This window comes from Triturus cristatus, chromosome 6 (assembly GCF_964204655.1).
Source record: "Triturus cristatus chromosome 6, aTriCri1.1, whole genome shotgun sequence".
Taxonomy (NCBI): Eukaryota; Metazoa; Chordata; class Amphibia; order Caudata; family Salamandridae; genus Triturus; species Triturus cristatus.
Genome location: NC_140589.1, coordinates 1892691842 through 1892980199, shown reverse-complemented (window position 1 = coordinate 1892980199; position 288358 = coordinate 1892691842). Strand labels below are relative to the sequence as shown.

General features: G+C 47.1%; 1 protein-coding gene and 1 long non-coding RNA gene across 2 annotated transcripts; one reads left to right on the top strand and one right to left on the bottom strand.

Annotated features, from left to right (window-relative positions):
- Window positions 1-119020: 119020 nt before the first annotated feature.
- Window positions 119021-229366, bottom strand: LOC146822327 (uncharacterized). Its single transcript, XR_014963258.1, has 3 exons — window positions 228557-229366; window positions 126642-126782; window positions 119021-119597 (listed from the first exon to the last, which is right to left on the bottom strand). It is a non-coding gene; the product is annotated as an uncharacterized LOC146822327 (long non-coding RNA).
- LOC146822326 (WAP four-disulfide core domain protein 18-like) lies at window positions 211681-270455 on the top strand. The gene is made up of 3 exons (XM_085613409.1): window positions 211681-211768; window positions 250037-250174; window positions 267663-270455. The coding sequence occupies exons 1-3, from the start codon at window positions 211681-211683 to the stop codon at window positions 267737-267739; spliced, it is 303 nt and encodes a 100-aa protein (XP_085469535.1). The 3' UTR covers window positions 267740-270455.
- Window positions 270456-288358: the final 17903 nt, after the last annotated feature.

Genomic DNA, 288358 nt, shown 5'->3' with positions numbered 1-288358 from the left:
TGTGCTGCCACTGCCCTCAATTTAGTATGATGTACCAGTCCACTCCTCCTGCACTCCATTGCCCAATTCTATGTCCCATCATTGACCTCCTGCTTAAACTCTGTGCTTAGCTTGCTGCCCCTATTCTCCTTCCCCCTGCCCTCCGATGTCTTTGTGCATGCCCCTGCTCCATCCTTTTTGCCCACCATGTTCCATGGACCTGCCACTCCTATCTACTCTAAGTGTTCTGTTGAGCTGCCACTCCCCTCCCACCTGCCTAGCATTGTCAGATGACTGTAACCTGTCCCTGCCACCTCCACCCTGCCTGTCCACATGCCATGCCCCTATCCTCTTCCTCCTGTCCACATGGTCCATTGTACTGCCACACCCTTCTGCCCTCCCTGGTCTGTTGTGCTGCAACTGCTCCTCCTGCCTGCCCCGTGCGGTCTGTTGTGAGGCCCCTTCCCCTGAACTTTATTGTCTGTGCACAGGTCCTGACCCTCCCTTCTATCCTCCATCGTCCTTTGCGCATGCCCCTGCACCCTCCTTCTTGCCCATCATAGCCATTGTGCTGCCACTAACCCTCCCACTTGCCATGCATGGTCTTCTGTGCTGCCATGGCCCCTCCCACCTTCCCTGTGTGGTCAGTTAGCTGCCCCTGACCCCCTCCCACCTTCCCTCCATGGTCTGTGTGTATGCCATCACAGTCTCACTGTTGCTCTTCATGGTGTGTCTTGCTTCTAGTGCCCATCCTGCCTGACCTCCATGGCTATCTTGCTGCTCCTGCCCTGCCCCCAGCCCTCTGTTTACATGTGCAGACCCCTACTCCCTCCCTCCTGGCTTGTCCGTTCCATTGTAATGCCCCTGATCCATCCCTCCTGCCCTTTATGGTCTGTTATGCTGCAGCTTTCTCTCCTGTCTGTCCATTATGGTCAGCTAGCTACCATTGCCTCTTGCCCCTCTGTTCTCTGTTGTCCATGTGCATGGTCCTGTCCCCTCCCTCTTGCTTTCTATGGATTGTTGTGCTGCACTCCCGTCCCGCATACCCTGTGTGGTGTATTGTGCTGCTGCAAACCCTGATGCCTGCCCTGCAGGGTCAGTTTGGTGCACCTCTCCATGTCCCTCCTGTCCTCTGTTATCCAAGTCCATGTCCCTACCCCATTTCCTTCCATGATCCAATGTACCATACTTGCGAACATTTTGAACTTGGTAAGAGGGAGATTTTGAAAAAAAGCTGGGGTATTGATTTTCCCCTTTGAGTTACATTGAAAAAGAGCAGATTGTAGACAGGAGACAGATCAAATAAAGCCCATTTGAGCTTAAAAACATTGGACGTTTCCTGGCTGAATCGGGTCTGTTGGCATGTATGGTTGTACTACCATTGCCTCTTCCTTCTGCCCACAATGGTCTATTACATTGCCACAGCCTCTTTTGCAAGTCCTGTATTGTTGGTTTGTTGCCCCTGCCCCCCTTTCCACTGCCCTCCATAGTCTGTTGTGCTGCCACGGCCCTTCCTGCCTGCTCAGTGTGGTTAAATTGTTGCCTTTGCACCCTCCTACCTGCTTTCAATATTCAGAGTCCGTGCCCCTGGCCTCTGCCTCTCAACAGTATCCTAATGACCAACTAGATTGCTAACATTCTATATTTATTACAAAAGTGTGGAACGCCTGACGCCATCTTGATGTAATCAAAACTGTAATACCTAGAGCATTTCCTTTAGAAATTACATATATGAGAGGGTCTTATTGGCATCAAAATTATGGTTAGTGCTCTAAAAGACTAAAATAAGGACATATTTTCTGAGTTTTCAAATAGCGACAAAGCACTTTTAAATTATTTGTTATCTTTATGTTTTTTTATCCAGTTGACCACTTGATTAAATGTTGCACTTAGGGGAAGGATGTGGTGTTACTTCCAGAACTGCAGACTTTGCAACTGGGGACCAGGTTGGAGTTTCTGCTTCAGCTCGACATTCTGTGATTCTGGTCAAATCACTTAGTCTCCCCATGTCTACAACCAAAATGAATTTGTTCTTGTGTGATGTAACCAATGCTCATGTAAAGCAATCCAATACCTGACAAGTCTGCACTATATAACACTGCAAAAACACAAAATAATAAGTGTTTTGCACACTTCTGTCATTGGGCTATATTTGGGCTACATCTGGGTGATTTTGGGCTACATGTGGGCTCTTTTGTCTCCGGTGGCCATTTTGGGAGATTTATTTGTTATGAAGTTTCCTAATTTCCTCATGTACTGCAGTCTCCTCAGTAGGAAATGCTTTCAGTTTTTTACTTTGATTCCATCATGAAGGTATTCAGATATGTCACACATTTGCCATAAATTCTGAATGTTAGCACTCTAGTTGCTCATTAGATCACTGTAGTAAAACTACTGTTCACCATGGAAGTCTGCTCCTGGTATTAAAGTGCATGTTTCAGTCTGCATGTCAGAATGTTTTAATGAAATAGAAGAGATTTGAGAAGTCACTCAAAATGTGCCCTCATTTTCTTTCTTCAGCATTAATCATAATTTCTATGGCAAAATGAACCCCCTCATTGTGTTCCTTTTTAAATTAAATGTTTTAAGTGTTACCAGTTTATTCCAATCAAGATGGCTTCAGGTGTGCCATACTTTTGTCATAATGAAAACAGTAAGCGCTCTAGTTGTTTTTAAGAACACTCTGGGACATTCTGTCATTGGGCTATACTTGGGCTACATCTGGGTGATATTTGGGCTACATTTGGGCTCTTTTGTCTCTGGTGGCCATCTTGGGAGACTTATTTGTTATGAAGTTTCCTAATTTCCTCATTTACTGCAGTCTCCTCAGTAGGAAATACTTTCAGTTTTTTACTTTGATTCCATCAAGAAGGCATTCAGATGTGTCACACGTTTGCCACAAATTCAGAATGTTAGCACTCTTTTTGCTCATTAGATCACTGTATTAAAGCTACTGCTCACCAGGGAAAACTGTTGCTGGTATTGAATGTGCATGTTTCAGTCTGCATGTCAGAATTGTTTAATGAAATAGAAGAGGATTTGAGAAGTCACTCAAAATGTGCCCTAATTTTTCTTTCTGCAGCACTAATCATACTTTTTATGGAAAAATGAACCCCCTCATTTCGTTCCTTTTTAAATTAAATGTTTTAAGGGTTACCACTTTAATCCAAGCAAGATGGCTTCAGGTGTGCCATACGTTTACCATAAGTAGGACTGTTAGCGCTCTAGCTGTTCTTTGGAACACTCTGGGAAGCTGCAGTAGAACACAAAAGAATCAACTGACAGTCTCTGCCCTTGTTGGATGTACATGTTTTACTGAGAATGTCAGACTTCATTCTCACATGACTGAGAAAGATAATGTGAATTTACAGAAAATATGCTCTCAGTTTAGCTTATAGATCACCTTCCAAACCTCTGTGGGAAAAGCATGAGAAAATATTTTTCTCTCAATCATGATATCCCAGCAGAAGGCTTTTTCACATGGTGAAATCACCTTAGAACATACCACAATTCCTAAAATGAGTATGGTACCATCAACAAATGATTTATAATGTAACTAAAGTCTTAAAACCTTCTATTAACTGCAATGCTTTTTAATGAGGTGCTATGGTGTATATTGGTCCCAAGATGGCTGCCAACACTTCTTGGATGAAGTGCTGACAGCCAATCAGATCTCAGGATGAGATGTGTGGTTAGGCTCCGCCCACATATATATATGATTTTACTTTTGATTTTCTCAGGAACTACTGAATAGATTGACACCAGACCTGCAAAAGGCACTTCCCTGACCTGAGGACTACCTCTTTGCCAAATTTCAAGTAATTCTGTTCAGCCGTTCGGGCTGTACCTTGGACTAAAGGTCCCTATGGAAAATTGCATGGGGAAAATGCATTTTGGGACCCCCCTTTTTTCTCAGCCCCCGCTTGACGAATCCCCCCGAGACTTTCAGGGTAGAAGCGGAGCGGAGCACTCCACCTATTTTGAAAATTTCGTGAGGATTCGTCAACCGGCGCCAAAGTTATTCCAAATAGAATGTTGCGGATTTCCTATGGAAACACGGTCCTAACTATAACTATCTACTGGCGACCGCCAGTAGATAATATGTATGTATACGAATCGGCTGCAATATAAAAGCAAAATCAGCATTAAACACAGATATGGTTCAAGCTATTTATTTGCAAGGTCTGAAATGTAATGGCTGTCAATTAACGATTCTACTTTTGAATGTTTATTTTAACTACAAAGATAAACCAAGACACTGCGAGATGAGGGTTTTGGTGGATACATTTGAAGAGCTGCTTAGTAACTATCCGAAATGTGGGATCAAATTGGTCGGGGATTTTAACACCCAGAATCTGGGGACATTAAGGGATGTAACACTGCCCAAGGATCGCGCTGGGACTCTACTGAATACATTCTTAAAAACGTACAGATTAAGGTCAATACAAGAGCTACAATCTCCCATTTCCACCATGAATAAAAATAAATATTCAATTGACTATATCTTTAAGTGTAATCGCCTGCATGATCAAGTGGCATAACTCCAAAATCCAGTGTTGCAGACCAGTGACCATCTTCCATTGGCCATAGTCATCTCGCTGCAAACCGCCAGCCTCCCGCACATCTCCCTTTTGGGTCGGTCCTACGGGGAGGAAATGCACGTATTCCTGAGAAGACTAAAATGGATGTATCCAGTCTGTTAAACTGGAAAAGCAATTGGTCCACACTTGCTAAAGATTTCACAGCAGGTAAAATGTCTGAGAAATGAACTAAATTGGCACTGGAGCTGTACCGCCTCCTGCCAGGCAAAAGAACAAACCATCCGCACGATTGCGTAGAAAGGATGTGTGGCTTATTCCAACCCAGGTGTGAAAAAATGGAACAAAGCAAGTGGGCCTTGAGACAAGCCAATTCCAATCGTATGCGAGAGGGTAATGATAAAACACTCCAAAACCGCTTGCTAGCAAGAAAAATACACAGGAAAAACGTATGGGACCACAAAGGCAACAGCAAGACTCACAATGGCTGCACATTTTCAGCCTGTTGATTCCAAGCAGACAGGCTGAATTTTGGTCATACATCAATAGGTTGTTCGGGCATGGCCATGACCGGTGCAATGGGGTCACCGGGTCACACATGGATCACTCATGTGACCACACTGTTATGTAGCTCATTGGATTATACTCCATCGCACCACCAACAACTCACCACTAGTACTAGCTCGTTTAACACTCTTCTAACAACTATTGAAGAAACAACTCAATCTTTTGATCAGGAAATCGTGTAATACCAATATTAAAAAACATCAGAAAGGACGGGCTCCTGGACCCAACGGCCTACCTGGACACCTCTTTAAAGAAGACTGTGACTTTTGGGGAAACCTACTCACTCCGCTCTCTCAGTTTTGCCCGGATAACTCAATGATCTCCGAAGCCTGGAAAGGCTCCCTGCTTCAACTGATCCATAAAAAGGGTGATACCTAAGATCCATCCAATTATAGGCTGATAGCCCTCTAGGATATTGAGGCAAAAGGATATGCAAGCCTCCTTCTGCAAGACCTGCAAAATTGGGCCAACGACAATGACATCTTACCAGTCTACCAATCCTGTTTCAGGGCAGGAGTATGAACACTGGATAACATCTTAGCCCTTACTTACTTATCTGGTATAACAATCTATTCAGAAAATCCAGCTTCCACTTTTCGCATGCTTCATAGATCACTCTGCGGCATTCGATTGTGTTGACAGAAATCTGTGTGGTGGAAATTACAAAACTGGGGGATTCCGACTATGCTGCTGAATGCAATTATTGCCCTTTACACTGGAACTTGGGTACGCGTCGCATTATCGACGAACTTAGCAACAAGATAAAATCTACACAGATCGAGGGCTAAAACAAGGGTGTATACTGGCGCCCTTACTTTTTAATCTTTACACCGCAGACCTTGGTAAAACAATATCCAAAGCCAATTTGTTATCGCCTAAAATTGGCTCAACCAGACTGTTTCTAATGCAGTACGCAGATGACATGGTGCTAATGGACCATACTAAAACGGCCATGCAACGAACATTTGATGCATTCTGCACCTATAACACCGAAAATGATTTAAGAGCAAACGCAGGAAAAACGAAGGTTGTCATTTTCGGTAAGTATGCATACAAACTTAAACAACAATCGAGAATGGGCAATCTGAAAATATCAAATACTAAATACACCTACTTGGGGGTTTGGATTATGTGCAATGGGAAGTCCGCAGCATTCACTGCGTCCATCGAATCAAAAGCTAAGGCAGTGACGTATGTCCTATGCAAATTAAACTCCAAACTAAGAAGGCCGACAACTGAACCCATTAGAAAGGTTATAAGAGCCAATCTACTCCCTTCAATCATACGGCCAACTAGCATTTCCTGCGGCATCAATTAACATCATGGGACGTGCCAACTGCCCAGCATTCAAACCGATTTTTCATATACCCGTCCATGCCTGGAACATCTTGAAATGACTTGAACTCGGGCTAAACAAACAACGCTACAAACATTGGGCATCGATTGTGCGGTATTATCGAGGGGTGTGTGCCGCTCCGCCGAACACAATGAAGGCAATCCTGAAGAAAATTTTTGTGAAAGGCAACAATTCGAGGGCCAATGGCCTCCTTACTGCTTACACAGAATTGCACCTTGACTTGTCCAGTTGGCAGGATATTATCTACCAACCTCGAATTTTAAAATATATTTTTAAAAAACAAGTCAGACTATTATCTAAGGAAGATGACATGAGGGAATTAGACTCTTCCAGCAGCAACATCAGGTTATTAGCTAATTTCTTTTATGACAAACTGAGACAGCCATACCTTGACTCTGCCTTAAACAAGACAATTTTAAAGCAAACTTTGTCAGTGAGACTGATGGTATTGCCTATAAAAGATATTAACACTCGCTGGAAAACATTAGAGGCGGTCACTACTTGTAGACTGTGCCACCAGCATGAGGAATCCATGGATCGCTTGGTGTGCAGATGCCACCGTTTGAATTATGCACGTCGCACTTTATTGAAACCTCTGTTTTTAAAATACGGCATAGGCACCTGCACATATGCCATGAAATTTCTCTTCAATCTGGGGACTCCAATGGAACTGGCCAGATTAGCAAAATTTGCACATCAGGTGAAAGAACTTCTAAGTAAAGACTCAGTCAAGGACCAGAGGCAGATTATAGTCTTGACCTAGTGTTACTTGTTGCTCATTGCCAAGTGCTGTGACTATTAGATTTGTTTAACGAAATGATTAAGTTTTAGACTTAATTAATAGACTTGTTAAATGAAATGATTATGTTTTACCCATGATTGAAAAAGGGCGCGGGCGGAGAGATTGCGCCCAGTCTCTTTTGTAACAATTTTAACTCGTTGAAACAAGAAACAAAATACATACATTTGGACAGTTAATGCAGTGTCATGCAGCCTAAAGTGGCTTTGTGCATGACGTCAGACCCATGATGGCGCGAGGGTCTGAGGAGGCCTGCAGCCCACTGGACTCACCAACATCAGCCTTCCCGAGGACGTAGGGCAGCCCGATGCAGAGGGCAAGCAGGATTGTGGCGAGTCGTGCTCCTCCTGTCCTCTCCATGTCTGTACCCGACTCTTCCTGCCTCTGCCAGTGCTCTGCTTTTATTTAAATGGGCCCTGGGGAGGGTGTGGGCACCTCAGAGATCCCCACTCAGATTATCATGGCCCGTATCCAAGCCCTGTGATGTGGTGAATCAGTAACACCCTGTTCCAGGCACCGCTGGCCCTATAAACATTGTGTTCTGACCAGGCATCTCTGAGTCCCCCGAGCACAGACTGCAGACGCCAGACGACCCCATCATCTGTGGTTGCAGCTTGACGTCTCCTTCCTCGCCATGGACCTCTGACCACTCAGGACATTCTGGGCTCCTGACTCTCAGCCAATCAGATTATAGCACAACAACTCTGCCTATGCTGGGTCTGTCTCAGGGCTGAAATAACAGGGCTCTCAGGATAAGGAAAATCAAGAGTTTAGATCACTTTCTTAGGTGATTGCAATGAAAATCGAGGGCCCACTCCGCCATTTTAGAACGTTGATGCTGGTCATGTGACTGCAACATGCCAGAGGGGACTGTAATCTGCCAGAAGTAACTGCAATCCACCAGCGGGGCCTGCAATCTGCAAGAGGTGACTGCAGTCTGACAGGAGTCACTGTAATCTTCCAGAGGGGCCTGTAATCTGCAAGAGGTGACTGCAATCTGACAGAAGTGACTGTAATCTGCCAGCGGGGCCTGCAATATGCCAGAAGCGACTGCAATCCACCAGAGGGGCATGCAATCTACAAGAGGTGACTGCAACGTGCCAGAGGGGACTGTAATCTGCCAGAGGGGACTACAACCTGCAGAGGTGACTGCAACCTGCCAGAGGGGGGTTGCAATCTGCCAGAGGGGACTGCAATCTGCCAGAGGTGACTGCAACCTGCCAGGGGGGGCTGCAATCTGCCAGAGATGGCTGCAACGTGCCAGAGGGGACTGTAATCTGCCATAGGTGACTGCAACCTGCCAGGAGGGAATGCAAGCAGCCAGAGGGGCTGCAACGTGCCAGTGGAACCTGGAATCTGCCAGAAGTGACTGCAACGTGCCAGAGGGGACTGAAACCTGCAAGAAGTGACTGCAACCTTCCAGAGAGGACTTCAATCTGCAAGAGGGGACTGCAACCTGCCAGAGGGGACTGCAATCTGCCAGAAGTGACTGCAACCTTCCAGAGGGGACTGCAATCTGGCAGAGGTGACTGCATTCTACCACAGGGGACTGCAACGTGCCAGAGGAGACTTCAATCTGCCAGAGATGGCTGCAACGTGCCGGAGGGGACTGTAATCTGCCAGAGGTGAATGCAACCTGCCAGGGGGGAAAGCAACCAGCCAGAGGGGGCTGCTACGTGCCAGTGGAGACTATAATCTGCCAGAAGTGACTGCAACATACCAGAGGGGACTGAACCTGACAGAAGTGACTGCAACCTTCCATAGGGGAGTGCAATCTGCCAGAGGGGACTGCAACCTGCCAGAGGAGGCTGCAATATGCCAGAGAGGACTGCAATCTGCCAGAAGTGACTGCAACCTTCCAGAGGGGTCTGCAACCTTTCAAAGGGGACTGCAACCTTCCGGAGGGGACTGCAATCTGGCAGAGTTGACTGCATTCTGCCAGAGGGGACAGCAACATGCCAGAGGAGACAGCAATCTGTCAGAGGTGACTGAAACGTGCCCAGGGGGACTTTGATCTGCCAGAGATGGCTGAAACGTGCCAGAGGGGACTGTAATCTGCCAGAGATGACTGCAATCTGCCAGGGGGGAATGCAACCAGCCAGAGGGGGCTGCAACGTGCCAGTGGAGACAGTAATCTGCCAGAAGTGACTGCAACGTGCCAGAGGGGACTGCAACCCGACAGATGTGACTGCAACCTTCCAGAGAGGAGTGCAATCTGCCAGAGGGGACTGCAACCTGCCAGAGGGGACTGCAATCTGCCAGAGAGGACTGCAATCTGCGAGAAGTGACTGCAATCTTCCAGAGGGGACTGCAACCTTTCAAAGGGGACTGCAATCTGGCAGAGTTGACTGCATTCTGCCAGAGGGGCTACAACCTGCCTGAGGGAATGCAACGGGCCAGAGGAGAGTGCAACGTGCCAGAGGTAGCTGCAACCTGCCAGAGGGCGCGGCAACATGTCAAAGGTGACTGCAACCTACCAGAGGTGGCTGCAATCTGCTAGAGGTGACTGTAATCTGCCAGAGGGGACTGCAACGGGCAATGGAGACTGCAAAAATGCCTGAGGTGGCTGCAACGTGCCAGAGAGGACTGCAATCTGCCAGAGGTGACTGCAACGGGCCATGAGGACTGCAAAGGCCAGAGGGGGCTGTAATCTGTCAGAGGTGACTACAATCCACCAGAGTGGAATACAATTTCCCTGAGGTGACTGGAATCTACCAGAGGGGACTGCAATCAGCCAGAGGTGACTGCAACAGGGCATGAGGACTGCAAATGCCAGAGGGGGCTGTAATCTGCCAGAGGTGACTGCAATCCACCAGAGTGGAATACAATTTCCCTGAGGTGACTGCAATCTGCCAGAGTGGACTACAATTTACCAGAGGTGACTGCAATCTGCCAGAGGTGACTGCAAGGAGCCAGAGGGGACTGCAAAGTGCCAGAGATGACTGTAATCTGCCAGAGGAGACTGCAAACTGCCAGAGAAAACTGCAATCTGCCAGAGGTGACTGCAATCTGCCAGAGGTGACTGCAATGTGCCGGAGGAGACTGCAACGTGCCGGTGGAGACTGCAACCTGCCAGAGGCAGTGCAATGTGCCAAAGGTGACTGCAATGTGCCAGAGGTGACTGCACCCTGTCAGAGGGGGCTGCAATGTGCCAGAGGTGACTGCAACCTGTCAGAGGGGGCTACAATCTGCCAGAGGTAGCTGTGATCTGACAGAGGGGATCGCAATCTGCCAGAGGTGATGTAACATTCCAGAGGTGACTAGAATTCACCGGAGGGGACTGCAACCGGCCAGAGGTGACTACAGTCTGACAGAGGGGACTGTAATCTGCCAGAGGTGACTGAAATGTGCTGGAGGAGACTGCAACGTGCTGGACGAGACTGCAACCTGCCAGAGGGACTGCAATCTGGCAGAAGAGACTGCAACGTACTGGAGGAGACTGCAATCTACCCGAGGTACTACAACCTGCCAGAGGGGGCTGCAACGTGCCAGAGGTGACTGCAACCTGCCAGAGGGGGCTGTAATCTGCCAGAGGGGACTGCAATCTGCCAGAGGTGACTGCAACCTGCCAGGGGGGACTGCAACCTGCCAGAGATGGCTGCAACATGCCAGAGGGGGCTGTAGTCTGCCTGGGGTGACTGCAACCTGACAGAGGGGGCTGCAACGTGCCAGTGGAAACTGCAATCTGCCAGAAGTGGCTGCAACGTGCCAGAGGGGACTGCAACCTGCCAGAAGTGACTACAACCTTCCAGAGATGACTGCAATCTGCCAGGGGGGAATGCAACCAGCCAGAGGGGGCTGCAACGTGCCAGTGGAGACAGTAATCTGCCAGAAGTGACTGCAACGTGCCAGAGGGGACTGCAACCTGACAGATGTGACTGCAACCTTCCAGAGAGGAGTGCAATCTGCCAGAGGGGACTGCAACCTGCCAGCGGGAATTGCAATCTGCCAGAGAGGACTGCAATCTGCGAGAAGTGACCGCAATCTTCCAGAGGGGACTGCAACCTTTCAAAGGGGACTGCAACCTTCCGGAGGGGACTGCAATCTGGCAGAGTTGACTGCATTCTGCCAGAGGGGATAGCAACATGCCAGAGGAGACAGAATTCTGCCAGAGGGGCTACAACCTGCCTGGGGGAATGCAACGGGCCAGAGGTGAGTGCAACGTGCCAGAGGTGGCTGCAACCCGCCAGAGGGCACGGCAACATGTCAAAGGTGACTGCAACCTACCAGAGGTGGCTGCAATCTGCTAGAGGTGACTGTAATCTGCCAGAGGGGACTTCAACGGGCAATGGAGACTGCAAAAATGCCAGAGGTGGCTGCAACGTGCCAGAGAGGACTGCAATCTGCCAGAGGTGACTGCAACGGGCCATGAGGACTGCAAAGGCCAGAGGGGGCTGTAATCTGTCAGAGGTGACTACAATCCACCAGAGTGGAATACAATTTCCCTGAGGTGACTGGAATCTGCCAGAGGGGACTGCAATCAGCCAGAGGTGACTGCAACAGGGCATGAGGACTGCAAATGCCAGAGGGGGCTGTAATCTGCCAGAGGTGACTGCAATCTACCAGAGTGGAATACAATTTCCCTGAGGTGACTGCAATCTGCCAGAGAGGGCTGTAATCTGCCAGAGGTGACTTCAATCTGCCAGAGTGGACTACAATTTACCAGAGGTGACTGCAATCTGCCAGAGGTGACTGCAAGGAGCCAGAGGGGACTGCAAAGTGCCAGAGATGACTGCAACGTTCTGGAGGAGACTGAAACCTGCCAAGGGGTTTGTAATCTGTCAGAGGTGACTAGAATCTGACAGAGGGGACTGCAACGGGCCAGAGGTGACTGCAATCTGCCAGAGGAGACTGCAACCTGCCAGAGAAAACTGCAATCTGCCAGAGGTGACTGCAATCTGCCAGAGGTGACTGCAATGTGCCGGAGGAGACTGCAACGTGCCGGTGGAGACTGCAACCTGCCAGAGGGAGTGCAATGTGCCAAAGGTGACTGCAATGTGCCAGAGGTGACTGCACCCTGCCAGAGGGGGCTACAATCTGCCAGAGGTAACTGTAATCTGACAGAGGGGATGCAACATTCCAGAGGTGACTAGAATTCACCGGAGGTGGCTGCAACCTGCCAGAGGAGGCAGCAACGTGCCAGAGGTGACTGCAACCTGCCAGAGGTGGCTGCAACATGCCAGAGGTGACTGTAATCTGCCAGAGGGGACTGCAATGGGCCATGGAGACTGCAATATGCCAGAGGTGGCTGCAACGTGCCAGAGAGGACTGCAATCTGCCAGAAGTGACTGAAACCTGCCAGAGGGGAAAGCAATCTACCAGAGGGGACTGTAACCTGCCAGAGGTGGCTGCAACGTGCCAGAGGGGAATGTAATCTGCCATATCGGGACTGCAACGGGCCAGAGGTGGCTGCAATCTTCCAGAGAGGACTGTAATCTGCCAGCAGGGACTGCAATGTGCTGTAAAAGACTGCAACATGCTGGCGGAGACTGCAACCTGCCAGAGGGACTGCAACATGCTAGAGGTGACTGCAACATGTCAGAGGTAGCTGCAACCTGCCAGAGGTGACTTCAATCTGCCAGAGGGGGCTGTAATCTGCCAGAGGTGACTGTAATCCGCCAGAGTGGACTATAATCTGCCAGAATTGACTGCAAGGTGCCAGAGGGGGCTTCAATGTCCCAGAGGTGACTGCATCATCCCAGAGGTCAAGTAGTTTTTGCATTCATGAACTGCCATACCGTTGATTGAATGATTTTCACAGCATCCCCTTTATGGTGCAGGAGTAAAGCAGCTCTGAGTCATACCTTGTTTCCTACTTCCAGACTTCAAACTACCATTTGCTTGATCACTTGCTCAAGTCTTTCACCGGTACCCAGCTTGGTTCTGTGAGTGCCCCCAGCATCAGAAATATTCTGTAGGCCTTCTCATCTAGTCAGTGCCTGAAGAGGTCCGGACAAGCAGACAGCTGAGAATGGGGCAGGCTGTCTGTGCCCTGAGTGTCAGGCCCTGCCTGGCGCTCACCCCTCTGTTCTTCAACATCATCTGTGGGACCTGAGAATCTGCCCTTCGTAAGAGGAGCCCACGTGCTATGGCGAGCTCCTGGAGGCACCCGCAGAGCCTTTAGACACTACACTGTGATGCCGAAGTCTAGAATTACCTGCCTGAGGAGACTGCAGCATCTTCAGCTGCCTGTGTTAGGACTATCCTAGGTAGCAGCATATGACTGTCCCGTGTGGTGCAGATGGTGGCTGGACCCCAGGAGCTCTCTGTTGCCTTTCCCTCTGAGGTGTGGGTGGCTGATAAGTCTGGGTTTAGTGAATGCTTGCAGGGTAAATTTGAGGAAGGACTCAGAGTGTTGCTAGGTTTCGGTATGCCCGAGGGAAGCCACTGCCGGACGCCATCAGGTTCAGCAGGAGTTGTGGTGTTACAGCCGCGCGGACTTCGCCACCTGATGGATTCCCATTGGGACTTAAACTCATGAATCCTGACCCTTGGGGGGCTCTGAGTGACGCCACACACAGCTGCTCTCATACTGCCTCTGCCACCCAGGCACAGCCTTGCAATGCTCCAAGACCCTCATGGGTAATGGTGGACCAGGGAGGAGGCAATCCTCGCTGGCGCTGCCTTCCTACTCCTGAGAGGGATGCGCGCATTTTCACATTCAGATCTGAGTGACCCCTTCTTTTAAATATTCACTGAAGGTGCTGAGGAGTTCCCGCCATCAAGCTCTCCTGTGTGCGTCTTCTTGTTGTTGTTCATGCTGTGGTGGGGACAGCTCTGGGCACCGCCCCCTCCTGCAGTTACCCTGATCCAGCCTTGTGTATAATTGTGCTCCTGGAGCCCTACTAAACATAGGGCACACTTTCCCTGTTTGCACCACTGTGCACCTTAGAACAGGTGCACCGGGTGCAAACAGGGAGAGTGTCCCCTATTTCATCGAAAGGCCTTGTTTTTGAGGAATTGTCGTAGGGCAGCACCGCAGGTCTTCTTGCTGCGCTGCCCTACGTCAATGTGCAAGGGCAAGAACGCACCGTATTTATAAAATACAGCACATTCCTGTCTTTAGCAAGTGCTGGCGCACACTGTGCTGCCTCGCGTCAATGCAAGCACGCTTGTGCCATGGTGCAACTGTGCCTCCGCTGCAGGCAAAATTGCTTTTATGCAGGAAGAGGCATCTCACGGCACAAAAACAATCCTAAGAGGAAAAAACAAAGAGAAATAAAAATATCTCTCCTCGTTACACCTGCTCTAGAGAGGCGTAAGGCTTTGGCACTGCCCCAGTTTTATATGATTAAGTAAATCTGGGGCAGCATCAAAATCCATGGGTGTTGAGTTGGAAAACCCACTGCAACGCCTCCTTGACGCAGAGTAAGGCAACGCAGCGCCTTGCGCTCCCTTGCCTTAATCCATATCTATGAGGCGGTGCAAACCACGCAGAGTGGCTTTGTTTCACCTCATACATATGATTGAGAGGCTTACACTACTGGAGCGTTAAAGAAATGACACTCCGGCGGTGCAAGCCTCTCATAAATAGGCCCCTGAATCCACTTACCTCCAGGCCAGACGCGAAGTTGTGCTGCCCTTGAGGCAGCGCATTCAAGTGAAAAACAGAGCTTTTCAAAGCAATTGCTCCTTGTTTAACTGGGCAGGCGGAGGGGAGAGAGATCCCCTTGCAGGCAGGTGTAAGGAGTGACTGCACCTGCCTGTAAGGGGATGTCTGTGGAGTTCATAGGACCCCATTTCCCCCTTCAGAAGGCTGCCATCAAGGGGCACTCTGATAGTGCACCACCTTTTAGGTTATGCACTGTTAGTGCGCCTCCTGACGTAATCTTTGCCTCTGTGCCCATGTTTATAATACAACAGGATTGGTGTAAGGAACAAGGTTATTTTATATAAGTAGTTATATCAACACTACCATGTAATTAAAATAAACAGTGACCGTACCATAAAGGTGTGAAATGAACATGCAAGTGACAGTGGACGACGCAGTGACACAAGGGTGAAAAAAGCACAGCGTGAACGTCGCAATAGGACAAATATTAACATGGTCAATAAGGCAGCCGGTAGGCTACCGGCCGGAAGACGCAGACGCTTAACTCATCCGCATGCCGCCGTTTCCCGTGATTCACTCACCCCGCCTTGACTTTCCCCCGCCCGGAGGCTTAATCCCAAAATAAAATCGGCCGGTAGCCTGCAACAGCCCGGATCCCTGAAGCTAGCTGCCCTTTTCCAGATCTTCACTTCCAGGATCTCCAGTGATTGGATCTCCTCACACCCGGATGCCTCACCACGCCGGGCTCTGCTCTTAATCAGGATCTCCAATTGCTTCCTCTGCCTTTGATTGTCTCCTCGTGCTGGACCATCTAACGTTCCCTCCCCCTCTGGACCTCCCTGGCTACCAAGCGTTCAGCATTCTGCACTACTTCAAAATCAAGTGACCTTGTCTCCTGATGATGACCTGAAATTGATCAGGTTGAAACGCCATTGACTACCCAGCTCCGAACTTTGGTGCTGTTGTGGTCAAATTAATTTACTCAATTGACATATACTGACCTTGTCTGTATTCTGCATTATTGACCACGTTATTATTTGTCCTATTGCGCCGTTCACGCTGTGTTTTTTTCACCCTTGTGTCACTGCGCCGTCCAAGTTCAGTGCACACCTGTAATGTACTGTCACTGTTTATTCAATTATATGGTATTGCTGATATAACTACTTATATAAAATAACCTTGTTGCTTTCACCAATCCTGTTGTGTTCTCCGTGTGTTGACTCCCTTGTGATTTTTGCTACTACCTTAAAATTGCCTTTTTCTAATGATTTCCAGTTGAGACATTGTTCTTTTGATACAAACTGCACCCGGTCTCACCTGGGTTAACGGGTTTACTCTTGTAGTTTTTGCCCCACATTTATAATACGGAGCAGGTGCAGAGGCAAGTGGGTTCCCTCATTTGTATGTGACCACGCCCCCATGCGAATGATAGAACACCCTCTGGTTATTTCGCTGCCGCAATATGTGCGCCAACACTATCTGTATTATAGAAAGGACCACACACGCGTCTGCGGCCCTTTTCGTAAAACCAAAATGCCACGGGGGTGATCAAAGCAGGTGCGCATGCCCAGGGCGCCCCTGGGACACTTCCTATAATACAGCCCCTGGCAGCTCCGCTCCCATGCTGGCGCACACCGGGGCACTGAAGGGCACCACGCTGCTTTGTGCCCCCGGTGACTTGTGGTAATGAATCACTTGTAAAACCTTAATCCGCGTCTTCCCTCCATGCTGTCCAGGGACTAGAGCGTTAGCCTGATGTCATAGGTTCATCCCCCAGGTGGACACCAGGGCGTTGTGGTGTCAAAGAGTTTGGTTCCAGTGTAACAAACATACAGTGTCGCTCTTTGTCGGGGGCATAGCTTCAGGGGGGTGTTTGGGGTACTACACCCTTTCTAATAAATGTATTTTCTGGAAAATCGTTGGGTACAGGTGCTTTTAGTCGGGTACAGTGAGGTGTCTGTGGGATTTGACAAGACAAAATGCACACACACTCTCTCTCCCTCTCTGCTTTGAAAGTCTTCAAAAATGCTGATTATTTTACAAAATGTTGTCTTTTGTGGGATTTGACAAGACAAAATGCACACACACTCTCTCTCCCTCTCTGCTTTGAAAGTCTTCAAAAATGCTGATTATTTTACAAAATGTTGTCTTTTCGCTCAGTTAATACCCCTACGAATTCGCATTCGTCCCCATTTCCAATGCCCCTTTGTCCCTTCTCAGGTGCCCTGCTTGTCGTATCATGTAGTTTGACATTATATGCCATTGTGTATTGTTGGAAAATCTGACTACCCCCCCCCCCCACCCAATCTTACTGACCAAGCTACGCCCTTGCTCTTTGTGGGAGACATTTTGACAAGTGTGCTGACTCCGCCCACCGACCACGCCCTCTGGAGGTAGAGGTGCTCCAGAAAGCATCTTTCCTGAAGGTTAGTGTAAGTAAAATGGAGGTGTTGAATCTAACCATTTCCAAAGCAGGGATGCCATGAAGCTGCTTGGAACTCGCGGATGGGTTCAGAAGTTTGTCCCGGGCTAATGCTGAGTGAACTCTTATTCCTGCAGAGGGTGTAAATGGGTCAATAAAGAGGCAAACATAACCCGAAGGCGGCCAGTGATCCAACCCTGGCATAGTGTGCTGCCCAGAGGTGATGTGAGGGTGTTTGTGGGTGAGGGCCGGTACCCCAGCTCAGGAGGAGGCACTGGAACCAGGGGCAGAGAAGGGGCACTAGGGCAGAGAGAGTGGAGTGAAGGTACCCCAAGCTGGGCCATGGGGGAGCTGTGGGTTAAACGTTCTGACCAGTAAAGGCATGAAGAGAAGGTTCAGTAAGGCCTTGATCCAGAGCGCGGTGGACGGGTTTCTCCATCACATATGTGATGGATACCCTGAATGTCTTATATCTTATGGCACGTTTGTGGCGGAGTAAACCTTCGGCTAAACTCCAAATCTAGCCCTACATTAACGAAAGATGTTCAGGTGGGAGAAGCCGTGGCCCCCTTGGGCATCACCTCTGGGTGTCATTGCGAAGAGGGCGCAGGGAGAGGTCAGACTGATGCATGACCTCTTGTGGACGGGGTCAGATCAGTAGAGTGGGCGGTCAGGGTCTTACCCCAGCTTTGACAAGGCCATTGCATGGGATTGGACAGGCAGAGTAGGTGCAGAGGTGGGAAAAGCTGATGTGAATCATGTTCTGGATGCGAGAGGGTGGGCGACGCGGAGAAGGCAGTAGACTGATAGGGCATTGAAGCAGGTCGCTGAAGAGTTGGTGCACCATTTGACCCAGAAAAGACAGAGGGGCATATTCTCAAGTACGTGTGATAACCATCGCAAATTTAGCTTAACACAACTCTTCACATCGCAGACTATCGCAGGAAAAAAACTCTGTGTTAACGTGGTATTCTCAACACGGCGGCACCATGCAATAGTCCCACGATAACGCGTCAAATGACCATGTTAAAATTACCACGACGCCAAAAAAACGTGAAACTCGAACGTGAAAATAGTAGCAATGAGGCCAATCGCGATACAAAAATCCACGATAACAAGCGATAGGCCGGCAATTCCCACGCGTCATGGGAGGAAATGCACCATAAAAGCAGAGTAAAAAAACGGTGAGATAACAATGTACGAGCATGGAACACACTGTGAAATCGCATCTCCCCTTCACATTGCAGAGGGACAAGCAACCCCACCTGCACACAGACCTGTCATGACCATGATCAATCAATCATGAAAGCACGTTCGAATGTAGGGGGAGTAACTCCCACTTATGTACATGTTGCCCATGTTGTGGGACTTGAGTCACAGGGGGCATCCCTGCATCATGGTAGTACATATCTGACCCCAAAGGGAGCCCTGTTGTCATCTGTAGGTCACAAAAGGCAGCCAAAATGGAATGATTTTGGACACATGTGAAACGCTGAAGAGTGGGATTCCCTACTAACTGTGACACACAGAATTGGCAGTTAGAATACGTGACACCCTAAACAGCCTCTCTGCGCAGAGGAGACACACACACCATCCATGAACAAATCATAAAATTGTTAGCACCACATGTCGTACTCACACTTGTCTGAGTGATCTGCCTGTACAAATGAGTGACATGTGCTCAGGGAATATGTTTTTGGAATGCATTTATTTGCACATGCTGTGTCTGTGGTCATTGTGTACTGTCCCATGATTGCTAAGGACTGTCACAATGTGACGTGCTCATGTGAAGAAATTGTCAGTGATGATGTTCCTACGGGCTATTCCTGCTGCGGCTGCAGTGGGGTGTGGTCCACCTGCCTCATCTTCATGCATCTGGCACTGGTATCCGTGGGGCATTGCTGCGTACACATATATTGTGCAACACACAACATGCAACAATCCTCTTGCACACGATGTCTGGGCTGTACAGGAGCCTTCCACCTGTGACATCCAGGTACCTGAAGCGTGACTTCAACACGCCAAATGTGCATTCCACGATGCCCCTGGTGCGTTTGTGGGCCGCATTGTACTGGCTCTGGGCCTGTGTGTTCGGGGCTCAGAGGGGTGTCATCATCCAAGCGCAGAGTGCATATCCTTGGTCACCTGTGACCGTGCAGAGAGACATGAGTCAATAGTTGGTTCTGCATGATGTGTTGATAGGCTCACTTGTTCATTGATGTGTGATATGTGTGACTTTGTGAGTCGTGTATGACATGTACTGCTTGTTGCAAATGAGCGGCATCAATGTGTACTACATAGCCTCACCTCTGCTCCTCCCTCCCCCGAGCCTATTCCTTAGTGTGCGCAGCGCGGTTGCATCACTTGCACCCCTACGGCACACCATTGTCATGCCTGTCTGCGCATGTCCACAAGCCTGACAACGGCACAGTGATGTTGTGCGCTGAAGGTGGGCGGCCACGTGTCTGTAGGCCTATGGTAAGGACAGGGCGGACACAGATGTAGAGTTCATGCCTGGCTGAACTCGCCATGCGGTTGAGGGTAGACCTCTGGCTTATGCTGTGGAAATAGCGACACACACAACAGCTGGCATGTCTGATCCCTGACCCCGAGCGTGCTTGCACACCCTCACTTACCCCTCGGCCGAGCCCACACTCCGGGGGCATGCTACATAGCAACATTGTATATTGTGTGACGGGTGGCGCCGACACTACACCAGAGACACACCCATTAGTAACTTTCTTGGCAAGGCCTAAACTCAACCACGCCCAGAGCCACGTGTTGAATGACCACACCCCTACGCCGTACTGCCGTATGCCAGTCCACTCCCTTACGCTCACAGGGGGGTCCAACACAGCTACATGTCCCAGGTCTACCCCAGTGCCTGAGGTGACAAGGCTGCGCCCGCTGTACACAGCACAATGTAATGTGGTATAGCCCGGGGCCCTCATGCATACATAATGACCACACGGACACTCTGAGATAATTTGTGGAACTGGCTACGGGCACGTGCGCCCGGCACCTTTTATTGCCAGGGTCACACATCCAGTGATTCCTGTGCTGGATGGGTGTTGGGTAGTGTAAGCCACCCCTCAGGGGTTGGTTGGTGCTGGCAACAACTACAACAGTGTTCAGACAATCAGAAGTTCAAAGTACAAACAGCAAGGGTCCATGACTTGAGCTACACAGAGTTAGTGGCCCCGGATGCACTGCGGCCGGTACAGGCACACCCGCAAGGGACGGTGACTTGCGGTGCACTGAGATAGGGCCACAAGAGCTGAGCGGGTTCTCGTTGATGTCCAAGGAGAATGTCGCGGAGTGTTACGGGGGACAGTGGATGATGTCCATCCAGGGTGATGATGCAGAGGGCTGAAGGAAGCAGAAACAGGCAATATGGAGGAGTTGAATGCTACAGTCTCCTTTTTCCCACCATATCAGTATCAGCTACATGATGATGAAGACAACCCCCAGGCCATAGACTCAGATGCCACCAAAGTTCAACCAGAGAGTGTCCATGACTCCCGTGGCACGGAGTCAGTGGCACCTGAGCTGGAAGGGAATGCAGTTTGCGATGAGGCCTGTACAATGATATGAACTCTACCATGAAGAAATCAAGACTCAGTTCCAATTGTATGTCCTACTGGACTGCAGTGTGTGCTGGAGGCAGCGGTCAGCAGTGGCCCACAGCCATGTGTCATCGGCTTGCGATGCACAGAGTCAGTGGCACCAGTGCAGTTGTAGGTAGTGTTCGATCACCTCCGTAAAGGAGATCATCCTGTCCTCCATACTGAACCACTTCTTCCTCTTATTCCACTCCTTGCGTACTGTGATATGAACTCTACCATGAAGAAATCAAGACTCAGTTCCAAATGTGTGACCTACTCGACATCAGTGTAGGCCGAAGGCAGCGGTCAGCGCGGGTCGACCGCTGTGCAGCCAGCTCCTTCTGGATCTCTAACACACGGCGTTGAAATGGCATGTGGAGAAGATTTCTGGTTGACGGAGGTGGAGGCACCAGAGCTGAGCGGGTGTGCACCCATCCGACAATGCCGTGTCCTGCCTGGTACGGACTGTATTGGATTGGTGGGAGGCCTGCTGGACCACAGTGTAGGCTGAAGGGGAACTCAGCAAGGGCCCACAGACATGTGTGGTCGGAAAGAATGCTATATACAGAGTTGGTGGCACCACATCGGAGGGAGTATAGTGACTTAAACTCAGCCATTAAATATGTACTCTGCCATTGTGTAATCAAGACTCAGTTCCAAATGTGTGACCTACTTATCTGCTGTGTATGCCGGTGGAGTACCACAACGAGAAAGGAGTACTGCGGGCCTTAAACGCGGAGGCCGTGATGGTCTGAGGAGGCTGCCAAGGTCGCGGGCCTCGGGCTTTGAGCTTGCACCGGCACGTGGTGGGCCCTCTTAGAGACACGCCGGTGTCAGCAGGTGAGCAGTGAGGCCTGGATGCGCAGGGGCGGGCAAGACGAGATCTGGGGACTGGCAGCCTGGGGTGCAGCAGGGGCACAGGATCGCAGGCACCACCGCTAACGGAGTCGGCCTCATGGCGGGGTGAGAGGCACTGCCCTGGCATACACGTTGGCCGTTCCAGAAGAGAACCACGCCCAGGGCTACGTGCTTTTTATTCACACCCCTACGCTAGCCTGGCATACGCCGGACTAGTCCACTCCGCACATGCTTATGGGGGGACGTAACAAGCTACAGTTCCGAGTTCTTCCCCCCTGGCTGAGGTGACATGGTTGCGTCCACTGTCCACAACACTACCACCACCAGCAGTATATGTCAACATGGAAATGTCTGGGGTCTGCATACTGCAGTCTATTCAGCACATCCACGCCACACTTGACATTGTGTGCATTCTCATTCATGGGTCACTTGCCTCCTTCACACATACCTGCTTCCCACCTCTCCCTACATTCGGCTATTGTGTGGCTGAGGTGCCATGCCATTGATGGCTCATGTACATGGCTAGCCCAGGTTACCACAGTACGTTGTGCAGTCATGTATGGTGTGTGGGCATGTTGTTTGGCATGTTGTATGTGAGTTTGTAACATGCGTATTCCCAGAGTTGTGAGTTGCATGTTTGTGGAGTTGCAGTGTGATGTGTGTTCATTTGGTACTTACCAACGAGCACTGCATTTCTGTAGGTGCCATCCTGGAAGCGCCGGTTGATGATGGACTGTCGGAAGATGTATGAATCATGCACACTGCCTGAGTAGTTGGCGACGACATTGGTGAAGAGTCCCCGGTGGTCCACTATTGCCTGCACATTGATGGAATGTGTGTGCTTTCTGTTGCAGTAATTATGTGCAGTGTCGGCAGGGGGCACAAGTAGGACATGTGTGCAGTCAACTGCCCCCGAAATGTGTGGGAATCGAGCTATGGCGTAGAAGCCTTGCTTGGTCTCCAGCTGTTCCTTGGGGAAGAATAGATACTGGGGTACCAAGCTGATGATGGCATCCAGGACAGGTGTGAGGAACTTGGATAGGGCTGGCTGTGAGACTCCTCCGAAACTGGCGGTTGTTGGTTGGAATGTCCCGGAGGCTAACAGGTGCAGCACAGCCAGCAGCTTTGTCTGAGGTCGGATGTTGGTTGTCCGCTGTGTTGGTACCGTCAGCCTGTGGGCTATAATGTTCAGGATGCGGCGGATGGTTGTCCTTTTGAGTCTGTAGTGGGCAATGACAATCTCTGGTGTTAAATCTGTGAGGCTGGTGCGTTTCGTGAAGGTCTGCTGTCTTTGTCTGTGCTGCCTCTGTGGTGGTCCAGTGGGGCGGGAAGGGTCCGGGGGTGCGGGATTGGAGGTGGTTGCGGTGGGTGTTGTGGCCCTGCTGGGGCTCCGAGCTGCATGATGAGTAGCTCCATGGCATCTGTTGTCCTTCAGATGTAGCTGTGGGCTGGGCTCCCTTTTCTGGTGCAGGCTGTCGTGTGACTTTGCACCAGGTCAGAGTAGGTGTTAATTTCCTGCTGCTAACGCGCCTTATCGCCTGTTTTGTGTTCTTATCGCCGATCTGGCTGGTCGTTGAGAATGTTGAGGTGTGGTGTTGTTGCGGCCTTTTGCTCGGGAACGCCTACTCTGCATCTCATTCGCGTTAGTTGCCAGTGTCATCTGTGGCAATGTTTTTTGCGGCTGCTATCGCAGGAAAACTGGTGATATCGTATCGGCTGGTAGCACCAGCTTGTGAATGGGGCGATACATTTATCCTCACTTTGGCTGTGATGAAGTGCCGATAACTCGGCGATAGATCCTTGAGAATTTGCCCCAGAGGGTCTTGCAGCAGGTATCACATTTTGGGAATATAACTGGATTCAGTTGCATGTGTTCTGTTTGCTCCCTGATAAACTGGAAACATTTACAAACTTGCTACTGAAAGTGGAGGGAGAGACAGAAACGACATGTGAACTGAACAACTGCAGCACGTTCAGCGTCCCATGAGCTTTGGGTATTCTGCAGACACAGAGCAGGTGCCATGAAAGGAGCATCAAAGCCGCACCACTGGATTAGGATTTCAGATGGGATGAGGCCAGTCTTGTTCACCTGGTCTGAGTCTTGGACAGCAGTAATGTAGTGACCATGTGGCTGCGGTCTGACCTAGGTTTCTGGATGGGCAAGGCTTTTTCCGAAGAGCCAGTGTCAGTATTTAGTGGAAGAGGCTTTGGTGTGAGAAGTGGACAGAGGTCTAAAAAGTGCACACATTAGCTTTATGGAGTGCTTACCGGTCATATTCAATCAGTCAATCAATCAAGTGGATTTATATAGCGCATCTTATCACCCAAGTAGGTATCCAGGTGTTTGAGGGTCATGATATTTCAGGTAACTCAGTTGAACAGCTAGGTCTTGAGTGTTCTCTAGAATTGAGGTTGAGGTCCGTAGGTGAAGTGGGAGGTCTTTCCAGGTTTTTGCAGCCAGGTAGGAGGAACATCCTCCGCTGTTGCTTCGGTGTATGCGGGTGGTGTGGGCGAGAGAGAGGGAGGCGGAGTGTAGTTGTCTCATAGGGTGGTGGAAATGCAGGCAAAGGTTGATGTAGGCTGGTCATTGGTTGTGCAGTGCTTTGTTGGCATCTCCTCTGTATGGGAAGCCAGTGGCGTTTTCTGAGGTGGGTGGTGATGTGGGTCCATCTGGGGAGGTAGAGGATGAGTCTGGCAATAGAACTCTGTATTGTCGAAGGTGAAGGAAATCGGAGGACATGGGCTGGGGTTCAAAGTTGTTATAAATGGTGGTGATCTTTTCGTGGAAAAAGTCGAGAAGTCGGTCACATCGTTTTTGGGAGAGGGTGATGCTGTTTTCTGAGGCTGCGGGGTTGGCAAACTCTCTGACAATGTTGAAGAGCTCTGTACTGTGGTTGGAACTGGTCTTGATGTGGTCGGCTAGGGTTTTCCGTTTTTTCTTTCAGTAGCTGGCGGTAGAGTTTGAGGGAGGTCTTGAAGGTGGTCTTGTCTGAGGTTTAATTGCTTGTACACCATCTTCTTTCCATCTGCTTTCAATGGCATTTTGCTGTTCTCAGTTCTTTGGTGTATCATCTTGCCTGCTTGGTGGATCTCTTGTGTCTGCTGGTCTTGATGGGAGCAATGATGTCAGTGCAGTTGGTGATCAAGGAATTAAGGTTTTGACAGCTTGGTCCACGTTAGATGCAATGTTGGGGCATGATGTGTTGAGGGCCTCAGTCCATTGGCTCGCTGATACTTCGTTCCAACTTCGGTGGGGGCACTGGGTGGCTCAGCACTGGATGTACGGGGGCTGGAGATGTTGAAGTGTACGATGGAGTGGTCAGTCTAAGTGAGAATGGTGACGTGACTCTACTTGACCCTGATGCTGGAGGTGAAGGTGGGGTCCAGCATGTGTCCTGCACTGTGGGTGCGGTCGGTGATGAGTTGTATGAGTTGTTATTCATGCTGTCACATAGGCTGGTGGTGTAGGTGTTGTTGAGGTTGTCGAGGTGGAAATTCAGACCACCAAGGAAGATGTAGTCTTTGGAGTCCATGGTGAGAGGGGCAATAAAGTAGGGGATGATGGTAGAGAAGCTGGGGCGTGGTCCAGGTTGTCTGTAGGCAATGGGGCCTATGATGGTGATTTTTCTGTCAGTTTGGAGTTTGAAGTTGAGGCGTTCCATGGTCTGAATGGTGTCCTCTGTCTTGGTGGTGCAGTGAATATTTTCTTTGTGGATGATGGCGATCCCTCCTCCTGGTTTGTTGGTGCAGTCTCAACTTGTGATCTTGCAGCCGTTGGGTGTTGCCCTGACGAAGTGAGGAGCAGATGCGGGTGTGAGGCAGGTCTCAATGAGGAAGACAAAGTTGAGGGTGAGGATGTTGATGAGGATCTAGATCTCTGTGATGTTTTTGTAAAGATAGGGTATCAGATATTCCAGTATCAGGACCTGACTTCAAGTCTGTGAGGTAAGAATTGGGAAACAGAAAGGTGACTTTTGTCATTGACAATAAAGAAGTTGTTGTACTGTTTACCAAATTGTCAGCTAACAACAACTGGGTGCTGCGGCTGCTGAGACACTCATGCTTCATGCACAGTATGTCTTTGATCCTGATACTGGAATATCTGAAGCACTGTCTCACTTTGAGTGCTTGAGGGCCTGTGGGCTGGCACCAGAAGCAGACAGGCCCAGGGAAGACATAACAGAAGAGATCTGGATCCCAGAATGAGGAGGACACCGCAGTTAAATGAAGTCTCGCTGGCTTTCTCCAACAGGTGCCGTTTTAAGCTGGCTTGTGAGGAGTTTGTCAGGAGAAGAATGAGGAGATGGGGCAAGTGCAGACGTGGAAGGATGGAAGTACGATGTATTGAACTTCGTAGTGACCTTATCGGGAATATCGTAAGGGATAACATTCTATGGGAAAGCTTATGGGGATACCAACCGAATATGAAGAGCTGGAAATCTCATATTTCTACTTCTTACCGTGGCACCAAACTGGAAAAAATGGGCATGGGCCACCTCCTGTTCTCTGTGATAATAGACATGGGTTCAAGTACAGAACAACATCAAAGGCTTTCTGGTTCAAAACAATTAATGCCATTGTTGTCCTTCAGCAGTGGCACATTTGAGCCCCGCTTTTTCAATCTGTATATGGCTGACCTTGCCAGAGTCAAAGTCAAGCAAACCTTGTTCCTTGTACTTAGATTATTTGACCAGACAACATTTACCCTCCAAAGGTAACTGCCCTTTCTATGTGAATGAATAGGACCAGGAGGAGGTGGTAACCAGTAAAAATCAGAGGGCATGATTTAGATTTTGGTAGACGGGGGTGGGGAGGTTGTCGTCTGCCAAGATGGCGACAACACATACTAGATTGGAGCACCGCCAGCCCTAACTGACATCCTGCAACCTGATAGCCCTAGACAACTTCAGTTATCGTGAATGCATCCTGTGCTATCCGTTTTAGATTTTCTGCAGGCCAGGGACACCAGCAGTATATGGGTGTTTGATGCTAGTTACGGGTGGCCTGCACAAGATGGTGGGCAATTGACCCTGACTGAGAGGAGGAGCAGAGCTACTGTGGTGCACAGAGCGACTCAGTGGGCTGGAGAGGCTACAGTCAATGTCTCACTGTTTTCCTTCTTTTTCTCTCTCTATTCACTATGACTCTCAGTTCTCTCTCCAAATAACCCCAACTGTTTCACTTACTCTGCTCTCTCTCTATCGCCTTATCGTTATACTTTGTCTTTTTCGCTTCACCTTTCCAATAGAAATTATATTTCCAAATGCTTTTTCATTCTATCCCATCTCACTCTATATTTCCTCTATCTATGCTTCACATCCCTCCATTCACTTTATATTTCTGTTCACTTGTCTCTGTTGGTCTTTAGCTTGTTTCTCACTGACCTCCATGCATCTTTTTCGGTATCTATATTCTTAAACTAGACTTCTCTATGCCTGCTGTCCCTCAACCCTTGCACTATGCCATCTTCTCATTATAACCAGGGCTTTAAGTGGGAAGAAAAAACTGGGGCGTGGTTAATGCAATTAAGGACGTGGCTTAAAAACACATAAGCTAAAAATCTGTGCTTAGCATACTGTGCCGCCCGAGTTGCATATTGTTGTTTCTGTCATTGCATTCAGATAGATGATACAAGTAACATCATACCTACAACAAGTAAGGACTATTGGCTTTGTCAATGGTTGTTGGTTGCATGAGATAAATAAGGAGCAACTGTGACTTATATATAATATTGAAAAAGCTTCAACTTAAAGCCCTAGTGACACCACAACGATGTTTGGCGCTCCTACGTTTCAAAAAGAGAAGGGAAATCCAGAGAACAAGCATTGACATAGCCATTAGGCCTCGCTTCTGGGACATTATAAGCATTTAGTTATGCAGCACAATATCCTTGGTGCAACAACATCAACGGTTGCATGACTAAACACTTATAAGGTCCCAAAAGTGAGAGCTATTGGCTATGCCAATGCTTGTTTACTTGTGGTATTCTATATCTGGATACAGTGACAGAAGTAGCAAAATACCAGTCAGGTGGCACACTATGCTATGCATAGATTTTCAGTTTACGTGTTTCTGTGACACAAACAAATACATGATCAAATGTCTTTAAAGTTAAAAGAATGCATTTCTGTAACATGTAGGCGCATTTCAGAGCTTTCCGAACTCGCGCATTTGAAGGTGCGGTCATTTGTGAAGTGCACAAAAGCGGCTTTGTGAAAAAGACTTTGCCCAAAATCACACAGTGCGGAAGCTGAGACGCCGTGATTAATCTCGGATTTAATACATGATCAAATGACTTTAAAGTTAAAAGAATGCATTTCTGTAACATGTAGGCGCATTTCAGAGCTTTCCGAACTCGTGCATTGTGCAGTTCAACTTGCCCAAAATCACACAGTGCAGAAGCAGAGACGCCGTGATTAAGCTCGGATTGTGGAGGAGATGAGGGAAGGGGAAGTGAGGGGAGGGAGAAAGCAAAGGGGAGGTGGGGAATAGGGAGAGAGCGAGCGAGGGAAGGGGTGAAGGTTGGCGAGCTGTGACACAAACAACTACATGATCAAATGTCTTTAAAGTTGAAAGAATGCATTTCTGTAACATGTAGGTGCATTTCAGAGCTTTCCGAACTCGCGCAGATGAAGGTGCGCGGTGCCGCCACGCGAAAGTGAAAGCAAGCGCGCGCGCTTGGCGGGGGAGCGCATTCCAGGTGGGGGAGCGGACCCTTTGAAGTATGATGCCGAGGGCGCCAGTGGGCTGAAGCGCTTCCCCAAACGGGTTGCATGGCGGCACGATGCACGTGATTGTGCGCGTGCTCACCATGCAATCCACGTTTGGGAGCACTTTGAAATGCCCCTTTTACTAGGGTCTCGCATAGCGATTGCGTAAACACAATAGCTAGGCGAGACCTAAAAAATTACTCTCTTTAAAGGATTTCCCTTCCCCCACAACGCTCACCTGGCATGACATCATGCCATAATTTCTCCACTAGTGAGGAGTGAGCAGTGTGAGCACGCGCCCATCGATGCGCCTGCTGTCACTGCAGTCCGCATGCGCCAGGGCACAAAACAGAGCCCTACTGTGAGACATTGGCCTGGTATATGCTGTCCACTAATTATAGTGGGCACCTTCTATCAGTCCAAACAACCTCTTATTGATGATAGGTTAAAGACAACCTTTATTAAAAGCTATCCTAGTGGTAGCTATGGAGAGCAGCCTTCAGGCTAAGTCTTGAAGGAATGTAAAGCAGCTTGTTTTACCAGTCTATAATCTCTTGAATGCCTGAATGAAAGACAACCACACCAGGTATATATATAAAATATATGTATTTATTTATAAACAAACCCTCCTAGTCTCTTTATGAGGCTAGAGGTCAAAACACATAAGTTACACTTTAAATAGTACAGTAAAATAGCACAAATACACGTCAGGCCCTAGAGCGAGCCAAACCATATACTAAAATAGTGGTATAAGAACCACGACTTCCCTAGACACAAGGCCTAGAGCCTGTAGAACCACCCAAGGTAGTGACACAGGGGACCCACGGGGGTAGTGTGCAGTGTGAGAACAAAGCCGCAAGCTCCAGTTAGCTTCTCTGGGGAAAGTCGCGGTTAGTTTTTTTAAAGCTTAGGGACACTTAGAAATGAGTCAGGACTTAGGAAGTTCTAGGGTCAACACCCACGGGAGCACTGGAGTACTCGTGCTACCTCACCCAGGGAAGCCGGGTGCATAGGTGTCAAATGGTGTCGGTTGCGTCGTCGTTTTCAATGGGAGCTGGCAAAGAAGTGCTGCTGCCGGGACGATGAGAAGTGTCCGAAGAGATCCAAGCCTGGATCGAAGATGTGAAGAACCTGAAAGCAGAGGGGACAGAGTCTGGGTCACTTGCCAGTGACCAGGGGCACGATAGACGAATGCCCCCCGATGTCGGGTGTTTCAGGTGAATTTGGTGAAGCTTGACTCTTCAGCCACAAGGACCAGGAGGCGTCGAGGCCGACCAGGAGCTGGATTCAAGCTCTCCCCCAAAGGATGTCGAGTGCTGCAGTGTTGGTGCCCGGATTGGACTCAACAAGCTTTGGCAACAGCAACCCACACAAAAAGGAGAAAGATGCTTCGGTGCAGACCAGCAAGGTCTGAGGGACTCACCACGTAGTGGGGAGTCAGGGCACGTCTGGAGCAACTAGGGAAGCTCAAGGAAAATCAAAGTTGCCTTCACAGGGACCCACCAGTCGACGGACCAGGGATCGCAAAGGAGCCTCGAGAGAAAACACAAAATGGCGGCCCACGGGTCACTTGGGGTGACTAGGCAGACAATCTTTGGTGGATTCTATGCTCGAGGTAAGGTCTACAAGTGACCCAAAGCACGACATCAAGAGATGTTGAGAAGTCAATGCACTTGCAAAAGTGCCCTGTGACCAGGAGTTCCGCTTGCACGCTACTCACAAGGGCTGCGGTTCTCAGCTTTGCTGGGGACTTGGGTCGGCCACTGAGATGTCTGAAAATCCTCTTCCTGGGCTGCAAATACTTTGGAGTCCGGCGGGAGCTTTGGAAATGCAGACCGGCAAAATGCTTCATTGGTGCCTGCCAAGCAGGGGAGTCACTCCTTGACCCCAAGGGAGATTTCTTCAGTCCTCTAGTCTTTAGTAGAGCGTCGAAGTTCCAGGATTCAGCTTCACAGTTTCGTCCAGGGATATCTAAAATTCTGGTTACAGAGGTTCCTTACGTATACCTAAGGAAGGGGTTGGACTATCTCTGGGGACCCACCTATGGGAAGGTTTGGAAAGAGGGGTGGCTACACCCATTTCCTTTGTCCAGTTTCATGCCAGAGTAGGGGCTGGAAGCCCCTGAACCGGTTTGGGCTGGACTATGCACAGAAACACCAAATGTGCCCCCAGCGCAGGACTTCAAAGCACTCTGAGTGCTCCAACCCAGCCCCAATACACATCAGCCTGTCTGGGAGGTGGTTACACCTCCCTGTGACAGGAAACCTATTGTTCAGGCCTCCCCTGCCAGAGTTTCGGTCAGCAGCAGGAGGCCAGACTCGTGTCTGTGGCTGCAGCATCCATTTTGTGATGTAAGGGCTCTGTTAAGTTTCTACTGGGTATACCAGTACTGCCATGTCTCTCCCTCTAGAAGGGTGGGATCATATCCTCACATTAGGAATTGATGTGGGGATATCATTCCATGGTGTTTGACACCAAACACGACATGTTTCCGTGCAGCCAGTCCAAAGTTAGCATTAACCGTTTATGATATAATGCACTTAAGAGTATATGGTCAGGCTGCACCACTGACAACCCCGGAGAAGAGAGTTTGAAGGCTGCAGAGGGGCTCAGCTCATGCCTGGGCACCCTCTCACATATAACCAAGCACCCTGCCTTCAAGATTGATAAGACTTGCCACAGGGGTGACTGATAGGTTTCTATGTGCAGTGATAGGTGAGGTATAGTGAACCTATACCTCAGTAAGGGGTGCAAGCGCCACCTTACCCAGGATGCAGTAGCAGACCTGTGGTGTCATTTTGGAGGGCTTTCCAGGGGTGGCATAATACATGCTTCAGCCAGTGGTAGACATCGGGGGTACCTATGCCCTGGGTATATAGTATACCATATACTAGGGACTCACAAGGGTACCCCAGAATCCAATCTGGAGTATACCTAAGATACATGGAATCAATTTATAAGAGAAAGCAGATTGGCTGGGAACCTGCTATTCAGGTCGCCAGCCTAACTAAGTCAAAAACCGTCAAAACCCCAAGAAAAAAAGTGGGGGCAACCATGCAGTCAGATTCCACCTTCCTACACCTATAGGGACCCGTTTCAGAGCCCCCCTTTAAAAAACTGCCGGTGCTCAATACCGGTGAGACCCGGCCGACTTAAAGCCCTGCCCGGCCCACTTGCAGCCCTGACTATAACCCCATATCTCCATGCCTCTATGCATCAAGTCTGTGTCTTTCTACATTCCAGGTATGCGTTATTTGCTTCCTGTATACTGACTTTTGAACTTTCCGTCAACCATCATTGGATTTTGAAACGCATCATGTGATTGGTGGTGGCTTTCAGTAAGGCTGACGTGCAGGGTGCACAGAGATGCTATCCTGTTGGGGTTGTGGAAAACATTTTCGCAAGCAAAAAAAAGCTACCTCTCAGAAGCCCTTTGTTCATTATCTATGTTCCTATCTTTTGGCACCCCAAACAAAAGATAAAGTGGATTTAAACACATGCGCACCCTGTTTACATTTATTAGGGACAAATCCGCGCATTGGTCTGCATTTTTCCACAACATTGTTGGACATGCGTTCTGTTTCTGGTAAAAAGAGGGCTGATACAATGGCTTTATCTTTAAAAAAAATTGGACATTGGTTGCGTTTAAATACTCCATATATTTACTTTAATCGCTGCTTAAAATATTTTTTTGTGAACAAAATAAAAAGCTTATCTTATGCGTTTTGCACATCATAAACACGCGGTGTGTTTTTGTGCAGCCTGGTTTGAGTTGCTCTGTGATGTATTTAGTTTGCACTTTTGGGCTTCGCTGCTGGCATTTCAACTTTTGCAAAACATGATTTATTTATTTACTTTCAGCACCCCAAGGCATGTGGAACAAGTGGCCTTTTTAGGGTTTGCCAATGTAAACATTTTTAAGGAGAAAAACATTTATTGACAGAAACCAATAATACAACACGCTTATATTCTGTGATTTGCATATTTTAAACATGCAGTAAAAGTATTTAGAAGGCGTTCTTTGCATGCCGGACTCTGGATTTAGTTTAGTCTTTTGCACTTTGGTGGAACAATCGTCAATGTTTCTGGCCACATAATTATACTCTTCTCCATACCACATAAATTAACTCCACATAAATCCACTCTATGACACATAGCAACACTCCATATAAACACACACCACATCATGCCATTTAATACCACTAAATATAATTTCACTCAACACACAGATTCACGCCACACAATTCAAAACCACACAATTCCATTTCATACCTCATAACTCCAAACCAAAACACATAATTCCACTGCACATAATTCCACTACACATCATATACATCCAACCTACATCACAAATATCCACATAATGGCACAAAATTCCACACCACACCACATAATTCCACTTCACTACATGCCACTCTGCGACAGTTCAGGGTGGTAAGAGGACAGAAAATAAAATAGCATTGGTTCACCTCCCATAAAGACTGCTCCCTCAGCACTACTATACATAGACAACAAGCCTTCAACTCCACATAATTCAACACAGCGCAGCACAGTTCAGCGCCATGCAATTCCATACAACGCAACGTAATTACACTCCACATAATACCACTCACCATCACATAGTTCAACTCCACCTAATTGCATGCTACTCAGTATCACATACATCCACCCCATATAAATCCACCCTAAGCCACACATGAATCCATATTCACTCCACACCATACCCCATAATTCCACTAAACATAATTTCACTCAATGTCATACTGTTCCATTACCATACTATTCAGCCCCACACCACATAATTCAACTCCATACCACATAATTCCACTCCCCAACACAATTCTGCAACACACCATATATATCCAATTCACAACACATAATTCAACTTCATACCACAAAATTCCCCAGCACACCACATAATAAAACTCCACTACCTCACACTCCACAACTCAAAAGACCATTCCACATAATTACACTCCATGACACACAATCTCTCTCCACATAATTCCAATACACCCAAAAACACATATTTACTGTCCACATAATACAACTGCACACTATGCCACATAATTTCACTACACAAATCCACACCACACAATTCCATGGTACACCAAGCCACAACTAACAACTCCAAACAAACCCAATTAATTTCACTATACACCTCATACATCCTCTCCAATCCATAACACATAGGTAACAAACATTTACAATGCCAATAGCTCTAACTCTCTTTCATTCGTTTTTTTAACACCCAAACACACAGAACTGGAGCTTAGCTCCTACCTATTTAATCTTTTTTATCACCAAAAAGGCAAAGCTATCCATGCAGTTCCACACCACACAATTCCACTCCACACAGTTCCAATCCACTCCACAATTCAACACCAAACCACATTATACAACTCAACAACACAATTTAACAGCACACCACATACATTCAATCCACACTACACAATTCCACCTCATGCCACAAAATTCAACAGTACACCACATCATTAAATTGCACAACATGCCACTCCACAATACAACATTCCATTCCACATACATACACTCCATAACACACAATCCCACTCCACACAGTTCCATACACTCAATACCACATAATTGCTATCCACATAATTCCACTACACAAATCCACTGATCGCCACACAAGTAACTAATACAATCCAACCCACATAATTCTGCTGCACACCTCATAGATACACTCCATAGCACATAAGTAAATGAGATTGCCAATTACAATGCCAATAGCTCTAACTCAAACAAATGCGAGACCTATTGTATTTCTAATGCTGGTTTTCTTTAGGTGAGAGTGGCTGGGGAGTCTCCTCACACTGGGTGATAGTGGAAAATCATTGATGGGCGGGTATACCCCAAGGGCTGCACACTTCTACAAGTGCAGGTACTAGACGTCCTTCAGGACTCCCACATGTTGCATCCCACTTGTCTCAATTGTTGATCTCTTCTTAGGCATGCACAGGTGTGCAGCTAGAAGTTCTTTTTTTGCTCCCTTTTTTTCCTACGACTTCAGGGTTGAACCATATGAGGAAATGCAGATGAGGTTCGTTCAATGTTTACCGGGGGGAAGGTGGTTTTGGCGTTCAGAAATTCTCAGGAGATGGAATGTTCACAAAGTGCCCACTCTGTGCAGATCAGGGATTGATCATTGTATATTCCACCCCCAGTCTCTCAGCTGAGCTCTTTGATGACACAGATCTACCCCATTTATTGGTTGGAGGGGCTGCTGTCTACCCTTACAAGACAGTAATGCCAGGACCAATTAGGATTGGCACCTGGAATGTATGGGGCTCAATGATCACACTTGAAGATACAGAATCCACTCCTCTGCTCGAAGTGAATACATAGTAAACCAGATGTGACAGGAGCACTGAGGGAAGTGATTGATACAAGAGACTGTGTAGATCTTTGGCGGGAACTCCACCCTGAGGCAGATGAACTTCCCTTCACTCATTGACCTGTGACACCTAAAGCAGACTAAATGGAGTCTTAGGGACCAGAGATGAAGCTGGCACGGTGGATGTTACTGCCTCCCAGGTTAGGCTCCTCTTGATCACATGTTGTTAATTGTTGATTACACTCCTACACTGATGACCCATTGGTCCCTGTGTGGTGGCTGCACCTGGAGCTCCTGCAGACCATGATCTTTCGCAAGAGATCCAGAAGGTGATATATGGACACTTTGATATAAATGCGGGTCCAAAGACACGAGGGCCGTTCTGTGGGAGGCTTTCAAGCGGGTGCTAAGAGGCTGATGTATCAGCAAGAAAGTTGGGATCCAACACCAGCTCAGGTAAGATCAAGCAAAGAAGAATGAACCATGGGATGCGGGTGTCAAGACGCGGTGGTCTCAGGCCAAGAAATGACTGAATGCAAGGTGGGGTGCTTCAGACACTCTCACTTTAAAAGATTACAGACAGAAGCTGCACAAAGAGGGGGACATTCATGGAGACTCTTGGCTTGGTTACTGAAAAGGGAACAGTCACACCCACAGATCGTGCCACCCACTCAATCTGAAGGGACAATAGTCTCAAATCAAAAGGATATTTTGAACGAGTTGCAACATCACCTGGAACAGGTATACAAGTGACCCCAAGGGCAGGATAAAATGAATGAACAGGAATTCCGAAGACTCGACCTGGGAACAGTTGGAGGTTCTATATGCCGACACCACACTGGAGCAACCTGCGCAGGCATTGAAAGAGATGCCATGGTATAAAGCACCAGGATCAGATGGGTTTCCACCCCAAGCTCTATCAAACCTATGTGCAATTACTTGCAGACAAATTGGTGGAGCTCTTTATGGAGGCTAAACATTTGGGAGGCATGCCAGGATCCATGAGAGAAGCAGTAACAATGGTGCTGAAACCCCTTTCCGCGATTAATACGGATGCCAAACTTCTTGCCAAGTTGCTTGCTTACAGGTGATGACAAGCAATATGTACGCTGGCACACAAGGACCAGTGTGGATTTATCCGGAGATGCAGCACAATGTTGAGTATCCTGAGGCTAGCTCATGTATTACATTCTACTCAGCAGATGGAGTTCTAGGGCGCGCTGGTAGCACTGGACATCAAGAAAGCTTTCAACAGGGTTAGCTGGTAGTATGTGTTCAGGGTGCTGCATCAGATAGGATGTAGATCCGTGTTCTGGGACTGGGTTTACTTCCTGTACACAGAACTCACTGCTAGTGTGAGACTGGGTGGTAACATATCAGTGAGCCGGTGAGTAGAAAGGGATACACCTCGGGGTACTCTTTGTCACCATTACTGTTTGCATTGGCAATGGAACTACTGGCAATAAGCCTCCTTGTGATCTTGGGAGAGTATTGGATCTGGGTTGGCGTCGTGTCACATACAGTGTCCACTACAAGGACGACACCATGATTTATCTCAGGGAACCTCATAGATCCTCATTGATGTTGTTTGGTGATCTGGATAGATTTGGTGATGCCACAGGTTTGCGATTAAATAAAGATAACACATTGGAGTGTCCATTGGGCAATCAAGCGGAGATTGAACCAGATGGATTACCAAACAATGCTCAACAATGGACTCTGGAGCACTTTAGAGACTTGGCTGTACAGGTCAGACACTCATCAAAACCGCAGAATGATTACAAGATGGTAAAGAGCTACAAGGACTGCATAAATCCATTAATTCTTGAAAAAACACTTGCGCTCACTAGTGCCGGTCACATAGCGCTTGCAAAAATGGTCTTTCTGCAGAGTTTGCTGTGTGCGTCCTCGGACTTCGTTCACTGAATTAGATACTCACTTGATTTTGTTGGCGTGACAGGTAAGCGGTTCAGGATGAAGTTGATTTTTCTCAAGCAAGACCCAATGAATGGCGGTCCAGGTCTCCCAGACCAGGAGCTGTATTATCTGGCTGCAAAAAGACAGCACGCAGCGTGGTGACACATCCTAGAGGATAACTGGGGACAAAAGATTACTGAAGGACTGGCGGGATGGGGAGCTGTCACCCATTACACTGATGAGAGGTAGAGCAACATCTGCACAATGTCCATGTAGAGTTAAGCACGTCGCCACATCGTAGGATGTTGTCTGTAGGATCCTTAAGTGCTTTTTTCCACGTCACTGAAGATACTGTAGCTGCAGCCATTCAAAAATATATGTAGGGAAATGTCTAGGGTCCAGTGGCAAGATGGGGGATGTGCTACCTTAGGTGAGTTGTACCCTGGTGAGACATCTCTAACATTTGAGGCGCCCAACGTAGCAATGGGATGGACCCGGGACAGTTTCTGCATTACACTAAAATGGCAAACACGGCTAGGGCGATGTTAGCGGGATTCCCCAGTGTGATGATTGGCATGAGTAAATTACAGTGAACTGCCACAGTGATGCCTGATTTTCATTTTATGATAAACTTACAAATAAACATGAAACAATTTAGAGGAGTAACACAATATATTATACTGTCAAGACTGAAACTCATTTTTAATCGATTTTTGAGCTCCCATCTAATCTCATCAATGTTAAATCATTACACATGTGCATTTTTAATCACAATAAAGTTCCATTTCAAATCCACAAAACTCTCAAAAGGGATCCACAGGCACTTCAATAGTCATTCAAAAACATCTTAGTAATAAATCCATTGCACTTCTTTTAAAATCAGTGCATCATACCAGACAATGTGTTTCGTCCTCCACAAGGTCTTCCTCAGGGCTTCCTATTCCTCCAGACGCTCATCAAATTGTGAGGCTATTCTGCAAAGTTTTCTATGCAGTGATAAAGGACCTTGCATTATGTGCATTTCCACAAAACAAAGCCCTTGGAAATAGAGGCCAATTGGAATTTTGCTCTTCACTGGCCCCATATCAACTATTCCTCATTTGTATCTACGCCGTATGCCCCTGATTAGCTACACTCCGATAATCCAGCAGTAATGTCTCCCGAGAAGCAGCAACGCGCACTCAATAGCAAAATGTGTTTTGTACTACACAAGGACTTCTTCAGGGCTGAAAAATATATAAATACAAACAATCACAATTACACGTTAAAAACATTTAATATATACAACATTTCATTAAAAAAACGGAGAGCCCCAAATCCCACAATAGTATGTAATAAGTCATCACGATAGGATCAGATATATTTCTGGATCCCATGAAACAAATGACACTGCACTCTTCAAAGATGAAGATCCGAGTAATCCATCGCTTCTTTTAAAATCCATGCAACGACGCAGCCAATTCAAACTGTGAGTTGTTTCACACATTTCATTTTCAATGAAATTTATACTTTAGACTTTGGAAACCTGGCTCCTCGTCTTGGTGACAATGTAAGACAAAAGGCATCTTCCCTGCATCCCAGTAGAAGGCATTGAACATCAAATCATATCCTTTTTAGTACCATTCATAGTCAATCGTCATCTTCCATCTCACTCCCACAAGGGAAATGTAGGGCCGACAACATTTCTGGGAATAAAGGGCCACATATACGACCATTTCCTTTTGCAACTCGCAATTTGCTAATTTTAGCAGCTCACAGTTTGAGAGTTGCAAGAGTTAATGTACTAATGTATCTCAGAAACATTTTGCAATCCCCAATAGGGTCACAAATAGCCTCCCTTATCAATATTCATGAGGCAGGTCACAATTTGCTACCCATTGGGAATGGGCAATAGCACAAAGATGGTGGACTGCTGGGGACAGCAGACTCACATGTCTGCGTTTGCTTTTTAAACAAAGCAACATTTTTTTTTAAATGCAGGCCGGTTCCTTAAAGGAAAACGGGATGCGTTTCAAAAACAAAAGTGAAATGTTTCAGTCTTTTTTAGGTCCATGGGACAACTGCCTGCTCTTAATAAACACTATTGCTGCTAGTCACATAGGGGAAGGGGTCCCTCAAAGGACCCCTTTCAATTTGCGACAGGCTTACCATCTACTTGAAGTAGACGGTAAAATGCAATTGTTTTGTGACCACATTTCAGTCACAAAACAATAATACATCCCCCTGCGACTCGCTATTAGGGACGCCCCTTCTAACAGTGACTCGCAAACCCTGTTTTGAGAGTCAGTAACTGGTTACAGACATGCAAATTAGCTAATAAACGTTTGCACATGTGACCCAAACAGCATGGCATTAACATCAATCCATTCATATACATCATTATCTAAATTTTATTAAGTTTGATAACTTTATATATCAATTACCTTATTATTCCTCCAGATGCACAACAAATTGCAAGGTTATTCTGCAAAGATTTCCTTCCAATCCAAAGTGATGCTGTGGTATGGGCTTTTCCACCAAACAGTGCCCGTGTAATAATTCAAAAATGAGGACTCAAATTCTTATCAAAGCAGAAATTATTTGACACTATATAGGAGACATTATATATTAGTAGACCTTAATTGGAATTCTAGACCTATTAGTTTTTCCCTCTTTACTGATCACGCATCATCAATTCCTCATATTGTTCTACGCCATATACCCCAAGAACATAACGGAAACAAATATATCATCCTGATAGGATTCAAATATAACTAACAATGTTATCCCCTTGAGAAAGAGAGAATCGATCTTCACCAAAAGAGAACACAAATATAGAAGGTCCTACCAGGTGTAACAAGAACAAGTTAAATTGTAATCCACATTATCATGACCCAAGTGGTCCCAATGAATATATACATTTCCTAATTTTAAGGTCCCCCACAATCCGAGAAAAGAAACCCCAAAAATGTTTCCCCTTCTGCTAGAGCATCGACTTCTATTTTTGAAAGATGAACCATCATATCCCATACACAGTTAATTGTCTAAAAATCATCAAGTGGGATCAATACATCTACCCATAACCTATTCATATGGTCCCCCGCCACCAGGGACACTGAACTGTAGTCAAAAATACCCATCCATGTAAACATCAATCTCCATTTTGGAACTATTGAAGACAAATTAGTCCAGAAGAAAAGATAAACATTACTGATCTCGAACGTCACATAGGGTTTAGTTTCTGAATCACAAGTCGCATGACTAATACGTAATCATCCAGGCACCATGCCTATCAATCAATCAGCATTTGTAAAGTGCATTACTGTCACCTCTAGGGGTATCTGGGCACTTTGTCTCCGTCGAAGAGCCAGGTCTTGAGCCTGTTTCTGAAGCCTGCCTGCAGGGGGGCTGTATGGAGCTGGAGGGGAAGGTCGTTCCAGGTCCTGGCAGTGATGTAGGAGAAGGAGTGGCCACCGCTGCAGTTGTGACGGATGTGGGGGGGTGTGCAAGGGTGAGTGAAGAGGAGTGCAGGTGTCTGGAGGGTTGGTGGAAGGTCAGTCAATGGGCGATGTAGGCAGGTCCTGGGTCGTGGAGGACTTTGTAGACGTGCGTGAGGATCTTGAACTGGCATCTCTTCTCAATGAGGAGCCAGTAGAGGTCTCTCATGTGGGGGGCAATTTGGGTTCATTTGGGGAGGTTCAGAATGAGCCTGGCTGCTGAGTTCTGTATGGTCTGGTATTAGGAGTTGGGTGGAAAGGGGATTGCCATAGTCGAGGCAGCTGGTAACAAGGGCCTGAGTGACAGTTTTTCTGGTAGTTGGGGGTCCATCTGACGATTCTGCAGTGCATACGAAGTGTGTGTACACAGGAGTGGGCGGTAGTCGCTGATTTATCGTTTCATGCATTTTAGCCTAGACTGCTACTCTACTGTCGAATTTATGCAAAAATTAATTGCAAGTTGGAACAAAACTAAACATACTTCAAGAAAAATATCCAAGTCCGTTACTGCAAGTAAAAAGCATTAACTTTGATTCATCACTCCAAATCGCATGGGCCTTTTATTCAAAACCGTTATATGTATTGCACCACCACAAACATATGATTCACTGTGAACCATCTTGAACCAGGAATGATGAATCATGTGTGCCATAGTCACCTGACTACTTTTTGACTACTTAGGTACTATGCCTCTCAAAGTCTGCACTGCTCGTCTACTATGTGAAACTTACGTAAAAAGAGGACATGTTTTGGAACAGGTCTAAACAGGTCTAAGCGTACTCCAAAATCAATACCAGAATACCCGAATACCGTACTGTGGATCTAAGCAGCAACTTAAATTAATCAATTTAAGTCACAAGAGACTTTTTGTGATAATATAAATTAGTAAGCCTTTGTAAAGGTTGCACCGCCAAAACTATATGATATAAAATTGTGTACCTTCTGGTAACGGGATTGAGGAATTTTGCAGTCACTACCAAAACCTGTTCTTTCTAGTTAGGGGCGTATCTTAGATCAGGTAGACAGAAATCTGTAGTCTATATCTGAGCGTTATGTCCATGTATAGAGTACTCTTTAAAAAAAAATAAACTGAATTTTATCACATATATTATCCTGTAAAAAATTAGCAATTTTATCTATAGTTTTCCAAGCCACTAGTATACATCCAAATGGACTCAAACATTGTGCACCATCTTCAGATTAGTAATAAATGACCTGATAGTTTGGAACAAGGCCTACCACTGCCGGTAAGGAGAGATATTTTAGGTAATCCACCTAAACTTGAAAACATGCCCCTTCATAAATCAAGATATTCCAGGTGAAAACACAGATGCCCAAATGACGGGGTCACTTCCTACCACATATTGTAAGTCATTATATAGTTCTAAAAGTACTCAATGAGATTTCACAATTAATGTAACTCCTTTTCTATGTCTCTATGGCAATTAGACGGCAATTCAAACTTGCTTCAGCTTGTCTCTGTGTAGTTTCTCTTTTACCTCCACACAGGTTTGATGGAATGGCCTGTTTCCCATGAAGGTGAAATCACTGTTCTGTGGATGTGATTCTTTCACATGTTTGGCTCTAAATGCCCTGTGATGTTCCAGACTTCTTAGTTTCAATGGTCTCTTTGTACTATAAATGAAAGAATAGTTGCAGATAATAACACAGCCCTAACATATATTTTTACAATTGATAAACTGTTCAATTTTGCACCTTCTTGATGAGTTCTATGGGATCACCAGCATTCCATTCATCCCTAGTTCACACATATCACATTCAGTGCAGACAAAAAAACATTTTGCTGAAACAGATAACCAGTTCCTATCTTCTCTTAGGGGTTCCAGATAATTCCTAAATATTATATTTCTTATAGTTTTCCCTTTCCTGAACATAATCAGAGCTTTTTGTGAGGAAAATCTCTATCAAACCTGGTAGCCCTGCCAGTAGATGCCAATGTTTACTTATTACTTTATATATGTCATTCTGTGATACAGTATATGTGGTGATGAATGCCATCCGATTGTCACCTCTAGTCATGGTTCCTGTCCTCCAAGTACTGACTCTATTAGTCCTGAATATTCTTTACTCTGATTGTTCCAACAGGGGGCCATCATACACTCTCATCCACAAAACTATCTTTCAGATTAGAAATGCATTCTGCACCAGTTTTCTTTTCACTACACTTTCTGCAGACCCTTTAATGATCGATTTGGGATGTGCAATATCTGCTCTCGAAATACTGTTAGTTGTTGTTTCTTTTTTATACAGAATACTCTGTCTTCATCTATCCTTGATGTAGAATACTACATCTAAGAGTGATATACTTTGCCTTTTCATGCTTATGATTAATGGCACATTGTGTGAATTTTGATTCAAGTAATCATAATATTCAGTCATCTGTTGCTTTGTGCCAGTCCATACGATATTAATGTTGTCCATATAATGACCACAGAAATGGATGTACGGCATCAAGTGCTTGGCTCCCAGGGCCCAGTCATGCCCCCTCTCATAACATTCCACAAAGAGGTTTGCAAAAGAAGGGGCAAACCTGTAACCCATATCTGTACCCTGTAAGGATGTCAGAGGCCATAATGCAATCAATGAATATGGACTCCTGTGACCTATTTAACACTAAAAGAAAGCTGTCACTGGAGGGCAGTTGACCACTCACAGCTCTGTGCTCCAGTACCACTACACTAGCTGCACTAATAGCCATGCTCTGGAAGAGAACATCTAAAGGAGCCATAATTAGTCATAGACTGAACATTTTCCAGGAGTGAATTCCATAGTCTTGTTGAACGGCCCATAAAACTGTGACCACCAAATCTGATTTTGTTGAATTTAGGAATTATTAGAAAGTTGGATTTGGTCGATTGTAAGGTGCTGGGAGGATTATATATATTTATTGTATTCATTATGAAAAGAGGAGATTTGTGTGGGCTATGCATAGGCTGTGGAATTCAATCAGTTCCAGTATCTAAAGCCAGTGTAGCTGTGCAAGGATTTGCTGAGCAAGAGAAAAATTGTAGGAACCAAAAACTACTGAGGGAGTGCATTGTAGATCGAGTGAAATCTGAAATAAGCGACATGGGGCTCCTAAATATAGAAGTATAGGAAAGTGCTGTACGGTAATCAAGATCCATCAGCTCTGACACAGCCCATCTCTTCCGACTTTCATTGTGGATGCAAATGGTTTTTCTCAAGAGTTTCAAATAAAAGAAACATGAAGGTATCAAGAAAGATATTTGGTGAACCTTATAGAGGTGCTGTTTGATTTTTAAGCCCAGGCTTTTGCCTGATTCATTTGACACGAGGAGAACCCCATCTTGGAAGACCAAAGGGTATTTGTCCAGAGGTTTAATGTTACATGGTTTAATAGAAACCCAGCAAGAACTCTCAGATGCAGAAAGTTGGGAGTGGTGGTGTCCTCAGACTTCCAAAATAAAGGCCTTGAGTACCATTTGATTTCTCAAGTCTTTAAACCAGGAATTTGGAGCCTACTACAAGGGAGAAGTGTTTGTCCATGCCGGCTCATGCGGTCTTCTTCCCAGAGGTTTTACTTTGGCCTCCAGATATTTGTCCTCATCTGTGTATTCAGGTCTGTTGTTTATGGCTCAGCCACTGCGAACCAAGAGGAAAACGATTTATCATTTAAACCTAGATCATGCCATGTTATCAGGGAACTGGCGCGGTGTTACCAGGATACGAGACTGACTATAGGAGGACCAGGCCACAATAGACAAGCCCTTAGATAGAGCATACTCGAAAACGCAATCATGTCTAGTTAATTTACATGATTCAAAGAAGCCACAGCAAGCGGAGAAGAACAGCAATGTAATGAGCTGATAACAAATAGAAAATATGCAAAATGGAATGGAAAATATGAAAAATGCACCACAAACAGAGACACAATCGGAATCAGACTCAAGCAATCAAAGCCCACCTCTGAGTTTCAAGTGATAAAGACCCTCACGCTTCATACCCATCCTCTTTGACGTCACGTGGAACCCCTCGGGGGCCCAACATGCACATCGGGGATATTTACCCATTAGCTGTTCTAGATACCCTCCTGCTGGCTTCTGCTGTGCATCAGGCTTTAAGGCCTTGATACATATTCAATAAACCATAAGTCACAGCACTGGTTTAAGGTTTTAAGTGAAAGGTCATTTGGGTAAGTGCATGTTGCTGAAATGACGCTGCAAGTCAAACGAATTCAATATTTTCAAGGAACTCTTTAATTATATCTTTACTTAAAAGGGTTGCACTTAGGTCAGCCATAAAAAAGGACGTCTTGTTCTGACCAGAGTGAGCCAAAGAACTCTGTGTGTTCCAACGATCTCACATCTCCATTAGGCATTTCTATCATCCACGTCAGCACCCCGCCCAGGGGATTCTGCGACTCTTTCTCCTGTGTACATAGATATGTATATTACAGAGTTAGCAATAGGGTCTGTAGTTGTGGTCAAGCCACTCCTTAAATACATTTATTTTCAAATAACTTTGGCACCATTTGTCGACTATGCATGAAATTTAGCCGACGCGTTGCCAGGCTCAGGTAGTTTGTGTCAAGATTAATGCAGATTAGTCAAGGGGAGAGAAAGCAGCGCTCCAACAGATGTCCCAAAAATATGTTTGCTCCAGGGGCGTAACACAGACCCCCGCAGCCCCTGCAGTGCGGGGGCCCCCAAGCTCCAGGGGGCTCCCTTAGACTCTAACTGCAGAGATCCTGTTTGAGCCCGTAGGGGGGCCCTCAACGTGACTTTCAGGGAGGCCCCCTCAAGTTTCGTTACGCCAGTGGTTTGCTCTATTTTTCTTTGTTGGGGTGCATTGTACCCTGTGGGGGTTACCGGGCATACAGGGCTACCAGACTCCCTTGGTGGTGGTCGAGGTCATTTACTGTCGGTCTCCTAGTGTCCACCCTACTGTGGCTCACCAAACTGGGCCACGCACAATCCTTTCTGCACTTGACTCTCTGGATGTAGGAGGGTGAGCAGTCACAGATTTCTCAAGCAGGGAGTTAAGACTTGATAGTCCCAGCAGTCAAACTACAGACACAACAACATAATGTCTGACCTGCTGCCTATCTTTATGGCGAATAATGTACTTTTATCGCTCACAAAACTAAATAAGAGACACTGAGTCGAATTAGAACATTATTCAGGGTTGTCATAAGTTATAGGTTATCGATGCGGCACTACAATTACCCTTTCTTCCCAGGTAACCATGTTCCCTCAGGACATGGTTGCAATCCTGCCATTTTTGTCCCTACTATAGTAGGGCATAGGTAAGGATTAGACTTAGAGGCAGATCACTCAACAGTCTTCACAAGTTTAGTGTGGAACTCAGTTAAATGTCCTTAGCACTTTTTGTACCAACAAGTCTCAAGTGGACGCTTTATCTACCCCTGCAGCGCTCTTGTACTTAGATGGAGCTCAGACCCACAGGCGCCAGTGGGTGTTCGGAAGCCGTTCAGGCTGGGTGGTCTGCTCATGAGGCGTTCCGACCCTCAAAGTGTAGAGTCACAGTGGTGACTGTCAGAGCAGCATTTTCTTCCCAGCACTGGCTCTTGAGCGTTCTCATGTGGTGGCCCCAACCCTCAGCAGGGCCTTCCAGGTGCTTGAGATAGCTGTCCTCTAGGAGGAGCCCTCTTATGTGGCCTCATTGAGGGTCCGGGGTCCAAGCCAGTTTAAATCTTCCCTCTTCAGCAGCGATTCAGTCTCCTTGTAGGAGAGTAGGATCTGCTTCTCATGGTTACCCCCACTTTTTGCTGATGTTTCACTGTTTTTTTCGACTTTAGTCTGGCTGGGGCCCTGCTATTCACGACCCCAGCCTAGCTACTTCCTCTCTAAATGGATTCCATGTACCTTAGGTACACCACAGATTGGATTCTGGGGTGCCCTTATAAGTCCCTAGTATATGGTATACTATGTACCCAGGGCATAGGTACCCCAGAGGTCTACCAGGGGCTGCAGCATGTATTATGCCACCCCTGGGAAGCCTTCCAAAATGACACCACAGGTCTGCTACTGCAGCCTGAGTAAGGTGGTGCATGCACCCCTTACTGAGAAATAGGTTCACTATATCTCACCCTATCACTGCACAAGTCGCCCCCATGGCAGGCCTTATCAATCCTGAAGGCAGGGTGTTTGGTTTTCTGTGAGAGGGTGCCCATGCATGAGCAAAGCCCCTCTGCAGCCTTCAAAATCTCTTCTCCGGGGTTGTCTGTGATGCAGCCTGACCATATACTCTTAAGTGCATTATAACCAAACGGTAAATGCTAACTTTGGACTGGCTGCACGGAAACATGTTGTGTTTGGTGTCAAACACCTTGGAATCATACCCCAACACCAGTAACTGGCATGGGAGTATGATGCCACCCTTCTAGAGGGAGAGACATGACAGCACCGGTATACCCGGTACCAGCTAACAGAGCCCTGGCATCACAAAATGGATGCTGCCAGCCACAGACACAAGTCTGGCCTCCTGCTGCTGACCGAAACTCCAGCAGGGGAAGCCTGGACAATAGATTTCCAGTCACAGGGAGGTGTTACCACCTCCCAGACAGGCCTTAGTGGATTAGGGCTGGGTGGGAGCACTCAGGAGTGCTTTAAAGTCTGCACTGGGGGCACATTTGGTGTCCCTGTGCATAGTCCAGCTCAAACCAGTTGCAGGGGCTACCAGCCCCTGCTCTGGCGTGAAACTGGACAATGGAAATGGGTGTAGTCACCCTCTTTCCTGACCCTCCCATGGTTGGGTCCCCAGAGTATGTCCAACCCCTTCCTTGGGTATAAGAAAGGAAGCCATGGCTACAGGACTTTAGATTACACCTGGACGAAACTCTGATACAGAAATCCTGGAGCTTCGATGATCCACACGACTAGATGACTGAAGAATCTCCCTTGGAGTAAAGGGGTTACTCCCCTGCTCGGCAGGCACCAAAGGCGCATCTGCCCGGTTTGCATCTCCGAAGCTCCCGCCAGACTCCGAATTATTTGCAACACAGGAGGTGGGTTTCCAAACTTTCCAGAGACTGACCCGAGTTCCCAGCAAAGCTGAGACACATAGCCCTCGTGGGTACCGTGGAACCGGAACCCCTGGACAACGTGCACATTTGCAAGTGCATTAGTTTCTCGAAGTCCCTTGAGGCTGTGCATTGGGTTACTTGTAGCCCAGACCCCGAGCACCTTTTCCACCAAAGATTACTGGCCTACACTCCACGAGTGTTCCGTGAGCCAGCCCTTTGTGTTTTTGCTCGAGGTACCTTCGCGATCCCTGGTCCATTGACTGGTGGGTCCCTGTGAAGGCAACTTTAACTTTAATTGGGTTGCTCCAAATGTGCCCTGACTCTCCATTGCTTGGGGAGTCCTCACGACCTTGCTGGTCCGCACCGAAGCATCTTTCCTCTTCCAGCGTGGGTTGCTGTTGCGAAGAGTGTTGAGTACAATCCGGGCACTGATGCTGCAGCACTCGACATCCTTCGTGGGACAGCACGAATCTAGCTCCTGGTTGTCCTCGACACCTCCTGGTCCTCATGACGGCATAGAGAGTGTTACCGTAACCCTGCCTGCTGGTGATGAGTGCTTTTGTGATGATCTGTCCGGTGCTCTGAGGCAACCAGTTGAAGATCTTTTGCAGCATGCACACGCAGCCTTGAATATCCTTGCAGTCTCCCTCTGTTTGCCCTGCCGTTTGGAATCTCAAGTCCCATGGATAAGGGGAGACTGCATTACCTGGCTGCCCTTGTGGCCTTTGTACATTGCTTTCTTTGTGGGTAAGCTGTGTTTCCTATTTCTGTGACACGCGCCTTCTTGTGCCTTGTCCTGGTGAGGATGGGCGGGATTCAGTCATCTGTGGCAGCTAATGTGCCTGTTGCCTTTGCAACCCATTCTTATATTGGCTCCTTGCTCCATGGCCATTGGACCCTTTCGAAAGGTGCCCCCTCCTTTCATTGCCCGCCTTTGCTATTATTTTGAGTGAGACTTTTCAGGCCCTTTATTTTCCCTACTCTGGTTGAAAAATGTTGTGGCCTTATAGAGGGGGGTTACAAGGAAGCCTGCTGCACCCTAGGCAAGGTTACCCCTCCAGCCCCTCCAATTACTGGGCTATCGCCAAATAAGCAGAATTCTGAGAAAAAGCCTGCAATACAACACCCCCTCTTACAATGGTTCAGACCTATAGAATGCACTCAGACTGATCTGTGCAACATGTAATGTAACCACATTGCACAGATCTATGTATGTGCAGCCTAGAGAGTGGAGCCTTGGCAGAATTATTGTGACCCTTAAAACTTCAAAACAACTTTCATTGAGTATGGTGATACAGGGATAGCATGTAGTTACAGATATAGGTATTTTATGTATAGTGCCAGAAGGCTACAAGTCTGACATCAAGCACTATACCAACATAGAGTTGTTATTGTGTGACAAAGTGTGTAGGCTGTTTAAGATTTGTTCTTCTGTATAATGCTTAGGGCCATCTGTTTATGAAGCAAGCAAAGTAGTATGAAGCAAGAAGTTGTAGGAGGCGCAACGGCAGAGAAGTGCAGTTATATTTTCTACTGTCCTTTGCACCAACATGCCACACCCTTGGTGGAATGAAAAAGGCATTGTCAAAGCCAATAGGTCTGGCCTTTACAGGCATTCATTCATTCATTTATTCATTCATTCATTCAGTTGTTGGTTGTTGGGGCCGTCATTTGTGATGAAAGGAATGCCCAAGATGACAAATCTCAGAATGGGTTCGGCTGTGGAACGAAACCCGGGACTCGGAGCCTGGCGACCAGAGAATCTGTAAAAAGTGAAAACCCCAGGGTTACTCCAAGTGTACCCTTGTCACACCAAAAAATCTCAGGACATGCTTGTCAAGTCTAATTAACCATCAGTGCTGGTTTATTTCTCTCTCTCTGACAAGGAAAACAAAACCACGACACCCTGAATGCAAAAGAACAAAAACCAGCTCTGGTGCTTTTCTCACATCTGCATTGTGTTCACCTAAGCACAAGACATGCTAGTGTCTACCTCTGTAATACAAAGACATGTCTCTGGGGAGCAAGCATCACCGAGGGTCATTTGTTCCAGGACGACAACTAGGGTAGGATAGTCAGGCACCAGGCAGCATCAATCCATGTAAGGTGGCGGGAAGAAGCAGCTTACTAGACTGCTGATGCACCTGTGAGTACAAACTAAACGAAGAGTTATGAAGGCAATTGGGCACCTTACCTTACCAAGGAATTCCCCAATGCTGAGAGCATCTCCTCATTCACATCCACATCGCCACATCACAGATAACCCCTTGATGGGTGACACTCAAGAAGTGTTGTGTGAAGCATAATCCACAAACCATGTGCTTGAAGGTACAATCACAGGACCCTTCACACAGAATCCATGGAAGTCTCACAAGCTTGCAAACAGGAGACACCATGGAAGCCTCACAGGCTTGCAAACAGGAGAGTCCATGGAAGCCTCACAGGATTTCAAACAGGAGAGCCCATGGAAGCCTCACAGGCTTGCAAACAGGAGAGTCCATGGAAGCCTCACAGGCTTGCAAACAGGAGAGTCCATGGAAGCCTCCAGGCTTGCAAACAGGAGAGACCATGGAAGCCTCACAGGCTTGCAAACAGGAGAGTCCATGGAAGCCTCACAGGCTTGCAAACAGGAGAGGCCATGGAAGCCTCACAGGCTTGCAAACAGGAGAGTCCATGGAAGTCTCCAGGCTTGCAAACAGGAGAGACCATGGAAGCCTCACAGGCTTGCAAACAGGAGAGTCCATTGAAGCCTCCAGGCTTGCAAACAGGAGAGTCCATGGAAGCCTCCAGGCTTGCAAACAAGAGAGTCCACGGATCCTCGCAAGCTTGCTAACAGGCGAGTCCATGGAAGCACCACAAGCTTGCTAACAGGAGAGTCCATGGAAGCACCAAAAGCTTACTAACAGGAGAATCCATGGAAGCCTCACAAGCTTGCAAAAAGAGAATGCATGGAAGCCCCGCAAGCTTGCTAACAGGATAATCCATGGAAGCCTCATAAGATTGCTAACAGGAGAGTCCATGGAAGCCTCACAGGCTTGCAAACAGGAGAGTCCATGGAAGACTCACAGGCTTGCAAACAGGAGAGTCCATGGAAGCCTCACAAGCTTGCCAACAGGAGAGTCCATGGAAGCCTCACAGGCTTGCAAACAGGATAGTCCATGGAGGCCTCACAGGCTTACTAACTGGAGAGTCCATGGAAGCCTCACAAGCTTGCAAACAGGAGAGTCCATGGAAGCCTCACAGGCTTGCAAACAGGAGAGTCCATGGAAGCCTCACAGGCTTGCAAACAGGAGAGTCCATGGAAGCCTCACAGGCTTGCAAACAGGAGAGTCCATGGAAGCCTCACAGGCTTGCAAACAGGAGAGTCCATGGAAGCCTCCAGGCTTGCAAACAGGAGAGACCATGGAAGCCTCACAGGCTTGCAAACAGGAGAGACAATGGAAGCCTCACAGGCTTGCAAACAGGAGAGTCCATGGAAGCCTCACAGGCTTGCAAACAGGAGAGTCCATGGAAGTCTCCAGGCTTGCAAACAGGAGAGACCATGGAAGCCTCACAGGCTTGCAAACAGGAGAGTCCATTGAAGCCTCCAGGCTTGCAAACAGGAGAGTCCATGGAAGCCTCCAGGCTTGCAAACAAGAGAGTCCACAGATCCTCGCAAGCTTGCTAACAGGCGAGTCCATGGAAGCACCACAAGCTTGCTAACAGGAGAGTCCATGGAAGCACCAAAAGCTTACTAACAGGAGAATTCATGGAAGCCTCACAAGCTTGCAAAAAGAGAATGCATGGAAGCCCCGCAAGCTTGCTAACAGGATAATCCATGGAAGCCTCATAAGATTGCTAACAGGAGAATCCATGGAAGCATCACAGGTGTGCTAAGAGGAGAATCCATGTAAGTCTCACAGGCATGCTAACAGGAGAATCCATGGAAGTCTCAAAGTGTTGCTAACAGGGGAGACCCTTGAAGCCTCGCAAGCTTACTAACAGGAGCGTTCATGGAAGCCTCACAAGCTTACTAACAGGAGAGTCCACGGAAGCCTCGTAAGCTTACTAACAGGAGAGTCCACGGAAGCCTCGTAAGCTTACTAACAGGAGAGTCCACAAAAGCCTCGTAAGCTTACTAACAGGAGAGTCCACGGAAGCCTCGCAAGCTTGCTAACGAGAGAGACCATGGAAGCCTCAGAGGCTTGCTAACAGGAGAGTCAATGGAAGCTTCACAAGTTTGTTAACAGGAGAATCCATGGAAGCCTCACAGGCTTGCTAACAGGAGAATCCATGGAAGCCTCACAGGCTTGCTAACAGGAGAATCCATGGAAGCCGCTCATGCTTGCTAACAGGAGAATCCATGGAAGCCTCACAGTTACTGAATTATGTGAGCAGGAGACCGGATCCAGGGGCGATGGAAGTGGACACGTTTTTGCAGAACTGGAAAGGGTTGAGGTGGGTATGCATTTCCCCCATTCTCTATGATACAGAGGGTTTGAGTTCAGATGAGGAGGCAGAAATGTCAGGTAGTTTTGATTATCCAGTTTTGGGAGACTCAACCATAGTTTTCTTCAGTGATGGAACTGGCAGTGGAAGAACCTTTTTTTGTGATGGCCTTCAATGGTCTTTTGAGAAATGTGGAAGGAGGAGACCAACCGTTTATGGAGTCAGGTTCTCTCAACCTTCTAGTATGGAAGATATCAGGTGTTCAAGAGGATTCTCCGAGCTTTCGGGCACAGCTGCAGAGTCACTCAGAGACTCTTGGGCCCAAGGTACAAGAAAGAGGTGTAGTGTAGTTCCTATATCCCTGATAGGTAATGCGCATTGGAATGACATACACTATAGATTTGACATAGGACTAAGGTCAGTATGTCTCTATCGAGTATATTAAACTTAATTGCTTGTGTGTGCCAGCTAACTCAGAGGTAACTAGAAAATTCTCGAATATACAAGAAGGGATTAGTCTCTGACAACTGCATAAACATGACAACCTTGTTTCCCTTTAGAATCGGAACAGTCTCAGAATCGTGGAGACAATAGATAACAGTTTCACTAAGTCAATCGTGCATGCTTCGTTTCTACAGAGTTGCACAGAAATAGAGAGACGGGCGTTTCAATGAAAGGGTTTATTGAACAGTCTTATTTCTCATGCAAGAAATATGAATTGCTACAATCGTAAGACAGACTGCGAAGTACAATATGTACGAGGTTAGCAGTAAGATAAAATAATACTGTAATAGCATGGTTTGTAGCTATGACATATATTAATCAAAATACATACATAAATAACATAAGCTAAAATGTGATACTCATCTGATGCTTCTAAATTGTTCTACCCCTGTGTACCTAACCTAAGTGTAGTACGAGGTTGGAAGTAGGTGCCATTTCTAAAGTATAGCTAGCTATATTTTAGTTTAGCCAAGAGTTGCCAAAAGTTTCTCTAATTTCTAGTCAGCTCCATACCTTAGAATGAGAGGGGTTGGAATCTCTTTTCTTGACTCGATAGTCTAACCTCCTGCAAGAGAAGTCAGAGAGCACTGGAGCTGGATTCTCGGCGAGGAGGATGGCAGCGTCAGGTCAGTGCATCAGGCTGGAACTCGATCTCCTTTCGAACTTGCCATGGCGAACCGCGTAGTCTGAGTTGGATCGAATCCTCCGGGAACCGCAATTTTCCAGGGCAATACTGGTATATTTATCCCTTGAAGATGTCTAGGAATGCCAGTATTGACGTAAAAGTCAGGAAGAGGAACGTCATGAATGAACCCCTAAGGAATAGATGTTCATGCATACTTAATGAGTTTTTGGAGAAATCAATATTCAAGCTGAGGGAAATTCCTAAAGGCTTCAGGGTCAGGTTTCCAAGAATTCGTTGTGACATGGATGGACGGATGTAGATGGCCATGTCTGTATTTGGTTTGTACGGGCAATGTCTAAATAAGGGCCGGATTTCTATGTCCAAATAAGGGCAATGTGAATTGTACCTATATAAGGGCATAAGTCGGTAAGCCTATGTACGGAATCTAAATCTGCACACAACACCCACCCCAGTTTCGTATGAACGACGTTACTAAATCCTAAACGTTCTAAACATATCTTAAAACAGAGTATTGCATGGGTTTGATAAAATAAGCTAAACACATATCTAAAACACATTACAAAACCATTGCTATTCATAAAGTGTTGGACATATTAAAGGCAATGTTCCAGTCTAAGCATAGGATCACATTGGAATGCTAAATGAATGAACAAAAATATATACATGTGATGAAATGGCTCGTAAATACAGAAGAAAAAAGGGCGGAAAACCATTTCATATCAGGTTACACAAGTCAAATTGTTATTCATGACAAGGTGGCATACTGTCCCTGGAAGTGTTATCAAAGAATTCTGCTCTCTATGAATAGTTCTACTATAAGCAGATTACTGTGCCAAAAAATGAAAAATACAATTTTGGGACGGGGATGAAAAAAAAATATGATCATAGAAAAAGTTCCAAAGTCAGTATCAAATTTTAAAAAGAATGAAGGCCAAATTCCGAGTCTCTCTGTGTGCTTGAATCAGTGTGTGGGGATGGAGAAAACATAAAATGTTCTACTCCTGTAGACAACAAGTCACCTACCGTTGTGGGGGAGAGTTGGAATACCTTGTGTAGAAGATCAACAGCACATAGATGCAAACTATCGCCTTCAGCATGGGAAGCATCAGCAATGTCCGGATTGGATGTTACCTGCGCGCCTGGTGTTTCCTCTCGTACCTCAGCAGTAGCAATTAGCGTCTGTGAGATCTCAATGAATGCCATCATCAGGATTGGTAGTCGCTGGGGACAACACATAGCATGGGCCGTTATCGGGTCCGGCAGAGTATCGATATCCGTAGGCATGACTGATGGGAGTGTCAGCACGCATTTTTCACCGCATAGCAGGCAGCGTAGAACAGGTAAGATGCAATCTTGCCAAATTGGTCTGAATGACAGAAACCAAGTGGTGTTTAATTCACGTACACGAGGTAAACCCAGAAATTGGACGATGCGCTCACAACACTTCATCTCCAATAGAGTTCTTTCCATGTTCCATGGTGAACTGGCTGTCGCTGGTGATTTGGCTTGCCATATCGTAGCAGTAGGAGCAAAAATAGTATCCCTGCAACGAGTGCTAAAAGGAGCGGCAGTCCTCCAAACACAGAGTGCACGAATTTTGGAAAAATTCCGAGGACTGCTTGAAAAGATGCTAACAGTCCTGCACACACGTTCTTAAATACATGTACAATACCGCTCGTATCAGACATGTTTAAGATACGACCTAACATTTCTGAGAAATGCACAGGGCAGTTTGTTTACAAAGAGGTATTTATCTCTGCAGAAGTCCTTGCGACTTGGAGATCATAGGTTTCTTTGGCAGAGGTCAAAGGCACAGTTTTTTGTCAAAGAATGGCTTTCATTTTGCTTAGAGTATCAATTCGTATAGAAGAGATATTCAGTGAAGGCCATAAAGGCGACTCCCTGACTATGTCTATTTGTGGAAACAAGACTTGCATACAGCAAATGACCCTGGATGCAACCGTTACTAGATATGGGATACCTGGCAGCATGCCACAGCAGCTGTGATCATTCAACATAATGTAACTCCCATTTGAAAGTTGACCAAATATTGGATTAATCACTGCTGCCGGTGAACCGTGCAGGTGACAGGATAAGTTTGTAGTGGAACCATCACAGGTCCCATGTAAGTTAGGGGCATATTAACAAGGCGGTGATATGAAATTATCGCCGCTTTTGCATCCGTTTTCGGGCGAAAAGCGGCGATAATTTAATCGCCTTATCAGCAAAGACACGCTATCGCGTGTCTTGCTGACTTAGTGCCTGTTTGCAGCACACCTCCGATCGCATCGCTAATGAGATGCAAAGGAGGCGTGCCTGACAAGACTCCCTTGGGAAAATATCGCGAAGGCAGCTTCGCGATATTAACAAGGGCGGGTAACGATTTTTAAAATCGCGTTAAGTATGCCTTAACGCAGGAATTTAACATCTGTTAAATTCCTGACTAAGGCATACTTAACATGGGGGGTGGATTTTGTGGCTAAGACCACAGGCCCTATCATCTAGGATATCGCCGTTTTCCACCATGGAAAACGGCGATATCCCAACTATCTCTGGAATTTTTATCGCCTCGGCGATGCGCGTTGTTAATAACGCGCAAACCGGGCGATAAATTCCAGAGATAGCCGGCGATAAATATGCAAGCGCTAAGCGCGCTTTGCGGTATTTATCGCCCGCCCTTGTTAATATGCCCCTTAATACCCTGACAAAGGAGAGAACCGCTTAGTGCGTGTTCACAGTTTTCACCGCTGAGAAACACTTCACGTCCCCCACTCCAACATCTATGTGTGTAAGGTAAATCCCAGGATGTCTTGATGTATTCTTTACCCAACCTTTCATATTTGCCTGGTGGTATATTTTTTAGGCAATACTGAAAATGGAAAGTCGTAACAGGCAGAGCAATCTTACCATGTATGATCCACTCAGAAGCTGTTTTTTCTGCCACTGTGAATGGTAATTTCTCCAGTTTTTCAATGCTCAGCACCGTATAGTCTGCTCCCCTCTGTGCCAGTTTGATCTGTCTATCAGTGAGATTGAATTCTGCAAACAGTGACGTAGTATTGATTAAACGCTAAGGCACATAGCCAGAACGCAGGTTTTGAAGTGTGCAGCCTAATAGCATGATAGAACGTAGCTGTGACTGACCATGGTGCAACATGACCAAGTCTTGTTCCATGATGTCTATGACAGAGGATACAATGCTGTCCAAAGAATATATCCTGGACGACACAGTCGTTAACCCATTGTCTATTACAGAGAGAGATTTCTCTAAAATAATATGATCAATTTCTCGTATTTGTTCTGCAGTCTCTGCTTCGGTGACCTTCCATGCTTCATTATAAGCAGCGTAGATACCGACATATATGAAACGTTTTTGACGCGGTTTTCTTGGTCCTAGCAAGAATTCCCTAAGGTCTGTGCCTTCTTGAAATAAAGTTAAGTGTTGTTTTACATCCTCTAGTGTAGCTTTCTGTGGCCAATCAAGGCAACGTTTCCCTACACTGTAAGTTGTTACTACCCCTGGATGCTGTCTTTGGACATAATGTGGGTCTGGCCTATGAAAGATAAAACCTTGTGTTTTGTTAAGGAATCTAACTTGACAGTTGTTTGTGTCTAAGGGCCAGAACAACCATTTTTTCCATTCAGGATCTGATCTGTTATTTTTCAAAATAGTATGTACATCGACCTCCCCCTGTGTAGTGCTTTCACTTGTAGGTGCAGGTATAGACGGTGTGTTCATGTCTTTTATCTTGGCTATTCCAAGGCATGATGTTTGTTGGACAGTGTCGTTCAAAAACATAATTTGCTCAGGGATGATACAGGCTCTAAACAAAGCTTCTATTCCCTGTGCTTGCCAATCTTTATTACCCCAGCCATTTTTTGTCTCAATATTGTCTTTCCAAAAGTCGTAACCTTGTCTAGACAGTTGGGCAATAAAGGCTGTAGAATAAATCTGTTTGGTATTTGTTAACATAGTTTTCATTCCTGTCTTATTGACTTTCTTAATGTAAAATGTCTCTGCATTCAAGATATTAAACCCTGAAAAATATGAAAATTTCATTGCAAATGTTTTCGAGCTACCCTTTGGTGACGTAGGACAATGTTCCCATTGGTTATACCTAAATACATTTCTAGGTGTTGCAGATCTATGCAAGAAATGATGACCATAGTGGTTATAACAATACAGTTGTTCATAGTCTGATGAACCTTGTAAATATTCATTATTAGTGAATGTAGTTGACATCTCTAGATCAGACATCATATGATTAACAGTCTCGAAGTCCCAATCATCAGAAAAGGTAATAAAGTCACTTAATGAAATTTTAAATAAATGTGGAATCTTCAAAAGCTCCGACAGGCCAAAAATGTCATATTCGGTTTTGTCCCAAACTATACCATCAGGTATAGGAATCGCTGTGATGTTCACTGCTGACAAGACTCTTGCTTCATGATGGGATGATTTGTGTGGCTGGAGAAGTAAGTTCACTCTTTTACTTGCTGTGTCTATTTGAATATATCGTCCATTAATCAGCATACCCAGAGTTATTACCAGAGCTAACCAAAGTAGAAAGATGAATATTCCCAAAACAATCCAATCCATGGTGAAACCAGATAAGTTTTTTCCAGTAGATGAAAAAAGTCTGTTGCTTGTTCTTTGAAAGTTCTTTGTACTGGTGTTGTTTCAGGCTCGCTGGGATCCTCAGAAAACGTATCATAGTTCATGAAATAGCCAGAGGCAGTTCTGCCAATGGTTGGAATTGCATCGTATTTGATGAAATTGCTGGAACCAGTTGATCACTTGTTACTTCGTTGTAAACAGGTGTATCTGGACGAACTGTTATTTGGGTCTCAAGAGGTACAAGGTCCATAGCATTGTTGTTTAGTCCTCTATTTCTTACTGTCGAATCTTAAAAGGTGATGAGTCTCTCAGTTTGAACATCTTGGATTGTAGCTAGAGGAGTGCGTCTACTACATTGGCGGAGTCCACTTTGCCTACTGTTCAGTATCGGCCACATAGTGTGGTTTGATCAGGTTGATGGACACAAATCTTTTCTCCTTTTTACCAGCAAGGGGCGGCAAAAGTACTGTTCTTGATCCGTGGATTGCTAGAACAGGTACTGGTTGTCTGTAAGAAGGCCCAAATTGCTTCTTGTCCGCGATCTTTTCTCTGACTAGATCCCCAAGCTTTGGGATCCAGACAGGCCTTGCTGGGACGGCCTGATTTTTCTCAGTGGTGGTCGGCTTCAGGACCACGTTGCTTTGTTGCGTTCTTAGTTTATTTAAGTCCTGTAAAACAGCCAAACGATCTTTGATATTAAATTTTGTTTTCCACCACTGTGCCTTTCATATCTAAGTCCGGAACCAACATTCTAGTCCCAAACAGGACCTCATATGGAGTGACACCCTCTAGAGAACTTCTTGGCAAGCTGTTTATTGCGCGCTGGACCCCATATAAATGTTTGACCCGCCCATCACCCGAACCTAGTACCCTAGCTGTTATAGACTGCTTTATGTCCCAGTTTTTTCTTTCCACAACAGAATATCCCTCAGGAGAATACCACAATGCTACGCCCAGACTGGCCATGGCTTCTTTGTAAGCCCTAGAGCTAAATGCAGGACCCTGGTCAGAATGTAGTGTGCCTATTGCGTATGTGCCGATAAAGACTCGCAAATTTTTTATACAGTTCGAGCGTCAGCCGAGCGCTGAGGCCACATCCATAGGAACCTAGAGCATGAATCCACTGCGACCATGATATATTTATAGTTCCCATCCCTTTCTAAGGGACCGCAGTGGTCCAGGTAAACACAAGCTAATGGTTTATCTGAAATTAACAGGGGCGTCTGCCCATGACGTTTCACAGTAGAGACATTTATCTTCTGGCATAACACAGTCCAAAACATAATTTCTAGCCTGTTTCCTAATGCCGGGTCACCAGTACCTTTGTTTTAATAATGCTACTGTGGCTGAAACACCTGCATGGGCAGAGGCGAGCCCTTCATGTGCTGCTAGGATTAGCCCTAGTCTATGTTCCATGTTTGGAATTACTCTATCCCCCACTCCAGGGATTCGAGGAAACGGAACATTGTTCGCATCGATTATATATGAGTATTTGAGTGGAAACTTTTTAGGTAATGCTGCACCACTGCCTTTGCTTGATGCATTGACAGCCAGCATTATTTTGCTGTCTATTTTCGTTTTTGAACGAGTGATTGCAGCTACGGAAGCCGTTTGCATAGCCCCTTTCGCGGCTTCATCAGCCAATGAATTCCCCTCAACGTGAACGCCATCACGTTGGTGACTCAGCGTGTGTCTCATCTGAGTGTTCTGTAGTCCGTTTCGCAACTGAACTACTTGTTCCCAAAGCAATTTGTGCTTGATTGTGACACCTTTTGCATCTTTGAAACCACTTTGAATCCAATTCTGTAAATATTCATTGTAAGATTGAACACAGTAAAAAGAATTGTGTGGGGAATTCGCAATCTGTATTTTCAACTGCCATCTTAAATGCGTGTAGTTCAGCTCGCTGAGCTGACCAATCTCCTAGAGATTGGGTTTTTGTGACCATTGGTCTGAATTTGCCATCTCGCATGCGACCTTTAACGATAACACATGCTGCACTGTTAGCTTGTTTACTCCCCATAGCGAGCTGTGCAGATCCGTCAGTATAAATTATAAATTCGTACTGGTCAAGAGGGAGAATTTCAGTAGGCAGAGGACATTAGTGTTCATATTGCAGGAATGCTTGTGTTTTTAAATATGGATCAAAAACGTATTCAACATCAGTTGCAGAAGAGAATTAACCCATTGTATCCATCTCGGAGGTAAAGCTTTTGCATTTGGAATGCTAGCCTTCGTAACTGCCTCTAGGGCTGGTACAGGAGTCACAACCATAATGCGCTTCCCCTGTGCTAGGGCTCTTTCTTTTGCTACAGCAGTTTGAACTGCTGTCAGAATTTTTTATGTAGAAGTGAATTTCATTTCTGCTTGTGTATACAAGTGGGATTTGTATGCAATTGGTACTTTGTCACCTTCGTTAAAAGTTAAGTAGGTGAATCCGCATTGACCCGGAATTATTCGGATCACTAAGTTGCGTATATTTACGCGTGTTTGCAAGTGTTTTCTTGCTAACATGTCTGTTTGAAGTGAACGCAAACTTTCTGTGTGTTTTTGTGTCCAATGTGTGATTTTAAAATCAGGTTTGATTAATTCGTAGAGAGGTTTAACCCTTTCTGTGCAGTTTAAACTGTAAGTTCTTCCAAAATTCAGGAAACCTAGAATCGACTGTAAATTTTTCAGCGTTTTTGGAGGTTGGAGCAGCGCACACTTTTCTAAAAAGTTTGCTGCCAGGCTTTTACCTTCACTTGATAGTTCATATCCTAGGAACAGGACGTTGAGGTGGGCAATTCTTGACTTTTTAAAGTTGAATTTGTAACCCTCTGAGGCGAAGCCCAATATTATCGTGCTCACCCTGTTCAAGTGCCTATCCAGGTCATCGTCTGTCAGATATATATATATATATATATATATATATATATATATATATATATTTTTTTTTTTTTATTGAAATTTTCAAGTGCGAACAGCAAGAACACATATCCATCCTTTGTTACATAGTATAGAATACATAGCAGCATTGCATGACAACTGTAGCAGATTCAAGTATAGTCCAGCAACTCACAGTGAAATAGCAAATCATACATCAATGGCAGAAGGGCATTTAGATACATTGTTTTACAGGTGGGTGGGTTAACATATAAGCAGTGAAAGGACCCCAAATGTCGCGAGGCCTGGAGGCTGGCGGCAACTAAGCCTGGGCGTAGTTCGCGTAGTCGCGCTTCGCGAAGCTACGTGAAGATGTTCCTGCACTACGCGAGATACGCGTAGCTTCTCGAGCGTGCGTAGTTGCTTGGGGTGCCCGTTCGCGATGCCTTTTTCTTGTTCGGGAGCGTGGTGAGCATGATCGGGGAGCTGTTTGCATGCTCAGGGGATAATATCTCGCGATCTTACCCATGCGGTCGCCAATAGGCGTGGCCATCTTGTTTTTCAATTGTCCTGCCACCTCGCGATGCCATATTTCCTGTTCCGGGTCGCGTATAGTGTGTTCGCGATGCGCATGTCGTGTTCAGGAGCGCATTTTACTTGTTTGCGACGATTATTTCATGTTTGCAAGAAATATCGCGCAAACTTACCCACGCGGTTGCGAATGGGCGCGGCCATCTTGTTTTTCACTCTATGCTATGGTTCTGGGCCTACTTTTCTATCCTCCCTTAATCTTTGTAATCCTTAGTATTTAAAACATTTTTTCTGACTTTTTTTTAGTTATCATCTATCTCTCTCTTTCCCTAAGTTTATATTTTGCATTTTATTTCTACTTTTACTGTTTTTTTTTACTTTTATTACTTCTTTCTTACTTCTTCCCCCTAACTTTTTTTTCCGCTTCTAACTTTTCTTTTCCACCTCCCACCCACCCCAGAACCATGGCCAAGGGCACATCATCTTCATCTAGCTCTAGCGCAAAGGGCAAGGGGCCTGCGGCCAAGAGCCGCCTGCCTTGCGGCAGAATGCATCCTGCAGGGCTGCAGGCCCGGCAACTTTTTGGTGAGGCGGAGGTGGCTGCCCTTGTTTTTTTCATTCAGCGCCACCTCCCCTTGACCTTGGCAGCAGGCGGCAGGCCTGGCTCCGGGTACGCTACCCAGGAGCGTCACTGTCGGTGGGCGAAGGTGCGCCGGGCAGTGTTCCGGTGCTCAGGGGTCCGGCGCACCCATAATCAGCTGGCCTACCGGTGGTCTGACATCCTGGACCGGGAGCAGGACCTGTTGGACCTGCTATGTGTCGAGGTCGTTGTGCTTGGTGAGTAACTTATTGTGTATAAATCACATTTTTGACGAATAACAAGATTACTGCTGCGTGCTACGTGTTGCTGGTAAATTACGTTTCAAAAATCAAAATCTTCTGTGATTGTAGGACCCAGATACTCGGTGCTACTCTTACTTATTTGCAACTTTGCGCTAGCTTGTGCGGATTAATGTCAGAGTTTATTTTAGAGAACTGAAGTTAGGTTATGCGATTGCTAGAGAGACTCTAGTCCTTCCATTGTCCTCTTGTGAAATAGTGGTGGATGGATATTGGATACTAGGTTTAGTTAGTATTAGTTAATAATTGTTTTACGCGGTCTGCGTGACGCCTCCACTGTCACTCAGTGCTGCTTACCCCAGTCCTCCGTAGAACCTTTTGTAGTTTGTTTAGTGAGTGGTAGGCTTAGCAGGGTCAGTCAGTAGCAGAACTAGATCAGAATCATGCAACCAACTCACAATTTGTTGTATGACTATGCATGCACAAATTTATGCATGTGTCCTCCATCTCATCTATGCATTTGATGGCTAAAAAAAATGGAATTTGCAGACTTAGTGAACAATTGGCCCGTCTGGAATAGGTGGTGTAGGTCAGGTGGTACTTACTAGGCTTCGTTAGTATTTGTAATCAGAATGATTATGGAACACTGTAGTGTTCATAAATAAGTAGACGATCCATGAATCCAGCAAGCAGCCCAGTAGTCGATCCATCTGATTAGATAGGTCAATTTTATTGCAATTGTTGTTTTCTAAAATGTTTTTTGACTTATTTTTCCAAATGATTTATTTGTTTCACAGCACTCCTTAATGTTTGTCTCTTTCTTTATTATATTTTACATGATCATCAGCACCACCCAGGGGCAAGAACAACCACAGAACCGCTCCTCTACCAAGGGTCCTGCGGCTGGCCCCAGTAAGTCCTCCAGTGGTTATGGTTCCACTTTCTAATTCTATTTTTTACAAAAGCTTCTTTGACCTTGACTATCTGTTTCCAAATTCTGTTTATCCCTGCCTCTAACTAAGTTCCTTCTAACTGCCTCTGCTATGACTCTCTTTACTACTACTACTATTATTCTGTCTGTAGCGAAGCTTGCACAGTTGCCCACTCTTTATTGAAGGTTTTCTTTGGAATAATAAAACTCAGATTGACCAATAGCTCTAGCCACTATGTCCTGTCCTTTGGATTGTCCTCTTCTAGTGTTCTTAATGTTGAGGCTTTGACATTTCCCACAAACAAAATGCCCAACCAGATATTTGACTAGTATTTTGGATTGGATAGTACATACTACTACTGTTGTAGTGATTCTGTAGAGCCACATACAGAACTATGCACAACAAAATAGGATGTTGGTGATGGGAGGTTGGACCTTAATCATCACACCTCAGTCTGAAGAACCCACGATCCCCTGACTGACTAGCTATAGTGTCTCACATTAGGGTCCCACTCCCGACCCCCCCCACGAAGAAGATACACAATGATGATGACTGAGACAGACAACCCAGAACATAACACCCTTTTGCTCACTTACTTGTGTAAGTCCACCCCACCACACCAAATACCACAGAGTCTATGTGTAAGTTCAAAAGGTTTATTTGAAACAAGTAACAAGCTCTGTACGTCGTTATATGGCATTTTACTACAGCCATCGTTAATAAGCCAGAAAAAAGCATAAGATTAAAACAGTAAACATTTACAAGTGCAGGACAACAAGAACAAGACAAAAGATCTGTTGAATTCTGGAAGACCCCTCACCGTAGAACATAGAAATACTGGTTACATCATGCATCATAAGCTCTGCAAATCTCTGGTTTGTAGAAGGGAATCTTCCGCCTATTATATGAGAAAAATGCTGCACGTTAGACAGTATACTGCAATAATGCAAGCATTTCGCAGTCATGGCAAAAAGTGTAACATGTATGTGATGGCTAAGCAATACGGACTAACCAAACTCCATAACAAAGTGGCTTGTTTTTCGACCTCTTCACTTGTACGCAACCGTCATGTGGCCTCAAAGGCATCTACTGCACATGTCAATAAGCTGCGAGGTATAATTAAATATACGCAAAAAGAGTAGTAGTCGACATGATGAATCTGAAAGGGTTACACATGGCTCAGGCTAACTTTCAAAAGAGTAGAGTAGGACTAGATGACCGTAGGAACCATATCACTACTAGTGTCTGTCTACTGACTGTACTACTCTAGTGCTGATGTATGTTGTATCAACTTTTTTTTCAATCTTCCAAGTGAACACTAATAAAATAGGGGGAGGTTTCCAGGCATCTAAAAATGTGTAATGTTTTTTCTAGGCATACTACCAACCACCAGTGCCTGCGGGCCAGCGGCGAAGGCGATGCGGCCATTCCGGAGGGGGCGGGAGAACTGGCGGCACCTGCAGGAGCGACAGGGGGGGGAGCCAGCAGCAGTGGTGGGCGGTGGTAAGTTATATTCATTACTTCTTGACATTACTACTAGATGGAAGTGTGTTCACTACTTCACTCACTGTACTGTGCGACTTATTAAGTTGTAGTAAACATTATACAATGGTTGAAGAAGACACCCTTTACTTAGCATTAGCAGCGTGAGTTGAGTAACCAATGGCCTCTTCTATCTGACTCCAACTCAGCTGTGAAGGTTTTATGGAGAAGACAAACTCAGATCAGATGACCTTGATGGATGTGTTGAACAAAGAGGGAAAGAAGGGTGGAAGGACGGGCGAGATAAATAATATGACTGACTGCCAGAGAAGGATATGTTGGAAGCATGCATAGGTAGCTGATAGTAATCAGATCAGATGCATGGGTTGTTGAAGGATGGGTGGAAGGTGAAAGAGGATGCCTGCCTGGGTGGGCGACACAGTATGGGTGGATAGTACTAGATAGCAAGAATCAGCGGTGTTTTGTTCAAACTCAAAGCCAAGGCAAGCAAGGAAGGAGCGGACACATGGGTGGTTGTTGGTGAAACCAACTAAGGTTTGTTAATAGATATATAAAAAAGAAGGCTAGACATTTACTTTAATGGATGTATGCCTGGATGTACTATCATCAATAGACAGCATAGGTGGAGACTGTCACTGGAGAGTCTTACTTTGAAGAAAATGTAAAAGAAACTGCGCCAGAGTAGCAAAGCCGAGGGGAATATATAAGTAGTATTTTCAGAATACAGTTGACTCGCAGTAGTTTGCAAGCACATCTTATATATATAAATATATTATCAAGCCGAAGCGCCTTCCTCCGACTCCGAGGACCACTCCCTACCTATGTTAATGTATTTTTGATTGTGTCAGCCAGCCTGCAAAGGGTGGCCTATCTGTTGGTTACACATACACAATCAATGAAAGCAAAGTACCCTATGCAGTAGGGTTCGGTGGTGGGAGTGCTGGCGGGCGGTGACATGGGGAGAGGCAGGGTGGGTGGGAAGTAAACTATGTATTACGGCCAAATACAGGTAAGCAAATATAAAAATAAATAAAATGATTTTCATTGTGCGCACTGCACCGCCAAATGCGATGTAGTGTGTGCAACGAAATTTGTTTTATTTATTTATATGTTTTTTTTAATTACCTGTGATTGTCCGTAATCCATAGTTTTCTACCCCCACCCTGCACCTTCCCACGTCACCGCCCGGCAGCACTCCCACCACCGACTGCTACTGACCTGATGTCGTATTGCCATCTATAATATAAGCAATGATCATTGGATCTGATAAATAATCAGCCTTTTTGTAGTACCCAGGGCAGGGTGAAAGTGAAATTGAGCATTTGCCCTCATGTAACAGAGAGAGTATGGCCAGTGCCACCGGCCGTAATACAAAAATATGAGCTTCCCCACCTGCAGACAGTAGTAGTAAATAAAACTAATGTGAGTCTGCATCATGTGACTCATATCTGTTTCTCTTGGGTGCAAGCTTAGCTGACTGAGCTGGCATGCCGGCTACAACAAGGTTATGTAATTTCGCTAAACTAGAGATAAGAACAACACGACTGGTGTGTACTGGAGTACATAGTATGAGTATAATGTTGGAAACTCACACAAATGTTAGAGTCCGAGGAAGTAGGAGTAGAGATACTTACCAACAAATCACAAATGTTATGTACTCTGCTTGCTAGTGATACTATGCCACTATATGTTGAATGAATTTTGTGTTTCTGTTTTGCTAAGAGTATTGGTTACAACATGTTCTTTTTCTTTCTTGATATAGATACTCCTTCCCAACCAAAACCAAAGAGGAAGGAGTTGGCAGCCAGGGCCCGGCGCTGTAAACTGGAGGCCATTTGCGATGAATATCGCCGGCTGGTGGCTCAGGCGGAGGAGAAGGAGGAGGCGGCTGAAGCTGCAGCCTCTTCCAATGCCCAGGGCCCCAGTCAGGCCCTGCCTCCAGTTTTACAGCGCCATGGTCCGGCAGCCGCCCACCGCCGTGCGTCGATATCTACCACTGCTGCCCCCCACCCTGCATGTAACTGCAGGGCATTTCTCCGCCAGATGCTCCGCCGGATGGCCCGCTTGGAGGAGCACCTAGAGGAGCGTGTCAAAATCCTTGTGGATAAACACCTGAAGGCCCGCCGACTATAGGACCTCGTCAATTTGCCCCTTTTTTAATTCCTTTTGTTGGTGGGTGGGTTTTGGGTGTTGGGGTTTCACTTTTTTATGGACATTTTGGACTTTGACTTTTCTTTTGGACATTGGTTGGGGTTAGGGAGGGGGGTGGGTCAGAGTGGGATAGTTTATTTTTGTTAGGGTATATTAAATTTTATATTATTTACTTAAACATACGATGTTAATGTTTTGTGGTGGGCTACAGTTTTACGAATTCAATTTACGTCACATGGTTTGTTACTTTGTTTCCTTGCTGCTGCATGCCTGCAGCCAGTGTTTGATTTAAAAGATCTGCCGATTTTGTAACATACAAACAGATAGATGCGGTACCCCTCACTGAGTTATTTTTAATTGTCATACTAGTACTGTCAGTCTCTCCTCCTAGTCCATTATACCTCCCACCAAATGTATCTTACCTGTGATTGATGATGATGAAGTTCGGCACAGTGATGGCTGCATGGTTGGTTTCCCAAATGAATGGAGAAGATGCCATTATTGTGGTGGTAGTAGTAGACACTGGCAATAGCATTTGAAAAAAGAAAGAGAAAGTCACTTGACTAAGACAGACTGTGGCAGGAGTAGTAGAACAAAGTAAAGTACAGCATGGGTGGGCAAGCAGAAGAAGATCCTTGCCCTGCCTTAGTTGAAATTCAATTAGTGTTGCTTTCACCACATCTGCCCCAGCAAGTGTGTGATCAATTGTTGGTGTACATTTAATGTAGTCACATCACACCTCAATATAAATCACACAGCCCGGGGGAAGAGGGTTAGGGATTGATGAATGGATGGGAAGGGGGGTTTGGGGAAAGGTTTGACAAAGAAAAACAGACAGTATGCATGGACACAACAAAAGTAAAACACAATCCTGGAAGACGACCATGATCCATTATCAAAGAAATCTATAAAGTGAGAAAAAGGAAATGCATGCATGATGATGAAGAGAACTTGATGGTTAATGATAATGAGTTGTACTTACTAACTACTACTACACAATTAGACTGTACAGGGAAGAAATTATTAATATGAAATTTGCCTTGCCTGTCTGCCCTCAGAGCGAATCAAATTACATGCTGTACCGGGCTTACTTTTATTTTTCAAGCTAGCAAAGGAAATGAAAAAATAGTTGTAGGGATCAATTACCAAACAAACCACAACACACAGTCGTAATGATTGAAGAGAAATAAGGAATTAAATAAATTTAAAGACGAATGATGAATGATACTAAAGTTACTGTATTATCCTGGTCCAAATGTGGAGTTGCATCATTCTCGTCATTCCTCTTGGTCCTCCCTTCCATGGACACTCCGCACATCAATCTTGGGTACCACTGCCTGCCTGATGCAGATTGGTAAGGTAAGTGTGAGTTGTTTCTCCCACTATAGCACAGGTTTAAGGCCGGCCTGTAAGTGTAGATAGAAAAACAAAAGCGGTATTGAAAAATAACTGAATTAAAAAAAATAAACTCAATTACAGTGGAGTGCAAGAAGAGAAGACAAGACTCTTGAGAGAACAATTTCAGACTGAGGCGGCTTGGATACATAGTGTCTACTCTACAGCATTAAGCTACAACAACAACGGGACAGGAGCCAACACAGAACAGGCCAACCACGGCACAGGCCAGGCACCCTACCCCCATTTACCTTAAATTTTGAAAGAGCCAGACAAAGGGCATATGCACTGCAGAAACCTAGCATTTTCCAAATGAAGTGACCAAATCAATGCACCACTGTCCCTCATACCACTACACTCTACTCCAGTCCACACCACTACACGGACATGTAGCCTAGGTCTGCTGTGGTTCTTGTTGAAACTGTTTACCTTTTAAGGCAGTCCATGAAACGCAGTTATTCCATCAATTATCTCCGATCCAACTGACTGACTGTGTGCAAAGATAGTATGGTCAGCATCATGACCGTGTGGTACGTGTTCTCCAACACCAACTCAGTCTGTAGTGACTGATTAAGTTTATAATATATTCCATGTTATAAAATTGCAACGGATATTGGCCGGCACCTGCAGTGGTAGGAGTACAATGTGGTTATTAAACTACAAGGAAACATTGACTGTCACCTGAGTCACTTTTACTTTGTAGATAAACTAGTATAGTTTGACTTCATGCAAATTCACTCATAGTCAGCAAGCAGATCCAATGCAATGCATGCCATCATTCAAAATATTCATTACCTGTCTTGCTCTTCTCTTTGGCTGTCAGATCAGATGCCTAGCCTTCTGACAGTCTGTGATGAGTTTCTTTCGGCTTGGAAACAAAACGGAAAATAGCTGTAGTCACGTTTCACTTCTTATGGAGGGACTGTTAGAGGCAACATGTATTGTACTATTCTCCATCTCCATCCAATTTCTGGCTTGCTTGAAATTAATTTAGGGAGAGTAAGGAAGATGGAGCAGGACTCTGAGGAGTGGAGTGGAGTGGACAGTTATGCATAGACGTGCAACTCCAATAGGGAAATAAAAAGAAGAGACTTGATGGATATGTTGTGATTAGATTTGAACCAGAAAAACAGATACACACACAAATAAAGGAAGGAAGAACAATTTGAAAGCCTAGTTGTCAGGGAAGAGGAGCTCGTCCTCAAACTCTGGTGGTTCGGACAGAAGTACGTCATGTAATAACCCACTACTTATGTCATCGAAGTCGCTCTCCTCTTCCTGCTGTGATTCACTTACTTTGTACTCTGGTGGTATAAAGTGATGATTCATTTTGATCATGGTTAACCTCTCCACGTTTTTGGGCGAGAGACTGGTCCTTTTCACAGTAACAATGGCACCAGCAGCACTGAAAACGCGCTCTGAAGAGACACTTGCAACAGGGCAAGCCACATACGTTATAGCCAGCCTGCTGAGCACTGGCCATTGGCTTCTTTTCCCATACCAATACACCAATGGGCTTTGCTCCATGAAGACCTCTGTTGTGTCATCTAGATAGGCCTGAACCATCCGCTCAATGTTCAGGGGTGCTCCGATTTGCTTGGCCTCTTTTGCCTTTGCATCAGTAATGGATGTACAAAATCCTTTCCGTAGAAACCAATCACCTGCCGTTTTTTAGGTCTCGCGAGCCAAAGGCTCGAAGAGACATTTTATATGTGGGATTTTCAAAGTGCTACCCACAGTTTTGGCTGGCCTAAACCTTGAGTGCACAATCACATACACGTGCACAGCTGCTCCCACTCCCCCCTCCCTTCTCTATAGCTTTGGCTCCTTTGAAGCACTTCAAAGGGTCCACTCCCCCGCCCCCAAGCGCTCGTTATTATCGCCTCGGAGCACACAAAAACAGCACGTCCTGGCCCCTGAGTCCCCCGGTCACTGCGTTCATGTGACCTGTGCCTCCCAGCAAGACACAGACATCTCCGGTACAGGCTCCACACGCAGCTAGTAATTATTTTTATTATCTCCTCGCTTCACACAAAGCCTCGCTGATTGCTCTTTTGAATTTGCTAATGAACCGGTATACGCAGTCATAGCATTGCTTGTTTTCAGCTGTGGCCTGGTAACTGAAGACTGCTCTGTACCCAGGACTGACAACGCTTCCTGCACCATCTGAAGCACTGGTCTCGGCTCTCACCAACGAATTCAGGCTTCACGGCCGCCGCCACGCTTCGTTTCATGAAACCCAGCTAGCGTGAAGCGGGCGCCGTGATGCTAAAAGAAGACACAGACTCTTTAATTAAGAGCAAAGCCCGGGCTGTCAGAAGCGCCTCAGGCTCGAGACTCCAGTGTTTCCGACCTCTGTTAACATGTGTGGCCAGAAAGCGGCGGGGTTGCCAGCAGTTTCTGAAGGCTGCTTTGCACAAACCATTTGCAGGTCAAGAAGAGAGCGTGAGTGCTGTGAAATCCGACCCTGTCAGCCTGCGAAGCCAGTGCAAGGAAGGCTGCTTTTTATTTGTTTCATGATTGGGCTTGTTTCACATTGCCTTTGATAACAACACCATTACGCGGATCTTCCCCCCAAACACAAGCCAGTTCCAGCTGTGAATGTGTGAGTTGCATTAAATTATTTATATTTGATGTGTTTGTGTGTGTTGTTTTTATGACATCCATGCGTCCATCAGGCTGTAATATTTTGTATAAATGATGGATTTGGAATTAGAAACCCCGTACTACTAAATCCTAATGGGTATGTATGAAGGTGTGCTACAAAAAAGTAATAAAAAAATGACGTTTTTTTTGTTTTATTTGGATCCTGCTTGTGTGTTTGTCTATGGCGCGCGCTTTACGGCCACCTTATCTGTCAGTATGGTGTGCTCTGGACAGACTTTGGTGCCAGAGCAGGATTTAAACACCACAGCACAAAGCCATCCAGAGCAGGCGGCAACCCAAGCCACTACACAGTCCCTTGGTCAGCATGCAGGAATGTAAGCTGTGCGGCCAAATTACATTCCAGTGCTGTTCTCATGTTTTTTCTCTTCGTTTTTAAAAGGTCATTTTATTCTGCGGCTTCTAGTTTGATTGACATTTTTAAAGGGGCTGCTGGGCTGACACCTGTTCTCCGGGTTCTAGCTTATTTTCATGCCGGATGTGTTGGAGGAAGGTGTTAACAGCTGGGGCCGAGGGGCACATATTCCTGCACCAAAAACGGCGCCCGGATTACACCAAATTAACACACACAACATCGGAGTGCGTACTGACCAACGAGCATGGCTGGCTTAAGGTGGCACGCACTGTACAGGGCAACGTGGAATTGTGACCAGTCTTCACAAAAAGCATGTGACATAACATAGCCCCGAGCTTGAGGTGAGAGCGAGGGTGGGTCGCTAAATTAAGTTATATGAAGCAGCTCTCTGAGACAAAAGTTCAGCCGACCAGCAAGGAGTTAACCCTGGCATATAAAAACGTGTTTGAAAAAGTTGTGCACTTCAAGAACAAAGACAAGATGCGCTGTCAGTGGCTCCCAAAGAAGACAAAAAGCAGATCACAAACATAGCTGCGTTGTAGTGTGTCCTGGTCCCGCCTCAAAGACTTCCGTCTGCCAAATGTGCCGTTTAATAGCATTCAAAGACAATTCTTTTCGCCCTGCCTACTGCCCTTGCTGTTGCAAGTTTTTCAAAGTAGTTGCTGACTTGAGAAAAACACAGAATTAAGGGGCATATTATCAAGTCAGGCGATAAAATTATCCAATTGAAGCTCAGGTTAGATGCCCTTCACGTTTAACCTGGGCTTCCATTGGAATTCCATAGAGCATATTATCAAGCCCATTATCGCCGTTTTAGCAGCAGTTTTCTGCCGCTAAAGCGGCGATAATTTTATCGCCTGGCTTGATAATATGCCCCTAAGTACATTATATAGGGGCATATCAACAACAACCGGTGATAATTATCGCTAAGCGCATTTAGCGCTAGGATAATTATCGCCGGCGTGGATTTTTATTGCTGAGATAGGGTGCTATTAGCAACGCTTATCTCAAAAGCGATAAAAATCCTAGCGCTAACTGCCTAACATGAGATTAATGCTGGAAACCCAGCGATAATCTCACGAAATGTGGTGTTAGCTTGTTGATAGGGACTCACAAACTTAGCCATGATATCTTCCTTCCATAGGATATCATGCCTAAGTCAGTCCTGAAGCAGGCGTAAGGAAAGTAGCGATAACAGGGGTTATCGCTACTTTTCCTGCCGCTATGCTTCATAGCGTGGGGCTTGATGATAGGAGAAATGTCGCTTAGTGACATTTCTCCTGTCATGTCAGGTCAGGAACGCCCACTTTGCATCTCATTAGAGATGCAAAGCTGGGCGGTAAGATTTCGTACGCTAAAGCAAGGTTTCATGCGTTAGGCGATAAAATTATCACCGCTTTTCGGCCGAAAACGGCTGCAAAAGCGGCGATAATTTTCTATCACCTCGTTGTTGATATGCCCCTAAGTACGTCTCCTTAGTTTGGGATTGTGAAATTAAGATTGCTGCTGTGCCCATGGCTTGTGAATCTTATGTGTTCATGCCACCTGCCCATAAGTGCTGCAGCCCTTCACCCACCAATCCCTACGCACCTCCCCACCCTCTCGGGTTCCTGCAGTGTGGTGCTGTGTATTGTGTACCATTAAATGAGTAATATCGGTACTCCGTGGCCATAGAAATGTTGGTAATTGGCACACAAATACACACAACATAATCACGTATGTATAGTTCTTGGAACCACAGATGTGTGGTATGAGGCGGTTTTGAAAAAAAAATAAGTTGTATGGCCAAAGCTTTGCACCTTTCTAGTGCCATCCCAAACTTTTCTTGGTTGGCACCTGGGTAAATAGAGCAAAACTACGCCTGCCAGTGGGAACGCTTTTTTATTTTCTATTATTTGTGTCTTGATGGTTTTTGGAGAGTGCTGCATTCTATTATTGGGACTTCAAAGGGCTTGATGCTGAGCGACCCACAAGGGGTTGCAACTGCAAGAGTAGGGGGGAGGGTCATGCAGGGTCAAGACCTTGGGGAATAGGGCAAAGTAGAGGTGTTTTGCCAGCTGCTGCTTGATCAGTTACAGCAGGTATAATAGATGTGTTTCCAGATTTAAACCGTTGATGCTGCAAATTCAACTTGTTTCCATATGTTGTGTTACTTTAGGCACCGGTATGTGTCTCAGTGATTTTCAGGAGTGAGTGGGGCTTCATGGCAGGAGTTACTGAGAGCTTCTAAGAGAGAGCTGGGGCTGAAGATAGTGAGAGGTTCTCACAGTGCCTGCTGGTGGGTCTGGCTACAAGCCCATCCGATCACTGGCCTCTCTACGGCGTGCACAGAGCGATGGTCACGCATGCGTTAACTATTTACTGTTTCATGTGAAAGTGTCTGAAGGCGGTGTATACAGCTGTTAAAATATTACAACAAAATCATTGTTGTCACACATTCATCTGTTACTGGTAACATGCACTGGCAAAGGCAACAGGTTTGGCTTGGTTTAGGTGCATATCCATTACTGTGTGATCTGTATTTGACGGAAGCTTAAAGTGAGGCACCAAAATACTGGTGGGGTGGTACTATGGAAAGCACAGGATTTTACTTTACATACGTTAAGCCACACTGTTACTTACACAGGCCACACCGCTTGCAAGGGATTCCTATTTACGCATCTTAGGCCACACCCCTTTTGGAGACCGTCTATTGTTTTCATCCCGCTTGCCTGTTCAGTGGGAGGATTTCAGAAAGATGAGGGGAGGAAAGGGTGTACATGTCTAACCGAGTGATAGACTTCAGAGTACATTGTTGTTAATGACAGCACGGGAGTGACTGACGCTCTACGAAGAAAAATATCCCTTCCACAGATCTCAGTACTATTGAATTCATTGTTTCCTATTATCAGAATGTAAACCTTGCAAAAAATGATAATTGAAAAGATCATCATTTTTCTGACTCATTTACCTGATACGGCCAACAGTCATTGACAATGCCAATACGTCTAGTCTCTTTTAGGTTATGTTCTTTGCTGTGCGATTGATTTCAATTCAGAAACCGAAAGTTTGCAGGGAGCACCTGACTGCCTACACAATATAAAACAGACCACAGTTCTTCAAATCATCCACAATACCTGAAACTGATCACAGTACGTGAAACTAACTGTAGTACGATATCTGAAACTGACCACAACCCTTGAAACAAGCATATGTGGTACTGAGTGGTATTATGTTGAGCGTAGTTATGTTGTATTGAGTAGAGTGTAAAAATGTGTTGTAAATATGTGTTGTGTAAGTATGTGGTATTGAGTGTTATGATGTGGAGAGTATTTATGTTCCATTGATTAGTGTGTAAATATGTGGTTTGTAATTGTATGGTACTGAGTGGTATGAGGGGTGTATTTATGTTGCATTGAGTAGAGTACATAACTACACTCAACATAATACCACTCAGTACCACATAATTACACATCACAAAATTACACTGTATTCAGTACAACATAAATATACTCCACATACCACTCAGTACTACATAATTGCACGCCACGTAATTACTCTCTACTTAATGCAACATAAATAAACTCCACACAATACCAATCTGTGCCACATAATTACACTGTACTCGATGCAACATAAATACACACCTTTCACTCAAGTTCGTGCTATATAAAAATAAAACAACCCCCAAAAAATTGGAATGCAATAGGTCTCACATTACTGAATCTTGGAGCTTCTAGTGTTGCATTGTTATTAGCAATGCCAACAGTTCAAACTTTTATAATGCGAGACCTATTGCATTGCAAATGCTTGTTTTAAATGTGGCTGATGATCCTGTTGGTGCTGTTGTTGATGTTATTGCTGGCAGTGTTGTTGACTGCTGGGAGGAAGTAGAACTTGATTCTGGGTGCCCTGTAGTGCTTTTTCTGCCCTGGGGTGGCGGGCCTCTAATTAAGATCCGTTTGTTTTCAAAGTCAGTGGCTTCCTCAGCTATCAAAGTTTTGTACTTGGCAACATCCACTTCTGAAAAAGGAATTACTTCATTACTGCTCAGCAATAATTTGTAACGTGGATCCAAAATTGAGGCAGTAATGTAATGTCGATGTGACACAATGTTATTTTGAATCCTTGTATTGTCAGATAAGCGAACGGCTAAGGTGTCCACCAAATAATATGCGTCTACTTTGTCATCCACACCTGCGTACATTTCTGACACCGCCTTCAGCTCTTGCTCTAGCATGTACAACAATGGGATAGCTTGGCCCATAGTACAGTCCTCCCTGCTGACTTCACGTGTGAAGACCTCAAAAGGAAGTAGCATCTCTGTCAGGCATTTAACGAGGTCCCATTGGGCCATGTCAACGGTCATGCCTTTCACTGTAGGATCCCCTGACCTTTTCAAGACATAAGCATTAAGTGGTATGTACTGCTCAAACAGACGCTCAAGCATGTAATACGTTGAGCTCCAACGTGTTGGCACCTCCTGGAGGAGTGCTTTGACTGGCATTTTATGCTCACGTTGAATGACCCTCAGCTGCTTCCGGGATTTAAAAGAATGGTTGAAATGTGTGCATATTCGTCAGTAAGTTGCTGACTTTGCTTTCATTTTTCAGAAAGTCTTGAACAACAATGTTAATGCAGTGTGCCAAACACAGGACCCTGAAAAAGCCACCAACTTTTATGGCCCTAAGTACATTACTGCCATTGTTCGTGGCAACAAAACCAATGTTAAGCCCTCTTGGTCGCAGCCACTCAAACTCATCCAAAATGTTTGCAGCAGTATGAGATTTCTCCATAGCAAACATGGCTACAGTTGCATGTTTGCGAGTGTCTTTAAAAATCTCAGCGGTGTCAACAACACCTTCAGATATCTTATCTTTAACACCCGAAAAAGAAAGAAACCCAGTGTGCAGTGATGCACATGTAATCAGTGGCTTGGCAACTGGTCCACATGTCTGTTGTCAGGTGCATACTCTGAACAGCACTCTGTTTTAAGGCTTTTCCAAGCAATTCCAGCACGTCGTGACGTAGTGCTGGAACAGCAACTCTTGAGAAATAGTAGCGGCTGGGAACCTTCCATTTTGGACAGATGGTTGTCACAAATTCCAGAAAACCCACCCTTTCAACAAAAGAAAAAGGGAGAAGGTACAGTGCTAACATTTTAGCCAGCTTCGCATTGTACAAACGTGCTATTGGGTGGTTGCGTTAGTACTGCCCCTCCGGCCTAGTAAACATGCTAAGAATGGTAGGCTGCGTGGTATTACTTCCTGTGCTCAACGTCGCACTTTCTTTAAAAGCAGTACTCCTTGGTGTCTCAGGCTGACTATTACTTTTGTGCCACTGAGCTGTTGCTGAGGATGTGGGCATTACCACTGCAGTACTGGGGACAGGGCTACTTTGTGTACCACTACCACAGAGAATGTTTCCCTCTTCTTCTTCTTCCTGTTCCACCGTGAGCGGACTTTCTACACGTTTATTCCCACCAACAGCAATGGTTCCAGTTTTTATGCGACGAAGGTGCTCCTCCCACTGGATTGCGTGGTGTTTTTTCAGATGGGTCATTTGGCCTCCGGTACCATAGTTTGTACTAAGCTTACCACAACTAACAGAGGTATGACAAACGGAGCATATAGCAATGTTCTCCTCCTTTCCGCTAACCGTAAAGAAGTCCCACACTGGGGAGCTTAACTTTTGTCTCCTGCTGGAGGTGCCACTTCCAATGCCGGATGAACTGGAGGGTGAGTGTTGAATTTGACTCTGTGCAGTACCACTACCTACTTCTGCTGAGGTGGCGCTTGTGCTGGATGTAGGACGCTGCCGGCCCTTTGCTAATGTAAATATGGAAGCTGGAGGTCGTGTTGGTGTTACCTGTGTTGGAGGTATGCTTGCTACATCCCTGGCAGCCATTTTGGATAGTGTAAAAATGTTGGTCTCCATTTCCTCTGGGCCGGGACTGATGTTCGTGATGACTGGCTCATCATCATCATCATCCTGCTCTTCTACATCAACCTCCATAAGTGTAAGGCTTTCTGGAACCTTCCTTTTCTCAGGCCTGCTCTTGTGATGTGTCTCCCTCTCAGACTCAGTTTGTGGCTTCCAAGTGGCATCTAGATCATCAGAAGGGGGGCTTGGCGAAGAACTCGATGTACTAACCCTCCTTTTCCTTTCTGGGGATTTGGAAGACAATGGAACTTCTGAAGGAGTGGCTTCCTCTTCTTCCTCTGTATGAGGCTCAATTTCCTGAACTGCCCCTACTTCGAGAGGAACAACAGCTACTATTGCGGGCGGTGGTTGCAGCTGTTGTTGTTGACCACTTATCTGCTGTGTTCCCTCCTGCGTTGATTGTGTACTACTTTGAGATAGCGATAAGTTTAGTGCAAGCTCAGCATCACTGCTTTCCACCATTAGGCTGGCTACCTCTTCCACACTCATCTGCTTGGGCCTGGGTTGGTGGGTTGGGCCCAATGATGCGGAGGTGCTGCCCCCAGCTTGGCCCCCGGACACCGCTGCTGCAGGCGTTATTTTTGGTGTCCCAAAAAAGGTTTTGGGAGTCACACCAGACTTAAGTGACACTTCCTTCTTCTTCTGTTCCTTCTTCTCCATGGCAACTTTCTTGGTACCGGAGGACCTGCTACCTGCTTTCTTTGGGGGCATCTTCTTCAGATGTCAAAACAGCACTCAGTTGCACAAGTTGCAGAGATGGCTGGTCAGGTCACTCACACGTCACGTCGTGTACAGCAGCAGGACGTCGGTCTGGCACCACAACGGGCGATGATGACACACCTCCTCCGTCTTTTGTGCACCTAAAAGCAAAAAAGCCAGAAGAACATCAGTCAAAAGATAGTACAATCAAACTAATATAATATATAACTTCTTAGTGTGTGGTGGGTGGTCACATTTATTAAATTGTATTAAGTCAGTGAACAACAACAGTATAGCCATTTATGAGACTGACAAGGCCAGGGCTCCTGGTGTACTACTGTACTGTGTACACTCAGGAAGAATAAGAATAGCAAAGAACAAAAACATAAATGTAGTGTAGCCTGTTTGCCCTAAATAAAAAAATGTGCATCACATGGGATGGATGCAGCATCAGGGAGCAACAACAACGAACATATACACATAAAAAGGCATTTATTTGCAACACGCAAAAAGTGAAATATACCCCAGAAAAAAAGTAAAGCCCACATTTTGCAATTCAATCCAAAGCCATACATGATGTTGAAATTCAACGCACAACACAAAAACAGTTGTTTAGCTTCCATGCACCCGTGATGATTGATAAGTAGTACCCCTGGGCCTACTGGCAGACTAGGTCACAAGCTTGGGGGCCTATGGAAAAAGCACAGTGGCTGGTCCCACAAAATGGCCGCCACCACATGGCCAGGCCACTCACAAAAACAAGAAAAGGTCAGGAATACAAGACAGACAATGCAGGCCTATTGCAAAAGCACAATACCTGCCTTCACAAAATGGCCACCACCCACATGCTCAGGCCACCCACCACAATAATAACAAATAAGTGAATAAAAAGGACAGGAACAGGAAGTTGGAGTCTCTGTGGAACTTACTTCCTCTCCTAAAAATATTTTTTTTTAAATAAAAGCGACTCCATGCTCCAAAACTACAGCAAAATGACAACCTGTGGAGTTTTTTTTAGCAAAATGAACAAAATCAGCGTTTTCGAGATGGTTTTATGTTGTTGGCGAGATATTGTTTGCCAGATTGCAAATTCTGCGTGTTCGGCATCGCGAACTGTACAAAAAGTCGTTATCGCGTGCGCGAGCATGCATATTGAGAGCGCGAAAATGACAAAAAATATAAGTCCGCGTTGTCGCGCTGTGCAGAGTTGCCAAAAGTACGCGAGCTGAATTCCTAGGGTTACCTACTGGCTGAAAAGCCCTATTTATTTAACACACACCAAAAACTGCAATTCCACCCAAAAAAACACCTTTTGCAATTCAATCCAAAGCCATCCATGGTGTTAAAATTCAACAGACAACACAAACTGTTTTTATGCACCCATGATTTGAGGATGACTACCTCTGGGCCTACTGGCAGACTAGGCCACAAGCTTGGAACAGAATGGCAAAAGCAAGCACACTGCTTGGATGGCTCCACAAAATGGCCGCTACCCACCCACAACAACAAGAAATGGAAGACAGACAATGTAAGCCTATGGCAAAAGCACAATGCCTGCCTTCACAAAATTGCCACCACCCACATGCTCAGGCCACCCACCACAATAATAACATAAAAGTGAATACAAAGGACAGGAACAGGAAATTGGAGTCTCTGTGGACCTTACTTCCTCTTCTAAAAATATTTTTTTTAAAATAAAAGTGACTCCGTGCTCCAAAACTACAGCAAAATGACGACCTGCGGAGTTTTTTTAGCAAAATGCACAAAATCAGCGTTTTTGAGAAGGTTTTATGTTGCTCGTGAGATATTGTTTGCCAGATTGCAAATTCTGCGTGTTCGGCCTCGCGAACTGTACAAAAAGTCGTTATCGCGTGCGCGAACACTCATATTGAGAGCGCGAAAATGACAAAAAATGAGTTGCCAAAAGTACACGAGCTGAATTCCTAGGGTTACCTACTGGCTGAAAAGCCCTATTTATTTAACACACACCCAAAAACTGCAATTCCACCCCAAAAAACACCTTTTGCAATTCAATCCAAAGCCATCCATGGTGTTAAAATTCAACAGACAACACAAACTGTATTTATGCACCCATGATTTGAGGATGACTACCTCTGGGCCTACTGGCAGACTAGGCCACAAGCTTAGAAAAGAATGGCAAAAGCAAGCACACTGCTTGGATGGCTCCACAAAATGGCCGCTACCCACCCACAACAACAAGAAATGGAAGATAGACAATGTAAGCCTATGGCAAAAGCACAATGCCTGCCTTAACAAAATGGCTGCCACACACATGGCCAGGAGGACACAACAAGAACAAGCATAAGCCAAGGGGAACAAAGAAAAGAAATGCAGGCCTTTATGGAAAAAGAAGCACACACAACTAAACTACCACCACAAAATTGCCACAAGCCACATGGGCACTCACAGTCACAACAGCCCATGGAAAAAAATGAACTGAAGCAGGCCTATATATGACCGGACAAAGGAGGCCTGCTAAACAACACAGCTTTAATACAAAAATGAAAATCAACAGGGCTACGAAAGGATTGGAAAGAAGTTACACATCAAGCACACACATCCAACAAAGGTATTTAACACACACACAAACAGTGAAATACACCACAGCCACATTTAGCATTTCAATCCTATGCCATCCATGCCCTACATGATGTTTAAATTCAACAGACACCACAGAAACATGGACCCATGGGTACCCTACTGGCTGAAATTGCAAAGAAAAATAACTAGGCTCCTATTGAAAGTACAGCCCAACCACAACAATAATTTTTAAAAACAATGAAAATCCCAGAAAATGTAGGTACAAACACACACCCCAATGAAACAAACATGTAAGCCAATTCTCCAACTTACTTGTAAAATTAAATCTCAAATCTAAAAGTCCTCAAATAAATCCAATCCAATGGTATGATGCAGCAGACAGACACAAAAAGTGATCCTTCCAGCTCCAAATCCAAATGAAAGTGAACAGCACATGGACAAAGCACTGGGAGGAGCCTGCTGGACAGGAACAGGAAGTTGGAGACTCAGGGGCACTTCCTTCCTCTTGAAAAAAAGAGTAAAAAAAAATAAAGGACTCCTCGCACAAAAGACTACAGCCAAATCACAATCTGAGGAGTTTTTCTGAGCAAAATGATCGTTTTCGAGAAGGTTTTATGAAGCTCGAGAGGTATTCTTTGCCAGATTGTAGTTTTTGCATGTTCGGGATCGCGATCTTACCAAGACAGCCGCCGGAAGTCAACTCGCGCGTCTGAATGACGTGTTCGCGTTCGCACACTCTCGTGGGATCGGGCGGACATATTACAAATCTCGTGGCGCACGCGAACGGACAGAAAAGCGAGTTGGCAAACGCAGAATCACGGTAAGACGTTACCGCGCGTGCGAGAATGAATATTGAGCACGCGAGGAAGCAAAACTACTACGCTACGCGGTATATTGCGTAGCAATCTGCAACTTCGCGCTCTACGCGAATCACGAAGTTACCTAAACTTCGCAAACTCCGCGAGCGGAGCGTAGTTCACTGCCCAGGCTTAGCGGCAACTCCTCCCCTTAGCACACCAATTGATCACGACAGTATGAAACATCTTTAAGCCATTGTGTCATCTGCGGTGCAGGTCTACCATCCCAATGAATTGAAACCCTGCGTCTCGCCAACAGCAGCCCCATTGCCGCCAGCCTATGATTACAGGATTTAAGTTTAAGAACATTTCCCAGGAGGCAAAGTGTCATATCGCAGGCCACACTCTCATCAATCATTTCCCCCAGAGCCTTCGTAACTTTATCCCAGAAGTCTGACACCTTCAGACAGCTCCAGGCAAGGTGACAGAAGTCAGCATTATCTGCCCCACAGCGCCGACAGCAGGAAGAGTCCTGTTAGAAATTGGATTTCTGGCTGACTAAGGCGTGCTCCAAAGCCAGGCAGAAACCACCACTCTAGTCAGGGCAAGGAAGTTACATGCCAAAGATAAACCCTGCTCACCCCCCTTGGTAGTTTGGCCCGAGCAGTCAGGCTTATCCCGGAGGCAATGTGTAAAGCATTTGCGCACGCACACAGCAACAACATCCCAGGCCCACCACAAAAGAAACTCCACACAAGGATATATATAAACATAGCCTTTGTATTATCATAACACATTAGAATAGCAAGCACATATTATACACTGTGCCAACTGGCACTGGGCAATATTTACAAGGGATTATTTACAACTGACAGGGCCAACTGGACCACTGTCAGTACCATCACAAAGTGAACTTAGTAAATGTAGAACCTATCATAAACAGAGAACACAGCCAGTAACTACTGGTAACCAGTGTACTCACCATCAGCCTGTAACATAAACCACATTATGCACCGTATCACATTAGGCGCCAAACGCATTGTACGCCAACCTCATCAGCATAAACACATTATGCAATTCTCTAACCAGTCTAAACGCATTAAACCCTGACCTCCTAAGCATAACTACATTAGGGAATAACTCTCATTAGAATAGACCATCATATGCGAACCAACCTCATAATCATAAAACACATTTAGAGGTATCAACACAGGTGCGTAAATCATTCTTCATACATTACATTTCCAAGCACCCAAAATCACAGTAGGGCCTGGCGCCCTATAAATCTAACAATCCCCCCTGGCCAACTGGCCATCTCAGATGCCTTTTGTCCCAAGAGTCAGGGCTGCTGCTAGGCAGCGAAGGTCAAGGGTACATCACTGTGCAAATCTAAACGTTGCAGCTACCCACTACTTGCTGGGTAGCTGAGAACCATAACATGGGGGCCTAAACGATAGCTGGCACGAATTGCTGCGCAGCTGGGGAAGGCCTGGCACTTCTGTGCCCCTTCTGTCCCTCTCAGGAATTGGGCCTACACGGTGCAGCTGCCCACTACTTGCTGGGCTGCGGTATGGGCTCTCACTGGCCCTTGAAATCAAATGTGTCCACGTTAGAACCATCTGGCTCTGAGAATAAACATGTCCCCCTGGAGCGCACGGGCTCCTGAAACAACTATGCGCCACTAAAGAAGAAGAACTGGCCCTAAGCACTGTGGAGCGCACTGGCGCTTTAAATAAATGAAATATGCCCCGAGATTAGAGCAATTGCGGGGGGAAATCATGGGCCCCTCTGGGCCCTAAGGATCATGAGGCCAACGTTGGAGCAGCCCTCTGCAAAGCGGGGCTGCTCTGGAGAGAGGCACCGGCGCGGTGCCTGGACTTTGCTCCCCCCAGCCAGCTCCACTCACCGGCTCTCCTGGCGACTCCTTCTACCCGGCGCGGAGAGGCAGGCACCGACAATGTGCCTTTCCCCCCCCCCCCCGCACCAGCCCCTCCTGCGGGACTCTTCTTGCGGCGGCCTGCGGGGTCACTGTTTGCTCCGGCCGCACTCCTCCCTTCACCCAAGCCCCCTCCTGGGACCCGGGACCCGGGACCCGGGACCCGGGTCTTTTAGATGGAGCCTGCGAGGCTCCGGTCGGCTTCTCCAGCCTCGGGCGGCATCCAGATAGGCGGGGTGGGCTCCCGCCAGTCTTCCTTCTGCTTCCTTGCGCACCGGGTGCGAGATTCCACACGGCTTCCTCCAGGCAGGGGGAAGCCGAAGTGAAGCCCGCGAGGCACAGGCTTGCGTTACCGGCCCCGCCCACAACCAGGCTGCTGGCCGGACTTCTCCTTCCGGCGCTCCTCTTCTCTGCGGTGAATCTCAGCATTTACGGGTAGGCTCCTGTTAAGGCAACCAACGCGGGGTGGGCACCCGCAGTGAAACTAAAGCATAGGCGGACAATGAGGGGTGGGCTCCCTCCTAATTAAAATTAATAAGCGGGGTGGGCACCCGAAAACACGCTCAATCAGCAGGGTGGGCTCCCGATCGGCAGTCATTATGGGGGAATCCCTACGCTGGGGATTCCCTCTGGGGACAAAGACGGCAGCTCAGCGCTGCCGAGAACCCACGCATTCCCCCTTTTCATGGGGGAAATAAAAATAAAACGCTCACAGGGGGCTGGAGGCAGAAAGAGGTCCTGGGCCCTGGAAAACAGAATAAGTCCCAGGGCGCCCAAGTGTAGGCAAAGTCTTTGTAGGGTCCTGGAAATAAAAAGGCAAAGCAGAAGGGTCCCAGGAAGAAGTCCTCCAGGCATCCAGGGGCTGGGCAAGGCCCAGGGAGGCAAGCCTTCCCCTGGGCTCCAGCAATTAGGGCCACATGGTCAGCAAACGTCAATGGAAGACGTATCCATCGAGCGACTTGCTCCTCAAGTCGGGTGATTGTCGTGCCATTCTTTTCGCTAAGAACACATTGCAGATCCCTGTGCAGCCACACTCCGAAATATTTAACAGGGTCTTCACTCCACATCAAAGGAAATCCTAGCTCAAACCGCTTTGTGGATGTCGTCAGAGAGAGCACCACTGATTTATTCCAATGTATCCCCAAACCGGAGTGCCATTCGAACCTTATATATTCTCTAATGAGCTATTCCAGGTATACTGCTGGTTCATGCACATATAAAACCATGTCATCGGCGTGGATGTATGTCGTTACAACGCACACTTTTACAACGCATGCACTTACAACGCATTTTTTACAACGCACAATCCATTACAACGCATGACATTACAACGCATGACACTACAACGCATTTTTAAAAACTACCTTTACAACGCATTCCATTACAACGCATACTACCATTACAACGCATACCATTACAACGCATAATATTAAATTGCATTTAAGGTAAGTATTAGATAGTATAGGGGTTAAAATTACTTTTCTAACTCCAGGGGGTGCAACAGTAGAGTAAGTGTTGGATAGTATAGGGGTAAAAATTACTATTCTAACTCCAGGGGGTGCAACAGTAGGGAAACTGTTGGATAGTATAGGGGTTAAAATTACTATTCTATCTCCAGGGGGTGCAACAGTAGGGTAAGTGTTGGATAGTATAGGGGTTAAAATTACTATTCTAACTCCAGGGGGTGCAACAGTAGGGTAAGTGTTGGATAGTATAGGGGTTAAAATTACTATTCTAACTCCAGGGGGTGCAACAGTAGGGTAAGTGTTGGATAGTATAGGGGTAAAAATTACTATTCTAACTCCAGGGGGTGCAACAGTAGGGTAAGTGTTGGATAGTATAGGGGTTAAAATTACTATTCTAACTCCAGGGGGTGCAACAGTAGGGTAAGTGTTGGATAGTATAGGGGTAAAAATTACTATTCTAACTCCAGGGGGTGCAACACTAGGGTAAGTGTTGGACAGTATAGGGGTAAAAATTACTATTCTAACTCCAGGGGGTGCAACAGTAGGGTAAGTGTTGGATAGTATAGGGGTAAAAATTACTATTCTAACTCCAGGGATTGCAACAGTAGGGTAAGTGTTGGATAGTATAGGGGTAAAAATTACTATTCTAACTCCAGGGGGTGCAACAGTAGGGTAAGTGTTGGATAGTATAGGGGTAAAAATTACTATTCTAACTCCAGGGGGTGCAACAGTAGAGTAAGTGTTGGATAGTATAGGGGTAAAAATTACTATTCTAACTCCAGGGGGTGCAACAGTAGGGTAAGTGTTGGATAGTATAGGGGTAAAAATTACTATTCTAACTCCAGGGGGTGCAACAGTAGGGTAAGTGTTGGATAGTATAGGGGTAAAAATTACTATTCTAACTCCAAGGGGTGCAACAGTAGGGTAAGTGTTGGATAGTGTAGTGTAATATTATGCGTTGTAATGGTATGCGTTGTAATGGTAGTATGCGTTGTAATGGAATGCGTTGTAAAGGTAGTTTTTAAAAATGCGTTGTAGTGTCATGCGTTGTAATGTCATGCGTTGTAATGGATTGTGCGTTGTAAAAAATGCGTTGTAAGTGTAGTGCGTTGTAAAAGTTGCGTTGTAAAGGTTGTTCCCCCATCGGCGTACATGGAAACTGCCAATGGCCTTTGATGAAAACGCAGCATGCCTTGGCGTGACGTTGCCGCAGTATACAAGCCAAGGGCTCCAGCACTATCACAAAAAGAATAGGCGACAGTGGACAACCCTGTCTTGTTCCACGCCGAATTGGAAACTGTTTGGAAGTCCTACCATTCACTCGCACTCGGGCCACAGGGTTGTCATACAATAACTTAATCCAGTTAGTGTAAATGTACGGTACACCCATAAAAGGCAACACCGCTATCATATACCGCCATGAGATGGAATCAAATGCCTTCGCGGTGTCCAAGAGGACCGCCGCAGCAGGCAATGTGGGTTCCAGAAGATGTAAAACTGCAAATAATGTTCGCAAGTTATGGACTGTGGATTGCGCTGGGACAAACCCTGATTGGTCCGGCAGCACCATGACAGGCAACAATAGCTGCAACCTTGTGGCTAGTACCTTTGCGAGTATTTTTACGTCCGTATTCATTAATGACAGCGGTCGATAGGACTCACACTTGTCAGATTCTTTCCCAGGTTTCAATAAGGTTACAATCAGTGCCTTGCGCAGCATATCTGGTAGAGTCTTTTGCTCATAGGCATCCTCAAACATAGCATGCAATTGCGGCACCAGAAGATCAATATATTCCTTATAGTACTCCGCGTGGAGCCCATCCGTGCCTGTAGCTTTGCCTTTGGGCAAAGCAAGGATCGCATCACGGAGTTCTTCAGGCGTTATAGGATGCATTAAAAAGTCTTGTTGTCGCTTTGACAACCACGCCAGGGCAATATCTTCCAGATGTTGTGCTATTTCATCTTCGTCTGCCGTCTGTCTAGCTTTGTACATATCAATGTAATACTGTACAAAGGCAGTAAGGATGCTCGCACTGTCGCAATGCCTAGCATCCCCATCCACAATAGCGTGTACCATACTGCTTTTTGCCCATGAGCCTGTGAGTTTGTTTGCTAGATTGCTAGAGCCCTGTCCGGCCTCCCGCCCTCACCATAATATCTGGCCTCCCATCGACGTCACAAATGTTTGACCTCCGAGTCCGCTAAGTCATTATATTCAGTTACTGTAGACCGAATGGAAGCCAAGAGCTGGTTGTCAAATGTCGCTTCATATTGACTTTCTAGTTCTATCAGGTCTTGTTCTAAGCGCTTCATAGATCCCCGCAGCGATTTGAGTACCCCTGCATGCAATCCTATAAACACACCTCGGATTGTAACTTTAAATGCTTCCCATACCGTACTTAACTTGTCAACCGATCCAGCGTTTTCAGCAAAGTAATTTACAATGGCGTCCCGTACCCCCTCCCGGAACACCTGATCTTGCAGGGCTGTGGGATGGCATGTATGAGAGAACAATCAGTTGAAACAAGGACGGGGAATGATCGGAGAGTGTTCTGGGTAAATGATGCACAGCAGTGACCAGCGAGTTCACCTCATCTGTAACCAACCATAGTCGAGACGCGACCAAGAGTGACGCGCGTAAGAATGACATGTGCCCTCCCTCCGCCCGGGGTGCCTGAGCCTCTAAATATCTATTAGTGAGAGTTCCTGCATGCCATTTTTAACGGCCTGTGCGGCCTTCTTAACTACAGGCTCCACCACGGAATGAGGGTCTAGGTTCAAATCTAAAACCACATTCAGATCCCCCCCACAAATAATAGGGGCTGGTTGCAACCGATATATTTTGTTCCAGACCCCATCAAAGAACCCAGGGTCATCGACATTAGGACCATATAAATTAATCAGAGTCAACATCATGCCACATAACTGCCCTTGGACAATAAGGCATCTACCATTATCATCTATGTCCACATGTGTCGATGAGAAGGGATATCCTTTGCGTATCAAAATCATTACGCCCCTCGCATAGAAAGAGTAGGAAGATGCCCATTTTGCCTCTGCCCATTTTGTGGCTACTTTATCTGCCACCTGCTTAGTCAAGTGTGTTTCTTGGAGGAACGCCACCTGCACATTGTGCCTATCCAGGTAGGCTAGGACCTGCCTTGTTTTTCTCTGATTATTAATGCCCCTGATGTTCCACGTCATCCATGTAAGTTTGCCTACCTCAGCCGCCATTTATTACAATCACAATGGGTGCATCACACTGTGTCACTGTATGCAAGCTGTATGCCACACTTCGACCACTACAATGTATTCTAAGTCGCAGAGTAGTGCAGGAAAACAAACACCCAACCAACCCCCCCACCCACTCAGGCATCCCAATCATGCCCAGCAGCCACATTATAAGAAACTCAACACTCCAAAAACCTCCCCTCCGCTCACCACAAGCAAAAAGCCTGCCCATACCCTAGTAACAAATGTAGAACCACTTGAGGTGTACCCTTATGGAGGTCACTAGCAGCCCAGATACCCCCTCGTTGGAATGAGAGGAGGTCAGAGCCATACCCGTGTTTCCCCTTCAGCAGAGCAGACCATAACATGTTGCATCAAAACAAGTGCAGATAGAAAACACATGAGCTCGAGACTTAAATGCAATACCTAAGACATGCAGCGTTGACCACCCTCGACTCACAGAGTTGCGCAACAATGTGCATTACAACCCTCATCCCAGCCCATAGCACGTATAATACCATCAAATCATATATCATATGCAGCAACATGAGGATATTATAAGTTTGCACATCCAATTACTAACTGCACAAGTGTTAGCACAACACAGTTCCAGCAAATCCTTGCTCTTGAGTTTTAAGTTCATCCCCGTGCAGACATAGGGGCCCCCAACAGGGCTAGTGCATGAACAACCAGCAACACCGGATCAATAAGGATCTCAAAAAAGGAAACGCATACCACAAGTCCAGAGGATAGTGGTTGCCACATAGTGCAGGTCCAAACCTCAACCATACATCGAAAAAAAGAAAACAAAAAAAACACATAATAGCATGACATTGCGTGTATTACATACGCCAGCTCTTACTCCAGAACATTGTGGACAACAGCAACAGAGTCAGTCTGCCACACGTCCACAGCCGCTTCAATCCTCATTGTCCACGTCGCCACCTTCCGCCATCGATGAGACCCTGCGCTCTAGCTGTTTGACAAAGAGCATAGTGTCCTTCGGAGTCGTAAATATTCTGTGCTTGCTGCCATGCTGAATCTTGAGCCGGGCCGGGTAGAGCATTGCATACTGAACTTTCAGCACCTGTAATTTATTTTTTATCGGCTGGAACTCACGCCTGGCTTGCTGTACCGCCGTCATGAAGTCTGGGAAGAGCTGAACCTCCGTACCTTTATATTTCGTAGTGCCCATTTCCCTCGCCATCAGGAGTGCAACATCGCGATCTCTATAATTGAGGAGTTTGGCGATGATCGGACGTGGGAGAGCCCCGGGAACTGGGCGAGGCGCCAGGGAGCGGTGCACCCTCTCGACCACTAGCATGCTGGAAAAGCTCTCCACACCAAACAGAGACTTATGCATGTCCTCAATGTACAGCTCCATTTTCACGATGTTGGTGGATTCAGGTACCCCAATAATACGCAGATTGTTGCACCTGGACCTGGCTTGCAAGTCCTCATTCTTCGCATTAATCAGAGAGAGTAGTTTTTCCATCTGCGCACAGGACGTGGTGATGTCTTCAATGTTGTCCTCGGAGTTTGAAATACGCTGTTCCGCTTCCGTTAGGCGCGCCCAATGCTTATCCAGTTTGGACGCCATGTTGTCCATGCGAAGGTTGAGCGTATCTATTTTACTATCAATGGTATGTACACTTTGCTGCATTGCAAACATCATCTGCTCGAGTTTACTAAGGCCACTGGCCTCAACATCAGTCTCTGTGTCCGACGTGGCTTGTGCAGTTGACTTTTTAAGTCGTTTCGAGTCAAAGGATAGGTTGGATTGTACCTGCTTGTCCAGCTTGCCCATGATGTCAGTAGATGTAGTTCAGCCAGTTGGCGACAAGTGGGGTCCGCGTCAATGCGCTATATTAGGGTCTCTGTCCTATTACTCAGACCAGCGCAAAGGAGATGACAGATGTGGAGGCACAATCGATTCCCGTACAGATATCTAAGGTGGCATGAACCCCCGCTGCCAAGGGAAGACTGTCAATTAAAGCACCAGAGACCACCTCCAGACTGATAGTCCGCCTTTCACTGATATGCCCCTGGTAGCAAGATGATATCCCAGAACAGGCCCCAGGCAGAGCACCACCTGCAGGCAGTACGCGTCCCTCAGAGAAGACTGCTGAACAGCGCTCACCTTATAGCAGCCTCATAGGACGATAGCCTGAAATCTAGGTAACAGGCCTCACTCGCAGGCTGGCGCTTCAAAAAGGCGGCCTCATGATATTGCAGCACTAATCAGAGGCGGGAGGCCCACTGCTCTCCCCAGCACGGGTCCGCATCTCCCCACAATGCACTGTGCGAGAGGCCGACGGCAGGCAGCACAGTAGCGTCCCTGTCGAACAGCGCCGATGACGATCGCTGCCACACCACAGCCAGGGATCCCGCGGCAGCGCTGCTCCTAGCACCGGCAGCTGCAGCAGGGTTCTCCGGCACCAGAGCCGCGCCGCTTCTCACTCACCCGGGCAATGCAGGCCTCGGCGACAGTGCCAGCGCCGCCAACTGCTTCACGCACTCCTGCCTCGTACCTCCGATCACCGCGCCCAACGAAGTCTTTGTTGTGCGTTGATCTGGAAGGCACCACTCCACCAGCCATAGTCCAGCAGCGCGTCTCGCTGTTTAATCGCGGTGATCAGAAGGCGCGCACCGCCATTTCGGCCTAGAGACGCGGTCACGATCCCTTCAGGAAAACAGCTCGTAAGGCAATCAGCCCATATTAAGGGGAATCAATTACGCTGCAGTACGATTCCAGATTCCAACGAGAGACATAGGATAATTGTTGGATTGCTGCCCTGACCAGCAGAGCTGCACTAGTGTGCGGCCATCTTGCTGCAGGCTCGCTAGCGCCCCCCGTCTGTCAGATATATATCATCGACATATGACAATGCCTCGTCATCACAAGTTTGTAGTAACTCTGTTACCCTTGCTGAGAATAACCCCGGGCTGTTTTTGAATCCCTGGGGCAGTCGACAATACTGACGCTGGGTCCCCATTATTGAGAAAGCGGTCAAATATCTGCTTTCTGGTGCAATATTTTGACACAAGTAACCATTTTAAATATCTAATGTGGTTTTATATTTTTTACGCACAAAGTTATTCATTAATGCTGTACCATGTGCATTTTGCACAGCAAATGTTTTGCAACAAGAATTTAAGTGTCTGTAATCCAAAACTAGACGATATGTGTAACAGTAACATTTTCTCTATTCCCAGGCCACTGATTGGCTGAATTCGAATGCATCTCAATACATTTAGGAAACATTTTCGAATATTCTCATGTGGTAGAAGTTTCACATTAGTCGTATGGGAAAACTGTTCCCAGGTACAAATTGTATCAGTTCGTTGATAACCGGCTGAGTTCGATAGTTCATTTGCAATTTGCAACATTTGCTTCAGGTTCAGGGACATTGGCACCTCGCCCAGGGTTGTCTTCATGGGCATGGTCTGACAGGTCACACAAAGGACACGAGCGAAGTCAGTGCAGGCGCCTTTCTCCATTGTTCAAATGATGAAGTCATGTACTTTAGTTAGGTTTCAGTCAGCGGCCATCTTTTGGTAGGCCAGAATAGTCAACTTTAAGCAAAGAAACACAAAAACGTAATTAATACATAGAAATGATTAAAACAGTGTTATTCCCTTGCTAATACCCTTATGTGTATGCATTTATCTAGCCATATGCAACATCCAAAGCCGTTAATGCTGGTTTATTTAAGTGCAAATCACATTAACACTGCCTAAGCAACACTTATCGTTTTAATATGCATACAACTTATTTCACTTATTAATTTTAGGCCATGCAAATGCATTCCCACGTGTATTCTCTTGGTTAATAAGGTTGATTTAGTACCATCACATCAATCAATTAATTATTAGAATTAATTATTAATCATTTTAATATAAACTTATATAAATGGATTGGGTATATAAAAAGAAAACATTTTACCTGCTCCATCAATCCCCCCTTTGGTGATTTTTATCACCACAAACATACCCACAAAAAAAATCAATTTATTTCCCCTTTTACGGAAATTCGAAATGTTTTCTTGCTCAATTAGAATTCTGTTTCCTTTTCATCTTCTCTTTTGGTTTTGTCATACATACTCTCCTTCCATTCTTCCAATTCTATTTCATTAAGATCTCTTTCTGGTTTCTTTTCTTTCTTTTTGTAAATTTCTCGTTGTAACCTTCTTTTTATTTCTTCTATGTCTACAACACATACATCCTAATCTAAGTATTAATAATACGAAAATCACACATGTTAATGGAAATAATATTTTCCCTATTATAGTACTACCTAGTTTACCTAAGAAATCTTTAATAGCAGCTATCTTATTACTAATTCTAGCCCAGATACTTTCAGCCTCCAGTGGTTTTATTTCATCATGCAGTTCTGTAATATTCTTAATATATACTTTTAGATCTTTGCTTTCATCAGGAATGAAATGAAATGAATGAAATGAAAGAAATTTGTTAAGCGCAAACAGCTGCCCTGAGGCGTCCAGGCGCTAGGGGATAGAATGAACCTTCTACTGAAGTTGATCACAGGGAGTAAGTTTGTTTTTAGTTAAAGAGGAAGGTTTTTAATTGTTTGCGAAAGGTTAGTAGGTTGGAGTTGGGCCTTAGATGTAGGGGGAGAGAGTTCCACAGTTTGGATGCATTGTAGGAGAAAGCTCGACCTCCTGCTCTGGATCTTCGTATCTGCGGGACAACGGCTAGGAAGGCTTGAGAGGAGCGAAGCTCTTTCTCAGGGTGGTAGGGAGTCACCAGGGAGTGGTTGATTACAGGGCCGGATTTCCGAAAGGCTTGGTGGGTGATGCACATGGCCTTGAACTTAATTCTTTCCCTGACAGGGAGCCAGTGCAGAGTTGTAACGCCCTGAACGTCTCAGGATCGTTTAACAGACACGACAATGAGGACGCAACCACTTGTGAAGGGTTAGTTCTTTTAATGAAGGCAAATAAAATACAAAGAACAAACAAAAGTTATAGTCACTGGAATCCTCCAGGCTAAGTACGTTACCAGCCCACAGCACGGATGGTCCTAACCGTCCTCTGCATATACGCCGATCCCGGCGTATGCCAACAGAGGGCAGAAATGAAATGGCCGACAATGCCAATCGGTAGGCTGTGAGGGGCACGAAGAGTGTTGGGGAGAATCGAGGAGTCAGGGAAACACCCAGCCGGGGTCTCTACCTGAAGGGAGCAGCCGCTCAACCTCTTCCTCAGACTGCACCGGGACGCGGAGTCACCTCCTGGTGATGCGTCACCGATACCCCAATCACAAGCAAGAAGACTGAACCGAGAGCAGCCGCTCGATCGATCCTGTGGACTTCCGAGTCTGTAACGCGGCAAACACCTCCTGGTGTGCGTTACAGCTGGCAGTCCCTGTGTCTCTGGTCGGGCTGGGAGTTACGACTCCAACCAGCAAAAGCGCCACTGCGCTTGGACTCAGCCGAGTCAAAAAGCGAAGCTCAATGGTTGACCGGTAGAGCTTCCGGGTCCTTCACAGGTGACGATGGGGCAAGACACGGCCCAGGGAGTAACGACTCGACCTACCTCCGTTCTTGCCTTACTGGAGCACCACTCCGGAACACTGCTCTTCACGAAGCAGGTACGTCGGTGTAAACACAATATCCGACAGCCTTGTACCTCCCGGTTCCTCCCTTTATAGGGCGTGTTTCCCTTGAGTTATGTAACAGCTCTCCTGTTTACATAAGGGCGTGTTTCCCTTGAGTTATGTAACAGCTCTCCTGTTTACATAAGGGCGTGTTTCCCTTGAGTTATGTAACAGCTCTCCTGTTTACATAAGGGCGTGTTTCCCTTGAGTTATGTAACAGCTCTCCTGTTTACATAACCTCTCAACCGCTAAGCATCCTGGGAGATGTAGTCCGTTTTCGCTGGTTACCGTTTTCCTCCCCTCGTATGACAGGAATTCTTGACAGTACATCCTCCCTCTCAGCGGCTCCCCACGGGTCCAGCGCTGGCAGGAAAACGCCGATGGAACAAGGAGACCAAGCGCGGAGCATGAACCCCTTCAGCCGGTTCCCATGAATGCTCCTCCGGGCCATAGCCTTTCCACGCAACCAGGTACCACAGCTTCCCCCTGCGCCATTTGGACGCCCGTATGCCCGACACTTCATACTCCACCTCCGACTCCACGCATACCGGCCTAGGTGTCCCAGACGGCTTGGAGGGTGCTGGTTTGAGCAATGATACATGAAAGACAGGGTGTATCCGCAATGACTGGGGCAAGCACACCTTCACATTCACGGCACCCATACACTTGGTAATTCGATAGGGGCCCATGTACTTGGGATGGAACACACTGTTCTTTCGAAACCTCATGTTTCTTGTGGATATCCAGACGTAGTCTCCAGTGCGGTACAGTGGTCCGGGCCTTCTCTTCCTATCTGCCGCAGCCTTGTATCTTCTCTTGGCCTCTATTAGGACAGCCCTTGAGCGCATCAACGTGTCTTTTATGTGTGCCACCCTGTCCGCTGTGGCAGGAATCCTGTCCTCTCTGAACGGATGTAGAAATGGCAAGAACCTGGGATGTTGGCCATAGTTGCTATAGAACGGAGATGACTGTGTGGAGCTGTGAGTGGCGTTGTTATAGGCTATCTCTGCAACCCATAGCAAGTCGACCCATTCTTCCCTGCCCTGGTCCACAAAACATCGCAGATACTGTTTGAGCGTTTGGTTCAGGCGCTCGGTTTGGCCGTCCGTTTCAGGGTGGTAGCTGGTGGACAGGGCGGTCTTAACATGCAGCGCAGTGCACCAAGTCTTCCAGAATTGCGCAGTAAACTGCGACCCCCGGTCCGACACGATCACCCCAGGTAATCCATGCAGTCGTACCACATTCTTTAGGAGTAGTGACGCCAATTCCCCGGCCGTAGGGACTCTCTTGCAGGGGATGAAGTGCCCCATTTTCGTCAAGTAATCCACCACCACCAGTATTGCCGTCATCCCCTGGTCTACCGGTAGGCCCACCACGAAGTCCAGTGATATGCTATCCCATGGTCTATCCGGGGTCGGAAGTGGATGTAAGAGCCCTTGGGTTCGGCCATGGTCGGCCTTCATGGTAGCACACGTAGGACACTCCTGTCCCCACCTCCTGACATCCACTCTCATGGTTGGCCACCAGAAATGCCGTCCCATGCTAGCCACCGTTTTTTCAAAGCCCAAATGACCTGCGCATGGAGAGTCATGGCACCAGATGAATGCTTGTTTCCTTAGCCTAGGCGTGGGTATCAATAGGCACCTGCCCTTCAGGGGTATCCCGTCCTTCAGCTGCCATTCTCTGTGACTGAGGAGCCACCTCCGCCATGCGAATGACCTGATCCCTCTCTTTATTCCCCTCAGGAAAGTATCCGGTTGGATAACCCCCAATACCATCCTCGGGGAAATGATGGAACGCTCGGTTGCAGGCAATGGTTCCTTAACTGCAGATTGACGGGACAGGGCGTCCGCCTTCCGGTTTTCCGTCCCCGGCCGATATGTGATGCGGAAGTTGAACCCCGCAAAGAAGATCATCCACCGCAGCTGCCTGGGAGAAAGGTGTCTAGTGGCCGTCATGAACTGTAGGTTCCGATGGTCCGTGTACACCGATACCACATGTCTTGCCCCCATCAACCAATGCCTCCATTCAGTGAAGGCGTCCTTGATTGCGAGAAGCTCCTTCTCCGCAATATGGTAGTTGCGTTCGGCGTCGTTGAGTTTGCGGGACATGTACGCAACGGGATGAAGCACCCCTGTGTCGTGGTTGCGTTGGGACAAGATAGCCCCCAGCGCCACATCCGACGCGTCCGCTTCCACCACGTAGGGGAGATCCGGATCGGGGTGAGCCAACACCGGCGCCTTACCAAAGGCGCTTTTCAGGGCCTCAAAGGCTTTGTTCGCTTCAGGGGACCAGACAAACTCCTTGGACTTCCTCAGTAGCTCTGTGATTGGGGCCACCACTCCTGAAAATCCATCTATAAACCGCCTGTAAAAGTTGGCGAAGCCAATGAAACTTTGGACGTCCTTCACGCTTTGGGGCACCGGCCATTCTTTCACCGCCTTGATCTTTCGTTCTGCCATCTCCTGTCCCTCTGGACTCAGCATCACTCCGTGGAATTCCACGGATGTGACGTGGAAGTCACACTTGCTGAGTTTACAAAACAGCATGTTTTCCCTCAGCTTTTGGAGCACAGCTTTGACGTGGTGTACGTGCTCCTCCACACTGGACGAATAGATGAGGATGTCGTCGATATATACGACCACGTAGATATCCAACTCCTCTCTGAATACCTCATTCAAAAAGTACTGAAAGGCTGCCGGGGCGTTGCACAGACCAAACGGCATGACGAGGTACTCAAAAAGGCCGAACCTGGTCTTAAAGGCGGTCTTCCACTCGTCTCCGTCCCTCATGCGCACCAGATGGTATGCCCCTTTCAAATCCAACTTGGTGTAGATACGAGCTTTCTTGACCTGTTCCAGAAGTACACTGATGAGAGGCAAGGGGTACCGATTCTTTATGGTTATCGCATTCAATGCCCTAAAGTCCACACAGGCTCTCAGCTCCCCATTAGCCTTCGGGATGAAGAAGAGTGGCGAGGCGGCCGGAGACTTGGACGGGCGGATGAATCCTAGCTTGAGGAGTTTATCCAGGTACCCCCGGAGATGCACGTTTTCAGGCTCCGTCAGGGCATACAGCCTGCCGCTGGGAACGCTGGCCCCTGGCACCAGGTCGATCTGGCAGTCAAACTGTCTATGTGGTGGTAGCACTTCCGCCTTCACCTCATCAAATACATCCTCAAAACTGTGATAAGCCTGGGGGAGAGCCACATCTTTTTCTGCCGCTGTAGCCACCGTCTGACTCCCGCTCTCATCTGCGTCAAGGGATTCCGTTCTTATTCCACAATGCAGGATGCAATACGGTGACGTCATTTCGATGCGATGTGTTGGCCAATCCACAAAGGGGTTGTGTTTCTGTAGCCACGGCAATCCCAATATGACGCCATATTGGGGAGCTCGGATGATGTTAAAATCGATTTGTTCCAAATGGTTCCTCCCATATCTCATCGGAAGGACCCCCGTGTGCTGTCCGATGGGCCCCGTCACCAATCGCCTTCCGTCTACCGCATAGACGTCTTCGGGTACTGCTTTGGGAAGAAGCACTAGCCCTAGCCTGCATGCCTCGTTGTGGTCCATAAACATGCCAGTGGCCCCTGAATCCACCATGGCCACAACGGGTATCCACTGGTCATGCACTCCCACGTGCACCGTGATAAACAGGTGTCGTTGTCCCTTAGTGACCGAGTTGGAAAGTGAAGGGATGGATGAGTGACTCCGAGATGCCCCTTCTCTGGTCTTGGAGTCCTCTAGTTTTCCGCCGGTATGTCCACCACGGCTGTTACCGACCGGTTGGCCCGATAACGTGACGTCTTCAGTTTGGCAGGGCATTCACGTACGTAGTGGCCTTTTTTGCCACAATATAGGCACAATCCTTGTTTACGGCGTGACTCTTTCTCCGTGGCTGTGAGGCTCGCTCGTATTGCGCTGATGTCCATGGGTTCTCCCTTGGATGCGGTGGAAGTTTCAGGACTTCCCACCGTCACATAGGATGGAAGGGATCTTCCTTTTCTCCCATGATCCCCCTTTCTTTCACTTAGCCTATGTTCCAGCCGTAATACCAGGTTGATAAGGCCCTCACATGTCTTGGGTTGAGGGTCAATATGAGCCACGGCGTCCTTGAGCTCATCGCACAGCCCTTGATGGAAGAGCGCCGTCTGTTTAGCAACAGGCCACTTGGTTTCCGCAACCAGCCTTCGGAACGCGTTGAGATACTGCACCAGGTCGTTGGATCCCTGTCTCAACTCAAGCATTTCACGGTCCGCCGTGTACGAGTCAGCCCTTCTGTCGAATACCTTCAGGAATTCCTCGCGAAAAGCACCCCAATCACATAAGAGGGGGTCGTCCCTGCTCACCAGAGGTACGGCCCATTGTGCCGCGTTTCCAGCCAAATAGGATATAAGGAAAGCCACACGAGCCTGACTCGTGAGAAACGCCTTTGGTTTGCACGATAAATGTAGCGCCACTTGTGTGAGGAATACCTGCACTGTGTTAGGATCCCCACTGTACCTCTCTGGTGTTGCCAAGGGGATGGCTACCGGCATTTCCACTACTACCGCAGGGGTCTGGTTCGTGAGGGAGGTGCTGGGCGTGAGCGGGTCCAATTGGATAGCATCCAGTCTGGCTTTTACATCGGCTGCTTCTTGCCTAGAGGCAGCCACTTCAACTTGCATGGCCGCTAAAGCAGCCAGCACATCATCAAGTGTTGCCATGTCTGTTATCGACCGGGAGACAGTTAGTGTTATTAAGGTCGGATATTTTGTAACGCCCTGAACGTCTCAGGATCGTTTAACAGACACGACAATGAGGACGCAACCACTTGTGAAGGGCTAGTTCTTTTAATGAAGGCAAATAAAATACAAAGAACAAACAAAAGTTATAGTCACTGGAATCCTCCAGGCTAAGTACGTTACCAGCCCACAGCACGGATGGTCCTAACCGTCCTCTGCATATACGCCGATCCCGGTGTATGCCAACAGAGGGCAGAAATGAAATGGCCGACAATGCCAATCGGTAGGCTGTGAGGGGCACGAAGAGTGTTGAGGAGAATCGAGGAGTCAGGGAAACACCCAGCCGGGGTCTCTACCTGAAGGGAGCAGCCGCTCAACCTCTTCCTCAGACTGCACCGGGACGCGGAGTCACCTCCTGGTGATGCGTCACCGATACCCCAATCACAAGCAAGAAGACTGAACCGAGAGCAGCCGCTCGATCGATCCTGTGGACTTCCGAGTCTGTAACGCGGCAAACACCTCCTGGTGTGCGTTACAGCTGGCAGTCCCTGTGTCTCTGGTCGGGCTGGGAGTTACGACTCCAACCAGCAAAAGCGCCACTGCGCTTGGACTCAGCCGAGTCAAAAAGCGAAGCTCAATGGTTGACCGGTAGAGCTTCCGGGTCCTTCACAGGTGACGATGGGGCAAGACACGGCCCAGGGAGTAACGACTCGACCTACCTCCGTTCTTGCCTTACTGGAGCACCACTCCGGAACACTGCTCTTCACGAAGCAGGTACGTCGGTGTAAACACAATATCCGACAGCCTTGTACCTCCCGGTTCCTCCGTTTATAGGGCGTGTTTTCCTTGAGTTATGTAACAGCTCTCCTGTTTACATAAGGGCGTGTTTCCCTTGAGTTATGTAACAGCTCTCCTGTTTACATAAGGGCGTGTTTCCCTTGAGTTATGTAACAGCTCTCCTGTTTACATAAGGGCGTGTTTCCCTTGAGTTATGTAACAGCTCTCCTGTTTACATAACCTCTCAACCGCTAAGCATCCTGGGAGATGTAGTCCGTTTTCGCTGGTTACCGTTTTCCTCCCCTCGTATGACAGGAATTCTTGACAAGAGTTTTTAATCCCGGCCCTATCGGGTTCTGTGGGGGATTCCAAGAAGTGTACGGGCTGCACAGTTCTGGATCCGCTGTAGTTTGTTCAGGCAGTATTCAGGAGCCCTTAAATACAGGGCGTTGCTAAAGTCAATACGGGACTGAATCAAGCCCTGGATAACTACCTGTTTGGCCTCGAAAGGAAGAAGTGGGAGAATTTTTTTCATCATCCTGATGAGACCAAAGCATGTTGCTGATAGTTTGGTGACTTGTGTATTGAATGTTAGGGATTTGTCTAGCCATATTCCGAGACTTTTTATGTTATCTCTGGGTATAGGGGGGGCACCTAGGCTGGGGGGCCACAATAGCTCTAAGGTGGAGGGGCAGATGGACCGAGGAGCATGAGCTCGGTTTTATCCCCATTGAGCTTTAAGCATGACTTCGTCATCCATCTCTTTACCTGCTCCAGACAGGGAATCAAGCTGGTCTGTGCTTGCTGACTGTTCTTATGCGCAAGGGAGACCACTAGCTGGGTGTCTCCGCATAAGTGACGATCTTAATGCCATGCGGACGGACAATCCCTGCCAGTGGTCTCATGTATGCGTTGATTAACGTGGGGCTTAATGAGGAGCCCTGCGGTACCCCACATTCCAGAGGCTTACTTGAGGAGACTGAGGCTCCTTCAAAGACTCGGAAGGACTTGAGCCAAGCTAGGGCCTCTCCTGATATTCCTAAGCTCAGGAGACGGCGAAGGAGGATTTTATGGTTCACCGTATCAAAGGCGGCGCTCAGGTCAAGGAGGATCATTGCCACTGATCCCCCCTGATCTAGGATCCGCCTCGCTTCCTCTGTGACTGCCACCAAAGCCGTCTCCGTACCATGTTTGGGACGGAAGCCCGTCTGGGTGGTGTCAAGCAGATGGTTGCTCTTGAAAAACCTGGTTAGAGAGGTGTTAATGTGTTTTTCGAGGACTTTGCTTGCCCAGGGGAGCAGTGAGATAGGGCGATAGTGGCATCCCTGGATGTTACCGAGCCACCCCGAAGCACACCCACGGACCCTTCAGCTGCCACGCCTGCAAGTTCACCTGCATCCGGACCTGCCCCACACCAGCACCCGCCAAGCCGAACACCAGCAGCAACCACCTCAAGTGCATCCTGCTCAACACCCGCTCCGTCCACAGGCACGCCATCGAACTCTGGAACCTCCTCGACACCACAGCTCCTGACGTTGCCTTCCTCACGGAAACCTGGATGAACGACTCCTCAGCACCCGACATCGCCATCGCCATCCCAGAGGGATACAAGATCACCCGGAGAGACCACGACAACCAGACTGGAGGAGGCATCGCCATCATCCACAGGGACACCATCCACATCTCGACCAACACCGACGACACCCTGAAAACAGCCGAACACCTGCACTTCCAGATCCACACCGACCTGAAGACCACCCTCAGGGGGACCCTGATCTACCGACCCCCGGGACCACGCACACAATTCAGTGAGGACATCGCCGACTTCGTCAGCCCGCATGCCCTCCCCTCCGCTGACTACATCCTCCTGGGGGACCTCAACTTCCACCTAGAGAACAACAACGACCGCAACACCACCACCCTGCTCGACAACCTCGCCAACCTCGGACTCAAGCAGCTGGTATCCACCCCCACCCACCTCGCCGGACACACACTCGACGCAGTCTTTTCATCCAGCAAAGACATTGCCTTCAACCACGCCACTGGACTCCACTGGACGGACCACAGCTGCGTCCACTTCACCTTCCAAAGAACGACGATCCACCACCACCAGCAACCGGTTGCTCGAAGAAGCTGGAACAAGATCTCAGCCGACCAGCTCGCCGCTTCCCTGAGCCAGCACCCCCCCGCCAGCTCAGTGTCAGGTCGGTCAGGAAGCCTAGAGTTGGACCAGCAAACACCAGTATCCACGGGAGCAAAGAGATTGTCTAACCACTCCTGGAGAGTATATCTACCTCTAGTTACTACTGCACATAGGGTAGTATAATAACCTCCTGGAGCGGAGAGACCAAGAAGAACCACCAGGAAGGCAGGCAGCAAGAGGGACCAACGATAGGGAAAACCTGCATGAAAGAAATAGAAGAAGTATAAGTATCAGTAAAATCAGGGATGAAGAATAGGTAGGAATGAGACAGTGTATGCTTTCCCAAACTCACCAAAACAATGTAAGCAGTGGATATAAAATGAAACAGGTCTCTCCTTAGGTATAGGTAGACAATTGATTCGACAAAGCAGAATCCCTTCTTTTGTGCTCGCGAGCACCACCAAATAAGTGCAAAGGAGTTGATGTGGAGCAACTCTTCCTCAAAGTCCTTGCAAACGTGAATCCCAATGAATGCCAGCAAAAGAAATCAGGGACAGAACAAAGTCTCAGTTCACTGGCCAGTCAATGGCACGTTGCTTTATCAATGCAGCTGATCGTACACGGCACAGAAAGTCTTATTCCACATAAATAATGATTAGCGCGACTCCGTGCGTCCCAGTTTTAAAGCGCTACTAGCGCGACCTCCAACAATAGAGCAACACAGGTAATGAGCAGCTTCTCGCTCGTTTAAGCACAGGGGCCACGTAACGCGCTTCTCGAGGATTAGCGCGTTTCAGCGTGGCAAAGCAAAGTAGTCATAAATCAAATCCAGCGCTGTCTCGCGCTTTACCTTAGGGTTCCGGAACATGTTTGTCGTCCGTAGCAAGGCACGGGGGGAGAGGGGAGGGGGACTGAAGAGGAAAACAGCTCTTCACCAGCAGCGACGGAGAACAGGCTTTTGTGAATGAGGGGAGAGGGAAGCTCGTGTTTCACAGGTCCCGGCAGGAGTGCTTCACGATCCTCACAAACCAAACTCGAACAGACAGCAAAGGGGCGTGGTTCTTCTGATTAGGAAAGCCAAGCACCTGTTGACGGGCGTGGACTGGTTTTAAAGCATGAGGAGTCAGCTGACATGTGTTCAGAGCAGCAAGGGAAAGCATACAGGGTGGGAACCATTGCAATGCATTGTGGGAGAGGTAGTTTGTGGAGTATTGATAGGAAAGCGTGAAAAGGTACAGGCAGCCTGGTGGTTGACACTCAGCGAACCCCAGCCAGGCCGCCGACAACCTCACGAAGTGGATCAACAACTGCGCGGACGAACTCGCCCCACTGAGGACCCCGCCTAACAGACCCGGCAGCAAGAAGGCCCCATGGTTCACCAACAAACTCAAGAGCTCCAAGAAGAACTGCCGAGCCCTCGAGAAAGCCTGGAGAAGAGAACCAACACCGGACAACACGACCGCCCTCAAGCTGGCCACCCGGAAGCACCACCAACTGATCCGCGCCACCAAGAAAACTGCATTCAAGGACCGGCTGGACAACAACGCACACAATTGCAAGGAACTCTTCAACATCGTCAAAGAGCTCTCCAACCCCAACGCCGGAAACAACGACATCACCCCATCGCAAGACCTCTGCAATTCCCTCGCCTCCTACTTCCACAGCAAGATCGCGGACATACACAACAGCTTCAGCACTCAACCGACGCACGCCACAACCGAACCACCGCCCCCCACCACCACCCTCCGCGCCTGGACTCCGATCAGCACCGAAGACACCATTCGCATGATGAACTCCATCCACTCCGGATCTCCGACCGACCCCTGCCCTCACCACATCTTCAACAAGGCCGACGCGGTCATCGCACCCCACCTACGGGACATCATCAACACCTCCTTCGACACCGCCACCTTCCCGGAGAGCTGGAAGCACGCCGAACTCAGCGCCCTTCTAAAGAAACCTACAGCGGACCCCACCGAACTCAAGAATTACCGCCCCATCTCGCTCCTCCCGTTCCCAGCCAAAGTCATCGAGAAGACCGTCAACAAGCAGCTGGCCGCCTTCCTCGAGACGAATGGATCCCTCGACCCCTCCCAGTCTGGCTTCCGAGCCAACCACAGCACCGAAACCGCCCTCATCGCTGCCGCCGATGACATCCGAGCCCTGATGGACAACGGAGAAACAGTGGCCCTCATCCTCCTAGACCTCTCCGCGGCATTCGACACTGTCTGCCACCGCACCCTAGTGCAGCGCCTCAGCAACGTCGGAATCCAGGAGAAGGCACTGGAATGGATCATCTCCTTCCTCGACGGAAGAACACAGAGAGTCCGTCCACCACCGTACAAGTCAGAGGCCACCGAAGTCATCTGCGGCGTCCCTCAAGGATTCTCGCTGAGCCCCACCCTCTTCAACGTCTACATGAGTCCCCTCGCGGCCATCGCACGCCAACACAACCTCAACATCATCTCCTACGCCGACGACACCCAGCTGATCCTCTCCCTGACCAACGACCCCGCCGCCGCCAGAGCCAACCTTCACGAAGGGATGAAAGACGTAGCCGAGTGGATGACGACCAGCCGCCTGAAACTGAACTCAGACAAGACGGAAGTCCTCATCCTGGGCTCCTCGCCCTCCGCCTGGGACGACTCCTGGTGGCCCCCCGCCCTGGGCTGCGCACCCAAACCGACAGACCACGCACGCAACCTGGGCTTCATCCTGGACTCCTCCCTCTCCATGACCAGACAAGTCAACGCCGTCTCCTCGTCATGCTTATACATCCTGCGCATGCTACGGAAGATCTTCCGGTGGATCCCCACTGAGACCAGGAAGACGGTCACCCAGGCCCTCGTCACCAGCCGACTGGACTACGGCAACGCCCTCTACGCCGGAACCACCGCCAAGCTCCAGAAGAGACTCCAGCGGATCCAGAACGTCTCAGCCAGACTCATCCTCGACATCCCACGTCACAGCCACATCTCCGGACATCTGAAAGACCTGCATTGGCTCCCCGTCTACAAAAGAATCACCTTCCGCCTCCTCACCCACGCACACAAAGCCCTACACGATCAAGGCCCGACCTACCTCAACAACCGCATCAACTTCTACGCTCCCAAATGACATCTCCGATCAGCCAGCCACGCCCTCGCCGCCGTCCCCCGTATCCGAAGAACGACAACAGGAGGAAGATCCTTCTCCTACCTGGCCGCCAAGACTTGGAACTCCCTCCCGACCGACCTGCGCCTGACCCAAGACCACCGCTCCTTCAGGAAGAAGCTCAAGACCTGGCTATTCGAGCAGTAGCGGCACTCCCCCCCCCCCCCTAGCGCCTTGAGACCCTCCGGGTAGGTGGGTAGGTAGTGCGCTATATAAATGTCTGTGATTGATTGATTGATAGCAGTTAAGGTTGCCAGGATCGAGGTTGGGTTTCTTCAAGAGTGCTCGGACCCTGGCATGTTTCCAGGTTGGTGGAACTGTGCTAGTCACTATCGAGGAGTTCAGTAACTCCAATAGTGTGGGAAGAATCACCTGGCTAGCCGAGACCAGCATATTCGGTGGTGCAGGGTCGCATGGGGAGCCAGATTTTATTTGGTGCATCAGAGACTCGAGTGTTACTGAGTCTAACTGTGGGAAGTGGGCTAGGGTGTTATGAGGCGACTCCTCTACTTCAGCTGCTGGATAATGTCCTTGGGGGAGTGGGTCCGAGTCAATATCCGGAAAAGATGTGTAGATTTTGTTTACATTAAGGAAGAAGAAATCAGCCAGATCGTTACATCGGGAGGGCACATTGAGGTTGGCGATTGGTGGGGGTGGAAGCATAGTTAGGCTTTTTACCGTTTGGTACATTTCTTTGGGTTTACATTTGGCCTACATTATTTTGTCATTGTAATAAATCGATTGTGTCAGTTTTATTGCCGATTTGTAGGCTCCAATGGCCTCCCTGTAAGTGGCTTTGTCCGTAGCAGCGTAGTTCAGGCGCCACTTCCTTTCCAGCCTCTTACAGATGCACTTTTTGTCTCTAAGTTCTTCTGAGTACCAGGGCGCTGTTTTCTGATATCTTTTTGAGCTAGTAGTGCGGAGGGGTAATATGGAGTCTAGTGAATTCGTAATCCAATTGTCGTATTCACTGTTGCCTTTAGAGGGATAGCCGTTGAGCACAGGCCTAGTTTTGGTAATAATGTTGGTCCAGTTGTCCAGACATAGTTTGGACCAATTCCTCACTCTGCGGGGGATGTGGGAGGGTGGGACGCATTTGTGCGTAGTCCAGGTGAGTGGGATCAGGAAGTGATCAGTCCATGGAAGACGACTGATAGTGCCAGTTGTTAACTGTGTGCAGTTGCTGAATACAGGGTCTAATAGGTGGCCTTTTATGTGCGTAGGGGAGGAGACAAGCTGCTCTAGTTCGACTGCCGCTAAGCTGGCCGTCATCTCTGTGGCGATGCTGTCCTGTATGTTATCGAAGTGTATGTTGAGGTCGCCCAGTAGTGTGAAATTTGCCGGTGAAGTAATTAGTTCGGCCACAGCAGAAGGTAGCACTGTCTGGAACTGTTTGAGTGCTCCAGGGGGGCGGTAGATGAGAATGCCAGTGAAGCTTTTGTTAGGGGAGAATTCGATGACAAAGTGCATGCGCTCACAGTCTGCAATGGACTCTGTCGTGCAGTGACAGGAATAGATGTCTTTATGAATGATAGCAAGCCCCCCGCCTTTCCCCTGGACGCGGTCCAAGCGGGCGATCTGGTAGCCTGGTATAAGGGCTTGTACCAGGTCAGGCTCTGAGTCCTGAGTGAGCCACGTTTCAGTCAAAAAGACTATGTCCAGCATGTGCTCGCCCAGCAGCATTGATATTTCCAAACTGTGTTTGGGTAGGGATCTGCAGTTTAAGAGAAACATGTGGCAGTCCCGCAATTCATCTTTGTGAGGAGGGCTAATCAGCTCTGTCTTACAATGAGGGCACAGGTGAGGGATCTCCAGGGGGTGAAACTCTTGGCAACATTTAGTTGTTGCAGTGTTCCTCAAATGGTAAAGAGAATCAAAGCTATAGTGCCTCTTTATTCCCAGTGAAGGGGGGGAAAGGGTTGGGGGGGTGGCCCCTAGCCCCGGCCTGCCACGGACGGGCGCAGACGGGCTTGCCTTTGGCGCGCCTTCAGTGCGCCGGCGGCGCGCCCGCTGCGCGCGTCCGCTGCGCAGCCGGGGGAGGCACATTGTTTTAAGGGAGGGGGAGGCGTGGCCTCATGGTCGTTGGCGTGGCCTGTGGGCTTTCCCAGGAATGGCGGCAATCGATTCTCCGACCCGCAGCAGCGCTTTAATCGGGTGCGCGGGGAGAACCGAACAGGTTAGGAGGGGGAGTGTCCAGGGGCAAGTGAAGCACCACACAGGTTAAAAGCGGTCACAAATACAATTTTTAAAAACGAGCGTTACTCCCGGCTTTCCGCCTCAGGAGTTGGTTCCAACTAAAGCACGCGTTGAAGAGGAGGCGCGACTTGTATAGTAAAGAGGGGCGTGGCCTCACGGCAGTGGGCGTGGCCTGTGGGCTTCCCCAGGAATGGCGGCAATCGATTCTCCGACCCGCAGCAGCGCTTTAATCGGGTGCGCAGGGAGAACCGAACAGGTTAGGAGGGGGAGTGTCCAGGGGCAAGTGAAACACCACACAGTTTAAAAGCGGTCATAAATACAATTTTTAAAAACGAGCGTTACTCCCGGCTTTCCGCCTCAGGAGTTGGTTCCAACTAAAGCGGAAAGGAATGTAAGTGCAACAATGTTGAACTTTCAGCATTCCACAGACTCCACCCTCTTTTGCCAATAAGATATCAAGGGCAAGTGGATTTTGCATAATCATAGCACGCATGGCAACCAGTTCAGTGTTTACCAAAAGAAATCCTCCAGCAGTGCTTGTTGACAAGCGATCCACTATGGTTGACAATTTCCGAATATTATTTGCATTCAAAGATATTCCCACTGCTGGTATCAAGGCTCCAAAAATATCACCTACAATTTCTAACCAGGTTTCTCTTCTGCTACGCATTAGTAGGTTATTTGGTCCACTATATTCTACTCTATCCATGTGAAAGATCTTTGGAAAGACCAGGCCAACATAACATGTGCCATACCAATGGTCGGGCAACCTGTAATAAGCCTTGTTCCCACAAATATAGTACAGTCCAGGGACAACTGGATCTTCTCCGCCTCTAAATCCCCATCCAGATGCAATAAAATATGTATCATGACACTCACTTGTCCCTATATAATAATAATCATATTGGGATCTTTCTCTCATAATGCATAATTTGCCTTTCTGCGGTGAATCAATAGCTATGGTTGGTCTAGCATCACCCTTTGTCTCCTTTTTCCCATCTATTTCCCAAATGTTTTCCCCTTCTTTATGTCCTTCTGCATTCTTGTGTATTTTCAATCTCCTCTCCTCAACCATATCCAAAAATGTTTTCTCTTCTGCCTTCAAACTGCAAGTTAAATTGTTCTTAAAAATATATTCTAAAGTTAGTTCTTTAGTTTCTATAAAAATCTCACCTAATACATTGCAGCTTTAGCTGGATTGAATTCATTATTCATGGGCAATTGTCCAAGAATATTATCTATATTAGACAAATTATATTCTAATTTCCCTACTTGATAAAATATACTAGTTAAATCGCTACATGTTATTCCATAAGTTGCTGGGAGGTGATGATAAGTCACCCCTTCTGAAACAGAGGCAGGTAATTGCATACATACGTAGCAATCCCTTACGTCCATTGTTTTTACATATTCATACAATAATTTTGAAAAGACATTGCTAGAAAAATCAGTTATTGACCTATCCTTATGCATATGCTCAGTGCTTGTTCTAAATGGAACTACCTTTTGTGAACTTTCCACTATGTTAGTCATATTCTCTGTATGTCCCTCTAGTGTATCTAAAGTTACTTTGAAAGAGATCAAAAGAGCGAGTACGCTCCAAAGAAGCATTAATAGTCCTGTACAACAACAACATGTCTTGCACCATCTTCTCATAAAGGTACATCTACTCTTGTTATCATCTATGTTAGCCATCTTGTTAAAATTAACCGTGTCTTTTGACTTAGCCTCTTCTACTCCGCCTCTTGTAGCTTTCCTACAAGAGCTAAGACCTTATCAGGTGACTCAAATACTTCAATTTCTTATCCAATCCTTTATATTTCTACAAGGATCTGTTGGAAATTACTCAGCTTGGCCTCTCGTCGTTTTTCACTTCTTTCTCGTCATCCACATACAGAATTTCCTGATCTTTCGCTTCTTCTCCTATATCGGATAGGATAACTCTCAGGATTTCCTCTGTTTCTTCCTCTTTTACCACTCTCAGTAAAGTCTCCTCTGGATTTCCTTGACTATCTACCTCTTCTCCTTGTTCAGGCAGTGCCACGTACGTCCATTCAGGTGACTTATACTTCTGGTTTGGTTTTCTTGATCGTTTGTTTGCTTCAGACACTTCTGTCTCTCCCTCTTTTTCTTTGTGCTGACTGGTTATTTCATTCACTTGTTCAGCTTCTGAGGGTTTGACTCGTGTCAATCGATATCTCAGTCTCTTAATTTTGTTTGGCCAAAGATCTCCTTTAGCATTCCTTCTTGTTTTGCCGTCATCACTGTTTCTTTCCTCAATCCAAGTTCTTTTCCTTAGAACTCGACCCTCTGGTATTTCAGTCTCACTGTCTTCAGATTCTGTCTCGTTTGGTTTTTCTTTTTCAACAGTCTCTTTTTCCAACTCTTGAGTTGGCCCTACTTCTGTCCCTCCTTGGGTCTCCGGCACGCAATTTTCCTGCTGACTACTTGTCCCTTCACCTAGCTGGGTGTTGCAGTTCTCTACACCTCCTCGGGGTTTTTCCGCAATCTGTCCCTCTCTCTCTGTGACTGTCCCTTCTTCTCCTTCCAATATTTTCTCAGGTGGAACTTCTTCTACTCTCTCATTTGGTGTAAAGGTTACTTCTGACTGGACATTCTTTTCTTTTCTTCTTTCTGTGCTCACCATTGGCGTTTTGTTCGCCTCCAGAATCTGAACCATCTGAAATCTGCAATCTTTTCCTCAGAAATTCTTCTCTTGGAGTCTGGACTAGTCTTGGCTCCTTTTCCCCCCTTTCAGGATTTTCTCTTGTCTTTATATTCTCATTGGCGGAATCATCACTTGATTCTGATTCATCGAAATATTCTTTTCCAATGCTATCTGCTGGATTTGGAACTCTCAAAGTGTGACTTGCATGTATCCAATTTTTCAATCCAGCACACTTCACAGCAGTTGTTGTGGTCAAGATGACTTGCCTTGGCCTTCCCCACCTTGGAACCAAGCAATTTCTTCTTCTGTGGACTTTTATTCTCACCCAGTCCCCTGGGCTCAAATCATGGGCTGGTTTCTTTTCAAGTGTGCTGGCATCCGCTCCAACCTGGTGAAACACAGAATGGACTGCGTCAGCCAGGCCTTTACAGTAATCCAAAATCATGTCATCAGTTATAGTCATCAGCTTGTTGACTGGTACAAACACGTGTCTCATGGCGCGTCCCATGATGATTTCGTGGGGACTTAAACCTGTAGTTCTGTCTGGAGTAAACCTAATGTTCATCAAAACTAGAGGCAAGACATCAGGCCATTTCATTCCTGTGGCTATACACATTTTCCCTATTCTGTTTTTGATGGTACCATTCATTTGCTCGACCACACCAGAAGCCTCTGGTCGGTAGGCACAATGCACTTTTTGTTGTATACCCAATGCTTCACAAATCAGTTTCATGATCTCATTGTAAAAGTGTCCTCCTCTGTCTGATTCTATGGTTATTGGGAACCCGTACCTTGGGATGAATTCCCTCAACAAGAGCTTGGCCACTGTGATGCCATCATTTCTTCTGGTTGGGTATGCTTCCAACCACCTAGAGAACAGACAGACTACCACCAAAACATACCTTAGCTTGTTATAAGGGGGCATTTCAATGAAATCTACTTGCATTCTGGTGAAAGGTCCTCCCTACCGGCCTATGGTGCCTAGACTCACCACAGTTTTCCTTCCAGGATTGTACTGCTGACATATCAGGCATCTTTGACAGAGACTTTCTGCTATCAACCTGAATTTTGCATTGTACCAGGTCTGCTTAAAAGCCCTTATCATGGCATCCCTCCCCAGATGTCCTTGGTCATGATACATTCGTGCCATGGTTGACATCATGCTATCTGGCATTACTGGTCTTCCATCCCGATAGACCCACACATGATCTTTTTCCCTGGGTGCACAACCTGCTTTTACCCACTGCTTCATTTCTTCATCACCTGCTTCATCCTGCAACTGCCTCACTTCATCCCATGTTCCCACAACATTAGTAAACATCAAGGAGCAAGAAGACATTTCCCTTTCCTTTGACCGATTAATGGAATATTGGTTTTGGGCACAATACTGAGCCATGTCATTCGCAAAGCGATTCCCTGTAGTGATGTAATCACTTCCTTGACCATGAGCAGCACATTTTACCACAGCCAGTTCTTTGGGCATTTGTATTGCCTCAAGCAATAATCCAAACCACTTCTGCATTCCTTATGGGAGTTCCACTTGAGGTCAGGAAACCTCTTTGTAGCCACAATTGGCCAAAGTCGTGGACAACTCCAAAGCCATACTGGCTATCAGTCATCACAGTCACTCTCACATTCCTCCCAATTTTGCATGCTTTTGTCAATGCCACTATTTGTGCTACTTGAGCCGATTTAACTCCTTTCAAGAGTGATGCTTCTATAACTGCTGAAACTGTGCATACTGCATATGCTGCGCTCAACACTCCTTCATCTGTTCTCAGACAGGATCCATCCACAAAAAAACCATAATCACTTTCTGGCAATGGCAGATCTCTTATGTCAGGTCGATGTTTCGTGCAGTAGTCAAGCACATCCAGACAATCATGATCAACATCCTCTCTTACCTCCACTCTCTCTGCATCAGGCAAAGGTGTAGCTGGATTCACATTCACACATCTTTCCAGACTCACATTGGTTGCACCTAGAATGACCTTCTCATACTTAGTCAGCCGACTATGTGACATGAACTGTGTTCGACTCCTTGTTAAAAGGATCGCCACACTGTGCGGTACAAACACTCTTACTGGATACCCCATCACGATTCCCTCACTCTGTTCTAGGCTTCGGCATGTAGCAGCTACTGCTTTCAGACATCCTGGCAGAACTATTGCTACTGGGTCTAACATTGACGAGAAATATCCCACTGGTCTCCTTTGCCTTCCATGTTTCTGTATTAACACTGAGAGTGCACATCCGTTTCTCTCACTACAGTATAGTTCAAACTCTTTCTCATAGTCTGGCATCCCCAGAGCTGGGGCTTCACAAAGACTGTTCTTCAGCTGTCTGAATGCTGTCAGTTCCTCTTTGTTCAGTTCAAGAGGGTCTTTAACCTCACTTTTTGTCAATTTCACCAATGGTTTGGCAATCAGGCAAAAGTTACTTATCCACTGACAACAGTAACCAACCATTCCTAGGAACATTCTCACCTCTCTTTGGGTCATTGGAGCTCTCATTCCTCTAATGATTCTGATCCTGTCTATGGTTACTTTTCTCAGCCCTTTTTCGATAGTATGACCCAAATATTGTACTTCTTTTTTACAGTATTGCAATTTTGTCGGAGATACCTTCAGTCCTCCATCTGCCAAATGATTCAGCAAAGCTATGGTGTCTGTTTCACAGGCCTCACGTGTCTTTGACACCACTGATAGGTCGTCAATATATTGGACCAAAACTGAATTTTCAGGCATGGTAAGACTTTCCAGAGATTTCTTTAGCAACTAATTGAAAATGGAGGGGCTCTCTGTGTACCCCTGTGGGATTCGGCACCATGCCAAAATACGCTCTCCAAACCGAAATGCAAAAAGCGGCTGGCTGTCATGATGCAATGGAATGGAAAAGAAAGCGTGACACAAATCAATTACTGTGTACCATTCTGCATCATGAGGAATCTGATACAAAATTACTGAGGGATTTGGAACAATGGGACAACATGACACAACAATCTTGTTAATCTTTCTCAAATCTTGCACAATCCTGAACTTCCCACTCGGCTTTTTCAGTCCCATTATAGGCGAGTTACATGGACTGCTCAATATTTCTCTTAACACTCCTTGCTGGATCATTTTCTCAATCAAAGGGGTTACTCCTGCAATTATTTCGGGTGTCAGTCTGTATTGTGGAATGTTTGGGTAAACTGCTCCTTCCTTTACAGCGATTCTCACTGGGTCTACATTTCTCATCAGGCCCACATCTTCTCCAGTGAAATTCCAGACTGCTGCCTTCACCGTCTGTTTCAATTCTGGGGGTAATTCATCTGGATTGAATATGGCATAGGTTCCAGTAACCTCACTCTCTCTGTTAGCTATGGTCATTTTATACAGAACATCCTCATCTGGTGTTTCGAAGGCTATTCCGTCTGGTGTACAGAATATGGTGCAATTCATTTTGCACAACAAATCTCTGCCTAGCAAATTCACAGGACTGGTGTCACACACTACAAAACGGTGCATGTCTAAAAATTTCCCTATTCGGACCTTTACCGGTTCAGTAAGGTACGTTCTAATCTGGGTATTTGATACACCAACTACTTGGATTGTTTCATCCGAAAGTGGAAGATTTTTCACGTCTGCTGATCTGACAGTAGATCGCGTAGCTCCAGTGTCTTCTAGAAAAGTAATGCTTTCATCATTAATTTTCCCATCTACAAATGGTCCTGTCTGATCTATTTCTAGAGATGCGCCAAGTACGCACCCTGCTTCCTCTTTTCGGCACCGTCAATAAATCTCTTCTGACTCACTCTCGTCATTTTGCAGCCAATATTGTGACACAGCGCTCGCGCGTTGCGGTTTGTTTACCTGTTCTTCATTGTAGAATCCCGTCTCCTTACTATATCTCTGGGTATTCCGGCTCTGCGGTAAGGGCGGTTTTGGCACCTGAATCTGTGGATTAACAGCCTTTTGCTGTTGTGGCGGTGGGCCACTCCCCTCACACTGCACCTGTGGATTCAATGATGGATTTTCATTATTAGTACCTGGTGGATATTTACACTCGGATTTCCAGTGCCCTAATCTTCCGCAATTGTGGCATGGAAACTTCTTTTTAGCTTCTTCTATATTTCCCTTCTCTTTTCCTGGGCCAAATCTTGGTTTAATGCCTGGATTATTAGCTTGTTCAACCAGCTGAGCTTCCTGTCTCTCTGCGACTTTCACTTGAGCCCACATTGCCTTTTCTTTTAGTTTTCGCTGCTTTGCCTCAATCTCATCACTAAAGTATTTAGCATGCCTTAGGATCTCATCTATTTTCTTGCTCTGCCAGTCCACGGTGTGCTGCTTAATCATGTCCCCAATTTCGGGACGCAGACCATACACAAATCTGTACACAAAATGACTCCGGTCCTTCTCTCCCAGATTGTCATCCCCACTGAACTGATTGAAAGCTAATATTAGCCTCTCATAGTATGCGTGGACTGACTCTTTCGCTTCTTGATGTGTTCGATCTATTTTAACCCAGTCTGTTTCTTTGGGAGGCACTTTGTTTTTCAGGAACACCATGACTTGTTCATATTTCTTCATTACCTCTGGGTCTGGGGCTCCTGTTTTGGGATCTCTGGGGTATTCTTTAGTTCGCCAATCTATGACTATCTTGCATTCTGCCCACAAGTCTGCTGGCACTATTATATCAAACAGACTATTCAGATCAATCCACAGCACTTTTGACAATTTAACAAATCTGTCTACCTGTCTGTACCACTCGACTGGCTTTTCCCGTAATCGAGGGAAGTCATTTGTAAATGACAAAATGTCCTGTCTGGTCCATGGGACATGCACATATCCCCCTTCTGGAATCTCTCTCATAGGGAACTCTGTCACCACCTTCTCCTTTTCTCTCACAGGAAACACTGGAAATGTTCTGTCTGAGGTGTCATCCCGCTTCCTATACCACCTGCTTTTCCATTTGTCCACATCTCCCCATTTCCTCAGCACTGTGATTATGTCCCTAATCTGTCCTATTCGTCCTGCAGTGTTCAGATTCTCGATGTCTTTTTCTGTGAAATCCACTCGGTATGGCTTCTGTAAAGCTTTTACCTTGTCCATGTCAATTCCCATTTCACTTGCTATTTCTGCTAGTCTGTCATGTAAATTCTTTGCTCTCCAGGTGACGCTTTTGCACAAAAGCAATAGTTCCTCATCCTGGTAATTTTTCAGCTTTTCTGTGGGAATGGTCCCTACTATCAATTCTTCTAACACCATCCGTAATTTTGCCACATCAATGGTATGGGATTCTTTCTCTTTACCCTGCAAGCCCTTCAGCCATTCGCTCAATTCGTCCGTAGTTATACCCACTGATTTTTCTACATTCCCTGGTTCCGTCAGTCTCTGTGGTTCTAATATTGATCCTCCTACCATTCTGCTTCTCTCTACAGTATCAGGACAATAGAATGAGTTATTTGACACATGTAATTCACCTTCACTCATAGTGTGTCTCCAGGAATTCTCTTTTGCTCTCATCAGGGGCTGTTCTGCCTGTCTATTGTTCACATACGGGACGTTAGACCGTGCTCACTTTCTTTCTGCTTCTCAAAAATAGGCATAACAGGACCTATGGTCACAGGGACTGTAACTGCTTCTAGATTTTTCGTCAATTCTCTTATTTTCTCTGTCAGTTCTAATGTGGTTTTTGCTAGTTCCCTGGAATTTTCACTTTCTACCCTGTTTTCCTTTCCCCGTTCCCTAAGAGAATTCCTTCTCTTTACCTCCGGAGTCACATCTTCTGTCTTAATGATTCTCAGAGTCTCCCTCACTGGTGTACCTGCAGTTGGCGTTTCTGATTCCTGCCTGTATGGAGGTGGACTTTTGTAAAACATGTCATCTAAGACATCATCTTCTGGGTCATTTGTTCCGTACCTTCGGGCTTCTACATTATTTTTCTTTTCTATGCATTTTCTTCCCTCACTTTCCCCTGCAGTTCTCACTCGAAACAATCCTTCAGTCATACTTGCGTCTCGCCACCTTCTCATTCGGTCACAATGAGTTTCGCGATCGTTTGGCCGTCCGAACATATATCGGTACCTACTGCCATTTCTCTGTTTTTCCCGCTCATGAATCTTGTCTTCCCACTCTGTCAACGCCTCAAACTGTGTAGGCCTAGGTCGCGGATCTAAGCTCATCATCCTCTCCCGTAAGTTCCTTAATATTGCCAAGTTAAAGGAACCATCTTCTGGAAACGCTAAAACTCCGTTTTCCTTTGTATACTTTGCCCAATTGTCTAACCAGATGCAAGTATGGTACCCATATTTCGCAACCATAAAGGATGCGGGGGTTTTCGCGGGAGGAAGTAACTGTCCTTCCCTAGTCACAATCTCTTTGTCTTTCACAAACCAATTTCTTAATTTGCTAAACAAAGACTTTTTCTTAGGTGAATGATAATACATCTTCCTTTCTTTCGTGAACCCTTTAGTCTTTCTACAACTGTACGATGTTTAGTCCAATAGCAACGCGACTCTCACTCACGCACCAATCCTGGTGCGTCTACGTCACTGTCACAATCTCCAATCCCTGCGCGACTCACACTAACGCACCAATCCTGGACCGTCTACGTCGCTGTCACAACCTCCAATCCCTACGCGACTCACACTAACGCACCAATCCTGGAGCGTCTACGTCACTGACTAGCTGTCCAATCCCAGCGCGGTCCTCCTGACGTCAGCAGTCGCTGCAGCAGCTCCTGCTCCTGACTCCTGTCTCCAGTCTACCCCTCCTTTACAAAACTACTCGGTAGACTTTGTTTTCAATTTTACAATACTTGTTAGTTACAACGTACAAACATCTCCATTGTCTGCTTCGCTAACCACAGAATAGCAAAAGACCGTTCCCACAAGAATCCTGTTTCTCCCGAGAGCAGCGCTTACCTCTGCCCTACTACAGAATCATTACGTCCGTTGGCAAAGTAGTGCATCCCTCTACTTCACCCTTCTATCAAGCATCATTTAACTGTTTTCTCCGGAATTAAGACACATAGTTGGAAACGCAATGCTCCTGAGAAATAAAACCAGAGTTCCGCAATTAACCCGATTGCTATTTCATTCACGCACTTTCACACGGAAAATGTAGTACATTCACACAGAATTCTGTCTTTCCTGAGAACAGCGACCAGTCTGTCCTACTACAGAATTTTAACACACGTTAACAAAGCAGCGCTTACCTCTACTTTGTCCTTCTAACAAGCTCAGAGAACACCTGCTACCTTTTTAGTGATAAGCGTTATCGGTATGCCAATTGGTTTCCTGGTACCTAAGACCAAAATTTCACAGGTAACCCTTCGCTATCATTCACACTTCTCTCACACAGAGAGTTTCACTAATGGCAACCAAATCGAACCCAGACAATGCGCCGTGCAACTTCAATTGTCACACGTTTCTCCCGTGTACCTACGGGCAACCACAATTCCGTCTTTCCCCAGAGCAGCTCTTACCTCTGCTCTGCTAAGGAATTCCCGACTTCCTAGTTCCTACCTCCCAGAAGCCATCCAGACAACATAAAACTCAATACGACTTCAACATATAGTGTTAGTACATATATCAATACCAATCAATAATCGATAAGCTATATACATGCCAAAATCATCAAACCAAAACAATAAAACCCATCTCTAGCTACCAGAAATACTAGTAGCTATATATACACACAAATCATTAAACCTAAACAATAAAAACCATCATCTTGCTACCAGAAATACTGGTGCAGTTTGGATCACTAAATCTCCCCCTGCTTCCACGGACGCAATGATTTCTCAGTCATACGCACATACACACATCACACGCTGGCGGGGCCCATAACAACAACATTCATTCTCTCAAACTATCCGTGCCTACAGAGGGATATCAAATCCCAAACTACAGCTGTTCACTTGGATAGAGGAAACCACTTCTACTGAATTACCCTAACAGTTCCTCCATCCGGAGGTCAATTGGATCATTTAGTTGTTATTGGATTTAATGACGCTTTTAACTCTCAAATTAATCAATAAACATTTCAAGAAATAATCACCCGACACAGTAATTCAAATAATGATTTTCTTTTTCTAATTTAAATGCAGGTTACATCCTAATAATGCAATAATATCTTTTGTCATATTTACCTATTCTGGCTAATTGTCGTTTTCTAAGTCAGAACTGGTCCCCAGAAAGTTCATCAAAGTTCTAAAGTCTCCGTCCTCTTCCGTCAGCATAAGGAGCTCTGATCATCAATAGCTCGACACAAAGTGGTCTCTAGCGAAGAGCAGCATAGAGTGTAGCGTAGAGTAGCAGCCCCTTCCCTCTCTAGACTACTAATATTTATACTAAAATTTACATATAACAGTAACATTTTCTCTATTCCCAGGCCACTGATTGGCTGAATTCGAATGCATCTCAATACATTTAGGAAACATTTTCGAATATTCTCATGTGGTAGAAGTTTCACATTAGTCGTATGGGAAAACTGTTCCCAGGTACAAATTGTATCAGTTCGTTGATAACCGGCTGAGTTCGATAGTTCATTTGCAATTTGCAACATTTGCTTCAGGTTCAGGGACATTGGCACCTCGCCCAGGATAGTCTTCATGGGCATGGTCTGACAGGTCACACAAAGGACACGAGCGAAGTCAGTGCAGGCGCCTTTCTCCATTGTTCAAATGATGAAGTCATGTACTTTAGTTAGGTTTCAGTCGGCGGCCATCTTTTGGTAGGCCAGAATAGTCAACTTTAAGCAAAGAAACACAAAAGCGTAATTAATACATAGAAATGATTAAAACAGTGTTATTCCCTTGCTAATACCCTTATGTGTATGCATTTATCTAGCCATATGCAACATCCAAAGCCGTTAATGCTGGTTTATTTAATGCAAATCACATTAACACTGCCTAAGCAACACTTATCATTTTAATATGCGTACAACTTAGTTCACTTATTAATTTTAGGCCATGCAAATGCATTCCCACGTGTATTCTCTTGGTTAATAAGGTTGATTTAGTACCATCACATCAATCAATTAATTATTAGAATTAATTATTAATCATTTTAATATAAACTTATATAAATGGATTGGGTATATAAAAAGAAAACATTTTACCCGCTCCATCACTAACAGCCCATAGCACCAGTTTACCTGCGATAGCAGCCGCAAAAAACATTGCTACAAATGACCCCGGCAACTATCGCTAATGAGATGCAGAGTAGGCATTCCTGTGCAAAAAGCAGCGACAACACCACTCCGCAACATTCTCAACGGCCAGCCAGATCAGCGATAAGATCACAAAACATGCGATATGGCGCGTTAGCAGCAAGAAATTAACACCTGCTCTTACCTGATGTAAAGTCAGACCACAGCCTGCACCAGAAAAGGGAGCCCAACCCAGAGCTACACCTGAAGGACAACAGATGCCATGGAGCCACTGATCATGCAGCCCAGACACCCAAGAGGGCAACAACACCCACCGCCACAACACCCAGGACCGCCTCCCCCCCGGTCAAAGACATGCCACATCAACTACACGGAATCATGTACCAAATAATCCGCCTGATGTAGCACAATCACATTTGGTGACATGCATGTGTCGTCACAAAAATGAGTATCACACATTCAAATAAACACAGAACAGAAATGAAGACATATGGCGGCTCCCCTCGGGACAATCTGTAGGTCGCAGCCTGCAAGACAAAAATCATGATGAGAAGGTGTGTCTTGTGCACATCAAAGGACAGAGAGAGAGCGAAGGAGAGGGAGATATAGAGAGAGAGAAAGAGAGAAATAGACGTACAGAGAGTGAGAGAGAGAGATAGACATACAGAGAGGGCTAGAGAGATAGACGTACAGAGAGGGAGAGAGAGAGATAGACGTACAGAGAGGGAGAGAGAGAGATAGAGAAAAGAAGAGAGGGACAGGGAGAGAGAGTGCCAACACTTCGCACCCAGGCCTCACTGCTCACCTGCTGACGCCGGTGTGACTCCAACCACGTGCCGGTATGTAGTGCAGTTCACCAGGTCCCACATCTGCAACAGATCCGTCATCTGAAACAGAGTCCAGATACATGAATGGCAGAGTACATACAATTGCACAAGACATCATCGCCTGCCCGCCCCTGCACACCCAGGCAGCTGCACCCCAGCCCCTCTCGCCGCCCAGCGGTGCATGTGGTGCAGATCGGAGCTTCCGAATCCCCTCTACTTCCACGGACGGAGTGATCTCGCAGTCACACGCGCACACACACATCACACGCTGGTGGGGCCCATTACACCAACATTCAATCCTACCACTCTATCCGTGCCATGTACGTGGGAAAACCCTTTCCCGTACCTAACCAATCTGCATATACCTTGAGGTCAATGGCATCAACTAGTTGCTTTTAAATCTAGTGAAAACCAACATCATAATATTCTTTATATTCAATAAAACATGACAATAAAATAACCACCCGACACAGTTATTCAAACAGAAAATATGTTTATCTAATATTGTATGAAAAGCCAATTAAATGCAAGTTCATTTCTCTCATATTTACCTATTCTGTCTAAAAGTCGTTTTCTAAGTCAGAACCGGTCCTCAGCAAAAGAATTTCTAGCCGTCATGTAGAGTCACCGTCCTCTCCGTCAGCATCGGGACCTCTGATCATCAGTTCGGGAAGAAGTGGCACTAGACCTCTCTAGTCTACTAATATTTATACTAAAAGTTACATTCCAAATGTTACAATCATATTATTTAAAACGGATGAACAGCGGAAATAATGTCGTCTTGTTACATGGGTAAAAGTTCACACGTATTGATCGTCTCAAATAATGAATAGAAATAAAGATTCCATAACTAATTTGTTACTTCTACGGATGTCTCTTTTGAATAAATTGTATCCCATTCCTGGGATCATGACAAGTTCATAAAGTCAGTATTCGGATTTGTATCAAATCTTCATGTTCAGGGGCTTTTGGCATCCATCCTAGATTTGTCGTCATGGTCATGGCTTTTCAGTCCATCCAAAAGGCAAGGTCACAGGCAGCACGAAGCGTCCTTGCAAAATTTCCATCAACTCGAATGCAGGCTGCGGGTGGTGGCCATTTTATAGCAGGCCACAATGGTCAACTTAAGCGAAGAAAACACAAAACATAATTACTGCACGGAAATGATTGTACAGTGTTATTCCCCTACTAATACCCTTATGTGTATGTATTTATCTAGCCATTTGCGACATCATAAGCCATTAATGCATATTAATTATAAGCGCAAAACACAATAACATCACATAAGCAACATCTATTTCTGTCAGTTTGCTCACCAACTTAGTTCACTTATTATTTTTAGCCATGCAATAGCATTCCCACGTGTAATTCTTCTGTTAATAAGGTTGATTAGACTAGACACGACACATCTTTAATAGTTATTAATTAATCAGTAGTACTTTTAATTATAACATGCGAAAATGAAACAGGTATATGGTTTTCAAGTAAAAACCCTACTCCATCAATCCCCCCTTTGGTGATATCTTATCACCACTAAAATCAAAACCCCAAAACTCAATTTAGTTTCCCCTTTTTGAAGAAATTCAAAATGTCTTCTTGTTTGTCTTTAAACCCTTGTTCCCATCTCATCTTTCTTTTTAGTTTCTATATACATGCTTTCTCTTAGTTCTTCTAATTCTATTTCTTGTAGATCTCTTTCTGGTTTCTTTTGTCTCTTTTTAACATTTTCTTGCTTTATAATTTTCTTCTTATTTCTTCTATATCTACAACACATACACCCTAGTCTAAGAATCAATAATGCAACAATTACACATGTTAATGGAAATAATACCTTACCAAAAATGGTACTACCTATTTTAGCTACAAAGTTCTTAATAGCAATCATCTTATTAGCCATTTTAGTCCAGATACTTTCAGCTTCCAGTGGTACTAATTCTTCATGTAAATCAGTAATATTTTTGATATAGACTTTTAGATCTTTGCTTTCGTCAGGAATGTAAGTGCAACAATGTTGAACTTTCAGCATTCCACAGACTCCACCCTCTTTTGCCAAAAGAATGTCAAGGGCAAGTCGATTTTGCATCGCCATAGCATGCAAAGCAACCATTTCAGTATTTACCAAAAGAAAGCCTCCAGCGGTGCTTGTTGACAAGCGATCTACCACTGTTGACAGCTTCCGAATGCCAAATGCATTCAATGAAATTCCCACTGCTGGAATTAAAGCTCCAAAAATATCTCCTACAATTACTGTCCATGTTTCTCTTCTATAGCGTGTTAATGGATTAGTTTATTCAACATGGTCTACTCTATCCATGTGAAAAATCTTTGGAAAGACCAGGCCAACATAACATGTACCAAACCAATGGTCAGGCAAACGGTAATAAGCCTTGTTCCCACAAATATAATACACTCCCGGAAAAACTGGATCTTCTCCTCATCTAAATCCCCATCCGGTTGCAATAAAGTATGTATCATGGCACTCACTAGTACCTATGAAATAATAATCATACTGGGATCTCTTTCTGGTAATGAATAATTTGCCTTTCTGTGGTGCATCTATTGCCATAGTTGGACTGGCTCCATCTTTCAATTCTTTTTCTTTCTCAATGTCCCACATTGTCTCACTCATTTTATGCCCTTCTGCTTTCTTGTGCATGTTCAATCTTCTTCTCTCAACCATGTCTAAAAAATTCTTCTCTTCTCCTTTCAAACTGCAAGTTAAATTGTTCCTAAAAACATATTCTGATGTTAATTCTTTAGTTTCTATAAAAATCTCACCTAAAGTGTTAGCTTCTTTTGCAGGATTTAATTCTTTGTTCATAGGCAATTGCCCAAGAATATTATCTACATTAGACACATTATAATCTAATTTCCCTAATTGATAGAATATACTAATCAACACACTACATGAAATTCCATACGTAGCCGGAAGATGATGATAAGTCACTCCTTCCGAAACAGAGGCAGGTAATTGCATACAGACGTAGCAATCCCTTACATCCATTGTCTTTACGTATTCATACAGCAATTTTGAAAACACATTGCTAGTAAAATTATTAATTGACCTATCTTTATGTATATGTACATTGCTAGTTCCAGTTGGAACTATCTTCTGTGTACTCTTCCCTATGTTAGTCCTGTTCTCAGTATGTCCTTCTAAAGTGTCTATTGTTACTGTAAAAGAGATCAGTAGAGCAAGCACGCTCCAAAGCAGCATTAACAATCCTGTACAGCAGCAGCACATCTTGCACCATCTTTTCAAGAAGGTATATCTACTTTTATTATTCTCAGTGTTAGCCATCTTGTTAATTTGACCGTGTCTTTTGACTTAGCCTCTTCTACCCCACTACCGAACTTTTTCAGGGCAGCAAGTACCCACCGGATTATTACAATCTATTAGTTCTCAATTTACTCCTTCACTTTCTTCTTTGGATCTACTCAATTTGGATTTTCATCACTTTTCACTGTTTCCTCATCATCACCGAACTGTATTAGGTCCTGAACATCCGTCTCTTCTCCAATGTCGGACAAGATAACTCTCAGGATTCCCACAGCTTCTTCTTCAGCAACCACTTTCAGTAAAGCCTCCTCTGGACTCCCTTGACTGTCTGCATCTTCTCCTTGTTCAGGCAGTGCCACATACGTCCTTTCTGGTGACTTATACTTCTGGTTTGGTTTTCTGATTCTTTTAGTTCCTTCAGGTATCTTGGTTTCCTCTTCCTTTGTTGGATTTTGACTTGTCACTTCGTTCACTTGTTCAGCTTTCGAGGAGTTAACTCGTGTCAATCGATATCTCAGTCTCTTTATCTTGTTGGGCCAAAGATCTCCTTTAGCATTTCTCTTTTGTCTTCCTTCTTTATTGTTTCTTTCTGCAAACCAAGTTCTCTTTCTCAGAACTCGTCCTCCATGTATCTCATTTTCACTTTCATCAGATTCTGTCTCAGTTGCTTCTTGTTCATCAACAGTTTTCTCTTTTCCAGCTGCTTCTTTTCTTCCAACAGTCTCTTTTTCCACCAATTGAGATTTCCCTACTTCTGTCCCTCCTCGGGTCTCCGACACGCAATCTTCTTGCTGTCTACTTGTCCCTTCACCTAGCTTGTTGTTGATGTTCCCTACACCTCCTCGGGGTTTTTCCGCAATCTGTCCCTCTCTTTCTTTTTCTGTCCCTTCTTCTTCAAGAATTATCTCAGGTGGAACTTGTCCAATTATCTCATTTGATTCAGGTGTTACCTCTGTTGGAATGTTCTTTTCTTTTCTTTCTTTCTTTTTGTGTTCGTCACTGTCAGTTGGAACTTCAGGCCCTTCTTCAGACTCTAGACTTGTCTCAGGAGTTTGCAATGTTCTTTTTAGAACTTCTTCTGGTGGGATGAAGATTTCTCTTGACTCACCTTCCCCACTTTCAGGATTCTTTTTTCTTCTTACTGCCTCACTGTATGCATCATCACTTGAATCTGATTCTTCAAAGTATTATTTTCCAGTGCCGTCTCTTGGATTTGGAACTCTCAGTGTGTGACTTGCATGTATCCAATTTTTCACTCCGGCACACTTCACGGCAGTTGTTGTGGTCAGAATGACTTGTCTTGGCCTTCCCCACCTTGGAACCAGGCAATTCCTTCTTCTGTGGACTTTTATCCTTAACCAGTCCCCTGGGCTCAGATCATGGGCTGGTTTCTTTTCAAGTGTGGTGGCGTCTTCTCCAACCTGGTGAAACACAGAATGAACTGCGTCAGCCAGGCCCTTACAGTAATCCAAAATCATGTAATCAGTTATAGTCATCAGCTTGTTGACTGGTACAAATGCATGTCCCATAGAACGTCCCATGATAATTTCATGTGGACTCAAACCTGTTGTTCTGTCTGGAGTAGACCTAATGGTCATCAGGACTAGAGGCAAGACATCGGGCCATTTCATTCCTGTGGCTAGGCACATTTTGCCAATTCTGTTTTTGATAGTACCATTCATTTGTTCAACCACACCAGAAGCCTCTGGTCGGTAAGCACAATGTAGCTTCTGCTGTACACTCAATGCTTCACAGATCAGACCCATGATTTCATTATAAAAATGTCCTCCTCTGTCTGATTCAATGGTTACTGGGAACCCATACCTTGGGATGAATTCTCTTAACAGTAGCTTGGCCACTGTTATCCTATCATTTCTTCTTGTTGGATATGCCTCCACCCACCTGGAGAACAAACAGACCACCACCAGGACATACCTCAATCTGTTTACTTGGGGCATTTCGGTGAAATCTATCTGCATTCTTGTGAAGGGTCCTCCTTCCCTGCCTATTGTTCCTAGGCTCACCACTGTTTTCTTTCCAGAGTTGAATTGCTGACATATCAGACATCTCTGACAGAGACTCTCTGCTATCAGCCTGAATTTTGGACTATACCAGGTCTGCTTAAAGGCCCTTATCATAGCATCCCTTCCCAGGTGTCCTTGGCCATGATACATCCTTGCCATTGTTGATAGCATGCTATTTGGCATGACTGGTCTTCCATCCCTATAGACCCACACATGATCTTTTTCTCTTGGTGCACAACCTGCTTTCACCCAATCTTTCATTTCCCCATCTCCTGCCTCATCCTGTAACTGCTTCACTTCCTCCCATGTTCCCATCTCATTAGTAAACATTAAGGAACAAGAAGACATTTCTCTTTCTTTGCTTCGATTAATGGAATGATTGTTCCTTGCACAATATTGTGCAATGTCATTTGCAAATTTGTTCCCAACGGTGACAAAATCATCACCTTGACCATGAGCAGCACATTTCACAACTGCTAGTTCTTTAGGCAGCTGTATCGCCTCTAGCAATTTTCCAACCACTTCAGCATTCTTTATGGGAGTTCCACTTGAGGTCAGGAAACCTCTTTGTAGCCATAGCTGGCCAAAATCATGGACAACTCCGAAGCCATACTGGCTGTCAGTCATCACAGTCAGTCTCACATTTCTCCCAATCTTGCAGGCTTTTGTTAATGCCACCAATTCTGCCACCTGAGCGGATTTAACTCCTTTCAAAGATGATGCTTCCACAACTCCTGAAACTGTACACACAGCATATGCGGCACTCAGTGTTCCCTCATCCGTTCTCAAGCAGGATCCATCCACAAACAACACATGATCACTCTCAGGCAGTGGCAAATCTCTTATGTCCGGCCTTGGTTTTGTACAGTAATCAAGCACATCCAGGCAGTCATGATCAACTTCATTCCTCACTCCCACACATTCAGCATCAGGCAACAGTGTCGCTGGATTCACATTCACACATCTCTCCAGGCTCACATTTGTTGCACCAAGAATGACTTTCTCATATTTAGTCAGCCGACTATGAGACATGAACTGTGTCCGGCTCCTTGTTAAAAGGATTTCCACATCATGAGGTACGAATACCCTTACAGGGTATCCCATTATGATTCCCTCACTTTGTTCCAGACTTTTGCATGTAGCAGCTACTGCTTTCAGGCAACCTGGTAAACCCACCGCTACTGGGTCAAGTGTTGCTGAGAAGTACGCAATTGGCCTTCTCAGACGTCCATGTTTCTGGATTAACACTGAAAGTGCACATCCATTTCTCTCACTACAGTACAGCTCAAATTATTTTTCATAATCTGGCATTCCTAGGGCAGGAGCTTCACATAGCCTGTTCTTTAGCTCTTTAAATGCTGCCATTTGTTCTGGGTTTAATTCTAATGGGTCTTTCACCTCACTTTTTGTCAATTTGATCAGAGGCTTGGCAATCAGGGAAAAATTACTTATCCACTGACGACAGTAACCAACCATTCCCAGGAACATTTTTACTTCTCTTTGTGTCATTGGGGCCCTCATCCCTCTGATAATTTTAATATTGTCAATGGTCACTTTTCTCAGGCCTCTCTCAATATTATGCCCCGAATACTGGACTTCTTTCTTGCAGAATTGCAATTTGGCTGGAGACACTTTTAATCCTCCATCTGCCAAGTGATTCAATAAAGCAATGGTGTCTACTTCACAGGCTTCACGTGTTTTTTGATGCCACAAGCAGGTCATCAATATATTCGACCAAAACTGAATTTTCAGGCATTGTTAGACTCTCCAGAGATTTCTTCAGCAATTGATTAAATATCGAAGGGCTCCCTGTATACCCCTGTGGAATTCGGCACCATGCCAAAATTCGCTCTCCAAATCTAAATGAAAAAATCGGCTGGCTGTCATGATGCAACGGGATTGAAAAGAAAGCATGGCACAAATCAATTACTGTATACCATTCTGCATCATGGGGAATCTGATACAAAATCACTGATGGATTTGGCACAATGGGACAGCATGACACAACAATCTTGTTAATTTTCCGCAAATCCTGTACTATTCTGAACTTTCCATTAGGTTTCTTCAGTCCCATTATTGGTGACTTACATGGGCTGCTCAGTATTTCCCTTAACACCCCCTGCTGAATCATTTTTTCAATTATGGGTGTTATTCCTTCAATTATTTCAGGTGTCAGTCTGTATTGTGGAATATTTGGGTAAACCACTCCCTCTTTTACAGAAATTTTTACTGGATCTACATTTCTCATAAGGCCCACATCTTCTCCAGTAAAATCCCAAACTGCTGTTTTCACTGTCTGTTTCAATTCTGGGGGTAAAGCATCTGGATTAAACACAGCATATGTTCCCAAAGCCTCACATTCCCTGTTATCCATGGTCATTCTGTATAGGACATCCTCATCTGGTGTCTCAAAGGTTATTCCATCTGGAGTACAGAAAATCGTGCAATTAATCTTGCACAGCAGGTCCCTGCCTAGCAAGTTCACAGGAATAGTGTCACACACCACAAATCGGTGCATTTCTGAAAATTTCCCTATTCTAACTCTTACTGGTTCAGTAAGATGGGTTTTGATCTGTGTATTGGACACACCAACTACTTGGATTGCTTTGTCCGAGAGAGGAAGATTCTTTATATCAGCTGACCTGACAGTTGATCTTGTAGCTCCTGTGTCTACTAAAAAGGTAACACTTACACCATTGATTTTTCCATCTACAAATGGTCCTGCCTGGTCTATTTCTAGAGTTGCGCCAAGTACACACTCTTCCTCCTCCCTTCGGCACCGTCAGAATTCTCCCTCAGAGTCACTTCCCTCATTCTTCAGCCAATATTGGTATACAGCGCTCGCGCGTTTTGGCTTGATTACCTGCTCTTCATCGTAGAATCCCGACTCTTGACTGTACTTCTGGGATCCTCTTCTCTGTGACAAGGGTGGTTTTGGCACCTGATTCTGCTGCTTAACAGCCTTCTGCTGTTGCTGATGTTGACCACACCCCTCACTCTGCACCTGTGAATTCAATGATGGATTATCATCATTAGTAGACGGTGGATTCTTACACTCGGATTTCCAGTGCCCTAATTTTCCACAGTTGTGGCAGGGAAACCTTTTCTTTGCTTCTTCGATATTACCTTTCCCTTTTCCTGGGCCAAACCTGGGTTTATTTCCTGGGTTATTTGCTTGTTCAACCAACTGAGCTTCCTGTCTTTCTGCAACTTTCACCTGTGCCCACATTGCCTTTTCCTTCAGTTTCCTTTGCTTTGCCTCAATTTCATCACTGAAGTATTTTGCATGTCTCAGGATCTCATCAATCGTTTTGCTCTGCCAGTCTACGGTATGCTGCCTTATCATTTCACTGATCTCAGGTCGCAAGCCATACACAAATCTATATACAAAATGGCTCAGATCCTTGTCACCCAGATGTTCCTCTCCACTGAACTGTTTGAAAGCCAGTATTAGTCTTTCATAGTAAGCATGGACTGATTCTTTCACTTCCTGATGTGTTCGATCTATTTTAACCCAGTCTGTTTCCTTGGGGGGTATCTTATTTTTCAGGAACGCCATAACCTGCTCATACTTCTTCATAACTTCCGGGTCTGGAGCTCCTGTCTTTGGATCTCTTGGGTATTCTTTTGCGGGCCAGTCTATGACTATTTTACATTCAGCCCACAGGTCTGCTGGCACAATTATATCAAACAGACTATTCAGGTCGATCAAATGAGAACAACAAGAGAGCGAGGAAAAAGGAAAACTTGTCCTCTTCCCCAAAACAATATGATCAAACAAAATGGACAAGTTTCATGACTCAGAGCAAACTTTTTTCGCTGTCATTTGTTGAAAACAAAGTGAAAGGAGGGAGAGCACAACTGCTGTGAAAGAAACCCCTCACCCACCTACCTAGTAGGTGGCATGCTTCATCATCGGGGCCCAACTGGATTGTCTAGCACAATCCAGTTGTGCTACAACGCCTGAGATACAGCGGAGCAGGGTTTTGAGCAGTAAGTGGCGTGCTATGTGTGAAGTGTTAAGAGTTAAAAAAGTCTCTGGGAGATGCCCTATGAAAAAACTTTAATTATAAGGGTCCCAGGACTAATGTAAAAAAGTTTTGCGGGATACGTAATTAGGAATGTTATTTTCCTTATATCCCTAGTAACTAAGGTCAACTAGTTTCAGCCTTCTTGATGGTTCTAGAGGCTTTCGTCAGGACCAGCCAAAATTTATAATAATAATTTTGATAAATGGCCGTAAAAACAATGTACGGGCCACGTGTAAATATCAGCACACACCCTAAAGTGTGCTGTGAGTGTAGTGATAAGGTACTCACAGTAACTCCGTTTGAGATTACCTGAAAATGAAGAATTCATTTAGATATGGAGAACAGTTGTGAATCATGCATATACACTAAATGCATGCTCCTTTCGACTAAAAAGCTAGTGATCTCGAGCCAAAATGATTTTGTGAGAGTGCATGAACACTATAGAGGCTTGCGTGGCTACAATGTGCCCCACGGGATCCGTGAGTGAATAAATGCTGTAATATTGGGGCACATGGTGCACATACTCTTTATCCATTATGTGCGTGCCTATAGCGCGGTCATACACATATTGTTCGTAATAAGTAGTGACTGTGCAAGTCTTGAAGACACTAGTAGCTGCTATGCTAAAGTGGCCAAGTGCGCGTGCAGTATTGTAATAGTGTGTTGACATGGTGGTATATATAAACAAGTATTGTGTCCGCTGTGTGTGGCGTTCAACAGACAGACACTCGTGATTAAAATTGAAAGACAAACAACAACTAGATGACAAACAACATAAAATACAGTCTCACTTGAGTAGAGAGGTTGTTATGCCTCTGGAATTAGAACGCCGTATGATTCTCCGCTTGCCCTTAATGGAGAAGAAATGGCGAGGAGAGTTTGTTTGTAAACGCATCGCGTTAATGCACATTACCGAAAATAGGTTGAAGCGGTGTGGCATTGAGGGTCTAGACGGGACCATGGCTGACCCGTCTTATACTCACAGTTTGTAAGGGAGGACAGGTCCGAAGTACCTAGGGCGGCGATCGGTTCCGCTTGTTCAGCGCCGATACACAAATGGGGAGTGGTTAAAAGGCCGGCAAACAGGAAGTTGCGCAGTGCGGCTGGGAAGACTAGAACATCTTACATGCAAATGGAAATGGAAGAAATATTACTCGGTATCCCGTGTTCGGAGAACTAAGTAGAGGTGACACGAAATTAAAAAGAATTGTAGTAGATCTAAGGGTGGTGCAAATACACAATTTGAGAAGGAGAAGAGTTAAGGCTCCATACGGGACCTTGTGGGACAGAGTGAAGAGCTCCTAATTAATTAAATAGGAGGCATCATACGAGGCGATCTATGCCTGTGTATTAGAAGGGAGAGTTAGAAGGAAGGATAACAAGCTACCTATTAGGGCTGCGTGATGAGTTCTATGTGTAACGGTACTGGGTGCAGATCAGATGGTAGTTACGGTGAAGGGCATAGGGGTCTGCACAGTTTCAAAAAATGATGATTGCACAAGACTGAACAGGTCATATATTACAGACTAAAGAGAGATCGAAAGCAGTTATTAGATGTCATCAATGCCGATGTATGCTGTTCCAGGGTACATTATCGTTAAGTCCTGAAATATGGGTTGAGAGTCTATATACCCAGCGTTGTTCTTTTTCGAAAAGGCGTTCCTGGATGTCGGTTGGGCTGGGATCTAGTTGTTCGATTATGACCCATGACATGTCATTGGTGGTATGTCCCTTGGCTAGGTAGTGTTCAGTAAGTCTTGTCGTGCTGCGTTTGCAGCGGATGTTACTGCGATGCTCGCAGATTCTAGTTTTGACCTTTCTGGTGGTCATCCCGACGTATCGCAATTTACATGGGCATGTGATGAGGTAGATGACGTTTGCCGAATTACAGTTGGTATGTTTCATAATTTTCCAAATTTTGTCCTGTTCAAGATTGAGTGTTTTCGTGGGTTCGGTAAGATGGCAGATGCTGCAGTTGCCACATGGGTAGTGGCCTGTCACTTCTGGAAGGCCCCATGCATTCAAAACTGTACTAGGCATGCTCAGAGTCTTTTTTGGCCTGGTCGGTACTAGGCTGTCTCTGAGATTATGGGACCTCTTGTACGAAAATAGAGGTTTTTCCCATTGTAGTTTGCCTGAGGTTACAATTTTCCAATTGTTTTGTATCAGTTTTGCCACTTGATTGGAGATGGTGTTAAAGGTGGTTACACACGTGAGTGGTATGGTGGTTGACAAGTTCATCTTGGGTTCCAGTAGACCTTCACGGTTTTGGTTACGGGCTCTTTTTTGCGCTTTGTGGATAACTTTGTTTGGGTATCCACGGTTTTGAAGTTTTGTAGTTAGTTCTTCTGATTGTTTTTTGAAATCTTTAAGATCACTACAGTTTCGGCGCAATCTGAGGTATTGGCCGAATGGCAAATTGTCCCTTAGGGGCCTAGGGTGGAAACTCTGGAAATGCAGAAGCGAATTTTTCGCTGTTGGTTTGAAGTGAGTTTTAGTCATCAGTATTCCATCTTGTGCTTCAATTTCCAGGTCTAAAAAGGTAATTTTGGTATTGCTTATGGTGTGAGTGAATCGTAGGTTTGGGTCTAGTGTGTTAATCCAATTCAGGAAATCATTAAGTCTTTGGTTGTTACTTGTCCAAATTAAGAATACATCATCGATGTATCTTTTGTAGAACGTGATGTCTTGATTGTAAATTGATTGAGGGTTGAGGATATACAGATCTTCAAAATTGGACACGTACAGCCCCGCTACACTAGGAGCGAAGGTGCTCCCCATAGAAGTTCCGTACTGCTGTAGGAAGAGGGTACCCTCATATTCGAAAAAGTTGTCTTTGAGGGCTATTTCAGCACATTCCATTATGAATGATTTTGGGGTGTTATACTCCCAGATAGTTTTATCAAGGGAGGTGCGGAGAACCTCTAGGGTGTCATCTTGGGGTAGGCTGGTATAGAGGCTTTCAATGTCTAGACTTACAAGGATGGATGTAGTAGGGTTGAATTCCAGGTTGTTAATTTGGTTCAGTAAGTCTTTAGTATCTTTTAAGTACGCAGGAGTCGACTGAACTATAGGCTGTAGATAGAAATCACAGAAGCGGGACAGGGGTTCAAGCAATGAACCTATTCCAGAGACGATGGGTCTGCCCGGTGGTGGTGTTTTATTTTTATGTATTTTTGGGATGGTGTAGAAGTATGGAATGCTTTTGCCACCTGAGGTAAGGAATAGTGCTTCTTGTTTGCTGATGTAGCCATTTGATTCTGCTTCGTGAACCATGATGTCTATTTTGGTCTTGACCCTGTTAGTGGGATCTTCGTTCAGTACTTTATAGTTCTTAGGATCATCTAGGAGGCGTGTGCATTCTAGATGGTAGGCAGTCCGGTTTTGAATAACTATCCCTCCTCCTTTATCAGCTGGTTTGATGATAATGTCTCTGTTGTTTTTGAGACTACTGATGGCATTGAACTGTTGAGTTGTAGTATTGTTAAATATTTTGTTCTCATGAGTGTTCTCTATGCCTTTGTATATCGCTTGTTCGAATGCGATGAGTTCGGCTGGTGTTGTGTGGGGAGGAGGAATGAAAGTTGATTTCAATTTAAGGGTGGTGTCACCTTTTGCTTCTTGTTGTGACTCCTTATTCGGTGAGTTTTCAAAGAAAGCTTTGAGTTTCAGTTTACGAAAAAATTCTGACAATTCACAATGTAATTTGAATTTATCAAGTTTCGCTGTGGGTGAAAATCCAAGGCCTCTATTGAGGACCTGTTCCTCCGCTGTTGTGAGAGTATGGTTTGAAAGATTGGTTATTAGGCTCTGCTTGTGCTCGGCTGGGGTTCCTTTGTCCTGCTGCGTGTGTTGGCACTCGGGTTCTGGTTGTCTTCCCAGTGTACTTGGCTTCCTCGTTGGCGTCTTCCGCGTCCCCTCTGGCCTGATCCTAAAAAAGGAAACCGTTGGTTGGGGTTGCCAAATTGGGGATGGGGTTGTTGAAATTGTGGGTTCCAGCCATAGAACATAGGTTGAGTCATGGGAGGGAAAGGAGCCGGGTAATTGGGTACCATTCCTGGGTGCATGTTGGGCCATGGTTGTTGCCAGTGTGTATTTCTTCCTCTGCCTCTTCCTCGTTGTCTGTTTGTATAGTAACTTTTCTCTGATCCTGAGCTCTCATTACTGCCACCGCTATGTATTGAGGAGCCCTCTTCTGAAGATATAGAGTGGTTAGATCTCGTTGGGGTTTTGTAGTCTGCGTCAGAATATGGATATGTTTTGACATAAGAGAATTTTTTCAAGTCTTTTTGAAATTGTTGAATCTTGGATTGTGTAAGCTCTTCATTGTAATCTGCTATTTCTTTATTGACCTCCTCTAGTCTTTTCTTATATGATGTTAATGTGGTTTTGAAGTATTGTTCAGTTGCCTGGATCTCTATAAGGATCGCATCTGAAAGTCTTTTTGCTGTTTGGATGATCAGGATGATCCAGTCTCTTGTGCAGTGCCATGCAATTTGTGCCCAGTCTCTACGGAATGCTGCATCGTCTAGAAAGATGCGTGGCGCGTTAGTCACTATTAGGCCTTTTGGGGCTGTGTTGGAACGCAAATATTCAGTAAGTATTACCCCGTGCAATATTGTTCTGATGCGTGTTCTTTTTTTCTCAGAAAGATTTTCCCAATCGGCGCTCTGAGAAATTGTTTGTGCCACGTTGAAGTCAGCTAATAAAGGAGTAGCTGCTAAGATATTGTTGACATCCTCGTCAGTGAACGTGAGTCCTGCATTTTCTGCCATGGTGTGTCAGAAGCTATTGCTTGTGCTTGTCATATGAATAAGAAACCAGATGGTTGTAAAATAACAGAGTAAAATATTTTTTGGCTCTCACAGCTGTGCGCTGTAATGACAAATGAGAACAACAAGAGAGCGAGGAAAAAGGAAAACTTGTCCTCTTCCCCAAAACAATATGATCAAACAAAATGGACAAGTTTCATGACTCAGAGCAAACTTTTTTCGCTGTCATTTGTTGAAAACAAAGTGAAAGGAGGGAGAGCACAACTGCTGTGAAAGAAACCCCTCACCCACCTACCTAGTAGGTGGCATGCTTCATCATCGGGGCCCAACTGGATTGTCTAGCACAATCCAGTTGTGCTACAACGCCTGAGATACAGCGGAGCAGGGTTTTGAGCAGTAAGTGGCGTGCTATGTGTGAAGTGTTAAGAGTTAAAAAAGTCTCTGGGAGATGCCCTATGAAAAAACTTTAATTATAAGGGTCCCAGGACTAATGTAAAAAAGTTTTGCGGGATACGTAATTAGGAATGTTATTTTCCTTATATCCCTAGTAACTAAGGTCAACTAGTTTCAGCCTTCTTGATGGTTCTAGAGGCTTTCGTCAGGACCAGCCAAAATTTATAATAATAATTTTGATAAATGGCCGTAAAAACAATGTACGGGCCACGTGTAAATATCAGCACACACCCTAAAGTGTGCTGTGAGTGTAGTGATAAGGTACTCACAGTAACTCCGTTTGAGATTACCTGAAAATGAAGAATTCATTTAGATATGGAGAACAGTTGTGAATCATGCATATACACTAAATGCATGCTCCTTTCGACTAAAAAGCTAGTGATCTCGAGCCAAAATGATTTTGTGAGAGTGCATGAACACTATAGAGGCTTGCGTGGCTACAATGTGCCCCACGGGATCCGTGAGTGAATAAATGCTGTAATATTGGGGCACATGGTGCACATACTCTTTATCCATTATGTGCGTGCCTATAGCGCGGTCATACACATATTGTTCGTAATAAGTAGTGACTGTGCAAGTCTTGAAGACACTAGTAGCTGCTATGCTAAAGTGGCCAAGTGCGCGTGCAGTATTGTAATAGTGTGTTGACATGGTGGTATATATAAACAAGTATTGTGTCCGCTGTGTGTGGCGTTCAACAGACAGACACTCGTGATTAAAATTGAAAGACAAACAACAACTAGATGACAAACAACATAAAATACAGTCTCACTTGAGTAGAGAGGTTGTTATGCCTCTGGAATTAGAACGCCGTATGATTCTCCGCTTGCCCTTAATGGAGAAGAAATGGCGAGGAGAGTTTGTTTGTAAACGCATCGCGTTAATGCACATTACCGAAAATAGGTTGAAGCGGTGTGGCATTGAGGGTCTAGACGGGACCATGGCTGACCCGTCTTGTACTCACAGTTTGTAAGGGAGGACAGGTCCGAAGTACCTAGGGCGGCGATCGGTTCCGCTTGTTCAGCGCCGATACACAAATGGGGAGTGGTTAAAAGGCCGGCAAACAGGAAGTTGCGCGGTGCGGCTGGGAAGACTAGAACGTCTTACATGCAAATGGAAATGGAAGAAATATTACTCGGTATCCCGTGTTCGGAGAACTAAGTAGAGGTGACACGAAATTAAAAAGAATTGTAGTAGATCTAAGGGTGGTGCAAATACACAATTTGAGAAGGAGAAGAGTTAAGGCTCCATACGGGACCTTGTGGGACAGAGTGAAGAGCTCCTAATTAATTAAATAGGAGGCATCATACGAGGCGATCTATGCCTGTGTATTAGAAGGGAGAGTTAGAAGGAAGGATAACAAGCTACCTATTAGGGCTGCGTGATGAGTTCTATGTGTAACGGTACTGGGTGCAGATCAGATGGTAGTTACGGTGAAGGGCATAGGGGTCTGCACAGTTTCAAAAAATGATGATTGCACAAGACTGAACAGGTCATATATTACAGACTAAAGAGAGATCGAAAGCAGTGATTAGATGTCATCAATGCCGATGTATGCTGTTCCAGGGTACATTATCGTTAAGTCCTGAAATATGGGTTGAGAGTCTATATACCCAGCGTTGTTCTTTTTCGAAAAGGCGTTCCTGGATGTCGGTTGGGCTGGGATCTAGTTGTGTATCGGCGCTGAACAAGCGGAACCGATCGCCGCCCTAGGTACTTCGGACCTGTCCTCCCTTACAAACTGTGAGTACAAGACGGGTCAGCCATGGTCCCGTCTAGACCCTCAATGCCACACCGCTTCAACCTATTTTCGGTAATGTGCATTAACGCGATGCGTTTACAAACAAACTCTCCTCGCCATTTCTTCTCCATTAAGGGCAAGCGGAGAATCATACGGCGTTCTAATTCCAGAGGCATAACAACCTCTCTACTCAAGTGAGACTGTATTTTATGTTGTTTGTCATCTAGTTGTTGTTTGTCTTTCAATTTTAATCACGAGTGTCTGTCTGTTGAACGCCACACACAGCGGACACAATACTTGTTTATATATACCACCATGTCAACACACTATTACAATACTGCACGCGCACTTGGCCACTTTAGCATAGCAGCTACTAGTGTCTTCAAGACTTGCACAGTCACTACTCATTACGAACAATATGTGTATGACCGCGCTATAGGCACGCACATAATGGATAAAGAGTATGTGCACCATGTGCCCCAATATTACAGCATTTATTCACTCACGGATCCCGTGGGGCACATTGTAGCCACGCAAGCCTCTATAGTGTTCATGCACTCTCACAAAATCATTTTGGCTCGAGATCACTAGCTTTTTAGTCGAAAGGAGCATGCATTTAGTGTATATGCATGATTCACAACTGTTCTCCATATCTAAATGAATTCTTCATTTTCAGGTAATCTCAAACGGAGTTACTGTGAGTACCTTATCACTACACTCACAGCACACTTTAGGGTGTGTGCTGATATTTACACGTGGCCCGTACATTGTTTTTACGGCCATTTATCAAAATTATTATTATAAATTTTGGCTGGTCCTGACGAAAGCCTCTAGAACCATCAAGAAGGCTGAAACTAGTTGACCTTAGTTACTAGGGATATAAGGAAAATAACATTCCTAATTACGTATCCCGCAAAACTTTTTTACATTAGTCCTGGGACCCTTATAATTAAAGTTTTTTCATAGGGCATCTCCCAGAGACTTTTTTAACTCTTAACACTTCACACATAGCACGCCACTTACTGCTCAAAACCCTGCTCCGCTGTATCTCAGGCGTTGTAGCACAACTGGATTGTGCTAGACAATCCAGTTGGGCCCCGATGATGAAGCATGCCACCTACTAGGTAGGTGGGTGAGGGGTTTCTTTCACAGCAGTTGTGCTCTCCCTCCTTTCACTTTGTTTTCAACAAATGACAGCGAAAAAAGTTTGCTCTGAGTCATGAAACTTGTCCATTTTGTTTGATCATATTCAGGTCGATCCACAGCACTTTTGACAACTTCACAAATCTGTCGACCTGTCTATACCACTCGACGGGCTTCTCCCTTAGTCGAGGGAAATCATTAGTAAATGACAAAATATCCTGTATGGGCCATGGGACATGTACGTACCCACCTCCTGGAATCTCCCTCATGGGGTAGGTCATCACTGCTTTCTCTTTTTCTTTCAGGGGGAATGTTGAGTAACTTCTGTCTGCTGCATCCTCTCGCTTTCTATACCATCTATCATTCCATCTCTCCACATCTCCCCATTTTCTCAGCAAAGCAATCATCTCCTTAATCTGCCCTGTTCGGCCTGCATTGTTCAGATTCTCAATGTCCTTATCTGTAAAATCCACTCGGTAAGGCTTTTGTACAGCTTTTACCTTGTCCATGTCGATCCCCATTTCACTGGCTATTCCTTTTAACCTGTCATGTATGTTCTTTGCTCTCCATGTGATACTTTTACATAAAAATAAAATCTCCCCTTCCTGATAATTTTTCAGCGTCTCTGTAGGGATTGTTCCTACAATCAGCTCCTCCATTTCCATACGTATTCTAGCTACATCGATTCCCTGGGATTCTTTTTCTTTCCTCTGCAAGGCCTTCTGCCAATCATTCAAATCCTCAGCAGTTATTCCCATAGATTTTTCTGCACCCCCTGGTTCTGACATTCTTTGTGGTGGTAGGATTGATCCTCTGTTCCCTTCCACACATCCAGAGTTCAAACTTGAGTTAGTCTGCACACTCAACTCTCCTCCACATATGGTATGTCTCCACTGATTTTCTCCTGTTCTCATTTCTGTCTGCTCTGGAGGAACAATCAATCTGTTGGCTACATATGGAACTGGCAAACCATTTTCACCAGCCCTCTGCTTGTCGAACACAGGCATAACCGGACCTATTGTTACAGGCACCGTAACTGCTTCAAGATTTTTCGTCAGCTCCCTGATTTTCTCCGTCTATTCAAATGTGGTCCTTGCATAGTTCTCTGGTCTTTTCATCCTCCATTTCATTCTCCCTTTCTCTTTCTCTCTCTCTCTCTCGCTCTCGCTCTCTCTCTCGTTCTGCAAAGGAATTACTGCTTTTCAACTCAGGGGTCATAACCTCTGTCTTTATAATCCGCAGGGTGTCTCTCATTGGGGTAACTGCTGTTCTTACCTCTGGTTCTCGTCTATACGGGGGTGGTCTTTTGTACAGCATGTCCTCTAGGACATCATCATCAGACTCATTCGCCCCATACCTCCTTGTTTCTACATTATGTTCCTTTTCTGTACACCTTCTCCCTTCTGTCTCTTCGTCTGTTCTCATGGGATATAATCCCTCAGTCATACTGGCATCTCGCCATCTTCTCATCCAGTCATGATGGGTTTCGCGATCATGCTTCCGCCCAAATATGTACCGGTAATTCCCTCCACTCCTCTGCTTTTCTCGCTCGTGCACTTCATCTTCCCATTCGGTCAATGCCTCAAATTGCGTAGGCCTAGGCCGAGGCTCTAGGTCCATCATCCTCTCCCGTAAGTTCCTTATTATGGCCAGATTAAATGAGCCATGCTCTGGGAAAGCTAAAAGTCCATCCTCTCTGGTATACTTTACCCAGTTATCTAACCAAATACAGGTATGATACCCATACCTCGCAGCCATGAAGGATGCGGGGGTTCTTATTGGAGGAAGTAACTGTCCTTCCCTAGTCACAATATCCTTATCCTTGTCAAACCAGTTCTTAACTTTACTAAACAAGGATTTCTTTTTCTTTTCCTCAGCATGGTAATACATTTTCTTATTGTCCGCAACCCTTCTGTCTTTCTACAACTGTACGATCTTTTGTCCAATTGCAGCGCGACTCACACCAATGCACCAATCCTGGAGCGTCTACGTCACTGACTCAGTCCACGAATCCCAGCGCGACTCACACTAACGAACCAATCCTGGAGCGTCTACGTCACCCTGTATGTCTCCCAATCCTTGTGCGGCGTACAGTAGCACACCAATCACAGTGCTTTCCCTGTTCTAACCTACTGTCCAATCACAGCGCGGTCTTCCTGACATCAGCAGTCGCTGCAGCAGCTTCTGCTCCTGTCTCCTGTCTCTCTCTCGTCTACCCCTCCTTTACAAAACTACTCGGTAGACTTTGTTTCAATCTCTACGAGTCTATTAGTTACAACATACAAACATCTCCATTGTCTGCTTCGCTAACCACAGAACAGCAAAAGACCTTTCCCGCGAGAACTCTGCCTTTCCCGAGAACAGCGCTTACCTCTGCCCTACTACAGAATCGTTACTTCCGTTGATAAAGTAGCACATCCCTCTACTCTACCCTTCTAACAAGCACCAATTAACTGTTTTCTCCGGAATGCTCCTAAGAGTTTCACAATTAACCAGAATGCCTTCTCATTCACGCACTTTCACACCAGAAAATGTAGTACATTCACACAGAATCCTGTCTTTCCCGAGAACAGCGAACAGTCTGTTCTACTACAGAATTATATCACACGTTAACAAAGCAGCGCTTACCTCTGCTCTGTCCTTCTAACACAGCTCAGAGAGTACCCATTACCTTTCCAGTGATAAGCGTTAACGGAATGCCATAAGGATCCCTGATACCTAAGACCAGAACTTCACAGATGACCTTCGCTATCATATACACTTCTTTCATACAGAAAATACGTTTCTAATGGCAACACACGGCGATGCTACCTCATTGAACCCAGACAATACGACGCGCAACTTCAATTGTCACACGTTTTCCCCTGTCTACATACAGGGCTAACAATCCCGCCTTTTCCGAGAGCAGCGCTTCCCTCTGCTCTACTACGGAACTGTCACCGACTTCCTACGTCCCAGAAGCCGTACACACTACACAAAACTGAATACGACTTCCACATACAGTGTTAGTACGAACATCAATATCAATCAATAATCAATAAGCTTATATACACGCAAATTCACCCGATCAAGACAATAGTTAACCATCATTCTGCTACCAAGAAACTGGTGCAGATCGGAGCTTCCGAATCCCCTCTACTTCCACGGACAGAGTGATCTCGCAGTCACACGCGCACACACACATCTATCCGTGCCATGTACGTGGGAAAACACTTTCCCGTACCTAACCAATCTGCATATACCTTGAGGTCAATGGCATCAACTAGTTGCTTTTAAATCTAGTGAAAACCAACATCATAATATTCTTTATATTCAATAAAACATGACAATAAAATAACCACCCGACACAGTTATTCAAACAGAAAATATGTTTATCTAATATTGTATGAAAAGCCAATTAAATGCAAGTTCATTTCTCTCATATTTACCTAGTCTGTCTAAAAGTCGTTTTCTAAGTCAGAACCGGTCCTCAGCAAAAGAATTTCTAGCCGTCATGTAGAGTCACCGTCCTCTCCGTCAGCATCGGGACCTCTGATCATTAGTTCGGGAAGAAGTGGCACTAGACCTCTCTAGTCTACTAATATTTATACTAAAAGTTACATTCCAAATGTTACAATCATATTATTTAAAATGGATGAACAGCGGAAATAATGTCGTCTTGTTACATGGGTAAAAGTTCACACGTATTGATCGTCTCAAATAATGAATAGAAATAAAGATTCCATAACTAATTTGTTACTTCTACGGATGTCTCTTTTGAATAAATTGTATCCCATTCCTGGGATCATGACAAGTTCATAAAGTCAGTATTCAGATTTCTATCAAATCTTCATGTTCAGGGGCATTTGGCATCCATCCTAGATTTGTCGTCATGGTCATGGCTTTTCAGTTCATCCAAAAGGCAAGGTCACAGGCAGCACAAAGCCTCCTTGCAAAATTTCCATCAACTCGAATGCAGGCTGCGGGTGGTGGCCATTTTATAGCAGGCCACAATGGTCAACTTAAGCGAAGAAAACACAAAACATAATTACTGCACGGAAATGATTGTACAGTGTTATTCCCCTACTAATACCCTTATGTGTATGTATTTATCTAGCCATTTGCGACATCATAAGCCATTAATGCATATTAATTATAAGCGCAAAACACAATAACATCACATAAGCAACATCTATTTCTGTCAGTTTGCTCACCAACTTAGTTCACTTATTATTTTTAGCCATGCAATAGCATTCCCACGTGTAATTCTTCTGTTAATAAGGTTGATTAGACTAGACACGACACATCTTTAATAGTTATTAATTAATCAGTAGTACTTTTAATTATAACATGCGAAAATGAAACAGGTATATGGTTTTCAAGTAAAAACCCTGCTCCATCACATGCTCGACCCTGCGCACCCAGGCAGCTGCACTCCAGCCCCTCCCTCCGCCCAGCGGTGCATGCTCAACCCTGCGCACCCAGGCAGCTGCACCCCAGCCCCTCTCGCCGCCCAGCGGTGCATGCTCGCCCCTGCGCACCCAGGCAGCTGCACCCCAGCCCCTCCCGCCACCCAGCGGTGCATGCCCGCCCCTGCGCACCCAGGCCTTACTGCTCACCTTCCTCCACCGGCGTGTCACAATGAGGGCCCACCAAGTGCTGGTGCAAGCCCCAAGCCCGGGGCCCTCCAACATGGCACCCTCCACATGATGCAGCCCCACTCCGCAGGCCACCAGGTCTCACATTTGATTCTGGGTCTTGATTTCGCCATGGCAAAGGACATACCAGTGCACCCGGCATCATCGCAGGCTGCACACCCGCTCAGCCCTTGAGGTGCAACTAACTCTGTGATCCGGGGTGCTACGGCACGTGGCAGTAGGCCTGTGCTGCCCGCTGGCTCTGGCCTACACTGCGGTCCAGCAGGGCACACAAATCCTGAGACGTCAGGACCGCCGGGACGGGGCATCATCGCAGGCTGCACACCCGCTCAGCACTTAAGGTGCCCCAACCCCAGTGCACCCAAAGCCACCGTCCCGTGGCGGTGTGCCTGTACCGGCTGCAATGTATCCGGTGCCACCAAGTCTGTGCCCCCAAAGTCACGGACCCTGTATGATTGGGTATCGTATTGCGGATGCCATCATGTCACCTCTGGTCCTGGGGAATGTGATGTTGCAGGACCCGAAGCCCTCATGCCTACATTAACACCACACAAATGCACCCAGATAGAGAGTGGAAATGGCGTCGAGCACATTCGCCCGGCCCTTTTTATTGGGAGGGTCACATGTCCTGTGACGCTTGTGCTGGATGGGTGTGGTGTGAGTGTAAACCAGCCATGAGGGAGTGGCTGTGGCATGCTGACAACTAGACCTGTGATCAGTAGATCACTACAGGGTAGACCTGGGACATGTAGCATTGCCGACCCCCCCCCCCGTGAGCGTAAGCGGTGTGGGCTGGCCTTGCGTATGCCAGTCCAACATTAGGGTTTGTAAATGACTCATTGCACTGGGCGTGGTTCCGTGCTGGCCTGGACAAGGAAGTGACTCATGCGTGTGTCCCTATTGTGTCAGCGCCACCCGGACCGCATTCAGCAATGTGTCACCCTGTGACCCCTGTTCTACGTCATGAGCCACATGGACGTAAGAGGAGTCCAATGAGCCTACATTCATCCATACTTCCACACTTGAAAGACCATAGACATGACACATCTGTGTGATCATGAATGTTTAATGCACAATCAGTGGAGTGTTGCATCTGGAGCAGTACAGGACCATGTAAACCCCATAAGACGATGTTGGCCTATGGAGGGTCAGCCAGAGTCCTTCAGGGAATGACAAGTCCAAAGGAAGAGGCAGAGTTCAGTCCGCAGTCAGATTGCTGTGTCATTGGTGATCAAACAGCATACGGCAGTCCATGTCGTGGTCCAAGGTGAGTGTCGCAGAGTGCATCGTGGGACAGTGGAAGGTGATTATGCAGAGGGCAAAACCAAGCTGAAGCAGGCCCTATGACAGAGATGCATGCTACTGCTTCCTTCTTACCATGAGGGCAGAATCATCCGCATCTTTGTCCTCTGCTGTGCTTCACGTGTGGGTGGGGGTGTTCTGTCTCCAGCACTGTGTGGCAGTGACACATCAGTGGCCGGAGTTGGAAGGTCTGCCGCACTGTATGACACTGACACTTCAGGGGGCGGAGATGTGGATGGAGTGGCAGCAGCAGCATGCATCAGCGTCAAGCCTTGTGGAAGCAATGCCATGAGGATGGTCCTGAGGTCATTGATGAACCTAGCTACCACTCGCTGGTGTGCAGTCGTGGCAGCCGCTCGTTCTGCATTCGCCCGTTCCATGGTCTCCATTAACCTCTGCATGTTTGCCAACTCCCGTGTGACATCGCTAGAGCCACTCTGACTGGACAGTTGTTCTATTCCCTGAGTCAGGGCTCCAGCGATGTCAGCCATGGTCCGTTGGAGAGCATGGAGTGGATTGTGGGTGTCCGTTAGGGACCGTGAGTGGTCCCTGATGGGACTTAGACACCAACGTATGGCATCTAGTTTGTCTGCCATGCGCACCTGTTCAGCCAGAATCTCCTGGCACCCCAACACACGGCGTTGGAAGGCCATGTGTTCTTCTTGGGGGTCCTGGGAGGCAGCCGTGGTGGTGGGTGCTGCCTGCTGTGTGGTCTTTGCAGGGGGTGGGGTCTCCTCTTAGCTGCTGGGCTGCCCAGCTCCTGTAAGTAGACTGCAGGAGGTGTTGATTCTCCCTCTGCAATGTGAAGGGGAGATGCAGATTAACAATGTGTCCACATGTATGTTGTCGCATTGTACATGTTTTCATACAGACAACAGGACTGGGTACATTGTGGCTGTTTGGGAGGAGCTGCCTATTTGATGGGGGACAGTGGACATTTCGACAAAAGATGTGTGTGTGTTTGTACTTGTACATTATCAACTCACACTTCCCTGCAATGCCAAGTATGATTGGCCAGTGTCTGCACCCAAGCGGCACCAGTTGTGTCCCGTGTCCTGTTGTAGGTGTTTTGAGGTTTGTACCACATTGTTGTCAGTGTTGGTGTGCTCTGCATGTTATGTGTGTGTGCTGCATTTTGGGGTAGTCGCCCCTGCAGCTCTGATTTTGCTGCCCCTTATCCCTTTTATGTGGTGTGCCTTTGACTTCTGTGCTTGCACAGTGCTGACATGTAGCATACTTAGGTACATTGGTCTCATGGTGGGAGTTGGTGGTCTGGGGCACGGTTTGTCCGCAGATGTGCTCTACTTCATTGTGCACGTGTGCAATGTGCCCATCTTCATCCGTCCCCCCCAGTCCCTGGTCGTTACTCACCCTGGTGCTGTTGTGTCCGGTCATGTTGAGCAGTGTCCGGGCCCCCGACTCCTGTCACTGTCTCCTCACTGATGACTGTGGACACCATTTCCTCTATCTCGTCCAGCTCCTCCTGTGGCGCAGGACTCCCACCTCCAGTCTGCATTGCTGCCTTCCGGTTGTTTGACATCATTCCAGCGCCTCTTGACCTCTTCCATTGTCCTCTTCAGCACTCGGACTGGATTCACCTTGTCCACGATGGACTGCCATAGTCCATTTTTTGTTGCCAATGACACAGTGGAGGTGACGAACAGTTGTTGATGGTGTTCTACCACCTCCATTATCAGGATCCTGTTTTCCTGTGGACTGAACCGCTTCTTCCTACTCTTCTTCTCCTTGGCCTTCACTGAACACGAGGTCCCAGACTGGTCCTCTGGGGGGCTTGTGGGGTTCCGGTTCTCCTCCGTACTTGCTCCGGCAGCATCCATTGTGCTTCGCTGTTGTTTGGCATTTGTTTGTCTGTTTTTTTTCTACTTTTATGGTGATTGTTCCTGCCTGACGCGTGTGAATTTAAGACCTGTTGCTGGTTTTCGCGGATTTTTGTATCGCGCTTGGCCTCATTGCAGCTTTTTTTGCTTTCGTGTTTCGCATTTTTGCTGCGTGGCATTGTGTTTTAATGCGGTCATTTGACACGTTATCTGGAGACTATCGCATAGTACCGCCGTGTTGTGAATACTTGGTTAACACGGCGTAATTTTCCAAGGATAGACTGCGATGTTGTGTGTTGCGTTAAGTAACTTTTGCGATGATTAGTTCACGTTCTTGAGAATATCCCCCTTCATTTTTCATTCTGTGTGGTTATTGTTCATAATTTATGCACTAGACTAGGATTTTAAAATAAACATATAAAATGTTTCCCTCCTGTTTCTCTGCACTACTTTGAGTGTGTTCAACTGCTTCCTTGAACTAATCTTGTGGAGCTGATCGTTACCAGAAACACGTCCAGTGCAGTATTGCTCATGGGTTGTGCATGGGTTGCAGCTCAATTGGATTTCTACCATCGTATTGCCACATTGACTAAGTCCTTCAATCAATCAATCAATAAGGGGGATTGTAAGCGTGCCACTCACCCGTGAGGGTCTCAAGGCACTGGGGGGGTGTATGCCGCTCCGTTCTGCCGAAGAGCCAGGTCTTGAAGGCCTTCCTGAAGGTGTTCAGGGAGGGTGTGCGTCTGATGTCTGCCGGTAGCTCGTTCCAAGTCTTGGATGTGATGTGAGAGAACGATCTCCCGCCTGATCTGGCTCTATGAATCCGCTGTGTTTTGGCCAGTGCGAGGTCGGATGATCACAGGTTTCTATAGCGTACGTGGAAGTTTATTCTGTTGTTGAGGTATTTGAGTCTGTTGTTGTGTAGGCACTTGTAGGCGTGGGTGAGGATTTTGAAGGTGACCCTCTTCTCCATGGGGAGCATGTGGAGTCACCTCAGGTGTTGGCTGATGTGTTCGTGCCTGGGGATGCCGAGGACGAGTCTGGCCGCGGTGTTCTGTACCATTTGCAGTTTGCTGAGTAGGGACTTGTTGATGCTGGCGTAGAGTGCATTGCCATAGTCGAGTTTGCTGGTGATGAGTGAGTGGGTGACTGTTTTCCTCAATTCGGGGAGGATCCATTTGAATGTCTTTTGGAGAACGCGGAGGGTGTCGAACCAGCTGGAGGTGACGGTGTTGACCTGTCGGTTCATGGTGAGTGATGAGTCGAGTATGATTCTGAGGTTCTAGGCGTGGTCTGAATGGGTAGGTGGGCTTCCGAGGGCGGTGGGCCACCAGGTGTTGTCCCTTGCTGATGGGGTGGTTCCAAGGATGTGGACTTCTGTTTTCTCTGCGTTGAGTTTCAGGCAGCTGTTGGTCATCCAGACTGCCACTTTTTGCATTCCTCTCTGGAAATTGAGTTTAGCGGTGGTGGGGTCTTTGGTGAGGGAGAGGATGAGCTGGGTGTCGTCGGCGTAGGATACAATGTTGAGGCCTCGTTGTCGGATGATGTCTGCGGGGGGTCCATGTAGACGTTGAAGAGTGTCGGGCTTAGAGATGACCCCTGTGGTACTCCTCAGGTGATGTCGGTGGGGCGGAGAGGAAGGGCGGTAGTCTGATCCTTTGGCTTCTTCCGGTGAGGGAAGTCCTTGCGCCAGGTGGTTAGAAATCCTAGCTCTGTGGCAGGCGGGGGCTCAGAGAACAAATCAGGTGAAATGCATGGAAATAAGAGTGGCCGTAGCATATAAGACTTCTGCATCCATGCTGAGACCTGAGTCTGAGTGCAGTCTTGGTGTTACAATAGGTAGGAAGTGAGCCAAGGTTTGAGGCTTTTGGAAGCCATACCCTAAGTCCTAACAAGTGGACCATTTCAACTTCACCGGTGATATTGTTTGATTTGATTACTGACTCCTGATAACATGCAGTGATTGTCAATGGGTTTCATGGAACTAAAGGCACAGACATGTGACATGTGATCCCCGGAAGAAGAAACAATATTGAAGCATTTCCATGACTCCCTGAAGGCAGGTTGTGAAGAAAGTTCTTCAATTTTCAGCAGTAAGTTATTCTAAGTCCAGGAGATCATGATCTGAGCAACGTTTTAAGGTAAAAACAGCTTTATTAACAAATACGAGGAGCAAAACAGTTAACAATAACAAGTGGTAATATAAATGAAAAAAAGAACAATCAAATCTCTCACTAAGAAGAGAAGTTGTTTAACATTTCTTTTAATATGTTCGGGAATAAGGGAAGGAAAGGGAGTGGAGAGGGAAAACTAATAAAAGAAGACCAATCCTGACAACATCAGAAAATATAGGATGTGGAATTAGAGTTACAATATATAAAGCACAAAAAAAAATACTATTAAGAAATAACATTTAGCAGAGAAATACAATATTTATGGTGGCTTAAAATTTTCAGCGAAATACAAGAATTATGAGCAACACTATCTAAAAAAGAAGTCTGTGTTATCAGACACAACTCTCTTTTAACAGTAGGGCAGTATAAGGAAGTGAAAGCAGTATCTAATCTATGATCATGGCAAACATTATAACCCCAAAATGTATCAGATATATTCGAGGAACACCTCCAGTTAATCTGTTGAAACACCTAAACCAACCTGAGATTTAACAGCCTCTAAATTAATAAAGGGTAAGTGGATATCCTCGGATGAACTGCCTAGAAAAAGTGTCAGGGGAGATAATGGGGACAGTAAATGAAAAACTGAGTTAATCTGTGAGCACACCTTTTCCCAAAAGGAAGCACGAGGAGGACAATGAAGTAATAAGTGCATGAGATCCCCATTATAATAATCACAGGACCAAGATTTTGGAGATACATTCATGGAGAAGTTAGCGATAGTAGAAGGGGTAAGGGACAACCTGTGATATAGAGAAAACAATGATTGAGAGCTAGAGGCCGTTCTGGAGGTTTTAAACTATTTGTCCCATAACTTATTCCAAAAAGGAATAGTCCAGGTGCATCCCAAACTGGACTGCCACTTAGTCTCTATCTTAGATTTAAGTCTCAAGGAAGTAGAGGAGCGAAGAAATCTGTAAATAAGGGAAGCCTTGGGAAAAGAAGTAAGAATCATACCGAGTGAAGACTGCGATGAAGAAGAAAAGGGAGATTATGGTAATGAAGTTAGGACATGTAAAAGAATATTTAAGATGAGAAGATATTTAGGTAAAAAAAAGAACGAGGACAATTAAGTACATTTTGAAATTGTGAGTAAGAAAGAAGATCATTGTTAGGAAATAAGTCTTTATCCCAAATTATACCTTTTTGTCTCCAGGAAGCCCAAAACAACAATTAATTATTAATAGTAATGAGATTGTTACACCAATCAGGAGACTGTAACAAGGAAACACAAGATACAATTTGTGGCTGATAGATTGGTTTTAGGACGGTACAAGTATGTTTAAGCAGTGGGGAAGAAGTGAGGGATGTTTTAAAAGAGAAAGATCAAACTTATTTAGGTGAAAATGGAGCGAGGAAAAAACATTTAGGTGCCGATTCCGATCCGTTAAAAATAATTTGCGTGCGACCCGTATCCGTATTTTTTTACGTACGAGTCGTACAAGTACCGTACAAACGGCCAAGTACGATTCGTACATGAAAAATATCTACGAATAGCGTCTGGAAAAGTCTACGAGAGTGCGTCGGAAAGTTTTTACGTCCGAATATCGTCGGGAAAAGTGTACGAGAGTGAGCCGGACATTTTTACGTGCAAATCGTAAAACACAAGTCCGAGCGCGCAAGTACGATCCCGACCGTCAATCCAAATACACAATCGCACGTAAAATGGCCCGTACGGAGCCAATGCAGTAGCACACATGTACACGGGTAAACTTATGCCCATGTACGAGCCCCCCACCCCCAAATATGTCAGCACCGTACACCACCCTGTCCGCACTGTACCCCAGCTCCGCAACTGTACGCGCCGTACCCCCATGTACGCGCCGTACCCCCCATGTATGTGCCTTACCCCCCCTGTCTGCACTGTACCCCAGCCCCGCACCTGTACGCGCCGTACCCCCCATGTACGTGCCTTCCCCCCATGTACGCGCATCACCCCTGCATGTACGCGCCGTACCTCCGCATGTACGCGCCGTACCTCAGGGCCGCACGTGTACGCACCGTACCCCCACCGCATGTACGCGCCTTACCCCCCCCATGTACGCGCCGTACCTCCGCATGTACACGCTGTACCCCAGGGCCGCAAATGTACGCACCGTACCCCCACCGCATGTACGCGCCGCACTCCTACACCGTACCCCAGCACCCTCACCCAGCATCGCGTATGTACGGATCGTACCTATGCGAAAAAGACTCATACAGAACCAGGACACTGTACAACAGGGTCAATTCGACTCACACAACACCACAAAACACGTCTACATGACAAAATACATCTCAATGACTGACCTGGCACATCTAAACAGGCAAACAGAGGCCCCAAATCACAACCACCTCTTATAACACACCCACCAAAATTCAAACACAGCCACACCCAAAAATTGACCAATAAAAAGGGCCCACACACACAACCCATGAGCCTTTGCAACAGACCCACTGCTGCCAGACCCCACAGAGAAACAACTCCACATTACTCATACCTTCACTACACCTTCACTCACATACCTTCACACAACCTCCTCCACAAACATCCCCCTCTTCACATTCACACACACACCGTCACATTCACACCCACACACCCACAACCATCCACGCCCACACCCACACCCCACACCATGCCCACAGACAAGAATCCAAAGTTCACAACGGCGGAGCTGGACCTCCTTGTCAACGAAGTCATCAGAGTCGAGCCACAGCTGTTTGGAACATTGGTCAGACAGACCAGCATAGCTGAAAAATCTGCCATGTGGCAGAGGATTGTCGATAAGGTGAATGCTGTTGCGCCCATCTGAAGGACCAGGCATGAATGCCAAGCCAGATGGTACGATCTGCGCAGGGCGGTCAAGAGGAAAATGAATGAAGAATATGCCCAGAGTAACATCACTGGAGGTGGGCCGCCCCGCAGACCCGTACACTACCATCCCTGGGAGGAGAAGGTGATGGCCCTGCTACCACCGGTGGGAGTACACGGAGTCGAAGGAGTCGCAGAGCCTGGTGAGTACACAAACAACTTACGTAAAATGGGGGCAATGGGGTCCACACCACATATACACCAAATGCACGCAACTTCCCCCAAGCACTCACTGCAAGGCGGAGGCGCAAACCTGACCAGCCAGCTCAGGACACCGGTATGTCACACATACGCAACATCCTGGACTCATACCAGCGTGACACCAGAGGCATCAACCAGGTCGTGTCAAGACTCTCCGAGATGAAGGGGACCCTCGATGATATTAAGAACCTGCAGGTCGAGCATCATGCCAGTCATCAACAACACCAAGGACGGATGGAGGCAAGACTGGCTGAGCTCCTGGCGGTGCACAGGGACATGAGCCAATCACTCCATCAGATCGCCCAAAGCATGGGCAACCCTCCCTGAGCCACCAGGCGTAGACCAGCACCAGACACAGGGAGGGAGGAGGAGGAGGAGGATTCATCTGATGGAGCGTCCCCAGCATCGTCAAGGCCTGCATCTGAGGGTCCCCGGAGGAAGGTGGGTCATCCACGGAAAAGACTGTGAGAGTCAGCGGAGCATCCCCATCTCCCAGATCACCTGGCCTGGCACCGGGCCCTCTGGCGCAACAGCAGCACCTCATCCAATGACATTCTCTGCCACATGGACTTGCTGGTCACAGTCTGACCAATGATGACCAACACTGTGCCCTGGACTCTGATGACTTCCAATGCCAAGGATACCATCTCCCCCTGTGAACTTTGGATTCTATTCCCCCGGTAGAGCACCTAATTTCATCTACCAAAACACGTACCCCACCGCAAATAAATATATCACTTTGGTCATGAGACGTTCCTGTCATTTTGCATTATTCAACGACATATGTGTGTGGAAATGTCTAACTATGCCTGAGTGTTGAACTAACTCCAGCCATCCATACCCTGGGATCAGAGTCTGGTACAGGACACACATGGGTCACAAGGTATCATTCAATGTAGGCATGGAGCACAACACTCACCTGTGACGGCCTCTGGCTGCTGAGGGGGGGCTTGCTAAACTGTGCGGAGAGACCTATTTGGGAGTTTATCATCAAGGCTTAGAGGTCATGGCTCATGTGGAGGTTCCCGGGGAGGGAGTCCCAGGTATGTGTGGCCAGGTGGGAGAACAATGTCCTGTATGCTGGAGTGCGGTGGATGTGAAGAACGGTGGCCAGGGCAAGGTTGGATGCACGGAGATGGCCCAACGAGATCTAGGATGACAGACATACAAGGTTGGTTTGGGGTCGGGGTTGTGGACTGCCTCCTGAGTGTGGGTGGGGAGTGTGGAGGTCATCCTGCAGCAGACAGTGATCCATTGCAGCTATCTATGGTGGTGGTGAGGTGGCTGGGGCGCAGGGTGTTGAAGCTGAGGTGTGCAGATGCCCCCTGGAAGTGGACCAGTTTCCTGGGAGTTTGGATGTACTTGCTCCGTAGAGGGCTGTGCAGTATTTGACACAGATGTTGTCATGGACCTGGGGGATGGTCTGTCTTTTCTTGGAGTGGATCTATCTGTGGATCATGTGCATAATGCAGAGGGCGTTGCAGCATGAGGTACAGATGCCTATGCCTATGTGAGCGAGCCAAACATGATGCACACCATCTTGTGTGTGTGGGCACTGGGTGCTTGTGCAGGACTCTTGCGGGTGGGACACAGGCACTTGACCCAGCTGGAAGGGGACAATCCTCAGATGATCACCTCAGTCCTGTACAAGTCCAGCCTCAGGTAACTCGTGTTCAGACATTCATCAATGGATCTCATGCATACTTGAATGATGGAACTGCCAATGTCTGTGTCTTTGTTGAGGGTGAGGAGCACCTGGCTGTCAATGGCATACGAGCTGATGATGAGGTGCTGTGCGCATGTGATGGTGGAGAGGGGGGTCCTGGACACTCTGTAGATTGACATGCTGAGAGATGATATCTGTGCCATGTCCCAGACGATGACACCATACTACAGGCTGAAGCCTTGAGTGCCACTCCCATGCCCTTGCTGGGCTACAGAGCCTGTGGGGAGTATTAGGGACATGACCTGGTTGGTGTGACAGGGCCTGGAAGGCGGGGCAGCGCAGTGTAGGCAGTTGGAGTTGCACACTCAGCATGCACAGGTGTCGTGTGTGTGCCCAGTGTATGTCTGACAGCAGGCGTTAGATGTGCGGATGGACATAGCTCGGAGTGTGGCTGATACATCAGACTGTAGTGTGATGTGGGTTATGCAAGGACAGGATGGTGGTGCAATGTGCACCTTGCATGTGCTGATGGTCCAGCCTTTGGCACCGCGTGGGGGCAACAGTGGCATAGACAAGCTGAGGACAGCCAAATGAATGGGTGGAGGGAGGAAGTGAGGAGCAACTTGGAGGCGTGTGTGTTGCCAAATCTGGATACTCTGTGGGCCCTTGCTGCAGGGGCCGCAGCAGCAGGCGGCATCTCCTTGCAAAATGACAGAATTTGCACACAAAGACTAGGATGTCAGAAGGACAACTGCAACAGGCGCGAGTGTAAAGTAAGGAGTGTCCAGTGTCACATGGCACACCCAGAGACAATGCATGCACAATCACCAAAGAAGCAATACACCGGATCAGGAAACTGAAGGCCGACCTGCGCACAGGAGACACACCCTCAGCAGCTGTTGATGGCCCATTGTGTCGACCAACATGCCAAAAAACATACACGACCATGTACTTCATGCCCACTAGGGAGCAGAATCCATGAGCAACTGCATGTCCTCTCCGTGTGCAGCAAGGGGTGTTAGGCTCAACCCCTTCACTTGTGTGCCAGCTCAGTAGGATTTACCACATCTGTGTGTTGAAGGGGGTGTCCAGTGTAGGTCACACATGGTCAGCCAAATGACCTGTGAGTCTGTTCCAATTGATGCATTTCCCTTAGTGTGAGGCTGAGTAATAAAGGTGTTCGTCACACTCCAAGGTGCCTCATCTCTGTCAATGCAACAGTATGTGCCGTATCACTAGGCCCTACGGTACCCCCAACTATAGTGATAGGCACGTACTCACGCGTGTACGGCCCGTACACGTGTGAGTACGTGCTGTATCACTAGGCCATACGGTACCCCCAACAATAGTGATAGGCACTTACTCACGCGTGTACGGCCTGTACACGCGTGAGTACGTGCCGTATCACTAGGCCCTACAGTACCCCCAACAATAGTGATAGGCACGTACTCACGCGTGTACGGCCCGTACACGCGTGAGTACGTGCCGTATCACTGTAGTGATGGTGCCCTAGGGGTACGTGTGAAACGCGCCGTACCTGTGTGGGGATTTAAGAATTACAATGGGGACACATGAGGGACAAGTATTAGGGCCTAAATGCATGCTGGTTGTCATGGATACCGAGTTTCAAGTTCAAAATTTAACATCATGTGGTCTGGAAATAGCAGTTGGCCACATTATACATTGTTGCAAAGTGGTTGTTGACTTGACATGATGCTGCAAAATCGAAAGATACAAAGGCTGTCACTGGTGTATGTTTAAAGGGATTGGAGGAAACGTAGGATGCAAATGAGTCTGACCAATCACTCTGTACTCCTGTAAATGAAATAGGCCAGCAAGGCAGATATAAGGCAGCCAGAACCCATGAGAGGGCACTTGCCTACACAACATGTCAGTCGATACCACTGTTGCTGTATTGTCTCCCTCTGGCACCATGTCACGGACTGTGGAGAGGGCCCAGCCTTTCACCCAGGAGGAGAACGAGGCCCTGCTGGATGTAATCCTCCCACAGTACCCCATGCTGTATGGTCGTCCAGGGGAGCAGGTGAGTGCTGACTCCACTACCTTTGCCTGTGCACCTTTAGTGTGTCTGTCACTTCTGGCATTGTGGCCAGGTGTGACAGACATGCAATGTTGGTTGGAGTGGGTCCCGGGGGGGGGGATGGCTTATGTCTCTCGTGCAGGGCTTGATGTAGTTCATGTGTGCACTCCTCACTTGCATAGTGCTTACTGTGACATTCACTGCATAGTGCATGGCACATTCAGCCAGCCTAATCCTCTTGGGCATTCTTGTTCTATTGTCCTGAGGTGATTCAGTGGTCACCCCGGTGTGACAGGTGACTGCACCCACAGATGTGTGTCAGAGTTGAGTGGAGATGTGTTGAGAGTGGTGAGAGTGTCCAAATGATGTGTAAGCCCCCTGGACATTGATATGTGTAAATGTTTCTTGTCATGTGGGTGAGTGTCTATGTGGAGTGTTGCACCACAGCTTCATGGAGGAGGCAACTGCTCAATCCATCTGATGCGTGAAGTAAGCCGTGCTGTGTGTCTGACTTGCTGAGCCAGCCCCACACCTGTGACCCCCCCCTGGCAAGTGGCACATGTGCAGAGTGAGGTTTGCATCCGCTGTTGCCAATGGCAGGTGATTGATGTGTGCCTGTGTGTGTCTGTGTACTCTGCTGAGGTTTCGTCAGTGGCCTGGGGCATGTGACTGCTTTGCGGTGCTGTCCATCAGCCTTGGGATGCACAGTGTGTGCCATGATCAGGGATTGTTTCGCACCCCTCATGCCACCTGTGCACTTACTATGCCATGTAGTGCATTGGTGCGCCCACAGTGGAAAAAGTCCCTATCACTAAGGTGCTATTACTTGCCAGCATACTATGCCCTGTTCAACAGATCAAAGATGTTCAAATGTGTGTCTCTGTGACATGGTGCAGGTGTAGTGATGTTCTCACACTTTGTCATCCACACAGGTATCCCCCTACCTCAAGGGGAAGATCTGGAAGGATGTCGTCAAGGCCGTGCAATCGGTGGAGGGTCGCAGTCGGCGCCTGCCACAAGTGAGGAAGAGATGGCAGGACATCCGGTGCTGGACCCGGAGGATCGCCCGGGTCATGCTGAAGGAGGAGTCTCCCCGCAAGCATGGTGGGCGCCGGCGCCTGACCCACCAGATGCGGCGTGTCCTGGCGGTGGTCTTCCCTGACCTGGATAGGCTGATACATGAGTTACAGCCGCAGGAAGGGGGTAGATACATGTGTGTTTGTTGTATGTCGCCAGCTTTTGTAGCTGCTCAGTCGCCTGGATACACTGCCAGGCTATATGTGCAGTGCATATCCTGTTCCCCAAAGTCAACCTGTGCTGTTCTTCCTCCCTTCCCCTCCTTGACATGTGTTACCTGGTCTGTGTGTTATCACTATTGCACATGGTCATCTAGGCTGCCAGTTTATCAAGGTGCACACTGCTTTCAGCATCATGTGTGGGGGTGGTCTGCCTGTGCCCTGTCCAGTTCAGTCATTTGGGGGTGCATAATTGTTGGCACTGATGCGGAGTCTCAACATAGGAATGTGAGAGTTCAAATGAACAGACTTGCAGCATGCATTACCAATGTTGTGGCCTCAGACATGATGTGCATGAGTGGGACATATGCATAGTGCCGGGACGGTTGCTCCTGTAACAGTCAGCTCATTCCAGGACCATGGAGCAGTGTGCACACTACAGTCCCCTGACACAGCCTACCCTCTTATTCATGTGTGTCATCCAACACTGCACATTCACTGTGGGTTCATCATGGCTCTGCCTCTGTGGCATTGTTCCCTGGCCTAGGTAGTAGTTTTCACATGTGTGATACATTTGTCCACTGGACAGGGATACACCAGTTTGCTTGTGCATACTCACACTGGGCAGTGCCTGTGTGGCTATTCACAACAATCTGTTGATGGTTGTTTGTGACAAATATGTTTTGCCAGCCCTACAAGGTGATGTCGTGTTAATGAAGCTAGTTTTCAAGCACAGTTATTGTAACCCTGAATAAGAGGTGTCACTTCTTGATCGGTATCAGTCACATTGACTCAGGTATGGGTGTGTGTGTGCGGGAGGGGCATACATGTTCAACCCTGATGTTTCATTGCCAGTTCTGACTTGTGTGTGATGATTCGCAGTACAGAAAGTCATCGTGCAGTGACCCCGTGATGTTGGCCAGTGCTTAATGTTCGTGCTTCATTGCCTGTGTCAGTTTTTGACAATCATGTATCATGCTTGTACATTTTTGGCACCTGTGTGTGGTTCAGATGCTACACAGTTGTGACTTTGTGTGCTGGCATCTGTGGGTACATTCTGGCTTGCCATGAGGGGGAACCCACAGTACAGCTAGGCTTTTTTGCTAAACAATTGCAGGCCCATTAGCTTATGCATTGTCCTGGGTGTGGACATGTGTGCCACTCGAGATGACAGTCAGTAGGTCATATGTGTAGCCAACTGTGTGATGAGGTGACGGATAGCCATGTGACAAATGACATTATTCAAGTTGTTACTCAGAGAAAATTTCCATTGGCACTCACTACACCTGTCAACATGTCTCAATGTTTCATATGCTTGACCTTGTTGTTTTGTTGTGAAGGACAATAATGTGCCTGCACGACAGATGTCTCCCAAGGAAGTGCACAAGACACCACCTTGACACTTTCCAGGGACCCGCTGGCACATTTTAAAGTAATGCACAGTTTGAACAAAACATGTTTAGAGTTCATACATATACATGTTCCCACAGTGTGGTTGCATTTGGGTTAGTCCTTGGTTGTTGCCGATACCAACTTACGAGTGTCAAGTCATCCAGACCACCGTGGTGCCATGTATATGTACTTACTGATACCCCATTTCTGCCTAAGACTGTTTGGTTCACAGTGAACAAGAGGTGGCATGCCTTCATAGTCTTGCTGTGCTCAACTGATCCCAGACACTAGCTTCTCATGATCTTGTGATTTCAAGTTATTTGCTGTTGTGTCCTAATTTTCATTGTTTCCAAGTGGCATGGTGGGTCAACCAACTGGGGAGTGCAGGGCTTACATATGTGGGGAGTATCCTAGATGTTACTCATGATGCCTTTCCTGATATGCACTGTTGCCTATTTTGTTTGGACTCATGTGTCAGATGTATACAGGTGACTGATTTTTTCCTGTCTCTTCACCTTGCCCACATCATCATCGGAGGACACCGAGGGAGACACCGGCATGGACGTGGAGGAGGGATCGAGCAGTGGGGCCACCACTGCTGAGGAGTCGGTGGAATCTAGTGGCACGGAGGGCGAGGGGAGTGAGGCGGAGGACCTGCCCAGTACCAACACTGACTACGAGGCAGACGGGTCCGAGGCTGAGCTCCCAGAGGGGGCGGAGGCTGCTCCCACAGCTGAAAGCAGCAGTACATCTCTCGCCGCCCCCTCCATTCCCATCACCGCCCTCCCACTTGCTCGGGTCCCTTCTGTCCGTGCTTGGCCACACCGTGTCTCCTTCGTGCCAGGCACCACACCCCCTGCCCATCTCCCCCCTGCTGCCCTCACTGCTGAGTCTGTGGACATTAAGCGGCAGTTGCAAGTTGGGCAGACATCAATCCTGACTGTCCTCCATGGCCACACCAGACTGCTGATCCAGATGGTGTCGTACATGGAGGGCATGTCATCAGCGATGTCTGACCAACAGATGTTGCTGAGGTCCCTGGACTCGTCACTGACGGCAGTAGTGAGTCACCTGCAGCGCTGCGTCCCCCCCTACCCCTTCCCCATCTACAAGTCCCACACCCATGCCTGTCCCAAGCACACCAAGACATCCACACACACGCACCCCACCAGACTGAAGCAGCACACCACCACGTACGGGCAAGCGCACACCTCCTGACACGCACACTCAGGGGGAAGCAGGCACACCCACTGGGTCTGGGGCACACAGGCAGGCACGCAGCCACAGTCCTCGTCCACATGACTCACTCCCCAGTCCCTCCGATGTCACTCCCCTTGGCTCCCCTGCCCCAGATTCGGAGAAGGAGGCCTACTTTGCTGGGCTGGGCCTCAGCCCCACTAGTTCACCTGGCCGGAAACGGTCAAGGCACTCCACGGGTAGGGGAGTTAAGTCCCCCAGCCTGTCCACCACCTCCCCCAGTAGCGCTGCAACCCATCCCTCCGACCCCGCCCCCCTCCTTGGGGCCTGTTGTTTCTCCGGGTGCAGGGGAGACGCTTGAAGAACTGGCAGAAGTGTGCAGCGCCGAGCTCGACTCCACCTTTGGCGCTGCCCCACCCCCTGTGGTGGAGTCGTCCGTCCCTGCACCCACCACACCTACCCTTCCCCCTCCTGTCCCTGCGGTGCCTGGTCCTTCCCCACATGATGCCCCCCCCCCCAGTCGACGACACAGTCTTGTGATGTGCAGGCAAGCTAGGGGAGACGCATGGCCATGTGTCCCCCCCCCAAGGACTGATGATATGGACTGGCCATTGGCCTTTGTGAATAGTCTCGTTTACCCATTATTATTTTCATGCTGAATAAAGCATTTTCTTTTTCGTTTGTAAAGTCTTGCATTTGAGGTATTGATGTTGATGCTGATGCTACAGGAGTTGGGGTTGTGGGCATGTGTTATGTTTCAGGGACATGTTGTACATTGCTGCTCATGGGGTGGAACCTGGTATCTGCGTGCCATCACAAGGTCTCTGCAAAGATTCTTTGTCGTGTATGCTCTTTGTGTTTGGAGACATTGTCCCAAGGAGTGTTCCTTCCTCTGTGGCAGCTGACATCTCCCCTGCAGAGAGTTGCACAATTGTTGTGTTGCCCTGTGTCTACATTTCCTTTGTTGGTGATGAATCCCTTCAACTCTGGCCATGCCTGCTCAGCAATGTGTCCTGCTGCATCGTCTGTGCCATCCTTGGTACTCACTGTACTTGTGTATAGAGTATTTTGCCATGCCTTCATGGAGAAATTGTCCCTTTTCCGCACAATGCATGTGTGTAATCCCAGCCTAGTACACATATGGTACTTGTTCTGCTGGGTATTTGAACACCTGACGCACAATTGTGGCCATTGTATCTGTGGGAACTCCACCCTATTTCTTCCATGACAGACAACATCTTGGTGGCTGGCCCAGCACCTGAACATTCCTATCAGTCCTGGGATGTGCGTGACAGTGTGTGTTCTCTTTGGCTCTCTTAGTTTATTAGGCAGTGACATGACTATACAGTCTTGTGGCATGATCTCAGTGTGTGTATTGTGCTGCATCTGCCAGGGGTGGGTATGCATGTGTTATTTGTCCTCACACCCACATGTGGTGTGTCATGCAGTGGGGGAAAGACATCCATCCTCCTGGGAGTGGGACACTGCTGTCAGTGATGTGTTGTTATGGCACTATCATCATTGTCCAAAGTTAGGGATACGTACATTCCCCCATGGATCTGTGGTCATCTGATAATAATGTACACCCCCCCATGTCTCTGTCCACTGCTGGGAGTCCTCTGCACCCACCCCCATATCTCTGTCCACTGGTGGTATTCCTCTGCACCCATCCCCATGTCTGTGTCCACTGCTGGGAGTCCTCTGCACCCACCCCAATGTCTCTGTCCACTGCTGGGAGTCCTCTGCACCCACCCCCATGTCTCTGTCCACTGCTGGGAGTCCTCTGCACCCACCCCCATGTCTCTGTCCACTGCTGGGAGTCCTCTGCACCCACCACACCTACCCTTCCCCCTCCTGTCCCTGCGGTGCCTGGTCCTTCCCCACATGATGCCCCCCCCCCCCCCCAGTCGACGACACAGTCTTGTGATGTGCAGGCAAGCTAGGGGAGACGCATGGCCATGTGTCCCCCCCCAAGGACTGATGATATGGACTGGCCATTGGCCTTTGTGAATAGTCTTGTTTACACATTATTATTTTCATGCTGAATAAAGCATTTTCTTTTTCGTTTGAAAAGTCTTGCATTTTAGGTATTGATGTTGATGCTGATGCTACAGGAGTTGGGGTTGTGGGCATGTGTTATGTTTCAGGGACATGTTGTACATTGCTGCTCATGGGGTGGAACCTGGTATCTGCGTGCCATCACAAGGTCTCTGCAAAGATTCTTTGTCGTGTATGCTCTTTGTGTTTGGAGACATTGTCCCAAGGAGTGTTCCTTCCTCTGTGGCACCTGACATCTCCCCTGCAGAGAGTTGCACAATTGTTGTGTTGCCCTGTGTCTACATTTCCTTTGTTGGTAATGGATCCCTTCAACTCTGGCCATGCCTGCTCTGCAATGTCTCCAGCTGCATCGTCTGTGCCATTCTTGGTACTCACTGTACTTGTGTATAGAGTATTTTGCCATGCCTTCATGGATTAATTGTCCCTTTTCCGCACAATGCATGTGTGTAATCCCAGCCTAGTACACATATGGTACTTGTTCTGCTGGGTATTTGAACACCTGACTCACAATTGTGGCAATTGTATCCGTGGGAACTCCACCCTATTCCTTCCATGACAGACAACATCTTGGTGGCTAGCCCAGCATCTGAACATTCCTATCAGTCCTGGGATGTGCGTGACAGTGTGTGTTCTCTTTGGCTCTCTTAGTTTATTAGGCAGTGACATGACTATACAGTCTTGTGGCATGATCTCAGTGTGTGTATTGTGCTGCATCTGCCAGGGGTGGGTATGCATGTGTTATTTGTCCTCACACCCACATGTGGTGTGTCATGCAGTGGGGGAAAGACATCCATCCTCCTGGGAGTGGGACACTGCTGTCAGTGATGTGTTGTTATGGCACTATCATCATTGTCCAAAGTTAGGGATATGTACATTCACCCATGGAGCTATGGTCATCTGATAATGATGTACACCCCCCCATATCTCTGTCCACTGCTGGGAGTCCTCTGCACCCACCCCCATGTCTCTGTCCACTGGTGGTATTCCTCTGCACCCACCCCCATGTCTGTGTCCACTGCTGGGAGTCCTCTGCACCCACCCCAATGTCTCTGTCCACTGCTGGGAGTCCTCTGCACCCACCCCCATGTCTGTGTCCACTGCTGGGAGTCCTCTGCACCCACCCCCATGTCTCTGTCCACTGCTGGGAGTCCTCTGCACCCACCCCCATGTCTGTGTCCACTGCTGGGAGTCCTCTGCACCCACCCCCATGTCTGTGTCCCATGTCTGTGTCCACTGCTGGGAGTCCTCTGCACCCACCCACCCACCCACTTGCGCCCTTGCTGTGGTACACTGCTGTCCTGGGCATACACCAGCCCCAATTTACAGCTGATGTGCTGCACCAAGCCGTACACCTACATCTGTGGCGTGTGTACGCCTTGTATCCATCATGTAATGGGGCTGTAGGGGTACGCGTGGTACGGCCCGTACCCATGCTCTGGGGGTGTGGGTACGGGCCGTACCACCATTGTGGCGGTGACGTAGGGGTAAGCGTGGTACGGCCCGTACCCACGCTCTGGGGAGCGTGGGTACGGGCCGTACCACCATTTTGGCGGTGACGTAGGGGTACGTGTGGTATGGCCCGTACCCATGCTCTAGGGGCGTGGGTACGGGCCGTACCACCATTGTGGCGGTGACGTAGGGGTACGCGTGGTACGGACCGTACCCACGCTCTGGGGGCGTGGGTACGGGCTGTACACGCGTACCCCTACATCACCACTGCAATGGTGGTACGGACCATACCCACGCTCTGAGGGGCGTGGGTACGTCCCGTACTACCATTGTGGTGGTGATGGGTACGCGTCCACATCCACTTCCGTTGTGGTGGGACATGGGATTGGTGGACACGCCCCCCGAAGTGACCAGACCATGGAGGTAATTAATGTGCAGGATATATTAGTTTTTTGTGGGGTGTGGGTTATGTTTCATGCCCTTGCACCCCCCCCCTTTGCCCCTGGGCGTTGTTCTGACCTTCTGCGGCGTCTGCATCGGTTTCTGAACACGAGGTTGCAGGCTATGAGGGCCGGGATGACGCGTAGGTTGGGGTCCATCGCTGTCCGTCGCATACCGGTGCTCCTTGTTCGCGTCGTCCTCAATTTCCCGGCAGTTTTTGGCTCCCGTAAAAAATGCTACGTGCGGAGTGACGTAGGCACGAATTGTACTAGCTGGTCCGTAAAACGCTGCCTGACTCCGTCCGGACATCGCATATGCGCCGTCCAGAATCAGATTTGTATGTATTTTTTTGCCGGTCGGTGTTTTTTACGACTCGTACGGAAATGGTATTTCTGTGCGAATCGTACTTGCGAGTTTGTAAGGTGTTTTTCCCGGGTACGAGTCGGACGGAGAAAACGCTCCGTACGACCATTTGTACCCGGGTTTTACAGGATCGGAATTGGCACCTTAATGTACAACCATAAAGGAGTAAATAAATTATATGAAGAAGAAAGCCATCTAGAAGCTTCTCTTAAGCAAAAAGCTTTATGCTATAAGATCCAGAAAGTTAACATCACCCTCTTTCTTAGTTTGCGAAGATAAGTAAGAGAGAATCTAGATTTCTTATTATTCCAAAGAAATGTAGATAATTTGGAATCAAATTATGTGCAAAATCATATTTTGTATGGAATCCAAACGACCCCACCAGGAGAAAAAGAGGGTTCCACGAGGAAAGGAGTTTATCAACTTTATCTAAACAAGCATTGGTATTTTCCGTGACAGCATCATTAATGGAAGTAGTAAAACAGAACCCAAATATTTAATTTTTGAAGTATTCCAATGAAACCCCGTGGGACTGAAAGGTTGGCTAAAGGTGAACTTGGTAAGTGGAAGGATTTCAGTCTTATCTGAATTGATGTTGTAGCCAGAATTGAGGAAAAGGCAGATAATTCCTGGAGCAGGGCTGGCATAGATTGCTCAGGATTTGGTATTAAAAGGGTGCACATCGTCAGCATAGGCTGAGAGTTTTAAGGGGTTACCTCCATATCGGAAACCATTATTTTCTGCATTATGTTTAATATGGGAAAGAAAAGGTTTGAAAGCCAGAACAAATAAAAGAGGGGATTGTGGACAGCCTTCACAAACTCCACGTTTTACCCGAAAATAGCTGGAGATCTTCCCATCAACCATAACCGACACCATGGGGGATGGATAAAGTAAAGATATGAGTGAGATTAAATGAGGGCCCAGCCCTTGCAAAAACAGAGATTTAAGTAGGAAGGACCAATCTATACTATCAAATGCTTTCTCAGCATCTATAGAGATTGCTGCCAAAGGATGAGAGAAAGACTGGGCCTTGTTAAGAGCATTCAAAAATAATCTAGAATTATCAGACGTAAGTCTACTTTTAATATACCCTGCTTGTTCCTTACCAATCATCCGAGGTAAGAAAGGGTCGAGACGCAATGCTAATAATTTGGCGAATATCTTATAATCCACGTTCACCAAAGAAATTGGTCTATAGTTCTTACAAAAAGCGGGGTCTTTGCCTTCTTTATAAATCAGATAAATGGTGGCCTCCTGAAAAGTGTCACCAGTGGAACCTGAGTTAGAAAAGGATTGAAAAATATGCATTAGCTTGGGGAGTAAAGAGTTAGAAAAGTAAAGATAAAATTCAACCGTAATCCCATCAGGTCCTGGCGTTTTACCTTACCTCCAACAAAGAGATCTGAAAAATCTATATGTTCGCTATTAGATTTTTCAATTTCATTCAAATAAGAATCAATCTGAGCTGAAAGGGGTGAAGATTCAGGTGTACAGAGAGACTGATAATAATTTACAAATTCAGCTGAAATCTCACTGTCTTTGAAAACAGGGATGCCTGTGTCAGTGGTTATGGAATCTGGTGTAAACCCTTGTTTGCATATCCTTAAGTATTTAGCCAGAAGCTTCCCCATTTTATTGCGACCCCCATAATAACGAGCATACTATGAAAAATAATGGACGGAGACCTATCTGTGGTGATCTGATTTAAAATTGAGTTTTGCCTGAGTAAGTTCTTGGAAGTTTGATGCTGACGAGGAAGAAAAATATTGATGTTCTAGACGTTTAACATCAGATAAAAGGAACTAGTACTGCTTAGCATTTAATTTTTTCTTTTTGGAAACAAAATCAATAATGTGACCACAAGCCGTCGCATTAAAAGTATCCCACAATAGTTTAGGCGAAATGTTAGGATCTGAATGACTATTAAAGAATTCCTCTATAAAACTTGTAAAGGATGAATAAAAAGCAGGATCAAGCAGAAGAGAGTTATTACATCTCCATTAATTGGATTTGGAATGTGCCGGGATCAAATCAAAATCTGTAAGAACTGGGGCATGATCTAAAATCACAATAGGTTCGATAGAGGAGCTAATACGATTCTGGAATTGTAGCTTAGAAATGAAGATATCATCAGCCTAGAAAGGGAGTCATGTGGTGCAGAGAAAAAGGCAAATTCCCAACTAGAGGGGTTGCAAATTCTCCATGAGTCAACTAGGAGACTTTGGGAAACACATGAATGAAATTGTGCATTCTGTGTGGTACGTATTTAACTGGAGATTGACAAAAGAGTCCATTACATGATTACAGTCACCTCCTAGAATGAAAAAGTCATCAGCAAATTGTAAACGTCTCTTGGAGATAGTAGGCTAAAAGGAGTTATCCAATTGAGCAGGGCCATAAGTGTTACAAATAGTGAATGGGATATCATCGACAATTCATTTAACAATAAGCCATCTGCCCTTCGTATGCGGTTCCTGGGAAATATTTACCAACTTTAGAGAACGACACCATTCTTCCTGGCAGAAGAAGGAGAAACACAAATAGAACCCACCCACCCACGTTTAAGCTTTCGAGCTTCAGGGTAGGTATTCTTTACCTGTGAATATAAAATCTGGTTCTATGGTTACGCCCAAGATGTAATGTGGTTTTTAGGTTTTTACATCATTTATATTGTGCTGATCAAGGTCCGGGGAAGCTTAGGTCTACATTCTATGATGTAATCTGGAATGTGGGTTTGGAATGTTACGAGGGAGAAAGGAGTTGATGATCGGCGGTTGGTTTTGATCTGCTGGGCCCTATTGGCCTGTATTCTCTACTTCATTCATTCATTAAGTCTTTATTCGATTAAAAAATCATAAAAGACACAGCATCACAATATATAAGCCACATCAATAAATTAGATAAAAAAGCATTAAATACACCAAGACTAGAATAGTAACAGTAAATCAATAATAAAAATAAAATCTCATAACCCATAAATAGCTTTTACGATTGCAGATGATCTAGATGATTCCTCCTTATGGCCCAACACGTGGACCAGAACTTTGCCATGGCAACCACAATCACCTCCTTGGTATCACACTTAAGGATACGCAGAGCTGTTTGCGCTGAGCTTATGCCTAACTGTTTACACAGTGGCTGGATCCATTTCATACGAGGAGCTCTATATGCTGGACATACAAATAACACATGTGAAATTGTTTCAGATGACCCATGACAACAATGACAGGAGGAATCTGTATTTGAAGCCTGGTTGTTTCCCCATTTTTTAGTAAAAGATTTTAGGGGCAAACAACCCACTCTATATTGATGGTACAACTTCCTGTCAATGGTTCCAATAATAATGTCCCAATAGGGTTCCAATAAATAATCGACCGTATGGTCCATAAAAAGATCGGATAATGAATCCCTAGGGGTCTTGGCAAGGGACCTAAGTAGGAGCATCTCAGCATACAATCTCTTAAATTCACTCTTGGATGGAAAAGAAGAACCTTCTGGATCTGACCAGAGATGGCCTAGGTTCAGAGCCTTAAGAGCTACTTTAATGTTATGTAACCAAGAAATTTGACGGCACTTGTCCACCCCTATGAGATATTTAAGGGCCAAAGCGTAAGGAGCTAACTCTGGGGTTGTCCACAAGCGTCTCCAGTATGCCAATGGTCTAAACCCAGCTACCTCTTCAAAGGACACGCACCCGAAATCCTGCAACAATGGTTTTAAGGGTGTAGATTGGGGTAAACCAGTGAGAGATCGCAAGAACTTGTTTTGGGCCAGTACCAGCGGACGCAAGTTTTCGAAACCCCAGAGTTCCGCGCCATAGAGAATAGACGCTCTAACCTTCCCTTGATACAGCTTCATAACTGGAGCTATTGGTTTGGTTAGGGAGGATCTATGTTCTTTTAAAAGAGCTCCCGCCAGTTGGTTATGTTTGATAACTAGGAGATCCAACTGATGGTTCCAATTTAGTCTCCGCCCCAGAGTCACCCCTAAATATGCAAAAAAATCAGTTTGCTCAATAGGAGCATTATTCATTCTAAGTGCAGTACTGATTTTTTTCTTCTTGTGAAGAACCATAAATTTTGTCTTCCCGACATTGACCTCCAGCTCATTATCACTACAGAAGAGTTGGAAGCGATCCAAAGCACGTTGAAGGCCGGGTTTAGTTTTAGACAATAAAAGGGTATCATCTGCAAACATTAAAATCGGAATTCTTAATCCATCAAGTGTGGGGGCATCAGTAGGAAAATCAGTGAAATAGGAAACGACATTGTTGATAAAAAGGGAGAATAAAGTGGGTGCTAAAACGCACCCCTGGCGCACACCTTTATCGACTTTAAAGCTATTAGTGATCTCCCCTTGCCCTCCCCATCTCACACAAGCAGTGTTATTTTCATGGAGCCTTACAATAAATGATAAAATCCCTTGAGGCATCCCGGCCCTTTCCAAAGAGTCCCAAAGCTTGTTACGTGGAACGAGGTCAAATGCGGATTTAAGGTCCACAAAGGCTGCATGTAGGGCACCACTGCCCAGCACTACTGTGTTCCAGTACAGCATCATAAATCTAAAAACCTGATCAATAGTGTTGGTATGGCTCCGAAAACCCGCCTGAAAGTTGGATAGTATACCATATTCGTCTATCCACTCCAACACCCGATTAAGTACCATTTTAGCCACCAGCTTCTGGGAAGTATCAATCAGGCTGATGGGCCTATAATTAGATGGCAGGGCCCGGTCACCTTTTTTGTAGATTGGTATAATTACGGCCCCTAACCATGAATCGGGTATTGGGGCACCTCCTGCGATACCATTGATCAGGAGTTGAATGTATTTGCCCAGTTTTCACGTTCGTATTTAAATATATCGGAAGGGAGCCCGTCCGGACCGGGTGCTTTCCCGGCCGGCAAACCATTCAGTGCGTGTTCCACCTCTGTATAAGAAAAAGATAAAGTCCCCACACAAGGATCAAATGGGAGGGAAAACGGGATTGGAGTATTAGAACAGGCAAACTGGGTTTCAAAAAAGATGACCCAATCTTCTGGGGAAACGTGGTTTACCGGTTTTGGATTATCAATACCACTTCCCCATTTAATTTGGTGCCAAAATTTACTCCAATTCCTATCCCTACAGGATACCAGTAAGTCTCTCCATCTTGACTCATCAAACATTGATTGAGCAAGAAAGAGCTCTAAAAGCCCTCCTGCAATCATCATTGTACCATTTGGCCGACTTATATTTAATATTGTTAGTGCTTTTGTGGCTTTGACCCGGTTTATAAAGAATTGGTCTCATCTTCTTAACCATCTCTAAGTGGAGTGATGTTAATCCATAAGCATCACTTCCTACAGTATTAGGATTTAACCAAGTAACAGCAGCTAGGGTATCTAGTAGGATTTGTCTAATCATAGAGCAACTTGCTTCATTGCTTATAATCTGGTCCCACTTAACTCTACGACAGTTATTAGTGAGTGAAATAGAGGGCGTAACGTACACTCACATTGGTGGAGATGTTCAACTGTACTAGGAGAGGGTCGTGATCACTCTCTGTCCTAGAACGCACCTCCATGTCGATCAGTTTGGGCCATAGTTCAACACTTAGGATAAAGTAATCTATCCTGCTATGCTTGCTACCCATATTATATGTGGAGTTACCATGGAGGTCTGATTTGGACCTACCATTAACTGCCCTAAGCCCGAATCCCATAGTAAGTGCCTTTAGCTGGAGTGCAGCTTGCGACCAAGATTTAACCGGATCTAATGACAAAGACGGGATACCCCAAACCGTATCCTCGTCACACGAAAAATTACCATCTTCAGACCCAAGGGGCTCAAAGGTACAATTAAAGTCTCCGGCAATAATTAGGTTGCCAGAATTATTTAAGGACTGTAAGAACATGTCCAGAGCAACCACTGTGGGAGATATTCTTCCACCCGCCTGACCTCTGGCGTATACATTCACTAAAGTGCACTTAAGGGCATTACCAATTGAGATGGAAACAGCAAGAATGTCCGGATCCTCCGTTACTAACTCCTTGACTGAAATATCAGCCCGTTGGCGAACCAAGATTAAGAGACCTCCCATAGATCTTCCCTTATTCCTAGGTGCAGGAATAGCCTGCTTCCCAAAGGACAGAAAGCCTGGTCTAAAATATGTTTCCCTAGCCCAAGTTTCTTGAAACATTATGATGTCCGCGTCTTCTATAAATGATGACCAATCCTCTGAGGCGACTTTGGACCCTAGACACGCTATGTTCCATGAAAGTACTTTAAATGTACTAGGTGTGAATGAACAAAGTAACCCCGGAGTGACAACTCTCTCGTCTGCAGGGATAGCAATACAGGGGTTATTCTCAGAGGAAGCTTCCAAGATAGAGAGAGGCTGTATAGACTTCTCTTCACCCCTCCCCTCCTGCAGAAGTCAATCACACTCTTCAAGCCCTGATAACGGAGCAAATCGATTTGAAGTAGAGGCCCCCTGAAATCCTTCCTGATACACCCCTCTGTCTCTTAGTAAGCCACCCTGCCTTCCACGGCTTAACAAAGAGTTGCTAGGGGGGTTGTAAAATGCACTTTGATGGCAAACCAAGATGTTAGATGGGTAACATCCCCCAGTGTTTGGGCTTAAGTAATCCAATATCATGCTTACAACTTCAGGATTATTAAAGTTGACCACAACACAGTCTCCACTCTCTGTTTTTGCCGCCGAGCCCAGCCATGAACAGCGCCTTGCCATAATAAGGTACCCATTAATGTCCCACTCCGGGCTGACTCTACTTTTCATTTTGGTATTGAGCCAATGCATTACTTTCAGCATCAATTGTTCGGTAGATTCGTTCTGTCCCTCTTGCAATGGGGTCACTTGTTTTAATATTACCACCAACGGGGCTGCTGCCGGGGGTAAGTCAAGTGTTCCCGGGACCCGCCCAGAACCGGATCTAACTTGGCCCATGTTTTTAGACAGACTTGTATGAACACTATTTCCCAACACCCGGGTATGCCTGGTCTCTAAGTCGGTATTAGGCCCTCTTGGACAAACTTCCACAATTTTGGGAGGGGAACTGGAAATACACAGCGCTGATTCCCCGGACATATCAGCGAGTTCCAAACCCTTATTTAAGGTACAGTGTGTTGGAATGCACATGTTAGGACCCTCAACCATGAAATTCGAGGTTGAGGGAGCGATAGGTGGAAGCGGAGCAAAAGGATTAGACAAGGGTGGTCCACTAAGTAAACAAGAATTAGAGACAGAAGGAGCCACTACAGTGGTTTGTATGGCCACAGATTTGACCACTCCTGAGGCTAACTTGACCTTAGCACATTGATCACAGAGCAGAACTTTCCGCTCAATCTGAGCCAATTTGTCAAGAACCGGATTGAGCATAAGAGTTAACATGTCTTTTAATTTCAACAGGAGAGACTCGTCAAAGCCACTAGGCGGGGTAGAACTCAACTGGGGAGGATCCAAATCAATGTTAGTCATATGTGGGCTATTTATAACCAGAGATGATGGTAAATTAGTAGCATCAACAATTTTTGCAGGCCTTGGCATTTTGGCAGGTTTTTCTGGGTGAAGCTTACCGCCTCTCTTCCTTTTGGGGGGGACGGATTCCTTACTTAAAGAGTGTAGCATAAGTTTATTGACCGTCTTCGATCTCGGAGGCAACATTTGAGCTGGTATTGTTTCGGAAATAGTAGGGGAAGGGGAACTTAAATTAGAACTACGAACATTATCAGCATCACCCATACCAGGACAAGGAGGTAGCAGCGAGGGAGGAGCGCTGGCTCCTTGAAGAGCCATAGCAAGGTCGTCGTTAATAACAGGCATCCTATCAGGGGTAGTGACAGATGCTAGAGGGCCCAGAGACGATCTCCTGGTCCCATGGGGATCCAGAGACAGTCGCCTCTCAGTAAGAGTTATTTCCCGTTCTAATAGGGAAGCAGCCCTAACTATAAAATTGTCCAAAGTCCCAGTAACACTCCCTCCCGAGTGGCATTTTGTAGATCTACCATCCCTCAAGTTCATAATGGAAAGGGGTTACACACCAGGACAAAATTACAACAGAACAGAATACGACAGTCAAACACCCAATTTAGCGAGGTAAGGTGTATCACCAATATGACAGAAACTACACGGCAATCCAGTTACACGCACTCAGCATATACTTGCACGAAGGTGGGCCCAGCCTCTAACAGTCTCGAACGGGCTCAAACGGGCCCTCCCTTGGCCTGGGCTTCGCCCGGCGCACGCCCGCGCGTGTCCCGCGCAGCAGGAGCGGCGAGGAGTTTTAAAGCCCTTGCACCGGTCAGCTGCGGCCAATGAGCAACGTCGCTAGGCCTCCTGGGCAATGAAGTCCGAAGATTGTCCGTCGATTGCAGGTAAGGCAGGAATCACCCAGCACACGAAGCGGCTCCCGCGCAGCGGGAGCAGCGAGGAGTTTTAAAGCCCTTGCACCAGTCAGCTGCGGCCAATGAGCAGCGTCGCTAGGCCTCCTGGGCAATGAAGTCCGAAGATTGTCCGTCGATTGCAGGTAAGGCAGGAATCACCCAGCACACGAAGCGGCTCCCGCACAGCGGGAGCAGCGAGGAGTTTTAAAGCCCTTGCACCAGTCAGCTGCGGCCAATGAGCAGCGTCGCTAGGCCTCCTGGGCAATGAAGTCCGAAGATTGTCCGTCGATTGCAGGTAAGGCAGGAATCACCCAGCACACGAAGCGGCTCCCGCGCAGCGGGAGCGGCGAGGAGTTTTAAATCCCTTGCACCGGTCAGCTGCGGCCAATGAGCAGCGTCGCTAGGCCTCCTGGGCAATGAAGTCCGAAGATTGTCCGTCGATTGCAGATAAGGCAGGAATCACCCAGCACACGAAGCGGCTCCCTACTTGCTAATAAACAAACTTCAACTAATATGATTGGATAAGCATCTTTACCCGTAGCCTTCGAAAAGGCGGTGAGGGCCGCAGAGAGTTGTCAAGTGTTTAAGAGAGCTGTGTCCCCGTCGCCTCAGGATGGGCAGGTAATCATGCACATCAGCTCTTAAACAGGGCTACTGAAATTATGCTCATGGGAGGTCCAAATTATGCAGCAGGGTTGAGTAAATGGTGTGGCAACAAAAGGCAAATTATGCGGCGTAATGTGGCAAAATTTGTGAAGCGTTTGAGCTAGAAACAAAAGGGGATATTTACAACAGAAGTGGCGGAGGATGTCGTTAGCCTCCTTGGCTTAACAACACACTCCGCCACTTCAGAAATGCAGGGCTTCACCATATATACAAGAATATGGTGCAGCCCTGCGTTTCCCCCTGAGCTGGCGCTACACGTAGCAGTGTAGCACCAACGCAGGCAGGGGAAGATTGTTACGTGAAGGAAGAAGAGGATGTAGTCTTACGGCTAAAGCTGCCGACTTTGGAGCTGGGCAACCAGGTTCAAGTCTCGGCATCAGGTCAGCAGCCTGTGATACTGGACAAATCACTTAATCTCCCCGTGGCTAACAAAAATGAATGTGTCCTTGTGTAACATAACTGGTGCTCATGTAAAGCGCTCCAATACCGTCTGGTCAAGTTTGCGCTATATAAATCATGTATACTGCTTAATGCTGCACACCTGGAAGTTACAAAATGACATTTTTTATAAAGATTGTTTATGTGCAGGAAAGGACACCCTCCTACATATATACAATCCAAGGTGTTTTGCTTTTACGATGTGTGGTGCTCACATGGAAAAAGCAAAAACGAGGAGAAATGAAGCAATTCCCCTTGTTTCACCAAGTCAAGACCAGGTTTTCCCTGGTCTTAATTTTGGCACTGCCTCTCATTTACGCTGCCCTTGTAAATAGGGGGCAGCGTCAGCGGTGGAACGCCCACGGAACACCCACAGCCCACCCCTTTCACGCTAAGCATAGTGTGAAGGGGGATCTTATTTACAAGGCAGTGTTGAGGCCCCTATCGCCATCACAACGTCACTGAAAGTGACGTTCTCGTGGTGGTAGGGGCTTGCACATATGCCAAAAAGATTGTTTTTGATAATGTCTGCAGATTATACAGCAGATGATGAAATATGTGGCAAATGCGGCATATCTATAATTATGCGAAAATCGCCTCAGGCCGCAGACTCAATATTTCCAGCTTCCCTGCTCTTTAGTTCCATGTCAGATGAAGCACAGCTGGGCTCACGGGTCCTTAAAGCTCCCAGTGGCGGCTGCACCCGCGAGGGCGGCCCCTATGTACAAACATGAAAAGCCGGTCTGGGCGGTGCCGGCCCGGGCGGGCCCTGGGTGCCGGATCCGGGCCCGAGTCCCTCTGGATAGAACAGGGTGTTCCCGTCCTGGCGGCGGCGGCTCCGGCTGGATGTCTCCCCAGAGAGGGCAGGTCATGGCCGTGCGCCCACCCTCCCTGCCTAGGCGGCCTTCGAGGCGCTTCTCCGAGAGCACCAGGAGCCGCGTCACGGGAACGTAATTAAACACATCAGTGAAGTCACCGGACCTACTGCACGTAAATCACAGTAAGTAGGAAACACCCTACTCCATCCGAGGGACTATGGAAATGAAAGCACAGCGGGTGCCGCGATGACGCTTCACTCGACTCCCCCTTTCATCATGTAATGACCGCCACTTATTCACGGGGATGCCTCACTCAACTCATTCTAAGAATGTCACGAACATTACATTACAAACCTCAATCCACGTATGATTGGCACCTAAATGACGTCATAACTCCCTCACCACGCAAATGGCGCCACTACATTTTGGTAAATATCGCTCGGAAGTACTAAATAATACTGAAATATAATCATTATGAACACCGCAATTAATTAGTAAATACGCCAATTAGATCTGCGTGAACGTCGACGGGGTCATTTGTCATCAAAACGATCGAGGTAGTCCAGGTTAAAAGTCAGTTTTAATGATAAAAGGCTGGCCTAAAAGCAAAGGCACGAGTGGTGACGGGGGGGGGGGGTGCCTGTGAAGTATCAGCCATCAGTGAGGTGACGGAGAGATGCAACGGCTGCCTCTGGGTGCAGTCACTGGCACAGTGGCCACGTGCCACACTGCTCCTCATTTCATCTTACTGCCAGTTTTGCAGCTCTGGTGACCCTTGCACAAGTCTCCTGCACTATTTTATGTATGTGTTGCTCCGCAGCAGCTCTCGGTGGACAGCAGCCCTCACAAAGGGGAACGCGTTTTAACAAGGGTGACCCCCTTCCCATAGCGCCTTACAAAAGTAACGTCTGGCTATTCTTTAATTTCAAATATTTTTTATTAAGGAAACAGAGACAATACAATAACTCTTCCGTGTACCAAGATCAAAATAGTCATGTCATATGTACAAATACGAAAAAATAAATGAGTGACAAGACAATAAATGAAGAATAAAACCCCAATCCAGCTCGCATCAACAAATACAGGTACATTCCCATTACATTGCCTCATGTGTGGCGCGCAGCGCCCCGGGACCCGATGGGCCAGTCACACCTCACCCAACCACAACCCCACGCAGAGGGACAGACAAAGTATACCTCTCAGGGTGGTTCGTAATGAAAGGAGGATGCATCCAATGATCTCCAAAGCTTTTTGTTTGAAGGGCTCCAGGTAGAAGCCTGAAGCGCCGGATTACTAGACCCCCTCAGGAAAGACAACCACTCCTGCCAGATTTTAAAGCTCACTTCAGACGCATTTTTCCATTTGCAAAGAATCACTTTACATGCCATTGTTAACATTAAGTCCATCAATTGGCGATCTTGGTCAGATGTTATTTGTGGGTCCAGTGCCCCCAGAATGACGTACACAAATTCCTGTACAGGTTTTATCTTAAAGACATGGGAAATGCAATCAAATACTCTCCCCCAATAATCCTTTAATGAAGAACAGGAGAAAAGCATATGCGCTAGATCCCCGGTGCCTAGCTGACAGTTCCAGCACTCAGGCGAATCTCTTAATTTACATTTGAATAACCTGTCAGGAGTCCAATATGCCCTGTTGAGAAGCATATACTTCGTCTGAAATAGAATGGGTGAGACTTTGTGTGTAAGGGCTAACCTATGAATCGCCTCCCAGTCAAAGGATATGCCTGATAGATTTGGCTCCGCTTCCCAAACGCTTTCCACTCTTTTATGTTTTTTCATGGGTAGGGGCAACAACAATTTATATACTTTCGACACAAAGTGACCATCGTGTATTAGTCGTGGGATCTGCTGTATAAGCCAAGGGACATATGGAGAGAAGCTGTTTGCTGTCAGAACCGATTTAAGTTTAAGAAAGTCATAAAAATCCATCGGACCAAGATCATGCCTGCTCTGTAAGGTCGAGAATGGCAAAGGATCCCCATCCTCATACAAGTCCTTCACCAAGTTAATGCCCTTTTTGGACCAAGACTCCCAAAATATAGTACTACCCTTAATCTTAATATGTGCATTCCTCCACAGGGACATATACGAGGACCTTGCGACTGTCAGGTTTGTTTTATGTGATTGATCGAGTCTAAGTAAGGCCCTTCTAGTATTAAGCATGATGTACTTAGAGTGAGGAAGGTGTGACAGGTTCATCGTAAGGAGGGCCTCCAAAGGCACGTGATCTACCAAAGACTCCTCTATATTTATCCACAATGGTGTGTAAGTAGGGGATTTCAACAGCCACTGTGCGCCTTGTTTGCACAGAAACGCCGTCTGATAGCTCCTGAAGGAGGGGAGACCGAGTCCACCTTTATCCTTTGCTAATTGTAACTTCTTCAGAGAGACTCTGGCCTTCTTACCCTGCCACAGAAAGTTCCCAAACACCTGATCCACTTTAGTAAGAAAAGCATTAGAGAACGTCATAGGGAGCATGCTCGCCAAATAATTTACCAACGGAGTCGACATCATTTTAAGCGTCTCTGCTCTACCCCACCAAGAGAGAAACTTCGGAGACCAACCATCAAGCAGTGTAGAAATCTTTTTCAAGGTCAAATCTTCATTTACTTTCAGCGTGGAAATCAGATCTTTGTCAAAATCCAGCCCAAGATACTTAAAGCACCGAGGTTGCCACGTAAGCCCGGAATCTCCAATAATCCCCTTATCCCCCACACTGTTCAAAAGTTTGACCTCCGTTTTATCTTTGTTAAGTTTGTAACCAGATACTCTGGAAAAATCTTCAATGTCAGCCATGAGAGCCGGGATTGCTTCGTCCGCTCTTTCCGACATTATCAGGACATCATCCGCGTAGGCCGTTTTATGGTGCAATCACCAAATGGTATACCGGATATATGCGGATCATGCCGTATATGGTATAAGAACGGCTCAATCGCCAACAGAAAGAGTGAAGGAGACAGGGGGCAACCCTGCCTCGTACCTTGTTTTAAGTGGAAGGGAGAGGAAAAGGAGCCACCAGCTCTAACACGTGCAGACGGGCAACAGTAGAGGGACATTACCAGTTTAGTGAATGACTCTCCTAGATTGAACTTACAGAGAACAGCTCGCAGAAAGGACCAATCCACCTTATCGAATGCTTTTTCAGCATCCAGTGTTATCGCCGCAGTCGGCGTGCCTAAGAGTTTCGCCTTTTCCAATACATGCGCCAGAATTCTTGTGTTGTCACTGGACAAACGGTTCTTAAGGAATCCGGCTTGAGATGGGTGAATCAGCTTCGGGAGAACCCCCTGCAGGCGAGCAGAAAGTATCATGGCCAGGAGCTTGCAGTCAATATTAATCAATGAGATCGGTCTATAATTTTTCGGTAGCGAGGGGTCTTTCCCATCTTTAGGAAGTACCGCAATTATGGCCTCAGCCAAAGTACCTCTCACTTCGCCAGAATCATTAATACCTTTGAATAGTTGGAGGAGGGGGTCAACCAAAAGGGAGGGGAAAGTTTTATAAAATTTTGCCGTAAATCCGTCAGGGCCAGGGGCTTTCCCAACCTTTAAACGTTTAATCGCAGCCTCTATTTCTACAGAGCTAATTGGCCCATTCAGATTGATCCGATCCTCCTCCGAAAGCTGTGGGAGATCACACGCATCTAAGTATTCCTTAATTTTAGGTTCCTCTACCGCCTCATTTTTGGCGTAGAGGTCCTCATAGAAAACTTTAAACACCTCCGTTATTTTATCAGGGTCCGAGTACGAGTGCCCAGAAGCATCCTTAATGACACTAATCGAGTTCTTCTGGACCTTGAACTTCAAATATGAGGCGAGGGACTTACCTGCCTTATTAGATTCACATAGCTTAAATCTCCTGCCCTTGTCTAGCCAAACTCCCGCCCTCTCACTAACTATTTTATTATACTCATATTTTTTATTCGCCAATGCAGCAAGAGACATCTGATCCCTATCTTTTAGATGTTTGATCTCTAAGTTCCTAATGTCCAACTCCAAAGTCTCCAACTTCTCATTGTAAGATTTATTCATTTCTGACCTAAGTTTGATACACACACCCCTTATAGTACTTTTCAGAGCCTCCCACCTAATGAGATCGGACGTGTCCCCTTGTTTGTTAAACTGAAGATATGATGTTATAGCTTCCTGTACTGTGGCCCGGTGCTTGTCACTAGCTAGTATTTCATCATTCAGCCTCCAAGCTGTCTGACGCGAGGATGGTTTAACATTAGTGAGTGTTAAGGAAATGCATGAATGATCCGATAATACCCTGGGTTCAATGGTTGTAGAATCCAATCTAGAAACGCCATTTTGTGTGATAAAGAGGAAGTCAATCCGTGAGTATGAGTCATGTGGTGGAGAATAGAAAGTATAATCTCTCTCCGTGGGGTTCTGGAGTCTCCATGTGTCTAACAAGTGGAAACGCTTACACATACCAAGAAAAGCTTTATGGGCTTTCGTAGATTTATAGACACAGCGTGAATCCCTATCCAGAATTGCATCTATAGGGAGATTGAAATCCCCAGCTACTATGTGTAACGCAGTATCCGGAATAGTTTCAAGGTGTTTATTTAGTTTGTCCCAAAAGACCAGATCGCTAGTGTTGGGTGCGTACACGCTGGTGACATAGAACTCCGTATTATCCTTACTCATCTTGGCCGTGACCCATCTACCATCTGCACTAACTTCAGACGACAAGACCTCCACCTTCGATTTCTTTGCCACAAGTATCAGGACACCATTCTTTTTATTTACAGCCTCTGCACCCACCACCTCATTATAGAATTTATTTCTCATGTGGTAAAACTGCTTTGCCTCAAGCTTCGTCTCCTGGAGCAAGACGATATCACCCCTTCAATCTTTTAACATAATCTAATATCTTCTGTCTCTTCACAGGCTGGTTCAGGCCCTTAACGTTAAACGACAGCACCTTTAGTCTATCTAAATTACATGTTCCCACCGGCGAGCCAAATGAGCTATTTATCATCAGAAGGTTGCAACAACCTCACAACAAACACATATTTCACGGTGTGATCGTATCCACAGTAAATCCCAGTACCCCCCACACCCACAAGAAGCAAAAAGACGAGTACCACGCAAGCCGGAATAAACAACAATAAAAATAAGAGACAAAAAACACATACCCCTACCCAACAAGCCCCCTGCCCCCCACCCTCCCCACCCCAACTGAACGAGATAGACATGGTGACTGGAAGGAGAATGCGTCGGAACTCCCCCGTGCAACATTTAGACTGAGAGAAAGCACCATGGACCTGAGGAACTAACCCCCTTATAATAAGGCCTGATAAAACCCATTAGGCAACAACACCCCCCCACCAGCATAACCCACCTGCACCTCATCAATCCATCCGGACCAGTAGTTTAAAGCCCCCGACAAACCCTACCAACCCCCGTAATATACCTGTAAAACATTATGCATGACCGTTAACTATGTTGGCCCAGTAAACTGAAGCTCCTCTATACAGAAAGCTATAATCCTAAAACATCACACATGGTTAAATATCCTGCGCATCATCCACTGCGTACTACCAAAAACACTGTTTTGGAGAAAGCCCGGAGACAGGAAGTATGCCTTTGGCAGCCTGCTCCCCAGACAGCATTAGAACGAACAAAGCTATGTTCACCCATAACCTGAGGTTGAGACATGTGCCGCTGCTCCCACCGAGGCGCTCGTGTCCATGTCCTGATCATTCGGGCCCTCCAGCATGCGTTTCAGATTCAACGGGTCAGAGAAGAAATGAGGGGACCCTTGGATCAAAACACGGTACTTTGCAGGACCAGCGAACCCATATTGAAAGCCCCTTTTCTTTAGCATTGGTCGCAGCGCCAAGAACGCTTTCCTAAGTTCCACCGTCTCTTTACTGTAGTCCTGCGAAATGTACACCTTGGCTGATTTCCATAAAATATGATTGTTTTTCCTCATGAAACCAAGAATCTGTTCCACGTGTTGATAACGTAATGGCTTGCACACAATTGCTCTGGGCTCTTTCTGGTTTTTATTTATCTGGCCTGGTACTCTATGGGCCCTATCGAACTCCAGTGGATGGTGGAAGGACAGATTAGTAGCCTGGGAGAACCAAGACTCCAGGAAAGCCCCGCAACTAGCATGCTGATCCTCCGACCCCTCCGGAAGGCCAAAAATGCGTAGGTTCCCCCGCCTGTTCCTGTCCTCCAACTCCGCCAGTTTCCGCATAGTGTGTTCCGATGAAATGCATAAGCGGATGATGGCTGCACACGACTTCACCTCGAGATCCTCAAGCCTGCTGATCCTCGACTCTGCCTCCACCAATTTTGCATTGGTTTCACGGTTATCCTGCCTGATAGCCGCCACCTCATCTTTAGTAGCCTTAGCCAGTTCCCTAACTTCCTCCAGCTTATTGAGAATCAGCTCCGTCGAATCGGGATTACCCTTCGCCCCTTTGCTGGGTGAACTAGGATTTGATTGGTCAGATTTGAGCCTCTTCGTGCTCTTCATCGATTCTTTGCCATCCGCCATGGTAGACCGTCGAGAAGACACCTCTGCCAGATAAAAAGTATCAAATTACATCAGCCTGCTCCAGTGGAGTGACTTTGATCATCGTACACTCTGCCGTCAAAATGGCGTCTTCCCGTCTTCAAGCAATGTGATTGGAGGAACCCAGAACATGGCGCTGATCACGATATAGAGACCAATGTAGATGGACAGGAAATGGCCGCACCACCACGTATCGGGCCCCTGGCGCCAGGCCATAGATCGCAGGCGAGATCACCAGTGGCCAGGAAGTCGTGCAGGCTCAGAGCAACCCAGTCACGGACAAGAAGTAGAGCTCCGGATTCATCCAGTAAGCCGAGCTCACACTGGAGGGAGCCGTATATTCCATGCGCTCCGCCACAATGACATACACGCCATAGTCATTTGTACACAGGCCTTAATGAAGGTAGAAGAGTCGGTCCCACAGCTCCACAGCCCACATCATCCGGGTAGGCACACATCCCTCGCGGAACTCAAATAGCTCGAAATACTCAAGCGGCCCACAGACTCCACATCAGAAGCACGAGGGCTCTCCTTCATGTCGCGGCATCCGCCATTTTGTCAATGCGACATACATCCAATGCGACATACATCAACGACTGATCATCGCGCTGCGCAACTCCTCCATATTACCATAAGTGCGCTCCAGCACCTACGACGGCTGAGATCCGTTAGTCCTCACACCTGACCTCGCTCCACATCGACGACCGCCCAACCGCCGACACCTCTCCCGTCACGCGGTCCCGTAGTCTGCCGAAGTCCTCACAGGCATCGGTCGGATCGCTCAAGGCCGTGGCCGGGCCGCTTCCCGGCAGCAAAACGCCTCCAAATTTCTCCTCTCAGGCCTCCTCACCTTCCGCTCACATCTTCCGCCCTCCGTTGCTGGTAAGGAGCGGTGAGGCCCGTTCCTCTGCCCTCATTTGTGTGTCGCACGGGCAGAGAGAATCACCGAGCCGCCATCTCCTTCGGCGTCCAAACCACGCCCCACGTCTGGCTATTCTAATGCCCTGAGGAACAAGCCTTCTTATGGCCTCCAAAGTGGGTGGGTCTCGTGCTGGGTCCCCCTCATTCTATCCGCGTAGCATCAACCCTGGCCACGCTTATTTCCAGCTGCTGGTGTGACAGGCGGGGTGCTCAGAACCGACCCCCCCCCCCCTATGTGTTTGGTCCCAAGATGGTGGGGTGCTTCAAAGGGACAATGGGCCAGTAAGGGTTGAAACCATTCCAGGCGTGTGGCACGTGTCACTTGCCCCCCTCCCCCAACACCCTCTCTCCCGAGTCAGCCTTTGCACCCAGTTGTTTTGTGTCTGGTTTGAAATCACGTCCTCTTCAAGGGAACACAAATGTGCCTTGTGTTTACTCTTCTTGGGTCTCTTGGACCCTGCAGACCCTCCTGGGCCCGAGGACGTGGACACTTGAGCAGAGAGCTGTGGGCCCTGCAAGGCCCCTGCACAAGAGACCGACTCCCCACCCATCCCCCACGCCCTGTGTCCTGCTGTCGGGCTGGCTGGGGCTGTCATCAGAGCGGAGCCCTCCCTGGCCTTATGGTATCTGCAGATAGTCCTTGGCCTGAGGATGTGGCCACTTGAACAGAGAGCTGTGGCCCCTGCACAAGAGCCCGACTCCCCACCCATCCCCCACGCCACGGATCCAGCTCTCTTCTCCACCTGACCCCAGGCGGTGGTGATCTACACAAGGGTTCGTGAACCCACAGGAGACATTGCAGGTAGAGACGCGAATGGGCCCCACGGCGACCCTTCCTCCTCCCCGGCCTGCCCAGGTCAAACACGATTACTTTAGAAGCAATCCCAAAGTCATTGGATGATCATCCAACTACTCTAGAAGTCATTTTCACATCATCAGACATCATCAAGCTCTTGAAGTCATCAGCAGAGTTTAGAAACTTGAGCTCGATGACTTGTGGATGACTTGAAAATGAGCATCTGATGACTTCACAAGGTGTGACTATTCCTGATGACTTCAGGAGGATTTAAGAATGAGTATGCGATGACTTCACAAGGTGTGACTATTCCTGATGACTTCGGAAAGACTTAAGAATGAGTATGCGATGACTTCACAAGGTGTGACTATTCCTGATGATTTCAGGAGGATTTAAGAATGAGTATGCGATGATTTCACAAGGTGTGACTATTCCTGATGACTTCGGGAAGAGTTAAGAATGAGTATGTGATTACTTCATAAGATCCAATTGTGCTTGATGATTTGAAAATAAACATCCAAATCTCCACAAGCATCATTTCTTCTTAACATGATGAAATTTCTCCTTATGTTTTGAGAATGGTTATACTTCTAGTGCAAGAGGTAAACACCCATTACAACTAATCTTTTACCACTACTACCATCACCTCGCATACCATCACAATGCAACTACCATTACTCGGCAATGCCATTACAAGGCATGGCATTACAATGCATATGCATTTACCACACATGCTTTTACAACGAAATTTGTTGTAAATGCATGAATGGTAGAAGCATATGTGATTTATATGTAAGTATGAGGTATGTGTAGGGATGGGGTTTTGGAGTGTAGGGTTATATGTTTTGGGGTTCAGGGGTAATTTTAGGGTTAAGGCGTTTGGGGTGCTGGGGTATTTATAGGGTTCAGGGTGGGTCTAGGTTTTGGGGTGTCTGGGTATTTTTAGAGTTCAGGGTGGGTTTAGATTTTGGGGTGCAGGGGTATTTTTAGGGTTCAGGGTGGGTTTAGGTTTTGGGGTGCAGGTTTATTTTTAGTGGTCAGGAGTAATTTTCGGGTTAAGGGCATGTTTGGGTTTTGGGATGCGGGGGTATTTTTAGGGTTCAGGGTGGGTTTAGGTTTTAGGGTGCAGGGGTATTTTTAGGGTTTAGGTTTTGGGGTTTAGGTTTATTTTTAGTTGTCAGGGGTAGTTTTAGGGTTAAGGGCATGTTTGAGTTTTGGGGTGCCCATGGTATTTTTGGGGTTCAGGGTGGGTTTAGGTTTTGGGGTGCAGGGGTATTTTTAGGGTTCAGGGTCGTTGTAGGTTTTGGGTTGCAGGTTTATTTTTAGTGGTCATGGCTAATTTTAGGGTTAAGGGTATGTTTGGGTTTTGGGGTGCTGGGGTATTTTTAGGGTTCAGGGTGGGTTTAGTTTTTGGGGTGCAGGGGTATGTTTAAGGTTTAGGTTTTGGGGTGCAGGTTTATTTTTAGTGGTCCGGGGTAGTTTTAGGGTTAAGGACATGTTTGGGTTTTGGGGTGCCCAGGGTATTTTTGGGGTTCAGGGTGGGTTTAGGTTTTGGGGTGCAGGGGTATTTTTAGGGTTCAGGGTCATTTTAGGTTTGGGGTGCAGGTTTATTTTTAGTGGTTATGGGTAATTTTAGGGTTAAGGGTATGTTTGGGTTTTGGGGTGCTGGGGTATTTTTAGGGTTCAGGGTGGGTTTCGTTTTTGGGGTGCTGGGGTATTTTTAAGTGGCATGGTGGGTTAGGGTTTTGGGGTGTAGGGGAATTTTTAGGGTTCAGGGTGTGTTTGGGTTGAGAGGTGCTGTGGGATTTTTAGGGTTCAGGGTGGCTTTAGGTTTGGGGTGTAGTAGAAAATTTAGGGATCAGGGTGTGTTTTGTTTTTCGGGTGCTCAGGGTAATTTTAGTGTACAGGGTTCAGTTTAGGTTTTGGGGTGCTAGGGTAGGTCAAGGGTTCAGGGTGGGTTTGGGGGTGTAGGGGTATTGTTAGTGGTCAGGGTGTGTTTTAGGGTTCAGGGTGGATTTGGGGTGCCAAGGGTAATTTAAGATTTTAGTGGGCATGGGTATTGGGGTGGTATGGGTAATTTAACAATGTTAGGGGTGTTTAGTTATTGGGATAAAAAAGGCCTTTTTTTGTTTTTAGTTTTTAAAAAAAAATAATTAAAATAAAATATATATATACATATCATATTAAAAAATATATATATATTTACCATAAACACTTTTACAAACTTTATGCATTCACGGTGCACGCCTTTGCGTTGTCATGGCATGCGTGGTAAAGGCATATGGTCGACCTCGGAGATGGGTATCTGGTTCGAGCCTCGGCAGGGAGGCTGAAAATACTGTGATCCTGGGCATATCACTTAATCTCCCGGAGCCTAACAAAAAAAGAATGTGTCCGTCTGTATTGTGCCTTAATGTAGAATAAAGTACCTGTTTTTTCCATAAGAGTAGCACTGGGTTGGACAATCACATTATTGCATGGCTGGGTGTAGTGTTGAGTGCTGAACCTGTGTGCCACCAAACTTACCTCCATGAGAAGCCTGTGACTGCTCACCATTGCTACCACCGAGAAGCTAGTGTTGAAAAGGTTGTAGTTTGCCCAGTTTTGCAGAGTCATAGTAGAATGGGCCCTGGGACAATAGAGTAAAATGACTCCAGCCTACACACAGCCGTGGCCCATAGCCCCTAACTGCTCCATTGCCCATGAATGGGGTTTAACAATCAGATCACATGCCTAATTAAAAATCAATAACATCTTTTCAAAGTCGGCCTCCTTGCCATTAAAACATATTTTGTTGCTTCCCATCTGGCATCTTCAGTGAAACCCTCTTGGACCTTTTTAAGGTAAACCAATCTTTGCTGGATCCTATTAGTCATGCCACCATGGTGATGCCTTCAAAAGCACTAGGAAGAACGTGGCCCTCTTTTATTTCAAAGCAAAATCAACACACACACACAAACACATACACACTGCAAGGCCACACTTCAGATATGCTCTTCATAGAAGCTCTCCATATCCAGTCTCAACATCCACTATGCCCTGTTATCTTTACAAGCACTCTTCAAATCATCTGTCCAAATTTACTGCACAACATATTTCACACGCCTTATCCTTACTCTTCTATCGAGTGCTGCACTGTTCTACCATTCACAAACAGTACTCAACTCTATGTATTCGGCCTTAGCATGACACGTATACACCTAAAGTCCCATGCCTTTTTGTTCCACACTACATATGTTAATATCTCCTCTTTGCAGTCAGCATCTGCTATCCACATAGACTTTCCACATGAACATCCTCTCACACCATATAGCTGCAGAGTTCAATATCCATTTGCACTTAAATCCCATTCTTAAACAAAGCGTCAGAACAATAATTAAACTATTTGTCAACTGGGATTTAGAACACTTCACTGCATGGCTTACTAACTACACACATGTAACACTGTGACTATATACAGCTACACAATCCATCACCACGCTCAGTTATAGTACTAAAGAAACCTAAGCAATAGCCAAGAGTGCCCATCCAGTGGATACTCTTGGATGTTACGAATTGGGATTACTTCTAAATAATTCCACTGAGTACTCTTGGTTGTTAGGCAGTGATGAGGGGATGTACCCAATACCCTTGTGTACATTAACTCCAATTTGAAGTTGTCATAAAATCATACTACAGTAATGCATAATAATTCTGAAGATATTAGCAAATCATCCAGTGGTTGTAGACAGTAACCATGAGGTTGTCCTGAAATCATCCGGTAGTATTTCAAACTCATCCTGCACTTGTCAGTTAGTATTCCTTGAGAAGTACAAGATCATCACGTGTTTTTAATTGAAGTAATCAGGACACCATCCTGGAGTAATTCACACTCATCCTGCAGTTGTCAATTAGTATTCTTGGAGTTGTAAAGCATCATCACGCATTTTTAATTGAAGTAATCAGGACACCATCCTGGAGTAGTTTTTGTGATTACAGTAAGAGTCATCTCATTTAAATATTTTGCCCTGTGGGCAGACTTCAGGATGGCTTGGGATGACTTCCCCAGATAATTACAGGAATAGCCTGGCTGAAGTCATCGGATGACGCTAGAATGAGTCCAGGATGATCTTCCTTTTTGACTTGGGTGGGGGGCTGCAGCCTTTCGTATGCGTCCACCCCATGATGCCCAGACGCTGGGCCCCTGCTCAGGCCTTGAACCACTGTTGTGCCTGTACACACTACCCTTGTTGGGGTGCCTGGAGAGAAGGGAGTACACCGAAGATGAGGGGTGTCCAGTGTGGCCGCGAGGCACCCCGTTAAGGAGTGTTGGGTTAACCCGATGGGACGTCAGGTTGTCAATAAAAGTGCCGTGCTCCCTGTGCAGCAGTAAATGAGGCTACCCGCAGCCCACGGAGAGGGCCCCCTTAGGAGAGGGGCCACCTTAGTGCCACATGAGGGCACAAACCCGACAGGGCTAGTGTTTGGACTCCCCGGGGGTCCGGCACTACTGCGTCATTTCCAGTGCGCCGGTGGGCTGGGGGCAGGTATATCTACCTCCCCTGCCCAGCTGGCGATCCTTTTCGCGCCGAGGCATCACGCCGTCTCCCTCCCTACCGCTTACCCGGTGTGTCAGCTGGAAGGGTGGCTAGGGTAGGAAGGCTGGTAACTTGTTATTTTGTGTTGCAGGCAGAGTTACAGGGCGATCCAGAGGCTGGTAGAAAGGGGTGCCCTCTTCAGGAGCAGAGGAAGGGTGAAAATGTCAAACAACCCCAGGAGTCCTTACAGCAGGACCCTGGAGGAACGATGGCGCCCGTTAGTCCTTCGGGCGGTTGTAAACCTGAGAAACCGGGGGATTGCCTGGATACGCTCCGCCCCCTCAAGGGGCGTGAGTAAATGGGTGGACTGGTGGTCCACAGGATGTCAGCTGTAATCTCCCAAAATGGTTTGCACCGGTTGGTTATGCCACGGTGCAATTTGGCTCTTCAGGTGGGCAGGCAGCATAGGGGCTGCCTGACATGTATCGCTCTTAAGTTGACCCATCATGTTGGCATATTGCTTATGCAAAATAAACCAGCAGCAATGCTTTCTCAAAAAACCAATGTGTATTGTGTGTTCTTTATTATGGTATTGTAAGGCTGCCCGGGGGGGATGCGCAGCAGCGCCCCCCTAAAAGGGCGGCCGCCTTAGTGCCACAGGAAGGCACAGGGGTGAGAGGTCTAGTCCCTGGGTCCGCCAGGGGAGACCCCAGCAGATGGCGACTTCCGGCGGGGGCGGGGAGGGGACAGGGGTATTTATACGGTCTCCGCCCCTTCCTCGCCCTCTTGTCCCTCTCGTTCGCCTTGACGCCGTTCGCTCTTCTGGGTCTTGCGGCGGGTTGTCTCGTGAGCTCGTTTCTCCCGGTGAGTGTTGGTGTTGTTGAGAGCCAGAGTCTTTGTGGAGCGGCGGATGCTGCGTTTCTTTCCGCGGCAATTACCAGGCCTCACATAAATGTCAAGATAACTCGTGTGATTTATTATCTTCCTGGAGAGCGAGCAGGATTTTGTATAGTTGAGGTTTTGACTTAGGTGAAGTTAGTGCAGAGGGTTAATATGCCTGCTGCAAAGAACGTGGACCAAGTAGATTGCAGAGTGCGTATAATGTAAGTAGGTCAGCCGGTTACTGTTTTCAAAAGAGGCATCCTTTTGTTACTTGCAATTTATAACTTGGAGTCCTGATATTCTACAGTGAGCTACAAACGTTCATCTAGAACTGCATACACACCGCAAAGCATACATTATTAGAACATTGATTAATGTTGCAAAAAGGGTTAATGTGGCTAGAAATCGACTCTGAGCTTGTGATTCTTCACACCAAGCAACCTTAAACTATACTGCCTACCAGTGGGGATGACATGAGACTCCTACACTTTGTGTCTTTTGGGCTTTGGTAGCATTTTCGATACACTGATTCACACGCATATGATTGATGGGCTCTGCGTAAGTTGTGTGCGATGCGGAGTGTTCGGACGCCCTACACTGGTAGGAGTGGCACTATATACTAATTCAGTGTTGAACGGGGCTAGTGAGATAATCCGTGGTGGAGGTGAGGGGTGGGACCTTCGCCTGGCTTGGGGTCAATTATTGTTGGGACCCTGGTCCAGACTTCCTGGTGTTGCGGCACCCGGGACTTGTAAGAGCAAATGAATGTTTACGGTCGGAGGGGAGAGAAAGGTACACGATGGCCGGAACTGCCTACTTTGGAGCGGGGAATCATGTTCAAGTCTCGTTGTCGGCTCGTCACCTGTAATTCTGGGCATATCACGACCTCTACCTTTGTGAAGGGGGGGCAGTGTGTTGGCAGCGTGGGTTGTGCCGCATTACGAAACGCGGAGTTGGGGCCGTGCCGCCCCGGTGGCTACGGTTGTCGGACCATTGTACCGTCCGGGGGATCTGGGTTCATTTCAGATATGGTGGCCTGACGGCAAAAGTTGCGGATTTGAGCGCTCGGGAAGCAGGGAATAGTATGTGGAATCGGATGGTGGTGTTGCCTGCGGGTCCGTTGCAGTGACGGTTGGGGGTATTAATGGTGGAGCACGTCGCTTGGGAACAATAACTTGGAAGTGTGACGCGGTGGCGTAATCAGAGCAGCACGGGCTTATTTGGGTTTGGGATTAGGCAACGCAAATATTTCCCCGCGCTGACGGTGGTGTGGCATATTGCAGAGGATGTCTTCGACCTCGCTGAGTGAGTGGGGGTGTTTTTTCAGCGTGAACGTGGGGAGCCTGCGTGGTGCGCAAGTTTGTGGTTCGTCGGGCTTCCGATTGAAGTCCAGCCGATCCGGTATCAAGATACGCAGATAGTCATAGAGTGGGATCTTGGGTTCAGTACTGAAACATGAACACATTTTCGCCATGTGTGAGCCAAAACAAAGTAGGTTCTGAGCCAGTGCCTTGCTAGTCACTCAGCTGTGTTTCTGCACATTGTGCCTACTCGGGAGGCATGAGAAGGACCTACGCCGGAACCACCGCCAAACTCCAGAAAAGACTTCAGCGTATCCAGAACGCCTCAGCACGACTCATCCTGGACATCCCCCGTCGCAGCCACATCTCCGGACACCTGAGAGACCTGCACTGGCTCCCGGTCACCAAGAGAATCACCTTCCGTCTCCTCACCCACGCACACAAAGCCCTACACAACCAAGGCCCAGGATACCTCAACAGCCGCCTCAACTTCTACGCTCCCAAACGCCAGCTTCGATCGACCGGCTACGCCCTCGCCACCGTCCCCCGCATCCGAAGAGCCACCACAGGGGGACGGTCCTTCTCCTTCCTCGCCGCCAGGACGTGGAACTCCCACCCGACCCACCTCCGCATGACCCAGGACCACCTCGCCTTCAGGAAGCAACTCAAGACCTGGCTGTTCGAGCAGTAGCGGACCCCCCTCCCCTAGCGCCTTGAGACCCTCTGGGTGAGTAGTGCGCTATATAAATGCTTTGATTGATTGATTGATTGCATACATGCAGTGTGCGCCACAGCAGCCTGCTAGGTACGAGCCCAGAAGACTCCTTATCCTCTTCAGCTGTGAATCCCTGGCTTCAAGAGTGATTACTTTCGCAGTTTGTATTTATGAAAGATATGGAAATTGATGGTGGGTTTTAATGGAATTTTAGGGGCGTGCTGAATTACATTAATCATAACCAGCATAGCGCAGGATACAAACCACATTATTTCCGGCAACTAATAATAATTTTCTAGGGATACCCAATGAAACTTGTTTATCGGGCGGAAAATAACAGAGTTCAAACATTTACCTACTGAAACTTATGCTTCCATGCACAACCAGCTAGTGCATGGCCCATTACGATATGCTGGAGAGAACCAGGCCCGAAGTCTCAGCGCCTTCTCAATATGCAGTGATTCTGGAAAAATCACTTAATCTCCCCGTGCCTAAAAAGAAATGAGTGTGTCCTTGGTGTAGCGTTATTTGGTGCGCAGGGTGTATAGACCAATGCAAAAATCCTGCATCAGTTGTAATTTGGACTTCAGCCCGCCTGAAAGAGATTGTTTATTTGTTGTTACAATGCAGGATATGGTTTAACTTGGTTGAAGGCTGTTTAGATAGCACCATCTCATTATGGAGAGGAGCATAGTTGAGTATACTGCCTCAAGTCTTTAGTTTTGACTAAGCACTATTTAAGAACTCTGCTTCATGGGTGTGAGATGAATTTCATCTGGCAAGGAAATATATGGAAAGGGCTTTTAGGGGACGACATAATCTGATTGGCACAAATTAGAAATAACTTTGAGGAGGAAGGTAGAGGTCATGTTTATCATTGCCTTGTTTTTTGGGAAATATGATATATGGCTCAATGAAACATAGGGGCTGCATCACACAATTTTGTACTGAAGTAGTCGCAACGCAGCACAAACGGTGAACTGCAGCTATATGCAGGGGCTTTGAGTTGGAAGGCATTTGTTTAAATAGCTCATTGTTAAGATCCCTGGGAGAACCCAACATATTTGGAGAGAAAACCTTGTACAAACTTCCATAAAATCCTTACTACTGGGAGAGTGAAGAAAGAAGTAGGGGAAGAACTTTGTCTACATGCAGCAAGAGCTGCAAAGAGCTAAAAGTTGAACTTAATTAAATACAAAACATGGCCTCGTACTGTCTCTTTTGGGCCCTTTAGTGAATCAACTGACCTCTTGGCAAACTTGATGCACAGCTTCTTCTAATTGCTTGTGGAAGATGGCCAGATGCTCTTGGGATTTAAACGTCGACTATTATGTCTCAACACTTTCCATTAATTAAGGAACTGTTTAAGTCTACAGTGCCTCTATTCTAAATTATTGTGCTGGTGGTGAATGGACAATAAATATGCCTTTAAAACTTGTTTTTACCACATGTGCTGTGCATTCAAAGACAGGTCATATGTCCCTGGTTGCGGTTTGGGTTAGCGGTGGTTGATTTGCCCTCCTCCCATGCATTGACACGTCATGGCATTGTTGCTTGTCTTAGAGATTGGGTGGACGTTGCTTGAATTCTACCGGGCTGAAAACTTTCGGAGTGCACGTGGTGAGTCAGCCACCTTGGAGGCAATGTTCCTGAAGGGGTAATGTTTAAACAGCATCCATCAGGGGGTAGGTGTCCTCCGCCACAGTAGATTACCTCGTGGGCCCGAGTCGGTCAATGGCATATGGTGAGGGGCCCGTTTTGTTGTGTCCGTCAATGTCTCTTGGCCAGGAAGGAGGTGTGATTTCTCGGTTATTGCCTGCGTTGGGCCAGGCAGGCTGACCTATTGTGTGAGTTCTTGTGTGGCCAAGTGCAACATCTTTCAGTGTCCACTGCTTTACCAGCCTTTTGTGTAAGTCGTTCATCGCCACCGGCCCAACATCGTATTCTGGTGGTTATGCATTGCGGATGTCCTTAACGTATTTGGTATCTCAGTAAATGTTTTAAATAGATCTGGGGAAGCAATGATCTGCCTGACTTTGCCTGGGCTCACCAGTAATGACTACGGCTCTCACTGTTGGTAATGCACATCCTTCATTGGGATGGGCACGGGGCCCATAGGTATCCCATGTGCATTTTGATTCAAATAATATTTACACTGAAAGTGCTTGGGAGTGTAAAACTTTAGTAAGTTTGGCTAGTTGTGTTGGTGACCCGGCCTTACCATGCCTGAACGGAGGCATTTTTAAGAGGATATGCCTGTTAGCCACAATGATGACTCATTTATCTTATGCAACAAAGAGGCATAGTCAAGACAGTACTGATGATGAGAGATGGGAGGTTGATTGATAGTATTCCTGCCGCAGCGGGGGACTGGGCCTGGTTTTGGGGGGGCTTGGTTGCAATGCTTTGTTTCATTGGCAAATGAGACCGAGTGGACTTGGAACACCTAGTAAATGTGCAGTGTGTTGGTGGCCGGTCTGTATGCCATAGCCTGAGCATGCTGGGTAGCCCTGCAGACCAGTTTTACTCTGGAAAACACTTGTAGCTGCGCAGGGCTCCCTCGGTTCTGTCGAGGTCTTTTATATTAGCCGAGCACTCCTGGGACAGTTCACCACTATGGTCGGGAGTAGGGGGAGGTGTCACTTTGCATCCAGCACCTAGGCTAAGCGGCAAGGAACAGCTAGGGTGGTTTACGTGTGCTTCAGCGATCATGAAAAAAGTATGCATCGCGGGCCCTGGCTCACACAGAAGTGGGCAAAGATCACACACACCACAGGTGCCGAGGCCTGCTCTGTTGCCTGGCATTGGGGTCCCAGGTTACTTCTGAAGGGCTAGGCCTTCAGATGCTGAAAGGATGTCCGTTGTTATTTACTCGATTGTTAAATGATTGGTTATTTCCTGGGTCATCCGCGGTTGTAGAGCGTTAGGCGCTTGTTGTCTTTCCATCGGGTCGGTTTGATGCGGGATGGTGGTTTTTGGGCACAGCCACGTGGTGGGTCTTGCTGTGTCTGACTGGGGTTAGCCTTCCTTTAATCTCCCTGTTCGTCACACACGGTTTTAAGACGGGGGGGGCAACTAGCCCTGTGCTGATTGAGTTGTTACTACTGTTATTAGTATTAAACACATCAGGTACTCGTTTGCACCCAACAATAGGTACTCTAGGACGCATGTCCTCCATTACACACATCTCCAGACAGGACTGCCACTCCTCCCCCCTCCAATTCTTGGAGCAATAGGGGTCCAAATACTTGTGGGGCTGGCAGGCTTGGACAGAGGTTGGTGGCGAGCTCCCACATCATTCGGTAGGAGGATTTCGTAGAGTCTTGGGGCAGGTCACAGGCCGCTTCCTCTCGCTGTGTTTGTTCTTCTAGGTGTGGTCGGGTCAAGTGACGGAGGAGAGCAATTATCGCATGGTATATCTGGGCATGAAGGAACGCCAGGCAAAGATTGTAGCGTAGGCAGATAGTGGTACTTATCGGGGACTGGATGTTGGTCTCAATGGCATGCCACCATGCAAGGGGACCATGTACCTAGGTCACGTACATCAGGCAGTGACAAGTGAACTGGGACCATTTGTACTAGAATATACAGGAGTGGTTCCCACCACGGTTGGTCAGATGGGAAGCTGTCATCTTTATTCGCACTGGAAACCCTTACTCCATCACGCCTATTGTAAGCTGAGGATGCCTGTTGACGCTGTTAGAGCTGCTATTAGTGATTACACACACCTGTGTGCCTTGGCATGGTGTGTCTCACATCAGGGCCATTTTGGGGTTACTGGCGAATTGTTTGCCTAGGGCTGAAGCGGGTGCTTCTAGAACAGGGCAAGATAGATTAGGCCAGGCAGCATGACAAAGGTCTTTTCGGCACTGGCAGAATGGTGCAGGCTGCGAAGTAGTGCCATTGCAGAACATAGATTTGTCAACATTCTGCTAGGAAATGATGAGCAGCAGGAAGGTATTGAACCATGGTGAGCAATTGTGGGTTTCGTGCTCAACAGGAGCAAGGGAATTGCATTCTGTTCCATCAAGCTACGGGTACTGTCTATAGCACCAGAAACTGTAAAGCTGCTATGTTCGCCCGGGACTGAGCTGCCAATGTCATCTAACTTTGCAGCCAGACACTGAGTAGGCAAAGACATACTTGCGATGGTGCAACGGGCACTCAGCAGTAGAGTTAGTTGAGTGTCATCATACCCCGATATAATGTCAGTGATAAAATGTAGGTTGTGGCTACACACGACCAGGCACTCTAGGGCAGCTGGGGCAGGAGTGTGCCAGTGCCAAGAGGGTGCGGGTTGCCTGGTTAGGGCTGCTGGTTTGGAGGGAACACTGATACGGATCGCCACAAGAGCACATTTTGCATTCATAGAAGGCTGAATTGATACTTTTATGGCATGGTGCCAGTTGCTTTAGTAATGCGCATGTTTCTTGGCAGCGTCAGGAACATTCAGAATGCAATGCTGGTGGTTAGCCTGTTGTCATGCTGTTCAGAGGTGTTTTAGCTCAGGCATGGCCAAGCATGGGTTATAGGCCGGTGGTCTGCCCTGGGATTCGTGTTAACAGGCAGGTGAAGCAGCAGAACTTACAGGGGCTTGGGTTTGACCCTGGATACAAGGGCGGAGCCTGGTTGCTCACTTAGTAGCCCGTCCTTGAGTTCGGCGAAACAGGTACCATTGATGCGAGTATCGGTAGCGAGTAACTTCTCCCGCCCTCCAGCACTGGCTGGCAGCTATGCAGGTTGTGGAAGTGGCCATCCAACGGGGGAGATATGGGCCATATGATTAAGGGAAACCCCGGGGTAACACTTTTGGGCTACAAATTAGCAGGAGAACAATTGGCTTTCCCAGTATTCAAATAGAGAAGAATTTTACACGTTGGTTCTCCTCTGTGGTCACTCTGTCCTGTCTCTCCCTGGTATACTAGCAGAATTTTGGGAGGGCAAGGCTTCACATTTGGTGGTGACTGATGGAATGCGATGGACATACTCCAACTGAGTGAAAGAGGAAGTAAGGCGGGCTTGTCAACTCTTACCTCCTCCCGCATTGGCACTGCCAGGCAGGAGTGTCTTGTCAAAGGGATTGTTCTTCAGACAGGCAAAGGCAACATTGGACCAACGCCTAATTTTTAGGTTTCAGGTCAATTCAGTCAAAAATCCACGGGGAATTTAGAAAGGATGGGGGCCCCTGTCCTGGTGGGGCATGCTGGCCTCCGGCCCTGTAATGGTTAAGACCTGTTTTGGCTGGACCTGGGAGAAGCGCGGCAATCAGCAGGTTGTAAGTAAAAAGGCCTACCTTGGTGGGGGGCCCTGGTAGTGACGGTGGCCACTCCCTAGGCTATGGAGGAGTTACAGGGCGATCCAGGGTCTGCACATACCAAGGGGTACATCATGCAGCAGCACCGCGGGGTGCTAAGCCAGGATACCCAGGGATGTTTTAGCGTTGTCCCCTGGAAGAACGACGGCGCCCCGTTAGCCGACAGGCGGTTGTGGGTCTGAGCAACCGGGGGCTGCCATGTATGCTCCGCCCACCCCTCACGGGGGGGGGCGTGTGAAGCAAGTGGACTGGGGGTCCACGGATGGGAGGGGTGGCCCCTCCCAATATTTGGTATACACCATCTGGCGTTGCCATGGTGACTTTAGGCTTATCAGACGGGCAGGCGGCATAGGGGCTGGCCTGCCCTGGCATCGCCCGTAAGATAACCCACCATGTTTGCATATTGGTTATGCTAATAAACCTGCAGCAATATTTCTCCACTTACAATACAGTGTTGTGTGGTTTATTTATGTACTTATGTGTTTTGTGACAACTGTTGCCGATATTGGCACTATGCTGTTTGCGGGTTGGGTGTGTTGCTGATATCGGCACTATGCCAGAACCATTGTGTGAGGCGTCATTGAGGCCTAGTGAGGCCTTCACGAGGACCTCATGGTGCCAAGAGCACTGCAAGGCTGCACCAGCTGAACCGAGGAGTCCTGCTCCCCATGGTAACATCGCGGCAGCCATTTTCTTGGCGTGCCACACACTCAGCAGTCCAGCATGCGACTGACCTGCTCTGCAACTGCAAGCTGCCACTACAAGCTTGAAGACAGCATCGCCTCCTCATCCGTCTTCCCCGCTACAGTCCTTACCTCCGAGATTCTATCTCTGTCCCGAGAAAACCTGTTCCCTAGCTGACATACAAAAAGTCCGCCCTACATGGCCGCCATTCCTATGTGTCAGCAGAAAACGAGAGGAGTAATGACATCACATCCTGTATATTTGCAAGCAAGTTACAAGTCCCGCCCATTAGCAGAATTGGCCAGGATATATTGAGAGTTCTGTCTCCATCTAGGGATATCTTTAAGAGCAGAAATACTTCCGGGATGACAAAAAGGTATTGTATTGGCTGAAGAGGGTTTACGTGCCAGTCAATCATTAGTGGCGAGTGGTGAATCAGAACTCAATAAAGTGCTGTATCGGTTGATGGTTTGTGACAGGGATGTGGTGAAGGGTCTATATTTTAGTTGAATACCAGTAGGAGACGGTAAACATGATCTTGCCTCTAAAGCTATGAGGTTGTGGGCCACATTTCCATCTCTTAGTTGTAATTAGTTGCAATCCGTTTGGAAGGTGTGATCGGTTAACCTTTTAGCCCATAAAATGTCGTCCCTGATAACGGATCTGACCCCTAACTTTGCGGATCTAGTGTATAGATGTATTTATCAGGGAATCTTTACCATCATAGTTCATGTGTGATGGGATTTTTGGCACATTCGACATATAAATACTCCTACAGGGACATTGGGCCTGATCTCGCCTGTAGTTAGGATGTTGACCACTGGCAGCTTGTGTTCTGTCACAGCTCTGCGTTAGTTCTAAAGCATTCTTACTGGTAGTGATAGCAGGAGGCTGGAGGGAATGGACATTAGGGGAACTATGCAATCCGAGACGTCGTTTAGTTCTTGCAAACGGCCAGTTTTTGGCTTGGGTGGATGGACTATAGGGGGACCTCTCACTTGCAAAAGTTTGACTTGGTCCGTAAGAGCTAGGATTAGTGCCTTAAGTGAGGTGACTTCATCCCTTAGATCTACTATGATCGTAGTCATATCCTGCCCACCAATGGTGCTTCTTCTGTGGTTCCCTCGGCCCTTCAGCCAAGTATATCTTCCTCTGCATGTGCAGTGGTGAAGCTCGTAGGAGAGGAGCCCCCCTCCCCCCACTTCCCCCCTCTAGCTCAAACGCTTCTCCCTGCTTATTACAGGCCAAATGCTGAAGAGGGAGGAAGCTATTGGGTAAAACAATATTGGTGTCGATACTGATATCCGCATCAGCCAGGGCTTCATCCAATAGGAACTGAGGAGACGCCTCCCTCGGCTGCATCAGTTGTGACTGTGTGCTCGGGGACGTAAGGGCGGCTTGGGAAGGGTTTTTAGTGCCACGTGTGTTCCACTTGGTACAATTAGCAGCTATATGTTTCACAGGAATGGGATTGGTTTGAAATTGGGATTTGGGCTAGAGGGATGCGATAACTCAGCTGAAGGGTGCAAAGTGTCTGCTGGGACCGGAGGAGGGGCAGGGCTAAGATCGCTTCACATTCCACGAATGAATCCGCAATGAGACCCGAAGCACAGTTGTTGGCTGCCGACCTACGAACCGGTTTACTTCTACTGCATTTCAGGCTGAGCCCTTCAGTCCCCCCCACACCCTAAAAATAATATTTTGAAAATATTATACAGATAGAGAAAAAATATAAACTTATTGGGATGAAAATACAATCAATATTGTGTCCCTGTCCATGTAGCACCTACGAGTGTCTCACATCTGCCTAGCTAGTTCACTAGAGGTAAACTAGGTGCCCGGTCACACAGTCAGACTTCACAAGTTGGGGTTAAGGACCAGTACTAAAAATATGAACAATTCACAGATAGTGTCATCACGGTCCACAACGCCAAGAGGAATGGACCTGCCCTGCCTCTTCCTGGCAATGACGGGCAAGGATGGGCGCAGCTAGCGCAGATATGCACCTCCAGGCACAGAAAGCAGTGTCAGGTGAGGCAAAGGCTCTTGGGGGCTGTGGCTCCGTGCCCCTACTCAGCGTAGGAGTGTCCCGTGCAGCGGGGCCTCGTGGCTCGAGATATACACCTCTGGGCGTAGAAAGCATTGTCAGGTGAGGCAGAGGGTCTTAGGGGCTGTGGTTCCATGCCCCTGGTCAGCATAGGAGCGTGTGATATGTTTTCTTTACGTTGGTACCTCCTGCCTAGATGAACCTGATCATAGTGAATGTAGTGCTTTGAAGGTGCTATTCAATTCCGTAGGAGCAGATCACGATTAATGTGACGCTTTGAAAGTGCTTTTCAATCCTGTAGGAGCATGTCATGGTGAATGTAGTGCTTTGAAGATGCTATTCAATCCTAGAGGAGCAGTTCATGGGGAATGTAGTGCTTTTAAGGTGCTATTCAATCCTAGAGGAGCAGACCATGGGGAATGTAGTGCTTTGAAGGCGCTGCTCAATCCTGTAGGAGCAAATCATGGGGAATGTAGTGCTTCAAAGGTGCTATTCAATCCTGTAGGATTTGACCAGGGGGAATGTAGTGCTTTGAAGGTGTTATTCAATCCTGTAGGAGCAGTGCATGGTGAATGTAGTGCTTTGAAGGTGCTGTTCAATCCTAGAGGAGCAGACCATGAGAAATGCTGTGCTTTGAAGGAGCTATTCAATCCTGTAGGAGCAGGTCATGGTGAAGGAAGAGATTTGAAGATGCTATTCAATCTCATAGGAGCAGATCATGGTGAATGTAGTGCTTCGAAGGTGCTATTCAATCCTGTAGGAGCAGACCATGGGAAATGTAGTGCTTTGAAGAGGCTATTCAATCCTGTAGGAGCAGACCATGGTGAATATAGTGCTTTGAAGATGCTATTCAATCCTGTAGAAGCAGGTCATGGTGAATGTAGTGCTTTGAAGATGCTGTTCAACCTTAGAGGAGCAGACCATGGTGAATGTAGTGCTTTGAAGATGCTATTCAATCCTGTAGAAGCAGGTCATGGTGAATGTAGTGCTTTGAAGATGCTGTTCAACCTTAGAGGAGCAGATCATGGTGAATATAGTGCTTTGAAGGTGCTATTCAATCCTGTAGGAGCAGGTCATGGGAAATGTAGTGGTTTGAAGGTGCTATTCAATCCTCTAGGAGCAGACCATGAGAAATGTAGTGCTTCAAAGGTGCTATTCAATCCTGTAGGAGCAGGTCATGGTGAATGTAGTGCTTTGAAGGCGGTACTATTCAATCCTGTAGGAGCAGGTCATGGTGAATGTAGTGCTTTGAAGGTACTATTCAATCCTGTAGGAGCAGGTCATGGTGAATGTAGTGTTTTGAAAGTGCTATTCAGTCCTGTAGGAGCAGGTCATGGTGAATGTAGTGTTTTGAAAGTGCTATTCAGTCCTGTAGGAGCAGGTCATGGTGAATGTAGTGCTTTGAAAGTGCTATTCAGTCCTGTAGGAGCAGGTCATGGTGAATGTAGTGTTTTGAAAGTGCTATTTAGTCCTGTAGGAGCAGGTCATGGTGAATGTAGTGTTTTGAAAGTGCTATTCAGTCCTGTAGGAGCAGGTCATGGTGAATGTAGTGTTTTGAAAGTGCTATTCAGTCCTGTAGGAGCAGGTCATGGTGAATGTAGTGTTTTGAAAGTGCTATTCAGTCCTGTAGGAGCAGACCATAGGGAATATAATGCTTTGAAGATGCTGTTTAACCCCAGAGGACTAGATCATGGTTAATGTGGTGCTTTTAAGGTGCTATTCAATCCTGTAGGAGCAGATCATGGTGAATTAGTGCTTTGAAGGTGCTATTTAATAAACAGCAGCCAAAGAGATTGTGTTCCACCATCCGCCTGTCTTGCAATAAAATCCACAAGAGAATCCACCAGTGAAATTTTCTGCACTGCACTGTGACTATGTGGGAGGTAAATTCACTAGTGCACTCTCCTTAGAAAGCACAATTCTCCGTTACCAGCCAGCTCTCCCTCAGTCCCTTCCTCCACAGTGTCTGTGTGCGTGGCCATTCCTTGAGGCAGGCGGATGCACATCAAGGTCCTTTTCACTCTTATCTGATTGGCAGATGTACATAATATCAAAATGTCCTGATGGTAGATTGGACCAAAGACCATGACATTGAGGCTTAGAACACAATGCACCTCAGGGGCTGGGGAAGGCATTCGAGTGCAATTGTCGCCCACAGGAGGACAGCAGGAGTGTTCTTTTGACAAGGGTCGTCAGATGCTGAAAGTAACTGTTCAGTAGTAGTGTCTCCTCTGTCCAAGGCTGTTGAAGAGATTTGTCGACCCCGAGGGTCAAGATTTGCACTGCTCTCTACCTTATCTGCTCAGGTCATAGCAGGAAATGATCACATTCACTTCCGGGATGCCGATCCGTCTGCTGGCACAGATATGGAAGGGTTCTAACGACGCCAATTTGTTACAATATGATGCAAGCTAGCCCTACCCAGAGAGGCGACATGTGTGATCCAACACCATATGCTTGTGCTAGAATCAACCCTGGAGGCACAGCTCCAAACTGTGGATGAATCCCACCAAGAATCACCTCACCCATCCAGATCTGCCTCAATACTGACCCACCTGGAAATATAGCACAGGGTTGTCACACACAACATGGACCCACCAGGAAATGTGTCATAGGGTACCGCACATTCATCATGGACCCATCAGGAAATGTATCGTAGGGTACTGCACACTTATCATGGACCAACCGGGAAATGTGTCGTAGGGTACCACACATTCATCATGGACCCACCAGGAGATGTGTCATGGGGTACCGCACATTCATCATGGACCCATCAGGAAATGTATCATAGGGTACTGCACACACAACATGGACCCACCAGGAGATGTGTCATGGGGTACCACACATTCATCATGGACCCATCAGGAAATGTATCGTAGGGTACTGCACATTTATCATGGACCAACCTGGAAATGTGTCGTAGGGTTACGCACACCCATCATGGACCCACCAGGAAATGTGTCATAGGATCCCGCACACTTCTCATGGACCAACCAGGAAATGTGTCGTAGGGTTACGTACACCCATCATGGACCCACCAGGACATGTGTCATAAGTTACTGCACACTTATCATGGACCCACCAGGAAATGTGTCATAGGGTACTGCACATTCATCATGGACCCACCAGGAAATGTGTCGTAGGGTATCGCACATTCATCATGGACCCACCAGGAAATACGTTGTAGGGTACCACACACTCATTATGGACCCACCAAGAAATGTGTCATAGGGTTCCGCACACTAATCATGGACCCACCAGGAAATTTGTCAGAGTTCCGCACACTCATCATGGACCCACTAGGAAATGTGTTGTAGGGTACCGCACATTCATCATGGACCCACCAGGAAATGCGCAGTAGGGTACCCCACACTCATCATGGACAACCAGGAGATGTACCATCGTATACCGCACACTCATCATGGACCCACTAGAAAATGTACCAAAGGCTGTTTCACACACACATCACAAATTTGCCAGGAAAAGTGATAAAGGAAATGTGGATCTGCGAGGAAATGCACTAAAGGATCTTTCACATAGATGCACCCACCAGGAAAAAAAGAAAACTGAACCCACCAGGAAATGTACCAAAGTGTGTGTCACACACATCATGGACCCACCAGGAAATGTACAAAGTGTGTGTCACACACATCCTGGACCCACCAGGAAATGTACCAACGTGTGTGTCACACACATCATGGAACCACCAGGAAATGTACCAACATGTGTCACACATATCATGGACCCACCAGGAAATGTACCAAAGTGTGTCGCACACATCATGGAGCCACCGGGAAATGTACCAAAGTGTGAGTCACACACATCATGGACCCACCAGGAAATGTACAAAGTGTGTGTCACACACATCCTGGACCCACCAGGAAATGTACCAACGTGTGTGTCACACACATCATGGAACCACCAGGAAATGTACCAACGTGTGTCACACACATCATGGACCCACCAGGAAATGTACCAAAGTGTGTCGCACACATCATGGAGCCACCAGGAAATGTACCAAAGTGTATGTCACACACATCAGGGACCCACCAGAAAATGTACAAAGGTGTGTGTCACACACATCATGGCCCCACCAAGTAATGTACCAAAGTGTGTGTCACACACATCATGGAACCACCAGGAAATATACCAAAGTGTGTGTCACACACATCATGGACCCACCAGGAAATGTACCAATGTATGTGTCACACATATCATGGAACAACCAGGAAATGTACCAAAGTGTGTCACACACATCATGGACCCACCAGAAAATGTACCAGAGTGTGTGTCACACACACCATGGAGCCACCATGAAATGTATCAAAGTGTGTCACTAACAGCATGGACCCACCAGGAAATGTACCAAAGTGTGTCACACACATCATGGACCCACCAGGAAATGTACCAAGTATCTGTCACACACATCATGGATCCACCACGAAATGTACCCAAGTGTGTGTCATACACATCATGGACCCACCAGGAAACGTACCAAGGTATGTATGACACACATCATGGACCCACCAGGAAATGTACCAAGGTGTGTGTCACAAACATCCTGGACCCACCAGGAAATGTACCAACGTGTGTCACACACATCATGGACCCACCAGGAAATGTTCCAAAGTGTGTCGCACACATCATGGAGCCACCAGGAAACGTACCAAAGTGTGTGTCACACACATCATGGACCCACCAGGAAATGTACAAAGTGTGTGTCACACACATCCTGGACCCACCATGAAATGTACCAACGTGTGTGTCACACACATCATGGACCCACCAGGAAATGTACAAAGTGTGTGTCACACACATCATGGACCCACCAGGAAATGTACAAAGTGTGTGTCACACACATCCTGGACCCACCAGGAAATGTACCAACATGTGTGTCACACACATCATGGACCCACCAGGAAATGTACAAAGGTGTGTGTCACACACATCATGGCCCCACCAAGTAATGTACCAAAGTGTGTGTCACACACATCATGGAACCACCAGGAAATGTACCAAAGTGTGTGTCACACACATCAGGGACCCACCAGGAAATGTACAAAGGTGTGTGTCACACACATCATGGCCCCACCAAGTAATGTACCAAAGTGTGTGTCACACGCATCATGGAACCACCAGGAAATGTACCAAATTGTGTGTCACACACATCATGGACCCACCAGGAAATGTACCAATGTATGTGTCACACATATCATGGACCCACCAGGAAATGTACCAATGTATGTGTCACACACATCATGGACCCACCAGGAAATGTACCAGAGTGTGTGTCACACACACCATGGAGTCACCATGAAATGTATCAAAGTGTGTCACTAACAGCATGGACCTACCAGGAAATGTACCAAAGTGTGTCACACACATCATGGACCCACCAGGAAATGTACAAAGTATCTGTCACACACATCATGGATCCACCACGAAATGTACCCTAGTGTGTGTCATACACATCATGGACCCACCAGGAAACGTACCAAGGTATGTGTGACACACATCATGGACCCACCAGGAAATGTACCAAGGTGTGTGTCACACACAGCATAGACCCACCAGGAAATGTACCAAGGTGTGTGTCACACACATCATGGACCCACCAGGAAACGTACCAAAGTGTGTCACAAACAGCATGGACCCACTAGGAAATGTACCAACGTGTGTGTCACACACAGCATGAACCCAACAGAAAATGTACCAATGTGTAGTTCACACACATCATGGACCCACACAGAAATGTACCAAAGTGTGTTTCACACACAACATGGACCCAAAAAGAAATGTACCAAAGTGTGTCACATACATCATGGACCCACCAGGAAATGTACCAAGTTGTGTGTCACACACATTATAGAACCCCCAGGAAATTAATCAAAGTGTGTGTCACACACTTCATGGACCCACCAGGAAATGTACCAAAGTATGTGTCACACACATCATGTACCCACCAGGAAATGTACCAAAGTGTGTGTCACACACATCATGGACCCACCAGAAAATGTACCAAGGTGTGTGTCACACACATCATGGCCCCACCAAGAAATGTACCAAAGTGTGTGTCACACACAACATGGAACCACCAGGAAATGTACCAAAGTGTGTGTCACACACATCATGGACCCACCAGAAAATGTACCAAGGTGTGTGTCACACACATCATGGCCCCACCAAGAAATGTACCAAAGTGTGTGTCACACACAACATGGAACCACCAGGAAATGTACCAAAGTGTGTGTCACACACATCATGGACCTACCAATAAACATCCAACGACACAGGGACCCAACATGAATATAACAAAGGGTATGTCACACACAAGATGACTGAAAAATGACCTCTTTCTTTAGGGGGGATTCAACATGGCAGGGGGTTTCTAGATATCAGCAGGGCTCACGCAGCAATGGAGTGACATCTTCAGGATTTTTTGGGCCTGGAATAAAATATACTTTACCCTACCTTCCCCTCACTGTTAGAAACAACTTGGCTTTTATTATCAATGTTTCAGTTATTTCAAGTTTTTTTTATGCCAAACAATATTCAATTATATTCTAAACTTTCAAAAACGGTGGAGGGAGATAGAGCAATAGATGAGGGATGGAGAGATGGGAGGCATGGCGAGAAGGTGAAAGAGAGAGGTGGAGGGGGTAGAGCGATAGGTGAGGGATGGAGAGATGCGAGGTATGGCAAGAAGATGAAAGAGAGAGGTGGAGGGGAGGTAGAGCGGTAGGTAAGGGAGGGAGAGATGCGAGGCATGGCGACAAGAGGAAAGAGAGAGGTGGAGGGGAGGTAGAGCGATAGGTGAGGTAGGGAGAGATGCGAGGCATGGCGAGAAGATGAAAGAGAGAGGTGGAGGGGAGGTAGAGCGATACGTGAGGTAGGGAGAGATGCGAGGCATGGGGAGAAGACGAAGGAGAGAGGTGGAAGGGCAGGTAGAGCGAAAGGGGCGGTAAGGAGAGATGAGAGGCATGGGGAGAAGACAAAAGAGAGAGGTGGAGGGGAGGTAGAGCGATAGGTGAGGGAGGGAGAGAGGCCAGGCATGGCGAGAAGACATAAGAGAGAGGTGGAGGGGAGGTAGAGCGATAGGTGAGGGAGGGAGAGATGCGAGGCATGGTGAGAAGATGAAAGAGAGAGGTGGAGGGAAGGTAGAGCGATAGGTGAGGTAAGGAGAGATGAGAGGCAAGGCGAGAAGATGAAAGAGAGAGGTGGAGGGGAGTTAGAGTGATAAGTGAGGTAGGGAGAGATGCGAGGCATGGCGAGAAGATGAAAGAGAGAGGTGGAGGGGAGGTAGAGCACTATGTGATGGAAGGAGGGATGCGAGAGATGTCGAGAAGAGGAAAGAGTGATAGGTGACAAAGAGAGAAGGTTAGAGAGAGAAATGGGGAATGGTGAAAGAGAAATGAATTATAAAGTAGAAAGCGTAAAGAGAAGTAAGCAGATAAAGGTGAAGAAGAGAAAGAGAGGTGAGGTTGATAGACAAATAGACCAAGAGAGGATATGGAAGAGACAGTTGTGAAGTAGAGACATAATTCGAGACAGAAAGATGAGGTAAAACATTTATCAAGAGAGATAGGTTGGAAGAGTTAGGTGAGGTGGAAGGGCTGAGTTGACTTGGAGAAGAGGGTGCTTAAAGAGACCTGTGAGAAGCAGAGTAGAGTTAATGATAATTACAGAAACTTGTTGAGGGTAGAAAAATGGAGGAAGTTAGAGGAGAGTTAAGTAGAGAGAGGTGAGGTACATTGAATAGAGGTGAGGTACATTGAATAGAGGTAGAAAGAGAACAAGGGGGTGGCGAGTTAGCAGATGTGGGTACTGGTGGTGTAGAGATAGATTAAGTAGTAAGAGAGATGGGAGCTAGAGAGAGAAAATAGAGAAGCGGGGAAAAGGGTGGTAATGCGGAGGGAGGGCTAATAGCGAGGTAGAGTCAGGAAAGTTAGAGAGGTGGAGTGAAGATAGAGTGGCAATGTACAGAGAGAGAGCGGAGGTGGAGAAAGAGATGGAGGAGGTGGAGGAGAGATACTGGGGCAGGAGGCAGAATCAGAGAAGCAAGTTGGGGAGAGGGGGATAAGGTGGATACGAGCTGAGACAGTGAGTGGGGAAGAGCAGAAGAAATACTAAGATACAGAGAGTGGGGGCAGAGAGAGAGAGAAAGAGAGAAAAAGGAAGAGAGAGATGGAGAGAGAGAGGGAGAAGGGGCAGAGAGAGAGAGATGAAGAGAGGAAGAGAGAGGGAGAGAGAGGGGGGAGAGACAAAGGGTGAGACAGGGGGACAGAGAAGGAGAGAGAGAGAGACTTAGGGGAGAGAGAGAGAGGGAGAGGGAGAGACAGAGAGAGAGAGACAAGGGAGACAGAGAGAAAGGGTAAAGAGAGAGATGGTGAGAGAGAGAGGGAGAGACAGGGAGACAGAGAAGGAGAGAGAGAGAGACAGAGGGAGGGAGAGAGAGAGGGAGAGAGAGAAGTGGGAGTGAGAAAGAGAGAGAGGGAGAGACGGAGAGAGGTAGAGGGAGAGAGAAAGAGAGGAGCCGAAGAAATGGAGAGAGGGAGGGGGAGACAGAGAGAGAAAGAGAGAAAGGGAGAGAGAGAGAGAGAGAGAGAGGGAGGGAGTGATGGAGAGAGACAGGGAAGCAGAGAGAGGGGAACAGAGAGAGAGAGAGAGAGAGCGAGAGAGATAGGGGGAGAGACAGAGAGAGAGACAGGGAGACAGAGAGAGAGGGAAAATAGAGAAATAAGGAGAGAGATTGGGACAGACAGGGAGACAGAGAAGGAGAGAGAGAGAGGGGGAGTGAGAAAGAGAGAGAGGGAGAGAGAGAGAGAGGGAGAGAGAAAGAGAGGAGCGGAAGAAATGGAGAGAGGGGGGAGACAGAGAGAGAAATAGAGAGAGAGAGAGAGAGAGAGGGAGGGAGAGAGAGGGAGGGAGTGATGGAGAGAGAGAGGGAGACAGGGAAGCAGAGAGGGAGAGAGAGAGGGAGGAAGAAAGAGAGAGGGAGAGGGAGAGAGAGAGAGGTAGAGAGAGAGAAAGGAAGGGAGGAAGAGAGTGGGAGAGAGAGAGGGGGAGACAGAAAAAGAGAGAGAGGTATAGGGAAAATGAGAGAGATACAGGGAGGTAGAGAGTAAGAGAGAGAGAGAGGGATATAGAGAGAGACAGAGAGAGCGAGAGGGAAAAGGAGAGAGAAGGAGGGAGAAAGAGAGAGGGAGAGACCAAGAGAGAGAGACAGAGAAAGAGAGGGATAGAGACAGAGAGACAGGGAGACAGAGTGGGAAAGAGAGACAGAGAGAGGGGGACAGAGAGGGAGAGGGAGATGAGGTGAATATGAGGTGAGGCAATGAGTGGGAAGGAGTGGAAGAAATACTAAGGCAGGGGCGGCTCCTCCACTAGGGCGGAGGAGCATCACCCCACTGCTTTCTCGCATCGCGAGGAGCAGAAACATGAAATAGTGATCACTACCATATTATGTTTCTGCTTCTCGCACTGCGAGAAAGCAGAAAGGTTTGGTTGGGGGCGGGCAGGTAGGTTGGTATCTGCTCTAGGGCAGAGGAGGAATGGTTTGCCCACTGCTGAGGGCGCGGACTGTTTGGTCCTCCCTCTAGGGCCGCCCAACACAGTGATGCACATGCTATAGTTCTCCATGCAGGCTGCAATGCAGCCTACATGGAGAACATGGCCTTCCAGTAAGCCCCTTCGTGGGTGGCGGCCCAACCAATCACAACGCTCCACTGGAGCGTTGTGGTTGTCTTAGGGCAGAGGAGGGAGGCTGCCTGCTTCCTGAAGACGCAGGATAGTGGGAAAGAGACAGAGAGAGAGAGAGACAGAGAAAGAGACAGAGAGATATAGAGACAAAGGGAGACAAAGACAGGGAGAGAGAGAAGGAAAGAGAGGGTGAGAACAAGAGGAAGAGGGAGAGAAAGAGAGAGAGGAAGAGAGGGAGGGAGAGAGAGAGAGAGAGGGGGACACAGAGAGGGAGAGACACAGAGAGAGGGAGAGGGAAAAGGAGAGCGAGACAGAAAGAGAGAGAGGTGTGAGGTCGTCCTAGGTGAGGTAGAGAGCGTGTTGAAATAGTGGGGTAGGTGTACACACATAGAGGTGGTAAGAGAGAGAGGTAAAGAGAGAGGGGTGAAGAAGAAGGAGTGAGGAGAAATACCTTAGTTGCCACCTGCTTGAGAGGGTGAGGGGGAAAGTTGGCAGGCCTATCTTGCACACTAGGTCTGTGTAAAGCAAATTCAGCTGCAAATTAAAGAATGTGCTTTCTATGCCTAGTGTTATTGTGGTTTTACCTTAGAGTGTTCAATCTCTTTAGGAGGGGGACCCTTCAAAGCAAACTTGACCCCTTTTTCCCTGCCTCGAAACAGCTCTGAAGTAAAGGTGCGACGGGGGGTCCATGGGGAACAGGCATAGAAACAGCTCCCTTGGAAGGGCGTCAGGGTGAGAGATGGGGGGGCCAGGCATAGACAGCCGGAGTATTATACATGAGGGATGGAGTGAGGAAGAGTGCAGCATAAGATGCACAGATGAACCCCAAACCTGCTGGGAGGGGCTTTCAAGGGAGAAGAAGCATCTAGGAACCCAGCGAAGGGATGGGGTGAAGGCTTGGGGGCTGACCCTTCCAGCCGCTTGTGGCATGCCAGAGAGGGACTGGGCCATCGAATGTCCCTTTTTAGAAGACAAGAGCTTCTGTACGGGGTGTGGGTGGGTACACTTGTTTGTGTCATGAACAGAGGCATCATTCGTGATGGCATGGTGGGCACGCTATTGCTTAGATGATCTGTGTAACAGTGGCGTGCCTGGTTTGCTGGGGTCGGGGACGGTGTTCACTTCAAGAACTATGAGTAAGTGTTTCCCAGAGACAAGATTCAAAACAGCATTTCAAAATACAGTCACTAAGAAAAAGACTGATTTAAAAGTGAGTTTGAGATCAGAATTTTAGGAAAACCATTAAGGTTTATTATATTTAAAGTGCAAAAATATGTCATAAAAATAAACAGTGCATCTTGCTCCATACGGTGTCAAGCGAGAAAAATAAACACAGAATGAACACGGTGATTCAGCAGCCATTTTCAGAAAGATGGAGACGAGGACTAACTGAGGCCTTGTTCTGTCTCAGCCTGAAAACCGCATGAAAACACGTCATAAGGATTTTGTTTCAATTGAAATCGCTCCACGTTAATACACGTGTAAATCCAACTATAGAGTAACTCATAATAATTTATGGTTCGATTGTGGAAAATCTTCCAATATATCCACTCTTACCTCTGAGGGTAGGCCTGCTAGTCTGTGCGATTGACACAACTAACAATTAGTTATAGCATCCATACATACTCTGTGGGTACACATGATAGTCTGTGCGATTGACACACCTAGCCATTAGTTATACCATCCATACATACTCTGTGGGTGTGCCTGCTAGTCTGTGTGATTGACACAACTAGCCATTAGGTATACCATCCATACATACTATGTGGGTGCGCCTGATAGCCTGTGCCATTGACATAGATAGCCGTTAGTTATACCATCCATGCATACTCTCTTGGTACGCCTGATATTCTGAGCCATTGACACAGATAGCCATCAGTTAAACCTTCAATACCTACTCTGTGGGTAGGCCTGATAGCCCGTGCCATTGACACAACTAGCCGTCAGTTAAACCTTCCATACATACTCTGTAGGTAGCCCTTACAGGCTGTGCCATTGACACAGATAGCCATTAAATATACCATCCATGCATACTTTGTGGGTACACCTGATAGTCTGTGCCATTGACACAGATACCCATTAGTTATACCATTCATACATACCTATGTGGGTACACCACTGCTTAATTTGTAAATATTTTAAGTGCCAGGGCCTCAGTTAAGAGTTCACTGCAGCTTGCACCACCCATTTCCCCTGCCAATGACAATGCCAACACAACTACTAACCATCACAGTCCCACAAATGGAACAATTTAGGCTATTCCTGGCCCCCAAAGCGATAACAATGCCTTGGGTGGCAGCACTATACCTGACTGCCCCAAGTCTAGACAGATAACCCCCATTCTTAAAAAAAACCACAGTGGACCACACTGATCTAAATAGCTTCCACCCTATCGTCAACTTCCCGACTCTTTCAAAGCTCATCGAGAAATGTGTGCATGCCGAGCTATGTGATCACATAGAGAAATTTCAAATCTTTGACCAATACCAATCTGGCTTCTGTCAGGGCCACAGCATTGAATCGGCCCTAACTCACATAGTTGATGATGCGTTACGAATGCTTGATCAAAATAAATCCGGTCTTCTAATCCTCCTCGACCTCTCATCAGCATTTGATACGGTCAAACATGTCAGCCTCCTTGACTTACTGGAATCCAGGATGGGGCTTTCTGGTCCCATCTTAGAGTGGTTTCAATCAATCAATCAGTGGTTTATAAAGCGCGCTACTCACCCTGAGGGTCTCAAGGCGCTGGGGGGGGGGGGGGGGGGGGGGAGGAGGGGAGCAGCTCTGGATCAGTCGAAGAGCCAGGTCTTGAGGTCTTTCCTGAATGTGAGCAGGGTCGGGTAGCGCCTGATGTTCACAGGGAGCTCGTTCCAGGTCTTGGCTGCAATGTAGAAGGATCTCCCGCCTGTTCTGTTTCTGCTGATGGGGGGACCTCTGCCAGGGCGAGGTCGGCGGAGCGGAGGTTCCGCTTGGGTATGTGGAAGGATACTCTCTCGTTGAGGTATTTGGGTCCCATGTTGTTGTGAGGGATTTGTAGGCGTGGGTGAGGAGTTTGAAGGTGACCCTCTTCTCGACGGGGAGCCAGTGGAGGTCTAGTAGGTGTTGGGTCATGTGTTCGTGACGCGGTGCTCCGAGGACGAGTCTAGCCACGGCGTTCTGGATGGTATGGAGTCTGTGCAGAAGAGTTCTGGGGATTCCGGCATATAGGGCGTTTTCGTAGTCCAGTCTGCTGGTTATGAGCGCGTGGGTGACGGTCCTTCTGCAATCGGGGGGATCCATTTGAAAGTCTTGTGGAGGATGCGCAGGTGGTTGAAACTGGTGGAAGCAACGGTGTTGATGATCTGGCTGATAATGGAGAGGCAGGAGTCAAGGATGATGCCGAGGGTTCGTGCGTGGTCTGTAGGGGTGGGTGGGTTTCAGAGAGCGGAGGGCCACCAGGTGTTGTCCCAGGTGGAGGTGCAGGGTCCGAGGGTGAGGACCTCTGTCTTCTCTGAGTTGAGCTTCTAACAGCTGTCTTTCATCCAGGCTGCCACGTTCTTCATTCCTTCCTGGAAGCAGAGTCTGGTGTCTTCGGGATTCTTCGTGAGTGAGAGGATGAGCTGGGTGTCGTCGGCGTAGGATACGATGCTGAGCCCCTGCTGTCTGACGATGGAGGCGAGGGGGGCCATGTAGATGTTGAAGAGTGTGGGGCTGACCGTTGATCCTTGGGGTACTCTGCAGTTGATGTTGGTGGGTTCGGAAAGGAAGGGAGGGAGTCTGATCCTCTGGGTTCTGCCAGAGAGAAGGATTGGATCCAGTCGAGGGCAGTTCCTTGTATCCCTGCATCGTGAAGTCTGGTTGTGAGCGTGCGGTGTGAAACGGTGTTGAAGGCTGCGTAGAGGTCTAAATGGATGAGGGCCGCAGTGTGTCCCTGGTCGAGTAGCATGCGGATGTCGTCAGTGGGGGCAAGGAGGGTGGTCTTGGTGCTGTGGTTGCTCCAAATCCAGACTGGGAGGCGTCTAGGATGGAGTTCTCTTCGATGAAGGCAGTCAGCTGGGCGTTTACGAGTCTCTCGGTGACTTTGGCTGCGAAGTGGAGGATAGAGATGGGCTGGTAGTTTTTCAGGTCCATTGGGTCAGCCGTTGGTTTCTTGAGGAGGGGGTTTAAAACCTCTGCACGCTTCCAGTCGTATGGGCAGATGCAGGATCTGAAGGAGGCGTTGATGGTCCGTCCTAGTTCTGGTGCGATGGTGGCAGCGGCCCTGTGAAATATGTGCGGTAGGCAGGGGTTCGTTGGGGCTCCTGAGTGGGTTTTCTTCATGGTCACGGTGGTGTGTTAGATGGTGGCAGGGTCCCAGGTCATGATGGCTGGCTTATCAGCGGCGGTGGGTAGGGGGGTGGTGGTGTCTGGCATTGGTTCGCTGAAGTTGTCGTAGAGGACCTCGATCTTCAGATGGAAGTAGGAGCTGAGCTTGCCGCAGAGTTCCTGGGAGGGTGTGACGTCCATGGCTTCGCTGGTGAGTTTTGCGAACTGCTGTATGACGTTGAACAGTTCCTTTGTGTTGGTCGCGTTGGTCTGGACTTTGTCTCTTATGAAGGTCCGTTTGGTGTCTCTTATGCACTGGCGGTATTCCTTCAGGGCGCTCCTGTGGTTTTTCCGTGCTTCCATGGTTTTCCGGTTTTGCCAGGTTTTCTCTTGGCGTCTGCAGGACCTTCTGGCTTCTTGTAGTTCTGTGTTGAACCAAGCGGCCTTCAGAGGGCGTTGTTTGGCAGGGTGGTGGAGGGGTGCGAGCTTGTCGGCGCAGCAGGAGATCCAGTGGTGAAATTCTATGACTGCGGAGTTGGTGTCAGTCGTGGCGCTGGGGGGGTTGTGGAGGAGGGTGGTGTTGAGGTGTTCCTCTGTGACCTTGCTCCACTTCCGTTGCGGCAGGCGTGGGGCGGGTGCAGGTGCGGTGGTGCTGTTGAAGGTGAAATGGGCACAGTGGTGGTCCGTCCAGGGGGGCTGGGTGGTGTGGCGGAAGCGGATGTTTGTCCCTCCCGTGAAGATGGGGTCGAGGGTGTGTCCAGCTCTGTTGGTAGGCGTGTTGATCAGCTGCTTCAGTCCGAGGTTGGCGAGGTTGTCGAGGAGAGTGGTGGTGTCAGGGTCGTTGCAGTTGTCAAGGTGGAAGTTCAGGTCCCCGAGTAGAATTAGGGTTGCCTCCTTCCACCACAATAGATGCCAAAGAAGAAAGACGAATCGGTCTCTGTCCACCTCTACATCTGTCACATTAGGGATACCACAGGTTTCCATACTCTCACCCACTCTCTTTAACCTGTTCATGGAGCCATTAACCAAAATTCTGAAATCATCCAACATAAATTAACACATGAATGCTGATGACACCCAACTTTACCTGAAAATCTCCTCCTTTGAAGAATATTAGGTCTCTCAACGTAAATCTACAAAAAAACTCAAAACTAGTTGACCTGCAACCATCTCAAACTAAATACTCTCAAAACAGAATATTTTTTAATTGCACCCCCCCCCCCAAGCAATCACTCAACATTTGTGAACGGATGAAACATTAAACAGCCCTCAATTGTATTCCACATGTTATCGATAACATGACAATAACGCTTGACAAGAACTTGAACATGCAGGAGCACAAAAGCTGGGACACCAGAGGAGCTAACTTCCAAATGAGCATCTTAAGGAAAGTCAAACCCTTCCTCCCTCTCGTTGACTTCAAGTCAGTTGTTCGAGGTCTAGTAATTTCCAGGTTGGACTAATCCTTTGTGGCCTCCCTAGGTCAAGGCTGGGCCCCCCTTAGGGCCTCCTTAACCCAGCTGCAAGGCTCATTACTGGACCTAAATGCAATAAACACATCAAGCCTCTTCTGAAATCATTAAACTGGCTACCTTATGAGGCAAAAAATTAGTTAACAATTGCCTGCATGACACATAAAGCCTTACACTCCAACACCCTGAGGTACATTGTACAAAAACTGGAGCTAACGGGAGGTGCTAGAACCTTAAGAAGCACCTCGTCCTTGCTGCTGAAACCGCAGAAATTCAAGACGAAGAAAACTTACAATGGAGCCTTCTCTGACATGGCCACAGAATCTGGAATTCCCTACATTCTGAAATCCGAGTTAAGCCTTCACCTGTATCTATAGCAAAACAAGTGAAAGTGCTATTGATGAACAAATTCCTGCTCTGGCTCCTAGGATCTCTCCCTGCCAGCACCGGTAATGCACACTGTCCGCACTTGTGGTCTGTCTTCAGACACTATGGCCTGTTCTGTTATTCTCTCTGTTGCACTAGAGGAAGCGCTTCACCCCCGCCTTGGTACTGCTACTTCCTGCACTGTTATTGTGATTATTAATATTGCTTCTGTTGTCTGATTTACCTGTTTCTCTCAACCTGATAATCTGTAAATCACTCTGATACCCTCTAGGGTCATGTTCACGCTATATAAAACTAAATACATATTAAATTAACAAACAACTGTTGTGCTTATTAGTAAATTAGACAAACAGTGCCACCATGTGGCAGACTGTCATAAGTGCCGGTGTTGACAGTTATGTGCCGGTGCTGAGCACCAGAAACCACTGGCTCCAATTAAGCACTGGGGTTTACCTGTCTGTGCTGATGGCAAATATAACCCTTAGTCACATCACCCATGCATACCTATGAGGGTGTCCTCCTCTGTGCCATTGACACAGATAGCCATTAGCGAGGCAGTCCACAATTACTGTAGACAGAGTAGGAGTTCAAAACATCTATACACGATCCTAAAACTCCTGTTTTAGATTCTTGGGGCATACACGCTGTCAAGCAGGAGATGTAGGATCCGCATAAACTTGAGCACACTAGCACATGGGCAGCGAGGTGTGCCAGGAAAGGAGCCCAACAGATGACATCCAACACTCTGCACGCAGAGTACATGCTGTATGCAGCAGCTGTTCCCAAAAAAATCTCAATAATGGGTTTGCTAAGAGGGTTCTCAGGTCACCTTAACCGAAGGTTTGACGTTGAAAGAGGCTGTGTGCTCCGGGTGGCACAGGGCATGTTTGCAGAAGGGAGTTCAGCAGAAAGCCAGGCACAGTCCTGCCAGGGAAGGGCCCTTCAGAAGGCCCTCCCTCTTCCATCCTCTCCTGGGTTGCAGAAGCCTTTAAAGGTGGGTGGAAAGCCTGCCCGCTCCAAGGCGTCTCACCATGAAGAGTACCCATCACATCTCGCTTGCGCTGGCACTGCTAGCCCTCTGCGTGGAGCTGTCCTGGGCTGGAGTCTGGAATGCAGCAGGTGAGCACGAGGTGGCAGGGGCTCCGGGGCAAGCATAGGCAGAGGCTGGTTCCAAGCACTTAGTGGAATACCACGACATGCATTTGTAAAGCATACCATCCCTCCAAGGAGTCGCTAGTCACTATAGAAATGATGTTCATTGTTACCCAACTCAATGATACTCATGTTATCGACATTGGGAGGCTGAGCGGCTGAGTGGGCCATCCTGGATTCAATACTCTGATCGTGGGATCCTACACAGACCCCTGCACGAGGACATTAGTACACTGACACATCAGACGCAGATCATAAGCAGGGCCACTGGAATCATGTGGCAGGGTAGGACCAAATTAGGTGGCACCGTTCATAACCTTAAGTGGTAAGAAATTGATTGTTTATACTGCAACTCATTCTGTGACAATATTGTCTTACTATTTTTTCATTTTAATACACTTGATAGAAAAGGGATCTCAACACTATGAAAAATGCAATATTTTCTGAAGAAAGAAAAGTATACATAATCATCAGCTCTTTGTTGAAAAATGCTATTCACCAGGAAATATTTTCACTTGCTTGGAAGCATGGGAACAAAACTTTAATAACGTTGTCCCTTCTAATTGCCAAAGTAATTACTTTGGGTAAACCCTACAATGTTGCATTAGTAGATGACAAGTTTGTCTACACTTCATGAGCTAAAGGTGTGTCTCTTTCATTCTGCATATCCAACTTATCTTTTAGAACATGGATTTGCATGAATGATGTTGCAAAACATCAAGGATGTGATTTAGGGGTCGCCAGGAGTTGCAGCCGAAAGCCCTGGTTTGCCCTTTGCGACCCCTAACCCTGGCTTAGAAACCCATGGCCTCAGAGGCGACAAAATCAGCGCCAGGAACATAGGGGCAGTTCGCTCATAAGCCTATTTTTTATTACACTGATAGTGAGTAATACAGTATTATTCTCTAGTAGTTTAAAATGGTAATGGAGCGCCGCTGGTACCTGAAATGAGACCTTTGCTGGCAGGTAAAGTAAGTAAACATTGTTTTTAAATGTATGTTGTGCGCATGCGTGCAGGTGAGAGTGTGTTGGTGTTAGAGTGAGATCATGCATACATGTGAACACTTGTATCAGGATGTGCGAGCATGCGTACATGTCAACACTTGTATCAGGATGTGCGAGCATGCGTACATGTGAGCACTTGTATCAGGATGTGAAAGCATGCATACATGTGAACACTTGTATCAGGATGTGCGAGCATGCGTACATGTGAGCACTTGTATCAGGATGTGCGAGCATGCGTACATGTGAACACTTGTATCAGGATGTGAAAGCATGCGTACATGTGAACACTTGTATCAGGATGTGAGAGCATGCGTACATGTGAACACTTGTATCAGGATGTGCGAGCATGCATACATGTGAACACTTGTATCAGGATGTGAAAGCATGCGTACATGTGAACACTTGTATCAGGATGTGAAAGCATGCGTACATGTGAACACTTGTATCAGGATGTGAGAGCATGCGTACATGTGAACACTTGTATCAGGATGTGCGAGCATGCATACATGTGAACACTTGTATCAGGATGTGAAAGCATGCGTACATGTGAACACTTATTTAAGGATGTGAGAGCATGCGTACATGTGAACACTTGTATCAGGATGTGAGAGCACACGTACATGTGAACACTTGTATCAGGATGTGAGAGCATGCGTACATGTGAACACTTGTATCAGGATGTGCGAGCATGCATACATGTGAACACTTGCATCAGGATGTGAGAGCATGCGTACATGTGAACACTTGTATCAGGATGTGAGAGCATGCGAACACTGGTATCAGGATGTGAGAGCACGCGTGCATGTGGACACTTGTATCAGGATATGAGAGCATGCGTACATGTGAAGACTTGTATCAGGATGTGAGAGCATGCGAACACTGGTATCAGGATGTGAGAGCACGCGTACATGTGGACACTTGTATCAGGATGTGAGAGCATGCGAACACTGGTATCAGGATGTGAGAGCACGCGTACATGTGGACACTTGTATCAGGATATGAGAGCATGCGTACATGTGAACACTTGTATCAAGATGTGAGAGCATGCGTACATGTGAACACTTGCATCAGGATGTGAGAGCATGCGTACATGTGAAGACTTGTATCAGGATGTGAGAGCACGCGTACATGTGGACACTTGTATCAGGATGTGAGAGCACGTGTACATGTGGATACTTGAATCAGGATATGAGAGCATGCGTACATGTGAACACTTGCATCAGGATGTGAGAGCATGCATACATGTGAACATTTGCATCAGGATGTGAGAGCATGCGAACACTGGTATCAGGATGTGAGAGCATGCGTACATGTGGACACTTGTATCAGGATATGAGAGCATGCGTACATGTGAAGACTTGTATCAGGATGTGAGAGCATGCGAACACTGGTATCAGGATGTGAGAGCACGCGTACATGTGGACACTTGTATCAGGATGTGAGAGCATGCGAACACTGGTATCAGGATGTGAGAGCACGCGTACATGTGGACACTTGTATCAGGATATGAGAGCATGCGTACATGTGAACACTTGCATCAGGATGTGAGAGCATGCGTACATGTGAACACTTGCATCAGGATGTGAGAGCATGCGTACATGTGAACACTTGCATCAGGATGTGAGAGCACGCGTACATGTGGACACTTGTATCAGGATGTGAGAGCACGTATACATGTGGATACTTGAATCAGGATATGAGAGCATGCATACATGTGAACACTTGCATCAGGATGTGAGAGAATGCATACATGTGAACATTTGCATCAGGATGTGAGAGCATGCGTACATGTGAACACTTGCATCAGGATGTGAGAGCATGCGTACATGTGAACATTTGCATCAGGATGTGAGAGCATGCATACATGTGGACACTTGGATCAGGATGTGAGAGCATGCGTACATGTGAACACTTGTATCAGGATGTGAGAGCATGCGAACACTGGTATCAGGATGTGAGAGCACACGTACATGTGGACACTTGTATCAGGATATGAGAGCATGCATACATGTGAACACTTGCATCAGGATGTGAGAGCATGCGTACATGTGAACACTTGCATCAGGATGTGAGACCATGCATACATGTGAAGACTTGATTCAGGATGTGAGAGCACGAGTACATGTGGACACTTGTAAAAGGATGTGAGAGCACGCGTACATGTGGACACTTGTATAAGGATGTGAGAGCACGCGTACATGTGGACACTTGTATCAGGATATGAGAGCACGCGTACATGTGGACACTTGCATCAGGATGTGAGAGCATGCATACATGTGAACATTTGCATCAGAATGTGAGAGCATGCGTACATGTGAACACTTGCATCAGGATGTGAGAGCATGCGTACATGTGAACATTTGCATCAGGATGTGAGAGCATGCATACATGTGGACACTTGGATCAGGATGTGAGAGCATGCGTACATGTGAACACTTGTATCAGGATGTGAGAGCATGCGAACACTGGTATCAGGATGTGAGAGCACACGTACATGTGGACACTTGTATCAGGATATGAGAGCATGCATACATGTGAACACTTGCATCAGGATGTGAGAGCATGCGTACATGTGAACACTTGCATCAGGATGTGAGAGCATGCATACATGTGAAGACTTGATTCAGGATGTGAGAGCACGCGTACATGTGGACACTTGTATCAGGATGTGAGAGCACGCGTACATGTGGACACTTGTATCAGGATATGAGAGCATGCGTACATGTGAACACTTGCATCAGGATGTGAGAGCATGCGTACATGTGAACACTTGCATCAGGATGTGAGAGCATGCGTACATGTGAACATTTGCATCAGGATGTGAGAGCATGCGTACATGTGAAGACTTGTATCAGGATGTGAAAGCATGCGTACATGTGAACACTTGTATCAGGATGTGAGAGCACGCGTACATGTGAACACTTGTATCAGGATGTGAGAGCATGCATACATGTGAACACTTGGATCAGGATGTAAGAGCAGGTGTGAGTGAAAGCGAGCAAGAGTCAGCGATAGGTAGTGAGTGAAAAAGTGATATTGGGTATGAGTAAGTGAAGATGAGTTTGAATGTGTTAGAATAAGTGAATGATAGAAAGTGAATGCAAGTGAGGATGAATGAGTACTAAATGCCGTGTCGAGCCTAACCTTATTCCAGACTGTGAAGGCTTATCCTGCTCTATCTCACTCTCCGCCACTCTTTCCTTCTCAGGAGTTCTAATCTACCGCTGCACAGGTGCGTGTGGGCAATTTATTAAATCTGTTCCTGAAATGGGAGCCACATTGGCAAACTCTTCCCCCAACATTATCCTTTTAGGAGACTTTAACCTGCATTTTGATGACCCAAAGAAAACTGATGCCTCGGGCCTTATCCAGGACCTGTTAGCTATTCAGCTATAATGTATGACGTTACAACGCATACATTTACAATGCATGCCTTTACAGCGCAGTTTTTACATCGCAACATCCTTTACAATGCATACATTTACATTGCATGCCCCTACAACAAAAAATTTTAACTACATTTACAACGCATTCCATTACATCACATTACACATTTACAACGCATACCATTACATTGAATTTAAGGTAAGTGTTGGATAGAGTAGGGGTAACATTTACTATTCTAACTCCAGGGGGTGCAACAGTAGGGTAAGTGTTGGATAGTGTAGGGGTACTATGCATTGTAATGACATGCGATGTAATGCCTGCATTGTAGTGACATGCGTTGTAGTGTCATGTGTTGTAGTGACATGCAATGTAATGGCTGCATTGTAGTGACATGCGTTGTAAAGGATGTTTCGATGTAATGGCTGTGTTGCAATTGTAGTGTGATGTAATGACTGTGTTGTAAAGGTTGTTTCCCATTCAGCTAATACAAAAAGTCAAAGGCCACACACATAAGAAAGGCCACACCTTAGACCCTGTTTTCACCAATAATGCTGTGTTGACGATGGGTGACCCTATCCCCCTGCCCTGATCGGATCATTTTTTGATCCCTATGTCTCGGTACTCATCAACTCAACCCGCTGCTACCGAATCTATTAGCAGGAGAGTTTGTTTGCCTTTGGTCCAAATTTCCTGTAGATTCATGGATCTCTGCTCTTAAAAATTCAAAGCCAGAATTAGACTCTAGTCCTATCTTAGCCTCGGAAAAATTCACTCATTGGCTAGAGTCCTTGCTGGACACAGTTATCCCTGTCAAATCCAGCTACAAAAAGATGAGAGAGAAAATGTCACCTGGCACCCGCCTAAGCTTCGGTCACTTCAGAAAGCTTGTAAAAGATTGGAGAGGAATTGGAGAAAAGAATACAATGGATTGAGTAAACAGAAAAACAGAGAGTTTATAAAACTCTACCAAACGGAAACAAAAAAAGCAGAAAAGCACAGGCACTTTATTATGAAGGAAAAATTAATTCAACAGCTAATACTCTTCGGGAAATCTTCTGCATTGCGAAGAATCTCCTAGAGCTCCCATCTCCAGGAATATTACCCAATAACTCTTCAGATCGTTGTAATGAACTTTCTAAATGTTTCCATAGAAAGATTCAAGATATATACAATGCATTTCCTGGCTCTCCTTGTCCCAGTGACCTTCTACTAATGGACATGCCCCCTCTTTACTCTGAGCTTTTATTGGACGAATTTCCAATTATGAATCTGGATACTCTATCTGAAATCTTCTCCCAAGTAAAATCTGGCTCTCCCCTCAATCCGGCTTCTCCTCACTTCCTTCGCAAAGCCAAAGACGCGGTACTCCCAGTCTTACAGGAGGTGATAAATCTATCTATTTCCACCGGCCAAGTCCCTTCACCCTGGAAACATGCCATGGTGAAAGTTTTACTCAAAAAGCTTAGACCCAGATGTCCTGGGTAACTATCACCCCATCTCTCTGCTTCTGGTGATTTGTAAAATTTTAGAAAAGTATGTTAACACAACCCTCTCGGAAACCCATGGTCTTCCTCACTGTTCTCAGACCGGTGTTGGCCCTCAGCATGGAACAGAAACCGCTCTTCGTGCCATGGTTGAGGAATCTAAGAAAATCCTCGATCAGTCGTTATCATCCTCCTGGATCTAAGTTCGGCATTAGATACGGTCAATTTTGACATCCTTCTAAACAGACTCAGTGGTGTCGGTGTCTCAGGTGGTGCTGTTACCTGGCTCCTGTCCTACTTAAATGGTAGAACATTCCCGGTCGTTGCTGGAGATTCCATTTGTAGGAGCCTATCGCTCAGCTGTGGAGTGCCCATGGGCTCGTCTTTGAGCCCTACATTATTTAATGTCTACATGAGACCACTCGCTGACATCATACTGCCATTTGGGATACAAATCGTCACATAGGCTGATGATACGCAGTTGGTATTTGGCCTTTACTACTCTCGGAACTCTCCCTCTGGCCTGGAATCCTGTCTGGAGAAAGCGGCATTATGGATGGAAAGCTCCTGTCTTAGGCTTAACGGAGAAAAAACAGAACTAATGCCTTTGGGCAACGCAATTGAAACGTATTTTAAACTTACATGGCCAATCTGTCTTGGCCCTGGCACGGCTCCCAACACTAAGGTTAAAAGCCTAGGCGTTTGGCTGGATAAGTCCTTTCAATTTAACCACCAAGCAGTGAAATTAGCAGGACTCTGCCAAGGCACTCTCAGACTGCTTCGGACAGTTCTCGCTCTCCTTCCCATGGGGGCAAGGAGAATTATGGTTCAGGCTTTGATACTCTCCCGTTTAGACGATGGCAACTCCCTCTACCTGGGAGCTCCTAAATCAACCCTTAGGAAACTCCAAGTCGTTCAGAACTGCGCTGCTCGGTTGTTGCTTGGTATTCCTAAAACTCAGTCGGCTATGAAGAGCCTACACTGGCTGCCAATTTTGGAAAGAATAAAATTCAAATCTCTGTGTCTAGCCCATAAGACCCTATGGGGGAGGGGCCCTTTAATTAATGACTCTCTCATTACTTTTTACCTCCTCAGGAAATGCTTTTGCTCGGCTAATCTAAACTTAGCGTTAATTCCAAAAACTAAAAGGGTAAGAAGTGGAGGCAGGTCCTTGTCTTACAATACAGCTAGACTCTGGAACACCCGCCCCTACATCTTGACTCAGAGTCTCACCATCTTCTCTTTCGAAAGCTTCTCAAAACATGGCTGTTTCAAATTGGCACTCTATAAAGTTTCCAGTCTCTTCCTTGTCTATGCTGCTAGCGCAGGGATAATAATAATAATAATAATAAAACCATTTCTAAAAGCGCCTGGTTACACTAGCACAGTGTGTCCCCGCGCTGACGAATGCCGCTGCTCCCTGAAAGGCCAGAGTCCGGGGCACGCCTTGATCCCTGGACATGGGGCTATTATTTACATGGGAATAAGTGGGTTTTCAATTTTAATCTGAATCTTGCTTCAGAGGGCTCCATGCGAAGATCAAGAGGAAGCCTGTTCCAGTGTTTGCTGGCTAGAAACCTAAAGTAACCACCTCCCATCTTGGTCTTACGAATGCGGGGAAGTTGGAACAACATTACTCCGGCAGATCTAAGATTACGGATGGGACGGTGGAGAGTAAGAAGGTTACGCAAATAGCCAGGGCCTTTTCCCTGGGCAATGCGATGGGCAAAACAGAGAGCCTTGAACCTGATTCGCTCCTCAATAGGGAGCCAGTGAAGTTCGAGTAGTGCCATTTTACCTGATGCTCTGCGTGGGAGGTTTAACACCATACGCGCAGCAGCATTTTGGACGCACTGCAGTTGGTGGATACCTTTTTTGCTAAGGCCCAGGAGAAGAGCATTGCCATAGTCTAAATGAGGCGTGACTAAGGCATGAATAAGTGTTTTTCTAGCACTGATGGGAAGTAGACCGAGAACTTTACGGAGTGTTTTGAGTATTCCAAAGCATTTACCCGTGATTTTACTAATCTGATGCTTAAAGGAAAGCTCCGTGTCCAACATGATCCCTAGATTTCTGACTGACTCCACTGGATGGGGAGTTACTCCTAGTTCCGTAGGCCACCAGGCCTGCGACCAGGCGGAGGGGGATTTACCAACCACTAGAAGTTCAGTTTTGTCGCCATTTAGGCGCAAACAGTTGTTGTTCATCCACCCTGCCACGGAAAGCATGCAATTTGAAAAGTTAGTGGCCGCCTCTGCCTGATTATGAGTGAGTTTAATAATTAGTCGGGTATCGTCAGCATATGTGACGATATCCACTCCAAAAGCTTCCACAATATGAGCCAGAGGCTCCATATAAAGATTGAACAACGTAGGGCTCAGACTGGAGCCCTGTGGAACTCCATGTCTGAGCTTTCTGAGGGAAGACTTATAAGGGGGACAATGTACCTGGAAGCTCCTGTTTTCTAAAAAGGATTTTATCCATTCCAGTGCAGATCCCTCCACTCCCATGTCTGAGAGGCGAGACAGCAGCGTTGAGTGCAGCACAGTGTCGAAGGCTGCACTTAGATCTAATAAAACCAACGCTGCCGTCTGCCCCTCATCAACTAGTTGTCTCAGACATTCAGTGGAGAAGAGAACCGCTGACTCCGTAGAGTGGCCCGCTCTAAATCCTGACTGTGTTGAATGGAGAAGGAGATTCTCCTCAACAAATTTCATGATTTGTATATTTACTTCCTTCTCTACCACTTTCGCACAAAAAGGGAGAAGGGAAATAGGGCGAAGATTATGTAGCTGAGAAATATGCATGGTGGCTTTTTTTTTCAAGGGAATTACTTGAGCCGTTTTCCATACATCTGGCACATAGCACTCCTGAAAAGATAGGGTGATAAGATGTTCAATCTGATCCGTCATATCTTGTAAAACACCCGTACAACGCTTAGGAGAGATCACATCAAGTGGGGAGCCAGACTTGATGCCGTTTATGATAGTGATCAGATCCTGTCTCTCAGGGACTTTAAAACATGTCAGGAGGGGTTTAGAGGCATGGTCATTTCTCTCTGCCATATGTTTAGTTGGCATGTTGTCAGCAAATGTGGCATGTATTGCGTCAACCTTCTTCACAAAAAAGTCCGCAATGTCATCACATAACTCATTCTAGCAGGTGTCTTGGGCCTCCAATCTAAAAGGAACGGTAATTTCTTTGTCGATAGAGAAAAGTTCTTTAGTGGGATGCCTTAGGGTAGCTATGAGCTCAATACATGCTGCTAATAATAATAATGTGAGGGTGGGAATGAGAAAAGGTGTGAATGAGGGAGAATAAGTAAGAATGAGGGATTGAGAGTAAGGGTGAATGTTGGTAAGTATGTGTGAGCCAGAGTAAGAATGGGTGAGAGTGAGTGAGAATGAATGAATGACTGCAAGTGAATGAGGGAGAATGAGTGTGGTTGAGTAAGTGAGAATGAGCTTGAGTGAATGAATACAAGTGAGCATGGTAGGAATGAGGTGAGTAATGAGAAGGTGATGCCCACGAGTCCGCCAGTGGCCCTGATATACTGAAGGGAATTCTTGGCTTATGACACCCATGACAAAAAGCTGGCATTGGCATATGGGGGGAATTCTTATCATGAGTGGCACCTGTGAGAAGAAGCTGGGACTGGCATACTGGAGATATGTTTTGGCATAATGGGCACCGATGTTAAAGTACTGGCGTACTGGAGGTAGTTCTTGGCATATGGGCCCGATGCTATAATACTGGTACTGGTGTACTGGAGGTAGTTCTTGGCATATGGGCCCGATGTTATAATACTGGTACTGGCGTACTGGAGGTAGTTCTTGGCATATGGGCCCGATGCTATAATACTGGTACTGGTGTACTGGAGGTAGTTCTTGGCATATGGGCCCGATGTTATAATACTGGTACTGGCGTACTGGAGGTAGTTCTTGGCATATGGGCCCGATGTTATAATACTGATACTGGCGTACTGGAGGTAGTTCTTGGCATACGGGCCCCCTGTGGAAAAATTCTGGTGCTCTTGAGAAAACTCTTGGCATAAGGGGCACCAATGGCACAATGTTGGGAGCACATGGGAGATAATGCTTGTAATACGGGAGGACAATTGTGGCATAAGGAGGGCGCAACCCTGACAAAAAGATGGCCCTGACACTTGTTTCTGGGAACGGGGCTGCACTATATGTCTCACCCTATACCCCTCTAAATATATATCCTCTACCTCCACTCTCTGACTCGTCCCAAACCTCGTTCTACTACTATGATCTCCTGGAACTCTTATTGGACTCTGCCCTTCTCTAGCACTCCTTCCACTCATTCAAAACCTCAGCTTACTACTTTGATCTCCTAAATAACTCTTTCTATGCTCTTCCCTCTTCTATCCCTCCATTATCCTCTTCAATCCAACTAACAGACTCACATGTCCACTGCTCGAGTCCCTGTACTAACCAGCACTAATCTTTGTGGGTCACAGAGTAGCGTGCGAATCACCAAAAAGCGCTTCAAACGTAGTAAGCGCTACAGAAATACAATTAAAAAAAATATTTGATTTAATTTTTGATGTAAGGGTCCTTCATGGCATATGCATGGCATTAATAGCACATATTGAATGTAACTTTAGGCATACGTGACAACCATGACATCTGAAGGGCGCCAATGCAAAATACTGGCCCTGTATCCTGGAGGTGACTGGGGGGGGCACCTACTGCAGATTTATTTTTAATCAGTTCCTGTAGAATGTCAGCTTTCATTGGCACCTCATGCAAGGCCTTGAAGTTTGAATGAGTGCCCTTTCAGAGCCTAGGGGTTTTGCGAATGTTTGCGAAAGTTGAGCTTTAAAATGCAATATTTCACCCCATTTTTTGCAAAATGTTCTCTGGAGATTAGGAAGCGCGGCTCATGGCAAGTACCAGTTACCAAGGATCATGTCAGCACCATAATAGAGACCTTTGTCTGTGTTATTATAATATTCATGCAGTTATTATGGGATATCTTTAATGTCAATTATTTTACTGTCTAAAGTGTAAAGGTAATGTGATATCCCTTCCTGAGAAGATTCAGGGGTCATAGGTCATATGATATCACTTTCTGTGCTGCCATTAAGGTCAAAGGGAATGCGATGTTCCTCCTGTTACCCAAAAGCCTGGGAAGAGGTGTGGCGCAGCAGCCAGAGCGACTGACGCCGGAACATGGCGGCTCACAGTTCGATCCGCAGCGGCAGGTCAGCCCAGCACCATGTGACTCTGGGCAATAGCTCGCTTATTCTTCCCGATGGCCCCCAGCGCCTAGAAGCCTTCGGGTAATTGTTAGCAGTTTACAAAATACTGGATTTTAGTATCTTGGAGATTGATATCCAGGCAAAACCTGTTAATGACAAAGAAGCAACCATTGTTTCCACCCTGTCTGAGTTACATTTCAATATGCCCGGATATTCTTTCATGCTTCATTCAGTCAGCAATCATTCTTCAGTCTAATAACTGGGGCATTAACACTGTCTCGCAAAAGTTTTTACCTCATAAGTACAACTTGTGCTCTTAAATGAAGCTGCCAGCAACTGGAGGAGGCGAGTCCAATAATGCAAGCTTCTGGAGCTAGATCCGCGCGCAATCGCAGCATTTGCTCGAGTAACTTTGGCTCCGTTTCAATTCAATAATCTTTATTCGGATAAAAAATGTCCATAAAAGCACAAACAATTCTCACAAAGTTACTCACTTAAACATTTACATAAAAACATCATCTGAGTTTATAACATATATAAGAACAGGGCGATGAATCGTTATAAAGTTGACACAGAGGCCAAAAAAATGATCAGATTATATAGCAGCGTCATATAATAAAGTACAAAGTGCAAAGTGCAAATGGTTTTGGGGGGGGTAGCAGCAGGGGAAAATAAGCTATTAAACCCCATACATAAAACTCCACAAATGTTGGACATAGGTCAAGAAACAAAAAGCATATTCTTTATCATTGTAAAACCAAGAGGTGCATATGATACAATCAAATCCACTTATCAGGGGTTCATAGAGGCACGTGAACGAATAGCTATTTTCAAAAAGGTACAGACACGGAATGTTAAGTTTTCCCCATTAAGCTGAAGGATAGTCCCGTAAGCAACCTTGAAGTCCGCTAATCCACTAGCCCTAAAGAAGGGAATCAAAACTTGTTTGCTGTACCTTTGATAGAAATGACAGAAGAACAGGAAATGTAACATGGATTGCCTACCTAAGTTGCCGCAAGGGCAAGGCAATTCCTCAATATTGGTCTGGAAGCCTAAGGGGAAACACAACAAATATTTTAATGTGCCCGATCTAAGGCGAAAGAGCAAGCTTCGATCCCAGCGGGTAATATCTCTTAAAATATAACTAACTGGTAAATAGGAGGGGGAGCCTCCGTCGTCCACCATTGATATATAACGTACGACGGATAATTTGGAGAGCTCTTTTGCGAGTCTTATGTCCTCATAGTATTTTTATATAGCTTCTCGGATAGTCTTTTTGTTAATACTCTCTAACTGGTCTGGGTTATGAAAAATGTGACCAAGATTTACTCTAGTTAAACTTGCCCTTACTTCTGCAAGCCACGGTATATCTCCGCCTTTGTCGCATTTTAAACAGTCGACTATAATTTCCCTGGTTCCAAACCCTCAACCAAAACAGGGCAGGGCGAGACCTAATATAATCTTCTACATAAGATAATTTTAACTCGTTATGACAGACAAAGGATGAAGAGGAGATAGGTATCCCCAAAATTCTCCTACAAAATCTATTTTCTTCGACCGGGATGCTTTTAGAATTTATAAAGCCCCAGATTTCGGCCCCGTATGTTATAGTGGGTACACACTGTGTTCTATAGATTTTGAGTAGGGACAACACTACCTCAATTTTTTTCGGTTAGGGGAGATTTAAGATCGAATTAACTGCCTTTAAAAATTTTCTTCGCCCGTATGCCAAGTGGAATGCCCAGGATCCATTGTCTGAAAATTGTAGGCCCAAATATGGGAAAGTGCGTGTGCGTAGCAAAGTTTCAGAACCAGAAGTAATAGCAGTAATAAGACATTTTTTCGGACCACAACACATTAAAAAAGATTTCTTAAAATTCGCACAAAGGTTTAGGCCATTCATAAAATCAACAAAACCTCTAACTAATATATGCAGTGCATTAGGTGTACGGCCCATTAAAACTGTGTCGTCCGCATATAAAAGGGCGGGCAGTTTATTACCATTAATCAGTGGGACATCTGTGGTCAGGTCAGACAACACATTATGTAGCTCATTAATATATAAAATAAACAAGAGTGGTTGTCTTACCCCTCTTCCAACCACTATGTCCCCTAAAAACTTCTCCATCCGTGCTAATTCTCACCCGTGCTCTTAGTCCCTGTGTAAATGTGCTAAAAAGTGCACTATGTCCTCATCCAACCTGTAGTTTAAAAGGCATGTCCAGAGCTGTGATCTATTAACAAAATCAAAGGCCGAGGTGAGGTCCATGAATGCTAGGTAGATGGGGCCGTGTCGAGCTATGGTGTATTTACCTATGATCAAATTAAGGTTAAAACACTGTTCCACTGTTCCAAGATTGCTTCTGAAACCTAGCTGGCAACTGTTTAAAATATTTTCCTCCTCGGCCCAGGTTTTGATTTTGTTAAATAATACCCTCCCCAATATCTTAAGTGTATTGTCAATTAAAGAAATTGGTCTATAACAACTCGGGTTGGATCTGTCACCCTTTTTAAAAATTGGAACAATAACATATGTTGACAATGTATTGGGAATTTTAGTTCTTGTCAAATTATTAAAAACGTTAAGTAAAAGAGGGGCCCAAAACTCTGACCTAAATTTTATGAGGTCAATAGGAAGCCCGTCTGGGCCAGGGGCCTTATTACCCAGACTTTGGTCAATAGCATCCTCACCCTCACACAATGATATTTGAATTCGGGAGGCAGCGAGATTATCAACAGTATCCACGCACTGGGGCGTAGCAGCATATATTTTGGAAAAGTGGGCAACCCAGGCTTCACTTGTTATATTGCAATTTAAAGGGGTGAGTGTATTGCCCAATGATCTTAGTGACTTGGCCGCTGTCCAAAAGCCATTTGAGTTGTTAAATCTTGTAGCACATGCCAAGTTGTTCCATTGTTCTTTTAGGATCTCATCTTTCCTCAGCTTAGTAACTCTTTTGTATTCATGCCTCAGTGATCTAATGAGGTTATAATCCCTAGGGGCAGCTGAGAGGGCAGCTCTAAGCTCTCTGTGTGCCCGCGTGCAAGTGTTGTTAAACCACCTAGGGTTAGAGTTGTTTACAAGTGCGGGTCTTGAGATCAATTTTTTAATACCTGCACATAGTTGAACAAAAGCAGAAACTACCTCTGGATTAGGATCAGCGGGCGAAAGACAAATCTCACAGAGTGATCGATAAGTTTTTATAATTTTTTGGAACACGCTGCTATTATCAATACCTTTCCATTTGACCCCTAAGTTGTCCGTTGAGGATACGAAGTTACCGGCCCCTGTCTCTTTTCTAGGACCACATCTGGGGGCGACCCTGAATAAAACTGAAATTGGGTTATGATCCCCAAAAGTGGATGGTTTAACCTCTGCTTTAACTAAGTAATCTTCTAATGTGGTCGTTATAAAAACGTCATCTATTGTTGAGGCGCAGCCATGACCTCTATAGGTGGGTATTGGGCTGTCCCCATTGTTTGTAGCTGCAATATCCATTACGTTTGATAGGCTACTATTTAATAGATGGTCCAATAACTCAAACCCACTTTTGCATGGATTAACCAGAGGGTGATAGAGGGGAGTTGAAATATTTCCCCCTGCAATCTTTGCATTAAAATCACCGCCCAAACAAATTCCTGCAAGTGTTTGATTTCCCATAAAATAAGGTAAATCCGAAATAAAGTTAAAAAGGTTGACAAAATTCATGTGAGGTGTGGTTAAAAAATCATTATTATAAAAATTAATAAAACAGATCGAGACCCCCCGTGTGTATATCAGGGCTTGGATGTTAGCACTTTTGGTGGGGATTGTTTTTACACTACCACCCGACGAAATGCTCACCCAGGTGGATAAACCACCAGAAGGTCTGCCTTGTTTAGGGGGGGGGGGGGGGTGAAGTAATATTGAGGCATTCATACCCTTCAAGATAAACCTCTGTTATTGCCCAAGTCTCTTGAAACATTAGGATATCATATTGGTTTACCATCATGACCCAATCATCACTACTTAGTTTGGAAGACAAGCCGGCGACATTGCAGCTTAGCACATGTAACATTGGGTCATAAGCCTCAGAACCGTCATTTTCTGAGATGGCCAACATAGGTGTCAAAGGGGCGATTTCAGTAGATTTTGGTATATATGACGGTCAGTCTAAGCTGTCGAGATCAGAAAGGGCAGAGAACCTATTTACATACAGGTATGAAGGGGTAATTGAGGGTAGCTGCTCAGAATTTGGTTTATAAAAGAAACCAAGAGGCAATGCCCCAATGTTTGTAGGTAAAGAGCAATAAATCTCCTTTGCCATCAGTATTGATCTAACAAGTGTTGGTCGTCGAAAATTGATAACAATGCAATCTCCCTCAATGGTCTTTTCTGATGGTCCAACCCAACCAACCCTACGTACCATTATAATGTCCTTTATATTAAACCTCCTGAACCCTTTATGTTTAGCCAGCCAATCAATGCTTTTATTCCGTAGTTGGTCCCAAGACTCAGATTTGTTCTTCTGTAATGGGAGAACACCTGCGAGAATCAGGACATATGGGCAGGCTGCAGGTGGTAAACTTAAAACATCTTTGCTTGCCTCTGCGGAACCGCTAGCGTTGTAACTGACAGTATTGGCGGAGGCTGTAGGGAGAGCATGATCGGCAGTCTGGCTATATGGATATAATGTAGTGGTAATGGCTAAATTTTTAGTTTTAACAGAGTCGGAAGGAGGCTTGAGAGGGATACAATCTTTGGCTTTACGACAGATGTCACAAGAGACAAGAGGCTGTGTGGGAATTATACTCCCCTCTTGTACTTTAGGGGTTCCATCACTCATGGTCTGTGATTTAGAAGTGCAACCCTGTAGAGATGACTGCTTAGATACCTTACTAGGTGAATTTAATTTATTAGTTAGAGACTCTAAGCGGTCTAAACGCTTCCATAATGCAGCAAAATCCTTGTCTACAAGCTCTTTAACTCGCTTGTACATTGTGTCTATGATAATATCAATAGCAGTATCCCCAAGTCTGAGATTAGAAAAAGGTGTCGGTGTTGATTCCGTTTGAGTATATACAGAGTATTTTAATGTCTCTGAGGATGTTAAATCAACAGAAGCGCTAACAGATACTAAGTCAGCTGGAGCTGTCGGACCCTGAATCCATGTAGTTAGCGCAGTGCGTTGGGGATTCGATCGTGGGGGTTGTTTCCGTTTCGGGCAGACCTGCTTAGCTGTTTTCCTTTTTCTTTTTGCCCCGGTAACTTCAGGGTTCGGGGAGACATTCACAATTGCCGGTGCAAAAGTGTCCTGAGAGTAAGCCATGGATGCGGAATCCTCCATTGCCTCAATACGTCCGATGTCCACAATTCTCTCAGCGCCCAGTTCACTTTCTCGGGCCGACAAATGTAAATTGTAATCAACTTGTGTGGCCAACATTAGTTGAGAGTCACTATTACCAATTTTCTCAGTTTGTAAGGGAAAATGGGGTTTTGTTAAACCCAAGGACAGGCGCCTCTCAGTTAGCTCGTTTTCCGTGCTAACAATGTTTACTGCTCTCTCCAGCATACACTCTATGGGTGCAGTATTAAGCATTGCTGGGGTAATATCGCGTTTGCCCATGGCGGTTTCTGCCCCAAATATGAAGACAATATAATTTACCACTCACCGCTGCGAAACACAAATGATGAGAGATGTCACAGGGGTGGCCCGGCCCGGCCTCTGACGGTCCCAGACGGGCACAGACAGACCCACCCTTGGTCCGGGCTACGTCCAGGCTGCATCCCACGCGTGTCCCGCGTCACGGTGGGAGAGGCTGCGCTCTGAGCACATTGGACTCGCCTCCCCCTCACTCGCGGCAGCTGCGGAGTACAGCGGTGCACTCTGGGGATTGCAGTCCACCCCAGACTGTGAAGACGCGGATGGCGGCGTTGCCCCTGGGACCCTCGTCCCACCATGGGTAGTCAGGAGTTGCTGTGTTGTGGTGGCAGGGAGGCACCACGGACACCACGGGCAGGCAAGAGAACACCCGCACCACGGGGGGAGAGGCTGCGTTCTGAGCACGTTAGCCCCGCCTCCCCCTCACTCGCGGCAGCTGCGGAGTACAGCGGTGCACTCTGGGGATTGCAGTCCACCCCAGAGTATGAAGACGCGGATGGCGGCGTTGCCCCTGGGACCCTCGTCCCACCAGGGGTACTCAGGAGTTGCAGTGTTGCGGCGGCGGCAGGGAGGCACCACGGACACCACGGGCAGGCAAGAGAACACCCGCACCGTGGGGGGAGAGGCTGCGCTCTGAGCACGTTAGCCCCGCCTCCCCCTCACTCGCGGCAGCTGCGGAGTACAGCGGTGCACTCTGGGGATTGCAGTCCACCCCAGAGTATGAAGACGCGGATGGCGGCGTTGCCCCTGGGACCCTCGTCCCACCAGGGGTACTCAGGAGTTGCAGTGTTGCGGCGGCGGCAGGGAGGCACCACGGGCAGGCAAGAGAACACCCGCACCGTGGGGGGATAGGCTGCGCTCTGAGCACGTTAGCCCCGCCTCCCCCTCACTCGCAACAGCTGCGGAGTACAGCGGTGCACTCTGGGGATTGCAGTCCACCCCAGAGTATGAAGACGCGGATGGCGGCGTTGCCCCTGGGACCCTCGACCCACCAGGGGTAGTCAGGAGTTGCTGTGTTGCGGCGGCGGCAGGGAGGCACCACGGACACCACGGGCAGGCAAGAGAACACCCGTTTCAGTTAGAATTTTTTTTCTTGAAATCTACAAATTAACGGATTACGGGGGAAGTACGGTAAATCCATACTTATAAATTATAAATAAAACGTTGCATACGCGCGAAAGTGTATTTCTTTGACCCTGATAATAGTGCAACTTGTGAATATTGTGCCTTCTTGTATACATGGCTGAGCAGGGAGCCGGCAGCACAGATAATAAACACAACAAAATGTAACCTGTGCAGAGAGGTGACGGGATCTGAAATATGCGGTCTCTCTCCTTCATTCATATATTAATGGGGAATTTGTCGAAACACAACAAATCAGTAATTGTTATGTCGCTCACTCTGCATGGTGTTACTCAGGCATATGGGGAACAGAGTCAAAAAACACTGAGGTGTATTTACTAAGATGTTGCACCATGTGTAATGCAAATCGACCCAAAATCTTTTTTTTTCCAATTTACTTTCCAGCACATAACTTGTTTTGCGCAGAAAAATCACTTGAAAGTAGCGGCCATGGGGTGGTACTGTGGATATTACCACACACTTGTTTTGCGGTAATGATGAGCGATGGCAGGCAGGGCCGGACTGGGAACCGAAACCAGCCGTGGCAAACTGCTTGGCCGGCCCCCCTGGGGGATGGGGGTGAAGGGGATGCGGCCGGGCAGTTTTTAGGGCCGGTTCTGCCGATTTTGTTACAGGGCGGCAATATTGCGAGCCCCGGTAACAAAAACGGCCCCTCAGGGGCCTAAAACCAGTCCCCACCCTGGCAGCCCACCAAGGAAATGCCCGGTGCCCGCTACGGCCAGTCCGGCCGTGATAGCAGGACTCATCCGGGTACAAGAACATTTCCTTTTGTTGTCCTTACTCTTAAATTACATATATAGCCGACCACCAGGTGTAGCACCTTAGTGGTAACTGCCAGTACCAGCCTCCCCATCCACAGAATGTGCCACAGATCACTGGGATCGATATCTGCGCATGGAACCCCACTGACAGGCACATACCACAGGTCACAACACCTGTGTGGAAACCTAGATTTCCAAACTGAGAGAAGGGAAGAGAGAGAGGGGGGCGAGAAGTAAAGAGCAATTCTTTGATTTCTGGAGGAAGCACTCAAGTGTGTGATCCTCGTCACATTGGGCTGTTCCCACTCACACCCAGCTGTAAATCAAGCCCAGGCTGGACGAGAGAGGGCGGCAGAGAGAGAAGGACATGGAGGGCGCTGTGTTCTACAAGTAGAGTGCTGGACAAACACAGCCATCGCGAGTTACCGCTAGATCCCAAGAAAAGAGAAGGGGCCAAGAGGGAGAGAGTCCATTATAAAGAGCAGCCCTGCTCGTCTGCAGTGTTAAAATAAAACACAACACATCAGTAAAGCCAAAGGTTTATCAGGCATTTAGTTCAGAACTACAGACAGGACAGCAAATTATCAAGGAAGAATTGTCGATTCAAGTGTCCTTAAAAATGTGTGCTGTTTTATTCAGCTTGTATAAACTTTTCTCTCAATGCAAGTCTATGGAGCATAAACATATGACAGAAACTTGTCACGTCGCAGGTTCTTCTCAGAGAGACAATGCGAGCACTATATACAAACACATGAACACAGGGCTGCTTTGCCACGAGGTGCAGGAAATGTGCACATGTACTACCTCAAATGAAGCGGCTTCTAGGCCGACTGGAGTGACGACACTTGAGGAGGCATACTGAGGCTCAAAGGCGCTTAAGAAACGCAGATTCATTTGAAAGAAAATGGCACCCACATTTGATGTTAAAATATATCAGTGTACGTTGTGATATACAGGTGCAGCGGGCATCAATGTTAAAGCGATAGGACTATACGATTATGTTTTCACAACACCCACTGTGGTATATCTGCCCTATTCGGTGTACCCTCGGTGTCCCCTAGGGGGTGGGCTTGCAGCCGGCTCCACTACAACCAGGGTTGATGCCACCACACAAGGTGGCTGCAGTGTCGGGTGGAGGCCGCTCCACGAATGATTCATTCAATGTAACTATGGGCTGGAAGGAACTTCAGATCCACCAGCGCGACTCCTACCACAGATCCCAATCTTCCACACGCCCTGGTGGTACTCAGTTGTTGTTCCATCTTGTCGGACAATCGCCAGCTTTATCCGCGCTCCAGCAGCTTCGTTGGACTTCATGTGTTGGATGGGAAGCAACGGGCTGAAACTGGACCCTGGTCATACTGAGACTTTGGTTCCTGGTAGGAGCGTGGGATCGCTGAGAGCCGTGAGTGCGGCCGAGTGAGCTGGACCAGTCATCCTCCCCGCGCCTATCCTAAAGTTATCTTTGGCGTGTAACTTCCTTGCCCTGGCTAGAGTGGTGGTCTCTGCCTGGCTTCGGCGCAAGCCTTAGCCAACCAGAGATCCCATTTCTAACACCGGGAGTCTGAATAGATCCAGAGCACCAGGCTCCTCCTCTGGTACACTCCAGACGCAAGCTCTCCAGATGATCCTCCCTTTGTGGTCTCCTGAGGGCATCGGTCCCCTCTTCACTGATTGGTGCCCATCTCAGGTACTAGAAGTCAGTAGATCCATGCATACATGTTCCAGCTCTTGGAGGCCGGTTCTGAAATCCCAGGTGGACGCTGAAGCCTCTGTCACTTTGCCCAGCTCCCAGAGATTACCTGCAGCAGGCACAGGGGGTCTGAAGAGAGGGGAAGAGAGAGGGAGGGAGGGGAAGGTAGAGAAGGCAGCCAGAAAGCGAGAAGAGAGGGGAGAGAGCAGAGGGAATCGATGAAGGGAAAGAGAGAGATTGCATGAGCGCTTGGGACCCCAGCCCGGCCTTGATCTCCAGAGGGAGAGCTGATCACAGAGCCTTATTCCACCCACTGCTTTCCCTTGACACCAGGCCCACCGAGTGTCACTTTGCTTTTAGAAAGAAGCTGAAAACTTTACTATAGAATAATTGACCCTGTTTGGCTGCTTCTCTGTTTCCTTGCCACTGCAGAGATTTTTAGGCGAAATAAACACCGTACAACACTACCTTACCTCTTCGGGCCCTTTGCGACAATTATTACTAACTGAGAGGCGTAGAACCTCAAAGACAACCCCCGACAATCAGCATACCAGACCCCTGCCACCCTCCACACCTCCTGCTTCTGTTGTACCTGTGGCTCCTGACCGTCCTCTGGCTCCTGAGTGACAGGAAACATGCAACGCCAAACACATCCACCTCATCCAGAGCTATCGTCCTTGGCGTAGAGACCATAAGAGAAGGTTCCAACCAAGGAAATCTACTAGGAACCAGGACACATCGGGGCAGGCCAATGCGACCAGACACTGGCCCCACCCTCCGCTGCGGATGGAAAATCCTCTGGGGGGTGGCTATTAAAATTGACCACCATTTGGGAAGCCGACATCTCCAATGAGTGGGTCTTCGATCACCTAAGAAAGGGAAATTTAATAGAATTCAAAGCAATACCTTCAAAATCAGGATTAATTCCCACAGTTATTCCAGTGCAAAGGTGTCCTCAGGGGACAGTGATACACAATGTGCCTGCCCAGAGAGCCATCATATCTGTTCCTCTGATGGAAATGGAAGAAGAGACATCCTCAAGAGGACTTCTGGTTAGAACAGTCTCTGGCGATTCCAGGCCGGACTCACCTCAGAGATGTGAACCTGCGGATCCGAGCCATCCATCGCCGGAAGCTGCCTTTACAGCAAGCGATGCCAAGGCTGTCACGAAAGGAAATGACCAGCCATAAAGTGCATGACTTGAACACCATAGTTCATTAAAACACAGTTTAAATATATAGAGCACGATTTGTTTCGTTAAAACCATTCTGCTTATTACATGCACTGGCGGGTAACCCTCACCAACATGTAGCATGAAGCCTCCCTGCCCAACTCGATAGTCAAAGTCCCTTACTGAAGTGAGGCCAGTGGTTGCACGAGGGAACCTTCTCTCAACTGTACATTTCCACGATGCAGCCTGCATGTGCCGATGCACTTGAACCCTCTGAGAGGAGCAGTGGGGCCGAAGTCACAGTTTGAGGCAACTTTATGCTGCGCAAGTGTGGGAACAACGTCAACAGCCCGAAGGGGAAGGGCAACGCGTGCTGCCGCAGTTGTGTTTTTGTGCTATTTGTTGTAGTGTGAAGTGAGTCCTTGCATACCTGCTAAAATACAGCGCTAGAGCGCCACAAGACCAGCTTGCATTGCACATAATTACCCAAAAAGAAATTGCACAAATGTTGCAGAACCCTAATAACAGCTGTCCGAGAGAAGGGAAGAGGGGAATACGAATCCCAACATGTGCCTAAGACACCAGCCCTGGATCAGCAGGATCTCAACAACTATCGCCCTATTTCACGACTCCCAATTCAATCAAAACCGGTTGAGGCAATAATGAATTCACAGCTCGCCGCTGTTTTGGAAGTTAATGGCCTTTTAGATAACACACAATGTGGCTTCCAAAATGGTTTTACTATGGAGTTACCTCGCCGCCAAGACCTGGTACACCCTACCTACCCACCTATGTCAGACTGAAGACCTACTCGCCTTCAGAAAACGCCTCAAGACCTGGCTCTTCGAGCAGAAGCGGCGCCCCCCCCCCCCTCCCCCCTCAGCGCCTTGAGACCCTCACGGGTATGTAGCGCGCTTTACAAATCCCCTGATTGATTGATTGAATGATTAGCACTTATGCTCACAACCGAAGAGATGAGGGGTGCAGCGGATAAAGGGGGTAATGCGGCCCTCATCCTGTTAGATCTATCTGCGGCCGGTGATACGGTCAATCATGACCCTTTGATCTCTCGGTTACAGAGCCTGGGGATCCAGGGTGTTGCCCTCAATCTTTTGAGATGATTCCCTGCCCTCCACATTCAGTCTCCTACAAGGGTTTCCTAACGGAACCCTTTACGCTGCCTTGTGGGGTTCCACAGGGGGCATCTTTGAGCCCAACATTGCTAAATCTGTACATCACCCTCCCCCCGACAGCATTAATCAAATCTTTCAGGATGTTGTTAGTCTCTTACGCTGATGACACCCAAATAGAGATTTCCCTATTTGACCCAGAGGTGGATAAGACCCTTTTGTAGCTGCATGAGTGCAGTGGGCCGGTGGATGGTTCAAAATTGTCTAAAACGTAACTCATCAAAGAACAAAGTTTTTCTGTTTGGCAAAAATCCAACATTCTGGTTCCCGGACTGGTGGTTTGAGTAACTCACCACTCTTCCATCGACAATCCAGAAGGTAAAAAATCTGGGTGTGTTGCTAGACAACCGATTATCACACAAATCACAAGTGAATAGAGTCACTTTGGATTCCTTCTTTGCTTTTTCTTCGGTCAAGAAAATCGCTCAGGTCCTACCTTTTGATTTGATACAGACCATAAAGACTGTTATTATTGCACTAGTTCTATCCAGCTATTGCAATGGTCTGTACCATAAGTGTAGTAATCAGGGACCACGCTGGAGATATTAAGTCAACGTAGGTTTATTCTGGTAGCAGGTAAGCAGGTAGAACAAATCCAAGCATAATGCCACAGCAACCCCACCGGGAGCAGCCTGCGAGCTGCTCGGTCCCATCCATCCACTGTCATCCCTCATTCAGTCACCCAAGCCTTGCACTCAGGGCGCACACACCAAACATTCCACTCAGGGCCCACACACCAAACATTCCACTCAGGGCCCACACACCAAACATTCCACTCAGGGCCCACACACCAAACATTCCACTCACGGCCCACACAGCAAACATTCCACTCAGGGCCCACACACCAAACATTCCACTCAGGGCCCACACACCAAACATTCCACTCACGGCCCACACAGCAAACATTCCACTCAGAACACTCACACAGGCTGAGCAGCCAGGGACAGGGAAACATGGGAGAGGCATCAGGATACTGCAGAAACCTACCGAGAAAATCCCTGAGTAAACTTCAAGTTTTACAAAACGCGGCGGCTCGTACGCTGATGAAGGTCACTAGATATAGTTCAGCCTCTGAAGCCATAAATAAATTGCACGGTCTACCGGTAAGGAAACAGATAGCCTTTAAAGGCCTTTGACCGGCCTACAAAGCCTTGGCCCCGTGTATCTCAAAGATAGATTCAGATGGTACCCTTTAGGAAGGAATCTTCACTTCAGCTCAGCAAGAGATCTGAAGTTCCTACTCGCAGACTGGCTACCGGGGGAGACAGGAGCCTTGGAAGCCGCACAGCCCGGAACTGGAACCGGGGGCCTATGGAGTTAAAAATGGCCCCTCTCTACTGAAGTTTAGGTAAGATTTTAAAACCTGGCTTTTCAGGCATGATTAGTGTCTCCATTTTCCTATCGTTTTACTCATTTTGAGCAGCGCCAAGACGCCCCCAGGCATTTGTGCTTCATAAATAATAAACAAATCAAATCAACAGCTCTTGTGCAGAGATGAAAAGCCCAAGGAAAGGGGATGCACCCTTAGTGACAGGAGGCCCGCTGCCAGGAGACTGACCTCAGGACTGATGAGAGGAGATACACCCATAGTGACAGGAGGACCGCTGCCAGGAGACTGACCTCAGGACTGATGAGAGGAGATACACCCTTAGTGACAGGAGGACCGCTGCCAGGACACTGACCTCAGGACTGATGATAGGAGATACACCCATAGTGACAGGAGGACCGCTGCCAGGACACTGACCTCAGGACTGATGAGAGGAGATACACCCTTAGTGACAGGAGGCCCGCTGCCAGGAGACTGACCTCAGGACTGATGAGAGGAGATACACCCATAGTGACAGGAGGACCGCTGCCAGGAGACTGACCTCAGGACTGATGAGAGGAGATACACCCATAGTGACAGGAGGACCGCTGCCAGGACACTGACCTCAGGACTGATGATAGGAGATACACCCATAGTGACAGGAGGACCGCTGCCAGGAGACTGACCTCAGGACTGATGATAGGAGATACACCCTTAGTGACAGGAGGCCCGCTGCCAGGACACTGACCTCAGGACTGATGATAGGAGATACACCCATAGTGACAGGAGGACCGCTGCCAGGACACTGACCTCAGGACTGATGATAGGAGATACACCCATAGTGACAGGAGGCCCGCTGCCAGGACACTGACCTCAGGACTGATGAGAGGAGATACACCCTTAGTGACAGGAGGCCCGCTGCCAGGAGACTGACCTCAGGACTGATGAGAGGAGATACACCCATAGTGACAGGAGGACCGCTGCCAGGAGACTGACCTCAGGACTGATGAGAGGAGATACACCCATAGTGACAGGAGGACCGCTGCCAGGACACTGACCTCAGGACTGATGATAGGAGATACACCCATAGTGACAGGAGGACCGCTGCCAGGAGACTGACCTCAGGACTGATGATAGGAGATACACCCTTAGTGACAGGAGGCCCGCTGCCAGGACACTGACCTCAGGACTGATGATAGGAGATACACCCATAGTGACAGGAGGACCGCTGCCAGGAGACTGACATCAGGACTGATGATAGGAGATACACCCACAGTGACAGGAGGACCGCTGCCAGGAGACTGACCTCAGGACTGATGATAGGAGATACACCCTTAGTGACAGGAGGACCGCTGGCAGGACACTGACCTCAGGACTGATGATAGGAGATACACCCATAGTGACAGGAGGACCGCTGCCAGGAGACTGACCTCAGGACTGATGATAGGAGATACACCCATAGTGACAGGAGGCCCGCTGCCAGGACACTGACCTCAGGACTGATGATAGGAGATACACCCATAGTGACAGGAGGACCGCTGCCAGGAGACTGACATCAGGACTGATGATAGGAGATACACCCACAGTGACAGGAGGACCGCTGCCAGGAGACTGACCCCAGGACTGATGATAGGAGATACACCCTTAGTGACAGGAGGACCGCTGCCAGGAGACTGACCTCAGGACTGATGATAGGAGATACACCCATAGTGACAGGAGGACTGCTGGCAGGAGAGTGATTTTGGTCTCAGGACTGATGAGAGGAGATACACCCATAGTGACAGGAGGACCGCTGCCAGGACACTGACCTCAGGACTGATGATAGGAGATACACCCATAGTGACAGGAGGACCGCTGCCAGGACACTGACCTCAGGACTGATGATAGGAGATACACCCATAGTGACAGGAGGACCGCTGCCAGGAGACTGACCTCAGGACTGATGAGAGGAGATACACCCATAGTGACAGGAGGACTGCTGGCAGGAGAGTGACCTCAGGACTGATGATAGGAGATACACCCATAGTGACAGGAGGACCGCTGCCAGGAGACTGACCTCAGGACTGATGATAGGAGATACACCCATAGTGACAGGAGGACCGCTGCCAGGAGACTGACCTCAGGACTGATGATAGGAGATACACCCATAGTGACAGGAGGACCGCTGGCAGGAGAGTCACTTTGGTCTCAGGACTGATGATAGGAGATACACCCATAGTGACAGGAGGACTGCTGGCAGGAGAGTGATTTTGGTCTCAGGACTGATGAGAGGAGATACACCCTTAGTTACAGGCCAACTGCTGGCAGGAGAGTGACTTTGGACTCAGGTCCGAGAAGAGGAGATACACCCTTAGTGATAGGAGACTCGCTGGCAGGAGAGTGACTTTGGACTCAGGCCCGAGGATAGGAGATACACCTTTAGTGACAGGAAGACCGCTGGCAGGAGAGTGACTTTGGTCGCAGGCCAGAGGATAGGAGATACACCCATAGTGACAGGAGGACCGCTGGCAGGAAAGCGACTTTGGACTCATGCCTGAGGATAGGAGATACACCCATAGTGACTGGAGACCTGCTGACAAGAGGGTGACTTTGGACTCAGGCCCAAGGATGGGAGATACACCCATAGTGACAGGAGACCTGCTGACAAGAGGGTGACTTTGGACTCGGGCCCAAGGATAGGAGATACACCTTTAGTGACAGGAGGCTGGCTGGCAGGAGAGTGACTTTGGTCTCATGTCCAAGAAGAGGAGATACACCCTTAATGATAGGAGACCTGCTGGCAGGAGAGTGACTTTGGTCTCAGGCCGGAGGATAGGAGATACACCCTTAGTGACAGGAGGCTGGCTGGCAGGAGAACGACTTTGGACTCACGCCCGAGAAGAGGAGATACTGCCTTAGTGATAGGAGACCTGCTGGCAGGAGAGGGACTTTGGTCTCAGGACAGAGGATAGGAGATACACCCTTAGTGACAGGAGGCCCGCTGGCAGGAGAGTTACTTAGGTCTCAGGTCAGAGAAGAGGAGATACACCCTTTAGTGACAGGAGGCCCGCTGGCAGGAGAGTGACTTTGGTCTCAGGCCTGTGGATAGGAGATACACCCTTAGTGACAGGAGGACCGCTGGCAGGAGAGTGACTTAGGTCTCAGGTCCGAGAAGAGGAGATACACCCTTAGTGACAGGAGGCTGGCTGGCAGGAGAGTGACTTTGGTCTCAGGTCCGAGAAGAGGAGATACACCCTTTAGTGACAGGAGGCCCGCTGGCAGGAGAGTGACTTTGGTCTCAGGTCTGAGAAGAGGAGATACACCCTTTAGTGACAGGAGGCCCGCTGACAGGAAAGTGACTTTGGTCTCAGACCAGAGGATAGGAGATACACCCTTAGTGATAGGAGAGCTGCTGACAGGAGAGTGACTTTGGTCGCAGGCCTGTGGATAGGAGATACACCCTTAGTGACAGGAGGTCCGCTGGCAAGAGAGTGACTTAGGTCTCAGGTTCGAGAAGAGGAGATACACCCTTAGTGACAGGAGGCTGGCTTGCAGGGGAGTGACTTTGGTCTCAGGTCAGAGAAGAGGAGATACACCCTTAGTGACAGGAGGCTGGCTTGCAGGAGAGTGACTTTGGTCTCAGGTCAGAGAAGAGGAGATACACCCTTAGTGACAGGAGAGATGCTGGCAGGAGAGTGACTTTGGTCTCAGGCCGGAGGATATGAGATACACCCTTAGTGACAGGAAGACCACTGGCAGGAGAGTTACTTAGGTCTCAGGTCCGAGAAGAGGAGATACACCCTTAGTGGCAGGAGGCTGGCTTGCAGGAGAGTGACTTTGGTCTCAGGCCTGTGGATAGGAGATACACCCTTAGTGGCAGGAGGCTGGCTTGCAGGAAAGTGACTTTGGTCTCACACCAGAGGATAGGAGATAAACCCTTAGTGACATGAGAGCTGCTGGCAGGAGAGTGACTTTGGTCTCAGGCCGGATGATAGGAGATAAACCCTTAGTGACAGGCGAGCACTGGCAGAGGAATGACCTCAGGCACAAGGACATGGGGATACAGCTCTGTTGTGCCTTTTTTATATTTACTCTTATTCATTGTTGTGGGCCCATAGCTTCCTTATGCCATAGCAGATAGCCACACTTTGTAACAACACTTAAGCGATGAAGAAGGCTTAGTCGTTGGATTCCCTCAGGACCGAAACACGTTGACTCTATCTGTACTTGTATATGAAAAATGTAGGGAAAAGTCATCTTCTTGTTTTTTGACAGCCTGAATAGTTGTATTAGTACATTATGTCATATGTGTCCTTTAGCCATCACATTTTGTACACCTTTTACTTTCACCATCCTCTCTGCTTTTCAGTCTTGTTATTTGTGTTTCTGTTTCTTAATTTTCATTAACCTGCTTTTTACCTGTATTGCAAAATAACATTGTCTGAATAACTTAAATATAGTTACGTATCTTTCACTAAAATCTATTAACTTTATATTTTAATGTTTTCGAAAACATGTGCAAGAAATACAATACACTATTCTTGTTGTTGATGGCATTTGCTTTTCCTATGGATAGGAAAGAAATTGAGAGTTTTGAAATGTTCCATCTTGTCATAGGACTTCATCTTTCAGATCTGAAACTTTTGATCTGTGATATTCCTGCCCATTACTTTCTGGATCTCTGGGAAAGTACTTGGATGTTCTTGTATTTAGCTACATTCACAGGTATTAATAGATGCTGTGCATTTAGCAGGTTATCTATGGCTATATGTTAGATAAATCAGCAGTCGCGTGTCACTAGGGTAGTTGTAGACTTTAAGGGTGAAGGATGCAACCAGAGGGATCAAAAACATCAAACAGGCATTGGGAACTGAGGGGTCCGGCAGCATCACGAGACACCCCAATGGCTTCATTGGTGACCTCTCATTAAAGAGAAGAGATGTCAGTGTAGAAATACGTGGCCAGTGCCGCCCCTGAATGCCTCGGGGGGCGAGGGGGCGACCATGGTCATATGGTCAATGCCAGAACACGTTCGGTGGGGTCACAGCGCAGATAGGGACTAATGATGCCCAACCGCTGTGGTCGATGTCATTTGTCACTGATGTCCTGGGGTCTGTCGTACTCTTGTCTGCAAAGTGGGCCAAATGCAATCCTTTCCACGGAGCAGGGAGAGCAAGCACTCCAAGGCTTGTCAGGGAGGTAGAGTGGGGGGCAAGCGCTCAGAAGTCAACAGTTCACCAATAGGTACAATGTACTTGGACCTTACAGTAAAACAAAACACTGCACAATTCAACCGAAAATGCAACTCCAGAGCTGTAATCTCAGTTACAACCTTCAGTAAGGCACCACACCCCCTCTCATCACACGTTCTTCATTCTGAGAGATCTCTAATGTCTACCACCACCCGTGATCATGCAGACGAAGGCGTTAGTTACGCCCAGGTGCAGTTTACATCTGTTGTACCTGCTGGTTAGATGTGGAGCTCAGCAGTTCTCACTCCAGATGCTCATCAATCTATTGCTAAGAAGGTGCTCATTGAACCTATGACGCTGGCCATGTTTCAATCCTCCTCGCTTCAGCGTCTGGATCTCCACCTTCCCGCCATAGGAATGAGGCAATACGGGTCCACTGTGCAGGAAGCCCATGTCCATCCTCCATCTTGTGCTGAGCTGAGCCAGGTGCATCCAGGAGGAATCACACTGCTCTCAGTGCTCAGCCCCTCACAGCCTGCAGAGTCCTGCTGCCTTACAGGTGCTGTATGGTCACTGTACATAACCGCACTCCACACGCACCTGAAACATCAGCGCAAGATGCTGGCCTTCGCATCACAGCACCTTTGCATAAGAGGAGCCAGTAGGCTTGTACTCTGCAAAGTGCTAATCCACACAACAGAGAGCACTGTCAATCAATCAATCAATCAATCAGTATTTGTATAGCATGGCTAATCACCAGTGAGCGTATCCAGGGGCGCAGCACCACCACTTTGTGTGAGTGTGATGCACCCGGGGCATGGGCAGTAGTCAGCTGCCCTCTATGTGGGCAGATGTAGTGCGCTCCTCCATGTCACAGACCTCACATTACCAGGGGCAGGCATCGGCGTCTGCACACAGGCTGGCGTACTGTGCCACTAGGGCCAACACAAGAAGCAGGATGACGGTTTAGCATGCACTAGGGCACTCAGGGCAGGGGTGCATGCCTGCTTATCATGCAGGGGATACTCCAATCCCAAGAGTCAACCCTATCAGCATCAGTAGACAAGCCAAGACTGGCCAAGGCATAGGTATCCCTGAGAGGCTTTCCACATTAAGATATCTGTGGTTGGCTGGCAAGGCCATCTAGGGTTTAACCTCTTCAATATGTAAAGGCCCAGAACAGAGACCAAGATGAATGTGGAATCCCCTCAAGAGTAAAACTGAAGTCTAGGGACAGGTGACATCAAACTGCCTGAGGTGCATCTGCCTGGAACCTCAAGAAGCAGACGCGTGAACATCCCCCCTGGACTTGACATCACTCCTGCCTTGAACACTGGTCTTCTGAGATGGTTTTGTACAGTGTCATTCATATTACAATTATGGAAATTGCATTAGTGATGTACAATTGAAAAGGGCTGACTCAGAATAGTATAATTTTAAGTGTGTTTATACATTGTTTTTCTTACAGATGCGTTGGTCTGTACTTGCAGAGCACCCCTATCTTGGCAGGGTATTGCTAGTGGCGTATACATGGGTGCAGCATTCCTCGGGGCAATATTGGCTGTGCTGTCTGTGTGTGTCTGTGTGTGTGTGTGTGCGTCAGTGCATGTGTGCGTGCGTGCGTGGGTGTGTGGGTGTGTGTGTGCGTGTATGGGTGTGTGTGTGGGTGGGTGTGGGTGTGCGTGCGCGTGCGTGCGGGTGTGTGGGTGTGTGTGGGTGTAGGCTTGCCCGTGCGTGTGTGTGTGAAGTGTTGCAGATGTTAGTCGTCTTTGCGATTAGAAGGCCTGATTTAAAAAGGTAACTCGCACTTTTGAGTAAGTTTACAGTTCTGGATAAGTTTACTGCTTTTCAGTATTCACAGACTCTGAGTGACAGGTATTAGTAATAGAAACCTAAAACTAAGGGCTCCACAGGATTATATCGTCCACGCTTCCCCCAGGGTTGGAGGTAGCTTGACCGGTAATGATGATCCCTTTGTACGGAAGAATACCCCTCCCGTGTCGCGGGATCGTCCTTCCTCAATCTGTGCCCCGATTGAAACCCCTCCCCCACCTCGATTAGTGTACATGCAGATCCCATAAAACAGTTCCCTAGCCGTGGCAAAGTGCCCAGGAAGAAACCTAATAATCCAGAATTGGGTAAGGTTCATGGCCCTCCCCCACGGAAAATAAGACGTAAGGTGGGGGTGAGCAAGGTCAAACCCAAGTCAAGTTACTCTGAGTTTGGGAAACATATAATGACCAAAAGCGACCCAGTGTTAGCGGTTGCCTTCGGTAGTCTGCCTGAATCGGCCCCATCTTTTGCCCCTGTTGGCCTTGATTCAATTGTTAATGGACTTGAGGCATCGTCTAACTCTGTTGAACCGTCGCAGCAGGCGGTACTCTCCCATTTTTTTAGACTCCCTGAGAGTCTTGGTTAGTTCCCTCATCTCCCCTATTATCGAGACCTTGACGAGGGTGGAGCAGAGATTGTTGGACATTGAATCTATACTAAAAAGTAAGGGTAACCCGGCTAAAGCTCAGCCATATAGGGCCGTCCCTCCCTCCCCTCCTATTTCCCTTTCTACTATTAATCTACCTAAGGACATCCCCCAATCTAGTGCAGTTATCCCTCAGTCATCTAACTTGAGAGAGCCAAACCATCACAGGCAGGTGCCTCTCATTACTGATAAAACAGCGGTCGCAAAACCTGTTAGTGACTCTGTGGGGGGGAATTCATTGGCACCCCTAGGGAATATTCGGGAGGTGTGGGGGAGTAATGGCCATAAAGGGGTTCTGGGGAACCTTGGGCCGCAGGTAGAACTACCCCCAGAAGCTGTTCCCCTGGTGGTTGTCCTGACGGGTGTGCCCATCTTGGCTGCTAATAAGAGGGAAAGTTTTACCCAGTTGAAAAATAAAACCATTCACTGGTTAAGTACATATAGACCGATTTATAAGAGCATCAATGGCGAGATACTCCACGTTAGGCGTCTCCCCTGGCTTGGAGGTAGACCTAAAGATATTAAGGGGGATATAGTGGTGATCAACTTTAGAGATCCAGTTGCAGTTATTCATATATTAAACTGCCCAATGGGATATGGTACTAACTGCATTAACCCAAGAGCCCTGACATATTTCTATCCTAGATCACTGGTATTTCCCCCATCCAACACAAGTGATTATGCTCCTCTTTACCCACTCCTTCCCCCGGGACCTTTTACTGGCCATACAGCATCAGATTCGCAGGGGTGGAACATTGTTCCCCCCAGATCCAATAGCACAATTATCCGAAGATTGGATCATTTGAGACCCTTCACCCCCCTGGAGATAGGGAATAGGTTCGAGGTGTTTTCCGGCATGGACGAGTGCGACTGAAGTTTACAGTACATGCCGGGTTCTTCGGGCTGTTCAGTTGCAGCTAGTTTAGAGGGAAATAGCCCAGAGGTTCCTGGAGCGGTCACGGGTTCTGTTAGTGTAAATAAGGCTACACTGCCATATCCCAGTTTTGACTCCCTTAGTGCCCTAACTCTCACCCATGATCCGCCATTAGGGTCCAGAGTAGATGGTTGTCAACTTTTAAACTCACCAATTCCACTCGCAGTTACCATCGACCCTATTTCTAGTGGGATGGTAGGTATTGAGGGGGTCAGTTCGGTTGGGCATATTGGTGACAAGGAGGTCATCCATCTGATCTCATGGAATGTGGCCGGATTAAAAAAAAAAGATAGAGCTCCCAGAATGGAACAACTTTATTGAAAAGTTTGATGTTTGTTTGTTCCAAGAAACATGGTGCATGTCCCCTGTACATAAATCTGGCTACGCAACTTTTTGGCAGCCCGCTTATAGTTGCGGGAAGGGCAGACCTGCAGGTGGTTTACACGTTTGGATAAAAATAGAACTAAATTGGGTGGTTTCTACACATGAATCTGCCTCCAGAGACATCCAACATCTTTCATTTGCAGGCTGTAAGAAGGACAGTAGGATTGACCTATTTAACATCTATTCTAGAGGGTCCCCGGGAGATAATATTCCGTCCACCTTTACTCTTTTAGAACAGGCTTTGGCCAATTGCCCCCCTACTTCTAAACTTTTTGTGGGTGGGGATTTTAATTGTACTTTTGAACCTCTTAGTGGTGATGATCCCCTGGGCACGGAAGATGAGGACTCTAGATGGTCTATCCCTCCCCTGTCATTAGCCCCGATTAAAAAATGGTCTCCAAGGCTATCCAGATAAATGCCCTTACGGTGGAATATAAATTAAGAGCTTTAAATGGCAGGTCACCTTCTGACCGAGACGGTGCTATGACTTTTAATAGACTAAGCGGACCTTCCAGAATTGATTATATTCTACTGGATGTTACACTCTGGCGAGATTTAATAGACATGGAGGTGGTTCCCTCACAGGATAGTGATCACAACCCTCTATGTATGAAGATACAATGGTCCAATTGTAATGGTGGTTCGAGAAGTGCCCCATTGAGGTTAACCAAAGAAGTGATCCCTTATAATGGTAACCGCAGGTTGAAATGGGATAAGGTTCACCTACAGACTGAGAACCTGGCAAGGATCAGGGTGCACATTGAAGAGATGACGTTGGAGTTGGCGGGTCTCGATTCGGTTTTAGAGAGTACCCAGGTGACATCCCTTGCCATGGTCTACAAAAACGCCATTGAGGAAGTAGGTAAATACTTCCTATCTCAGGGTAAATGTGGCAGACTGAACAATATATTGCCCAAATCTAGTAATCCTTTGTACTCCGCTCAGTGCAAGGCAATAAGGAAGGAGTTAACCGTTGCCTTGCGAAATAAAAACCAACCTCTAGTCAGATCAGTGAGGAAGGAGTATGCGAAGGAAATGGCCCGGGCTAAAAGAGATTGGGAGGAACAGCATTGGCAGGACCTCAAATGTGCATCTAGCAGAAGGAATGCTTTTCTGTTCTGGAAATTGATTAACAATGCAAGGCAGCGTACCAAGCCAGTTTTAGTTAATCACATAACTAGTCTTCAATGGCATTCCCATTTCTCCGCCTTGTATGGCGTACAGGACACGACCTGCCCCTCTCCTCCTGAGATAGTTAGCAAGGCCTCCCCTATACCATTGCTCGAAGACCCATTTTTGGCTTCTGAGGTAATGGTGGCTATTAGACACCTTACCCCGAGGAAGGCTGCTAGCCCTGATGGCATTCCGGGGGACCTCCTTTTGGAGGAACCCGCAGCCTGGGTCACACTTATTGCCCTGATAATGAATATGATCTCTAGGGGACATCCAGTCCCTGATTCATGGAAGGGTGCTGAGGTTATAACTGTGTTTAAAAAGGGTGCTAGAGACGACCCTGCCAATTACAGACCGATCAGTTTGATCGATGTAATCCAGAAAGTGGTTGGCAGGGTCATCATCATGCGGGTGGGTGCCTGGATGGAAGAGGAGCATGTTCTGTCTCACTTTCAAGCCGGCTTTCGCCAAAGGGTGGGCACGATGGACCAGGTCTTCCGCTTTTTTGCGATCTATTGGAAGTCTGTGACCATCAATAAGGGTAGTCTCTACCTGGCTTTCATAGACCTCAGGATGGCGTTTGACCTGGTTCCTCGAACAAGGCTATGGGATGTTTTGAGGAAGATGGGCTTCCCTGGTCCACTTCTGGACTTTATTGTTAAGCTCCATGAGGGGAATTATGCGAGGATCAGATGGGGCTCTCAGGGACAACTGACTGAGAGGGTGCCCGTGAGGAGGGGAGTTCGCCAGGGATGTGTCATGGCACCTACCCTATTCTCTCTTTTTGGGAACGGGGTGGTGGACCATCTAAGAGAGGTATCGGCTGACGCCCCATCCCTGGCAGGGGAAAAAACACCTACCCTACTCTTTGCAGATGACACCATTCTGATCTCCAAATCCCCAGCAGGCCTCCAAAAGCTCTTGCATTGCTTTAGTGCGTTTTGTATTGACAGAGGGCTTACCATCAATACCTCCAAAACTAAGCTTATGGCCCTTGCACCCTCTAATAGATTTAGGAATAATCTCTCGCTTAACGGCGAGTCTCTGGAGTTGGTAGACTCCTTTGACTATCTGGGTGTCAGGATAAATAGCCGGATGAGCTGGAAAGACCATCTGGCCAAAATGTCGCTAAATTTTAAAAGAGTTTCTGGGTTGGTCCTGAGAGAACATCGGGAGTCATTGAGTAAACCCGTGGCTCCAACGCTTGCAATATACGAGGGTCAAGTCCTACCCTCTGCCCTTTATGGATCTGAACTTTGGGGGTTTGAAAGCATACCGGAATTAATTACTTTAGAAAATAAGTTTCTGCGAGATCTGGTGGCTCTTCCTGTTTCTACTCCGCTAATCCCCCTTCGTCTTGACATGGGCAGGCGCCCCCTAAACGACTTATTGCGCCTCCGTCCCTTGCTCTTTTGGGTGTGATTGAGAAGAACCGGGGAGCTTAACAAATATGCTGCCGCCCTAGATGAGCTTATTTTGATTGATAAAGGCAATAAGATTAAGTGGCTGAGTAACTTGAAGCAGTTGGTTGTGCAACTGGGCTTGAGCGATTCCTGGAAGAGCCAATCTCCTCCATCCAAGCAAGTCATTAAGAATTTGTACTGGGATTGGATCCAGACGGAGGCCATTTGTAGAGGTGTAGGGGGTTCTCTTACTGAGCGATTCCTGGAGTTTAAATGGTCCAGGAAATTTGAACCGCTTTTTGATTTTATTGAGAAACCCTTAGACAGATCACTCTATCTTAAAGTCAGGTTTGGGATCCTTCCAGTGAATGATTTTACGGCCGGGTGGAATATCCAGAGTGGTACATCGAAGGCTTGCCCGGGCTGTGCAGCCCCTAAAGAGTCCCTGGCACACTTTTTCTTTGCTTGCCCCGCCTACAGGGTTGCCAGGAGGATATGGTTAAAACCCCTCTGTCAGGGGCTGGGCTTAAGATGTCACATAATGGCCCTGCGGGTCCTCTGTACTGATACGTCCTCAATAGCTATGGTATGTGGTGTAGCAAAATTCCTGGGTAGTGCCTGGATGACACGTATGAGGAGAATTAAGTCGTCCAGCATTTAATCTAATGGTTATGGGGCCTCCGATAGGCATCACCAACGCCACTGCTAGTTGTTTTATGAATTTTATATTATTAGCTATTGTGCATATTTTATGAGTATATACTCCAAGGCTGGTGATTTTTTGTTTTTCTTATTGTACTGTATTGTATACTTTTATGATGAAATTTTTATCGAATAAAGTATTTCTAATTTAAAAAAAAAGTAATAGAAAGAGTGGACTTCATAGTCCAGCACAAGGCATGGATAGCCACTGGTACTGCAAGCCCCTCCCCCAGAAAAGAGTGGGGCTGCCGTACCCTGGTCGGCCATGTTGGGCTTACTACAGAAGTGTACGTAACTGTAAAAGTGCAGTTTGCGAATACCCAAAACCAGCAAACTCCCTCAAAAGTGCACACCTACTGGAAAGGTCAGTCTTTGAATCAGGCCCATGATCTTTAACCCTTTCAAGCCTGGCCTCAATGTAAAGTCAGGCTCTCAGTGGGGGGTCCCAGAGCTGGTGATTTAGAGGAAACGAGCACTTCCGCTCCGGGGCTCTGAGTGAGCCGGGAGTTCCGCTTGAGCCGTTCCTGACCAGAGATACCCGCGGCGTTTCCAGGGAAACGTTCACTGCACGCGCACCAGGTGAAGGGTTTCCAAGAAAGCGGCTCGATAATGGGGATGACCTAAAAAAACAGCTATTGTAACATCTGTTCCACGGTGTGCACCCTGAAGAGCGACATCAGAGGATCGATGGGACAAAATATTGATTGTAAAATATTGAAAGGTACGTAAGTCCAGATTGTCTATGTATATCTCTACATATATGTGCCTCGTCATATCTATCTATATATATATGATATGGAGGTTGGAATAGCAAATCCGCCCATCCCCGCAGGCTCTCACCTTTCGATATTTTGTCCTTCAATAACCTGTTCCAGATATTATTGTACCACGATTTTCTGGGGCGATATTCAGTAGGACTTCCCTAGTTCCCTATTTCCCTGCTCATTTAACTTTCTATAGGGGACATCTCCTAATACATGGGTGATTCCGCACCCTGAAATTACCAGTGCCCGCAGTCTGGGTGATATTGGTGCTAAACGTGTGCATCCGAAGTGCTGAGGTGGTCTGAATGGCGGCTTTGAATGTCGCAAGGCCATTGGCGGAAGAGTGAGTGCCTGAACTCAGGCACGCCTATCATTCCTGTAAGTCTGAGAGATGTCGCCAAGAGGAAAGCTGATGTCTCCTCATGAGACGCTGAAATGTGGGGTCTTGGAAGTCAAATGCGCAAGACATGTGGAGGGGCGTCCATACACCCGCCCGCAAGGGGCAGCGCCTCGCGGCCAGCCCCCACAGGCCAGTAGCACTTCCACTCAGAGCACTGGGTGGACAGGAGTGGTCACGGGCCAGTAGCACTTCCACTCAGAGCACTGCATGGGTGGACAGGAGTGCTCACGGGCCAGTAGCACTTCCACTCAGAGCGCTGGGTGGACAGGAGTGGTCACGGGCCAGTAGCACTTCCACTCTGAGCACTGGGTGGACAGGATTGGTCACGGGCCAGTAGCACTTCCACTCAGAGCACTGGGTGGACAGGAGTGGCCACGGGCCAGTAGCACTTCCACTCAGAGCACTGGGTGGACAGGAGTGGTCACGGGCCAGTAGCACTTCCACTCAGAGCACTGCATGGGTGGACAGGAGTGGTCCCGGGCCAGTAGCACTTCCACTCAGAGCGCTGGGTGGACAGGAGTGGTCACGGGCCAGTAGCACTTCCACTCTGAGCACTGGGTGGACAGGATTGGTCACGGGCCAGTAGCACTTCCACTCAGAGCGCTGGGTGGACAGGAGTGGTCACAGGCCAGTAGCACTTCCACTCCCCCTGAGCAGTTACAGAGTCCTCTGTCCAACCAGCCTCCACGCCTGGCATTACTGTCCACCATGCCCAGTGCCACAGGCTGAGAGTCACTGCTTCACATTCCGCTTTTTTGCATCCCCAGAGAGTGACCAGAAAGAATGTTTCAACAACTGTCTCTTCCTCTGTTACAGAAAAGCCCGGGTTGTGCCCAGACACTCCTGAATGTGTGGGCAAACGAGATCTGAACCAGTGTGCCACAGACGCAACCTGCAACGGGGATCAAAAATGCTGCGGCTCGTGTGGAAAAAAATGCATGGAACCAGTCCACGGTACATAAGAGCGCTCTAGGCTTTTTAGTTCCAACAGAGAACACAATGAAAAACGTGATTACTAAAATGTAGGAAACATTATTGCTACTGTATACCAGTTCATATCACATGCATATACCCACCAATAATCCAGACTTCCTTGGTGTTGGCCGGAGTCAGGACCCAGTGGCGGCTGGTGAAATTTGAAAGTGGTGAGGCATAAGAGCAATGAATGGATTTTTGTGCGTGAACAAAGCAAGTGAGATGGCGTTTATAGGGGAGGAGCGGTCTCCCCTTGAGAAAAGTTTTTTAATAATGGTGAATTTTGGTGCACTTTTCAGCACTATTTCTATGATAAATGGTTTCACACCCGTAGTTATGATAAAGTAAAAGTACATAACCAATGACTTTTATATCTTTATCTGAAAAAGTAGGACTGGTTAATAGGTGCACTTTTGATGTTGGGTGTTTTTGGCAGAAGTATGTGAAGGTGACATTTAGGATTGCCTATCTCTGGGTTGGGTAGGGAGCAGTACTATGGAAATTGTTTGAGGTTTTTTGAGAGACTGGTACTTTGGTGGCAGGTTTAGTCACGGGTGGGCAGCCTAATCAAGGATTTGATCCCTACGAGTATTAATGCTAAGAAAATTAGTCAAAAGTAAGATGGGCATTCACAATTGTATTTGCTTATGCACCCTACGCTACAGGGATAAAACATGTGCCTTGCCAAGGTTTGATTGTGTACATTATGAGCAATATTGACTGTATTATGTGACACTGAAAACGCCAACTGTTCATCACCAATCGAAGCGAACATTTGGGAATTATTAAATTGCTCAACACTTCCACACATTGGCAAACAGAAACAGAAGGTAGTTTACAGATATCAGGGCAGCAATGCACATTGTTATATTCATAACACAAATTACCTGCCACTTCTTTTGGAAACCACACACAGTGTTCATAAACAGGTTTCCACTGCTTCCTAACGTATCTCATGGCACAAACTGCACGCAACACCAGTGTTAGGAATTGGAAAAACTGTGGACTCCACATGCCGCTGTATCCAGCACTTGTGGTGGGGGCCACTCTGCAGGATTTAAAAGTGTGCTGGGTAATTCAAAACTCATATTGAAATGAATCTCTTTTGGGCTATATATTCATGTGCTTAACCTAACAGGCAAAAAACACTGCTCGATTTCTAAACAGATAATGAAAATAGTTAAGGCAATCCATGTCTGTGATTTAGTTCCTGTTTATCATTTACGTTTTACTCAATCTACATTCGCTAAGAGTGTAAGCCATTTCCAAGATGCTGTGTTTGTGTGCTCTTTTCGTGTAGCAGAATACTTTAGTGCATACTTTGGACTGATTCACCTCCATGGTTTCAGAAGGGGCCATGATAGAGAGCTCTGGTGTTCAGGCTGCAGGCACTGCACGGTTCTCATCATCTCTGTCAGTGGCTCAAAAAAGGTGTTATTAGTGAAGACTACGGGCACATCCAATCCTTGGCCTCTCTGCCCAGAGCAGCGGTCATGCTAGCAGGCAGCATTCTAAATTCTGCCAGATGGAGAAGAAACAAACCTGATGTTTCTGAAAAGCAGTCATTTATCCAGTCTAATTAGGCAACTTGTAAAGCATGCATCTGTGAAAAATGACAACACTTCAGAAACATCGAATACGGACTTACATTCTATGTGTAAAGATAAAGTTGCCTCATTTAATGAGGCAACTTGCTTGAAAGATACAGAATTGAGAGCTGAATAAGTCATCTGATATTCAGAATTGAAAATGCTGCCATTGCCAAATGCCTGAAGCCTTGCCTGCTGCTGCGCCTCCTGCACAGAAAGGGATAAAATAGAAAATGAAGGAGAATGGCGAGAGCAAAGGAGGGGAAGAGGTAGTAATGGAGGGGTGGACTGTGGAGTGAATGATTTAAAATGAGCAGAGAAACCGAGAAAGAAAAGCAAGAGGAACGACTGTTCTTTCTAAAGAGACAGGATGGTAAGTTACCCAGCAGTCTTGTCCTGAAATGTCTCCAGGTCCGTCTGGCCGGTGTAGACGGGGACCAGAGCTTTTTTCCAGAATGAAGCAGCTTGCGACCTGCCCTGGCATCACAGGACTCTCACGGCCTGCAAGGCATCTTGCAAAAGGCTGTAACCCCTCCCTTTCCAAACTAGTCACCGTGTGACACTTGGGAAAGGGAGGGTTTGTACGAAGCAGCTCTAAATGACTGACAAGCCGCCTGGGAGTACAGGGCTGATACTGGACACGCCCGGGGCTGCTTCAGAACGTAGCGCTTTATCGCGACATTACTGGGCGGTCCCTAGGACCCCAAAGTATATGATGCCAGCCCACAGGCTGCTCAAATACACTGTAATGTTCCAAAACCAAGACTTAAGTGGCATATGCGCACCAATGCATGTGCCTATGGAATTCTGCCTGGCTGGATGATGTCTGTTACCGCATGTATGTATGATCATGAAACATGGATGGTAATTGCAAAAAGCAATTACCATCCATAACTCTATGAAATTAGAAGGGCGCAGCCCATTGATAGAATTCAACACTGTTAGCATCATACATCCCCCTAGGGTATCTTGGCATTTGCCAGGGATGATAAAGCTGACTATATTTAGGTCAAGCCAGTGAGATTTCAAGCCTGATGAGTAGGCGGCTGGTGTAGTATGATAAAGCCATATGGCACAGTGAGCAAGGGACCTTCGTCAGGTCCTCAAGGTGATGGGTGGAATGCTTGGATTTGTCTCAGCCACTGGACAGAGACCCACCTTATGCAAATCAGTACCTCATGGGAACAGTCCCTCCCAATGTACAGTCGAGGGCCCCTCCAGAAAGGACCACAAGCAATCCAAGACCTACTTAGGTCTCATCAGTGAGGTCTAGCTTGAGTCCTATGGCACAGTGAGCTCGGGACCCGCGACTGGGCATACCTGTCTCTCTGTCATCGGCTGAGATGAACTCAAGCATTCCATACATCGCTTTTTTGTTGCTGCAGTTTATGATGAGACCTAAATAGGCCGCAATCGGTCTATGGTTGCTCGTGGTCCCCCCTTGGCTTGCAGTTCAGGAGGGATTGCTCCTGTGAGGAGCAGGGTCAGTACTGACTTGCATAAGGCAGGCCTTTGTCTAGAGTGGCATGGTGGGTGAAAAACAATGGAATGGAATGTGGCCCGGGTGATTGGAAGTAGCTGACATTAATTACAGCATGCCATCCATCACCTTGTGGTTGATGCTGATCTTGCTATTATGCCACAACTAAATATCCACTGTTATTACTTACTTACTTACTAGGATAACACCTAGTTAGTTGGCCAGTTCATACCTACTCCCACACCCCGATCCTTCACAATTCTCCTGCCGTGCCTCCAACAGGGTACCCACCATCCCCCAACTCATCATATTCCACCACCTGACTTTTTCCTTGGGCACCTGACTGCCTTCAGTAATGTTCTCTTCATGGTAAACAGGCATGCACCTCTTCCCCGAGTACCTAACTGGATGTGAAACTGGTATCCTGACTTATTGTGGCCCTTGTATCACACTCATCTAGCATGTGCACAGAGGACTAGGCCTGTCCCTTGTAATGTGAGATCCAGAACGTGTTTGGTGACCTGAAGGGGAGCACCAAGCATGCCCTCATATTGAGCAGTGTACTGCCAGCAGTGCCCTTGGTCACATTTTACAAAAATACTTGCATGACGGCCACCTGTCCAAGCACATGCGCACACATATGTATACTTAGACAGGCATTTTAGAAGTATTTTTGTATTAAAGTTTTACAAAAATACTTGTATGACGACCAATTCTGCAGGCTGTGGCAGCCATCTTCAAATGGTTGTAAAGGCATTCTGAAAGATGGAGGCTGCAAGCAGGGTGCACGCGAGATCCGGTATACTCTAAGCAGCAGCAAGAGCCCAGTAGCAGTGCCTGAGAAGCGCCCAGACCCCCAAATTGAAAAAACAAAAAAGTCAAAAAGAAATAAAAATAATAAAAAAATTTAAAGCACAAATTGTGGGTTTTATTTCTGAGCCCCTGCTTCACTTTTACGCCGCTATTGCATCACTTTTGTGACGCATCGGCAGTGTAAAATATTCACCACATTGCTCCTTATTTACAAAGTGTCGCATCTAGGCAAATGCGTCACTTTGTAAAGCCCAGCGACACATTATACCGCCGTCAGTTGTAATGCATGCAGGGAGGGTATTTCCCCGCAAGTAAGCCTCGTAGAAGTGGTGCAGTAAAATCTGTGAGATTTCACTCCGCCACTTCTAGGACGCCACAGCGTCAAATCCTTACGCCTGCCTCATGGCAGGAGTAAGGGTGACACAGTGCTATAATCATAGCCCTCCCCCTGCATTGCTGGAGTTGCATCACACTTCCGACACAACTCCAGCCATGCGTCAGTTTTGCACCGACAGATATGTAAGTAATACTGATGTATCTGTAATCCGTGCGACATGATGTGTCATACGTTAAATATGACGCATCCATCGAGTTGCAAGGAGGGCGCAGTGAAAACTGTTGCATTGCTGTTTTGAAGCAGCTATACAACGGTTTTCATAAAAAAGGCCCTGTATTGGGCAAGCCATCCTTGGCAATGAAAGGGACGGCTTTGTTTGCAGTCACTCACAGGTAAGTTAACCAGTGGCTGGAGTGGGATGCCCCGTTGCCCCATGCTGTATGCTGCAACGGGAGGATTGAAATGTAAATGAGATCACAGGACACCAATGGATGTGAAGGGCTGGTTGAAGGCACCTCTAAGTAAGTTTAATAAAGACATGTAGAATTTTACTGAAACCAAAAAGTCTTGTCTAACACCACACCTAACAAGAACTGGCGAAGGATGCTATAGGCCTGGATGTTACTGCTCTGTAGGGATGTAAGGAATCCCATTTGCAGGCTACCTCCCCATGCACACCCACTTTGACTAAGTGCCCTCCATGCTAGCTTATTATTTTTGCAGCAGAATCATACTAAGACAAGAGAAAGTACAAACCACAGAATTATAAGTTTGTCACCGTCACAAAACTTCACTTGTTATGTTTTCATCTCCTATTCCAGCCGCTGGACTGAGAAATTTAGGAGTATGGGTAGATTCTGCGCTGACCTTCAGAGATCACACTAAGAAGGTGGCTGCTACGTGTTACGGAATTCTGCGTGGTACTAGGCCTGTCTTAAAGTACTTTGATCCCCCTACCAGACAGCTTGTAGTCCAGGCCTCAATACTTTCTCGGCTGGACTACGGCAGCTCATTGCTGTTAGGGGTGAATCAAGCGGAGGCCTCTAGGCTCCAAAGAGTACAAAACGCCGCGGCACGTGCCATTGTGGGCCTTCCCAGACATTGTTCAGTGTCTGGCACCATCACGGCCTTGCACTGGCTCCCGGTCAGACAGCGAATTAAGTTCAAGGCGCTGTGCCTGGCCTTTAAAATTCTGAAATCTTTTTCGCCGCCGGCACTTGTTCCTCTTCTTACACCCTATATGCCTTCGAGATCCTTGAGATCGGAGGGGCTTCATCTGGCCATCTGTCCGCGCTTTAAGCTGAGCAGAATGGGTGGCCGCTCCTTTAGGGTGCTAGCGGCAGGCCTATGGAATTCGCTCCCTGTACACATTCGTGCTCTTGAAGATCTGCTCACCTTCAGGCAGGCGATTAAAACCTTCCTGTTCCCGGTATCTAGTTAATCTCTTTCCTTTTATTGTGTGTTATGTTATAGCATCTGTCAAAGCGCCAGGACGCCCCTTTGCTGGGGCAGCTGTGCGCTATAAAAATACCAAATAACATAACATAACATAACATAACATTGTAAATAACCACGAAGGAGTGAAAATATAGACAGGGGAAACCGTGAGCCTCCCTGGATAGATCCAGTATTTGCACAGGATAGCGTCCGCCTGTCTGGAAATGAACTCTTATGGCTTCAGTTATCTGGTCTCCATGGATCTTAAGATGGTCGGGGTCTGCACCCAGGTACATTGGATCTTGTGGATGTATTAGTAGGATCCTCACCCTCTGGTACCACCAGTGGCGTTCTTCATCAGTGGGCCCTCACCCGCGGCACCCGGTGTGAGTGGGTGGGTTCAACGCAGTTTGTAGGCAGAGTTCTTTGTCTACAGGATAACAAGAGCAAGTTAAAATCGCCTTCAGGATCCTGAATCCTGTTTACTATCAAGGTTCTTTGGCAAGAATAAAATGGTGAGCTGTTTAGTGGGTATAATGACCCCTAAAATCAATGGGCTGACATGTTTCAGCCTGTATCTAGTGCCCCCACGGGTCAATAGGCTTCTTCAGGCCCGGACATGTAAGTAGTATCCCTACGATAGATAGTTGGTAACTACCAACGCTGAGCAGTAGTTTCGACAAACATCATGAAGCATGCAAAGATTACCATGCTATTTAGGTCCCCACAAATACTCTCTAAAGGATGTTTGAGTTCTCCTAAAGCTCCTTCATGGGAAGGGAGGTGCATTTACCCGCTACAAAACTGCAGTTTAAAACACAAAAACTATTGGGCTGTGTAGGAGCAGAAGATGTTTTAACTCTGATAATGGGTAAAATACCTCGACTAGTACTGGCAGGAGCTCCATGGGGCCGAAACTCACTTCATGCAGGAGCTGTGAGTAACTCGGGTCTCCCATGTCAAGAGGCATGCTTCTTTAAAGGGGGCAGGACTGTCACCCAGGGCCAGAAAGAGTTGGATCTGGTTCTAAAATGATTCTCTCATTATTTAGTATTCTTGGAGCGATGAGGCAGAGCTTTCCTTTCTCTCAAACAGTCTTGCTTATGCCCTCGGTCAGTGACTGTCCTTTTGTCTGGATACTTCTGTTCGGTCTCGGCTCCAGTCGCCTTGAGTCGTGTGGAGTCCACCAGGGCTGATCTTCTCTCTCTTGCCCGCTCTTTATCCCTGACCCGCCACCCTGTGCATCATCTCCACCTCTTATGCTGCTGGAGCTGTCTGCGGCTTTCGACGTGCTCAATCACACAGTCTTTCTTCCTCTTATGACCTCAGGGTTTGCACTTCCCTGGTTTATCTCCTATCTCTACGGCCAATGTTCTCCTTTATCTTGGGAAGAGCAATACCCTGGCCCTTTAACTCTTCCCTTTGGTGTCTCCCAAGGCTCTGCTGTTTGTCCTCTTCTTTTCTCCATCCACACATGCTCTCCTTGTTTCTACTGTGTCTTTCTTTCGACTGCCTGCTTCTTCTATGCTGGTCATTCCCCGATCTTCATCTTCCATGATTCTTCTCTCAGTGACATTAGCTATCACTTCCTTTCGTCGGTTCGAACCTGGGTGTTGTCTCACTCGCTCCACCTCAATACCAGCAAGCCTTAGAAACCTTTCTTCCCTCCTTCCCACCACGCCTGTGCACCATCTTGTGTACTTCTAATCCTCTAGCTATCCTTCCTGGGTGATGCCTGAGATGAACTTTGAACCCTCCATTTCACTTCAAATTCCAGTCTCCTTCATTGCTCCCACATACTGCTGCCTACAGCATAACTACAACTTACCTCTTCGTGAAGTTCCCCAACTCAGTCCTTGCTCTCTTTCAGCTATTGCCTGCTCATGCATCCCTCTTCACTCTATTTATATCTCTTCCATTCGCCTTCTCGTGTTTGGACCATCTACGCTCTTCTGCACTGGCTTTGCTTCGCTGGTACGATGAGATAGGCATGAAAGCTCAGATAGGGGGAGCTTGGGGAACGGATGCGAAGAGACCAGGGCTGGGAGATTGGTGGCACCCTGAGACATTAGTAGTGAGACAAAGGACTAGGAAACAAGGGGGAAGAAGAAGAGAGGTAAGGAAACCCATGGGGTCCAGAATTGGGAAGAGGACGCACACTGATGGGGAGTTATTAGAGGCACAACGTCAATGTGGGGCTGGTCGACAGAGTAGGAGGTCCAGAGGGAGTAGCACACGGAGAGCACTATGCAAGTGGGTTGTGAGGTATGTTGCTGCCAAAAAAATACACACTATGCCCTAATGCCTGTAATGAGCAAGAGAAAGGATGACACCCTGACCCAGCAACACTGGCACGACTCCGCTGTGCTCCCACCCTGAACCTCTGCATGACCAGCTTCGGCAGGTCCCTTGACCACTGAACCACACTACAGCTGTGTGCCCAAGAAAAGTATTTCAACGGATGGCCCTACAGGACCACCTCTCACTTATTAAAAACTCTGGGACCTCTATCAGAACTTACAGTGATGGACACAAAGCAAAAAGTCACCCCGCTCTCATGCATGTCCCCCAACAGAAACACAGGCTTGCTGTTCATCTAAGCAAGGTCCTGGGTTCTCACTGTGTGGCTTTCCTATGTATTCGATGGCTTCCCCTGCCTGAGGCACATGTGAAATAAACTGCAGCAAAATAAAGGGGGGCGGGGGGTAGGTGCTCCACCAACAACCTGGAACCCAGGAGTACACTCTGTTCCACCAACAACCTGGAACCCAGGAGTACACTCTGTTCCACCATCAACCTGGAACCCAGGAGTACACTCTGTTCCACCAACAACCTGGAACCCAGGAGTACTCTCAGTTCCACTAACAACCTGGAAACCAGGAGTACACTCTGTTCCACCAAAAACCTGGAACCCAGGAGTACACTCTGTTCCACCACCAACCTGGAACCCAGGAGTACACTCTGTTCCACCAACAACCTGGAACCCAGGAGTACACTCTGTTCCACCAACAACCTGGAACCCAGGAGTACACTCTGTTCCACCACCAACCTGGAACCCAGGAGTACACTCTGTTCCACCACCAACCTGGAACCCAGGAGTACACTCTGTTCCACCAACAACCTGGAACCCAGGAGTACTCTCAGTTCCACTAACAACCTGGAAACCAGGAGTACACTCTGTTCCACCAAAAACCTGGAACCCAGGAGTACACTCTGTTCCACCACCAACCTGGAACCCAGGAGTACACTCTGTTCCACCAACAACCTGGAACCCAGGAGTACTCTCAGTTCCACTAACAACCTGGAAACCAGGAGTACACTCTGTTCCACCAAAAACCTGGAACCCAGGAGTACACTCTGTTCCACCACCAACCTGGAACCCAGGAGTACACTCTGTTCCACCAACAACCTGGAACCCAGGAGTACTCTCAGTTCCACTAACAACCTGGAACCCAGGAGTACTCTCAGTTCCACTAACAACCTGGAAACCAGGAGTACACTCTGTTCCACCAAAAACCTGGAACCCAGAAGTACACTCTGTTCCACCACCAACCTGGAACCCAGGAGTACACTCTGTTCCACCAACAACCTGGAACCCAGGAGTACTCTCTGTTCCACTAACAACCTGGAACCCAGGAGTACACTCTGTTCCACTAACAACCTGGAACGCAGGAGTATACTCTGTTCCACCACCAACCTGGAACCCAGGAGTACACTCTGTTCCACCAACAACCTGGAACCCAGGAGTACTCTCAGTTCCACTAACAACCTGGAAACCAGGAGTACACTTTGTTCCACCAAAAACCTGGAACTCAGGAGTACTCTCTGTTCCACTAACAACCTGGAACCCAGGAGTACACTCTGTTCCACCACCAACCTGGAAACCAGGAGTCATCTCTTATGCATTCTGCTGATTTTTTAAAGTGAGAACTAGGCGAATTGTTTCTACATGGACTGCGAAAGATTAATGGCATCATTAAAAAAAATGCGATTTAGTACAAATGTCCTAGTGTGCCTTTATGTTAATGAGAGCAGCACACTTTTTCCATAAACAAACTCCTACATCTTGCATATTAGACACTGATTTGTAGTCAATGTCATAATACTTTTGCTGTGCTCTTTGCCCTTGATTAAAGTATCTAATGTATCTGTTACGGTATAAGTAACTCTTTCCATGGCTGTCAATTTAGACTATATAGACTATATGTTGAAGGGTCGAATATTACACTGTATTGTCGTATAGATTTCAAAACGTTGTAAATTGATGATCTTCTCTTGGTTTCTTGTGTGTTTGATTTGTCATGAAATATTAGGAGTAGAAGGTTGGACATTCTTGTCATTATTAAATATTATCTAGTGTGTAACATTCTATCCCAGCCAAAGACACTAAAGGTTCTTGGGGCCCATTATACATCATTTATATGATATGTCAAATGATCATATCAACATAGAATTACATATACATACAAATGTTGTTGTGCACACTCATACGAGATGGAACACACACTCAATGACTAACTCTAGACCAATGTTATCCAAAAATATTACTTCAGTTACTTTTATTTTAGCAACCAAATTGAACTCAGTTACAGGCGGATAACACTTTGCTATTGTCAATCTGGAACCGTAGCATTTAGTACTTGAAGAAGATAGACAGTTGTTGGTAATAGAAAAAATGCAAAGCAATTCTAAGGAAGGACAACATGGCTATGCATCAGTGGGTAGTACACAACTTACGTTGCCAGTCTTCAGGTATTTAGACCGGCCTGGAACAAGGGTCGGTTTAAAGTAGGCCCCTGCACCACCAGTGGCAGCCTGGTGCAAAGTTCAGTATCTTACGCCGCGGCGGTTGACACCAGCAGTGATGTTTGCTCTTGCGGACAGCGGGAAGTAATGGGAATGAATGGGAGTCATTAGACTGCCAACACGGCACCATCATGGTCATTGTTAGTGAGTTGCTGAAGGTCGAGGGGAGGCCCCACAAGCTCAGCAGTCGTGGTTGTGGAGAATCGCAGAGGATGGAGGAGTTCCACCAATGTTGGGCCATCTCAGTGAGGCCGCGGTCAAACAGGCGTGGCAGGCGGAGGCTGTCAGGGCCACTTGGTGGAGGGTACAGGCTCTCAGGAACGGTGCTGGGGACAGCTTGGGTCATTGGGCTGAGAGGCCGTCCAGCTGTGGAGTTTTCTTCCGGCATGGCAGAGTTGCATCAATACAAGTGTCGGTCCTCTACCGCTGCAGTCTTGGGTTCTCTTTGCAGTAGTGAGTCGCATTGACACAAGTGTCGGTCCTCAACTTACTGCTGTTCTTGTACCGGTGGACACCAGGGACTAGAGCCTCTAGCCCAAAGGGATATTTTTGGAGATTGGTATGAAGGCTGAAAGGTCTTCGGGGTTTCTTGTAGGCCTTGCAGTGTTCCTAGAAGGACAGCAGGTCAATCTGTCAAACCGGCCACAGGTGGCGGGGATCTTGCCGTATTCTGTCTGAAGCTGTTCAGTTCCTTGTCCGACAGTGGTCTTCTTCCGTCTTCTTCTTGGGTCCATCGAACCTGAGGAAAAAGGTACCTGGGGAGCCCTTACATACTAAATTCATGAGCGTTACTGAGGTCGAGGGGCACATCCCTGTTCCTATTGGGCCTAATTCTCCAATTCAAGATAGAGGATTTCTATGAGAGGGGTTCACCACAACTCCTGGCGACCCTAGGGATGGGCCGGGCTGAGGTGGACATCTCCACTAATTGGAGCTGCCCAATTCAGTACATCACAAGGTGAGTGCCTTTGAGGCTCACCACCAAGTGTTGGTGTTCCTGCCAGGGGGATGTATGAAGCACCTCCACCGACATCAGGATTTATTCTGGACCCCCGAGAGCACAAAGGCTCTTACCCCATGAGGTCAGAAACCTGTCAGTGGTGGCTGGCTGGCGGGGACCAGTCAGCCAATAGAATAAAAGTTAGTTGTTTTTCAGATGGCATCTCTAAGATGCCCTTTGGGTCAATTTTATAATAAATCCAACACTGGCAGCAGTGTGGGTTTAATATGCTGAGATGTTTGGTACCAAACTTCCCAGTTTTCAGTAAAGCCATCATGGAGCTCTGGAGTTAGTAATGACAACCTCCCAGTCCATGTACTCAAAATGGCTTCACTGCACTTAAACTGTCTATGAAAGGCACAAACACTGTAAGGGCATATTGCTCATGCCGCTCTGCCCTCACCTGTGGTATGGTACATCCTGATTTAGGGCTGCAAAGGCCTGCTAAAGGAGAGACAATACCCATTCCACAGGCAGTGCTGGTGGGCATAGCACACAGGGATGTGGTCCATGCCAACTCTTCAGTTTGGTCTGCACCAACACACGCAGTCTGCACTGGCAGTGTGCAGATGTTCAGATGAGGGGTCTCTGAGAGTGGCATCATACATGCTGCAGCCCTCAGAGGCCCTCTCTGGTCACAGGGCACTTGGTACCAGGGGTACCATCCACAAGGGGCTTGCATGTGGCCCAGAGGTGTGCCAATTGTGGAAACAAAGGTACGGTTTTTGGGAAAGAACACTGGTGCTGAGGCCTGGTTAGCAGGGTCTCAGCACACACTCAGTCAAGTTGGCATCAGGTATCTGGCAAAAAGTTAGGGGGTAACCATTACAAAAAGGGGCACTTTCCTACACAAGCCCTCACACGAAAGAGGATGAGACTAACCTTTCCCAAGAGAGTCTTCATTGTCTAAGTGGAAGAACCTGGAAAGTCCATCTGCATTAGCATGGGCAGTCCCAGGTCGGTGTTCCACTGTAAAGTCCATTCCCTGTAGTGGGATGCACCGCCTCAATAGTTTGGTATTTTCACCTTTCATTTGCGTTTGCCATCTGAGAGGTCTGTGGTCAGTTTGGCTTAAGACGTAAGGCCCAAAAAGGTAGGGTCTCAGTTTCTTCAAGGACCAAACCACAGCAAAGGCCTCCCTCTCAATGGCACTCCAATTCTGTTCCTTAGAGAGTAGCCTCCTACTTATAAAAGCAACAGGTTGGTCCTGGCCCTCGTCGTTGGTCAGGGATAGGCCCGCTCCTATCCCTAGCTCAGATGCATCAGTCTGTACAATGAACTGCTTGGTTCAGTCTGGAGGTGCACTTTCAGGGTGTCGAAAGCCTTTTGACAGCTAACTGTCCAGTTCACGTTCTTTGGCATTTTCTGGGAGGTAGGTTCTGTGAGGGGTGTCACTATGGAGCCATATCCCTTCACAAACCACCTGTAATATCCAGTCAAGCCAAGGACTGCCTTGACTTGGGTCTGGGTTGTTGGAGCTTCCCAGTCCAGAATTGTCTAGATCATGTGTTGTAAGGGTTCACATGGCCTCCTCCTACAAGGTGGTCCAGGTATGCAACTGTGCCCTGCCCTACATGGCACTTGGATGCCTTGATAGTCAGGCCTGCAGTCTGCAGAGCCCGTAAAACCTTCTCCAGGTGGAGCAGGTGACCCTGCCAGGAGGAGCTGAAGACAGCAATGTCATCAAGATTTGGCGCACTAAAAGCCTCCAACCCAGCAAGTTTTTTTTTCTCGTAGTTTTACATAGTGTGAACTTGAACCGAAGGTATTGGGTATCAGAGTGCTTTACATGAGCACCAGTTGCCTTGCACAAGGACACATTCATTTTTGTTAGGCACAGGGAGATCAAGTGGTTTTCCAAGAATCACAGGATGTTGAATGTCGTTGCCAAGACTCAAACTCAGTTCCCCAGATTTGACATCGACCGCCCTAGCCTTTAGGATACATCCTCTCCCCAAAGGTTGATTCACCAATCTTTGGAAGGTGGCAAGGGCATTCTTTCAACCAAAGGGCATAACAGTAAACTGATAATGCCCATCAGGTGTGGAGAATGCTGTTCTCTTAGGCTCCAGGGGCCATGCCAATCAGCCAGTACCCTGCAGTGAAGTCAAAGGTGCCGAGAAATTTTGCTGCCCCTAGCTTATCTATCAGATCATCAACCCTGGGTATGGGGTGAGCATCTGTCTTAGTGACAACATTGATCCCTCTATAGTCTACACAGAACCTCTTTTTTCCCACCCTGGGGATGAGGTTTGGGGAATAAGACCACTGGGCTGGCCCAGGTCTTTTAGAGGGCTCAATAACCCCTAACTCCAGCATCTTGCTTACTTCAATTTTGATGTTCTCCTTAACTTGGCCAGACTGTTGGTAGATCTTTGTTTTGACAGGCAATCTATCTCTAGTGTGCACATCTTGGGTTCACCAGTGTATCTGGCCAGGGGTTAAAGAGAAGAGCCCAGCATACTGTTGCAGGATATGTCTACAGTCAGCCTCCTGTTGGGCAATGAGGGTTTCTGAGTGGATAACTCAATCTGCCAGTGCCCAGGTCTACCAAGTAGGTTACCTAACTTTTCTTTTCCAGGATAGGGTAAAGGCCACTCCACTTGTCCTGCAGGGTCCTCGGAGTGGCAGGCTCCAAAGCCCATTCCTATTGCACTGGTCAGTGCAGCCTTTTGGTCATACCACAGTTTCTGGAGCTGTTGGCTGGCATAAAGATTTGTGATGCCTTTTCCATGAGCTATGCCATCCTGGAGCTGAGGCCTGTTACATAGGCCACCACATCTTGTTTAGGTTCATAGAGAGGCCTCTCCCTATCTTCTCCTCACAGAATGGCCAAACAGACGTTCAAAGGAGGAAAACCCCACTCCCTTCTGAGGCACTGCTCTGTATGCAAAGAGGAGGCATGGCAAGAGGACATCCCATCTCCTTTTGAGTTTGTTAGGGATCCCCATGATCATGCCTTTCAATGTCTTGTTGAATCTCTCAACAAGACCAATGGTTTGTGGGTGATAATGTGTAGTGAATTTGGCGGTCACTCCACACTCATCCCACATGTATTTCAGGTATGCAGACATGAAGTTGGTATCTCTGTCTGACACCACTTCATTAGGAAACCCTATCCTGGTAAAGATACCAATGAGGGCATTGGCTACTGCAAGGGCTGTATTAATCCTAATGGGAATTGTCTCAGGATACCTGGTAGCATGATCCTCTACCACCATTATAAATATGTTTCCTGATGCTGTGAGTATCTCAAGTGGACCCACTATATCCACACCGACCCTTCCAAAGGGATCCCTAGCCCCCGCTAATGGAATTAAGGGGGTCTTTGCGTGTCCACCTGTTTTGCCACTGGCCTGACAGGTGACACAGGAGCTGACAAACATCTTCACTTTCTGAGGCATCTGGGGCCAGTGGAAATGGCTGACAAGCCTATTCCAAGTCTTAGTCAGGCCAAGATAGCCAGCTAGGGGTATGTCATGGGCCAATGTAAGTAGGAACTCTCTGTACAGCTAAGGCACTACCACACTCCGAGTGGCACCAGGTTATGGGTCGCTAGCCTCCGTTTACATGAGTCCCTCCTCCCAATAGGTCCTGTGGGAGCCACTGACATATCACTTCTGCTGTGCAGCAGCTGTTGCAGGCTTTCAAGAGTGGGACAGACCTGCTTCCAAGGCATAGCTGTAACCTAGAGGCCCCCACGGGCCCCGGAACTCAACCTGGTAAGGTCAAAGTTCCATGGGCTCAGTTCCCTCTTGGGTTGGCAAGTCCTCTCCCTTAGGAGAGGGGTCCTGGGATTTTTGCTGTTCAGAAGCTGGTCCCCAAGTCTTCTTACCTTTGCTCTTGGAAGGTTGGGCCATCTTTTCAGGCACCAGCACTTCTTGTTCACCCTGTGCTCGGCTTTGTGCTCTGGTCTTTACATGCACTACCTCAGGGTTTTCAGTTCGCCTCCAGGTCATTTCCAAACAGACAGGAAGCTGGAAGCTTTGGAGGAACCACTGCCTTTTTTAGGCCAGTAACCCTCCCCCCCAGTCTAAGTTCACCATAGTCATTGAATGGGTTGTGGTGACACTGTCAGCATTGGTGACTGGATAGGTTTTTCCAGTCAGGTATTGTACTGAGGAAACCAGTGTTTCTTTCACCAAAGTGATACTGGTACCTGTATCCCTCAGACATCTACTCCAGTCCCGTTAACTAAGGGGTATTGCAGGTACTTTTTTAAGTTAAGAGGCCAGACAGCAAAAGAGACCAACTCTCCCTCCCCTTCAGAAGCTAGAACAGCTTCAGTATGGACCCTGATTTACTTTGGCCACGCTGTTGATTCCCTTTGGAGATTTGCCACACCAGTGCTAAGTGCAGGTGGACTAGGGGAATTTGGTTAGGATCAACATTTTTACCTTTCTACCCACCAATGGGCTGGGGAGACTTCTAAGGCCCACCCTCCCCCCAACCTCCCGATCAGGTTTTTGGGGGCCTTCAGAAGACTCTTGTTTTTTATCTAAAGCGGGATCACCCCCTTTACCCTGGGGAGGTTTCGTAAACTCTTTCTTTTGGTCACACTCAGTGGAAGTTTTGGTCACCCTAGTCTTGACCCAATGGTCTACCTTTTCCCCAATTTTTGGGGAGAAATAAGACCTAGGTCCACCAGATACTGATGCAACCTTTCATTTGTGTAGCTCTTAATATGTGTTCTTTCATCAACAGATTATAAAACCCAACATAGTTATGCACTTTGCTTCCTGTTAACAAACCATCTAGTGTTTTTACTGAGTAGTCGATGATGTCAACCCAGGACTGGCTCAGGGTTTTGTGAGCCCTCCAAATCTAATCCTATACTCCTCAGTTGTGAGTCAAAAGCCCTTAAATTAAGGTGCCATTCATGAGGTCATAGTACTCAGCTTCAGCCCCCACTAAGGATCAGAAGTCTGTCCCTGCAGTTTCCAGTGAACAGTTCCCAAAGTAATGTTTGGCTTCTTTACTTTTCTCATTCCACAAGCCCTCTCAAAGGCTGTGAACCTTTTGGAGATGTCCTCATCTTCCTCATATTTGGGGACTATAGCTTTGGGGATTTTCAGGTCATAGGATTTCTCTATTTCCCTATTAGGTTTGCTGCCTCCATTGATGGGAGGTAAGCCGATCTCTGCTCTCTCTTTTTCCAGAGCCAGGAGTCTAGACTCTAGATCTATTCTTTTGTTCAACCTTGCTAGAAGGATGTCCTCTTCATTGAGGCTGTTCTCAATGATCTCATCATAACCTGACCCACCTGTGTGGGTGCTGTGAGTGCTACCCCTGGAGTCAGGGGCTCAGGGACACTGTTCTAATTATTTAGTGAGGGAGTTTGGGCATTGTCTTCCACGTCACTAATTTAATTTTCTCCTGAGTCGGGATCCCCTCCCTCAGAAGAGTGGTCCATTGCATACTCTGCCAAGAGCTCCTGGAGCTTGACCTTGGAGGCACATGACCCCTCGGAAATCTTTTTATTTCTACACAGATACCTTAACTCACTCATCTCTAGATGTAGGTTGGGGTGAGGTCGAGCTCCTCACCCTGTCCTGTGTACCAGTCAATATTTCACTAATAGTGGGAATCTTTTTACCAGAAGTCTAATAAACTTCTGAAATACTTTTGTTCCTAACTTCAGTAAGTTGTGACATGTCGACTCTTCAGTTTGGCCTTTTTAAGTAGGATTTTTTATTGCTTAAATAACGTATTGAATGTCATTAAATAATCTAATTTTCTTTTTCATTCATTTTGCCTTTCTTGATACGTTTCTGGTAGTTTGTCATACTTATGTTTGTTGGTTTTAATTTTAAGAATATACCATTTTCTTAACATGGTAATAAGCATTAGATTATTAAATATGTATTTCTGCTCTTTGTGATAGTCACCGTAGTATCACCTGATTTGTTTTTAATTCACTTAGAATGTTAATCAGTGAGGCATACTAACAAAGCCACATATTAGTGTGAATTAAAATAGTTTTGCCTATTTTTTTTTGTTTGCAGAAATTCCTAACCTAAAGGACCCACTGGTTGCTAAAATCATGAGCTCGGAAGAGAAAAGTGATGAACATCCAAAGTGACCAGGAGCAGATCCCCTCTACAGAGATCATGGCCGCCACAGAGTTGAGATGAAGGGGCATCTCTATCTGCTGTTTGTTTTGTTCCAAAAATGTACTTATTCTTAACGGAAGATATTAGGCAAAGAAGAGAAACGATCTTGTGTTCTGCCTGCTCTGTCATGATTGGTAAAATAAGGGACGGCGTGGTACCTGAATATTGTGGCTTAAATATGGTTTAGCAAAAATATTATGCCCTAAATATTGTTTACAATATCACCCACTGCACTTTTTTTAGTGTTTTTTTTTTAGGCATTTCTCACATTATATAACACTTTTGGGTGGACAATCTATTCCAGAACATAACATTGGGATGTGCTGCAATCACTCTCTTAAAGTTTATTCCGAATGATCCATTGATCCGTCGGATAAGCCAGGCATTATTTAGTCCATCAGCATGAACAGATTGTTGTCTAACGAAAGGTAAAACTTTTTAAAGGAAATTTGCTTAAACTCTACCTGTGCAACCCCTCCACCCCCAAGGATCCTACCACAAGACTAGCACAGACATTTATCCACCCGGCCGGGAAACGGCAGTAGATATAAGAATCCAAAGGGGCTGCACAACATTTATGGGTAATTAGGGCCAGAGAATTGAGTCTATATGGAACTCAATAGTCGGAATCTCTACGTAATTAGTTTTCCCCTACGGATATCAAGTATGCACAGAGTAAACTCCACGTCTATTACCCGGGTTGCCAAAGAGTCTAAGGAGCGGGCATTGACTTTACAGTGTTCTGTAAACTCCTGGAGGACTGTATCCCAGTATGTCACTAGTGAACGCTTTCTCAGGCTCCGCTTCTCCTCTCTACACAATGCACTCCGTCTGTGCCCATTTAATGACTTCAGCTCTTCACTGTGGGATCGAAGGGGGCCTGAGAGATTTCCATCTCGGTGCCACCACTTGCTTGGCCAAGAGCAATCTCAGATCTATGGATCTTGTTGTAACTTATTTGTTTTTAGGTCAGGGAAATATTTCCAAGAGACGTTGTGCAGTGGAGACCTAGGTTTGTTCCATGGCTTGAGTAATATCAGATTGAATTGCTCCTCAAAATGAACTCACCTCCACACATGTCCAGGACATGTGAAACCAATCAGCCTGTGACGTGTGGTTTCGAGGACATCTACCTTCTGTAGTCGGGTACACGAGGTGTAGTCAGTGGGAGGGATCAAATATGCTCTCTGTAAGACGTATAATTGAATGCACTTCAAAAGGACACCCCTAGAGACTCTGTAATGATATTCTATGTCTTTGTCTATGTCCTTCAACTAATTTAAATTATTAAATATCTATCCCGGGTATTCCTTCCATTTTCTCTCGGCTGGCCCAGTCACCACTGAAGATCATATTTGAAAACTCTCACACAACGGAGCAGTAACTTTTTAAACGATTCTTTAGGCCATGATATTTTTGTTAGATTATATTTTTCATTTCGATATTCTTATGTGCACCTCGAAGGGCATCTTCTACATTTGAAACTGCCCTCTTGAAAGAAATGCAACTGATGCTCAGGGCCGATGTATGGCCACCTCAACGGGTGGCCAATTACTGGCAGCGATACTGTTTGGGTGTAAAGTTTGTAGAAAAGTCTCAGGGGCATATTATCAAGCCCAATTTCTCAGCTTTAGCGTCTGTTTTTGGCCAAAAAGCGGTGATTTAAATATCACTCTATTATTGAGGACACGCTAACGCATGTTTCCTTGAGTTAGCAGCCGTCTTTTCTCCACTTTGCATGTCAGCGATTATAATCGCTAATGACATGCAAAGTGGGCGTTTCTCACAGAACAACATGGGTAAACATCGCTACAACTGCATCACGATATTTACAAGGATGCCCCAGACCCGCGAATCGGTGATCAAAGTCGCGCTAAGGCTCCTTTATCGCAGGATTTTAACTCCTGCTATTAATCCGACTTAGCCATCTGTAACATGGGAGGTGGATCTCAGGGCTAAGTCCACACCTGCCTATTATCAAGGTATACATTATCGCAGGCCATTTTTCGCTGCTTTTCTCACACTAATGCATGTTATCACCCTCTATCGCTTTATTTCACATCGCTGGGTGAAAAGCGTTGATAATACGTCACTAACCCGGGGCTGAAATCCAGCGATAGACGGTAATAATAAAAATCCCGCTATGCGTGATTTGCGGTCATTATCGCCTGTGCTTGATAATATGCCCCTCAATGAGCAGCCCCGGCTTCTTCTGGACAATGTGCGCTGCTGCCTCGAATCAAAACATTCCTACAATAAAGCATGTATATTTCTCTCCCTCTCCTCTCAAACTCTTCCTCCCTCGTCTCCATTTTATTGCACCATGCCACCAATACCTATATTTATATGAAAATGATGGCACCCAGCTGTTAATAGGGTTACAGGGCTTCCTTTTTTCCTCTTGGAGCCGGATCATGTGTGTGCTTTCAAGCTTAGTTCTGCACCTGCCAAGGCTGTCAGGTTGTACACATGTTTGTATCTGGGCACTTGCACACTCGAAGATCAGGACCACTTGGTGTAGGGATGCCAATTCCACCATACAGAAGGTTTTTGTTATTAAATTTTCGTCCAATAGGACACACCATTAAAACCCCTTAGATCTTTGAATACGTTTATTCAATCAGAAATTTGATAATCAGATGTATTTTCACATTAAAAAATCACACACATATATGGAGTGCAAACGAGTGGACTTGTGTCAATGCATAATGTTTACAAAGTCAAGTGTTTTTTTTAAATAAATAGTTCAACACACAAGGGAATTTGGGAGTTTCGAAATTCTCCAAGAAATTGTCCAACATAGATAAACCATAAGTTCAAATCCAGTTCAATGGGTAAAAGTGCTTGCAAACGAGGACCTCTGAAGTAAATCTGTGTTCCCGTAATGATATTCTGTTCAGATTTCAAAAGAATTCATACTCAGCTGCTGGAAAACCCCCTCACTCTCGAGGGATGTCAGGAATAACAGGGGAAGCCATGGACCTATCTTGCTGTGGCTTAATGCTTGCTGCCTTGTGAATAAGGCCCCCTTTCACACTGTACTCAGCAGAGAGAAAGCAACAGAGAGAGCAACAGAGAGGGGGAGAGAGACAGAGAGGGAAGTGAGACAGAGAGAGGGAAGAGAGAGAAAGAGAGAGAGAGAGTGAAAGAAAGAGAGGGGGAGTGAGAGAGAGAGAAAGAGAGAGAATGAGACAGAGAGGGGAGAGAAAGAGAGGGATAGAGAGAGAACGCAAAAAGAGAAAGAGGGGGGAGAAAGAGACAGAGAGGAGGAGAAAGAGAGCGGTAGAGAGAGAGTGAGAGAGAGACAGAGAAGGAAGAGAGAAAGAGAGCGAGGGAGTGAGAGAGAAAGAGAGAATGAAACAGAGAGGGGGAGAGAAAGAGAGAGAGCAAGCGAAAAAGAGAAAGAAGGGGAGAGAAAGAGACAGAGAAGAGTAGAAAGAGAGCGATAGAGAGAGAGGGAAAGAGGGACAGATAGAGAGGGGGAAGAGAGAGAGAAAGCAAAATTGAGAGAGAGAGAAAGAGAGGGAGGGAGTGAGAGAGAGAGATGGAGAAAGAGAGAGAGAGAGACAGAGGGTGAGAGAGACTGAGAGGGAGAGAGAGAGGAGGGTGAGAGAGAGATAGAGAGAGAGGTAGAGAGAAAGAGGCAGAGAGAGAGAGAGAGAGGGAGGGAGAGAGACAGAGAAAGACACCAGAGAGAGAGAGAGGGAGAGAGACAGAGATAGGGGGAAGGGGGAGAGGGAGACAGAGAAAGAGAGAGATATAGAAAGAGAGGGCGAGAGAGAGAGAGCGAGACAGAGAAAGGAAGAGAGAGAGAAAGAGACAGACAGACAGGGACAGAGAGGGGGAGAGAGTGAGAAAGAGAGAGACAGAGGGAGAGAGAGACAGAGAGGGTGGAGAGAGAGAGAGAGAGGTGGGAGAGAGCAGAAAAGAGAGAATAAGAGAGAGAGACAGAGAAGGGAGAAAGAGGGAGAAAGAAAGCAAAGAAGAGAGAGACATACATAAAGACAGAGGGGGAGAGAGAGATGGAGAGGGGAGAGAAAGCGGTAGAGAGAGGGGGAGTAATCGAGACAGAGAGAGCGAGACAGAGAGAGAGAGAGAGAGGGGGGAGACAGATAGAGAGGGGACGATAGAGAAAGAGAAAGTCAGACAGAGGGACAGAGATGGGGAGAGGGAGAGAGAGAGACAGAGAGGGGAGAGAGAGAGAAAGAGAGCGAGGGGCAGACTGAGAGGAGAGAGACAGAGAGGGAGAGAGAGAGAGAGAAAGGGAGAGAGAGACAGAGAGGGAGAGCGAGGGAGAGGGAGAGGGAGCGAGGAAGGGGGAGAGAGAAAGAGAGAGAGAGGGAGACAGAGAGGGGAGAGAGAGGGAGGGAGAGAAAGCAAAAGAGAGGAGAGAGAGAGAGACAGAGGGGGAGATGGAGAGAGAGAGGTAGAGAAGGGAGAGAGAGGAAGAGAGAGAGAGAGACAGAGAGAGAGAGTGAGAAATAGAGAGACAGAGAGAGAGGCGAGAGTGAGAGATAGAGAGGGGGAGAGAGAGACACAGAGAGGGGAAGAGAGAGAGAAAGAGATAGAGACAGAGGGACAGAGATGGAGAGAGAAAGAGAGAGAGAGATAAAAAGAGACAGAGAGAGAGAGGGGAGAGAGCAACCAGGGGCGGCTCCTCCATGTGGGTGGAGGAGCGTTGCCCCGCTGCTTTCTCTCAGTGTGAAAAGCAGAAGCATAACATTGTATTATAAACACCATTTTATAATTTTGCTTCTGGCTCTGCGAGAAAGCAGAAGGGTTTGGTTGGGGGCGGGTGGGTGGGCAGTCCGGCTCCAGGGCAGAGGAGGAGTGGCTCGCCCACTGTTGTGAGCATTGACTGTTTGGTCGGCGACCAAACCAGTTGTATAAACTCTCTGTTTTCTCCATGTAGGCTAAATGGCCTCCCATAGGCGCCTATGCGGTCAGCGCTCCAGCCAATCACAATGCTAGCGTTGTGAATGGCTAAGGGGAGGGGAGGGAGGCTGCCTGCTTCCTGTATGGAGCAGAGAGAGAAGGAGATGCAACGCGGGACCGGACCTGGTCGACAAATGTAATTTAACTTAATTTTTTAAAATTTAAAATTACACCCCCTTCCCCCTAGCATGACCCTCGACGCCCCCCACCACCCGCAAGTCATGCCAGCTGCGACAGAGAGCAACCGCTGCCCGTACAGGTAAGAGCGGTGGGGCTGGTTGGGGGGCATTTAGACAGATGACGTCTGTCGGATCCCCTCCCAACCTGACCCCACCGATCCACCATTGTTACCTACACGGGCTGCGGCTGGGAGAAAGAGAGAGCGAGAGACAGACCGAGAAGACAGAGAGAGAGAGATAGGAGAGAGCGAAGAAGGGAGGGAGAGCGAGAGAAGGAGATTGAGCGAGAAGGAGAGTGAGGGACAAAGCGAGAGAGACAGAGAAGGGGAGAAAGAGAGAGAGACATACAGAGAGAGAGAGAGACAGAGAGAGAGACACACAGAGGGGAAAGAGAGGGAGAGAGAGAAATCATAAGAGAGAGCAACAGAGAGACAGAGAGGGGGAGAGAGAGACAGAGAGGGAGAGGGAGAGTGCGCGAGACAGAGAGGGGAAAGACAGAGAGAAAGATAGAGACAGACAGAGGGACAGAGAGGAGAGAGAGAGAGGGAGAGGAAGAGAGAGAGGGAGAGACGGTAGGGGATAGAGACAGGGAGAAAGAGAGAGAGAGAAAGAGAGACAGTGGGGGAAGAGAGAAAATGAGACAGAAAGGGGGAGAGGGAGGAGGGAGAGAGATAGAAAAAGAGTGAGACAGAGAGAGAGAGGGAGAGAGAGAGGGGGAGAGAGAGAGAGAGAGAAACCGAGAGGGGGAAAGGGAGAGGGAGAGAAGGAGGAGGGAGAGAGGTAGAGAGAATGAGAGAGAGAAAAAAGAGGCAAAAAGAGAGGGTGAAAGAGAGGGAGAGTAAGATAAAGAAGAGAGATAGACTGAGAGGGGAAAGAAATACAGAGATGGGTAGAGCGAGAAAGAGAAAGAGAAGGGGAGAAAAAGAGAGAGGGGGAGAGACAGAGAAAGAGACAGAAGGGGAGAGAGAGACAGAGAACAAGAGAGAGAGAGAGAAAAAAAGAGTGAAAGAGGTATCAAGAGGGATAGAGAGAAAAAGCAAAAAAGAGAGTGAGAAGGGGAGAGAGACAGAAAGGGGAGAGAGAGAGAGACAGAGAGGGAGAGAGAGAGAGAGAGAGAGAGAGAGAGAGAGAGATAGCAAAAGAGAGACCAACAGAGGGGGGGGAGAGAGAGAGAGAGAGAGAGAGACAGAGAGGGGAAGAGAGAGAGATAAAGAGACAGACAGATAAAGGGACAGAAAGAGAGAGAGAGAGACAGAGTCAGGAGAGAGAGGGAGAGAGAGAGACAAGGGCGGGCAAGAGAGAGACCGAGAGGGAGAGAGAGAGGAGAAGAGAGGAGAGGAGAGGGAGAGAGAGAAAGAGAGGGAGAGAAAGAGAGACAGACAAGGGGAGAAAAAGAGCGAGCGAGGGAGAGAGAGAGGGAACAAGAGAGAGAAGAAGAGAGAGAGGGGGAGAGGGAGAGACAGAGGGGGCAGATAGAGAGATAGAGAGGGGGAAAGAAAAAAAAAGAGCGAGACAGACAGAGTGACAGAGATAGGGAAAGGGAAAGAGTGAGAGAGAAAGACAGAGAGGGTAGAGAAAGGGAGAGAGAGAGAGACAGAGAGGGAGAGAGCGAGAGAGCGAGAGAGAGCATAAGAGAGACCAACAGAGAGGGGGAGAGAGAGAGACAGAGATGAGAAGAGAGAGAGAGAGAGAGAGAGAGAGAGAGAGAGAAAGAGACAGACAGATTGTTGTAAATAGAGGATACACAGGCCGGGAGTATAAATAGGATATCATTATTGTAGCTTAGTTCCAGGATAGAGGAGTAGAAGGTAAAGAGTAGATGAAGCGTAGCCCCACCAGGAGCAGCCTCCCTGATGCTCAGCCTGCATTCACCAAGTGACGCTCCACACACAGGCAGCCAAGCCTTCTATGAGGTCATCACACATGCCAGCTGAGCAGTAGGGAAGAGACAAGAACTAGTTTATGACACAGTTAAAGGGACGGGGGGGAGAGAGACAGAGTCAGGAGAAAGATAGATAGAGAGAGAGAGAGAGACAAAGAGGTGGACAGGGAGAGAGAGAGAGAAAGAGAGAGAGGGAGGCAGAGAGAGAGAGAGAGAGAGAGAGGGAGAGGAGAGGGAGAGAGAGAAAGGGAGGGAGGGAGGGAGAGAAAGAGAGAGACAGAGTGGGGGGGAGAAAGAGAGAGAGAGTGAACAAGAGAGAGAAGAAGAGAGAGAGGGGGTGAGACCGAGAGGGGGAAAGAGAGACACAGAGAAGAGGGAGCGAGAAAGAGAGGGGAGAGAGAGGGAGAGAGAGAGACAGAGAGGGGGAAGAGAGAGAGGGGGAGAGAGAGAGACAGAGAACGGGAAAGAGAGAGAGCTAGAGTGACAGAGATAGGAAAAGAGAGTGAGAGAGAAAGACAAAGGGGAAAGAGAGAGGGAGAGAGAGACAGAAATGGAGAGCGAGAGAAGGGGAAGAGAGAAACAGACAGACAGACGGACAGAGATGGGGAAGAGAGAGTGTGAGAGAGAGAGAGAGAGAGAGAGAGGTAGAGAGAGACAGGAAGGGGGAGAGAGAGAGAGGGAGGGGAGAGAGAGAAAAAAAGAGAGAGGGCGACAGAGGGGGAGAGAGAAGGAGAGGGAGAGAGAAAGCAAAAGAGAGACACAAAGACAGAGGGGGAGGGGGAGATGGAGAGAGAGAAGAGAGAGAGATTGGTAGAGAGAGAGAGAGAGAGAGAGAGAGAGACAAAAGGAAGAGAGAGAAAGAGAGAGGGAGTGAGAGAAAGAGAAAGAGGGAGAGAGAGAGAAAGCACAAAAGAGAAAGAGGGGGAATGAAAGAGACTGAGAGAGCGAGAGAGAGGGAGGGAGCGAGAGAGAGGGAGGGAGTGAGAGACAGAGAGAGGGGGGATGAGAGAGAGAGGTAGCGAGAGAGAGAGGTAGAGAGAGAGAAAGAGGCAGAGAGAAAGGGACAGAGAGAGAGAGGGAGAGGGGGAGAGAGAGGGGTAGAGAGAGAGAGATAGGGGGATGGGGCAGAGAGAAATGGGGGAGAGAGAGAGATATGGAATGAGAGGGAGAGAGAGAGTGAGACAGAGAGGGGAAGAGAGAGAAAGAGACAGACAGACAGAGGGACAGAGAGGGGAAGAGAGAAAGAGACAGACATGGGAGAGATACAGAGGGAGAGAGAAACCGAGAGGGGAGAGAGAGAAGTAGGTGGGAGAGAGCAGAAGAGAGAGGAAGAGAGAGACAGAGAGGGGAGAGAGAAACCAAAGAGAAAAAGACACATAGAGACACAGAGGGGGAGAGATGGAGAGGGGAGAGAGAGGAAGAGACAGAGAGACAGAGGGAGAGAGATAGAGAGAGACAGAGGGGGGAGTAAGAGAAAGAGACAGACAGACAGAGGGACAGATATGGGGAGTGAGAGAGAGCGAGAGTGAGAGAGAGAGAGAGAGAGACAGAGAGGGGAGGGTGAGAGAGAGGGTTAGAGAGAGAGAGAACGAGGGACAGCCCAAGAGTAGAGAGACAGAGAGGGAGAGAGAGCGGTAGAGAGAGAGGTAGAGAGAGACACCGAGAGGAAGAGAAAGAGGATGAGAGAGAGAGGGGAGATAGAGACAGGGAGAGAGAGAGAGAGAGAGAGAGATAAAACGACACAGAGAAGGGGGAGAAAGAGGGGGGAGAGAAAGAGACAGAGAGGAAGAGAAAGAGGGTGAGAGAGAGAGGGGAGATAGAGACAGGGAGAGAGAGAGAGAGAGAGAGAGAGAGAGAGAGAGAGAGAGAGAGAGAGAGAGAGAAAACAAAACTGAGAGAGAGACAGAAAGAGAGGGAGGAAATGAGAGAAGGAGAAAGAGAGAGAGAAACAGAGAGGGGAAGAAGGAGAGACAGACAGACAGAAGGACAGAGAGGAGAGAGAGAAAGAGACAGAGAGGAGAGAGAGTGAGAGAAAGAAACAGAGAGGGGAGAGATACAGAGGGAGAGAGAGACAGAGAGGGGGAGAGAGAGGGAGAGAGAAAGCAAAAGAGAGAGAGAGAGAGACACAGAGAGACAGAGGGGGAGGGGAGAGAGAGCGGTAGAGAGAGAGGGAGAAAAAGAGAGACAGTGAGAGACATAGAGAGAGAGGGACAGAGGGGGAGAGAAAGATAGAGAGGGGAGAGAGAGAAAGACAGAGACAGACAGAGAGACAGAGAGGGAGAGAGAAGAGAAAGAGAGGGGTAGAGAGAGAGGGAGCGGGAGACAGACAAGGAAGAGAAAGAGAGAAAGAAAGAGAGAGAAAGAAAGAAAGGCAGGGGGTGAGAGAGAAAGAGATTGACACAGTGTCACAGCCCACTTGCCGGGAAAACCTGGAACCCTGCCAAATCGCGCTCGAGTGCGCGGGACGGGGAAGAACTACTAATCCCATGAGCCTTGGAACACTCGCTGACGGTGGTGACGTCAGGACGCTCGCGTACGGCGAGCTCAAAGAGGTTCCGGGGCATCGAGAGAGCGCCGCTTACTCTTTGCAGAGAGCTGCGCTGGACGTCGCGAAGGCTGGTAAGGGTGCCTAGTGCCCACTAGAAACAGGGGTACCCCAATTTGGATAATAAGGAGAGCGAAGGGGAAAATAAGCACATCAACAACTCAAGAGAATAAGCTCTACCTTAACGTATATAAATGGATCAAAGAGATCTCTCTGATTAAACAGCTAAATTAGCCACCATAAAGAGAGGAACACAAACACATGAATGGCAATAGGGGATTGATGATGATATTATAATATATTTTTTTTTTTTAATATAATACAAGAGTTCGATAAGTGAGTTTACAAATAACTCATAGATAGGAGATAAACAATACAAAAAGTATGATGGTTGATAGTGAAAAATGCACAAAATAATCAAAAATGGGCCCCCATCAGGGATTGAAAAGAGTATATGTACAATTAAATAACAATCATATAATCAGGCATACAATGCATTCATACACAGTCAATCTTAAAGGGTAAAACATACATTTACTCTTCTTAAAAGATAAGAGAAAAAAGGTGAGCAGAGGGAATAACTCCTCGTAGTGTAAGGGTGTCTAGGGTTAGACACCGCTGGCTAATTTAGGGGGGATGCGCCAAATCAAAAGCAGCAGGACACGCCGACGCGCGTTTCGGTGCAATCACCCACTTAATAGGGTGCCACCTTCTTCAGGGCGTTTTCTTTAATTTCAGGGGGCCTGCAAATACGTAACAAATAAAAAAAATTAATTAAGAAAAAGGAATAAAAAAGGGAGATATATAAATATCAGGATAAATTACTATACATAGTCAGAACTCTAAGTTTCTACTTAATAGTAGGGCAATGTTAAGGTAAATCATATTATGTAATGAAGCAAATTAATTCACAGGTCACCGATAGACCACAATTTAGGTGGCATACAGACACTCACATTTGGTACGATGTAGAATATATGGATACTAAGCATTTCGACCAAGATTCAATAGACAGTTTAAATCTAGAGTAGAAATTGCACCACGTTGGTCATCTCACATGGGATGGATCACCCATGAGTGAACCAAAGACAGATCTAAGAAACTAAACACAAACAATATCAGAAAACATACATTAGGGTAACAATCACTACTAAAGAGGAATATAATGATTTAATAAAAATGTTTAAAGTGTATTATGGAGTCTCACCCAACTCGAGTTAGAACGAAACCTCCAGGATGGTTGGAATAGGTAGCGACAGATGCGAGGGATAGTTCCACTTGAGATGGGTATCCTAAATAGTAAAAACAATTCAAAAGTGGGACCAAATAAGTCATTGTGGAACTTGCTAGAAGTCCGATCTTGAAGCCAGAGTAATAGGACAAATGAGAGATTATGCTTGCCTTTCAATTTAGGCGGCCGAGTAAGTCATAGGATAAATCTTCGGAGTTCATAGAGATTCCACAAGGAAAGTTGAAAGCGGTAATTGGCTAAATAAATACCTGCAAGGTTAAGAATACAAGCTAAATAGTGCTAACGATGATGCCAGCTCAAATAGAACAAGTGCAAAGAATCAATTCACAGTTGTAAATAAAAAGCGTGAACTAGATAAAGTGTAACTAACTGGGAAGAGATAATGGACTAGAAAATTCGTTAAGTACTGATGATTTGAAAATGATAATAATGAGACCAATGAGTCTTACCTAGAGGTAAATATAAACATAATTGAAAGGCGTCTGTGAGCTCAATAATAAAAAACTCTTGAATCCTGAGGGGAATGTCCCCTCGTGTTTAGAGGTCGGCTCCGTGAAGTCCGGAGATAGCTGAGGAAAATGCATAAACAAGGAATGATTACTTGATTAATTAAAATCAAGAAAAACAGAAGAGTTACCGATAAGGGTTAACTAAACAGAGAAAATGGATTCAAGAGTTTTTTATTATTGAGCTCACAGACGCCTTTCAATTATGTTTATATTTACCTCTAGGTAAGACTCATTGGTCTCATTATTATCATTTTCAAATCATCAGTACTTAACGAATTTTCTAGTCCATTATCTCTTCCCAGTTAGTTACACTTTATCTAGTTCACGCTTTTTATTTACAACTGTGAATTGATTCTTTGCACTTGTTCTATTTGAGCTGGCATCATCGTTAGCACTATTTAGCTTGTATTCTTAACCTTGCAGGTATTTATTTAGCCAATTACCGCTTTCAACTTTCCTTGTGGAATCTCTATGAACTCTGAAGATTTATCCTATGACTTACTCGGCCGCCTAAATTGAAAGGCAAGCATAATCTCTCATTTGTCCTATTACTCTGGCTTCAAGATCGGACTTCCAGCAAGTTCCACAATGACTTATTTGGTCCCACTTTTGAATTGTTTTTACTATTTAGGATACCCATCTCAAGTGGAACTATCCCTCGCATCTGTCGCTACCTATTCCAACCATCCTGGAGGTTTCGTTCTAACTCGAGTTGGGTGAGACTCCATAATACACTTTAAACATTTTTATTAAATCATTATATTCCTCTTTAGTAGTGATTGTTACCCTAATGTATGTTTTCTGATATTGTTTGTGTTTAGTTTCTTAGATCTGTCTTTGGTTCACTCATGGGTGATCCATCCCATGTGAGATGACCAACGTGGTGCAATTTCTACTCTAGATTTAAACTGTCTATTGAATCTTGGTCGAAATGCTTAGTATCCATATATTCTACATCGTACCAAATGTGAGTGTCTGTATGCCACCTAAATTGTGGTCTATCGGTGACCTGTGAATTAATTTGCTTCATTACATAATATGATTTACCTTAACATTGCCCTACTATTAAGTAGAAACTTAGAGTTCTGACTATGTATAGTAATTTATCCTGATATTTATATATCTCCCTTTTTTATTCCTTTTTCTTAATTAATTTTTTTTATTTGTTACGTATTTGCAGGCCCCCTGAAATTAAAGAAAACGACCTGAAGAAGGTGGCACCCTATTAAGTGGGTGATTGCACCGAAACGCGCGTCGGCGTGTCCTGCTGCTTTTGATTTGGCGCATCCCCCCTAAATTAGCCAGCGGTGTCTAACCCTAGACACCCTTACACTACGAGGAGTTATTCCCTTTGCTCACCTTTTTTCTCTTATCTTTTAAGAAGAGTAAATGTGTGTTTTACCCTTTAAGATTGACTGTGTATGAATGCATTGTATGCCTGATTATATGATTGTTATTTAATTGTACATATACTCTTTTCAATCCCTGATGGGGGCCCATTTTTGATTATTTTGTGCATTTTTCACTATCAACCATCATACTTTTTGTATTGTTTATCTCCTCCTATCTATGAGTTATTTGTAAACTCACTTATCGAACTCTTGTATTATATAAAAAAAATAAAAATATTATAATATCATCATCAATCCCCTATTGCCATTCATGTGTTTGTGTTCCTCTCTTTATGGTGGCTAATTTAGCTGTTTAATCAGAGAGATCTCTTTGATCCATTTATATACGTTAAGGTAGAGCTTATTCTCTTGAGTTGTTAAGGGTGCCTAGTGCACCAAGCTGCGTTCGCTGTTGGTTTGTGGCTCAACTTGATTCCTGGTGGCCATTCCTGGCGGGGACTCGGATCGTGAGTCTCCTTGTGGCGGGTCCGTTGATTCGTCCCTAGTTCCTCCCACAGTGAAAACCCGTAGTACAGCGCAAGGCTGGTATCGGGAAACCGCCGAGGAACTTCTCCTTGGGTGCTTTCTTCCCTCGTTGGTGAACTCGTGGTACGAAGTTCGTGCGGGGAAGGAAGGCACTATTCGTGACTTTGTTAGCGGGGCTCTGTGAAACGCCACACGGGGTGCTGCGTGCTTTCTTCCCTCGTTGGTGAACTCGGGGTACGAAGTTCGTGCGGGGAAGGAAGGCACTCTACGGAACTTGGTGTAGCGGGGCTCTGTGAATTATCCTCACGGGGTGCTGCAGGACTACAAAACTTTGGTTGTTACAGTGTCGTGGGGGTTCCGACTTTGCCGTTTCCGGCAAGGCAGAAGGCGCTGGCCTGGAACCTAATTGGAACTTATCTGAGGGTGCATGACTTAATGCAGAAGTGTGTCCAACTAGCCAAGGCCTGTTGTTTAATGGTGGAATTCTCCACACCTGCGGAATTATTTTGAGAGTTTTCTTTCTTTACAGGTACTTTTCTCATTCTTAGAGAGAGGGTGGAGTCGGGTAGGGAGTTAGGCAGGGTGTTATTGATCACTGTCCTGTTTCTGTCTTCACAGGTCTCCCTCCCTGCTGTCCCCATCCTTCCCTTCCCCCGCTGGACCACTCTAATGGAGTCTGTCATGCTAAATCAGACCGTGGTGGTGTCGAGAGAGGGACCCCTTTAGAGCAACGTACGATCCTGAGGATTCCGGCCACAACAGAGTAAGCGGCCCACGGTTTATATCCTCCTGGTCGTACGTTGTCCCTCGGGCAGCCATGACGTCCTTAGAAGACGTCCTGGCCGCGTTACAGATGGTCCACACCGAACTAGCTGCTTCTAGGGCAGAAACGGCGGCTTTACAGGCTACGGTTGAAGGGATGCAGAGAAACCCCTTCAGCGTAGGGACCCCCTCCGCAACACGTTCAACTCCCTTGGTAGTGGAGATCCCCACCCCTGTTCCCTTGGCCACCCCAGAAAGATTTCACGGGGAAAGTAGTAAGGTCCAGGTGTTCCTCACCCAGATAATGTTACACTTTTCTTGCAAGCCAAAGGCGTTTACCTCTAACCATTCTAGAGTAGCCTTTTTTATATCCTACCTGGCTGGGGATGCCGCCCAATGGGCAGTGCCGTTAGTGAAGCGAGATGATCCCTTACTCTATGATTGGGATTCATTTATACAAGACTTTGAAAAAACTTTCAATCGTAGAGCGGCAACGTTATCTGCCGACAAGGATCTTATGGAGCTTAAGCAGGGGAATCGAGATCTGATAACTTACCTCAATGATTTTCGGCGCCTGGTGACAGAAACTGAATGGCCAGAAGCGAAACAGTTAGCCGTTTTTTATAAAGGCTTAAAAGAAGATATGAAGGACATTGTGGCCCAAATCGACCCACAGCCAGGGACCTGTGATGATTTGATAAACCTCGTTCTACGTCTAGATCACCGCCTTAGCGAGAGAAAAGGGGAAAACCGTAGAAAGGACAGGGGAACATGGCGTCCGGAACCCGTCCGGAATCCGGACAACACCCAGGTAGCACGAGCCGAACCCATGGAAGTGGGAACAGTGCGTTCCGCTCTCACGAGCGAAGAGAGAGAATACCGGAGGAAGAAAGGCCTCTGCATTTATTGCGGAAAGAAGGGGCATTTCATAAGGGAATGCGTATTGAGGACCAAAACCCCAAGGATAGAAACGCGTCGACAACTCGCGGCCACAGCAGAAGGCCCTTCGGGAAACGAGGAAGCTTGAAGGACAGAGAAGGGGTCTCTTCAAGCCACATCCATATCCCTTCGTTGAGTGGTACCCAGCCGACTACCAAACAACACCTTCTTCTCGAACTCTCTCTGTTAGTGGATGGAGAGCATTGTGCTATCACGGCCATGTTGGACTCAGGAGCGATGGGGTGTTTTGTAGACCACCGACTGGCCGCTCGAATCGGTTTTCTCTTTGTGAAAAAGAAATCCCTGAAGTAGTGTATGCGGTGGATGGGAAGCAGCTGGAGGCAGGGCCTATTCGTTTCCACACCAAGGCGGTAGAAGTGAGCCATGGGTTGGACCATGTGGAAAAACTCGAGTTTAATGTCATCCACGCTCCTCAATATGGGATAATCCTAGGACTGCCCTGGTTACGGTTACATAACCCCCAAGTGAATTGGAGGGAAGAAGAAATACACTACACCTCCGACTATTGTCAAAGGAATTGTATTCCTCCACCTCAGAGCCCGGCGCGTTTGTTGGCCGTAGGGCATCGTGTGGCCACCGCGGCTGAACAGGCAGTTACCCTGCCGAAGGAGTATCAGGAGTACGCTGCGGTGTTCAACGAAGAAGAAGCCGAGAAACTACCCCCGCACAGGCCATACGACTGCCAGATTGACCTAATTCCAGGGGCGGTAGTGCCCACAGGCAGAGTATACGCCCTCACGGAACCGGAAAATACATACCTGCGGGAATATTTGGACAAATATTTGGCGTTGGGATTCATTCGTAACTCCAAGTCTCCTGCGGCATCGCCACTGTTTTTTATCCCCAAAGCCAACGGGGAGCTGAGAGCATGTATTGACTTTAGGGCTTTGAATGCCATAACGGTAAAAAAACGCTATCCCCTACCATTAATCCCCGTCATGCTGGAACATGTACAGAAGGCCGTCATCTACACATGACTGGATCTGAGAGGGGCGTACCATTTGGTACGCATAAGGCAGGGGGACGAGTGGAAAACTGCCTTTAAAACGCGTTACGGCTTGTATGAATATCTAGTCATGCCATTTGGATTGTGTAACGCGCCCGCTGCCTTCCAGTTTTTCCTGAATGACGTTCTCCGTGAATACCTGGATCGTATAGTAGTGGTGTATATCGACGACCTGCTCATCTATTCCTCCACGGTGGAGAGCCACGTCCATCATGTACGCACCATTCTACAAACCTTACAAAAACACCATCTCTATTGTAAGATAAGTAAATGTGAATTCGGGGTTTCCACCGTGGAGTTCCTAGGAGTGATCTTAACACCACAAGGCCAGGAGATGTCAGAACGGAAAATCACCGCCGTAAGAAACTGGCCCATCCCGAAAAACATCAGAGACATCCAGTGCTTCCTCGGTTTTGCCAATTTTTACCGAAGGTTTATCGGCAACTTCTCAGGTTTGGCAACCCCCTTGATCAGATTACTGCGCAAAAAGGTCCCCTTTCACTGGACGGTAGAGACGCAAAAGGGGTTTGAGGCGTTGAAAGAGGCTTTCGTGACGGCGCCGATATTGGTGCACGCGGACCCTGCAAGGCCCTACATGGTGGAGGCAGATGCGTCGGATTATGCTGTAGGAGCAGTTCTATCCCAGGGACATCCTGAGACGGGTCAGTTACACCCAGTGGCCTTTCGTTCCCGCAAGTTAAATCCAGTGGAACAGAATTATAACATAGCTGAGAAAGAGCTGCTAGCGATTAAAGACGCCTTCGAGGAGTGGCGCCATTATCTCAAAGGGGCCCGTCATATTGTCACTGTATACACCGGCCACCGCAATCTGCAATTCATGAAGGCAGCCCGACACCTATCTCCACGACAATTGCGATGGACACTGTTCTTCGCGGAGTATGACTTTATTGTCACTTATCGACCAGGAAAGGACAATAAGAAAGCCGACGCTTTAACCCGCCAGTCCACCTCAAATGATATCTCCGCACCGATCGCACAAACCGTTATAGACCCAAGCAAAATCCTTGGTACCACGGTCACGGAATCCTTTCTGAAGAGTGTGATCCGTTGCACCAAGACTGATAAATGGAAAAGGTGGATATCCCAACATCCGGAGTGGAAGGTGCAGGATGGAGTGCCCTTACGCCAGAAACAACTATTGGTCCCCGTACCGGCGCTTCAACGACGTGTGTTTCATTGGTGTCATACGCTGCCCAGCGCCGGTCACAATGGAGTAGAGAAGACTACAGAGAGAGTACTCCGACAATTCTGGTGGCCTACTGTACGAAAGGATCTCCGGCAATGGGTCAAGGAGTGCACAGTATGCGAACAAATGAAGTCATCCCATGCACGACCCGCTGGGTTGTTGCAAATCATGCCAACTCCTGAACATCCCTGGCAAAACATCTCGTTGGATTTTGTGGTGGGAATGCCTATAGACCAAGGGCATGCAGTGATATTGGTTGTGGTGGACTCTCTAACAAAAATGGCTCATTTTGTTGCATGCAAGAAGGTACCTACAGCAGGCCAACTAGCCCAGTTGTTATTGCTGCACGTAGTCAGGTTGTACGGGTTACCCCAAAGGGTGGTTTCGGACAGAGGGTCCCAATTCACCGCCAAGTTTTGGAGGGAGTGGTGTACTTCCCTGAGGATCTCCCCCGATCTGTCCACCAGTTTTCATCCACAAACGGATGGGCAGACGGAGAGGGTGAATCAGAGTTTAAAACAATATCTGAGATGTTACATGGATAGCACTACAGAAAACTGGGTTGACACATTGTGGTTGGCGGAAATAGCATATAACAGTGCAATACATAGCTCCACCAAACATTCACCTTTCTACTGTTCTTACGGGTTTCATCCCAGGTTCATTCCTTTTTTGCACCCCAAGGGAACGTAACACCTACCAGAGGTCAAGGTGAGGGTTAGGCAGATTCAACACCTCCTGTCCCAGGCAAAAGATCTTTAAAGAAAACCAAAGAGAGGTATAAGAACTACGCGGATAAAACCAGAAGACAGGGAAAGGTATATAAGATCGGAGACTATGTATGGCTATCAACCAGAAACATCAGGTTTAAAAAATATAGCATGTTTAATCTCAAATACATTGGCCCGTACAGAGTATTAAAACTCATCAACCCTGTTGCAGTTAGATTAAACCTCCCATCCTCTCTCCGAATCCATCCTACCTTTCATGTCTCTTTGTTAAAACCTGCAAGGAAAGGGAAGGCTGCTTCCCAGGCACGAGTTCAGGAAGAGGCAGAATATGAGCTCAGGGGGATTCTGGATTCAAAAATCCACTGCACAAAACTGTGGTATCTGATTGCCTGGAAGGGATATGGGGAGGAGGAGAACTCATGGGAACCTGCAGAAGGGGTACACGCACCTAGATTCGTCAGACTGTTTCACCAGCGCTTCCCAAACAAGCCATGTCCTTGTCAGGGTTCTTCGGGGAGGGGATGTCCTGTCACAGCCCACTTGCCGGGAAAACCTGGAACCCTGCCAAATCGCGCTCGAGTGCGCGGGACGGGGAAGAACTACTAATCCCATGAGCCTTGGAACACTCGCTGACGGTGGTGACATCAGGACGCTCGCGTACGGCGAGCTCAAAGAGGTTCCGGGGCATCGAGAGAGCGCCGCTTACTCTTTGCAGAGAGCTGCGCTGGACGTCGCGAAGGCTGGTAAGGGTGCCTAGTGCACCAAGCTGCGTTCGCTGTTGGTTTGTGGCTCAACTTGATTCCTGGTGGCCATTCCTGGCGGGGACTCGGATCGTGAGTCTCCTTGTGGCGGGTCCGTTGATTCGTCCCTAGTTCCTCCCACGGTGAAAACCCGTAGTACAGCGCAAGGCTGGTATCGGGAAACCGCCGAGGAACTTCTCCTTGGGTGCTTTCTTCCCTCGTTGGTGAACTCGTGGTACGAAGTTCGTGCGGGGAAGGAAGGCACTATTCGTGACTTTGTTAGCGGGGCTCTGTGAAACGCCACACGGGGTGCTGCGTGCTTTCTTCCCTCGTTGGTGAACTCGGGGTACGAAGTTCGTGCGGGGAAGGAAGGCACTCTACGGAACTTGGTGTAGCGGGGCTCTGTGAATTATCCTCACGGGGTGCTGCAGGACTACAAAACTTTCGTTGTTACAGTGTCGTGGGGGTTCCGACTTTGCCGTTTCCGGCAAGGCAGAAGGCGCTGGCCTGGAACCTAATTGGAACTTATCTGAGGGTGCATGACTTAATGCAGAAGTGTGTCCAACTAGCCAAGGCCTGTTGTTTAATGGTGGAATTCTCCACACCTGCGGAATTATTTTGAGAGTTTTCTTTCTTTACAGGTACTTTTCTCATTCTTAGAGAGAGGGTGGAGTCGGGTAGGGAGTTAGGCAGGGTGTTATTGATCACTGTCCTGTTTCTGTCTTCACAGGTCTCCCTCCCTACTGTCCCCATCCTTCCCTTCCCCCGCTGGACCACTCCATGGAGTCTGTCATGCTAAATCAGACCGTGGTGGTGTCGAGAGAGGGACCCCTTTAGAGCAACGTACGATCCTGAGGATTCCGGCCACAACACACAGAGAGGGGGAGAGAAAGAGAGGGAGAGAGAAAACAAAAAAGAGAAAGAGGGGATAAGAAAGAAAAAGAGACAGAGAGGAGGAGGAAGAGGGCAAGAGAGACAGAGAGGGAGAGAGATAGAGAGGGGGTAGAGAGAGAGAGAGGGGGAGAGAGAGGAAGAGAGAGAAACAGAGAGGGGAAGAAAGAGAGACAGACAGACAGAGGGACATTGAGGGGAGAGAAAGAGACAGAAAGGGGAGAGATTCAGAGGGAGAGAGAGACAGAGAGTGGGAGAGAGAGGGAGAGAGAAAGCAAAAGAGAGAGAGACACACACAGAGAGACAGAGGGGGAGGGGAGAGAGAGCGGTAGAGAGAGAGGGAGAAAAAGAGAGACAGTGAGAGACATAGAGAGAGAGGGACAGAGGGGGAGAGAGAGATAGAGAGGGGAGAGAGAGAAAGACAGAGAGAAGGAAAAGGGAGGGGTAGAGAGAGAGGGAGAGGAAGACAGACAAGGAAGAGAGAGAGAAATAAAGAGACAGGGGGTGAGAGAGAGAGAGAGAGAGAGAATGACACAGAGAGGGGGAGAGAAAGAGAAGGAGAGAGAAAACAAAAAAGAGAAAGAGGGGGTAAGAAAGAAAAAGAGACAGAGAGGAGGAGGAAGAGGGCAAGAGAGACAGAGAGGGAAAGAGATAGAGAGGGGGTAGAGAGAGAGAGAGGGGTAGAGAGAGGGAGAGAGAGAAACAGAGAGGGGAAGAAAGAGAGACAGACAGACAGAGGGACATTGAGGGGAGAGAGAGAGAAAGAGACAGAGAGGGGAGAGATTCAGAGGGAGAGAGACAGAGAGTGGGAGAGAGAGGGAGAGAGAAAGCAAAAGAGAGAGAGACACACACAGAGAGACAGAGGAGGAGGGGAGAGAGAGCGGTAGAGAGAGAGGGAGAAAAAGAGAGACAGTGAGAGACATAGAGAGAGAGGGACAGAGGGGGAGAGAGAGACAGAGAGAGACAGAGGAGGAGAGAGAGAGAGAAAGAGACAGACAGACAGAGGGACAGAGATGGGGAGTGAGAGAGAGTGAGAGAGAGAGAGATAGAGAGGGGAGGGTGAGGGGGAGGGGGAGAGAGAGGGGGAGAGAGAGGGACAGCCCGAGAGTAGA

Coding starts and splice junctions, on each gene's coding strand:
- LOC146822326 (XM_085613409.1), top strand. CDS start 211,681: ATGAAGAGTACCCATCACATCTCGCTTGCGCTGGCACTGCTAGCCCTC. Junction 211,769..250,036: donor TGGAGTCTGGAATGCAGCAG/GTGAGCACGAGG, acceptor CCTCTGTTACAG/AAAAGCCCGGGTTGTGCCCA. Junction 250,175..267,662: donor ATGCATGGAACCAGTCCACG/GTACATAAGAGC, acceptor TTTTGTTTGCAG/AAATTCCTAACCTAAAGGAC.